Below are 288,358 nucleotides of genomic sequence, written 5' to 3' on the forward strand. Positions count from 1 at the left end.
TCAGAAATCTATGGGATGGTAGAGGTCTGGAAACTCCATCAGGTTTGGAAGAAATTTGGGGGGCACCCTGAACACCTTCAGGTCAAAGTCTCCTAGCAAATGTTTTTTGGAACAACAGATTTCATTTCCTGGAGCTTTCTCGGTTGTAGGTTAACAGAAAGGCTAGGAAAGGGAAAACTTAAGTTCTACTGTAACAGTGCCTGGCCTTCATATAAGTTGGGGAATGGAGAAAAACTACCTGAAGACGGGTCTCTATATTACCATCCTGCAATTGCATATTTATTGCCACTGGATGGGAGAGTGGATTGAGGGTCCCTCTAGTCAGGCTTTCATGGTCCATTACCAAAATTCCACCCTATGTGGCTCTTGTAATTCAAAACCTGGGGAACCAGGAAAAAAAACAACCATCATTTATTTTAGATGATCCCCTTTGAAGCTCACCCATCTCTCAGGGGGATACCTAGCTCCCCCTGCTCCTGACAGCATCCCTACTTTTCAAAATCCATCTGACCGATGGATCTCCACCTCCCCATGTCCCTCCATCCCCTCAGTAACCCAAGAGAGATTAGTCCCTCTGTCCTCTCTTCGTTGGAGCTTCCTATCACCCAGGATCAGGGAAATTACACTCTCTAACAGAAGTGGCAAAGGTGAAGGGTCAGTCAGAGTCCCCTTTTTTAACCAACTTAGCCCAAAGCAAACAGAAACAATTTTCTGAAGATCCAAGTAGAGTTTCATGAAGAGTTTCATGCTCTAATTCTGGTTATGACTTTACTTGGAAGGATGTCCAAGGAGTTCTATCGGGTTGGCCAAAATGTCCATTGGGGTTTTTCCATAAGATAGTATGGAAAAACCTGAAAGAACATTTTGGCCAAGCTAATACTTATTGTACTTTTGAGGAGAAACAGAATCTGGACAGCAGCCCAGAGGCTTGCTGACTAACTTGCCGGAGACCAACCTGAATATGCTCTGGGTGGAGATGCAGTCCCAGGTATAATTCCTTGGAATTATACTTCCTAGACAGGAACAGAAGCCAGGAAACTCATGATCTAATGTGTATTAGAAGGGATGAGAAAGGATATCAAGATGTTATTTAACTGTGAGAAGGTTAAAGGAGTGACCCAGAAAAAGAAAGAAAATCCAGCCCCCTCTTTCACAGACAGCTTGTGAAGGCTTTTAGGAAGTATACCAACATAGATCCCTCCAATTTCAAAGGTCAGTCCCTGCTGGGATAACACTTTTTATCAGCCAGCCCGCCCCTGATGCTGTTAATATGTGGAAACTTCAAAAGTTAGAATTTGGCCCACAGACTTCCATGCCTTAACTCCTTGTATTCAATAATCAAGACCAAGCTCCAGAGGGAAGGCTGGAGAAAAGACAGGCCAGGGCTCATGCACAACTGATAGCCATTGCTGTTGGCCGTGTCTTATGACCTCAGGACAACCCAAGGGGGCCAAGAAAGTCCAACTATCCATCTGGAGGTAAGACCAACAAGGAGGAATGCTACAAATGCAAGTCAACTGGCCGCTGGGCCCGAGAGTGCCAGAAAGAACCCCACTCCCCTCCCCCAAGCCATGCCTAGCCTGCAAACAAGCAGGTCATTGGAAGAGGGACTGCCCTCAGTCCCAAAGGGGAAAGAGGGCCTCCCCCTCCTGAAATGGCCATGCTGGACGACTGAGGTGGCCCAGAGATTCTAGCTTCTTAAAGTTCCCCCTAACAAGAGGTCTATCTCCATCGAGGAGCCCCGGGTAGTCCTGACATGGCAGGTAAGAAAATCCATTTCTTAGTTGACATGGGAGCCACTTACTCTGTCTTAATTTCTCACACTGGATCTCCCTCTTTCAAAAGCTGTACTGTAACTGGTGTCAATGGAAAGCCTCACAGTCATTATTTCCCTGGGCCTCTCACTTGTCAATGTGAGCCACAGTTGATTTCACGTGCCTTTTTAGTTGTGCCTCAGTGTCCCACCCCACTACTGGAAAGAGATCTTCTGAGCTCTATCAGGGCCATACTCCAGTTAGGAGGCTGCAACACTTTCCTTTGACTCTGACTAAGACAGACCAGCCAGAAGAGCAAGGTCCTATTCCCAGCCATATTGTACAAGAAGTGGATCCTTCAGTGTGGAACAAAGAAATCCCTAGAATGGCCATACATGCCCAACCTGTAAGAATTCATCTTAGGCCTGAAGCTGCCTGTCCTAACAAGAAACAAGTTGGAAGGAAAAAGGATCCACATTAAAGGAACAGATACCAGGACAAACATGGATGGAAGGCATTGGGTATATGGTTGGAGTACATTTCTGAAACAATAGAATTGGATGGCTAGATCATAAAACCTTAAGCTTGTTAGTCTATTGTACCCCACCAAGATACACTTTCATATGCCAGGTAGATAAGAAACGATGGACCACTAATTGCCTGCACAGTAACTCCATGTCCACACAGTATATGCTGGCAACCTTGGTTACTCCTTCCTCAATCCACTCCTTAAATGAATTTAAGTTTATTAAACCTGTTTACTCGATTAACTCTAGATTTACCTGGTGGCATCCTAGATGGAGACGCCTATTTCTTTGGGTATACCTTGTTACCATGGTGGGGGGTAGCCGCCCATCAACATGTCCTTCAAAACTTATCTGTAACTCTTACCACCATAGCTAACAATACCACTTACTCTCTTACTAATTTACAGAAGTCTCTAGATTCACTGGCCAAGGTGGTATTTGACAACCATCTGGCCCTGGTTTATCAGTTGGCAGAACAAGGAGAGCTTATGGCAGTTGCCAACATTTCTTATTGCACGTACATTAACACCTCTTCCCAGATACAGACGGATATTGAGAAAACTCAACAGCAGACCACCTGACTTCAACAGACGATTAACCACCAATCCTCACTATTCAGTATGGGTGGGGAAATTGAAAGCTGGTTCTCTAACTTGTTCTCCTGGATCCCGCAAGGTATTAGAAACTTTCTGATGGGATGTTTCCATTTTCTTATAACCTCCTTCGTGGTTTCAGCCATACTGATTTATGTTAAAGGTTTAGTATTTCTCTCTTCTTAAGATGGAAGGCCTCAACCTGTTGGTCCCAGGCCTGCTTCTTGGACTGAAATGTCCTAGTTGCAGATTTGCAACAGTAGAGAAGACAGCAGGGCACTAGGAAAAAGATAAATCAGTATGGCCAACATGCTGATCGTATTCCTAAACATGCTTGAGCCTCTGATTTTAACAGTGTTTTACTAATTGTTAGCCCCTGCTTCTCTAATTATTTAGTTTGTTTTCTCTAGGGCATCACAGGACAATGGTGATACAGGGACTTCAGCCACTTCCCACGGCTGATCCTGCCAAAATAACAACAGAAGCCACCTTGGGGCCCCTTTAATGAGATAGGGTGAGAGCTCTGTGACCCCAGCTAGGTGGGGTCCACAAGCCCCTTGCCAGCCTGAAGAAGCTACAGAAGACAGACCTTCGCCCTTCATCTTCCCAATAAAGTTTTCTTGGGGTGTACATCTCTCAGGGAGGATTTGAGGCAGGAGGTAGATGGGTCCCCCACCAGGGTGAGCAGTTGGAGTTCATTCCCTGTGGACAGAAACTCCAGAATATCAATAGCAGTTCAATCGAGAGAGGAGGCTGGGCCCTGCCCAGATAAAAGATAAGAGGCTATACATTTCTCATTCTTGAAGTCAAGGAGATTTTCCTGATTGGAAAGCTTGGAGGCCAAAACGGGAGTGATGTCAAACTACCCATAGTCCTCTTTGCTGGAAGAGACTGAGAGATCGATTTTGGCTGAGAGATACGCATGCACACATGGGAGGATTCTGAGATAAACTGAATACGGACTCAGAACCAGGTAAAGCAAGATGATCGGCTGAAGGAAACCTAGAAGAAACGCCCCATATAAGTGATTTAAACTGCCACAAGGGAGCAACTTTCTGAGTCCACCTGTGTGCCTATCCATATGTACTGTTCTCTTTTCCTCCTAATAAACACTTTATTTCCCTACTTTCTGTCTTTGTGGGAATTCATTTCTGCAGAGCTGAAGGGCCAGGGCCTTGTCACTGACCACTGGTCTAGTGGCTAGGATTCAGCGGCTCTCACTGCATGACCCAACCTCAGTCTCTGTCTGGGAACTGGAAACTCTGCTTCAGGCCGCTGCAGCTGAGGCCACCTGAGATCATACTGTCTGGGGCACTGTATATAAACACCCACAAAAATGTCCTGGAAGCATGTACAGCAACAGCCATGGTTACACCAGAGATAGGGGAGGGTTTTTATAATGTTTCCTGTGTTTTCAAAAGAAGAATGTATTTTCAAGGGTTACTTTTGAACTTGAAAAATGAAAGATTTATTTATAAAAAGACATTGCTTACAGGCATTGCCCCAGTTTGTCTTGGCTCTATTTGCCTGGGCTGTGCAAGCGTGCCTTTCAGAGGTCGTCTGTCCTCTTAAACCTCGTGACGTGTGTGCGGCGAGTGCCATGCAAGCATACTCCAGGGGCTGGTATTATAGCTCAAGGGGCCAAGAACTGATTGCAAAAATACATCTCAGCCTCCTAAAGACATCTCTGTTTTCGCTAAGGAGTGCTGCTTAAATTAAATATGAGCCTTGAGTGCGTAGTGCAGCTATAGAGGCGTTATCTGTGCCTGTCTCAACCCATCACCAGATGGCTACATCTTACTTGTGGCCAGCCTCCAAAAGCTAGGACGCCTGCATCAGAACAGGACTGTTCCCCTCACCCTACCTTCCTATTAGACTCTGTGAGGATGGGATCCCTAATCTCATTTTATCAAGTTCTCCAGGTGATTATATTGGACACCACACTGTGCCTTTCTGCCTGTCTCTGTTGAAATTGATTTCTCTTCTGCACACTTCTAGCTCTCTATATTCTGTTTGCTAAAACCTTATCTTAGGCATTCTTGGATTCCCCACAGTGCCTGGCAGTTAATGGGGGTCCCTCCTGCTCTGTCATAATTGGTATGGGAAAGAAGATGCAAAGTCATTGATTGCCCAGGGAGTGGGAGTGATACAAAATTTACTTGGAAAAATACAATGGGAAAGAGGATGCAAAGTCATTGCCCAGGGACGGGAGTGATACAAAATTTACTTAGAAAAATACAATTACGAATTGGGAAACAAATAAATTTGCTTCTATTGTCTTAACAAAATTTAGGTATTCTTGCAACTATGTGTTAATTCTTCTTAGAACAAAGAATATATTACATTTTGAATGTCTCTTTTTATTGTTTGGCTTTTGCTGAGCAAAGAGGATGAGGGAAGAGCTGTGGGCCTGGAGCTAAAGAGCTGTCCTTGTAGAAAGCACTGCCTAGAAAGGACTTAAGAACAAAACCTCATATGTTTGCCTATTAGTAATTCTCTAACAAACTAGAATTGGTTTCATTTATTCCATTTGGGGGCAAGTGCAGAAATGTGGGCTTGTTTCACGACCGACTAGTTTGAGTGCTATCAGGAAACCAGATCTATGAGACTTGCAAAATGGAAAACAAAGTCACCTGGGATCTCAACCAAGTTTAAAGCATACTTATTTATTTATATTGCCTCATCTTATTCTGAGGAGTAAATCCTTCAATTCCTCATTGAGAAACATGATAAAGACATTATTTTAATTGAGGAAAACAGAGAATAAGAATGTAAAAGGTGATACCAAGAGAGAAGCTGGTGTTTTCAGTTCCTAAGTCCTGTCTGACTACAGCCCAATGGACTGTAGCCCACCAGGCTCCTCAGTCCATGGAATTTTCCAGGAATGAATACCAGAGTGGGTTGCCTTGCTCTCCTCAGGGGACCTTCCTGGCCTAGGCATCGAACCTGAGCCTCTTATGTGTCCTGTATTGGCAGGCAGGTTCTTTAGCACTGGTGCCACCTGGGATGAGCTAAAAAATTAGACTCAAACCCAAGAGGAAAAATATTTACTGTATGGTGAAGAAAACATAGCTGTGCTAATAGACCAGAATTAAATACAGAGACATTCTCAAACTGTCTTATAGAGAGGGCACCATAAAATGTTTTAGCACATACTACAGTAACTTTGCATATAGGTTTCTCAAGAGGCAGGTCAGGTGGTCTGGTATTCCCATCTCTTTCAGAATTTTCCACAGTTTATTGTGATCTACACAGTCAAAGGCTTTGGCATAGTCAATAAAGCAGAAATAGATGTTTTTCTGGAACTCTCTTGCTTTTTCGATGATCTAGTGAATGTTGGCAGTTTGATCTCTGGTTCCTCTGCATTTTCTAAAACCAGCTTGACTATCTGGAAGTTCACGGTTCACATATTGCTAAAGCCTGGCTTGAAGAATTTTGAGCATTACTTTACTAGCGTGTGAGATGTGCCTCTTGAGAAACCTATATGCAGGTCAGGAAGCAACAGTTAGAACTGGACATGGAACAACAGACTGGTTCCAAATAGGAAAAGGAGTATGTCAAGGCTGTATACTGTCACCCTGCTTATTTAACTTATATGCAGAGTACATCATTAGAAATCCTGGGCAGGAGGAAGCACAAACTGGAATCAAGATTGCCGGGAGAAATACCAATAACCTTAGATATGCAGATGACACCACCCTTATGGCAGAAAGTGAAGAGGAACTAAAAAGCCTCTTGATGAAAGTGAAAGAGGAGAGTGAAAAAACTGGCTTAAAGCTCAACATTCAGAAAACTAAGATCATGGCATCTGGTCCCATCACTTCATGGGAAATAGGTGGGGAAACAGTGGAAACAGTGTCAGACTTTATTTTTTTGGGCTCCCAAATCACTGCAGATTGTGATTGCAGCCATGAAATTAAAAGACGCTTACTCCTTGGAAGGAAAGTTATGACCAACCTAGATAACATATTATAAAGCAGACATTACTTTGCCAACAAAGGTCCGCCTAGTCAAGGCTATGGTTTTTCTAGTGGTCATGTATGGATGTGAGAGTTGGACTGTGAAGAAAGCTGAGGACCAAAGAATTGATGCTTTTGAGCTGTGGTGTTGGAGAAGACTCTTGAGAGTCCCTTGGACTGCAAGGAGATTCAACCAGTCCATCCTAAAGGAGATCAGTCCTGGGTGTTCATTGGAAGGACTGATGCTGAAGCTGAAACTCCAATACTTTGGCCACCTCAGGCGAAGAGTTGACTCATTGGGAAAGCCCCTGATGCTGGGAGGGATTGGGGGCAGGAGGAGAAGGGCATGACAGAGGATGAGATGGCTGGACGGCATCACCGACTCAGTGGACATGAGTTTGAGTAAACTCCGGGAGCTGGTGATGGACAGGGAGGCCTGGCGTGCTGCGATTCATGGGGTCGCAAAGAATCAAACACGGCTGAGCGACTGAACTGAACAGTAACTTTGATATATTGTTTATTCAACTTTTTTTTAAGTTTGAAATGAATGAATGAGTGGATAAATGTGTGTAAAGCAATCTATAATACCCCATGCTTGCTCAAGAACCCACCTAATAACACACATGAAGACTTACAAACTAAAAACAGGAGTTAAATGTAAAGTGCATATATGGTTTTGTAAGAACTGGAAGAGGAATAATTTAAACTAGTTCTTTACCTAACAGGATTCTTGATGCTTTATTTAGAACCTGGTTCTTTATAATTAAATTTATGTAACTTATTGGTCTCCTTATTTTAATATGTGATTTATTTATTTTCAATAGAAAAAAATAGAAATTGAAAGTATGTTTTTCTGTTTATCTCTTGCTATTAACAAACCACCATAATATTTAGTGGCTTAAAGCAATGCCACCATTTTATTATATTGCCTATTGATTTGGGTTAGGAATTTAAGTCGGAGTAGGCAATGGCAACCCACTCCAGTAGTCTTGCCTGGAGAATTCCATGGACCGAGGAGCCTGGTAGGCTACAGTCCATGGGGTCGCTAAGAGTCGGACATAACTGAGCGACTTCACTTTCACTTTTCACTCTCATTCATTGGAGAAGGAAATGGCAACCCACTCCAGTATTCTTGCCTGGAGAATCCCAGGGACAGAGGAGCCTGTTGGGCTGCCATCTGTGGGGTCACACAGAGTTGGACACAACTGACGTGACTTAGCAGCAGCAGCTGCAGGAATTTGGGTGGGGTCATTTGGTGCTATTTAATTGGAGATTGTTTGCAGTTGTGCTAAGTTGCTTCAGTCGTGTCTGACTCGGTGACCCTGTGGACTGGGGCCTGCCAGGCCCCTATGTACGTGGGATTCTCCAGGCAAGAATACTGGAGTGGGTTGCCATGCCCCTCCTCCGGGGGATCTTTCTGACCCAGGGATGGAACCCGTGTCTCTTAGGTCTCCTGCATTGGTAGATGGTTCTTTATCCCTGGCGCCATCTGTGAAATTGCAGTAGGCTTCTCACTTGGTGCTTGGAATGGGAAGTCTGGAAGCCTAAGCTCTGCTTACTCTCCACATTTCCTCAGATCCTTCCCATGCAACACCTCAAGCAGGACAGTTACGACTTTATAAGTAGTGGCTAGCTGCCCCAAGAGTGGAAGTTCAAAAAGACCAAGATGGGAGGGTTTTGTTGGCTCAATGGAAAAGAATCCGTCTGCCAGTGCAGGGGACACGGGTTTGATCCCTGATCCGGGAAGATTCCACACGCCGTGGGACGACGAAGCCTGGGTGCCACCGCTGTTCAGCCTGTGCTCTGGAGCCTGGGAGCCACAGCTACTGAAGCCTGTGTGCCCTGGAGCTCATGCTCCCCAATAAGAGAAGTCACCCCATCGAGAAGCCCACGCTTGCCCAACTAGAGAAAAGACTGCCAGCAGTGAAGACCCAGCACAGCCAAAAATAAGAATAAATAATTTTTTTAAAAAATGACCAAGGTGAAAAATGCAAGTCTTCTGATCTATCTTTGGGAGTCACACAGCATCACTTCTGTGGCACTAGTTTTGGCGACCAATGAGTCACAGGGCCCTCACAGATTCAAAGGAGGGGGCTGACTATGTAGAAAGTATGAATGCCAGGAGGTGTGGTTCACAGGGGACTGTAGTGGGTGGACTTGTGTTCCCTGGAAAGGATATGTCCAAGTTTCCAGTACCTGGAAATGTGACTATGTGAAAATAGAGCCTTTTCATTTGCAATAAAGTTAAGAATCTCGTGATGACATCCTCCTAGAAAGGAGAGGGAGATGACTCATGGGGGAAAGACAGATGCAGACATCAGAGTGATGCAGCTACAAGCTAAGAGATGCTAAGGATTACCAGAAATGTCCAGCAGTGAAAAGAGAGGTGTGGAATGGTCTCCTTCAGGACTTTGAAAAGGAACCAACTCTGTCAACACCATGATTTTTGACTTCTGACCTCCAGAACTGTGAGAGAATAAATTTCAGTTGCTTTAAGCCACCTGGTGTGTGGTCATGTCTGACAGCAGCTCTAGGAAATTAATAAATGGGCAATCTTTGGAGACTAGCTGTTCCAAACTGTAAACTGCAAATTGGTACCTGCCATGGGCACTTGCCATCTACCTCTACAAGGATTAAATTCTGTGCAGCTGCTGACCTTCAACACCCCCTGATAGGAGTTCAGGGTGGAGAGCAGAAACGAGGCACTTTGTTCTCTGGGAAAAGCGGGCAGGACAGGTCTTCAGATAGTTAGATATTTTCAGGAGCTGATTCTATGAACCCAATTCTTATATCTCCTCATATATAGAAAAGCATTAATATTCGTCCTGGTGATGACTGTTACTTATAACTAGCAGTAACCTTCTACAAAAATTGAGTCCTCGACTACATGTACTCTTCCTTCACTAAAAGCACATATATACTAACCTTCCCTCCTGCCTCTTTGGAGCAGTTTCCCAGAGCTATCTGAGGCACTGTCTTCTGGGCTGCAGTCTTCATTTTGCCCCAGATAAAACTTCACTCACAACTCTCACGTTGTGCATTTTTTTAAAGTCAACAAAAGTTTTCAAATTCTTCACCGTCTTACTCTATACAGATTTTTAAAATCAAGCACATGATTGTGTTGCTAAGAGTATTGCAGCAAAAACAGAGGTGAAACTTTTTTTAAATGAAAATGAGACTGATTTTCTGATACACAAAGAAAGTAAGGAAACAATGAACAGGCTGAGGAAACAACATAAACAGGCCTGAAAGAGTTAAGTAATCTTGGCTATTCTTTAGCTGTTGCTACTGACAAACACTTGTGTGTGGCTGGATTTGTCCTTCACAAGGCTAACCAAAGCTGATGACTTTCTGACTCCATATGAACTGTACTCTGCACCTGGCTTTCTTCTCCCCCTATACTCTCTGGGAGCATTCTGCAACTTCAGAAAGAAGTCAGGTCTGATAACTTTGGGGACACCAGACCCGGTTACTGACTTGCCTGATGCCCACTGTGGCTATTTGGAAATTTTGCCAAAGAAAAAATAAAATGCAAGACTTTCATTGGGATATAAAAGCTCCCCTACTCCCCAGAGAAGGGGGCACAGTTCTTGAGGCCCTTGCCTGCTGTGTATTTCCCCTTGCCAGGCAAAGATAGAACCCATTTTTCTCATCCCTCCAAAATTCTGTCTCCATATTTCTTTTCAGCATTGGTGCACAGAGAGTTAAGATTTTTGGCATCGGTAGCAGTTCTCTCCTCTTGGCTGTGCCTCTTACAGAAGGCAGTGCAGAGAAAACTGTAATTATAAAAGTTGTCTGCAAAAGTTGTCATTTATATGTGCCATATTTAGCAGATACTAAAAAAGAAAATGGTGATTATGGATAACTCATTTTTCTTCACAACTGCTATGAAAGTGCTACTAGAAAGCTTATGTGGACTGTGAAAATATCCTCAGTGAATATGTATTGTTTTCAAGTTTAAAAGGAATATTTTATTTTAAAATACTTATAGGTAAAAATACTGCAGTTCAGTAATTCATGGAAAAGGAAAGCTTGATGTGAAGAAAATATAGATAAAATTATAAGCATAATAAGTCTTCAATTTGAAAATGCTAGCACATGACTCAGTGAAGCAAATGCCCAATTTGCATTTGATCTGTTTCATAAGTTCAAAAAGTCAAAAGAGGACAATGTTTTCTTTTCCCCATCAGTATCTCATCAGCCTAAGGCCAGCTCATCAGCTTGAGGCCAGCTCTGTGTAGAGGCTTCAGAAAACACTGCATTCAAAATGAAGTACTTTAACGAACAGAAGACTCAGAGCTACAATAGATCATGCCAAAAAGTCAGAAAATGTACATCTCCGATTTCAAAAGCCTCTGACTGAATTAAAGAAACCCGCAAATTAAAGAAACCCAGTTCATATTTAACTGAACACCACCAACAGACTCTATGGAGAAATGATGTATCAGTTTCTTCAGGAGTACTTGGATACTGTTAAGAAATTTTACCTAGTCAGCATGGAATCTGCTATTGTAAATACTGTAGAAGAAAGTAATAAGATTAATTCCTGGGTGGAAAACAAACAAATGAAAAAATATCAGGGACCCATTTTCTAAGGCTTCACTCTGCCATCCTGGCTCTGGTGGGACACAGTCTATTTCAAAGGGCAGTGCAACCAGGACCTTGATAAAGAAAACACGGAAGAGGGAGAATCTTAGCTGAACAAGGATGTGAGCAAATCCACGCAGAGGCTAAAACAAAGCAAGTCCTTTAATTTCACCTTCCTAAAGGATGTGCAAGCCAAGATCCCGGAAATACCATACAAAGCAAGCATCATTTTGCTGATCCGAGCTTCATTGATCATGCTGAGCCAAGCATGACTTTGCTGCTGCCAAATGGAGTAAACTGTCTGCAGAAGCTTGAGGATAAACTCACCACTGAGAAAGTAATAGCCTGGGCAAGCTCACAGAATATGGACAAGAGTGATATGGACTTGTACTTAACCTCAGTTGAAACTGGAAAAGAACTGGGGCCTCAAGGCCTTTCTGGAAGACTTGGGGATGGTGGGCCCTTTCAGTCAGTAGGACACCAACTCCTCAGGCACCATGGTATCTAAAATCCTGCACGAATTCTATCTGGAGGTGATTGAGAAGGGCATAAAGGCTGCAGCTACCATTGGCGTGGAAATTGTCCCAGCATCATTACCAATTGACGAAAATTACTATTGTGATCACCCTTTCTCTTTATCGAGCATTAATAAAACCAGCAGTGTCATGTTCTTTGGCAGATGCTTCTTCCCTTTAGATGCTGTTAGGCTGTTGTACTTTTGGGAAAAGTTCACAAAGTGGTTCCAGTAAATTGATTGCTAGAAAGGATGGGTTTTCTTTGCTTCATTTCCCATTCCAATATAGTCATCACTAAGAATTTAATAGTTGAAGTAGAATGTCCATCAATCTCTCTCCACACACATGAGAAATACACTTTTTTCCCATTAAAATTCCCTTTGGACAAAATCTTTAAGATAAGGTAAAGGAGTATTTCAATACTATTATCTTCTAAACTTGAAATATCTATACCTTCTAGTAGTCACTCTCATTTCACTTCAACCCTTAAAATAAAAACAAAACAAAACAAAAAAACGAGAGAGAGCGAGCTTTTATTTGTTTTTTGGCTGTGCCATTTGGCTTCCAGAATTTAATTTCCTGACCAGGGATTGAATTCAGGCCCTCCACAGTATTCTAACTAACTGGAGTCCTAACCAACTGGACCACCACGGAATTCCCACACCCCTGCCCCCGCCCAAAAAAGCTTTTTTTTTTTTTTTTTTTTGGCTTTTAATGACGTGGCCCCTGCCTACCTCACCAACCTCACTTTTAACACTTTTCCTTTTGTTCACCTTACTTCAGCTTACTCTGACTTTCTTTACGTTTTTGCTTTTTTCTTTCTCTTCTCAGAGACAATTATTCGCACTAGTAAACGCAGCTCTCGATATTGTTAACCTCTTTGCATCCAGTTTTCAGCTCAGACATCACTCCTTGGAGAAGACATCCCCACTTTTATCTACAGGGTATCTTGTTCCTGGCCCCCCTCCCGGCCCCAGCTGCTTCCCAGCTCTTCTTCCTCCTTGGTTTCCTGTTTAGCCATTTTCCACAGTCTAAAATAATTTCATTTCCTTATTATCTGTATCATATTATATGTAATATTATCTCTGTCATTGCTTTACGAGACCATGAGCTCAACAAAGAAACAGACTTACACCCACTATTGAAATGTTCAATGCCAAGAGCCATGTCTGACATACAGCAGGTGCTCAAATCTGCTGCCTGCATTTGGAAGAGCAGAGTCTTAACCACTGGATCACCAGGGAAGTCTCTCAAAAAATATTTGCTGACTAAGTGAATAAATAGAGGCCAAGGTGAGAGAAAACATGCAGGAACTTTGAATGGTTGAGCATGGCTGCAGTGTTAACTTGGTAATCAGAGGTGATCCCAGAGAAGGAAAAAGCTGTAACATCGAGAGGCTCATATGTCAGGATTTCTCTGGTGGACCCGTGGTTAAGACTCCATGCTTCCAATGCAGCAGGTGCCTGGTTTGATCCCTGGTCAGGAAACTAAGATCCCACATGCTGTACGCCAAAAAAGGGAGGTTCATGTCATTATAATTAACTTGTATTTTATCCTAAAGGCAATAGCAAGCCATAAAAGATTTCTGAGGAAGTGAGTGGCATTAATGGATTTGATTTTTTGAAAAAGTCAACCTGGGGCCAGGGACAGATGGGTTGGAGAGGAATAACAGTGCAGGAAGGAAGACTAGTCAGGAAGACACTGCAGTGATTCAAGGAAGAAATAAAGGGGTAGGAGTGTGTAAATTAATATAGAAGCAATGGGAGTGAAGAGAGGATGCAAACTTCCAAATATGCCACCTGGATGACTCAAGTTTTTACACAGGAGCCTATGGAAAATCCCTTCAGAGTTATTCTCACATTGAATTTAGATTTTTAATAAAAAAATTAGGCTTAGTTCACTGTTTTTAGATAGAGAACTCTGTTCTTAGAAAGAGGTAATTGCCAAACATGGCCAGTTATAGGAATCAACTTGGGCATTTGTAAAATAAAGAGGAGTAGGCAAGAATCTGCCTGTAGTGTGGGAGACCTGAGTTTGTTCCCTGGGTTGAGAAGACCCCCTGGAGGAAGGCCTGGCAACCCACTCCAGTACTCTCGCCTGGAGAATCCCATAGACAGAGGAGCCTGGCGGGCTTCAGTCCACAGGGTCGCAAAGAGTCAGTCATGGCTGAGTGACTAAGCCCAGCACAGTACACACAGGCGAGAATTAAGAGCTTTTACACCTGAAATTCAGAGACACCAGCGAAACATCAGAGTAGGATCTTGGGTATAGAAATCTAGAGTTTGATTATTCAAAATTAGATACAGATATTGGAATTCTAGGTAAAAGACCCATCAATGAAGTCATTGCTTGTGGATTAGACCATCTAGCGAGAACCTAGGACAGAATCATGGTGAATGCTGACAATCATGGAAAGGGAGAGAAAGAGAAACCAAGCAAGGAGACAGAGTAGGAGTGGCCAGGAGGGAGAAGAGGAAAAGCAGGACAGTGAGGAGAGCTCGTTGTAAGGGGCAGGGGCCAATGGTGTCCAAGCCACTAAGACCTCTTCCTGCTGGACTGTGGCCGTCCTGGGAAACAGCACTCCATCATCTTCTCTAGTGAGTGCTATCTGCCAGTGACTACTGAGTCCCCATCTTAAAATACACAGAATCACATACTTATTCCAGAAAAATGTCTACTTCTGCTTCATTGACTACACTAAAGCCTTTGACTGTGTGGATCACAACAAACTGTGGAAAATTCTTAGAGATGGGAATACCAGACCACCTTAACTGACTCCTGCAAAACCTGTATGCAGGACAAGAAGTAACAGTTAGAACTGGACATGGAAAGACAGACTGGTTCCAAATTGGGAAAAGAGTATGTATGTCAAGGCTGTATATTGTCACTCTGCTTAAACTTAATATGCAGAGTACCTCATGCAAAATGCTGGGCTGGATGAAGCACAGGCTGGAATCTAGATTGACGGGAGAAATATTAATCACCCTCAGATCTGAAGATGACACCACCCTTATGGCAGAAAGTGAAGAGGAACTAAAGAGACTCTTGATGAAAGTCAAAGAGGAGAGGGAAAAAGCTGGTTTAAAACTCAACATTAAAAAAACTTAAGATCATGGCATCTGGTCCCAACACTTCATGGCAAATAGATGGGGAAACAATGGAAACAGTGAGAGACTTTATTTTCTTGGTCTCCAAAATCACGGCAAATGGTGACTGCAGCCATGAAATTAAAAGACACTTGCTTCTTGGAAGAAAAGCTATGACCAACCTAGGCGGCATATTAAAAAGCAGAGACATTACTTTGCCAACAAAGGTTGGACTAGTCAAACCTATAGTTTTTCCAGTAGTCGGGTATGCATGTGAGAGCTGGACTGTAAAGAAAGCTGAGCACTGAAGAATTGATGCTTTTGAACTGTGGTGTTGGAGAAGACTCTTGAGAGTCCCTTGGACTGCAAGGAGATCAAACCAGTTAATCCTAAAGGAATCAGTCCTGAATATTCATTGGAAAGACTAATGCTGAAGTGTAAGCTCCAATACTTTGGCCACTTGATGCAAAGAACTGACTCACTGGAAAAGATCCTGATGCTGGGAAAGATTGAAGGCAGGAGGAGAAGGGGGGAACAGAGGATGAGATGGTTGGATGGCATCATCAACTTGATAGATATTCAGTTCAGTTTGATTGAACTGAACTGAACATGATTACCAAAGGGGAAACATGGGGTGGGAGGGATATTACAAATTAGGATCTTGGAATTAACAGACACACAGTACTATATATAAGATAGATAACCCACAAGGACCTACTCCATGGCGCAGGGAACTCTGCTCCATGCCCTGTAATAACCTATATGGGAAAAGAATCTATGTATATATGTGTGTGTGTGCATGTCAGTCTCTCAGCCTTGTCTGACTCTGGGACCCCAAGGACTGTAGCTTACCAAGCTCCTCTGTCCATGGAATTCTCTAGGCAAGAATACTGGAATGGGTTGCCATTCCCTCCTCCAGGGGATCTTCCCAACCAACAGATCAAGGTCTCCTGCATAGCAGGCAGATTTTTTACCATCTGAGACACCAGAGAAGCCTAATGCATGTATATGTATAGTTGAATGGGTTTGTGGTACACCTGAAATTAATACAATGTTGTAAATCAACTATATTCCAGTGAAATATAAAATGAAAATACAGTGAATAAAAATTTAGTTTCTGTAAGAAATTCTGGAAATATGCAGTTAAAACTGTTAGGGTAATCCAAATATCATTATCATCATATGGACATACCCTGTTCAAATGTGTTAATGATCTTATTTTGAAAATACAGAGTTAAGTGTAAAATTTTCACTCGTATTAAAGTATTATGCAGGATGACAACAAAGAATCAAAATCACTTGGCTGTGAATTCATATTTTCTGAAAAGCTTCCCAGGTAATTTTGACATGTAGGGATTAGGGGATGATTAATTTAAACCAACTGCTTAATCCAATAACAGAAAAATTTATTTAAAAGCATGGGACAGAGACTTAAAAAATAAAAACGTAGGCAGAATGTCCAAATAATTTTGATAGCATATATTATATCTCCCTTTGGAAGGAATAGGGTCAATTACTTAACTTTCCACAGTTAGGCTGCATTATGATGTCATAAGATTAAAGTAATGCCCACAGTAGAAAATATATCATTTTCAAATACTCAAAAAAAGCTGATGAATAACAGAGAGAGCTAAAAGTAAATAATTTATTATAAAGAAACATTTCTCTAAAAATCTGTTTCTTCAACACATACAATGACATTTTAATGTAGTCAGGATGGGAGTAGGGAAACTTTTTACATTACACTGAAAGACAAGAATGAGATTCAGGTAACGACTGGTTCTGAGCCCTAGAGAAATCTGGTTTATAAAATAGGAATGTTGCTTCAACAATGGATCAGGACAGCCAATTGGAAATGAACTTTTCTTTCAATGCTCCAAATAAAAGGAGGAAAAGAAATGTGACACAGAGTGACCTTGCAAATTTTCCAGATGTCAAAATTGGTCTGGGTGATTGATTTACCAAGACATTTAAAAATTCTATTTGATACTTCTAAGTAATCAAATGTAAACTGGTGATCAACAATGAAGTAAAAGTGGAGCTCAAATTCCATTCAATTAGTTTTAAAATGTATTATTTTTGAGAACCAAGTCCTTCTCCTGGCTGAGTTGACGAGATTTCCCTTCAAGGAACAAGTGCATTTTTAACAGACTGGGGAACTCGACTTGCATAATAGTCGTAATTCCTCAGTGTGGCCAGAACTCCGGCTGAATTCATGTGCTTCACCTCCTTGTTATACTGAAGGGCATTTCCATGGATATCGGTTAACTTGCCTGTGGAAAAAACATCAATACAACGTCAGTGACTGATCAGATCATCTAAGTGTTTCTTACTTCCCTATGTAATAATATACAATGAATGCTGGATAAAATAAGGAAGATGAGGAGGGACTGCAAAGGTTAAGTGTTAATTTCACTTGCAATTTAAGACTAACTAAAGGCTGTCATTATTTTTTCCTCCTTGATTAAAATAATTTAGTTTTTTTTTTTTCTTTTTTGCCTTACTGTGCAGCATGTGGGATCTTATTTCCCCAACCAGGGATTGAACCCATGACCCCTGCATTGGAAGCATAGAGTTTTAACCACAGGACCATCCAGGATGTCCAGTGGGAGTAGGGAAACTTTTTACATTCCTCTGAAAGACAAGAATGAGATTCAGGTAACAACCGGTTCTGTGCCCTAGAGAAATCTGGTTTACAAAACAGGAAGTTTTCAATTTATATTTCTTTTTTTTTTTTATTCCGGTCTCAGTCCGTTCTCAGAACACGCTCCATCACCTAGTTCCCAGAACTCAGATTGCGCAGTGGTCACGTCATCATCGACCAGGGCTCGCAGAGTGGCAGGGGCCACCCTAACCACACCCAAACCTCAGCCTAACTGCCTCCCCCTAAGCTCCCAGACCCCGGGTCCCTGGCCCCATCTCGCCTGACACGTTTTCATAATCCTCTCAGGCTCCGGGCCGGTGGTGCCGCCAGCCACGGGGCCCAATCATATAAGGAAAATACTGCGGCCTCATCCAGGGGCTGCATCGTGGACCCGGGGGCGCCCTGTCCCCTACGCCACTCCTACACCCACACCTTCAATTTATATTTCTTGGTATCAATTAATTTCTCTTTTTCTGGAGTGATTATTTTCCTATTGATTATATTCCATCACCCACAATTCCTGCTTTCTAAAGTATTTTCTTCATTTTACCATTTATCAGTAACACTTTATTTGGTAAGCATTTAGGTGAAGTATGCTCATAAAATATAACTGTGTCATATTACAGTTTCATATAAGTTTTTTTTGTTTTTTGAATTTTCTCCTGCCAGCCCCTCCCCGCTTTTAAGATGTGTTTTTAGCTGCCCTGGGTCTTTGCTGCAGCTCACAGGCTTCTCTAGTAGTCAGGCATGGGCTCGGTAATTGCAGTGGGCAGGCTCGGTTGCAGGACGTGTGAGCAGTTTTCCAACCAGGGACAGAACTTGCATTCCCCGTATTGGCAGTGCAGAGTCTTAACCACTGGACCACCAGGGAAGTCTGAATGAGAATGAAAATGGATCGTGATTGTTTAACTTCCCTGTCACATAATGTGCTAATGAGGCATTGATGCAATAAAGTACCAGGAGAAATGACAGACCGAAAATCAAGCGTTTAAGAGTCTATGTGATCACAGGAGTTCCCTGGCAATCCAGTGGTTAGAACTCTGTGCTTCCACTGCTGTGAAAGTGAAAGGTGCTCATTTGTGTCCAACTCTTTGTGACCCCATGGACTATACAGTCCATGGAATTCTCCAGGCCAGAATCCTGGAGTCAGTAGCCTTTCCTTTCTCCAGGAGATCTTCCCGACCCAGGGATCGAACCCAGGTCTCCCTCACTGCAGGTGGATTCTTTACCAGCTAAGCCACGAGGGAAGCCTGTGGCTGGATTCAATTCCTGGTTGGGGAACTAATATCCGACAAGCCATGTATTGTGGCACCCCCTGTCCCAATACAGATGTGATCTGATGTCTATCTGAATGTGAAAAATCATCTTGTTATGTATGTATCTGTCGTATTTTTGGAGTCAGAAAAAAAATTCCAAGTCTATGATCTTCAGCATTAGCCCTGAGACATTTACCAATATTGGCTTAGAAGACACTAACTGAGGTGAGGATAATCACAATAAATAATTCTATTTGTCAAGGGAAAAAACCCTAAAAGCATTAAAGCCATAAATTAATAAGGATTTCATTACGTTAACTATGTGCAGATCAAGGTCCAAAGGAGAAACTAACTAAAGAATGAATTTGCTGGAAATCTACTTTCTTACCTATAAAATGCAGGGGTTGGACTGTATAATCTCTAACTTTCCTTCTATCATTTACATTTTAAGACTCTAGGTCAAGTAATACTACTGAAATATTATGTCCAAGCATAACATGAAAACTGTATAAAACCTGTAATTCCCCCAAATAAAATGGACTAACCTCCGACAGCATGTAAAATGACTTCTGGAGCACAGGTGTCCCACTTCTTGCATCCAGGACTTGCAAATACATAAGCAGAGGCTTTGCCTTCAATCAGCTGAATTATCTGTAAGGTTAAGAGCATAATAATCCCTTGACCATGAAATGACTGAGGTACCATTAAAGAGAAACTGCTAGTTTTTTTTTTTTTCCTCAAGCATTTCGATCCCTCAGTCAGACTCAACTTAGGTTAAAGCCTTCAGCAGGTACAAATGACACAAGTATTATGAAGAAACATACAGAGTACATGTGTAATTATACAGTGATCTGGGGGCGGGAGGAAAGTAGTCAAATAAGTATAAGGAGGATATGTGAAGCGTCTTCATATTCCAAATTGGGAAAATAAAGTTTTCCTTTTGTTATGTTGTTTGTTTTTCTTTTTATTGTGAAAGCAATATATATATTTTGTTGTAGAAAAAGTAAAGTTTTTAATCTTGTAAAAATTTGACCATTATTGTGTAAAGATTAAGACAGAAATATCAACCAGCACAGTAATGTATAAGTTTGATAAGTTCTAACAGATGTGTGATGCTGACTAATCCAACAAGCAGTTTCCTAAGTCTTTGTTTAGGATTCACGTGTGTGTGTATGCTCAGTCATGTCTGACTCTTTTTGACTCCATGGGCTGCAGCCCACCGGGCTCCTCTGAACATGAAATTCTCCAGGCAAGAATACTGGAGTGGGTTGCCATTTCTTTCTCCAGGGGATCTTCCCAACCCAAGAATCGGACCTGCACCTCCTGCGTCTCCTGCATTGCAGGTGGATTCTTTACCACTGAGCCTCCTGGGAAGCCATGGTTTATTTAGAATCATATCTGTTACTATTTCTGCTACCAAAGTGTGAATTTTAAAAGACTCGTATTACTAATACCTGTAATATTCATAGAAAAATGAGGTTGCCAATAGAAACTGTGTGACTCTAAACAGAAGCTTCCTATCAGCCCCTCATTAGCCACTTGGCTTATTTTTCGGTTACAATGTGAAATAACTAGTACTGTAAAATTCAGACTGCAAATATTGAGATGCAAAGACCAGTCCAGGAGAATGAGGAGAACCTCAGTGAACACAAGGTAACCAGCTATTCTTTTTAGGATTACCGTATTCAAGAACACCTTCAAACCATTAAAACTTGCTCCAGACTTCTGAGTAAAAGCTTTCTCTTTCTTTGAAGATATCTGTGTCAAGTCTTTATTATGTGCTAAGAACTACACCAGGAATATTTTCTGAGAGAAGAGGGGCTAGCTGTAACTTTCGTTAGATTTTCAAAGAAGTCCTTGACGCAAAAAAGTTAAGAAAGGCCCAACAAGGTCTTTTCACAGAAGAAAAAGAGGTGGGGGGTTGAGCAGGATGGGGACTTTGCTCCAACGGGGAATGGTACCCTTTGGGAACAAAAGAGGTAATGGGTTTCGTAGTTACGAAAGTAGGAGTAAAGAGAAAACATATTTCAGGGAATACCAGGAATATATTTTTACTTTGAGATGTTTAAAATTTTTTTCAAAATACTGTTACTTCCAATTTTCACTCTCTTAGAAGCAAATGCTTTTGGAAAATCTAGAAATAGCTGATTGTTGCTTCCAAAGGGTGTGTGTGCTCAGTCACTCACAAAGTCGCTCACGTCGTGTCCGACTCTTTGCGACCCCATGGACTACAGCCCACCAGGCTCCTCTGTCCCTGGGGATTCTCCAGGCAAGAATACTGGAAGGGGTTGCCATGCCCTCCTCCAGGGGATCTTCCCAACCCAGGGACTGAACCCAGGTCTCCCGCATTGCAGGCAGATTCTTTACCATCTGAGCCACCAGGGAAGCCCCCTTCCAAAGGGTAGGAGAGGAGAAATGAATTCCATTCAGTTCAATAAATATTTATCATTTGTTGCCCCAGACACACAAGTGGGAAATACACATCCTTGGGGGCATTTGGGTGTCAGGATACAGAGGAATTTACATCCCATTCTCAACTGCTGTGAAGTGGAATCACCCAGGGATGTGGTGCAGGGGAGTGCCATGATAAGCTGCGTGTTTTCATCGCTCTAGTGGCACTGTGAGGACATGACCTTGAACAGGGAACCACTTTGGAAGCTGCTGGAAAGTCTGGATGCGGGATGATGATAGGTTTCAACTAGGGCACTGACAGTTGAGATGGATGAGACTTTAGAGGAGAATTAAAAAGATCTGTAAGTAGGATCAGATTGATAGGATGTGAGGAAGGAAGGAGGACATGATGACTTTCAGGTGTCTGGCTAGAACATTTAGGAAAATGGCGATGCCATTAAGCAGACAGGAAGTAGAGAGTGGAACACATCTGGGTGCAGGCAGAGAGAGGATGTGCTCCAACTGGGGATGCTGAATTTGAGGTGCCTGAAGGATGTCATCATGATGATAACCAAGGGGCAATCAGATGAGAGGAGATCAGGGATGGAGATCAAACTGTGTTTCACTTCACTATGTTCTCAGGATGTGGGCCTAGATGAATGAATGGGGGAGGCATCCAGGGAGGGGCAGGCAGGCCCATCCTTAGAGTCTACAGAAGACCTAGGAAGTAATCCAAGAGGGTCCTTGAGAAAATAAGGACCAGCAACAGGCATGGGGTCTTATGCAAATGACTTATATTATCACTGAACTCTCTTAGATTAAAAAAGACTTGAACCACAACATTAAAAAAAAAAAAAAAATCAAATGTTGCTGAAATGGCAAATAACGATCTTTCTTCTCTTCTCCCAAACTCTGATTTCACATTTTGTAAAAGCTCAGTTATTTCTTTCAGTGGTTCAGTTGCATTTCAGAGGAGATGATGGACAGATTTTCATACCTTATTTCCTGCTCCTCCCACTCTCAGCACATCATCAGGGTTCATAGCAGTGACACAGTCTGTAACCAACTGGCTGTTATGGGACCGGGTAGTTGTGATGATATGTTTGCCAGCGGGCACTTCTTTCAGCTGAAATCCGAAGGCACCTAAACCTAAAATTCCCCAGATAGTTCTCCCCAGCACAGCATCTGGTCCTGCCTGTGTAAATGGATGAAATAACAGCAAAGCTTGTTTATTATCACTTAGAGAAAAAGGTTCATTATAAATAGAACATTTAGTTATATTAGCAGCATGATTTAAAAAAAATGGTAATGTTATAAAGTACAAAACAGTATCATTGACAAAGAAATTTTCCTGAGAGGATCAACTGATTATTCTAATTGTTTTGGTTAATAATTGGGAGTTCCCTCGTGGCTTAGTAGCTAGGATCTGGGTTTCATTGCTGTGGTCCAGTTTCTGTACCTGATTGTGGAACTGAGATCCTGCAAGACATGCAGCACAGCCAATAATAATAATAATAATAATAATAACTGGACTTCAAAAGTATGGAAAGAAACTTCTGGTTATTGCCTGGAGTTTCAGGAAAGGCAATATCACATACAGATTCCTGGTCCTCTTAGAGTTATCCAACAGCCTCATTATAGTATTTGCAAAGAGCTGTTTTGCAAAAGGTACATAAAATCCCAGGAAATGAAATACCATGTATTGATTACTTTTCATTGTCCAAGGAACAACAGGGATCACATTACTATGGGAACAGGAAATGGTGATAATATATTTGGCTGCTATAGAGACAAAGTGACTAAAGAGGCTAATACTGAAAAGTAGCCATGGATAATGGGGTCAGGGTTAAAAAACTTTACTGACAATTATGGTGGTAAAATGACAATGACAATGCAACCCCAGAATCTGTATTTCCTTTGCAGAGCTCAAAGAATTTTCAACCATATTATTATAACGATAGACTTTGCATAGAAAAACATAACCTGTATTTCGAGGAAACTAAACCTGATGCCCAAAATGGTTAACACAGAGTCATCGAAATATCATTATAGCAATACAGTGGATATACAGACATGTATTTTTACTGAATACCTAAACATGTACCAGGCACCATACTAAGAGCTTTACACGTATTATCTCATGTAATCCTCAGAACAGTCCCATGTAGCAGGTATTATCATCCTTATTTTACTGATGAGGAAAAGAAGTTTCATTCAGTAACCTGACCAAGGACTCTATAGTATATAGTATAGTGAAGTCACTCATTCGTGTCCGACTCTTTGCGACCCCGTGGACTGTAGCCTACCAGGATACTCTGTCCATGGGATTTTCCAGGCAAGAGTACTGGAGTGGGTTGCCGTTTCCTTCTCCAAGGACTCTAGGGAGATGATAATCAAACTGAGGCTCGTCTGTGTTCAAAGCCAATTATCTGTCATCACTGAACTAGACGATCTACCTCAGTGCGCTTGTCAAAATGCTTTCACACACACCATCTCATTTACCCTACGGTAGCACTCTGGGTGCTGTTATAGTGAAAGACGCTTGGGTTGCAGGGTTGGATTCCCAGGGAAGCGGGCTCTGAGTTAAGAACGGTGTTTATGAAGGAGTGCCCTTGGCATCCACGCTGTGAAAAGGCGGGGAGGTGGTGTGAGTGGGCAGAGGGAGAAACAGCTGTGATGCAGATCCGACCGCAGCTGCAGCCGACCCCAGGGGGCGCTCTGGAGCCCGAACGGCTCCTCAGGGTTGTACCACACCGGGGAGAACATACCCCAGACTGGGATGAAATGCCAGGCCTTTACACCGGTCCAATCAACAGTCACTGGAAATGGACTGCCTGCCTGCGGGAGGGCCGTGTCACTGGCGAGGCGGTTCTTTACAGGCGAGGAGGCTGGCCTCCAAAGTGCTGAGAGCACTCTGCAAATGGGCAACAGAGGAACAACCAAAGAACAGGCGCTGGGGCTCAGCGCATGCTCGCCTGCTTCTCCTGTCTGCTCTTGCGTCTACACCGTAGGAGAGGCTGGGCTTTTCAGAGTACTCATGGGCTCCGGGTGCTCATTACACTTCAGCTCAACTGCCGCGACCAACTTCATACTCTCAAGAAACCTACTAGTGGGGCCCTCCCTGGCGGTCCAGTGGTCAAGGTCCATGCTTCCAATGCAGGGGGCGTGGGTGAGATCCCTGGTTGGGGAACTAAGATCCCACATGTTGTGTGGCTAAAACATTAAAAATATTAAAAAAGTAAGTAAATAAAAACATTTAAAAAATCCTACTTATTAATTCAGCTCTCCAGTCATTCTGACAAAGAAAGGAAAGCACACTTAAAAGGGGACATCAGTATTCTGGGCCCTAGAAAACTCACATGCCCTGTGTAAATAAACATGAAGGCAAAAAGGATGGGACCCTGGACTCGGCGCCCTGGCAAGGTAAGTGCAAAGCCCACAAGGCAGCCGGCTAGCCTCCCTCTGAGCTCCTGACCTCTCAGGCTCTCTCACTGTCTCTCCCATTCAAGGTCCCCACACCAACTGTCTGGGAGTCATAAAGGCTAGCACGTTCATCTTACTGATGAGATAACTAAGATTCATCATGGTTAACGAGCTAGCTCTGATGTTCAGACAGACTGGGTTTCTTCGCACGGTGTCATGCTCTTTTTTTTTTTTTAATTTTATTTCCTGTTCAGAATTCTCTTTTTAAAAGTTTTTACCAGAGGATAGCTGCTTTACAACGCTGTGATAGTTTCTGCGATACAGCAAGGGAATCAGCTCTACATACACATGTGTCCCCGGTCTTTTGGATTTCCTTCCCATTTAGGTCACTGCAGAGCACTGAGAAGAGTTCCCTGTCCTACACAGCAGGTTCTGCCACGCTCTTTTAATTTGAATGCTTCCCAGCTTCAGTATCTGTTAGCAGCAATAATACAGTCTGAACTGTGAAGTCCTTTATGTGACTAAGAGAGCAGTATAGAGTGTGGACTGTGGTTTAGATCCCAGATCTGCCAGTGACCAACCAGGGCAAGTGATTTGTCTCAGTGTCCTCATCTTTTGAATGGGGATGAAGGTGTCCTTAAAGAATGATGGAGCATGTTAGAATGAGATAATGCATGTAGGTCCTTGAGTCTGGCAGTATACCGGAAGCTCCTGATAAATGATGAAGGTTTTAACTTGAATATTCAGCCTTGTAAACTACCAACAAAGATGAGTGACTTTTCTCCTTGTTGCAACAAATTTTAAGGCATAAGCAAGAGAGAAGGAAGAGGCAGAGAGAAAGAGAGTGTACAGAAGGAGAGGTGGTAAAGGACTGGTAACAAAGGAGAGAAGCAGAACTAGGGAAAATGAGCTGGGAAATGGCATAGACACTGGCTGCCTGGGGTACCACTTTCTACCTACCAGTGGAGCCAAAAGCCTACCTATTTTTCTCACCTTTGTGTCATTCCTGGGTTCCCTTAACTTCTGATTTTCATTGTTCTGTGGAAAGTGAATACAAGTATTCTAATCTCAGAAAGAAATGATGGAAATTTTTAGTAACTCCAAAGCACTTAAACCTTTTTTTTGAAAAATGGTGCCATGCATTGCAATATTATCTATGAATTAAATGCCACTCTTTTCATTAACAGTATTAGCTCACTTTAAAGTTTACATGACACCCTTAAGAAGCACATTATTATAACCAAAAAAGTTATATACACGGTAGGAAAAAGCCAAAGTTATCTGAGACGTAGAAATCCTGCTCTTAACTCAATTTGAAGACTCAGAAGTAATAGTCCCCATTCTGGCTACTTTTTTCTCTAAAGATCAATCAAGGTTACACTAATGTAAATACCTTAAGTATTTTATTTCAACAATTTCCTTTAACATTTCGTGTGATCTAATGGTAATATTCCTGATTTGGAAGTACATTAGCCTCTTGTTCTAGAACAACAACAATTCTAGAAAAAGACAATTTCTTGAGAGTATAGTAGAAAGTCAAAGCAGATTAAAGAGACAAAATAAGAGGAAACAGCGCAAGAGCGTATTTATTTAATGCTGACCATAATTTAGGCATTAGGTGGAATTACCTGCAAAACAACATGGCTAGCCTCTTTTCCTGGTTGAAATGGTTCATTTCTTCAATGTGCTTCAAGCACCACCTGTAAATCAGGTGTCTCAATGACCAAGCTAATCAAGAACCATATCAGTAATTCCCAAACTTTTGCTTATGATTTGAATCATAAGGCATATGTAAAAAAATATATGCAACACATACAGTGTGTCTGTATATATAAGTACATATGCATTCCTGGTATCATCACCCCCAGAGGTTCTGACCCAGTACATCTGGGGTGTGATCTGGGAATCCTTACTTTGAAAAGCTCCCCCAGACTGCAGGTGCAACCAAGCTAGAAACCACTAGATTAGATAGCATTAAGAATCGTAGAACACCGTAATTATTTATCTGAAAAAGATATTTGGGATCATTTAAGAGTAATACCTGGTAGTTATAATACGGCTGGTTAATAACTCCTGCTATGGCTTTTCCTTCATAAGCAATTCCAATAAGAACTGTTACATTGTCAAGAAGACCTAAAAAGAAGAAAACTCATATCAGTTACATAATTCATATTATGACTCAGCAGCAGCACATCAATGGCTCCCAAGTTATTTTTGCAATACAGGTATCGAATTTACAGTGATTCATCCTTGATTAAACCTACTTCTGGCAAAATACACAAATTGTAAGAGAGTGCTGACCAGGGACAGGAGTAGGAACTATGGCCACTTAATTGAATTGATTGATACACACGGTCTCATTAGTAATAATCTGTAAACCAATTAAGTAAATCAGCCATAACTCCACAGCCATCATTAGATTTCTCTGCATCGCCCTCTATCACCATCTGACTCACTTCTGCCTGCTAGATCACTCTCGATTCCAGGATCATCATCTAGATTTGCATTTCAAGCCTCTAAATTAAGATTTCTCACAGTGGGAACAATGAACTAACAAGCAGCATCAGAATGAAAGTGAAACAAAGTGCTAGTCACTCAATCGTGTCCAATTCTGAGACCCCATGGACTATTGCCCTCCAGGCTCCTCTGTCCATGGAATTCTCCAGGCAAGAATACTGGAGTGGGTTGCCATTCCCTTCTCCAGGGGATCTTCCTGACTCAGAGGTCAAACCCAGGTCTCTCGAATTGCAGCCAGATTCTTTACCATCTGAACCACCAGGAAAGATGGCATTAGAATAATGAACTGGCTCAATGTTTTCAATACAGATTCTTAGGCTCCTTTGCAGAGCTAGTCAATCAAAATTTCTGGACGTGGGGGCTGAGATCTGAACCACTTGTTTAGGTGCTCTTATACTCACTTAAACTGTCTGCTGCTGCTGCTGCTAAGTCACTTCAGTCATGTCTGACTCTGTGTGACCCCATAGACGGCAGCCCACCAGGCTCCACCGTCCCTGGGATTCTGTCTAGAGCTCTCCTATTTCTCAATGGATTATAGAGACCTTTCCTGGACATACACACTACAGAATTCACTTGTAGATGTGTCTCATCTAAGGACAGAGAAAGTCTTTTCTAGGGATTATGAGACATTTTCTTTTTTTAAGCCATGAAGCTGAGAACCAACACAAGAAAACCTACGCTAATCTTTCTTTCAAAAATAAGAATCTAAGCTTATGCTGTGCTCCTAAAATCTACCACTCTGGCTCTGAGCCTGGTCCGTTTCACTTCAATGTTGCCAACTTTAATTTGCTGCTTTCTAAGCGTGCTCATTTTAGATAATTTCAGGAGGGAGAAATATTGCACTGTTTCAAAACCCATCTTTAGAGGCCATGCTGTGAACTGAGACAGCAGTTCTCAGAGGAGGGGAGTGAGGCATGCGCACCATGGGATGATGGCAGAGCAAGGCGGTATAGTAATGCTCTTGTTTCTCTACCTAATAAAGTTGGGGGTTCAGTACAGTCTCTTTGGTTACACTGGTTTAATGTCAGTTATTCTTGTGTATGGGACCTTTGGGTTGTGGGACTGGTAGAGTATTGGGGGGATTGGCATCATATACTAGTCCTATTGCTGCCAAATACAGATAAAAAAGACAAATGTAAAAGAGATACTAACCTTCGGTATATTCCTTGGTACCATCCAGAGGATCAACCCAGACCACAAGCTAAAAAAGAGGATGTGTCCAAATTAAGCATATAAAATTTAAAAAAGTGGAAATTCCCTGATGGTCCAGTGGTTAGGACTCCTCACTTCCAATGCTATAGGTCCAGGTTTGATTGCTGGTTGGGGAACTAAGATCCTGCTAGCCTCACAGAGCAGCCAAAAAAAAAAACCAGAAATTAAAAAAAAAAATTTGATTTAAATAGATGAACTAAAAATAATCTTTTTCATTTCCGAAATTATGGGAGGCTTAAGCCAATGTCATCAGTTTTGTTATAATCAAAGAAAAATAGTAAAAAAGTATTTTGTAATAAAAGATACACAACACTATAAATCAACTGTACTTCAATAAAATTTTTTAAAATATAAAATGCTGAACTGGTAAAAGTTTATTGTCACCTAAACAACTACAACACGTTGCCATGAACATCCTGAGCTCCAGATCGTGATACGAGGAAAACTTTAAAGTAGCACCAAAAATGTGCTGTGTGGATGCTACCTACTCATTTTTATATATAAATGCTGATTTAGGAAAAATAATGACAGTTTGACTATCTTAAGGACACAGTGTATATATGGCCAAGAAAAATGAATCGTTTATAAGACTGAAATAGAATAGACAAGAAATCCTCTCTTCTTAGGACTTTTAATATGATTCAGGATACGCAGTCATGAGCCACCAGAATTACAACACTTGATGTGAATTTATTAGGGCATATTTCTGATGGAAGACACCATGAATTTTCTTTCTATACTCCATATCACAGAACAAAGCACCTTACTCATAGTATGTGCTCAATGAATGTGTGTTAAATAAACTAAAACGCGAAAATTAAAGAAGTATAATAGCTATTTGAAGCCACAGATTTAACTTAAGCAACTATAAAAAGCAAAGGGGATAATTTTTACGGCCTTCCAAAAATATAAGGCAGTGATCCATTTCAGTTCCAGTGATCACTTTCCAGTTCCAATTACCCACAAAAAGTTTTACTATCAAATCTACTAAATAATAAGTTAGATTTTCTCCCTAAAAGTATTATCATCATCATCATTATTATTATTGGCCATACCATGCAGCCTGTGGTATCTTAGTTCCCCGACCAGGGATTGAACCTGGGCCCTGGCAGTGAAAGCACAGAGCCCCTAACCACTGGACCACCAGGGAATTCCCCCAAACATATTTTTAGTAACAGTTTTAGAGTGAAGAGGAAATCAACAGAATGAGACAATGAACTCAAAATTAACAGGTGAGGCATCCCATATGGTTGCCAGACATTTCTATGTTGGCTCTAAAAGATTTCAGGTTCCTGGTTGCCCTGTTTTTTATAACTATCAACTTTTTATTGTGATGGCAGATTTTATTGCCTTTACTACAACAAAAACAGAAGATTAATAGAGAGGTAAGTAATAGTATGGGTCATACATCTTCCTCCTTGATAGCACTGTACTGTGACGGGCACGGCTGCTTCAGTATCTCCTCCCACTGACCATCTTCAATCAGCTCTTGATCCACGTCTTCAGGAGGCAGATCCTAAAGCAGGGAATACTGGTGATGACCGAAACTATTTCCAGTTTACAGAATACCCTCTGTCTCAGTACAAGTAATGCAGCATCATAGGTTTCACTAGTTCTTTCTGTTTACCATTTCTATTTGGAGCTTTTAAAGCTAACTGAATAAAATTGCAAAAACAAATCACATATGGCTTATCAAAGTTCATTACAAAGGGTCCTAATTTCATTATCCTGAACAAGGATTAAAAGCAAAAGAATGTTTAAGTATTATACACTTATCTATACAAGTGGCTCTGATATCAGCTATGTCTTACTCTCAAATATATGAGATGTCAATTCCTTCACCTTCACAGTGTTAATCTTTGAATAAATAGGCAAGTAAGTGTTAAATGAAAAAAAAACAGGAACAACAAAACTCATTTTATTTCAAAGTTGGAGAATTCTGCTCTTCTTATACTTTGTATGCTGAATGTCACAAGCGTAACCATATTGTCTGTGGTCAAGAACTGAGACATCTGGTCTAGAAATAGACCAAAATGTTAAAAGCAGACACCTCCTGAAAGTCCAAGGAACATCACAGTTATTTTTATGTTAAAACACAAAAATATAATGCTTGCAATCATAAAAGTAGTGTACAAAAAGTGACAATTACAAATCTATATGGTGAACAGGGATTAAAAAAAAAACAAAACCACGGTATCCCTGACAAGTCCTACCTCTTCCCCTATAATTGTTAGTTTGGGGAACTTCCGTGCCAATGAAGAACATATGCTTGCTTGAACTAATCGGTCAGCCTTGGTCTGCAGGTCTGTTGCACAGGTCTGCAACAAAGAAAGTACATTTTAGCAGAACTAATAAAAAATAAGTTGTTCTTTGATGTCTCATGTGATTATCTATATTCATTTAAATTATAGTCTGTTTTAAGACTGACGGAGCTTAACATCATATGAGTCAGCCAGTTTCTTGGCTTGGTTTTCCTCATGGGACTTCTAGTGGTTAAAGTTGGGAAACGAGCTTTTAAATTATTTAGAACATTTTCTGCCCCAGCTCACAAATTCCTTTTATCAGATCTCTACATTAATCTTTTGCTCAAGTAGGTTGACAGACAGGAAATTTGTACATTTTTCAAGGCAGTTAACAGTATTTCTGATATGGATTCTTCTATAAATTTCACTCACTAATCCTAATTCTAATAATTCAAGAGGTCCTCAGAATGATTATTTCTTAATTCAAAATTCTTACTTTTAAACTATAAAAAATATGAAAGTGAACAGCAGTAATATTTACTATCTAATTCACCTATGGCATGCAACTCAATCCACATGTTATAAAATCACACTTATGAAACACAGTGACCACTTTGTTATCTTGTTTTCACCCAGTTAGGATATGTCACAATTTATAGATGTCTGTTTAGGTGGATTTACAGGTTATCTTCAACAGGAGGAACGTTTGTAATACTTTGTAATGAGATAAGGAATGACTGTGAAAATCAAATTTTTTTCTGCCACAGTGAAATTTGCTGCTTATCTCAATGCAAAGAACAATTCTGCTAGAATGCATTGCTGCAAAGGCAGAGAACTCTGTTCTATTTCCTAAAGAACTGTGCCCGGCACATAGTAGGTGCTCTGTAAACAACTGTGGAATGAAGCTACTAGAAAGGTTTGTTGAAATTGAAGATTACTCACTTAGCAGTTAAGTTTAGAGACCATTGCTTCAAAGGAAAAGACACAATGACAGTCATTCAACCCTATGAAGAAAGCTATTCCAAATACTTGCTAGGTAAGATATTTCCTGCTCTTTCTACTGACACAGTGCCAGACCTCACCATTCTGGATATTTTGTGTGACAAATCTGATTTTGTCCTGTCTCTTTTAAAATGAGGTGTCAACAAGTGGATATAAAGTACTAAGAGTATCTGACCAGTAGAGAGGACAGTGAAGTGATTATCTTTTTTCTTTTTTAAAAAATACGTTTTTACTTATTTGGCTGTGCCAGGTCTTAGCTGCAGCACACAGGATCTTTGATCTTTGTTGCAGCATGTAAATTCTTTTAGCTATGGCAAGCTAACCCTTAGCTGCAGCATATGGTAACTAGTTCCTCGACCAAGGATTAAACCTGTGCCCCCTGCATTGGAAATGCAGAGTCCTGGCCTCTGTATCACCAAGGAAATCCCTATTATCTCTTTTTCTAACTTGAACTCTGTATTTCTACTACTCTTTAGTTATACACCACAAAGTGGCCCATCTAATATAATCACAACGGAAAATCAATTTAAACAAAGTAAGTGATACTAAGGGAAAAATATGCAAAGATATGATCTAAAATATTGGCAGTAGTGGACTGATAGATGATTTTGTACTTTTTGCCAATTTTTTCCACTTCCTATGTTTCATAATAGAGAAAACGATAACAAAGAAAAGATAGCAAGATCAGTAGCCTTCTTTTTTTTTTTTGATCAGTAGCCTTCTAAAGTAGCTATTTTACACTGTTAATCTGTCATTGAGCATGTATGTGATCAACTAAAACTTCTTTTTCAAACAAATTTGAATCAGACTCACTCCTAAGTACTTGAACACAAAATATGGGACTCTATAATTATTCCTATTGTAATATCTTGTTGAATTTGGCCCATCTTTCTCATAGCTGACAACTATTTTGAACACTTATTCTGTGATCCAATATATTAACTAGCCCTCCCAGCTTCATTTTTATTGACAAATTTGATCAGCATCCTTTTTTTTAGCCTCCTCTTCAACACCACTTCGGGAAAGATGCATTCAATAAATTTTTTATACTGTATTTAAGTTAATGGCTAAAGAGAGAAAGACAGTTAAGAGCAGAATCCTCTGATCTGTCACCAGTGACCCTTATCCAGGTTGAAAGTGAATAATGAAAAAAATTGGGGGGTAACATTGTCATTGTTCAGAGTTATGAGTACATCGACCAAGGTTCAGGATAAGGGATGGAAGATGTCATTTATATATTATAAAAAACTTGAGTACTTTCTGAAAATGGAAAATGAGGGACTATAACATTTTTTTAAAAGATTGATTCAAAATCAGTTTTGACTTCAAGATCAAAATACCCTATATATCTCTTTCCTATACTATTAAGTCCATAAATCTATCAAAAAAAGAAATGAGATTTACTTCATTTGTTCTTGTGATTTTTAGTCTTAATTTTTAAAAGCAATTATGCTAAAAATCTTATAATTAGTTCACAGGAACTTATTTCTAAGTTTTTTTTTTACTTGTATATAGGTCCTTATTTTTTTATACAAGTAGCCTTAAGTAGATGCTTGACTTATCATAAAGGAGTGTTTAAACTACATCTCTATTTCAAACCATCAAAATGTTTATAATATCCTAAAATTTTTCCACTTTGGTAAAACTACAATATTTATTAAAGATTATGATGAAAAGTCAAATTTGTAATGTGAAATAACAAGTCCTGTGGAAGAAATTATGTTTTAAACTAGAACACATGCAGGGTGAGACTTCTTTTAAGAATCAACTACCACTCTAAACTATCTTTCTGATAATTTGCCCAAGTTTTTAGTTATCATACTAGAAAGAAAAACTTTGCTTTAGGCTTCTTTTCCATGAAGAAAAAAAAAAAAAATCTAAAGCTTTGAATATAAGGGATATTTGTTTAAATGCCAGATTTGACCAAACATGTCAAATTCACTAAGGACAGCACGACTCTGCCTGAAGTAGATTATTTCAGGATATGAAGCTTGGTTCCAGTGCTCTGGAGCTGGACAGTGGTCAGAAGACCCAGTCATACAAATAAAAGCTTTGGATGTAGGAAGTCTGGAGTCTTTTTCAGAGCAGAATGGAACCCATTTGAATTAAGGGTCTTGCAATCTCCATAAGGAAGCCACTGACTACTTCAACTATTAGTGTGTCTAGATTAGTACATCCTTTTACCTAAACCTCAATGAACAATAATGAAGTTCATATGAAACTAGATGAGACTTTCAGTACCTTCTCAATGATGCCCAGGTCTCCTTCGGCGATAACACGCCTGACTATCGTTCCTGCCTTTTGAGCAATAGAATATGCTGAAGCCACCAACCGCATCAACACAGTGGGACTGGATGCCATGATGGGCCCTGAAGGAAAATCAAGAGAAATGTTCTGTTACTTTCAAAACCAGCTGCTGGTTTCATTTACGTGAATTCAATTCAACACATAGATATTGAGCTCTTCCTTGGGACTGCTTCAGTTAACTGTGTAGATTCTCTAATAAACATCTATTGAAAGAGACTTGGGAAAAGGCTCCATTTCATCATCAGCTCTCCCAATAAATCCAGCAGGATTCTTTTTCTCAGCAGGTGGGACATTTTTGAGGCATAGAGGTAACTGGTTCAGGCCTATGAGCATGTGAAATGTTTGATGTATGATGTGTGTTATGTGCAAATGCTGTATATTAAAAGGTGGTTTAGGGGCTAAAAATGTACTATATGCCCTAATGAGAGCTAATATTTTGTTGGGCTGCGGGTGAGATACTGTAACCTAATGTCTATAAAACAGGTAATGCCAAGAGAGGGATGAATAGCATAAGGGATGTGTGTGTACGTGGGAAGTGTGTGTGTGTGTGTGTACGTGGGAAGTGTGTGTTTGTGTGTGTGTGTGTGTGTGTGTGTGTGTGTGTTTAGTCGTATCTAACTCTTTGCAACCCCCTGGACTGTAGCCCGTCAGGCTTCTCTGTTCATGAAATTTTCCATGCAAGAATACTGGAGTGGGTTGCCATTTCCTACCAGGAATCTTCTCGATGCAGGAACAGAACTCAAGTCTCCTGCATCTCCTGCATTTACAGGTGGATTCTTTACTTCTGTGCCACCCGGGAAGCCCTTATGTGGGAAGTATTAATAGTTAAAGAGGGGAGGGATTGTATGTGATTACATTTAGTTTCTGAAACCCAATGACTATTCCTTCAGACATTAAATAAAATTTCACCCACTGGTTATTTACTATCATTCTCACCAGGGGCTTCCCTGGTGACTAGGATGGTAAAGAATCTGCCCGCAATGCAGGAGACCCGGGTTCAATCCCTGGGTAGGGAAAATCCCCTGGAGAAGGGAGTGGCAATCCACTCCAGTATCCTTGCCTGGAAAATTCCATGGACAGAGGAACTTCATGGGCTACAGTCCATGGGATCGAAAAGAGTCAGACATGACTGAGCAACTAACACTTCACCAGCAGCCAAACAGAACAAACAGCACGGTCATAGGAGTGAAGACCAGTCATTTGGGAAAGTGAGGAGTGTCATGTAGCCCCTGGCCCAACAAAAAATATGGAAAAACAGTCTTTATGATCAAGTATGGGACTTCCCTTGTAGCTCAGTTGGTAAAGAGTCTGCCTGCCTGCAATGCAGGAGATCAGGGTTCTACCCCTGGGTCGAGAAGATCCTCTGGAGAAGGAAATGGCAACCCATTCCAGTATTCTTGCCTGGAGATTCCCATGGACAGAGGAGCCTGACAGGCTATAGTCCATGGGGTCACAAGAGTCGGACACAACTTATCGACTAAACCACCACCACCAGGATCAAATATATTCCTCTTTGAAAATACAGATTCAAATTCTGTAATCTTACTGACTTTTAAAAATTATAGTTGATTGACAACGTTGTATTAATTTCTGCTGTAGAGCAAAGTGATTCAGTTATACATACACATTCTTCTGCACATTCTTATTGACAGTTTTGATGCTGAAATACACCACTCACGCCCCCTTTGAGGTTAAATCACTTACTTCCCCATTTGCTGAAAGGGCTGTCAACAGATGGCCTTTAGCTGCCACCTTTCTTTGGGAATTTATCTGAGAAGGGTCATTTCACCTGAAACTGGTCAACAGGCAGACGTAAAGGCCACTGATCACTCCAACTGGGCTGCTGCCCCAATTCCAATGGGCCATCCTAGCTTCTAAATGCCCACTGGGTGGGCTGAGCCTGAGCTGGGGCTGCATCACGGCCCAACTTCCCACCCCACTGCCCACCGGCTCATTCCTAGCTCCTTCACACTTCCCATGACGAATCCTGAGAACACTCCCTAATAAACCTCTTGTGCTCAATCCTTGTATTTTGTCTTGTATTTTGGGCCTGGGGGAACTAATCTGTGACAAAAAACTCTCCCACTTCTGACCAAATCAAGTGACCATATTTCAATGCAACAAGGGAACACAACACAGAATAGAAAGGACATTAATAACCTCAATTCAGCAATAGCCATCATTTTTTCCACCAATTTCTGACTGCATATTTAATTTGATACACTTTTTAACCTCTTGACAGCTTTTTTTCTATCATTCACATTCTGTTCACGGGGATTATGAACATAATGGAGACAATAAACACGTGAAACAGTTGAAATCCCTCAGGAGGAAGACAACTGAAATTGATGTAATGAATAGCATACTGGGATCAGTATGGAACTAAGATAAAAGTAAAATGGGTTTCTACATATCTGAACACATAGAAATTGTCTGGAACTAAGATAAAAACAAAATGGGTTTCTACGTATCTAAATCTTGTTTATCTTATTATATTATAATCAGGTTAGATTCATTTTCTTGGCATACTGAGCACTAATGTAGCAAAACTCTTTACAATGATTACTATTGATACTTCAGCAATAATTCAGAAAGAAAACAGGAGAAATGATTTAGCAAACACTTTGTTGATCTATCTCTGCTCCCTTATATCCATGCCCAGCCATGGAACTGATTTTTTCTGTGCTGGAAAAAGTAGCCTTCAGGTAGCTGATCTCTTCTCCCCAGGTGTCTTAACCACTGAGGATATTTTAATGTGCTGGTGAGCTCTTTCAGACCCCATGTTTTATACAATGCCATCTGTGAAAGGCAGATCATTTTCCCACACTGTATAGTGTTCTAACTTTTCACAGATATCATTTACCTTTGAACCAGTTCAGTAACCATCCCAGCCTTGGCAAACTTCATATATGACTAAAACCACTTCCTTTTCTGCTTGCCAAGGCCACAGTATTTTCTTTCTAAAGAACAGCTTTAGGCTTTGTCTTCTTACTACATTCCTCAGAAAATGTGCACCATACTTATGAATCACCCTTTAAAACAAATACCAGAAAAAAAAATACCAGTTTTATAAGAATGTAAAAAATCAGGATGTAAAGCACCATGATTTATAAAGAGATCTTGCAAATCACTTTCAGTTAGCAAAGGAGAGAATATTTCTACTATTTTCTCTGAAGTACTTCTTTGATCCAAACTGAACTACTGATAAAATATTAGGCTATCCCCAAGTCCTAGTAATTTTCTTAAGTATTTTTAAAATAAATGAACAGAGTTTTGGCTCTTTGTGGAATGAAAATATAGCTAATCATATTATTGCAAACCGTGTAAAAGACCTTCCTATTATAGATAGGATAAGTCCCCTCTCACACCCCAAGTGAGAATTACCTGTTGATGGCAAAGGTGAAGGCAAAACAAGGCAAAAAGCTCCTTCTGCAAGTTCTTCACTTCCTTACCGCAGTTCAGATTACATCCACTGTACTTCCTTCTCTACCCGTTTTGCACCTTCTGGGTCCTAAAACACTGTCTTTTGTGAGCTTGTCTCTCTGAAAGCTCATTCAAAAACAGTACAGGGATTAGAGGCCCTAATACTGGGAAAGACTGAGAGTAGGAGAAGGGGGTGACAGAGGATGAGATGGCTGGATGGCATCACTGACTCAACAGATATGAGTTTAAACAAGCTCCGGGAGTTGGTGATGGACAGGGAAGCCTGGCGTGTTGTGGTCCATGGAGTCACAAAGAGTCAAAGAAGACTTAGTGACTAAACAACACAATAACAAGGGTTAAAGACAGGCGCTGGAGCCTGCCTCCTGTGTTCAAGTCCCAGCTCTGGCACACATTAGCTTTGTGACCTTGGGAAAGCCACTTCAAATTCTCTGTGCCTCAAGCGGTAATATGGAACTAACAGTAAGATTGTAACATAGAGTCGTTATAATTATTAAATCAGTCCAGGCACAAGATAAACACTAAATGGTGCTGGCTAACCATTATTACGATGACTGTTCTCATCACTGACTGTCCTGCAGGGACATCAGGACAGCATTAAGGGCAAAAAATTCCTATAGCTTCTTCGACATTATTTTGCCTGAGGATAGGGTGATAAACAGTATGACCATGAATCACACACAGTTCAGGCTGTTTTTCACAACATTCTGGGCTTGAGGCTTAGAGCAGGAAAAAGAATTGTATGACATTTAAGGCAATCAACCTAACCTCCTATCATTTATAGTGCCAAGAGGGCTCGTTCAGAAGGACAAAGATAACAGAAATCAAATGATCCATTTCTTCCCATAACCTGGGAGAGGCATCTTGAATTCAATATAAATGTGCTGAACATATGAGGATTAGGAACTTAAAACACATGATGAATTCTCAATCAAATCAAAATACTAAGATTATTTCTCTTTTGGAACCTGACTGTAACAGAGCAAATTCTAAAAAAAAGAGAAAAAAGCAAAAAGAAAAAGCAATGGGCAGAGATACTCTTCTCACAAGTTATCAATATAGGATATGATATAAAATTACAGTAATTAAAAGTTTAGTCCTGGGCAGAATTTGAGAGTCAAATTAATGACATCAAATTCCAGAGTTAGATCCAAATACACTAAAGGTTGTAATTTAAATCATGGAGGAAAGTTAACTGTACAAAACATCGTTAATTACTAATCTTCTAAAAAAAAAAGTTGGAATCTTTTTGTACTCTTTATAACACTGTATATTCCAGACCAAAGCATGATTTTGAGTAAACAACGAAAACATTAAAGTATAAAAATAAAACATGAGTGAAATGTTTTATAAATTTGGAAAAGAACTTTTAAACATGACTAAAACCAAGAATCCACTATAGAATAAATTGATAAATCTGACAGCATAAAAATTAAAACGTTTATATAACCAAAATACCATAAACAAATAGATGAGTGACAGGATGAGAAAAAATTTTGTATTACATACTAGACAAATGAACTAATTTTTGTTAAAGGGCTTACATATATCAATGCACAAAAGATGAATAATCCAATAAAATTGGGTAAATGACACCAATAATAGGCAATTCTTAGAAAAATTAAAGTAAAAGCCATTAAATCGTGACATGTTCAAGTGTTAGTCACTCAGTCATGTTCAACTCTCTGTGACCCCATGGGCTGTAACCCACCAGTCTCCTCTATCCACGGGATTTCCAGGCAAGAATACTGGAGTGGGTTGCCATTTCCTCCTCTAGGGGATCTTTCCCACTCAGGGACAAACCCATCTCTTGCACTGCAGGCAGATTCTTCACATCTGAGCCACCAGGGAACCCACAACTTCACTAATTATGAAAGAAATGCAATCTAAACCAATGAGAAATGATTGTTCATTTGTAAGACAGGCATAGGTAAGAAAATTTGACCAGTGTTGGCTACAGTGTGAGGGAAAATCCTCCTGATCATTATTACCAACGATATAAAGTGGTGAAACCTCTTTTTTGAAAATCTTATGAGCAGTAAAATATACACACCTTTTAAACTAACAACTACATTTTCAGGGAATCCAAATATATTAAGGAAGTCTACAACCAGAAAAGACAGTAGGAAGAATGTCTGCTAATTTAATGAAATTTAATTTTAGGCGTAAGACAGTCTCTACATTTAAGTGTACTAAACACCGTCCAGGTTTGCCTTGTTATTTCAACAATATAGAGCCATAAAAAGACCCAGGGGCATGAAAATAATAGCATGGATAAAAAACCAAAATACTGACACTCAAGAATCTAGGTCCGAAGTTGAAGTATCTGGAGAGGCACCCTGGCTGACGTAATTTTTATTATTATTATTTTTTTACAAAAATCCCTTGAATCTCTTCGTATTTGTGCAGAGGGGTGGAGTTAAAAGGACGAATAAACTACTCAGATCTGCCTAAGGTCCTTGTGCTGACCCGAAGGGGAGAAAATTACTTACGGTGACAAGACTGGGACCAAGTCAGTCGAAACACCCTTCAGGGGTAACCAAAAAAGCTTTATCAGGCACCGGGGCCCGGGCAGCGCCCCGTACAGCGCTCACCGTCCTGGGATAGGTCACCAGGAGATGCAGAGCAAGCCTACCTCAGCTACTGAGCATGCGGGTAATTCGGCGCAGGCGCAGAACAGCTACTTGGCCGTCGCCGGCTCTGACTCCCACCTGCGGGAAAACTCCACTTGCCGGGTTTTCTTCGAGCTCTACGTAGGGGCCAGTCTCCTGAAGTCAAAACGAAAGGTGTATTAACTATTCAGGGATCATTCTGGCTTCCTCCAGTCCACTTTGTGCGCACAGTTCATCCTTAAGATATTCGTCGGGTTATTGATACCGCCCTGCGGCGGCGGGCCAGCTGCTTAACCCTCCAACCCTTGGGGTTCCTGGACACCCCCCACCTTTGCTCCCCTAAACAAGATTTTATGCAGAAGTATGTTATTAGCGCTTACTTTTTTTTTTTTTTTTAACCACTTACCAGATTCTTAAAAGTGCCTGTGACTCTTTCATTTGCCTGATGATAAGTCCTGGAAGATTTTCTCTCTTTCTGGTAGGATGTACCATATTAGTTTGTTTCTTTTTTTTCTTTTTGAGGCATTGGGGGAAAAAAAAAAACCTAATTACGATTTTTATTCCACTGCCAAAAGTTAAAAGAAGCTAAAACAAAAATTGTCTGTGTGTTTCTTTAGGCTGTATTTCTGGTGCACGGGAGAGCTGACCCGTGGTGAAAACAGCAGTTTTTTTTTTTTTTCCCCCAGTATTCAAAACCATGGCACTGTGATTAGAATATGACAGGATAAAATAATATGGCAGAGTTAATTGCAAACGTACCAGTTGTAACAATAAAGGTAAATTGTTTCAACTCATTCATTTAAAGACAAATTTTCTGATTCCTTAGAAAGCCAAACTCACTGTTTTATCAGAGTAGAATTCAGGGTAAGAAAAATTATCAAAGGGAACAGGGAGTTTGTATTGTTAAAGGTATCCTTTATATTAACAAAGCTACTTTATTTTTAAACATTTTAAAATTAAATAGATAACCCCTGACCACAGTCCCATGCTCAAAAAGAAAAAAACTGAAAAACCCCACAACCATCTGCTCAGGCCTTTGCTTTTTCCCCACTAGTTTCATATGCTTTCTTTTCACTGTTTTTTAAATTGAAGGAAGATTCATTAAATTCTATAGTGCTTTACAATTTTCAAAAATTTCATGCATAGTTTCTTATAATCCCATAATAACATTTTTCTCTCTACTGCTATATTGCCCCATCACTAGTTTTTCTATATTTATGTCTGCTTCTTCTCTGTTTTATTGACTAGTTTGTTGTATATTTTAGATTCTATATATAAATGATATCACATAATATTTGTCTTTCTCTGACATTTCACTTAGTATAATGCCCCACCAAGTTCATCCATGTTGCTGCAAATGGCAAAATCTCACTCTTTTTTAAGTCTGAGTAATATTCCATCATGTGGTGGGAGAAATATATCAATAACCTCAGATATGTAGATGTCACCATCCTTATGGCAGAAACTGAAAAGCCTCTTTTTTCTTTCCTTTTCTTTTTTTTTAAAGAGCCTCTTGATGAAAGTGAAAGAGGAGAGTGAAAAAGGTGGCTTAAAACTCAACATTCAAAAAACTAAGATCATGGTATCCAGTCCCATCACTTCATGGCAAATAGATGGGGAAACAATAGAAGCAGTGACAGAGTATTTTCTTGGTCTCCAAAATCACTGTAGATGGTGACTGCAGCCATGAAATTAAAAGATGCTTGCTTGGAAGAAAAGCTATGACCAACACAGACAGTATATTATAAAGCAGAGACATTACTTTGCCAACAAAGGTCCGTCTAGTCAAAGCTATGGTTTTTTCAGTGGTCATGTATGGATGTGAGAGTTGGACTATAAAGAAAGCTGAGCGCTGAAGAATTGATGCTTTTGAACTGTGGTGTTGGAGAAGACTCTTGAAAGTCCCTTGAACTGCAAGGAGATCAAATCAGTCAATCCTAAAGGGGAGCAGTCCTGAATATTCATTGGAAGGACTGATGCTGAAGCTGATCTCCAATCCTCTGGCCACGTGATGCAAAGAACTGACTAATTGGAAAAGACCCTGATGTTAACACTGATTGAAGGCGGGAACATTGAAGGCGGGAGGAGAAGGGATGACCAGAGGCTGAGACGGTTGGAAGGCATCACCGACTGGATGAACATGAGTTTGAGCAATTTCTGGGAGTTGGTGATGGACAGGAAAACCTGGCGTGCTGCAGTTTCCATGGAGTCGCAAAGAGTCTATCACGACTGAGCGACTGAACTGAACTGAGTTGGCAAATTGTAGTCCAAATGGATGCAGAAGGCAATGGCACCCCACTCCAGTACTCTTGCCTGGAAAATCCCTTGGACGGAGGAGTCTGGCGGGCTGCAGTCCATGGGTCGCTAAGAGTCGGACACGACTGAGTGACTTCACTTTTACTTTTCACTTTCATGCATTGGAGAAGGAAATGGCAACCCATTCCAGTGTTCTTGCCTGGAGAATCCCAGGGATGGTGGAGCCTGGTGGACTGCCGTCTATGGGGTCGCAAAGAGTTGGACACGACCGAAGCGACTTAGCAGCAGCAGCAGCAGCAGCAGTCCAAATGGACGGAGATACGCTATATGTGTAAATTACATAGCAATTTTCGAAGACCTGGAATGAAGAGAAAGAATGTGAAATATTATATTTATAATTTTATATGAATTACATGTTGAAGTGGTAACGTTAGTTATACTGGATTAAATAAAATAAACTTTAAAAGGAACGCGCGGTGACTGAATCGTGAGCTTGGGGCGCGGGCCACACCTCTTCCCGCTCTCATCAGCGCCGCTCCAGGGGCGGCTGCCGCCAAGATCCGGGTGTGTTTGGGTCCCCTGTCTCCCCGCCCCGCGCCGCGTCCCCGCCCCTTCCCCACCCCGCGCGCGTGCGCACTCCCGTAGGGCTCGCGCCCGTGCTCTGGGCTCCCTGTTCCCACAAAGCCCGGCCGGAGCCGAGGCCCCGGCGTCCACCTGGACCCTGGGGTTGGTCTGGCCCGCCATGCGTTGGGGGCTGCGCCCTCGCGGTCCGGGGGCGGCGGCCCTGGCCGCGGCCTGGAATTTGTGGGTGCCCCCACGCCTTCCTCGTCGGCCGCGCTGGCGAGGGACAACCGGGAGCCTTTTGGTGCGGTCAGTCACAGGGGCCAGTAACCAGCCGCAGAACTCGAGTAATGGCAGCTATCGGGACACGGTGTTGCTGCCGCAGACCAGCTTCCCCATGAAGCTGCTGGGCCGCCAGCAGCCCGACACGGAGCTGGAGATCCAGCAGGTACGGGCGGGCCTGCGGGCCGGGAGCGGGGCCTCCCTGGAGTCACGCCTGGGGCACCCACATCCCGGGCAGGGCAGGGCAGGGCAGGGCCCGGCCGCAGGCTCCAGACCCTCTTGGGCCAGAGGTGTTGCGATCAGACCAGTGGGAATCATGCACTTCCCACAGGTTGTACTGAGTGAAAACACAGGTGCGGAAACCTCTAGACAAGTCCCCTAGAGGTGGCGGGTTCCAGACCGGAATGCTAACCCGGGTCGCCGGCATTGTAGGCAGAGCCACCTACCGTCTGAGCCACCAGCAAAGTCCAGCGGTCAAACAGCTGTGCTCAGATAGCATGGATGGAATAGAAATTCCAGTTTTAGCTTACACAAAACTAGTCGAATTTGGACTCTTTTCCAGTGATTTGTTTAAAGTAAATTAACATGTACACATATAAAGATGCGATCATGAGAAGTTGAAGCTCACTTTTGTGGTATCAGTAGGTTGCTAGTTGGAAGGTGGCTTGTTTGAAGGGTTAAGTAGCCATGGTTACTTCATCTGAGTCCTCTTCCTCACCTGTGCCTCTGTCTCCTGTATTAAACTGAGCTTTCTAAGGCCAGAAATTCACTTGTTAGTTTGTGTAATTCTAGGGTCTTTACAAATCCCTGATATTTTGGATATCTTAGTTAAGTAAATATGCTTAGCTTAAATATTCTTATGACAGCTCTCAGAGTTCTAGACTCACAAACCTGTTTTGGCCATCTAGTTTTTTAAGTGTTCCGTCCAGTACTTTCAGTATTTCTGGAATTGTGACAGTTTCAGATATTTTCTTGTATAATCTTTACACCAGCTTGGTGGGTTGAGTATTATTAACTTTTTTTTTCAAATGAGGGGATAGTCCTACAAAGGCAAAGTGACTTGGCCAACATCACACAGAAGGTGAGGGAAGGGGAGTGGGGCTGCAGTCAGCGTTTTTCCAGACTGAGAGAGTAGCAAGTGTTGAGGCCATAGCATAGCAGGAGTAAGATATGAGAGAGAGAAAGTGTGTGTGTGTGTGTGTGTGTGTGTGTGTGTGTGTGTGTGTCTGAGAATTTTGTGTTGAGGCCATAGCATAGCAGGAATAAGATATGAGAGAGAGAGAGAGTGTGTGTGTGTGTGTGTGTGTCTGAGAAATTTGTGTTGAGGCCATAGCATAGCAGGAATAAGATATGAGAGAGAGAGAGTGTGTGTGTGTGTGTGTGTGTGTCTGAGAATTTTGTGGTATTAAACCTTTGTAGGCCTTCCCAGGTGGTGCAGAGGTGAAGAATTGCTTGCTGGTGCAGGAGACACACGTTCGATCCTGGGTTGGGAAGATTCCCCTGGAGGAGGGCATGGCAACCCACTGCAGTATTCTTGCCTAGACAGTCCCACAGACAGAGGAGCCTGGCAGGCTACAGGCCAAGGGGTTGCAAAGAGTCGGACACGACTCTCAGCGAATAAGCGCAAACCTTGTAGGGTCCTGTATACCTTCATAGAGAACTTAGACTTTCAACTGAAGTCTGCAGGGTATCTATTGAAAAGTTTTAAGAGATAAGTACTCAGATGTGTATCTTATTTATTTTTTGTGTTATTAGAAGGAGTAAAGTTTTTTTTTGATAAAACATTCTTAAATTTATTTTTTAATTGGAAGATGTGCATTTTAGAAAACTCACCTTGTGTTTTAGAGTTGAATATTTTGGAATGCGATAGGAAATAAGCAGGTGCTGAGTGTTACTTATGGCAAGATTCACGAGTATGTGTTTATGTGATGTGCAGAGATTATTGTTCTTTTTAAACAGAAATGTGGATTTTCAGAACTTTATTCATGGCAAAGAGAAAGAAAAGTGAAGACTGAGTTTTGTCTTCATGATGGACCTCCTTATGCAAATGGTGACCCTCATGTTGGACATGCTTTAAATAAGGTAATTATAATTTTGGTTATAAGATGTGAAGGAAAATCTTTATGTAAATACACTTTGGAAAAAAGTATATTCTGACTTTATGACAATATGTAAACTTGCATTGATATAAACTGAAATGTCTTAATAGAAAGTGTCAATGAACAGTTTTAGTACTGTGTGAAAACTAACATCACTGGTATTTGCTTTGAATTTATTTTACATTAATAAGTATCATTTTATTCAATAAATAATTAATGAGCATCTGTTATGTGCCAGATATTGTCTAGACTCTGGGAATAACAGTGAACAAAATAAGAATAAGTCCTGTCTTCATGGAGCTTGTGATCTAAACAGGAAGGCACAGAAAGATAAATAAGTAAAATGTTTAATATGGTAGATAGTTGCCATAGACTGAATGTTTGTCTCCCTCCCCCTGCAAATCGTATGTTGAAACCTAATCCCTCCATCAGTGGGCTTAAAAGCCCTAATTAAAAAGACCTCAGAGAGCTCCCTTGTCCCCTTATGCCATGTGAGGTTACAGTGGGAAAAATGGGGTCTATGAACCCGAAAGGGGTCCTTACCAGATACTGAATTTGCCAGCCCCTTGATCTTGGACTCCACAGCCTGTGGAATAGTGAGAAAGATATTTCTCCTCTTTATGCCACCCCATTTATGCTAATTCTCAGACACCCTGCTAATGTCCAAGAATTGCTTGGTTGTATGTGTGGAATCCCCAACCCCCCCCAACACACAATCACACGCATACATACAGACATATACACACATAGGAATACACGCATTATTTGTAGTAATGAGTACTTTAGAAGAAAATAAAAACAGGGAAGATTAATAGGTGGGTCAGTTGGGCAAAGTGTAGTTTTATTAAATTGATCTGGGATACCCCCCCCTCACTGAAAAGATGACATTCCTGTAAGGTCCTCAACGAAGCAAGAGGGTAAGCTGTGGGGTATTTGGGGTAAGTATAACTAACTGAAAGAGGAGAGTGAAAAAGTTGCCTTAAAGCTCAGCGTTAAAAAAACTAAGATCATGGCATCAGGTCCCATCACTTCATGGCAAATAGAAGGGGGAGAAATGAAATAGCGGCAGACTTTATTATTTTGTGCTCCAAAATCACTGTGGATGGTGACTGCAGCCATGAAATCAAAGAGGCTTGCTCCTTGGAAGAAAAACTATGATAACCTAGACAGCATATTAAAAAGCAGAGACATCAATTTATCGACAAAGGTCCATATAGTCAAAGCTATGGTTTTTCCAGTGGTCATGTACAGATGTGAATACCGAAGAATTGATGCTTTTGAACTGTGTTGCTGGAGAAAACTCTTGAGAGTCCCTTGGACAGCAAGGAGATCAAACCAGTTAATCCTAAAGGAAATCAGTGCTGAATGTTAATTGAAGGACAGGTGCTGAAGCTGAAACTCCAATACTTTGGCCACCTGATGTGAAGAGCTGACTCAATGGAAAAGACTCTGATGCTGGGAAAGATTGAGGGTAGGAAGAGAAGGGGCGACAGAGGATGAAATGGTTGGATGGCATCACTGACCCAGTTGCACAAACTCCAGGAGATAGTGAGAGACAAGAAAGCCTGGCGTGCTGCAGTCCATAGGGTTGCAAAGAGGCAGACACGACTTCATGACTGAACAACAGCAGCAATAGCTAAGTGCTTCCCATGTGGTTCAAGTGGTGAAAAGTATGCCTGCCAATTCAGGAGACACAGCAGACACAGGTTAGATCCCTGGGTGGGGAAGATCCCTTGGAGTAAGAAATGACAACTCACTCCATTTGTGTGTGTACTGAGTATACACACACACAGTGCCAAGTACAAAGACTTGAGGTGAGTTTTCTTGGTGTGTTTGAGGAGGATAAAGTGAGGATTTGGTATCAGGGTGATGCTGGCCTTCTAGAATGAAGGCTTACTGCCCTCATCACTCTTTTAGTTTCTGTTGCTATAATTTTTTTGCCAATTGCAAAATTTCAGATAGGTTGAATTATAACAGATTCTTCTATGTCTGGCTTCTGTTACTTGTACAGTGTTTGATATTCGTACATGCTGTTATGATGTCAATGGTTGATTCCTTCTTAATTGTCAATAATTGTAGAGAAGCATTCCATTGAGAGAGTGTGTACCACAATTTATTTACTATACTTTTCAGTCCCTTATCTTTATTTATTTATTTTTTCAGTCCTTTATTTCTATGTATACTTTAATGGAAAGTTTGAAGAAGGCATGACCTTGGACATCTGTCTGTATTTTCACCACCAGAAATCTGGTCACTGAACAAGTCAGTATTGCTATTAGAGTAGAATTATATTATAATATGTATTACATATTGTATTAGACCAGGCTTCCATGGTGGCTCAGATAGTAAAACGCCTGCCTACAATGCGGGAGACCTGGGTTCCATCCCTGGGTTGGGAGGATCCCTCTGGAGGAGGGCATGGCAGCATACTCCAGTATTCTTGCCTGGAGAATCCCATGGACAGAGGAGCCTGATGGGCTACAGTCCATGGGGTCCCTAAGAGTCAGACATGACTGAGTGACCAACACTTTCGTTTTCACTTACTTTCTTTCATTGTGTTAGACCATTTAATTGTACTGAAAACTTCTAACACTTTTGAGATATGTAACATATCTCAAAAGTGTTACACATATTGTACATTCCTCAGTATGAGTTTTGTTTGCCTCCGCAGAGGCCAAATCATGCTGCTTGATAACTCATTTTCAAATTATTAGAAATATTACATCAGATGGTAAAAAAAGCATTAATTTCTTTTGATGGACAGAACTGAAGTGCTTTTTTTTTTTAAGTACACACTATTTGAAAACAATTTCATTCAAATTTTGTTTTAGTTAGAGTTTATATTTGGCGTAATTATAAATTCAGGTGCATTTGTTAAGAACAAAAGAGAGAGGATTCGGTATATGTTTTACCGTTTCCCTAGTGGTAACATCCTGCAAAACTGTAGTACCATATCATAACCAGAATGTTACATTGATACACTCAAGATACCAAACATTTCCATCAAGAATCCTTCAAGATGCTCTTTTTTTTTTCTCATTTATTTTTATTATGATGCTCTTTTATAGCTATATTTATTTCCCTCTTTTCCCACCATCTCCTTATCTGTTGTCTACTTCTATATTTTTGTCATTTCAAGAATTCTGTATAAATGTAATCATACAGTTTTGGGGGATTAACTTTTTTCACTCAGTGGTATATATTGTATATTTACATCTCAATTTGGACTGGCCGGTTTTGATGCTTATTACCGCTGATGGCTAGTGACGAGTATGTGAGACGTCACACTCTAGAGCCTGTGTGCATGACTTCGTTTATTCAGTTAAGTGCTTGTAGAATAGTCTGTGTGTCCTTAGTTGCTCAGTCATGTTCCATTCTTGCGACCCTATAGACTGCAGCGCGCCACGCTCCTCTGTCCATGGGATTCTCCAGGCAAGAACGCTGGAGTGGGTTGCCACTTCCTTCTCCAGGGGATCTTCCCGACCCAGGAATTGAACCCAGGTCTCCTGCATTGCAGGCAATTCTTTACCAACTGAGCTATGAATAGTGGCAGTCACCATTCTACATGCTGGGAGTTTACAGATGAAGACAGATGGGATCTCTGATTTCAAAGAGTTTATGTTTTCCCAGGAAGGGACAGATAATTAGATAAATAAAACAATTTCAAATAGGGATAAATGGGAAGGATGTTATTTATATTGATCAATGTAACATAAGAGTGTACAAATATTAAGTATGTATCAGTAGATGAATGTTATATAACTACCCCTAGATCACAAGGCCCCCTGCCCTTTGGTAAGAAGTCTGAAGGAGTTTTACATAGAAGGTGTGAGAGGAATGTGTGTTATCATTTCTACTTTTGAGAGACATGGAAGGGAAGATATATTTTTCTGCACTATTGCATTATTTACTTTTGGGAAGAAGGAATTGAACCTGGAGCCAAATCTGTCCTTTGCCTTTGAGTTTTCATTTTTCAGTGGGAATATATTTTTTAAAAAATCTGCTGCCCACTAGTTTCTTAAGATGAGCTAAGAAACAGTTACAGAACTTTACTAAGAGATCTACTGTTTTATTTAGGGTTTTAGTAATAACAGAGTTAAGCATAATACTTCATACTCTAAGGGCATTATAAATTCTGCCTTGATTCTGTAATATTTATGAGCTAAATTTACATAAATAATTTTATTCCATGAAAGTAAAGCAAATTGTAATTTTTTACTTTGATTTTTAGGAAGTTCAAATTATTTCTTAAAAGAGTAATATAGATTGCTTATTTGCATACTACAACTTAAAAAAAATTAATAATGTTGGATATAATGTCTCACTTTGAAATCTTTTGTAATTTGATTTCTTCCTGGGGGAGTTAATGACATTTTAAAAATCAGATATTTGTTATGCTTGTGTTTATGTAGAACATAAGTTGGTAGATTTAATAGGTAATTCTATATAAATCCTTTTGGACTTTATTAGTGTTTTAAAATGATATTAAGAGAACATAAGTTGTAGGCCACATGCTTTTTGTATGAATGATGATTATCATTTCATCTTTGCAGATTTTGAAAGACATAGCCAATCGATACCATATGATGAGAGGTTCCAAAATACATTTTGTGCCAGGCTGGGATTGTCATGGGTTACCCATTGAAATGAAAGTATTATCAGAACTTGGTGGAAAAGCTCAGAATCTTTCAGCTATGGAAATTAGAGAGAAAGGTAATTAATCTCTATTTCTGTTTTAAAATGTTATTTGTATACCCTGGTTCCTTGGAAAAGTCAGGGCTTTGTCAAAGACACCTGTTGATTTTTATTTTTTGCTGTTATTTTTTCGCTTATAATAAGATCAGTTGAAAACCACTGTGTCACAGAATATTCAGATTTTGTGTAATTGACTTTTATGAGAACTTATGTTCAGAAATGAAGGAAAGGTTTGTGAGCACGTCCAAGTACATTTTTCAATTCTTTGGCCCTCACCTTTTGTTGAAATTATTATTTTGGTCAGTGTTTTTCTTTACTTTCTTGGCTAGAACCTGTTGACCTATTTTAGGTCCTAAACCAAAAGTAAATTTTAAATTAAAATTTTTTTAGACATCTCTTTTTTGGTCCTTTCCTTCAGTAGCATGAGTCAAGGAGGACTTGTCTGTTCTTATCTGTTAAACTACTGTATAACTGGATATGATTTTGAAGATCCCATACTTCCTTATGAGACAGTATGATTGGTTGCACTAATTAATTTTGTGTGTGTGTATATAATGAAAATCATTCTCTGACCTTTTCTTAAATTATGAAGTAAGAAGAGTAACTTTTCCAGTTTGTTATTTTTAAACATAAGATCATTTTATGATCTCTGACTAATGGAAGAGTTGGTGACAAAATTTTAACTTTTGAAATTTTAGTTAATTTTAGAATTTGTTGTAGGTATCTGTTGAACACTTTTAACTTTCAGGATAAATTTACTTTTAAGCATTTTTATAGTCTAAATTGTGTGTAATACCTGCATTTAGAGAGATATATGCTAAACCGTGTTCAAGAATTTTAACTCATTTTCAAAAGGCTTTTTGTTTGTTGATTTTAGCTAGATCATTCGCCAAAGCAGCAATTGAGAAACAGAAATTGGCATTTATTCGCTGGGGAATAATGGCAGATTGGAATAATTGCTACTATACTTTTGATGGAAGATACGAGGCCAGGCAGTTGAAAATTTTCTACCAAATGTATGATAAGGTAATAAAGCTTTTCTTTTCCTTTGAATATGTTGAATTACATGTTACAGAATTCCAGCTTTCATATATCTTTGTCTTTTATAGGGCTTGATTTATCGATCTTACAAACCTGTGTTTTGGTCTCCTTCATCAAGGTATTTATGTGTTTTGGGTAGCTAAAGTGGAGAATTTTGTGGGACTTTCAAATATTTATGTTTAATGTTTTTAATCCTTAGGACTGCGTTGGCTGAAGCAGAACTTGAATATAACCCGGAGCACGTCAGTCGCTCAGTATATGTAAAATTCCCTCTCCTGAAACCTTCTCCTAAGTTGGCATCCCTTCTAGGTAAGATTTATCCGTTGCTTGAGTTTATTAAACTTAAGGAATTAAAGCATTAGGTTTGCTAGCATATATGAACTTTCATTTTCACAGATGGTTCATCTCTGGTTAGTGTTTTAGTCTGGACCACACAGCCTTGGACAATTCCAGCCAATCAAGCTGTTTGTTACATGCCAGAATCAAAGTAGGTATATTATAGCAATTTTTGTTTTATCCACAAATAGGATCAGTTCCAATTTTTGGCATTATTTTGATCTTATTGCATCCTCATTATTCTCTTAAAATTAGTGAATTATCACTTAGTTTTTATGTTCATATAGATTTATTAAGCTTTAGAGAATTCTACTTAAGACCTTATTTTCCAGCTTCTTTGGGAAAGAAAACAGAAATGTAAGGAATGAAGTCCTTTGAAAATAGTACTGTTTTGATCTTAAAGTTAGTTTTTCTAAAGTGACATAGAACGTTTAAAATGTTATCTGTGGTTTTTCCTTTTCACTGTTAGTAGCTTACGCCTCAATTTTATTTTAGGTATGCTGTTGTGAAGTGTTCCTCATCTGGAGACTTATACATTCTAGGTGCAGATAAAGTAACATCTGTTGCTTCTACTTTGGGAACAACATTTGAGGTTATTTCAACATTTTCAGGTGAGGATTTACAGATATTCTGACTGTCAAAGTCATCAAAATACTGGGTTGATCTGAGTTCAGTACCTTGCTGGACATCGCTCATTGTGAATGAAACAAATACGGCTTCTACTTTTCTAGAATATATTTTACATTGATCAAACTGAAGGAGAATATACATTAAACATGATAGGAGCATAGAAAATATGAACATTGACAAAGTCACAATAGTTGAAAAAAATTTTTGATAAATTTCCAGTGGAAAATTAAAAAAATGTCCTCTAATACAACATAAAATGTTGAAATTTTCCTTTAAATTTTTATTCAAAAGTAAACTACTGAAAATTATTTTTATCTGATTTGATCAAAAGAGCGAGGAAGGAAATAAATACATTTATTTTGGGGTATAGGACTTTTGTAAGGAAATTGAATAAATTCTAAAAGTTATTTCCAAGATAGCATTTCTATCAAAAGAATCCTTCAGTTCAGTTCTGTCGCTCAGTCGTGTCTGACTCTTTTCAACCCCATGAATCGCAGCACGCCAGGCCTCCCTGTCCATCACAAACTCCCGGAGTTTACTCAAACTCATGTCCATCGAGTCGGGGATGCCATCCAGCCATCTCATCCTCTGTCTCCCCCTTCTCCTCCTGCCCCTAATCCCTCCCACCATCAGGCTCTTTTCCAGTGAGTCAGCTCTTCGCGTGAGGTGGCCAAAGTACTGGAGTTTCAGCTTCAGCATCAGTCCTTCCAATGAACACCCAGGACTGATCTTTAGGATGGACTGGTTGGATCTCCTTGCAGTCCAAGGGACTCTCAAGAGTCTTCTCCAACACCATAGTTCAAAAGCATCAATTTTTCGGCGCTCAGCTTTCTTCACAGTCCAACTCTCACATCCATACATGACCACTAGAAAAACCATAGCCTTGACTAGACGGACCTTTGTTGGCAAAGTAATGTCTCTGCTTTTTAATATGCTATCTAGGTTGGTCATAACTCTCCTTTCAAGGAGTAAGTGTCTTTTAATTTCATGGCTGCACTCACCATCTGCAGTGATTTTGGAGCCCAAAAAAATAAAGTCTGACACTGTTTCCACTGTCTCCCCATCTATTTCCCATGAAGTGATGGGACCAGATGCCATGATCTTGGTTTTCTGAATGTTGAGCTTTAAGCCAACTTTTTCACTCTCCTCTTTCACTTTCATCAAGAGGCTTTTTAGTTCCTCTTCACTTTCTGCCATAAGGTTGGTGTCATCTGCATATTGAGGTTATTGATACTTCTCCCAGAAGTCTTGATTCCAGCTTGTGCTTCTTCCAGCCCAGCATTTCTCATGATGTACTCTGCATATAAGTTAAATAAATAAGCAGGGTGACAGTATACAGCCTTGATGTACTCCTTTTCCTATTTGGAACCAGTCTGTTGTTCCATGTCCAGTTCTAACTGTTGCTTCCTGACCTGCATACAGGTTTCTCAAGAGGCAGGTCAGGTGGTCTGGTATTCCCATCTCTTTCAGAATTTTCCGCAGTTTATTGTGATCCACACAGTACTAAGCTATAATTTGGGACTCCTAAAGTAGTGGCTGATTTTGAAATATAACTATGGAAATCTAGGGAAGTTTAAAATTACCTTTGTCTTTAGGGACGGTATATCTTTGAGTTTCTTACAAAAGAAAAAAATCACAAGTTAGAGATACTCAAAAATGGAAAGATTGTCCAGCTAAATAGAGAAGACCTCAAAATGTATCGGTTCAGATATAAGCCAGTTAGAGGTTTAAACAATCTTAATAAAAATCAAAAAGTTTTTAATGTCAAAGGCATAAAAAAAGCTTTAGAATGTTTAGTATTTAATACCATTTGTATCTTATTGGTGCATTCAGCAAGTTAGAGGATCTGGTATATTCTTTAGTCCATACCCTTCGCTCACCCCTTTTTTAAAAAGAATTGATATATAGCATTGTATTAGTTTTAGGCATTCGGTATAATGATTTGATACTTGTATGCATTGTGAGACCATCATAAATCTAGTTAACCTCATCGTCATGCGTAGTTACAAAGTTTTTTCCTTGTGATGTGTACTTTTAAGGTCTGTTCTCTTCAGTTTAGTCACTCAGTCGTGTCCGACTCTTTGTGACCCCATGGACTGTAGCACACCAGGCTTCCCTGTCCATCACTCACTCCCAGAGCTTACTCAAACTCATGTTCATTGAGTCAGTGATGCCATCCAACATCTCATGCTCTGTCGTCCCCTTCTCCTGCCTTTAATCTTTCCCAGCATCAAGGTCTTTTCAGATGAGTCAGTTCTTTGCATCAAGTGGCCGAAGTATTGGAGTTTCAGCTTCAGCATCAACCCTTCCAATGAATATTCAGGACTGATCTCCTTTAGGATGGACTAGTTGGATCTCCTTGCAGTCCAAGGGACTCTCAAGAATCTTCTCCAATATTGTAGATCAAAAGCATCAATTCTTTGGTGTTCAGTTTTCTTTATAGTCCAACTCTCACATCCATACATGACCACTGGAAAAACCATAGCTTCGAGTAGATTGGCTTTGTTGGCAAAGTAATTTCTTGCTCTTTAATATGGTGTCTAGGTTGGTCATAACTTTTCTTCCAAGGAGCAAGCACCTTTTAATTTCACGGCTGTTGTCACCACCTGCAGTGATTTTGGAGCCCCCCAAAATAAAGTCTGTCACTGTTTCCATTGTTTCTCCATCTGTTTGCCATGAAGTGATGGGCCCAGATGCCATGATCTTAAGTTTTCTGAATGTCAAGTTTTAAACCACCTTTTTCACTCTGCTCTCTCACTTTCATCAAGCGGTTTTTTAAGAGACTCTGCTTTCTTAGCAGCTTTCAAATATACAATATAGTATTATTAATCACAGTCCACCTCTTTTTTAAGTGTGGAAGATAGTAGTAGACTTCATTGACATTTTAGATGTTGTTACAGAAGTTGAATGGCATGCTCAAAAGGTTTGTGAAAGTATAAGGTATTAAATGTAAAGATCCTGTTTCTGAACTGCTTCACTATTTTAAATGATCGCTGTGTGGAGAGTTGATGGATTTTTGCCACTTTGAGCCACCACGTTTTAGGGCAATCTGCATACTTTTAATTTCTGGCTGAATAATCTCGGAACAGCTGGCTCTCTATTTACTAAGGTAGTAGGAATGTTGAACAGATAAAATGGAACATTTTCTTTGGGGTAGATTTCCGTTCCAGAAAGAAATGTAAATTGTTTCTTATTAATCACCTGGGGATCTTTGTTGGGAGATGAGGAAGAGTATGAAGTAGCATAAGCACTAAGTATTGGGGATAAAGGAAAGTTCACAGATGAAATTTAGTTTGCTCCAAAGCTGTGGTTTCCATGCTGAAAATGCGTAAAGAGTACAGCGCAAGGTTGTAGAGACTGGTGTTACTCGTCAATCTGATTTCGAGAAAAGGAGTCAAAACACACACTAACGAGTTGATTTCTCTAAAAATCAGTGTTGACCGTTGTCTCTTTTAACAGCATTAAAATTTGCATGGAAAAGAATGCATCCTAAAGTAATTTTCCTAGTAATTCAGGTATTTCCTGGTTATAAAATGCCAAGTTAGCCAAGTGAGACAGCAGGGAAGGCTTGTGATTTTCTTCAGAACAGGGAATTTTGTCAGGATTTTATAAGGAAATGTCAGTTTTTCTCATGCCTCTTACCCATAGTGCTGTTTTAAGCAAAATGAAGTCAGCAAAAGGGCTGTCTTTTCTATGAAAATGTCAAAAGTTAAAAGATTTGTGTTGTTCTTCTGGTGATATGAATAGGCTGTGTAGTTTTTATTGCTCTATGGCTAGAAAAAAGGATCATAGAAGTGGAGAAATTTATAAAGGCAGGTTTTTTTTTTTAGTTAAATATCATTTAGCTTGGAAAGATGAAGAATGATTTGTGGGGAATATCTGAGGCATAAGGGGGCATTGACCATTCTTCAGTTATTAATGCTAAAGACTAGATAGAATAAACAGACCTATTTAGTATGTTGGTTAATGGATGGGTTGAACCAGCAAATCATTTTAAAGCTTGAAACTGTTTATTTTTAGAATGTATGAAAGAAAGATTAGTTTGTGGAGCTCAACTCAAGAGGGAGTAAAGTTGGGAAACAGTAATGGTGTAGAGGGCTTCCCCGGTGGATCGGTGGTAAAGAATCCACCTGCAGATGGCTGCTATCCAAAAGTCTACAAGCAGTAAATGCTGGAGAGGGTATGGAGAAAAGGGAACCCTCTTACACTGTTGGTGGGAATGCAAACTAGTACAGCCACTATGGAGAACAGTGTGGAGATTTCTTAAAAAACTGGAATTAGAACTGCCATATGACCCAGCAATACCACTTCTGGGCATACACATCGAGGAAACCAGATCTGAAAGAGACACGTGCACCCCAGTGTTCATTGCAGCACTGTTTATAATAGCCAGGACATGGAAGCAACCTAGATGCCCATCAGCAGACAAATGGATAAGGAAGCTGTGGTACATATACACCATGGAATATTACTCAGCCATTAAAAAGAATTCATTTGAATCAGTTCTAATGAGATGGATGAAACTGGAGCCCATTATACAGAGTGAAGTAAACCAGAAAGATAAAGACCAATACAGTATACTAACACATATATATGGAATTTAGAAAGATGGTAACAGTAACCCTATATGCAAAGCAGAAAAAGAGACACAGATGTACAGAACAGACTTTTGGACTCTGTGGGAGAAGGCCAGGGTGGGATGTTTTGAGAGAACAGCATCGAAACATGTATATTATCTAGGGTGAAACAGGTCACCAGCCCAGGTTGGATGCATGAGACACGTGCTCGGGGCTGGTGCACTGGGAAGACCCAGAGGGATCGGGTGGAGAGGGAGGTGGGAGGGGGGATTGAGATGGGGAACACATGTAAATCCATGGTTGATTTATGTCAGTGTATGGCAGAAACCACTACAATATTGTAAAGTAATTAGCCTCCAACTAGTAAAAATAAATGGGGAAGAAAAAAAAAGAATCCACCTGCAGTACAGGTGATGCAGGTTCGATCCCTGGATCAGGAAGATCCCCTGGAGAAGAAAATGGCAACCCACTCCAGTATTCTTGCCTGGGAAATCCCATGGACAAATGAGCCTGGAAGGCTATAGTCCGTGGGTTTATAAAGAGTCAGACATGACTTAGTGATTACACAATAACGACAACAACAGAAAACTTCGTAGATGATGGGTATGGTATATTATTAAAGGCAGCTAGAGTTATGTAGAATATTAGAGTCAGACTTGCCTTTGAACTTGAATTCAGTCATTTGTTAGTTATGTTACCTCAGACAAATTGCCTATTTTTTCTTGTTTTCTGATTTGTAAATTGGAGATAATGTTAGCTGTTTTGTACTATTATGAAGGTGAGGTAAGAGTTTATGTTGAGTCCAGTACTGGGTACCCAGTAACTGTCAGGTCTTATTTATCAGATCTTACCTTTTCAGGGTAATGTTATGAAAAGCAACAGCAATGAGTTCCCACAGAGATAGTATTAGAACCTGCTGGTCATTGACCCATTGATCTAGAATTTTTTTGTCCTCTGTTCTAAAAGGCACATAACTGTACATAAATTAGGGAAATGTTCTTGGGTTCATTTGATTATTTATTTTAATAATTACCGATACTTTAAAGCACTTATAGTACAGCAAGTATTGTGATACGTTACCCAAAATGCTTAACATGTACCAACCAGTTTATCCTCACAGCAGACCTCTGAGATACGCACTGTAATTACTTACATTTTGTAGATTCCTGAAAGTCACAGCACAAGTAAAAGGGAAAGAGAATTTGAGCCCAGCCTTATCTCAGATTTTGCTCTTTTCAGCCTGATGTCTGTTGCTTTCCTTAAAGAGGTAAATGAATCGCCATATAAAATAACTCTCAGTTGTGGTTTTCTTTGCCCACAGGTGTGGATTTGGAAAATGGTACTTGTGCTCATCCTTTAGTTCCCGAGAGGGAGTCTCCTCTTCTGCCTGCCAATCATGTGACCATGACGAAAGGAACAGGGCTGGTTCACACAGCGCCAGCTCATGGTATGGAAGATTACAGTGTAGCTTCTCAACACAGCTTGTCCACGGTATTGCTTCTCTTTTTTCCTTTTTAATAATTGCTTTTGTAGAGTTGAAGTGATAAACCCTAACATCTTTACTTTTTGATAATCAATGATCATTTTTGTCTTCATAGTTGTGAATTGCTTTTGTGCAATACCTCATTAACTCATACTAATTAAGGATCATTTCCTAGCATCAGCACAGAAATGGCACAGAGTTGAAATTGAATACATAGTAAATGGGGGCATTTTTTTTTCCACGTATTAAGTCACATAGACAAATTACTGTCAAGCCCTGAAAAATGGCAAGTGGGTTTTGCTTATGTACATGCCTGCTTAAGGTGCTTAGTCATGTTCAACTCTTTGCAACCCTGGGGACTGTAGCTCACCACGCTCCTCTGTCCATGGGATTTCCGAGGCAATTATACTGGAGTGGGTTGCCATTTCCTGCTCCAGGGGATCTTCCCTGACCCAGGGATCTAACCCACATCTCCTGCGTCTCTTGCACTGGCAGGTGGATGCTTTACCACTGAGCCACCTGGGATACTAGATAGCTCAAAAGAGCCATTTTTTTTCCAGACTAAACCATCCTCAAAATTTATTTTACACATTAGTTACTTAGCAAGTTTTTCCATTTAGTTAAAGACAAGTCTCAAAGTCATCACAGTGTATATACACTGCCATGGATCTGTAAGTTAACAGAAGTTTTTAGTATATCTTGTTACTTTTATTATTAAATTTTAGGTATGTGCTTTAGTAAACAGTTTGCCTTTGGTGATTTAAGTGTTTAAATTCACAAAGTCTGATTGACTACAAAGTAGTACCTAAATTTTTAGTACAATGAAACACTTGACTATAATGAGGTGTTTTATACATTATATATTGTTTTGCCAGATATTGTCATAAGATAGAAAGTCTTGATGCTTTATTTTAATTGTTCAGACGACTCTTTGTAGGATTGTTTAGTGAATGAAGATGGAGTTTTCACAGATGCTGCAGGTCCTGAACTTCAAAACAAAGCTGTTCTTAAAGCGGGAACAGATGCAGGTGAGTCCTGTATATGTTGATATTTTGTGTTTTTTTAACGTTGATATTGTAAATATGCATTTCCTGAGAAACAGCCAGCAGTAATCTTTGCTGACAATTCTCTCATCTTGCACTTTTAACAGAAGCAAAAAGCTGAAATTATATTTTATTTTGCCACATAGTTTAAAATGGAGTTTTGTACTTTTTCATCTTTCACTTTGAATTGCCCTACTTGTTTAATCAAATCAGGTCAGTCAGCAGGGAGTGGTGTTATTTTAGGACAACAGAGATAGTCATCAGCAGTGTTAGTTTTGTGGAAGGATGAAGTCAACCTTGGGGCTAGATGTTGACTGAATCAAACACTCTCACTCCTCTCATAACTCTTATGTCACTGACCTACACTATGAACACCTTTCTTTGCCCACACCATGACTAAGGCCAATTAGATCTGGTGTATTAATTCTTCTAGGCTCTTGTCACAAAGTGCCATAAATTTGGTGACTTAGAACAAGAGAAACTTATTCTCTCGCACTTCTGGAGGCTAGAAGTCTGAAATCAAGGTGTCAGTGAGGCTCAGCTCCCTCTGAAAGCTCTGTGAAAAGGTCCTCCTTTGCCTCTGCCTAGCTTCTGTTGAGAGAAGGCAATGGCACCCCACTCCAGTGCTCTTGCCTGGAAAATCCCATGGATGGAGGAGCCTGGTAGGCTGCAGTCCATGGGGTCGTGAAGAGTCGGTCACGACTGAGTGACTTCACTTTCACTTTTCACTTTCATGCATTAGAGAAGGAAATGGCAACCCACTCCAGTGTTCTTGCCTGGAGAATCCCAGGGACGGGGGAGCCTGGTGGGCTGCCGTCTATGGGGTCGCACAGAGTCGGACACGACTGAAGTGACTTAGCAGCAGCAGCAGCTTCTGTTGGCTTCTAGTAATCCTGACTTTCCTTGGTTTATAGCTGTATCACTGCAGTCTGCCTCCATTGTCCCCTGTCATTGGCTCTGTGTGTCTCTTCGGTGTGTACGCTTTCTTCGTACAAAGACACCAGGCATTGGAATTAGGGCCCACTCTAAGCCAGTGTGGGTGGTTTAGTCACATAGTCGTGTCGGACTGTTTGTGACCCCATGGACTGTAGCCCTCCAGGCTCTTCTGTCCATGGGTTTTCCAGGCAAGAACACTGGAGTGGGTTGCCATTTCCTTCTCCAGGGCATCTTCCTGACCCGTGGATTGAACTCACATCTCCTGTGTCTCTTGCGTCACAGGCAGATTCTTTACCCACTGAGCTGTCAGGGATGTCCAGTGTGACCCCATCTTAGTTGCAGACTGCATCTACAAAGGCCCTGTTTCCAAATAAGGTCACAGTCACAGGTCCTAGGGGCAAGGACTTAGGGGGACAAAATTCAGCCCAGTCTACCTAGTTCCTTTGGATTACCTGGAGACCATTTTAAGATTCATAGTATGAGAGATTGTGACTCTGAATTTGACAGGTAGAGTTCTAGGTATGTTCTGTCGTCTCTGAGAAGAGCCCATGGGAATGGCATACTTTGGAGCCTGATTAAGGTTTTACAGTTTCTGCTTTTTTTGTTGGGAGGTTCCCAGGTTATGCCTTTGCTCCTTGGTAGATGGCTCCTCTCACTGTCCCCTGTTGGCCCAGATTCCGTACTCCCTGGGAGTTTAGAGAGTCATTAGGGTTTTCATAGTACCTTTTCATTGTGTCTAATGTAAGTTGTTTTTTGTTTTTTAAGTTATAATGATGCTTCAGGCTGCAAAGAATTTGTTGAAAGAAGAAAAATTGGTACACAGCTATCCCTATGATTGGAGAACTAAGAAACCAGTAGTTATTCGTGCCAGCAAGCAGTGGTTTGTAAATATCACGGATATTAAGACTCCAGCCAAGGTATAAAGGGCATCCTACTGGAAGGGTTGGGTTTCTCATTCCCTCAGGATGAAAGGTTTATCTGTGAGGTAGGGGTAGGGTTTTGAGGGTAGAAGGAATTAATTGGTTTCATAAAATTGTAGAATTTTAGGTCTGGAAGGACCTTGGGTTTTCCATTCCTTCCTAGCACACATGTGGAAACTCATGTTTAAAGAGGTTAATTAGTTAGCTCTAATTTCCTCCCCAGTGTCTTGAAAGTAGCATAGAATTAGGACTTGAGTTCAGCAAATTGTTTAAACTCTCAGAACCTCTGTTTCCTCTGTCTATATAAAGGTGATAATAACACCTACCTCATGAGATAAGTGAATAATAGTTCCCAGAACAGTGCCTGGCACATAATAGGCATTCACCAAAACTCTTTTAAAACCCTTGGCTTCCTTAAAATTGAAATCACAGTTCATTTGAAAAGTTATTTCTTTGAGCTAACAAATACTTTATAGCTGGCATTTTAAATATTAATGTACATTTGAGCTCTTTCGTTCAATATATAGATGTATCTGTGTGTGTGTGTGTGAGTACCTCATGAATAACTTGATTCTATTAAATGAAAGAGCTCAACATATTTTGCTTTTGGTTTTCAAATATATATTTGTTGATCATGCTGAGTATACAGATATTTTGCTTTACAGCTTGCGTATAGCATTGCTGTTATTAGTTGGTTCATTTGTTGGCCTGGCAGTCTGGGGCCCTTGCCAGAGCTATGGAGGCAGTGTATACTTTCTACATTCATGTAGATTGGAGAGCTGTGCTATGGACTGTTCCTTTGTTTTGTTCGGCGTTTTTTTTTTTACATTTCTCTATAAAGCCTGTCTTTCTTACTGTGAACGTAGTTTGTGACTTTCAGCTCTGCACAGATTTTTGTTGCAGAACATGTGAGTCTGATGCTGATTCAATACGCTGAAGACAAGTTTGTTTTCTTCTTTATGGAAATTTTTAGTGACTCTTTGCAGAAATAGAGAAAGTAATATACTGTCATGTTTCCGTCACCCAGCTTCAACAATAATCAACTTTTTGCCAGTTTTATTTTTATCTACATCCCTACTCATTATCTACACTTCCTATCCATTGGATTATTTTAAAGCAACTTTTGGGTATTATGTTTTCCATAAATATTTCATCATATATATCTGACATTTAAAATTAAAATATAATTTTCATGCCATTATTACCACCTTAAAAAATATTAGTTATTCCTTAACTAAGTCAAATATCCAGTCAGTATCCACATTTCTTCAAATTTTAATGAAAATAAATTGCGAATATTGCCGTTCTGCCTGTAGGTGGTGCTTACAGAGGCTTTGGGGAGGGGATTTCTGGTCAGATAAGCAAGGAAGCTGTTTAACCATGCTCTGAAAATATAAAAGTTCTTTTTTTTTTAAATGAATAGAGAGACTTCTTTGTTGAGACTTTGAAATGGAGTTTATCATGTTTTCACTTATGGATGTTTTTAAACATTTTGCTATATAATTCTTTTCTTGGTAACTGATAAAGGAAATCAAATGCCAGCAGTTGACGGCTTTTGCGGGGGGCGGGGACGGGGGTTGGAGGGAAGGAGCGCTCTTGAGACAGTAAGTAAATGGGTAACTTATTTTGAGAAAGTGTTTTCTATGTTGGAAACCATACTATGTAAAATTAGGTTATATTTCAGTATCCTTATTTGTCAACCTAAGATAGGAGCTTATTTCTTAAACATTTAAAAAAGAATCCTGGAAATCAGTTTGAATTGAGTTTAACTGAAGTTTAATAATGTGTAGTACTTCTACTAAACCTGTTATTACCAGTTTTGATCTAGGAGTGCTTGGAAATTAGTATAAAATCGCTTGTCACTTCCTTCAAAGGTGAAATCTGCTCTAGATGTTATTTATTAGATCCTTTGTGGCCCTGTTTTAATATCCCCTTGTTTGCTCTGAAATCTATGGTTTTTTTAGATTAGTTTCTCTTTGGCAGGGAGAAGGGACATGTAAATGCCTATAAAATTCCAATATAAGGAACTGTATCAGGATAAAGAATGGGAGTTCTAGAAAATTTGTTCTGCTTTCTCTCACTGAACTTGATTTGTGAATCAATTGCAGGAATTGTTGAAAAAAGTGAAATTTATTCCTGGATCAGCATTGAATGCCATGGTTGAAATGATGGATAGGCGGCCATACTGGTGCATATCAAGGCAAAGAGCTTGGGGTGTTCCAATTCCTGTGTTTCATCATAAGACAAAAGATGAAGTCTTGATCAACAGGTAGAACTCTTTCAAAATTTTTCAGCATTTTAAAATGAGTTGTATTTTCTTCAAAAATTGGAAAATAGTGGACTATGGAAAACTCTTTGATATATGTTAAATAAAATAGTCTAAAATGACTATCTTTTTTGGGGGAGTAAAATACAAATTCCAAAAAGATCCTTTCAGATGGGTGAAGTTTTAACAAATACTGGATTATTTTCAGTATTGATACTCAGAAGTAAAGGCATTGACTTTTTTCCTTTGAGAATTCATTATTCCTGACTGTGTGCCTAACACTGTGTTGGAGTAAGGTGTAGCAGATTGAGTGACCCGGTGTGTGATTTTGATACAGGAATCAGTGTCAATCTTTCACTGAGTCTACTTTCACTCTCAGAAATGGTGTTAGGTAATTGTATAGATAATTTAAAATTTAAGAAACTATAATATAGTTGAATGCACTAGTTATTTCTTCTTTTTTTGCTTAATTTTTTTTTTTTAATTTGGAAAGGTAATACATAAACCTAGTAAACAATTCAGAGTTGAAGAGCTTATACGATAAAGAGAAGTTTGTTTTTTTTTTTTTTGCTAGTCATACACTAGACCCTTTTTTGAGGCAATAAACAAGACTGACATGGTCCCTGCTCTTATTGTGGTAATAATCTAGCTAGTTTATCTTCTGGTAAATTAGGGTAGCTTTCAGGATTGTTACTGTTATTAAGAGATGTGGAAAGGGGAATATTAATCATTTCTTTTGGGAATATATCCTGAATTTTTCATTTTTTTGGAGGTAATTTTGTTTCAAATTTTTTTTACTAAGTTATTCTGTAATATGAACAAAGAGTTTGACTATATTTTGGGAAGTATTTTCATATTTCATCAGTTGAGGATCCAGTGAGGATTTTGAGGGCATGGAGGCAGCAAGTAATGGAGAATTCAGGAGATGACAGAGGGGGATGTGCCCTGCCTTGGGCTTCAACATCATTTTTGTAAAAAGGTTGTGCTTTTCGTTGTCTACATTATTAGTACGCTATGCATGGTATTTTTATGAATATATGTATTTTAGTTTTTTTTTTTAATTGTTGATCCCAGTGTTTTGTTTTTAATTACCTTTAGCTGCATATCAGGTAGTTCTGAGTATCCTTGGTGTGAAGGTTCCTTTTCACTTAGAAATATTCTTGTATCACTACTTCATGGATAATCTGATACCTTCTGGCAACATGGCTCAGAGAGAACTAAAGGATTTGCTTTGAACCCAAAATACCTTGTTTGCTTCCTTCTTAGAGGATATGGCATTTGAGAAGGGCCTTGAGAATTGGGCAGGAAATGGGGGAAAGTACTTTGCAAGTAGTGGTATTAGAAGTTGAGGACCCAGAGTGGCGAAAACCCAGCATGTGTAGGAACCGTAATGGGGGTGCAGGGTGTGTGTGAGGGGAACAGGAAGATAAACACCTAAGAAAGCTTGACAGGGGCAAATTGAAGTGAGTCTTGAATACCAGGCTAAGGAGTTTAAACTTTTAAGTAGGAGTGAGGACTAAGAGTATATTTTAGGAAAAGAAGCTAGAAGTTAGAGATCAGGAAGTGATTGTAAGGTTATTGCAATATTATTACAATTTGGAGCTAAGACTCTTTGACCTAAATATTGTTGCTTATATTTTTAAAATTTAGAGCTTGATCACATAAAAACTAGTATCTTATTTCCCCTACTGAGAATTAACATTGAGATAAATTTACACAAGTATTGCTTAAATTCCTTACCAGGGAGTTTTCCTTCAAGGAAATGTTTATAAAAACACTGTGAGTGTTCCTCATTATTTTCCGCATTTAGAGAGCAAGATTTTTAGGGAGTTTCCTTGAAGTGATTGAAGTGTACCATTTGTACATATTAGTAAGTAGAGCAAGCTGGTTTATTTGACCATTTAATCACTACAATACAGTGGTACATAGGTCAGTTGGTCAATGACGTAGGTGAAATAAATGTGAGCTTTGTCAGAAAAAACAGGCAGATTTTCTTTAGGTATAATTTGTGTTTTATTTACAGTCAGTATGTTTACATGGTGAGTAACAGATTCTTTTCTCTGCATTGACCTTTGTGTTGCTTGCGTGGTATGCTTGATTTCTGATTTTGAAGTTGCAGAGATGTACAGAACATTGGCCTACAGAAATGACAGACAGACTTAGTCACATTGTCTGTCAATTCATAGGTCATTTTCCTGTACACCATTTCTGAATAATAGCTCTAATCCTCTTCCATTTTTGGTCCTTTAAGTGACGTAACAGTTGATTTTTTTTTAATGGATGTTAATTCTTAATTATTTGTCAATTTTTAAAGACTGCATGAAAGGATGTCTGTGTTTTTTTCATGAATCAAGTGAGAAACAGGTGACCATGATTTTTTTGGTCTTCCTTGAATATGCCTCTACATTGCAGTGAGTTGGCAGCCATCAAAAGTAACAGCATCTCCACTGGAAATTGATGCACAGTCCACATGGAGTTGCTGTTACAATCGAAGACGCCATTAAGAGCATCAGAAGGTTCCCTCCGCTTTGCAGGATGAAAGTATAAATTATCTCTTAGGTAGTTTCACAGAAGAAAATCTTGATTTATTCTTTTCTACAGAAGTTGAGAGACTGATAGATATGAAACTTTGATGTTAAATTTTTATTTTGAATTAATGTTCTCATTTGTACTCTATATTCATATTTGTATTTTCTCAAGAAATAATTCCACTTTTGACTTTAGTATCATTGATCATTTTTCTTAATCTGTGATATAACATCTTTATAATTAGGTGGAAATCTATTACTAATTAGTAAAGACAATTACTCTTAGCATAATAAAGATAAAATACAGAAACTAGGAAGGAAAAGAAGTTATTAAATTTCTTTCATTTCAGAACATTTAAGTGCTAATGCAATAGTTAAACATGCATTTAGGAAACTTAACCCCTGATTTACAGAAATTATGAGAAATTTCATTAGAAATATGCAAGGAATTTCAAATTTGAGTGTTAGATTTAGCTACCTCAAGTTTTTGCTCATGTTAATAATAATGACTTATTCGTGAAAAAGTTCGATAGTATTCATCAAATAAAAATTTCTCCAAAATTGTTTCCTATCAGCTTCAAAATATAGGATTAAATTAAAAACAGACACCACCCCAAATTTCTGGAATTAAATGTGGTAAATAAATATGAAACATTTAGCCTCTTACCTCATTCTTAATTCCAGTGACTTCCAGAAGAAAAAAATATTATAGTCCTTAGCATTTTTGCTTTTATAAAGACAAACGCAGGGAACTGAAATGACAGCAACAGTTTCTTCATTACCTTGTAATCTTAATGCTGTTTGATTTCTAGTAACACGCTAAATAAACTTCAGCCCAGTTGATATCAAAGTTCAGAATGATTGGTTGATGTTACAGTGGATGGTTCTACCTAGTTCATTTTCACAGATTGAAACCCAGGAAGGACACATAATATGTGTATTTAGATAAGGCCATTGCGTAAAGTACAAAGTTTTATGATGGATTTATTGCTTTATGAAGTGCAGCATTAAGATGGAAGCATAGAGATTATGTAGTGATAAGTGGTTTCACCCACTTTTATTAACAGTAATTTATACTGATCTTTGGGTTATAAGTTAACTGTGTGTTTGTGTTAAGTATAGCATTTTATTAACAAAGGAGGGATTTCTTATATTTCAATAAAAGACAAATTTTGACTACTTCTTATGTTCTGTTTTTCGGAAGAATATCTAATATCACTAAAAATTGTTTTGAAATTTTAAAGCACAATCTCAATTTTGTGATAAAAAGTTACACTTCTAGGTATTTATCCTAAGGAAACAAAAGGACTAACATCTCTTGCATATTAACATCTCTTGTATATATATAGATAGATATATAGATAGATAAATGTAGGGATGTCTAATACAATTGTTTATGAAGAAACATGAAAAAGAAGAAATAAAGTCAATTTTGGAAGAATTAATGTGTAGCCATTAAAAATTAATAGGTAGTCATTAAAAATGGTAGCTTATTAGCTCTTTTTTTTTTTAACGGTTTTGATGGATTGTTTAATGTAATAAAATAGCTACAGGAAAAAAAGTCTAGAACATCATATTATAGTCTCATCTTTGTAGAGCTATCCCAAATTCTTCATGAAATTATCCCCATTTAATTTCAGTTTTGAAATTAGAATTTTATCTTCCTTGCATTCCTTAGGGAGCTGCTAAATAATTATTAAAATCTGAGCTTATCAGCAGGGGGAGTTAGAAATGAGAATCATCTGTCGCAGACTTTAATTTAAGCACCCTAAGTAGCTTAGCTCTTAATGGTTGCCTGACTCCTTCTGTATGAAAATCAAATAAATGTAGCCCATCCCGACCTTTGGCTGTTTCTAGGTTTTTGTCACAGTGTATAAGGAGCACTTTCTGAGCACTTAAACAGCATTTACTTGTATTTCTTACCCAAATTGTCTTTTCAGATTTTGTTTGAATATTAAATTTATCTTTATTTTGCAATCCACTGTAGTCATCTCAAGTGTGAAGGTTGTATGTGCTTGTTTATTTTTATTGCAAATTTTTTTAAAACTGCCACAACTTTTTTGGGACATTCAGACCACCAGAGTATATAGGTCAGGAGAAAGTTCTCACTTTGCTATACCAATTCCATGCACTTAAATTTTGATTTGTTTGGATTATGAGAATGTTTTTATCTTTGAAATCTACTTTCTCATTTGTTATAAATTTTGTTCAGTTTATATACTCTAATTCAGAGTTGTCTTTATTTTCCCTTAAAAACATATGTAATATAGTTGTCTAAGATCTCAATATAGAGCTAAGTTGCAGAAGAAAATGCCTGTTAAGGTACATTTAGTACATCATATTTTTATATTTCATGATAAAAAGGAAGGAAGCAAGTCTTGCTCTAAATATTAGTAAGACTTGGTCTATTAACATGGAAGAGCTTCTCTCCCGTCTTTAAAACGCTTTGTATTTGTTTTCAATACACTGGAAAAAATTTTTTTTTGTTCATCTGTGTATGTTGGGAAGAACACAGAATAGTCATTTTCTTAGTAGTATGTATTTTATTTATGACAGCCTTTTTGAAATTAGATTTTTTAAAGCTACTACAGGATTATTTTCATTGGTATAGATAACATTGTGTGGTTATGTCGTTTTTAGTAAGTATTATTAGGTAAACTAAAAGAAAAACAAAACTTTCCTTGTCACTGGAATGGACTTTTATGAGTTAAAAAGTATATTTGCAAATAAGGTTTACATAATATAATACTAAACTTCTTATATTGGACCATTATTTTGCATATGTAAGTGAACTACCTATATCTTTATAAGAAAATGTAGCAATTAAAACTTCAACTTTAGTTAGGCTAGAAGTGGTTGACCAAACTTGATGGGATTCTATAATAATGATTACCTTAATAACATGTCAGTTGCCAAATTGCAATCTTTCTTTGCTGTTGGGTATTTTTCATTACAGACTCTCTAAGATACTTGAATATAGTTAAGTAATAATTAAAATATAATTCTGAAACTTCATTGAATTTATCTGTGATTTAGCAATATAAAAAGTAATTTCATTATAGTTGGATAGGCATTTTGAAATGGATATGTAAATATCATCTACAGTTGTAAGGAGACTAAAATATTAGGACTTTTTTCTGTTTTAAGAATAAAAATTTTCTAGCTAAGATGTGGAAGTAACCTGTGTCCATTGCTAGAGGAATGGATAAAGAAGATGTGGCATATAGAGAGAGTGGAATATTAATCAGCCATTAGAAAGAATGAAATAGTGCCATTTATAGCAACACGGATGGACCTAGAAATTATCATACTGAGTGAAGTAAGTCAGACGAGAAGGAGAAATATCACATGGCATCCCTTATATGTGGAAACTAAAAAGGAATGATACAGATGAACTTACAGAACAGAAAGAGACTCACAGAAGCTGAGCTTATGGTTGCCAGCGGGAGGGGGCAGTCAGGGAGTTTGAGATGGACGTGTACACCCTGCTGCATTTAAAACGGGTAACCATCATGGGCCTGCTGTGCAGCGCATGGAACTCTGCTCGAGGTGATGTGGCAGCCGGGCTGGGAGGGAAGTGTGGGGGAGAATGGGTACACGTGTGTGTGTGGCTGAGTCCCTTCATTGTTCACCTGAAACTCTCACAGCATTGTTAATGGGCTGCACCCCAGTACAAAATAAAAAGTTCAAAAGAAAACATAAAAATAAAAATGTTCAGATAGTCTTCTTTCTCCCAGCGTTTCCCAACACTCATAGAAGCTGAAGCTCAGAAGAGTAATGTGATGTATTCCTGTCAGTATCTAGGAAGTGGCAGGTAGACTCTGGTCTTTGGACTCGGTGCTTGCTCTTGTCAACGCACTTGTCTCTGGAGACTTCCTGCTGCCCTTACTTGTCTCTGGTTCACGCCTTCATCCCGCATGGGTAGTGAGGGTCTTTTTGCCTTTGCTCAGCAAACCCCAGAGAAGGGGAGTATGAGTTCACAGATACAGTGTTTGTCTTCATAAAAGAGTTAGAAAGGCTGAAAGTGAAAGTCACTCCGTCATGTCCGACTCTCTGCGACCCCATGGACTGCAGCCCACCAGGCTCCTCTATCCATGGAATTCTCCAGGCCAGAATACGGGAGTGGGTAAGCTGTTCCCTTCTCTAGGGGATCTTCTCAACCCAGGGATCAAACCCAGGTTGCCTTCATTGCAGGCAGATTCCTTACCCTTTGAGCCACTAGGGAAGCTCAGAAAGGCTGAAAGGAGAAGTAAAGCAGATTTGAGCCATGATTTGGGAGGCAGTTTCAAGGCCTGGCTTTTAATTGTGTTACTTCCTTATTAGGCCCAGGATTTAAGGAACCCCAAGGCACAGAACAGTTTATCTGTCACTTTACCCATTTTTTAATGAATCCAGTTAGAGAGGCCTTATAAAGTCCTTTTGTTAATAAAGGTATACACATAAGTGTATATATATATATAAAACTTGTTGTATACACACAAAAACTATTTTGAGTAATCAAATCCTAACATCATGGCAACCCACTCCAGTATTCTTGCCTGGAGAATCCTTTGACAGTATCTCTTTTTTGTTCTAAGAGTAATAGCATTAGGTTTATTCAGATTTTCTATTATAGTATATTCAATTTTCTTAACTGATACAGTGTTCTGTGTAAACTATATAAAATAGTAATATGTAACTAAATATTGTCATATAACTAGGTAGTTATTGCACAAAGTTTTTATGGCCTCATGTCACAAAAAGTTTATCTTTACTGTTAAAGTCCATATGAAATGTGTGACTGTATTAGAAATATGGACTTGTGCCCATTTACACATTCTTATGATTTATAATTTCTTCAAAATAAATGTGGTAGCATCATACAGTCTCTTCTTTGAAGTGTAACCTACTTAAGTATTTTGGTTTTCAATATGTAGAGCATATTTAATTTATAACACCCATTTGGTTTTTGCTTCCCACAGCAATTTTTCATAAACATTTCATTTTATCTGAATTAACAGACCTAGAGAGATTTAGTGACTCATAGTATGTGGTCATGATTAATAACAAGTAGATCCAGGTCAAGAACATAGAAGTTTTTTCTATCCACTCCTCCTTCCATTTCTACCAACTCTTGTGGACCTGCATTCTTAGTTACTTGTGTTAGTGGAGTGTGGTAGAAAGGAGGATAATTCAAAAGTTGGCTTTAGTATATGTACTTTAATCTTTAAATATTAATACAGATATGTGTCATATGTGTTTTGGTAATTGGTTAATAAAATTCACTGTCTAAACTTTCCTGACTTCAAAGAATCAGTTTAAATAATAGATAATGGGCTTACATAATAATGCCCATTAATATGTGCCAGACACTGTTCTAGGCATTTTACATATAAGCTCAATTAATATCCATAATAGCTGTCTTAATGATACTGTTATTATTTGCATGCTAAGGTACAGAATATTGAGTGCTTTGCCCAGGGTCACATAGCTAGTAAGTGATAGGGTCAGGAATTAAATGAAAGTTCTCTGGCTCTGGGGTCCATGTTCTTTTCTTCAAATTTATTTTATTGAAGTATAGTTGATTTACAATGTTGTGTTAATTTCTACTATATACCAAAGTGATTCAGTTCACACATTCTTTTTCATATTCTTTTCCATTATAGTTTTTCACAGGACATTGAATCTGGTTTCCTGTGCTATACAGTAGGACCTTGTTGTTTACCCTTTCTATCTATAATAGTTTACATCTTACTAATCCCAAGCATCTATCCACACTCCCCTCTTTGGCAACCACAGATCTATTCTCTGTGTCTGTGAGTCTCTTTCTGTTTCATGGATAACTTCATTTGTGTCATATTTTAGACTCCATGTATTAGTAGCATCATGTAGTATTGTCTTTGTCTGACTTACTTCACTTAGTATGATAACTCCTAGGTTCATCCATGTTGAAGCAAAACGGCATTATTTTGTTCTTTTTTATGGCTGAGTAATATTGTGCGTGTGTGTGTATATGTGTACCACATTTTCTCTATGTATTCATCTTTTGATGGATATTTAGGTTGCTTTCATGTCTTGGCTTCTGTAAATATTGCTCTGTGAACATAAGGATATGTGTATCTTTTCAAATTATAGTTTTCTCTGGGTATATACCCAGGAGTGGGATTGTAGGATTATATAGCAGCTCTATTTTTAGTTTTTTGAGGACTCTTCACACTGTTTCCATAGTGGCTTCACCAGTTTACATTCCTACCAACAGTGTAGGTGGGTTCCATTTTCTCCACACATGCTCCGTTTTCTTGACCATTATATTCTGTGACTTGGTGGAAAGCAGCTAGGGGAAGTTGTAATGTCCATAAAACTGTGATAATAAATTAAAAGTATATTATTCCAGTGAGAAAATTTAGTGTAAAATTTTCCTGAGTTGAATTTTCAAATGATTTATAACTGTGTATCTTTATCTTCTGAAAGATATAATCAGTTTCAGTATTCATTTGATAGGCATTTATTGGCTTGCTTTTGTGTGTTAGGCATGCACTAAGTTTTACTGGATCATCTCATTTAGTTTGCAGTCATCCTGACAAAAGTAGCCAGGATCACTAAAATGCGGGTTCCACGATGGTGGGAATCTTATCCGCCTTGTTAACTGCTATAACTCTAGTGCCTCAAACAATGACCAAGATGTTGGAGTACTCAGTAAATGTTTTTGAATAAAAATTGCACTATTCATCTTAACAGAAGGGACAGTCAAAACTTAGAGAGGTATTTGTGTGTGTCGTGTATATAAAAAGGGGCAGTTGGGAGATAAGCCTGGATATCTGTTACCAAAACCCATGCTCTGGTGCAGCATGGCCTCTTATGCAGATGAGTTTGGATTCAGCCCTGTAAGCAGTGAGGGGACACTGGAAGTTTCTGAGACAGGGTTGGTGTGATAAAAGCAGTTTTAGGGATGCAGAGATGTATCCTGTAAATTAAATTACATGTGTCATGTACAGGAATGAGAGTAGGGGAAAAGTCAGACCACTGCACCAGTCTGGGAGCAGGCAGAGAGGGTGGACTGGTATAGTGTCTGAACAAAGAACAGATAGTACCATTTCAAGGTGGAACTGACAGAATGTGTTGGCTTAATTTGAGTAGAAACTGGAGGAGGTAGATAATTAGGAGGTTTTGAATATAGGTACTTGGATAGAAAATAGAAGCAGAGCAATTAGTAACCAAAAAGGTATCAGGAGATATACCTATTTAAAAAAACATTTTTTTCCTTTTTCTTTTAAAGGCTACTTATGATCAATGTGATTTCATTTATATTGAATTTAAGATGACAGTAGGAACTGAGTAATCAAATAATTGAAGATAATACCACTAAAGTTTGGAGGAAAGATAGGAAAAAATGTCCTGCATATCGACCTACCCTGCAGATAGGAAAAAAATATCACTGCTTTTTAATTTTTTAAATGTTTGGTATTAACCACAGTAATTAATTGAACAGTTTTGCTTTGTCTCCCTGAAAATAGCCAAACCATCGAGCATATTATTAAACTAGTGGAAGAACATGGCAGTGATATCTGGTGGACTCTTCCCCCGGAGCAACTTCTTCCAAAAGAAGTCTTATCTCAGGTACATTTCTATTTGTACTTAAACAGCCTTTGTGTGTACTGCATGATTTAATGACAACATGAGAGGTTCTTGGGAGTTAAAAAGTAGTGATATTATCATGTCAAGTTCATGAGTTTGGTCACCATAAACTAGGAGCCAGAGCAGTTTGAGAGTAGACATTTTGATTTCACGAGAGAAGCTGGGTGTTTAGTGGAGCAGTAGAGGCTGAGGGGGATTTGCTGTCTCCCTGAGGTCCAGGATTGATTATAACCTCTCTGTTGGCTGAGTAGAGACGCATGTGGCTGTGGGAGAACAGTGCCTAACTCTGGTGCATCAGGGACTTCATAGGACTTGAGTTCAAGTTACCTGATGGCATTGCACACCAAGAAATCCAAACTGGAAGATAATTGCAAGAAAATGAACACAATTTACATTTACATTAATACATGTATTAGTGGCCACAATCACTTGTACATGTAGATGAAGTAGTGAAGTAGTTGTCCCTAAGGCAAAATACTAAGGATAATAAATGTCAATGTAAAATGTGAATTTAATGGTTGTATTTCATTTTCTTAAGACTTTTTTTTGGATATTAATTGTATCATGATCTTTATGTAATTAAAATGTTTTTACGTTATCTTATTAGGTTGGTGGTCCCGATGCTTTGGAGTACGTGCCAGGTCAGGATATTTTGGACATCTGGTTTGATAGTGGAACTTCATGGTCTAACGTTCTTCCAGGTAATCTAAAACAAGAGGTCTATTGCCTGTCAGGCAGTTTTGAGAATAAATAAATGCTATCAGAAGAAATCTATAATCAAGAACTTTTTTTTTTTTTGCTTTATTTAAAAGTATATCTCCTCCTACAATATAATTTTAAACCTGAAAGAGCTGCTGGAAATCATTTAATGCAGTGCGTTCTAAACTTTTTTCCAAAATGAAATTTTATGTAGAACCACGATATATATAGAAAAAAAAAAAAAAAAAAAGATAAATAAAGGTGGGGATTTTTTTCTTCCTCCCAGTCAGCTCATTCTCCTTGACCTCCTTGCCAACCCCAAGATATTGAGTTCTGTAGAACCAAGTGTGGAAATCACTGAAATAGCCTGACCCCATCATTTTTCAGAAGAGGACATGAGATTGAATTAGAGTCAAATTAGATGGTGGTCACACCGCTTAGTGTCAGACTAGAACTTGGACACCCTGCTTTTCCGTTCTCATTCTTTGATTCTCCGTTACCTTCTCACAGCATTCTCCCCTCTTTCCACAGACAACTGATTTCTACTTGCTCATGGCTAGGGTAAGCTTTTGGCTCCATGCATAAAGAGGAAGGAGAGGTTGGGCAGGAATTAGAAGGGAGTAGTATCAGGCACATGAAGGGTGTGTTTAGATGTGAGAAGATGCCTTCAAGGATACTAAGTGAAAGGTGAGAGGTAAAATGAAATAAAGCTTGTCCTCACTGAGAGGTTACAGACAGGTAACCGGGAGGTTACAGGGATGAGGTGGTTTCCTTTCTGGAGCAAAGGAGTGTGGGAAAAGGGCTTGCATGCTCCGCTGACTATTGTTGAAGGGATTGAGCGGGATCATGGTCGGGTTTTACTTGGGCTGTCCTTCTGATAGTAGGCCTCATTATTGAGAGGACATTAGTGTGATTCCAGCAGGTAAATGTGTTCCACCATTTGGGCCTTTCCGCCTAGGAAATTTGAGAAGTAAAATATGCTTAAATTCATGTTCACTCTGTTTTACAGCTAAAATGTACATAAAAATTTGTAATGATCAAATATAAGTTAATGTATAATATGATTCTTATGTAGTAATGTTCAGTTACTATTTCATATGTTTCTCATGTCATACTCAAGAGAAAATATTGCCAATTTAGGCACTTGGTTTTCCTAAGTTATATTGAAAATGTTAAGCAGATAACACTCCATAAGGTTGGTAGGTAGGTTAAGTGGTGTTCCTACTGTGTTTGGGATAACATTCTCCATTTCAAAATCGCATGTGCCATATGTGAAATAGTGCTTTTGAAGTATTTTTCAAAGTTCATTAGCTGCTCAGCCTTGGTGGGATAATTAAACTCCCTTCTAGAGTTACTCTGAGAATTAAATGACAACAATAAAGTTATTAGATACTCAGCAAATAACTGTTGAGTTAATAAAAATAGTGGTTCATTTTCATAAAAGATTTAACTGGAAATACTGATCATTGACAGTCATTATGAATTAGTCCCTAATTTAGATAATATTTTAGCTGTCTGTTGTTTGGAAGATCACACTGCCAAGTTTATTTTATCTTGATTAATAAATTGACAGTGAAGGTAACAGCTGACATGAATGTAGTGTGGCCATTAGGTGTAGCATGACACAAGAAATAGGTAACGTGATTACTTTTAATATTTTGATAAGTATTCATTTCCACTTTATAACTTTAATTGACTTAAATTTCTGTTTTTTTGTTTGTTTGTTTTGTTTTTCATGTTTATATTTGAGGTACTGACCAAAGAGCAGATTTGTACTTGGAAGGAAAGGACCAGCTTGGGGGTTGGTTTCAGTCTTCTTTATTAACAAGTGTGGGAGCAAGGAATAAGTCACCTTTTAAGTAAGTATTACACCTGAGCTAAACAAGTGAGCACACCTTGAGTATTTCTGCTGAGTACTTGCCAGTGTGAAATAATATGTGCTGAGTAATATGTATATGATAAAACATTGCCCTTAATTAGCTTACAGTCTTCAGTCTCATGAGAGAAATAAGTTTGAAGTAAAAAAAAAAAACACAAAGGAGACAGTAATACAGAAAAGTCCTTTCACTCTGATGCAGATCATAACTCCTAGGAGAAGTAAAACTGGCATTGACTGGAGTAGTAGAGAAACCCACGAAGAGCTTGACCTTTAAATATGGTAGACTTGACACAGCTGGATGTAGAGAGGATATTCTAGTTTGATTAAGGACAGTCTTGATTAGATACCCTTAATGTTTGTAATTTCTGCAAGTGGCTAATGAACTGAAACATTTCTTCAGTAAATTTTGTTAAATTAGGGGGTTCTTATTTAGTTACAGATAATAGCTTTTCCTTATTCAAATATGTGGATAAAGGTTCTATCCAGAAGGATTCTTAAATGGCTTAAAATTTTTGCTATCTGACAATGAAAACTCTTCTCAGAGTAACTGGCATGTTTATGTTTCTAGTATAACATGCTTTTAAAAGTCGATGGAACAGTAGATACATTTCTTTCAGATTGCCTTTTTGAACAAAGATAATTTTGTGGTGATAATTTTTTTTAAGACATACTTTTTCTTGGTTAGTTTTAATGATCAAAATCAGTACATTATAGATGATCAGGAATCAACTGTTTAGTGAATATAAGCATAAAAATTTTTTCTGTGTATAGAGAGCTTAGTGTTTAATAATCAGGATAAGGGAGGCTGTTGGCTGCTTCAGAATGAAGCTGAACATCTCTTTCCCGGCCACCGGCTGCCAGAAGCTCATTGAAGTGGATGATGAATGAAAACTTCGTACCTTCTACGAGAAGCGTATGGCCACAGAAGTTGCTGCTGACGCTCTGGGTGAAGGATGGAAGAGTTACGCAGTCTGAATCAGTGGTGGGAACGATAAGCAGCGTTGCCCCATGAAGCAGGGGTGTCTTGACCCATGGCCGAGTTCGCCTGCTCCTGAGTAAGGGGCATTCCTTACAGACCAAGGAGGACTGCAGAGGGAAAGCGCAAATCTGTCCGGGGTTGCATTGCGGATGCCAATCTGAGTGTTCTCAACTTGGTTATCGTGAAAAAAGGGGAGAAGGCTATTCCTGGACTCACTAATACTACAGTGCCTCGTCGCTTGGGTCCCAAAAGAGCTAGCAGAATCCGCAAACTTTTCAGTCTCTCTAAAGAAGATGATGTCCGCCAGTATGTTGTGCGAAAGCCCCTAAACAAAGACGGTAAGAAACCTAGGACTAAAGCACCCAAGATTCAGCGTCTCGTGACTCCACGAGTTCTGTAACACAAACGCCGGTGTATTGCTCTGAAGAAACAGCGTACTAAGAAAAATAAAGAAGAGGCTGCAGAATATGCTAAACTTTTGGCCAAGAGAATGAAGGAGGCCAAAGAAAACCGGCAGGGACAGATTGCCAAGAGACGGAGGCTGTCCTCTCTGAGAGCTTCTACTTCTGAGTCCAGTCAAAATGAGATGTTGTAAGAGTAACAAATAAATAAGATCAGATATCAAAAAAATAATAATCAGGATAAATAAGCAGCTTAGAATTAGACTTTGAAGAAAAATTTTCATATGTAATCGGTCAGGAAAAATTTTTAATTTTTGTATCAAACTAGGATACTCTTTTTAAGCTCTAAGTCATCTTCAAAATGTCCATCATAATTGTGTTTATTATTATAGTAGTTATCTGTCTTCTTAGGACAGTGGTTGTTCATGGATTTACCCTTGGAGAAAAGGGAGAAAAGATGTCCAAGTCTCTTGGGAATGTCATTGATCCTGATGTTGTCATCAATGGAGGACAAGTAAGTGGTTCCCTAAAAACTCATTTTATTTTTGTTTTAAGGCTCTTAATTTGGCAACAAGACCCTTAATATAGTTATTTCAATGTAAAGAAAAAACACTTCACAAAACTGATTTTTATACTAGTAGCAAATGCCTTACCATGTTTTAAATCTAGACTCTTAAATTTTGTGACTTTTTTGAAAATGTGAAGGATTGGGATTGTTGTGGTTTTTTTGACTTATTTCAGGTCTGAATCTACAGTTAGGTTCATGCTATCCATTTTTTAATTGTCTGAACTTTAAAACTTTATAAAGTATGGTTTTACAGTTAGCTAGGAACAGTATAAGAAAAAAAATGAGACAGCTACTTTCATGCTTGGAAATTATACACATTAAAGCAAGTCATTAAAGAATATCAAATCTGGGGCTGCTGGTAATTTGGTTTATTTTGGAGTCGCTTTCAGAAAAGATGCTGCTTATCTGTTCTTTAACCCTGTTGGCTTTTAACTGACCTCCTAGAGTCCAGTGGTCACGTCTCTTGGTCAGAGTAGCTTGGGCACTTGAGAGGGAAAGCACCCCCCACCCCCGTTCACTCCCCCATGACGGGCATCCAGGGCGGCACTCTGACTGCCCACCTGCCGTGCTAGCTCTTTACAGATAGCTTAGGGAAGACATTGAACCAGGCTGCAGGCCATACTCCCCCTTTTCCCAGTTTCCTTGTTTTTTTAAATACAGCCTGATCTCTGAAGTTGTTAGCGTATTTCATTACAGTACAGGTACATTTTATGCTCATGTCGTATTCAAGCATTTCAGAATAGGAGTCTTACCTAAAACATCTGTTCACCAAATTGTCATCGAAAGCTATTTATTTATTGGTATTTTTTTTCCCCTCGATGAAAAGGATCACAGCAAAGAGCCCCCCTATGGTGCTGACGTGCTTCGCTGGTGGGTTGCCGAGTCCAACGTCTTCACTGAAGTCACAATTAGTCCATCTCTGCTGAATGCTGCCAGAGACGACATTAGCAAGGTCAGGGTCACTCCTCTTTCTGTTCCTTACTATTCCTGAATGAAAGGTTTACTGAGTCCTTGTTCAAATAATGAGGCCCGTTTTGTTGGCACTTGCACAACTGAATGAAAATGAGTTCTCCACATGTTGTGAGCTTTAAAAAATATCATATGTTAATTTGTTTAGAACTATAAGTAGTCATGTTAAAATTTTTATATACTATCTTCTTTATATTTTATATTTTACTATGATATGATAAAACAACTTCAGTAATAATTGAAGGACTCATATTTTTTGACTGTATATTTCTTTTTTTTTCAATGCTTATAGCTCAGGAATACACTCCGCTTTCTTTTGGGAAATGTGGCTGGTTTCAACCCAGAAACAGATTCCATCCCTGTCAACAGCATGTATGTCATAGACCAGTACATGCTACACTTACTGCAGGATTTGGCAAACAAGGTGAGTGAGCATTAATACGCTTTTGGAGGTAGCACAGTTGTGTGTTGAAATCTGGGTTGTATGTTGAGTAGAACCGACTTCGTTAGAAGCAGTAACTAAAGCACTGAGGAAACTTATACTTGATCAATTCCACATGTTCCTAGGTTGACTAGGTATGAAGTCTTAGAATCCTTCTGGTTTCTCAAAAGAGATGAGAATAGTGCCTGGTGGCAAAAGTAGGCCAGGCTTCTCCTCAGGCCTCATTTTCTTCTGAAAATCAGCTCCATGTATAAGAAGGAATAAAGTTGAGATGTACTTTTATTTGTCTGCAGATGTATAGAAATACACATCTCAGAAGTATAGCAGTAACTGAAATGACAATTCTTATGTATCTTGTAAAATACTCTCATATATAAGCACAAATAATTTGTTTTTTCTCAAACATTGGAATTGCTTCCACTTAAGTCAGAGTTGTACATATTTTGCCCAGTTTTACTTTTCTCGCATAAATGAGGGAACATTGGTAACTTTTAACTTTTGCTGTTTTAGAATAGTACCATTTCATCACTTAAAACTTGACCTTTTCATTTGATGCCTGTTCTTTTGTAGAGTCCAGGGAAAATTATTCTGTTTTTTCTGAGGATAGTAGCCTTTCATATCCAGAAATGATGTTTTGAAGATCCTTAAATGCTCTCAGATTTTTCCTGTTTTGTGTTTGTCTGTCTTTGAAACGTATTTTGAAAAGGAACATATTCTGCTCATGATGACTTGCATTTTTATTTGCTTATCCCAGCTTCCAAATTTATTTTGGTTTTGTTCCCTAGATTAATGATTCATATAAGCAGTATGACTTTGGAAAGGTTATTCGGCTGTTACAAGCATTTTATACCAGAGAACTCTCCAACTTTTATTTCAGCATAATCAAAGATAGGTATGTATGACTGAACATTGAAATGCTTAACAAACAGCACTTGACTATCTACTCTGCTTGGCAAATGTTGGAAAGCAGAGGCCAGCAGTGGGGGGCCTGGGCCGTTACTAAGAAGTTGGATTCTTGAGTCAAGTCTGATTGGGCAGTTTCACCCTGCTACTTGCTAGTTTGATGAGCTGAGGCAACTTATCGTATTATCTCAGTTTCTTTATTCATGAAATGGTAATGTAATACCTATCTCAGGAAGTGGAAATGAAAAGATACAATATAAGTAGCATACTGAATGTTGTGTTTGACAAAGCAAGTTCTCAATAAGTAGTAGCTGTGACTGTGAGGTCATGAACACAGTGCTTGTTCTCAGGAGTTTGCTGGCCTTTGGGGGGGAGAAATATTCAGGTAATTGTTAATATAATAGCATCATATAACATCAGTGATGCCCTTTGAGAGGCAGGCTGCATGCTGTCTTCACGTTTTGCTCCTGTAGAAACTTAGCCATTGTGAAGTGCCAGCCCCACCCGTCAGCACCTCAGGGACCTTGCACTGGGATTACAAATCCCAGTCCTCCCCTTGGTGCACTGATGGGGTCATCAGGGTGGGGTGCCCGCATGCTTGCTAAGTCGCTCAGTCCTGTCCTACTCTTTGTGACCCCATGGTCTGTAGCCCACCAGGTTCCCCTGTCCATGGGGACCCTCCAGGCAAGAATACTGGAGTGGGTTGCCATTCCCTCCTCCAGAGGATCGTCTCAACCCAGGGATCAAACCTGGGTCTTCTGCATTGCAGGCAGATTCTTCTACCACCTGAGCCACCAGGGAAGCCTGTAGGACTGGGGACTCGAATCTTAAATACCCTCAACTGACTTACTAATTTTCCTTTCATTAAGTTGTCTAGATTCTAGTTATTGATCTGTAAAACAGAATTGGACATAGCATAGCTATGAGTTTTTGAGGATGTGTGCACACCTGGAAGGAGTCAGGTGGAATAGGGGATGTAGTCAGAAGAGTTGTGTGATGGAATATTTTATCCTTTCATTCGAAGACGGTTATAGCCATAGACTTAGGCACCGTCAGAATAAGCTCAGCCTGAGGCCGGTCCTGTGTTGGCAGTGACTGTGTACACCATGTTGTCGACCGCTCAATGAGTTGTTCTTGTCCAGGCTTTATTGTGAAAATGCAGATGATCCCAAGCGACGCTCTTGTCAGACTGCATTAGCTGAAATTTTGGATGTAATGGTTCGCTCTTTTGCTCCCATTCTTCCTCACTTGGCTGAAGAGGTATTCCAGCACATACCTTATATTAAAGGTAAGAAATATTGATTTGTTCTCTGAGTGAGAAAGACCCTGGCTGAGGGTGCAGCTTCTACTTTTACCTGCTTCAAGTAAGAGGCACATACTCATCTGTTAATACAGTGACTGCTTTGTGGCATGGTGCGTCTCAATTTAGTAACTGTAGTTTCTGCATCTGTGTGTAGAGGAGGAGGATGAATTTCAGCATGTCTTTCAAGCCACTTTAAAATGCTTTCTGAAATACATTAGCAGCTTGACTATACTGAGAAAACACTTTTCCTTATACACCTTTATATTTAGGTTTTACTGAAAGTATAGTGCCTGCTAGTGAATATTTTTCTAATCTTTTTCCTGTCTGATTACATTAAACTTACAGAAAATTAGAAATTTTACAGTCAGGATGTCACTCACAACCTTATTTATAACCCAGAGACATCTACTGTAATATTGGGATATTTCTATTTTAGTTTCTTCTAGGCATCCTTTGAGATTTTACTGTATATCTTGCCCTTTGTTTACATTTCCAAATGTTGATGTAAATATTTGGTAAGCATTTAGGATGCCAGCAAAGGTCCATATAGTCAAAGCTATGGTTTTTCCAGTAGTCATGTATGGATCTGAGACCTGGACCATAAAGAAGGCTGTGCACTGAAGAATTGATGCTTTTGAACTGTGGTGTTGGAGAAGACTCTTGAGTCCCTTGGGCTGCAAGATCAAACCAGTCAATCCTAAATGCAATCAGTCAGTCCTGACTATTCATTGGAAGGACTGATGCTGAAGCTGAAACTCCAACACTTTGGTCACCTGATGCGAAGAGCAGACTCATTAGAAAAGACCCTGATGCTGGGAAGGATTGAGGGCAGGAGGAGAGGATGGCGACAGAGGATGAGATGGTTGGATGACATCACCGACTCAATGGACATGAGTTTGAGCAAGTTTCAGGAGTTGGAAGGACAGGAAAGCCTGGCACACTGCAGTCTGTGGAGTTGCAAAGAGTCAGACATGGCCTAGCAACTGAACAACCACCATCCTAATTATTAATACCACAAATAACAATCCATATTTCCCATGGATAGTAAACATGTGATGGTTTGAGTTTTATATACAGTTTAAAAATATATATAAATTGGTTTAACTTTTGTTTTTTAAGAACCCAGGAGTGTTTTTCGTACTGGCTGGATTAAAACCAGTTCTATCTGGAAGAAACCTGGACTGGAGGAAGCCATAGAAAGCGCATGTGCAATGAGAGATTCATTTCTTGGAAGCATTCCTGGCAAAAATGCAGCCGAGTATGAGGTGATCATTGTGATCGAGCCTGGGCTGCTTTTTGAGATCATGGAGGTGAGCTGCAGTTTGTTCCTTTTGAAATTGTGTTTGTATCAAAGTGCTCCATGTAAAATCTGGTTTCAGAAGATGTCTATGTAAATAGTACATTAAAAAAAATTTATAAGCTAGGATTTCTGTCTTCTAATCCTAATATTAGTCACTGATTCTTTGTTTCCAACCTCTGCATGTTTCCTTTTTCTTCTCTTATAGGACGTGTACTCTGTTGCTACTTGTATTTTACAGGTTTGGACAGGAAGGTGTAATGAAGTTCTGTTTGCAACATGAGCCCTCAGGGCTAGTTAGACAACAGGCAGCACCTGGCAGTAATATCTGAATACACAAAAATTGGGAGTTTTGTGTTAAGGGTCTAGTTTTCTGAGAATTTTATCCATCTGGACAAGATTCAAAACAAAAAATTTTTTTTTCATCTTTTACTCATGAGTTCTGAAGAAAATTCATTCACACCAAAATTTACCATGTGATCTGAAAGCATTCATCCAATTTTTTTTTCAGAAGGGCCATCAAAAGTATTCCTTTGAGATCTTAAAGGTTGATTGACTAGATTGACTTAGAGCCTATCATACTCACTCAAGATTTTTTTTCTAGTTTTAATGTTTGAGAAGAAAATAGTTTTGTGACTTAAGTTTTAACATTTGACTGGTATCATAGTCTACTGAAAAATGACCATCTCGACTGGTTGGAAGTTCAATCTAAATTTTTAATAATATAATTAAGTTGATTAAGATTCAAGGCTTGAGATAGCTAGTAGGTATAAGATGGTTGCTCAGTTAACAGAAGTTTGATAAGATGTTGACGTTTTAAAATTTACAAGTTGGGAAGCTCATGATTGCCATTTTTTGAGCCAGGAAACTGAGCCCTGTTGAAGCTGTGACTTGGCTGAGGCTACTCAGCCTGGTACTGAGCTTTCCTACTGCATATCATGTTTCCTTTGACTTCATTAGTTCTGAGTAGTAAGCTGAAAACAGTACAGCTTGCTTGGATCATTGATGCTTGGAAAAAAAAAAAAAAACTTCAGGATTTTAAAAAATGTGAATGTATTTTTCTTAGGAATTATACTAACTAGCTATCTGATGGAGTCCTGGATCTATCAGTTACTGATGGTGTAAATGCAATCTCTTTGAATCTCCTATTTTCTGATGAGCTGGTTTTTTTTTTTTTTTTTCCTTTAAGGGATTTTGTATTCCTTAGCTCACACACTTACTTTGAAGATCAGAATTACAATGAAAAATGTACAAAAGTGCTTATCAGATATCCCAATTCAGTGTGCTTCAGAAGAGTTGTGAGCATTATTCAGGCTGCCAGCATTGGTCTACACCGCTAAAAGCATATCCTTGTTCAGATAGTATCTTAACCCCTCTCCTTCTGTAGGAAGCATTGGATACAGGGGTGAAGTGCGGGCTTTGAGGCTGACAGACCTGGGCTGGAATTGCAGCACATTATTTACTGACTGGGAACCTCCCTGAGCAAGCTTCCTCATTTGTAAAATGGGGATTAAAAAATGCTGTTGCTGTTTTGTGACATTTACAAATAATGGGTGGATATTTAGCATCTAGTGAAGTGAAGTGCCTGGCATAGAGTTGTATTCTCAATCAGTACTATTGATTAGGAGTTTTTAGTTAAAAGCTTTCATACTAATAAGATTTGATTTATATAATAGTATTAGCTCAGGAGGGGATGGTCCCAAAGTATTTCCTCACCAAACGGAAGAACTTGCAGTGTCTTTTTATAACCTTTGTGGTAACAGTTAATTTAGATAGTAACTTTCAAATGCTTATGCCCAGATGCTACAAGCGGAGGAGACTTCCAGTACCTCTCAGTTGAATGAATTAATGATGGCGTCCCAGACAACTTTGCTTTCTCAGGAACCACGAGGAATAACTGAGGATGTAACTGAGCTTAAAGGGACATTTCTAATCAATTTAGAAGGTAAGAAGATGAGACTGATAACAAATACCAGATAACAATGGTATGTGGGCAACCGAATGATAATTACAGTTCTCCTCCAGCTTTCCAGTGGATGACTTGGATTCTAAAGGCAGATACACATTGGGGTGCATCTTTCTATAGAAAGTGAAAACAGTGGCCAGGTTTCTGAACCAGCTCTCTAAGGGCCCTACCTGGTGATTTTGGGAACACAGGGGGAGAGAAGAGGGAAAACGCCATTGTCACCGAATGTGAAGTCAGTCTGCCTTACTTCAGTTGGCCTGCGTGTCCTGGCCTTTGCCCAACCCTACCATCCCTCTCTTGTGTTGAATCTACAATTTATTATGCTCACCCCAAATTACATATTGTAGCCACTCTTAATGAGTCAAGGAAGTTTTATTGAACTCATTCCCCACAGTGGTTATCTTATAAGCAAACCTTTTGTAGGTATTTGTTTGATAGGGGATTTTTGTCAACTTACTTCATTCTTATTGATGGAAATGAAAGCTGAGTAACGTTAACAGAATAACATGAGTGTATCCAGGAACAGTGATGCTGTGTATTTCATAGTAGCTTTTAGGCACCAGCAAGAGGTGGGAGACTAATATATGGCCATCAGTTTAAATTTGAGGCTTGGCAGCACTGATGATGTAGTAGACTCTGTATTAATCTGCTTTCCAGAATGTTATATTCTCTGTGCAGTGACTAGAAAATGATTTATTTTCTGTACTGTACTAGTCTGAGGTCTATTCATTATGGACAAATTTTTGTATCCTTTTGTCCAGACCACGAAGTTTAATGTGGGGGCACTGCTCGTTGTCCCTCTAATTGGGCTTTTTTCCAATTCTTAATCAAGAATGTAGCTGGAGAGGAGAGGCAATGTAATTATTAGAACTGGACACAGATGAAGAGCAAGCAGGCATGCTCTGCCTGAGTGGATACAGAACTCCATGACCTGTGGAAAAATCAGCCTCTCAGGGTCTCAGATTCCTCCTCTCCCCCCCAGTCATCAGATTGTGTGAGCCCACCATCTTGGCTGTTTATGTAAGGGAAGCAGTATTTCCCAAGGCAGGGAGGAAGCTCTGCAAAGGGGGCACCTGGAGAAATACAGAGATGCACAAGTTCAGTGGCCTGTCAGGAAGACTCTTCGCATGTTTTTCTTCCACAGGTGGCGATATTCGTGAAGAGTCTTCATACAAAGTAATTGTCATGCCAACCACCAAGGAAAAATGCCCTCGCTGTTGGAAGTACACGGCTGAGTCATCAGACACGCTGTGTCCCCGATGCGCAGAGGTCGTGAAAGGGAAGTAGGACCGCGGTGTAGTGTCAACAGCTTTCTGAGCAAGAGCCTCCTGACAGGACTAGGGGTCTAGATGGATTGTTTACAGTACTGGAGAGAAATCCAGGATTTAGGTAATGAGTGGAAGAGTAAATGCTTGAGGATGAGAGTCAAAGTCAGAGCTACAAGTGTTTTCCTGTAACTAGATAAACAATAATGTGTATATATACATATGGAAACATATACATATGCAGGCCGATCCATAATGGACTTACTCAGAACATAACACTGAAAGTGCTTGCCTACAAATGTGCTAAGCGGAAAATGTTTTATATTTTATAAATCTTCTTCACTCAGTATTTAAGTTCTATAACGTCTAAAAATAAAGGCACCTGGAAAATTACTGACTGGTGGTGGTACAAAAGTTGTGAGTATCAAGTAAAACAATGTGTTTTGAACAGGAACGGTGCAGGGGTGTGTCACTTAAGAGATGAAATGAGTAATTTCATTCTGCCTTAACAGCAAACATCAACCTTTTCGGAATAGCTAGTTCTTTGGACTGCATACCAGAAAAAGTCACCAAATATGTCTCATATAAGAGGGACAAATATATTAATACTATATAAATGTTAAGGAAACAATATGAAAGTTGAAAATTTATTTCACTAATATACATAAGTTCACAACAATGAACAGACACAGAAAATAGCAGTATATACAGAATTTGACTACTTACAATACATTACAATAGATAATAGGGCATTTTATAAACAACTCCATATAGGATTAAAATCTTTCCAGGGATGGTTAATTCTATTTAGCAGAAATATAACAAATCATTCCTATCAGGGTGAGGGAGGGCTTTCAGTGTTGCTATAGAGTACTTTTTAAAAATATCTGCCTAAGTGACATGAACCACAGTAACTATTAAGAGAACTTATTCCATGTATGCTTAGTGTTATTAAATGAGTTTTCTGTTATTTTAAATTGTAATAATTTTTTTTAAGAAAGCTATTTAAATTTAACTGTGTTCACTTTGACCCTAGTTGAATTTTTTATAACAAAGGTGAAACTCTTTGCTCCATACCTCATTTTTCTCTTTACAAAAGTAGGATGCATTTAGAAGCCTGGTACTATTATTTCTCTCCATCTGCATTTATCCTGTATATTCTAGTTCTACATCTAAACACAACTTGTAATGTAGAAGTTATGATTATTTGAACCCTTTTGATTTCATTTGCATTTACAACAGAATTGAACAAGGTACAGAATGCTTACTTAATGATAACAAGGAAACGTACATGGGGATGGGAGTATATATAAGAAAAAGCTACTCACAGGTAAACTGGCTTTGCACCAATAACTGCAGTATGTGCAACGTACCTGTTTCAGAAACTGCCTGTTCTGTGTGAAACCTAATTCCTTTCTTTGTGGCTCTTTGTGGTTACAGACTGCATATACAGGTATTTATTTTCCTTTCCTCTACCAGATTTATTTCAAAAGCCCTTAATAAAACAGTAAAATATTTAACTGCTTTTCTTAACCATGCAACTGAGAATTCAATTTTAAAATTCTCTCAATGGCAAATTTTAGGATTATAAATCTAACTAGAGACTCAGTGATTTGTTATGGTCCTAGGAGCCATATTTCAGCTTATTAATATATTCTCAACAATCCCCCAATTTTTGATTATGTGTCCTAACAGAGTTAAGTTCAACCAGTTTTATTATCTAAAATGCTTGTAAGATACCCCCCAAAATGATAATGGAATCAGAGTGAGTAATTTACTCTTTAAAAATGCCTGTAATTCCAAGTTTCTTTGACCAGCCTCCAAGGTTCATAACTACTTTCAGAGTATCTAGACAAATCACGGAAAGAACTCATCTTTTAGAGTGCATGTAACAAGTGGCTACAGAACGCCTGATACTCAGAAATCACGTGAATGTGTCTGGATGGGGTACCGGCGATCCCAGCAGAGGCTGAGGGGCTGGACTGGCTCAAGGCCCTTTTCAGTGTTACTATTGCAGATGTATGCCTCGGTCAGACGCATAACACTCAAGGCACCTGAAAAATTAATCTCTCACGATTTAAAATGAAACAGTAATTACCAGGTTTTAGACAGTTCTTATTTGAATGTGATCTCTCTGTTAAAAATAATTTACACTGGGATATTCTCAGACATGACTTTTTCCTTTATATTCCTGAAAACAACGCCTCAAATTTGCACAATTGCAAGAGCTGGCTTCTTCCTGAGGAAGTGAAGAAACAAACTTTTGTATCACAAGGAGTTGCTACGTGTAACAACCGTGACCCAGGACATGTCAACAATTGTGCTGTATGGCTACATTCCAAAGATTTACCTTGTTAAATACTTGGTATTTGTACAGCTCAAAAGTACTTTTTTTTTTTGAGTTTTGGTTAATTTGGTTTTAATCAACAAATGATTATCCAGCACTTGGACTGCTCTAGGCACTGTAGGGTACAAAATTAGTTGTATTCATCCTCTCAAGCCAGCAGTGAGGTAGGTTTGCTAAGCTGTAGTATCATCCCTAAGCATTTTCTATACTGTTCCTAAGAACAGGTAACATGACCAGATCCCAGAAACAGACACTTCTAAACACTTGTAGGAAAAATAAAGTTGGATTTAAATTTTTAGCATCTTTGCCCTTTTTTTAAACATAAGTTTTACAAGATAATACATTTTTACAGTTACCTGATGTGGATACAGTTTTGAATGTTGGCAAAAAGCAAATCTTAACTTGCATTATAATTAATTTTGCTGGGTTAGATTGCATCTCAGATTCTGTTTTGGCAAGTGCAACAGGTTAAGGGTTCTACTCAGTGTCCATTCTGATGAATGTGATGGTCTTGAACCCATTATTCCTCCTCCAATGGCACCAGCATAACCTCCTCTGGGAAAGAAGCCTGTCAACATCCAGAACTCCCGGGGGCCGTTCCCCAGGACGGGATTAAGCATGATAACAGAAGCATTTTACCAACATTTATTAAAACAAGAGTGAGAGAGTTCTCTCATTTTACTGATGGGGACTATACAGGAACACATTTAAATTTAATTACAGTAACATTTTGAGTACGAAATATAGAATCTTATAAGAACATAATCTGTAAATTATAACCAGTTTTAAATAGCAAATTTGGACAATAAAGCTACTTAAGTGCTTGAATCAAAAATAAACAGGAAAACGGCTTCAAGAGAAATTAATAGTATAACTGATATCTGTTTATATTTTATTGTCAGTATTAACCAAAGGTGGAATTTAGCCAAGACTGCACTTTTTAAAAGTAATGTGTATTTTTATTTACTTTACAAAAGAAAAAAAACATACTCCCTCCATAAAATTCCAGATCTTATTGTGTAAAATAACCATGCACTAGTTCATATTAGAGTCACACAATTTGAGACTGTTTGCAGGAGATAAGTGTCATAAAGGAGGAAGAGATATGGCTTCTACAGCTTCAGTGAGGTGTAAGGCTAAACTATATTGCCCGTGGTTTTCTGGTAAAAGCTCAATGACTTTATTTACTAGTTTAGCTGTTGTTGCAATGGGCACTTCTGTGTTTTGAAGATCCTGGGGGTTCTGCAAATGGAACACAAAAATAACCCATCAGTTACATACAACTAAATAACTGCTACTTAAGAGTTAGCAGGAGAGTAATTTCCCAATAAAAATGCTTTTGGTTCAGAATTAAGAAAATTCAATTTTTCTCCACTATTAAAAATGCATATGAGAAAACCTCCAGTGGCCGTCTCCTTCCCTCACACCCGGCACTCACCATGGCCTTCAACCAGGTGCAGAGCGTTGGGGGCAGCCTGGCCAGCAGCTCCAGCCCCTCCTTTGTCTGCGTGCAGAGCACAGCGTGCGCCAGCCGCTGCCCGATCAACACCAGCAACTGTGAGGCCAGGACTTCTTTGTCCTGAACCTGGAGGATGGCCTGCAGGGGGGAACGTGGACAAACGTCCGGACTCCATGTCCCTTCTGCCTCTGGCAAGGTTCCCAGTTTTCTGAGTGGCTGGCTTCTTCCTGTCCTTGGGGCTCAGCTCACCCCTGATCACCCTATTCTATTTCTGCTTATTTACAGGATCTTAGTGATTTTCTTCACAGCATTTACAACTCAATCCAGAATTGAGCATGCTTCTCAGCTCCCACAAGTAGACTGGATTTGGAGGAAGGCACCATGTCTGTTTACTGCTCTGTCCCTCTGCATAAAACAGGTCTGGCACACTGCATGAGTTATACTAAACACTGGCCAGAAACAGGAATTTGATTAGTTTTTATTAAAAAAAAATTTTTTTTGGCCAAGCTCTGCAGCATCCAGGATCTTAGTTCCTTGACCAGGGATCAAATCCAGGCCCTCAGCAATTAAAAGCACAGAGTCCTAACCACACTGGACCACCAGGGAATTCCCTAGTTACTTATTTTAATCCTGTTCTACTGTTGTGCCTACGAGTTCTAACAAAAGAAGGCAAAATAAGCTTTACCAGCAACTTTACTGATTCTTTACCCCAACTATCAGTTTTACAACTTGAGCCCAGACGACACTCATAGGCTGTTACCTCCTCTCCTAAGTGGTCAGCTCCGTAGTTGTAGAGTTCTCCCACATAATGCCTCCTAACAACATCTTCATTGACTTGAAGGTGATGGGCCAAGGCCACGGCCAGTACTGGCCAGTCCTGGTCTTGACCAAAAGGGGCGGTTGCTGCCTCTTCTGTGGAGTCTCTGTCTTTTGCGACTGTGTGTCGGGCCTGAACAGCTGCACTGACGACTTTCAGTAAGAACTTGAAGGTGGAAAAACAGATACAGCAACATCTTGTTAGTATTTTCATTAAAAAAAATATGTAATTCCAAGTAACTTGGCTTTTCTGTCACTTAGAATAGTTTTTCCATTATAACTAGTTATCAAAAAATGACACATACTTTAAAGAGAAACTAGTTCTCAAAAATACCTTAGAGCTGGTCATCCCAATAGCTGTAATTTACCTGTTGTCGTACAGAAATAAAATTTGGATCCATTTCCCCACTAGGTAATAACTGAATTGAAGTTAAGTCCTTGAAAAATGCATTTTTCCCCTAAAGAAAAAGAAGAGACCAAGAATACTGATGAGTATGGACTGTTACTGGAGGGTGGGGGGGTAGATTTTAAAATGAAGTCATTTAATAAAGAATAACTCATATACCCATGACCAATTCAGGTTGATGTATAACAAAAACCATCACAATAAAGTAATTATCCTCCAATTAAAAAAATTAACACTTCAGAATTCTGTTCTTTTGATTTTCACGAGCATTATGGTGAAAGCAGCCTTAAGGGTGAACCCCAGGGGTGCCCTCCTGGTACCCATGCCCCGTGTAGTTCCACTCCCCTGAGCTGGAGCTGGTGAGCAGGGTTAGGCAGAGAGGACAGCCTGACACTTTCAAGATCAGGTGACACAGGGCTGTGGCTTCTGCCCTAGAAGCTGCCCTGTGCAGTCACCCATGAGAGGAGAACTGAGTCCTGCCAATCCTCATGTAAGCCTGTGAGTGGATTTCGATCCCCACCCTGGTGGAGTCCAACTGCAGACACCCGAGAGACCGTGAGCCAAAGCCGCCTACACTAGGGGAACACAGGTCGGGATTCAGGAAAATGACACAACATTTGCTGTTTTCAGCCACTGAGTTTGGGGATCATTTGTATGTAATGGGGCTTCCCTGTTGGCTCAGATGGTAAAGAATCTGCCTGTTATCTAATACTCAGTAACTAATACATAGTAGGTACTTTGAATCCTCTTAAAAACACTTGCTGAACTGTTTAAAAGCAACTGTTCAAGAGAATACAGTCAAAAAGGAGTATCAGAAAATATGGTTTCAGAAGTTCTCAGGAAGGAAATGCAATACAGAGCAAAGAGCACCAGCCTTTGAGTTGCAAGATCAGGGCTCCAAGCCCACTCCTTCCACCCAGGTCATCTTGAACAAAGGAACTCACCATCCTAGGCTGCTGTTTTTTCAGGTCATGCCAGATATCATCTTAAGATACTTTCTAGATCTAACCTGTGATTACAGATCATCTGGAGGGACTGCTGAGAAGAGTGAAGCCATTCATCCTTTGGTGATGGAACATGCAAGATTTCTGACAGCAACCTGCTGCATCTGAACATCACCTTTTGAGAGTTTTCCCACGCACTCACTCGCAGTCATTACTCTGTAGTTTCTATGTGGAGGTCTTGGGTATTGGGGTCTGTTCTACAGAAGGGCCTCCGGGATAGGGAGTATGCGTGCATTTATTGTTTACTATGTTCCAGACACTGCTGAACACTTGGTGTTGAGTATGTCATTTAACACTCAGGACAAACAGCAGTCATGACTCTCAGGCTAGGAGAACTGACTCTACCAATAAACGCGGAGGTGGGATTCTGTGTCACATGCCCCAGCACACACTGCTTCAGGATTTGCATGTGAGTCACACAGCCGTCCCAGACCACTCAAGCATGATCTGGGCTCAGACTAGCATCACCACTGTGCCTGTCCAATGCTGGATGTAGTCTCATTTTGAAAAGTCCCTTTTTGAGGGGAATACTGATTTAAAAAAAAAAAAAAATCGAATTTTAAAGTACTTACTAGAAGTAAATACACTATTTCTACTTATATTTACTCTTCAAACTCAACATGTTCAGAACTCTTCTAAAGGGGCTTCCTTTAAAGGCCATGTCCAGTTGCCCAAACTTGAAACTGGGCTGAATTTTCATCCCCTCTCCTTCACCCTGCATTATTCTGTCATGAGGTGGCTGATTTCTCAAAATTCCTCCATGATCTTTATTATTTCTCCCTAGGCCACATCATCACTAACTCCTGATTCCCACTGGCTTCTCCAAGAGGCTTGATTTCCACTGGCTTCTCTGCCCACCACTGCCCGGAGTCCTTCTGCAGAGCTCTGCCATGTAACTTCTCTTGATCACCTCCTTAATTATGAATGTATCAAACATTTATCAGGTTCCTATCATGTACCTGGCATGGCACACAGACACGGGGACATGTAGACAAAGACTTTGAAGGGGAAGTGACACTTAAGTGAGTAACAAACAGGAACCGACCATGTGGAAGAGCTGGCTGTGAAAATGGAACAATACAACAAGACAAGAAGTGAGAAAAATGCCTGCCTTCTCCCAGGGGTGGAGGTGGTGAGCAGTGGCTATAGCATGGGGTGTGAGGAATGGACAAGGGGGAGGAGAGCTAAGTCAAGGGGCAGGGAAGCTGCCTTCTCGGGCTCCACGTTTCCATGTGGGAGGAAATATTAACAACATGGTTAGTAATAGTAGTTGCAACAGTAATAGCACTCACTGCTCCCCACACTGGCGGTGCCTTTGAGAGGAGGAACTGAGCTCTGGGCAGTACCCTGCTTTCCCCCTTCTTCCAGGGGGCAGTCCTCCTGCAGGGGGTCCCGTCCTCTGCTCCCAGCCCCAGGAGCCCGAGGGGTCTCCAGCGGTGGTCTGGCTGCACAGAGAGACCACCAATCTGGACACAGGCCCGGGTGGAGAAGCCAGTCAAGGCTGTCTTATGTCCCGGCATGAACCTAACACGACTGAATCCGAGTTTGGGAACGAAGGTCTGGCAGCAGGGACTGCATGGAGGGAAGCTGGAGGCTGCTGGACCAGCCCAGGGGAGACGATGAGGTCTGAGCCTGGGCCACAGTGACAGAGAAGGATGGACAAGAGGGGATGTAAGGAAGAACCGACAGGGACGGGCTCACAGTGGCTCTGGGACCTGAGGAAGGGGACTGAGCTAGATGTTTCCCAGGCTACTAGTTTCTGCCATATCACAGATGGTGACCTCACTCACCAACTGACCAAGCCAGTGAACTTGGGGGAAGAGCAAGTGTAGGTCAAGGGTGGGGAGGGGCGGGATAGAGAGAGATTTCAGGAAGGAGGTATGTGCAGCCCACTGCACAGGCCAAGAGAGGCATTCAGGAAAAACACATGCCCCAAACCCTGGGGACAGGTCAGGCCTGAAGACACACAAGAGGAAGAAAAGGAGCTTATTGAAGACAAATGCTGGGGCAGACGGCTGAGAGGGCCGAACCCCGGGCCACCAGTATTTCAGGTAAATCAGAAGAACAGGGAGCCTGACAAGGAATATAGGACCAAGACCCCCACAACAAATAACCCTATACAAGACACACAAGGCCCACTGACTTCTCTCTGATAAGACAGTCCTGCTAGACCCTCAGCTCCGAGAGGATCCCAAGCGCTCTGAGAATTACCTTACTGTCAAAAAGAGCCAGCGGCTTCACGGTCTTGAGAGAGAACCTCATGACGGCGTAGAGGACGGCGCAGAGGACGGAATGGTGCTCCACCAGTGGGTAGTGGATGTGCTTCTGGTCCAGCGCCAGCTCCACGATGGAGACCGGGCCCTCCACGGTCAGCCAGGCGTCCTCCGTGTCCAACACAGGCACCTGCATTTCATCCCGGCTGACGTCTGCCTGCGTGTTTTGATAAGGGAGAACTATCAGAATCGGAGAAATAACAGTTTGCCAATATCTTCAATGAGCTTCTTACCAGTACCAAAATAGAAACCCATATTTTCCCCCATCCCTCAAGTTATAATTTAAAAAAAAACAAACTAAAAATTAAGAAACGTCACTTTTTTTAGGCTTAAGTCAAAACTTTGAAGAGAATAAATGAAAAACAAGCTCTTTTTATATAGTTCTTTCTGAACTCCAACGACTTTAAAAATATTTGATATCTTAGAGACAGGTCAGCATGAAAATACCACCCTTCTACCTCCATTAAAGTCTGAAGAAGATCCCAGCAGCAGCCGAGGAAAGAAGTCACTGCTGTGTCGCTCATCCCCACATCCTGTTTGTATGAAGGGACATCATTAGCTCCAGAAGGAAAACTGGAAGGTTTTAATCAGAAAAATAAACAGAACATACGCATCTAGTCAACTGACTTTCCCCACTGAACTGACAGGTAAGAACTGAAAGTCAAGGTACTTGCACATTTAATCTCTTTCTGTAGATTCAGCAGATTTTAAAATCGGGCTTTTAAAAACAACGGTTCTACCCTCAATTTTTAAAAACAGTATCTTTCTTTATTGGAAAGAGGTGGTGTTGTCAGTCAGCCACAGATAGCTTGTGTCTGGCTTGCTTAGCCATCTGCTGGCCAAACAATCATGGTGTGTGTGCAGTAACAGTCACACAAGACAGGCCAACCTGGAAAGCTCCAAGACAATATAGCCTGGTCTGGTTTCAGAGCATCTCTCAGGGACTGAACTAAACCCTCCGAACTAAACTAAGATCCCCAAGCTGGTGAACTAAACACCAGAGTGATGCTGTGGGCAATGGATCTTTTCTGAAGGGGCCTGTCCCAGGGGCCACTGTGCTCACATGAGGTCTTCTTAAAACCAACAGCCACAAATCCCTGACAGCCCTAAGTAATTCATCCTTAAGGAACACAGCGTGTGTGCATGTGTTTCCACACATATTAACAGTAGTCACAGAGCCACACTCAAGAGCATACAAATTCTTCAACGATGGAGACTTTTCAGGACTAAGGGCCTATAAAGGCTGAATTCCTGTATCATAGTATTTCTTAAGATATCTGTAATAAAATTTCAAAGTTTTGAGCAACGCTAGCATTACTAATCACTGACCTCAAATATAAACCCCCTCAAATATAAACATGGATTGAAACATCATTTAAGACTGTTTGTACAATAGCTATTATATAAAGGTAGATCAAGTTCACTACTCATATGAATCCAATTCAATTATAAATTTCTAATTTGAAAGACAACAAAAATATGCAATTTTTTTTGTGGCCCTCCTGTCCACAGTCCAAAGTTGAAGACATCTTGGCAAACTTAGTTTAAACATACTATCTGATGATGTGGAAAGGTAAATTAAAATTGACCATAGGTCATAACCAGTTTCCTTATTAATACAGTGTTCTCTTTCCATTTTTCTTATCTCTCACTACATCATCAAAATGGTAAAAGGCAAAGTTCACTCCCATAGTTAATAAGGTACTATATAAAGTACAGAATTAACAACTATTCATCTAGGTAAGGGAGATACACTTACCCTTCGGCATAACCTATCCTTTGGTGCTTTTCCAACCTAAGACAAGAGGACACAAAATGCTGCATTTAATCAGTAATTTAAATCAAAATTTAAATCAAAATTTAAACTAGAAAGTAAAAAGTAACCAAATTTTAAAAATACACACGCAGCTATAAATAAATACAGTACTAGGGTCATCAATTAAATGCTGGTTCTACTAATTTGTAGCAAAAAACAATTAATTTTGTGGGGGAGCTTAAATATATATTAAGAAAATACATTACACTGGGCTCACAAATCATCCTTTTCAAAAATACTTATTTCTGAACTATTAAATAAGAAAACCCCCAAAGATCAGGTTCCCAATTTCCATAATCAAACTGCGCTGCCTTAAAACCTATTTGGAACCAAACTGAAGGCTATGAATAAGGAGCAGCTAAAAATTCTGCTTGTTGGTAATGATACACAGTACTTTTTAAAGGTCAGAAAGAAGGAATAACCATCTACAGCAGACAGAAGCTATATTCCTAACTCAGAAAAATCAGCTGATGTTCTTATTCCATAAGTAATTCCTAAGATCCTACTGTATACTTTATATGTGGTAATAAGTAGAAGATAAAAGTTCTGCTCTTCGAGAATATTACGTGATAAGAAAATTCACAGGAAACAGTGAAAATGAAAGGACAAAGGCCTCTTCACCTCATTACCTCTCACTGTGATTACTTCAACTGCCTTCCAAACAACCACGTTCAGCCCACCCCAACTGCAACGTACAATTGTTGCCAGAATCATCTTTTAAGATGCAATTCTGATCATATCATTCTTCTGCTTAAAACTGCCCCAAGTCTCCAAGATAAAAGTAACAGCTACCGTTCACTGTGCCCTCACCAACTGGGCCAGGCCCTCTGCTAAACAGCTGACATACACTAGAAAACCCCAGATCACAGCCCACAGAGAAGGTTCTCCATGGTCCACTTCCTGCTCCTGTCTCTAGCTTGACCTTCAAACAATCAAAGCTACTTGCAGCTCTCTGAATCCAACATGCTGTCTGCCATCTCCAGGGCTTTTTGTGGAAACATTTTCTTCTCACTCTCTTTTTTACAGATTCATACATAGTCATCCTCCAAAATCACCCCAGAAACCTTCCCTTGTCATTTACATTCCTCTTCTGAGTTCTAAAAGCACCCTATGGTCTGTTTACCATCTTTTCGATGGTGGTTGAGGGTGGGGCTGTGACTTTATTCTCTGCAACCACAGAACATGGCACTGACCTTGGTACATAAGAGATACTATAATAAAATCTATTGAATGAATGATTCTAAACTCTCTGCCTCCTGGTTCAGGACTGCTAAACCCAACTCAAGCTGTGAGGGTCAGATGGGACAGTGGCGGGGCCGGGGGTAGAATGCTGAGCATCTGTAGAGCGTAACACATGGAAAAGGCTTTGCATTCTCAGTTTCTCAGGACGGTGGTTAGAGGTGGCCCAGAGCAACAGAACACAGGCCAAAGGGAGAGTTTCAAGAAATAAGCGGTAAGAAGACAAGGAGGGTGAGCGCACAGGGAAGAAGAGTCAGATTTAACTAAAAAAAAGTCACCAGTTTTGTCAAAGCATTTTCTACCGGAGCCACGGCATATAGTGGGTCTGAGCTGTGGCGCTCTTTATGGTTTAGGAATGTCTGTCACTGTACGTTTGAAAGCACATGCTGTCGCTTTTGTGGTAGCTCTCCCAACACCCACTTAGCGGCCGCCGGAGTAACCTGCGTTCCCCCGGCTGTGCGGCACGCCGACTGGGCACCACCGCTCAGCGCGAGGCCCCGAGGCTCCACTCTAGTAGGCCAGCAGCCTCTGCTCCCACTGGCCAAGCTACAAGTTTGCCTTTTATGTCTGTTCCCAAATCTACCTGTGATGGTTGTACATACTGTGAGTCTGTAATTTAATTAAATAACTAATAATGTGAATGAGGAAAACAAGGGAGTTCTTTACATGAGTTCTATGTAGACTGCTTTAAAAACATTTATGGAGGAGAGTAGCTCACTCCAAGGTCTAGTGGATTAGATACAGAGAAACAACTATAAAAACTAGGGGATAAATTACAAAAATCTTAAGATTTTATACTCAGAGGGCATCACTGTTTTAAAGAGACAGGATCCAGAAATCACAGGCAATATACCATGGGTGAGGTTTATGTAGAAAAACCTCAGTAAAACTGTAATTGACCCTATTTAGAGAAAATATCTTGGCCCTTCATCCCATGATCAATGAGAAATTGTGCACTTATATGTTTTAATTTAAAATAAAATGCAAATCCTTGCTTGAATCCACCACTGGTCCTAATCACCTGGGTTAAGAGGTTTTTACAGGATATTACTCTCTTTCAAGGATTTGGGCTCTTCAAGTCACCAAAATGCCAGGACAACTGAGAATAAATAAAATGTAATTATCAAATAAATAAATAGTCTAACAAGGCCCAATGCAAATAGTGTTTCTTATATCAATCAATTATTAACGGAGCCAAATAAACAAGAAGTCAATATAGGAAATTTCAAATTTAAAATGACCTTACCTTATCCATCAAGTATGTAGCGGCAGAAAACCTTTTGACTAAGAATGTGTTCCACATCATCAGCGCAATGCCTGGATAGCAAGTGAAGTAAAGCAGTAAGCAGAATGCTTATATATCTTCTCTTTCACCATATATAGCAAACTGTTTTCTTCATTAAGTTTATAAAACTACCTGTGTTATTTAGATATTACTTCTTATATATTATGTAATATTTATAAAATTAATAAAAACCTTTATCATCTATAAAAATCAGAACTGGGCTGTGTGAGAGGATATCCAAATGGCCAATAAGCATAAGAAAAGACAGCGTCACTAGTTATGAGAGACACAGAGATTAGAACTACACAGAAATATCATTACACGATCAATAGAAAGGCTAAAATTATTTAATATGACAACACCAAGTGTGGGTGAGGATATGGAAACAATGGGGATGCTCACACACTGCTGGTGGGATAATCACCTGGGAAAACCCCTTGGAAAACTGCTTGGCCCGTATCTACCTAAGCTACGTATGCCTACCGTGTGACCCAGCAAGTCCTATGCAGAAACAATCACAAAAATATGTACAAGAGAATTGACAGCCAAACACTGGAAACAACCCTAAAGGATTTTTCTTGTATGTGATCACTAAATAAAGCAATATACAAAAAAAGTATTAAAAAGCAAAACAAAATACAAAAAAAATATTTAAAAAGAACTCGACCAAACAAAAAATCCGGGCTTTACATGTCCATAAGCAATAAACTGTGGCACTGATACTAGAATTCCTGCAATAGCTGTCAGTTAGGCAACATAAACATGACATTTCACATATTGTCTTACCACCCACAAAGCTGCTTCTGTAACTAGGAGTGAGGTTATGCAGAAGCCAGGAAACTTACTCAATGTACAAATTAGGTAAAGAGTTTTTTTTTAATTTGAAGTAAAGTTCATTTATAATACTGTGTTAGTTTCAAGTGTACAACAGTGATTCAGATACACACAGACACACATCTATGTGTATACATACAAACACACACCCCACTCATATTTACATACATATATTCTTTTCCAGATTCTTTTCCCTTACAGGATGTTACAAAATATTGAGTATAGTTCCTTGTGCTATACAGTAGGTCCTTGTTGGTTATCTATTTTACATGTGGTAGTATGTTAATCCCAAACTCCTAATTTATTCCTCCCATGACAAACTGGGTAAAATTCTAACTTGAATACTAGCCTGTGATCAATAGGTAACTTTATTTTATCTGTAAGGATAAATCCTTTAGAGACTGTATTTTCCAAATGAGCCACTTCAAATCTTTTTTCCCCTCTTGGAAGAAGGTTAAGAGTAAAGAGATGAATATATAAAATAAATTATAAGTTCTTGTCTGGTAAAACAAGAATTTTAGAATTTCTGCAATTTGACCCATATCACCTGCAAGAAGGTGTTACAGAAGAAGAATTAAGCAGCTTCTCTACAATGTATCACAGAGACAAAAAGGTGATTATCTCCCCTTGTCTGGACCCAAACCCAGTCTCACCACTTAGTATCTTACTAACTTCCTATCTTAGTATCTCACTAGTCCATTACTGAGCTCCTTGATTAATTCTTACAGGGAAACTCTTCTATTAAATGGAGCCAGCAATCCGGTGACCATTTTTCTACAATAATTTGTAACATTTTTTTCAAGAAGACAACAGCAATCCCCATGGTAAAGAAACCAATGGAGAATACTCATGTTCATTAAAAGCAGCACAAGATGGGAGGGATAAATTTGGAGTCTGGGATTTGGCAGACACAAACTACTACACATAAAACAGGTGAACAACAAGGTCCCACTGCATAGCAGAGGGAACTATATTTAATATCCTATAACAAACCATAACGGAAAAGAATATGAAAAAGAGCATATATACACATGTGTATGTGTGTGCATAACTGGATCACTTTGCTGCAGACCAGAAACTAACAGTATGGTAAATCAACTCTACTTCAATAAAACATTTTTTAAAAAGACAATATTGATGCATTTATTTTGTAAACAAATGAAATAAACTTAGATTATCAGTAACTTAAAAAAAAAAAAGCAGCAGCACAAAGTAATTTCTAGCATGTAGTATTATTAGGCTTTGGCTACCCTAACTTTTTCATCAGGACTTATAGTTCTGAACAGCCCATTCCTCTTTCCTTATCTACCTGTGAACTAGAGGGGGAATTATTAATTCATGCATAATATTCTCCTCACTACACCTAGGAACAGTCATTAGCATGGGAAACTGATGGGTGGGAAAAGACGGTGATAATTACCGCCAGCCCCCATCTCCTTTCTGGACAGCATTTTTCAAGCAATTAAAACAGCTGGTACTGCGTATGCAGCAACACACAGTAATGTGTTAGGTGGCAGGACCTATTTTATTTTTATCAAATAAAAATTTACCAGGTTGTGAATTTAAAGAGACTTGGCTCTGTGGGGAAGGGGACGGGATAGTTAGGAAGCTTGGGATGGACAAGTACACACTGCTATATTTAAAATGGATAACCAACAAGGACCTACTGTATAGCACAGGGAATTCTGCTCAACGTTATGTGGCAGTCTGGATTGGAGGGGGATTTGGGGGAGAAGGGATACATGTATATGTATGGCTGAGTGCCTTCCTGGTTCACCTAAAACTATCCTGACACTGTTAACTGGCTATACCCCAATACAAAATAAAAAAATATTATAAAAAAAAAAAAGATCTGGCTCTTTTGAAAGAAACAGTTACATTTTTAACACCTGTTTACTTACCATTCTGAACATGGGCATTAAGAATATGCTTCAAGTGTTCTATTGACCTAACAAAAAAACGTGCTTCCTTGCATAGAGGAAGCAAGAAGAGAGAAAGAAGAGGTATTATTCAATAGGTATTTCAAATATAAATGGAGACTTCTGACATACATTTCTACATGAAGTAACCCAAGAATGTTACAAGAACATGGAATTATTACATAAGAAGAAACTCTGCATAAGGTAATGTTAATGGTCTCTCTTAAATTTACAGTATCTATATAATGACTGATTCCTGGACATCTGGATTCAAAATTTACTGTGGTTTGTACATCACAGCAATGCTCTCTCCAATAAATAGCTGAATTTCACACAAATATAAAAATATTAGGTTTATTTTCTTTGTAAATATCATTAATTAATTCTTCAACAACTATTTATTGAGCAACTATTATGCACCAGGCTGCTAAAGGCACCAGACATACTGTAATGAACAAAACAGACCCAAATCCTTGCCCTCACTGAGGTTATGTTCTAGTGACAGAACCAGATGATAAATACAGTAAGTAAATTATAGAGGATGTTTATAAAGAATGCTAGTGCTAAGTGCCAAGGAGAAAACATTAAAGCAGTGAAGGGAAATAGGAAATAAATTCAACTCTTTTTAATCAAGGCAGTCAGTTCTAATGAGATGGATGAAACTGGAGCCCATTATACAGAGTGAGGTGAGCCAGAAAGATAAAGAACATTACAGTATACTAACGCATATATGCGGAATTTAGAAAGATGGTAGCGATGGCCCTATATGCAGGGCAGAAGAAGAGACGCAGAAGTACGGAACAGACTTTTGAACTCTGTGGGAGAAGGTGAGGGTGGGATGTTTCGAAAGAACAGTATGTATATTATCTGTGGTGAAACAGACCACCAGCCCAGGTGGGAGGCATGAGTCAAGTGCTCGGGCCTGTTGGGCTGGGGGGATCCAGAGGAATCGGGTGGAGAGGGAGGTGGGATGGGAGACCGGGATGGGGAATTCGTGTAGCTCTATGGCTGATTCATATCAATGTATGACAAAACCCACTGAAAAATAAAAAAATAAATTAAAAAAAAAAAAAAAATCAAGGCAGTTTAAAATTGTGGCCTATACATTATTAAACATAACACCTTTGCTAATGTATGTCAAAAGTTCCCCAAAGGCAATTTCAATTGTTTTGAGCCTAGTAAAGCTGTGTGTGTAAAATGACTGAATTGGGATAGGGGTTGTTGGGTGGGGCAAGGAGTTAAATATTTAACAGGAAAGAAACAAACAAGAAAAATGACTGCTGATTTTAAATGTAAATAATTATAATAAATGACAACGGCAACACAAATCAAAATGTCAGGCACCGTGTGTGTATTTTCTTTGTAAGTTGCTACAACTCTTAGACAGATTGGTGTTAAGGTCCTTATCTATTTAAGGAGAAAATTGAGAACAAAAGGCTCAGAAACATTCCCGAAGGTCACACAGCCAGGAGCCATGGGGCTGAACAGACTCTGTTATGCAAACTGCCTTTGGTTTAGAAATGACCGCTGTAGGACAAAGCTTTTTAACTTAAATACCACTTTCTTAAACCTGAATCTGGAACTAATTCACTCAGATTTTAGAAATTATCATGCCTTTGTTCTAGTCCTAAGGTTCTTACGTGACAAAAGTGTCCCATTTAAGGAGGAGACTAAACTTGCTCCCCCTTTAGGCTGTGGGGAGGTCAACTGAAGAGTGATGGGAGGGGCATTTTTGGGTCAAAGTTTAAATGATCAAAGAACGTTACTTTGTTTAAAGCACTTATTTTTAAAACGTCTTCCTTTAACATGAAAGTGATTACATGTTCAAGACAATACTGCTTTATCCAGAGCAAGGAAAAATATCATTATCATTAGTATGCATGCTTATGTGTTGAGCTGCTTCAGTCATGTCTCTGTGACCTCATGGACTGTCGCCCGCCAGGTTCCTCTGCCCATGGGATTATCCAGGCAAGAATACTAGAGTAGGTTGCCATGATCTCCTCCAGGGGATCTTCCCCACCGAGAGGTCGAACCTGCGTCTCTTATGTCTCCTGCCTTGGCAGGCGCGTTCTTTACCACTAGTACCACCTGGGAAGCTATCATTAGTACTTTAGTGTGAATAGTCATCAGTGAGATTTTCCTTCAGTAGTGCAACCTGATACAAGGATGATAAAGAAAAGAATTTTGATTGCGGTTAATTTACCCAATAGCTAAGGAGGCCTACGCTCTGAGAACTGTACAGCCAAAAGAAATACACAGCAGTCATTTCACGTCTTATTTCATCCAGGTGTCAATCCTGAAGATTGGTACCATCACTAAAAAGGGGTGGGAGGAGAAAAACCAGATTCACGAGGTTGTGACTGGCCCAAACCCAGACACCTGTGCAGAGCCCTCAAGTCCAGACCTCCTGTCTCCAGGCCTGGGGGGCCTCTCCTCATGCTGCTTCCAGATTGAGAATGTCTGGGAGGGAAGAAGGCTGCTGGAAGGGGCAGAAAGGGATGCCCAAGCAGATAGTCAGAGTGGCATCAGGATATTTACTCTGGATTTGATCATGATGACTACAGTTTGAAGAACTGTGTACAGGTTGATGCCATCTCACACAGAAATTCGAAAGGAAATAAAAGATATGCTCATCGCAACTTATTAAGAATAGGACAGAACAGACCTGTGTTGGACACAGAGAAATCTGCTAGGCTTGAATCCTGGCCTGACCACTGATTAGCAGTGTACTTACAACCTGGGCAGGGAACCTGACTTCTCTGAGCCCATTTTCTCTTCTCTAGAGTGGGAATAATGATGACCCACACTTCATAGGTTTACCGTTAGGATTATGTATGAAAAAGGTCTTGTATAGCTCCTAGCGTGGAGACATTCCAAAGGGGAAAAACTCAGTGTCTGTAACAGTCCCACGGAAGAGGTGACGAGAGTTGTACCTCCGGGTCTTTATTCCACTGCACGACATACTCCCAGCAGCAGTGTGCGTGCAGCACGTCCAGCTCGAGGCTACAAGGGAACTGCTTGTAGGCCAAGTGCAGCAGGTCTGAAAGTTAGGAGACAACGATGTATTACTCCTGCCTGAGGGAGAGCTCCAGCCGCCTTCTTCACGCTGGATTTCCTGTTTACCTGTGTTTTTGTCTTACCTGGAATGGCTCCCAAGTCCATCTCCACCTCTGACACCTCAAATAAACCTCGGTTAATACCTTCTCTGGGTTCATCTGGGTTTTCTGCATCTCTTCCTTTATTAGCCAGTTTTAACACTTCGGGGCTGAAGTCCTGTTTAAATATCCACTTGGCTACACTGTCTGCAATGCCACCTACAGTTTGGAGACAGGAAAGAAAGTGAACACTGGCAGCATTTGCCAAAAGGAGCCCAGAGTCAGATCTCAAGGTCCCCACGAAGACCCAAGTGCCACATCGCGTTAAGCCTGAAAGTGACCCCAGAGCCATGAGATTTACAGCAGTGTTGCCACATACCACTCACCATGCCAAGGCAAGTGGGATACTGGATCTCTAAGGGCGCCTTTACACTCTTGTAAAATATTAGCTAAATATTAATGTCTATACACACATACCTTCAATGTGTGTATAGACAAGTCCATAAATTCAAACTGCATTTTACCAGGCACAGATGAACGCATGAATGCATCTTTAAAATGCTTTAATTTAAATACAAGTAAAAACAGACTCATTAGCATGATACTGCGTCAAGGCTTCTTAGGGCAAAATACTATTTTTAATAGTCAAGAACTTGCTTCTATGGAGTATTTGGGGTCACAATTTAGCCACAGTTAATTAATGGCATGACGCCATACCATATTTCAGTCACCAACATAGTCCAGAAAGTCAGAAATCATAAAAAGCATTCAAGATGAAGAGTCCTGCCTACTACCTAAAACAAATACAAGCTTCTCTATTGTATTAAAACTTTTCCTCTCAGTCTTTCTTCCTATTTTGCTTCAAATGAAAACCTTTTTGACAACAAGAATACAAAATCGTGATTATCAGTGGAAATAAATGAGAGCAGTGTGCCAGGTGATCTAATTTCTTATGCTTGGCTTCTAAATCATTTGATAATTCCCATTCCAGGATCAAGTCCTGATCTTATCGCTCAAGTTAATATTAAAATGGTGTTCCTACATTTTCACCAGGTGGCAGAACAGAGGACAGTGAGTTTACAATTTGAAAATGTTCACAAATCTTATACAGAATGAGAAGATGAGTTAACTAAATTAAAACCATAAATGCCAGTATTTAATCCCAGAAATAGTCATTCCAGCATCAAATGTCTGACAGAGATGCTTGTAATAAGGAGAGGAAGTATGTCATTACAAATCCAATATTTTAAGATACTTGTGGTCCTACAAAATGTTTAAGCACAAGAATCCAATGACTCTGGAATAGGAGAAAGTGATGCATTGAAAATGAGGTATAAAGTTCCATGGATATTAGGAGGAAGAAGAGAAAATTCACAGTTAGTGGGTCATGAGAGGCTTCCTGGAGGAGGCAGCATTTGAGATGGGCCTTGGAAGTTGAGAAGAGGTAGGTGGTGGGTTACTTATTTACTTTTAAAATCTGAGTGTATTTTTCTTTCCTTTCCTTATTCTTTCAGTCATTTCTATTAAAAAAAAAAAAAAAGCAAAGCCCCAGAAAGCTCATACCATAAAAATATAGATCTATGGCTACAAATGCTCAAATAACTTCAGGTTACCTTTTCCTCCTTCTAACAGCTTTTTCACAGAAAGCTTCGGGAGCGGCTCAGCCTGCAGCGAAGACACTTTGGAGGTCCGGGTGTTCGTTTTGCTGTGAAGCAGAGTCTGAAGCAGGAGACAGTCCTCCAGTTGCTTCAGGAGGAGTTTCCAGTATTCCATGTCAAGAGAAAGGGCCTCCCAGGAATCAGTGAGGGCTTCCGAGTCAGTTCCTGAAACTGTTTGGGAAAACTAACAGAAAACGCCCAGTTGATACTCTGGCTAAGAGTCTGGATCAACATTAACTTGAATGAGCTTTTAACATGAGAGCCGATGGATCATCAGGATACATCACAAAGTGATATACAGATGCTGGTGCACAAACATTACTACTTGGCTGGATGGAACATGAGGGTCAGGAGTAGACTGGAGACTTAAGTGCAATGCTAACAGAGTCCAGACATTTATGAAGAGACGTGTGTGAGGCCCATGATTCAACTGACATGCACTCCAAAGGTTTCAGGCCCATCACTGCAAGAGTTCCTGGATACTGACAGTTCTTCAGAATGTACTAGCCAACATAAAAAATGTATCTTAAATTTCTCTCTCCATTATTAGAAATATCATAAATCAGTCATAATGAATTTAGCCCCAAACTACTGAGACTGACAATGTTGAGTGAATCTCTACAGACCTATTTAAGTGCCCTATCCAATTTAATGCAACATCCCCCTAGAAAAAAAATTATTTGATTCACCATAAGATACAAGGGGCGTTAGTCTTGTCTTAAATAAATTTTAGTCTTCAAAAGATGGGGAAAAGCCACAAAGTAAAAGGTCAGCTGGAAGCTTTCATCTGAGTCATTCAACACTACGTGCCAAAACCACCCTTATTTCTAAAACAGGGATATAAACACAATTGTAGAATTAAGAGCTGAAAGAAATCTGAGAAATAACGCTGTCTAACCCTGAGCCTTTTGAATGAAGACCTGCCTTCTAAAGGTACTCACCAGAGACCACCAGCTGTGAACACTAGGTCTCTGCCCTGAATTCAATGCTTCTCCCCCTGTGCTGTGTGGAGACTAAGCTCAAGGACGCGTGTCATCTGAATAAACAACTAAAGAAGAACCCCTCATCTCCAAGAGACAGACAGGATCCTGCTGGACACGCATCTCAAATTTTGGATGCTCCACACACTGAAGACAATGCAGGCAGAAGGGGAAAGCGGTTGGGGAGCCCGCTGGAGGGGAGCCCCCCAGAGCTGCCCCCCGCCCACTCACTTTCTTCTCGGTCAAGCTGTTGGATATCTGGGCAGCGACAGCATGCCCGACGTGCGCGGACAGCAGCGCAGCCCCGTTGTTCTCAGACTGAATACAGACCGCGCGCATCTGCTGCCACCAGGGGGACACGGACTGGGAATCCCAGGTCTCTTCGATGGCCACTACGGGCAAACGGGAAAAAAAGAAACTCTTAGCTTAGTGCATTTTTTTTTAACCTTTGATGTTAAAATAATGTTAAAACCAAGTTTCCTATTGATGCATGTGTGTATTTTTGAATGAACTGGAAAAATAAATCTTTATTTTATTCAGAACACTTAACATTCCATTTATTTATGCTCTTAGGCATCTTGCTCTGAATCAATTGTGAATCTCTATTTGGAATATTTTCATCATTGCTGAAAACTACTACTGAATGTTTTAATATAACAGATTATTGTTCTCATCATGCCAAAAAGAGTAAGAAAAATATTACCTCCACCATAGACCATTCAATTCACCTCACTGAACTCAGAAAACACACTGTTTGTATCATTTTTTATGTTGATGCAAAATGTAAATTTAATTTTCATAAAGCACACTCTGAATGTATTAAGAGTTTTCTATGACTATGCGGGGAGCCGGCCTGCTCAAGGCCCAAATAGGCTCTGGGAAAGACCTTGAAAGAGGCTATTCCCTGTCCCGCCACCCCATGATAAAGTAGTAAAACATTTGCTGGGTCTCCTTTGTTCTTCCTTGAGAAAAACGTAGTAGTGACCTTCACTTAGTAGTTTATTTTGGGAATGCCAAAAACAAGATGTAAGCTTCTGCAATCACTTAAAACAAAGAATTGTATTGATGCGACAAACACCAGATGGCATTTTTTATGAATTATGTTTTCTGCTTGTACTAGTATAAAGGTAGCTGTTTTACTCAATAAAATCGCTGACTTGCCTAAAGAGCATTCAGCCCTCACGACCCCATCCTTTACTTTCAGCTTTTTTTCTTAGGCTTCCGTGTGGTTGCGGTCGGGACTTGTTCTCTTTGCCGGCTGGACCCGGCATGACTACATAAAGGATTATCTCTAGTGAAACATTTTGTACCTTCTAGTCTCCTTTTGTTAAAAAGGAAGTATTCTCCCTCCCCGTTTTTGTGGAATTTCAACACTAAACGTTGTTTCTGGGAGTGGAGACCAAATTCCCGAGGAGCCAAACCTCAGCATCCACGGTGCTCACCTTTCATCTTGCTCAGGAGGTACAGCATTGTATGGAGACAGCAGACAGACTGAGGTTTGTCCAAAATATCTTTTTCCTTAGAAAGCCAAACACTCAGGAGCAGAGACTGAAATCAGATTTAAATCTTACTGTAGAAAAAATATTTACCATAAACAAAATCTTGTACATTTCTAGACCATATGTGTATTCATGAGTGGTTCAGTCTTTCTGGTTGGGAGGTAAGTGCTTGCTTGTTACATGACATAGCGTGAGGGGTGGAACAAGGAACAAGGTAGCCTGTCTACCTTAAAGAGATTCCTTATCTGTTGGGGATCAAAATCTCCCCAATTCCACCGCTTCTTTAGGTTCAGTACTACCCTTCAGTGCAAGCTTCTGTTAAAGAGCAAATCGGCAGAGGGTACTGCCAGTGAGCATGGATCACAGAAGGCTGGCCGCAGGTTACGACTACAGGGCCTAGAGCTGTGGCTCTAGCCCTGGCCTTGGCCATGCAAAGAAAACCAGGGACTTGGAAGTGGCTGTGAGTACATAATACTACCAAACTCCAATCTTCAAGTACTGAGTCAAGAGAAACAGATCTTAAAAGCACTTAAATCAACAGAGTGATTTTTAAGAATGAGCCTATCTACATAAAAATTTTTTTAATTGGGGTTCATAAAATTTGTATACAGATAATTCTGGGCTAAAGAAAACTTCAAAGGAATCATATCACATCTGTTAACCGCTGGTGAGTGTGAAAGGTTTTGATTGCCTATAATTCTGCAATGTCTTTATATATATATAAAAAAAAGTTCTAATGAAATGAAAGGCTGACTATCAGTTTAAAAGCATTCAGTTCAGTTCAGTCGCTCAGTCGTGTCTGATTCTTTGCGACCCCATGAATTGCAGCACGCCAGGCCTCCCTGTCCATCACCAACTCCCGGAGTTTACTCAAACTCATGCCCATCAAGTTGGTGATGCCACTCAGCCATCTCATCCTCTGTCGACCCCTTCTCCTCCTGCCGCCAATCCCTCCCACCATCAGGCTCTTTTTCAATGAGTCAACTCTTTGCATCAGGTGGCCAATGTGTTGGAGTTTCAGCTTTAGCATCAGTCCTTCCAATGAATACTCAGGACTGGTCTCCTTTAGGATGGACTGGTTGGATCTCCTTGCAGTCCAAGGGACTCTCAAGAGTCTTCTCCAATACCACAGTTCAAAAGCATCAATTTTTCGGCGCTCAGCTTTCTTCACAGTCCAACTCTCACATCCATACATGACCACTGGAAAAACCATAGCCTTGACTAGATGGACCTTTGTTGGCAAAGTAATGTCTCTGCTTTCTAATATGCTATCTAGATCGGTCATAACTTTCCTTCCAAGGAGTAAGCGTCTTTTAATTTCATGGCTGCAATCACCATCTGCAGTGATTTTGGAGCCCCCAAAATAAAGTCTGCCACTGTTTCCACTGTCTCCCCATCTATTTCCCATGAGGTGATGGGACTAGATGCCATGATCTTCGTTTTCTGAATGTTGAGCTTTAAGCCAACTTTTTCACTCTCCTCCTTCACTTTCATCAAGAGGCTTTTTAGTTCCTCTTCACTTTCTGCTGTAAGGGTGGTGTCATCTGCATATCTCAGGTTATTGATATTTCTCCCAGCAATCTTGATTCCAGTTTGTGCTTCCTCTAGCCCAGTGTTTCTCATGATGTACTCTGCATATAAGTTAAATAAGCAGGGTGACAATATACAGCCTTGATTTACTCCTTTTCCTATTTGGAACCAGTCTGTTTTTCCATATCCAGTTCTAACTGTTGCTTCCTGACCTGCATATAGGTTTCTTAAGAGGCATGTCAAGTGGTCTGGTATTCCCATCTCTTTCAGAATTTTCCACAGTTTATTGTGATCCACACAATCAAAGGCTTTGGCATAGTCAATAACGCAGAAATTAATGTTTTTCTGGAACTCTCTTGCTTTTGATGATCCAGCAGATGTTGGCAATTTGATCTCTGGTTCCTCTGCCTTTTCTAAAACCAGTTTGAACACCTGGAAGTTCATGGTTCACATATTGCTAAAGCCTGGCTTGGAGAATTTTGAGTATTACTTTACTAGTGTGTGAGAAGAGTGCAATTGTGCAGTAGTTTGAGCATTCTTTGGGACTGGAATGAAAACTGACCTTTTCCAGTCCTGTGGCCACTGTTGAGTTTTCCAAATTTGCTGGCATATTGAGTGCAGCACCTTCACTGCATCATCTTTCAGGATTTGAAATAGCTCAACTAAAATTCCATCACCTCCACTAGCTTTGTTCATAGTGATGCTTTCTAAGGCCCATTTGACTTCACATTCCAGGATGTCTGGCTCTAGGTGAGTGACCATACCATTGTGATTATCTGGGTTGTGAAGATCTTTTTTGTATAGTTCTTCTGTGTATTCTTGCCACCTCTCCTTAATATCTTCTGCTTCTGTTAGGTCCATACCATTTCTGTCCTTTATCGAGCCCATCTTTGCATGGAATGTTCCCTTGGTATCTCTAATTTTCTTGAAGAGATCTCTAGTCTTTCCCATTCTGTTTTCCTCTATTTCTTTGCATTCATCGCCGAGGAAAGCTCTTATCTCTCCTTGCTATTCCTTGGAACTCTGCATTCAAATGAGAATATCTTTCCTTTTCTCCTTTGCTTTTTGCTTCTCTTCTTTTCACAGCTATTTTCACAGACAACCATTTTGCCTTTTTGTGTTTCTTTTCCATGGGGATGGTCTTGATCCCTGTCTCCTGTACAATGTCATGAACCTCTGTCCATAGTTCATCAGGTACTCTGTCTATCAGATCTAGTCCCTTAAATCTATTTCTCACTTCCACTGTATAGTCATAAGGGATTTTATTTAGGTCATACCTGAATGGTCTACTGGTTTTCCCTACTTTCTTCAATTGAAGTCTGAATTTGGCAATAAGGAGTTCATGATCTGAGCCACAGTCAGCTCCCAGTCTTGTTTTTGCTGACTGTATAGCGCTTCTCCATTAGTACATACAATTTTCAAAATTAACAAGAGTAGGAAGCTGAAGGAGAAGTGTGTGAAGGGAATTAACTCAGGAGAATGACCCAAGGCAGATAAGTAAAAGTACCTGACAGGCGCATCTTCCCATTCGATAACAACAACCTCTTGGGGCAGGGCTGGCTACTGGGGTTTTACAAACGATAAGAAGGAAAAATAACTTACTTACTGATTTAGAACTAAAGTTTGTACCTAGATCTGCCTGGCTGTATAAATATAAAAATATACACACACACACTTTCTCCCATTTCTCCCCTTTTTGGTTTAACTTGTCTCTTTTTTAACCCTTTCACATCTCACCCTTTATTAGCCTCCTTTACACCTCATCCTATCCACATACCTTTTCATTTGTAAAAAACTGGGTATGTCCTTTCATATTTGCCCTCATATTCAGAAGACAATGACAGTGTTAACAACAATCAATGCTAATGGTTATTTAGAGTTTATTATGAGCCAAGTCACTAACTGCCTTCATAAGTTAAGATACACATAAAGTATTATGTAGGGAGGACAAGATGGGGGTTCACTTTCACAAAAATGCGATCGTATTATACCACGTTCATTCCACTTGCTACATAATATCTTCTGTCATCCACAAAATTTTGACTGACATTAGCCATTTATCAATGTCATTCCCTCTATTTTAAACTTCTTCTTAATCTCATATAGCACCGCTGTTTATAACCACAAGGCAGGCCAAAAAAAGTGAATTGCCTACATGGACAATAAAGACATTCCAGAATCGTGAAAATTACTTCATCTTGGTGTCTTGTGCACACAGGTTGTGAGGCAAATCAAAAGGAAATGAAGGGAGGTGGCAGAATTTACCTACTAGGTTCATGGCCAGGTTGCCATTTGACTCACCCTGATTAGTTGTGGAGACAAAATGTATGTCCAGGGGTTACGTTAAGCACACACCAGGTTTCTAATACACTATGTTTCTCAAAGTTTGATTTCATGTCCCCAACAATAAGGGTTTCAAAGTGCTCACAAGATTTCCAATCCAAAGGGTTGTTTTAAACTGTATTATGTTTACGTAAATTAAATGTCAAGCCTTTGCTCTCTCTTCCCACTGCACTCTTCTAATTTTTTCTTCAATTAACTGCTTCCTCATGCATCACTACATTTACCAAGTCCTGAAACAAACAAAAAACCTTGTTCTTCTGCTTAACTCTCCTTTTCATGTCACTCTGAGATCTGCTCTATCTCTTGATCAACTATATAATCTCTGCTTATAAGCTAAACAGTGTTCTTGTTTTTTTAAACTTAAAAAAATTCCAAACCAGTCACGCTTTTATTTATGTGCAGAAAGTCAGTGTAAACAGAGGACACTGTGGGCATCTTTAGAACAGGATGAGACAATTTTAGAATCACTTATGTGACAGAAAGATTTATTAAACTTCAGGAAAAATTAAGGGGAAAGGAGAAAAATAAGCAAAGTATAGAGAATAGAGAGAGGAACATAGATACCTCATAGAATACACACAGAGACATACACAACAGGAAAAGACAGTACCTGGAAGGTAACCATCTCCACAACTAGTGAATACAAAATAAGATATATTTTCAAAACATCGCGGCAAAGAATGTTAGATTATGTATTATTCATAATGTAAACATTTGTATTAGAGATTCGCACACTGTGTGAATCATCTTGTTTCATAATTGTTAATTCACATATAAATGTCACCAACTGACATCTTACTAGAAGATATTTGAACAAAAGACTTTGAATAATAGAATCCTTGAATAGAAATTTACTAAATTGCTCTAATCAAGGAGTATCTAAGACTTGTTAGAATTACCACCTAAGAAAGAAACAGAAACATCCAGAGGTCTTTGGTGGGTGCTTCTAAAGCCCAATGAGCTTTACCTTTTGCAAAATATCCTTCTATATAATTCACATCCTTAATGTTTTAGTCCTTCACTCAACAGAAATGCCGGCATACATAGTGTGAGGAAGCCATCTGTCAGCCTTGCCTGCCTGTACTTAATCTACCTTGTCAGTCTTTCAGATGAGCCTTATTTCCTAGCCCTTCCTGAAAACTAGGGTTTGTTTTAGGTTACAGAATCTGAAACTTGATACAATTCCATTGAGGATAGTTTTGAATGTTGTGAAAAACTATCAGCTGTCGTCTGTGAAGGACACCATCTGTGATTAAACTAGATTGGGAAATCTTTTCAAATTAAAAAATGTATACAACCTAGATTATAAGTAACAAGTTTTTTCATGCACATAATTCCAATAAAACTCATTCTTTCAAATATTTCAGAAGAAAAAAGAATTCAGAAAATAACTGATCAGGAAAGAATAGAAAGAGCTAGCATTTCAAATAATGTGCCTTTAAAACGCTAGTAGTAAATTTTGCTGAAAGACCTATCACTTTTTATTCATGACTGTTATGTCTATATTCCTGAAAGTCTGTTACTCTTTTAACATTAAATAATAGACGTTAATCTATATTCTCTTTAAAAAAACTACTTGAATTTTAATAATTCCAGAAAAATGTCACTGGTTTATATTGTGGCACTGGTAATAACTGCTTTGGGAAAGAGCAAGATGTAAGCAGAACACACACCTACTGCCTGGTGTACAAACGCCTGCTCTTTATCTTCCCACGGCCCGATGGCTGAGTAACAGTGTGAGTGCATGGGCTGCCATGTTGTCTAATCAATGTCACCACAATGACCGAGCAGGCCTTTTAAAAGCTAGTCTTACTGTGCACTCAGTTTCTTACTTTAATTCTTGGGCTTTTTTTTCCCCCAAGAGAAGCTTCCTCTTCCCTTCCCATTCATTATAGCCTTTAAGTGAAAATGTCTTCTTTTCTAATTCTCCTTTTTACTCTGTACTCACAGGATTTTTAAAAATCACTTAATTATAAATTAAGTAAGGGCTTCCCTGGAGGCTCAGACAGTAAAGAATCTGACTGCAATGTAGGAGACCAGGGTTCGATCCCCGGGTCAGGAAGATCCACTGGAGGAGGAAATCACAACTCACTCCAATATTCTTACCTGAAGAATGCCGTGGACAGAAGACCCTGGCAGGCTACAGTCGATGGGGTCAAAAAGAGTTGGACATGACTGAGTGACTAACATACAAATTAAGTAAACTAAACTGAGTAAACTGATTGATTTTAAAAAACTTAAAAAATACAATATCTTTTACTATATTTGAAACAAAAATACTTCAAAAATGAAACCCAGCCATAAAACATTTGTCTAGGAAAAAGAATTCAGCTATTTGGAATGTGTGAAATAGTCTCATAAGAAATGATTTCTTAAAAATTGCTTAAAATTTTAGCCAATTTTAGAAATTTAGTAGCATGATAATATAGGTCACAGCCTGATGGGTTTAAAGTAGAGAAATTTTCCATATAATACATATCACTGTATCACATTATAAAACACACACACATACACACATTATATATTTACAGTAAAGTCTACTAATTTTAAGTCAGGTAAATAATACCATAAATGTGATAAAGTACATCTCCACCCAAAGTTCCTTTGTGTCTCTTTGAGTCAATCTCCAACTCCCACTCTCAACCTCTAGCAAACATTCATCTCCTTTGTTACTCTATTTTTGCTTATTCTAGTGTTTCATATAACTAAAATCATCAGTAGATACTCTTGTTTCTGGATCATTTCACCTGGCCTAATGCTTTTGAGATTCATTTCTGTTATTCTGTGTATCAGTAGTTCATTTCATTGTATGGTTACACCATACTTCATCCATTTATCAATTATTGGATATTTGGATTGTTTCCAGTCTGGGTTATTAGGAAAAAAGCTACTGTAAATAGTTTATTCCAAGTCTACGCAAACATACATTCTCATTGCTCTTGACTAAGTACCTAGGAGTAAGACTGCTGGATTTTACGGCAAAGCTATGTTCAACTTGATAAGAAACTTTCAAACTGTTTTCTACAGTGGTTATATTAAGTTGCATTTCCATCATCTGCGTTGAGCATTCTGATTGCTCTACATCCTCAGCAATACTATATCAGTCTTTTTAGTTTTAGTCATTCTCCGGGACAGAGGCCATCGTGGTTTTATTTTTGCATTTCCCTAACAGCTAATTCCTGAACATCATTCAGGTAATTATTTACAATCTGTATGTATGTTTTGGTGATGTATCTGTTCAAATCCTTTGCACATTTTTAAACTGTATTGTCTCATTACTGAGTTGCATAAATTCTTTGTATAACCTGGACACAATGCATTTATCAGATCTATGTTTTGTAAAAGAGACCTGACTTTTCAATTTCTTAACAGTCTTTTAAAAAACAAAAGTTTTGAAATTTTATGAAGCATAATTTATCAGTATTTTTCTTTCACAGTTCATGCCTTTTCTATCTCAAGAAACCTTTGTCTAAACCAAGCTTGCTCTGATGTTTTCTTCTATAGATTTTGTAGTTTTACCTCATATTGATATTTATGTTCCATTGGACTTATTTTTTTTAATATACGGCTTGAGGTATAAGTGTGAGGCTTGTTTCTTCCAGTCTTTGATCAAATTGCCAGAGATCAAATTGCCAACATCCACTGGATCATAGAAAAAGCAAGAGAGTTCCAGAAAAACATCTACTTCTGCTTTATTGACTTCGCCAAAGCCTTTGACTGTGTGGATCACAATAAACTGTGGAAAATTCTTAAAGAGACGGGAATACCAGACCACCTTATCTGCCTCCTGAGAAACTTGTATGCAGGATAAGAAGCAACAGTTAGAACTGGACATGAACAACGGATTGGTTCAACATTGGGAAAGGAGTACATCAAGGGTGTATACTGCCATCCTGCTTACTTAACTTATATATGAAGTACATCATATGAAATGTTGGGCTGGATGACTCACAAGCTGGAATCAAGATTGCTGGGAGAAATATCAACAACCTCGGATATGCAGATGGTACCACTTTAACGGCAGAAAGTAAAGAGGAACTAAAGAGCTTGATGAAGGTAAAAGAGGAGAGTGAAAAAGCTGGCTTAAAGCTCAACATTCAAAAAACAAAGATAACGGCATCCAGTCCCAACACTTCATCACAAATAGAGGGGGAAAGGTGGAAACAGTGTCAGATATCATTTTCTTGGGCTCCAAAATCACTGCAGACGGTCACTGTAGCTATGAAAGCAAAGCTATGACAAACCTAGACAATGTATTAAAAAGCAGAGACATCACTTTGACGACAAAGGTCCATATAGTCAAAACTATGGTTTTTCCAATAGTCAGGTATGGATGTGACAGCTGGATCACAAAGAAGGCTGAGTGCTGAAGAATTGATGCTTTTGAACTGTGGTGCTAGAGAAGACTCTTGAGAGTCCCTTGGACAACAGAGATCAAACCAGTTAACCCTAAAGGAAGTCAACCCTGAATATCCATTGGAAGGACTGGTGCTGAAGCTGAAGCTCCAATATTTTGGCCACCTGATGTGAACAGCTGGCTCACTGGAAAAGACCCTGATTTTGGGAAAGACTGAGGGCAAGAGGGGAAAGGGGTGACAGAGGGTGAGATGGTTGGATGGCATCACTGATTCAGTGAACATGAGTTTGAGCAAACTCCAGGAGATAGTGAAGGACAGGGAAGCCTGGTGTACTGCAATTCATGGAGTCACAAAGAGTTGGACACGACTTGGCAACTGAACAATGACGACCTCAGTTTTAATGTAAAGAAAATTCAAATTAAACTGATTAAGCACAATAGAAAATAAGTAGTAGACTGTGTTTATCTATTTAAGCATCTCAATTTTGAATGATAGGTAATAGTTATCTTTTTTGAAACTTTTTAATTTGCAGTAATTATAGATTCACTGGTGGTACGAAGGAGCATAGGGAGATCTGTGGGCCCTTCCTGCAGTCTTTCCTCATGTTAACATCTTACACAAAACCAAGAAACTGCCATTGGTAAAAGCCATAAAGCTTATTCAAATTTCAGCAGCAATACAGGCACTCATTTTGCAGCATGCAATTTTATCTTGTGTAGAACTGCATAACCATCACCATCCAGATACTCAACTCTACCACTGGCACAAAATCTCTCTCCTGTTAACCCTTTATAGCCACACCCTCCTCCCTGACATTCATCCCTAACCCTTGACAACCCCTAATCTGTTCTCTGTCTTTATGACTGTTATTTTATGAATGTTATGAAAATAGGTTCATGCAGTACGTACCTTTTTTGAAATTGTTTTTTTCTATTTGCATATTTTCCTTATTCCTCCAAGCTACTGCTTCTACTAATAGTTTATTCCTTTTAATTGCTGAGGGGTGTTCCATGGTAAGAATGTGCCACAGTCTGTTTCTCTGTTTATCCACTGAAGGGCACTGAGCAGGTTTCAGTGTCTGGCTATTATGAATGAAGCCACTTATAAACAACCATGTGTAAGCAATGTGTACCTTTAACTGTACTTCCTGACATCTACACTGCAAAGGAAGGTAGAGCAAAATCCACTTTTAAAGGACTTACATGTTCAACTAAAACAATATTGTGGTCCAGTTACATAAAGAATCCACGTGCCAACGCAAGCGACACGGGTTAGATCCCTGGTCCGGGTGGAGCCCACATACCTCGGGGCAACTAAGCCTGCGCCCGAGAGCACGTGCTCCGCAACAAGAGAAGCCGCCAGTATGAGAAGCCTGTGCGCCGCAGCTGGAGAGCAGGCCCTGCTCAGCAGAACTAGAGAGCGCCTGTGAGCAGCAGCGAAGACCCAGCACAGTTAAAAACAAACCGATCAACAAATAAAAACTAATGTTAGCACAGTCAACAAATTCATAGAGGGGGAAGGCCCAAATCCTGGCCAAAACTTGAGATGTGAGTGCATGTGTGTATCTCCGTGCATGTGGGGGGCAGTCAAGAGCAGAACAAGTGATGTGGGGCAACTCCCTTGCCCTTTTCAGAAAGGTTGAAAATTTAGTGTTATAGTTTTCCCACTGGATGATTCTTTTATTTATATTTGCTATGGCACAGAGATTAAACCCTAACATGTATTCAAAGTCTGGGCATGTCTGATAATTCAATAATGCTTTAAGGAAACAATTTTGTCCTCTAGATAAGATCTTTTTAGGCTAATATTAAAATTTTCTTCTGATGATCCCTGTCCACTGTAAATGCATGCATACACAACAGACTCTAAATTTATTTTAGGCCAACCTTGAAATATGCTGGTTATAATTTACAGAGAATGAGAAAAATCAGATATTATTATTCAAGTAAATACATGACTATACATTTTCTTGATCATTTTTTGAAAGTTTTCATGTATGCTCTATAATACAATTTAGACAAGAGTTAAATAAAAAAAGGAGACAGCCACTTCCAGATGACATTAACAAGGAAGAACAGCATCCAGCAACAAGAAACCTTACCAACAACAGCTGGGGGCTAAGTCCAGCCGACTCCAAAGTGTGACACATTTCCTCAGTGGAGCTTTCTCCACATAAACACTTCCAAAAAAAGAAGCTGCCTGGTAAAACAAAAACAAAACACGTCAACCAATGCCAGCTTACCTAACTCAAAATCTTCCTGAATTGCAATCTAGATTCCTAGAGGAGCAAAACAACAGCAGAGAAGGGAAATCAGTGGCTCAGTTTGCTTAAGTGATTAAAGCAGAAGGCAAATCATTACATGTCTCACACTGTCTCCTAAGTATACTTTTTAATTCAGTACAACTTTTATGAGATAGTGCCTTACCTATCCAGAGGGCCTTCTGTTGACTGTAAAACTACATCCAATTCTTTGGTTAATTAATTTAAAAAGAGGGGGGATTCAGAAAGTAGTTAGTTTATCATTCTACCTACCTAAAGCCACATATTCCTCTTCACTTGTCTTCTTTATGTTGACCACATCTTTCTCATATTCTAAATATTCCAGGAATGTTTTCACAGGTAACACACCATCCTTATCATCAGAAAATCGGACAGCAGTCCTGCTGTTCTCTTGCTTATACTTCTCTAACAAGGCCTGGAGCTTAAGGAGTTCTTTTTCATCCAGCCTTAGTAACACAGCCAAGTCCTTAAATTTAGTGAGGAAAGAAAAGTTATCAATAGACCATGTCTCTTTCTATGACTTCATTATGTGTCAATTATCTGTCATTATCTGCCATATCTGTCATTATCACCTGAAACAAAATCCAAGACTATAAGCAAAAAATGACTTCTTAATTAATGTGATACCTATGGTGTGCTCTGCTGAAAATTTTACTCTCAGTTGATGAGTAGGATATTACTTAAATATAAAATAATCTTGAAACACTACATATTACTGAAAGTATCATTCTCAGAAAGTTTCTTGAGATTATTCAATACCCTTCTAAAATGTCTGAATTTTAATAAACATATATTATTGCTTAATCAGAAAAAAATGTAAGTGGCTGTTAACTGCCAACTCTTGTAATTCTGAGGAACCTAAAGAACTACCAGATATTTAATACTTGTTTTAATAAGCAGCACAAACACTATAAAATAAGAGCAGTGGGCAACAGTATCTACATATAGTATCTACATATAAATTCTCTATATGGCTCTCAGGATTATAGAGATTAAAATGTAACAGACACAACCTGCCAGCCTCTCAAACTGTCTTTACATCAGATGTGCAGAAACATCTTCTGATACCACTACTGATGGTGGTGGCAGTTTAGTTGCTCAGTCGTGTCCGCCTCTTTGAGACCTCATGGACTGCTGCCCACCAGGTTCCTCTGTCCATGGAATTCTCCAGGCAAGAATACTGGAGTGGGTAGCCATTCCCTTCTCCAGGGGATCTTTCCAACCCAGGCACCCTATAGATACAACTTAATCAACCTGAACTTTTCTGTTGCTTGAAAGTATTTTTCACTATTGGAGAAGTAATGGCAGAACAAAATCTCCTGAAAAATGGCCTTGTCATTTATCATGGCATTCACAGAATAGTATTACGAAGAGATCGTTAAAATACTTTATAAAACTCATCTATATTACCAAAGATTAAAAAAAAATGTTAGAATGTGTAGGCTATTTTCAATACTGAGAGGAAATATTTTCAGTATTTGCCACTTCTCATTTTTGTTTAAAATTTCTGTTTACTTCTATACATGTATTTACAATAATAGGTATCTGTTTTAAAACTCAATGAGCTTTCAGATGTACCAAATATGTTTTTTAAAAGCGTTACCAGTGACTTGACAAATCACTGAAGTCACTTTAATGATTTTCCTTTAGATAAGTAAAAGACATGAGACCCTGAAGCCACCAATCTGCCCACGGTCACATAGTGGTTGAAGGAAGAGAGAACAATACTTCTCTCTGTTCTCTATCAAGAGAAATTCTATTTCTCTGCAGAGAAAGTAGGAATTTTGTATACTCTCCTAGAAATGAGCAATATTGCACTTGCACTATAATAAAGATTACAAGGTCCTATCACTTTTTTACATTTTGAAGAATAAAACCAAAGAAATTTTCTACAATTACTTTAAACACTCTGATGTAAGATGGACTATCTTAAAAACGTATTCTATTATGTAGTAAATAACAGAGCAGTATCAGTTTACTAAGAACAACACAGAAAAGCTGGTCTCTTCTGCTTGTTAGAATCATTTTCTTTAAAATAAATAGAAAATTTGCTACTTCTGTTCATTGCATATTTTTGATTAGCAAACCCTGTGGAAAAGAAGTTGTAAGAAGCAATTTTTTAAAATAAGTTAGGGAAAACCAAGTGCTTCTAGGTACTGATAATGGATTAATAACAAGTTCAATATTCAAGCCTAAATAACATAAATTTAGGAGCAAGACACAGAAAGCCAGCAGGGGGTCTTGTAAAGAAAATAAACCTTTACACATTAAAAAAAAAAAAACTCTTAATATTTGTACTTCTTTACTATCAATTAAAAAATAAAAAACAACCAGAGATAATTTTGTATAATGAGTAATGGGATTACTCACATTATCAGAGAACGGTGTATCTGAATGAAAATCAGTGGAATTTAATTGACTAACAGACTCATAAAGATGGAGCAATTTCAATTTATTGGCACAAAACTGTAGCAGTCCTTCATCAACAGACTCAAGCTCTACAGGGCAGAAGAAAAAATACATTAATGAGATATACTTAACAGACTGATAAAAAAAACCTCTTAATTTTACATAATTTCTTGATGTCCATTTTAGAATATTGCTATGCTTTCAATATAACAGATTAAGAAGTCAAAAATAATTTTTCTATCATGCAAAGTGTCTGAATTTTTAAATGAAGGTGCTCTAATAGTGGGAGGGAACGAGAAAAAGAAAGAAAGAAAACAGAAGAGATATTTTAGTCTAGTACTTAAATTTAAATAAATATTTTGGAAACAGGCTTGAAAATATCCTCCCCTGACCCCATAACTCAAATGTTGTCTATTATTCTCATGCCCTGAGAAAAGACAATTGGAAAGCTGCCTGGCTCTTCTTATCACTGTGGTCAAAGATACTATAATTCAACCAGAAACTGGATTGTAATACATGTATCCTCAAGAGAGGCTGAGAAAGAGACCAAAAGTAGAATTCCACCTGCATCAGTCAGGTTTCCTGTCAAGATTAACGCTGGAAAAGTACCCACTCTCTGTGTAATACATTCCTGTATGATAAAGGCAGACACTGAAAACAGCAAGACTCTGTTAAAAGAGATATGGTAACATGGAAGATTGTCTATGTTCTTATAGCCACAATAAAATTTAGCATACTCAGTACTTGTCATTTTTAGGCCTCTCATTTGTGGGTAGAACTTGAAGCTAGTGATGGTATAGAACTCCGACAATGGTGTTTGGCTTACTCCCAGCCCAGTGCAAGACAAAGTTTAATAAACTTTTTGACATTTTAAAAAAATCCTTAGGGGGATAGGGAGATTTTAGAAGTATACTATACTTTTAAAAAGAGGCATTTCTAACATGTTGTATGCACTAAGGAAGCTTTCTATTTGCTAAAAGTCAACTTTAGATGTGTTTAAGAAAAAATTCAAAATTAGGATGCTTACTGTCCTGTAACAGTGTATTATTTATTTATTTTTCGGTCATACCATGCAGCATGTGGCATCTTAGTTCCTCTACCAGGGAATTGAACCAGTGCCCCCTGCAGTGGAAGTAGCGTCTGGACCACCACTGAACCACCAAGGAAGTCCCCTGAAACAGCATATTATGCTTGATCTATCAAACCACGCTAGGTTGGCTTAAATATGAAACCTCCTGGGAGTTCAGGGGTTGGGATTCTGCCTTCCAACGCAGGGGGTAGGGGTTTGATTTTTGGTCAAGGAGCTAAGATCCTACGGGCCTTGTGGCCAAAAAAAAAACCAAACCCCAAAACATAACACAGAAATAGTATTGTAACAAATTCAATAAAGACTTTAAAAACGGTCCACAAAAAATAAATGTATGCTTCATATAATTCACACAACAAGCAAAAAGTCACAACTAGATGAAGTCAGTATACCAAACACTACATTTTTAATTGATGTTAGGAATTCAGAATAAATTTTTCCAGCTCAGCCAGATAGAATATGGAGTTACAACCCCACAGTTAGAGATGTAACTCTTTTCCAGACAAATGTATTCTGAGTAGCAAAAAAAACATCTGAATTGGTCATGTAATCATAGTCTGCGATTCTGGAAGCCCTAGTTCTATTCATGAGGGAAATGGATGAAAAAAATACAGATTCCATACACTGACAAAACATTAATCAAAGCATAGAATTTAGAAAAAAAATCATTATCATAGTCAAAACAACATTGCTGAGAGTTAAAATACAATGGCAGCAAGACAGCCTGGTTGTTTTTTTTGCTTACCACCAGCTATCTTGTCCCCACATGCCAATGGCTTTCAAAACGCTTTACAACTATTATCACAATAGTCACTTTCCATCATTCTATCTTTCCTCATAACAGATGGATTCAAATGAAAAATATTTAGAGTAAGAAACAGAGTCAACATACTCAGAGAAAGATCAGCAGCATGCACTGAACAGGGAATTTAAAAAGCCTCCAATGATCAAGGCATGAACTAAGCTTTCTTCCTTCTTGTACACTGTTTCTTGTACATATTACCACAACAAGGTAACATGATGGAATCATAAACAGCTAATACTTTCTATGATCGGAGTTATAAAATTTGAGGTGAGACCATAAACAAACCCTATTACCTTGATTTTTTAAAGTGTCCATTAATGTCTGAGTGATGTTTTTAAGGCAGGAAAATGGTAAACGTTCGCTTGCCAAAATGCTTTCCAAAGCCTAGAAGAAAAAGAAAAAAAAGAAAGTGTGCTCAGTCGTGTCTGACTCTTTGAGATCCCATGGACTGTAGCCTACCAGGCTCCTTCATCCATGGGATTTTCCAGGCAAGAGTACTGGAGTGGGTTGCCATTGCCTTCTCCAGGGGATCTTCCTAACCCAGGGATCGAACCCGGGTCTCCCACATTGCAAGCAGATGCTTTTACTGTCTAAGCGACCAGGGAAATTGCCTAGAAGAAAGATAAGGAACAATTTTTGTAATGACAAGGCAAAGATCTTGGTTTTTAAATTTCACTGCCCCAAGTTTCAAAGGGAAACTCCATTTTTAACATGTTGTACTACTTATCTCATAGCTAAAGTGGAATCATAAGTAATATGTAATCAATTTCATGTCATGCCAAATATGGTACCATGACAGAAAGTCCAGACTGACAATGAAACAACTTGGAAGGCAACTGATGTTCAACAGGATGGCTGAGACAGAGATGAAGTTATTAACCAGTAAGAGTTTCAGTAAGTTTGTAGTATATATGCATAAATGAAAAGCAGACATTGCCATTGTCACGCCACTAATAAAAGCTGACAACAACTTAATCACTGCTATGATACTGTGCTTGAGCATGGCTGGCTGCATCCACAGGCCAGTCTAGAAGAATATATTTCCCACCTCTCCACGCCTACTCTCTTCCTGCCCACTAGTAGTTCTTTAAGAATCTTCATCATTACTTCACGCCTAAAAAAGCAAACATCAGAATCACTAGTGGGTTACACACAGCACTTAAAAGTTCACACTTGTCCTTTCCTATCAGCATGTTAGACTGAATTTTGAATTATGAGATTAAACAGTGTAAAAGGTAGGCTATGGATATGGCATGAGACAAATATCAGACTTCATGCAACAACAACTCGGTGTGTCAGTGGAGAAGAAACAGGTGCAGAGGGCAGCTCTGGAGGCTGATCCGGCCTAGCATGAGGCAGATGCATGGAGAATATAAAGAAAGTGACCCAGGGACTTCCCAGGTGGTCCACTGGTTAGGAATCCGCCTTTCAATGCAGGAAACACAGGTTTGATCCCCAGTCAAAGAACAGCTGCAGGGCAACTAAGTCTGAGCACAAGAACTGCTGAGCCTGCGTGCCACAACCAGAGCCTGTGCACCACAACGAAAGACCCCGAACGCTGAAACGGACATCCTACGTGCTGCAGCTAAGACCCAGAGCAGCCAAATAAATGAAGAAAACTTTTTAAAAAAGAAAGTGACCGAAAAGGCCACCTAGGAAAATGTCATCTGCCTCTGTTGTGTCTACTATCACACAAGTTAGCAGCTCACTGCCTCACTAATATTATTCCATCTTCAAAGTCTAAACTGGTTTCTTTCCTCCCTTAACTGCTGTAAAACAATACACAAATTTCACTATCAGGTTGTTTAGTAGTTTTTATAAAATTCATAGCTTCATACGAAATTCAGTAGTATTAAAAAAATTAAGGAAACATTTTGCACTGTTCTAAAATTTCCTGATTTTATTGTTCTATGATGTAAAAAAGATGATATTAAAATGAGAAGAATTATGTGGGTTCTAACCCTCCCTTTCCAGGACTGAAGCCTTAAACTGCTCTCTACATGCCCACTCTGTCAAAAGAATCTTTAATAATGGAGACTTCGCCCTAAGGAAAATGAGAACCAATTAGTACTGTCAGTGGAGTGGAAAACACAATTAAAAGTCAGGGACCTGTCAGTTCTACAATAAAACGATAGTGCTTTTAGAAAATGAGTGCCATAATAGAATAAGAGGGATAGAAAGAAACCAGTATTCACTAAATCATCCTACTATTTCAGATGCTGTGTATTATGAAAATGACATATTTGGTAAGGTCCTATTTGAAGGAGCTTAAAAGAGATAAAGAGGAAAAAGTTGGGGAGCTAGGACTAATACATATGAAATAACCTGAAAACAAGTATAATCAGCCCTCTGTATCCATGGGTTCCTCAATCACGGATTCAACCAACCATGGACTGAAAATACTCGGAAAGAAAAAAATTCCATAAAGTTCCTAAAAGCAACTGTGAATTTGTCCCATACTTGCAACTATTTACACAGCACTTACGCTGTATTTACAACTGTTTACATAGGACTTACACTGTGTTAGGCATTACAAGTAATCTAGAGAGGATATAAAGTATACAAGAGGATGTGTGTAGGTTATATGCAAATACTACACAATTTTATGGGGCTTCCCTGATAGCTCAGTTGGTAAAGAATCCGCCTGCAATGCAAGAGACCCCAGTTCAATTCCTGGGTTGTGAAGATCCCCTGAAGAAGGGATAGGCTACCCACTCCAGTATTCTTGGGCTTCCCTTGTGGCTCAGCTGGTAAAGAATCTGCCTGCAACGTGGGAGACCTGGGTTCGATCCCTGGGATGGAAAGATCCCCTGGAGAAGGGAAAGGTGACCCACTCCAGTATTCTGGCCTGGAGAATTCCACAGACTGTATAGTCCATGGCGGGGGTCACAGAGTCGGACACAACTGAGCAACTGTCACCTCACACAGTTTTATAAAGGGACTTGAGCACTTTCAGATTTAGGTATTCACAGGGGGTCCTGGAATCAATGCCCCCGAGGAAACTGAGTGAGACTGCAGTCATTAGCTCTCTGTTCTGATTAAAGCGGAGTTCAGAGGCATCCCTGAGGACTGACGTGCCATGGCAGAACCCAAGCAGCAACAGCAGGGATTTGGCTAAGAAGAGTGGCAGTAACATAATGAGTTACCATATTACAACCAGGAGTCTGGAAAAGGTAACAAGTCTGGATTATTCCATGAGAGGCTAAGACGCAACAGGGCCTCTTCTATACTAGCAATGAGAACGTAAATTAGTACAAGTATTTTGAGAAGTAATTCATCATCAACCAGCCAAAACTGCAAACCCTAGAGATTCCACTCTAAGGTGTAAACTCAAGAGAAACTCTTATATTTGTGTGCCAGGAAATACTGTACAAGGATAATCACACTATCATTGTTGGTAAGAGCAAAAAGCTGAGAACAATGTAAATGTCCACGGACAGAGTGAATAAATACAGTCACAGAGTGGAATTCAAATATACGCAAGTCAGCTATAGGCAGCAATGCAGAGAACTTCCAGAAACACAGTGGTAAGAGAATGAAGCAGGTCACAAAGATGAGACAGAGTAGGACTCGACTCACTTCAAGTTCAAAAAAGTGGAAAATGTATCACTATGTTTTAAAGGAGTCATACAAAAATGCTGTAACTACAAAGAAAAGCAATAGAGGAACACAAAATTCTCAACACTGGTTACCTTAGGAATGGGAGAAGGGATGGGAGGAGGAGGGACACGCAGGGAGGGCTCTTCAGAGTTCCCGGTAACATCCTGTTTCCTGAGGTGGGTGGTCATACACAGCTTTGTCTTATTATTATTACTTAATTTGAATATATGTTATGTATGGGTTTTCGTGTGTATATAAAACACACGTACTTCCATGTATGGCAGTATTACTTAATCAAAAAAGAAGAAAGACAAAAGAGACAACAGAAACTTTTGCATGGGAATGTAAAAAAAGGATGAACATGCATGAAAACACAGAAAGAAGATTTTGGCCTGTCATGTTTTTGGAAGGAAATAGGAAAATACAGATTTTATTAAGAAGGGAATGTAACAGTTACTTGGCAGGAAAGATCTTTTACTATATACACTTACTTGTTTTTTGGTTGCAGGGTATTTAATATCAAGAATTAATTCCTTTATTTCTGTTTCAATCAAATCTAGAAAGAAAATTAATCAAAATAAAACTATGGTTCACTTTTACGATAGGTAAACTTTATTCTGAAAGAAAAACACATGCATTTGCACTATCAGTCAGTCTGAAGGATTTCTGAGTCCTCTTGGAAATTACTGTTTTATTGTTACAAATTTTAATACTCCCTAGATGGCATGTTTCATCCTTCAGAGTAATTCCAATAAAAACCATACATGATTACTTGTACTTCATCTCATTCCACAATGGAGTTACAACAGCTCATAAATGCACTGAAGTGTTTTGCTTGCTCCATTTAGAATATTCTATTAACTTTAAAAATGCCATGACAGTATCCTTCATTTTTATTAAAGGGCACCTACCAAGATTGGGACATTTTGCTTTCAGTAAGGTTCCCAGTTTCTTCACTAAGTGCATGTCCTTGGCTCGTTCACTCTTCTTATCGCTAAAACAACAACAAAAAAATACAACAAATTCTTAAAGAAAGTGAAGCTGTTTTCCTTCTAATTCTGATACACCCAAATTTCTTTTTCTTTTCTCCGCTTTCTATTTAACTTTATAGGGCTCAGTCTAGAGAGAAATAAAACAACAGCTATAAAACAAAGCTATATTTAAAATGAATAACCAACAGGACCTGCTGTATAGCATAGAGAACTCTGTTCAGTGTTGTGTGAAAGTCTGGATGGGAGAGGAATTTGGGGAAGAATGGATACATGTATATGTGTGGCTGAGCCCCTTTGCTGTCCACCTGAAACTATCACAACAGTGTTAGTCGGCCATAACTACAGTACAAAATAAAAGGTTTAATATAGGAAAAAAAGAGGGACTGGGAAAAGTCGGTAGAGGGACATTAATAAGTTGGCACATGATACAACTTACCTCAATGCTAAGTGGAAAGGAACATTGACTGTTTTCACACTTCCAGACACTGGATCAACCAGGCAGATCTGGTAAGTCTGGGGCTGCCAACTCTGACTGGTAATGTTATTTAAGCCCATTATTTTATAGCCAGGATACAGAAGCCTGAAGAAATCACAAACCAATATGGAAAGCCACAGAGTTTATATGTCGCAACAAAAGATCCACGTGATGCAATGAAGATCCAGGGTGCCACAACAAAGACCCAAGGCTGCCAAATAAATATTAAAACAAAAAAGTAAAATAGAACCTAACTGCCAGGGTTCTACCCTGTTAAAATGTGCTAGAAAATCACATAAACACAACCAGGCTGATGTCACAGTGGCAAACAAAGCACTCACATGACCCGGTATCATCACCAGGGGAATCGGAAGGAATCTTTCCGTTCCAGCCTCCACAGTGTAAGCAGGGATGGGGACAAGTGGGGCACCAAAGCTGACTTTAATTCAGTAGTGTATCACAGCCTCTTCAGTCAGATTCCTTTGTTATTAAACACTTAATCCATAATTACATAGCAGGCACTCATGGGGAAAAACCACAATAAAGGACATTTTACTTCTGAACCAACTTGCAATCTAATTAAGTAGCTTTAAACAGAAGCTTTACTTGAACAAAAGCATTTCTTTTTGAGGCCAGGAAAAGGCTAGGGTTTGCAGCTTACCTGCAGTGCTTTCCCACATTGAAAGCGCCAACCCGAGGGCCCTGCTGTGTGCTCCACACTTCTAAAATGCCCCTCCGTGGTGCATAGATCACAAGGAACTGAGCCACTCGACTTGGACCCTGAGGACTTCCAAATGGGGAGAAGTCTCCCTTTTCTGGCACTCTTTCGTGGAGGTCCTCTACAATCTGGATCCAACCAGTCTGTGCATCTCGATACCCTTAGAGACAGAGGAAAGGAAAGCTGCTTAGATATGGAACCTAGGTTTAGCAGAGCCTTCTGAAGCACGCAGGAATGTTTTAGTCAGGGGGGCTCAAGAAAAGCAATAAACGTATATTCTCTTTTATTATGAAATATATTAAACAGAAAAAATTTTAATTATGACAAATCCTAAATCACCAAGTCTCATTAAAATGTCAGTTTGCTACAGTTGGTTCTGATCACACTTTCTTTTTTAAGAAGAAATCAGTTATCATGGAAGGTTCCTTGATTTCATTTCCATCCCTTCTTCCCTCTTTTTAAAAAATTCTGGAGAGATTTTAAGGTTTAGATTTAAAATAAAAATCCAATTAAAACAGAAGGTCAAATTGGTTTCCTACAATTCAGGTCCCTTGGTGGCACACAGGGGGAGGACATGGGCTCCAGCCCGTGGGAATGGGAATCCCATGAGCAATGGGAAACAGCACCAGCCTGTGAGAAGAAACATGCTGCTGTCATGCCTTCCTAACCCAATCCCTCTCTTTCCAGTAATGGGGAGGAAAAGGACAGAATGTACCAGCTGCAGAAGGACAGGCCACAATGGCAGCCATAGCATCACCATAATGGATCTGGACCAATTGGTATATATTCTGCAAAAGTCTTGCTGAGAACATACCCTTGAAGTTATTTCAGAAGACAAGCACCATTTTAGGGAGAAATGATATATCTGCTATCTTGAAACCTATTTCTAAAGACACTTAAACATGTGACATGTGGCAAGTAAACACGGCAGTATTTCTTTTTTTTTTTTTTTTTCACTGCAGGATTTCTTTGGCAAGAAGGTAACAGTGGCCTCAGTCAGGTCCAGAGTTAAAATTTAATGCCCTCAAATCCATTATTCCTCACAATGCTAAAAACAGACCAGATTGCATCAAAATTGTGGTTTCTAACCAATAGTCTCTGCTAACATGTTAATATTAAAGATGATTACAAACAATGCATTCTCCTTTCCACCTTAGTCAAGGGGATTTATTTTATTCAGGTTGAAATATATTTTCAAGTCTACCTTATAGTTAGGTTTGCCATGCGACTAAGTCCTAAATAATGTATTGCAGAAAAAGCTTGGCAAGACTTCTGAAAATATCTTCAAAGCAGACTAAGGTGGTAGTCTTTCTGTCCCCTGCTTCCTTCCTGGGATGCATGTAAGCATCCTGGAGCTTCAGCAGCCATTTGGACCATGATATAACCTTCATGGGGAAGCTACACGGAATAAGACTGAGTTCCTGAGGATGTCATGTGATATCATACTGATCCTGTACACAGCTCTGTGTTTGTCACTAAATGTAACTTCTAACAGACAATGTTACCAAGACACTTAAATGAACTGACCCAGGCACATGGATATGGAACTCAAATTTTTAAAAAATGAATCTTGCTAGGTTTTGCCATCTTAAATCTGAAAAACCTGGCATTCTAGTTTTGGAAAGATTTGATTCAAGCATGGCCGTGCAAACTGGAATGAATCTCGCAGGAGCAAGAAACTAAATTCAGGAACTGACAATGTCAGTGAAAACTGAAAAGAAGTACATAAGGAAGAGTTTTTAAGTACCTATGAGTTAGTCAAACTTAAAAGATGTGTCAGTTGGACTACCAGTCAAATGTTGATATGATCTGAGTTTGTGATTAAAAAAAGAAAGAAAGCATAAAGAAACACTGTTATCGAGAAGCTGAAGAAGGACAGCACTGTTCAGCTACTGGGGTAAAAAGCCAATTAACTTTTCCCCTGGATTTTTGTAAGAAAGTACCTTTCCACATGCGTATTGCAATTCCTCTAGCTACATCCAACAAAACAACTCTGCCAAAATCATCTGTTACTGCTGCCAGTGTGTTACATGGAGACAGACATATACTTTCACCATGGCGTCTAGAATCTGGAAGCCCAAATCTGATATTTAAAAGAAAAAAGAAAGCAGAACTCAAAGTCAAATCTAGAAATAAATAAAAGAATAATGAAATACAGCAACAAAACAGACTGAATCTGATTTTATATTAATATAAATAAATATGAACTTTGTATGGATTAATAGTTAATTTATTAACTAATCACACCAGACATTTTGTAATACAAAATATGAAAGGAACTTTCTTCTATTATATAATAATACCTAAGTCTTATTTCAGAGATATTTTATACAGAATACTCACAACCTTGTTTTTTCAAAGAGTATCAAGTACAAGTATATCTTTCCTTGATTAAGCAATATGTCATACAAAACCACCCTGACAACCAACTAAATTTTAGAATACTTTGCTCCTACACTGGCATCTTTGTCTATTTTTTCTTATTTCTAATCTTTTCTCTTTTTTCTCTAGATAGCATATCCTGCTGATATCAATGTAACTGCCTGAGAAACTTTCCTTCTTTTAAAGAGTTATCTGTACACTGTTCTTGGTCTATAATCAATCCTATTAGAAATGTGGGTAAAATAAAAGTAAGGAAGTACTGAGAAAGAACTAGAATAGCTCATTTTGAAAAAACTTCCTGAGACAAAGTACTCAGAGACTTTGTATATCCATGTGATGCATAGGGCCACTTGGCTTATTTCTTCATTCTTGGGTGACTGGGGATGTGATATGTTAGATGGAAAACACTCTAGAAGATAAACTTCAATACATTTTAATAATAGATAATTAGTTATATCTCTTCAGTTGAAGAACATCTAAAAAAGGGGAGAGGTTTTTATTTCCCTTCATGGTGGTACTTTATATTGAGTAATAAAAAAGGATTTAAAAACAGAATCAACAAAACTCATGCCCTCTCTCCCCAAAATCTGACAAATCCACTAAACATCCCCCAGTACTGCTGGAACAAGCAAGGAAGCATAAGCCAGCATTATTCAAGCATAATGCCTGAATATATGTGATCCTGTTTCTACTTTTTTTTTTTTTTTTAAAAGAAATCACTCCTTTTTAAGGTTCTACAGCTTATCAATAAGCTAAACTTTTCATAGAAGTTCGAAAAAAAAAAAAAAAACAACACTTTTTATAGAAAGAAGTTCAATAGCTATCAAAAACCCAGTATTTCTACTGTACATCTAAGTGTACAGTGTTTGTAAGTGCACACCCAACACACACACACACTGAGTCTCTACTACACGATGGGGAGACAAGTGTTGTTAAAACAGATGGGAACCACTCTCCTCATGAAGTTTACATTCTGGGAGAAAACATTAGTCCCACATTAATGACTTATAGGAGCTCCAAAGACTCAAGAAATCAATAAATTAGCTAGGCACATGGAAAGAGCATACATTTAACAGTCCATTCTAAAAATACTAAAATGCAAGAGGAGCATGATGGACTTGCCTTACAGCTAATGGGGTAGCTGGTTCCACCTTGGGTTTTTGCTTCTGGACAGCTTCTTCTTCATGCTTGCTCTTCCAACCAAGCCAACCACTGAAAGGAAACAACGGTTAGACTAACATCATGGATCCCAGTGTTTTAATGCGCAGACCACCCAAATGAGATGGAAGTTTTTTAAACTGATGTCATTACCTGGCAGCATTAAATAAAGCAGAAGTGAGTTTACTTGCCACTGCGAGTGCAACATGAGATAATAATGGTTGTGTACTTCCCTGAAAAACAGAACATTTGAAAGATGACAAATAGACAAAATACACTTTCTAAATGAGATGCACTTTAAAAAGGTAGGAGGCAGAAATATAATCAGAAGTTTTAACTCTATAGTTTAAAAGTAAAATCACTAATAGTTTAGATAATCTCCATGATTTCCCTCTTTAAATTGTTGTCAACTAAAAAATCTAAACTAGGACATTAATATGGCCTTATTCTAGCAGGGCTATTGATTTCTCATCCATACAGAACTAGTTCTTTTCCCTCTTTTTAAAACATTTTTTCAATCAGTTTTTATTTAGAAATACTTCATATTGTACAAAATTTATTTTATTTTATTTTTAGTTCTATCACTTTATTGCTACCAACCCATCTCCCTCCACCCTCGTGCACATATGCCCAGTCATGTAACCCCATGGACTGCAGCCTGCCAGGCTCCTCTGTCCATGGACTTTTCCAGGCAAGAATACTGGAGTGGGTTGACAAAATTTATTTTAAATTTAAGTATAGCTGGTTTACAATGTTGTGTTAGTTTCAGGTATACAGTAAAGTGATTTGGTTTTATATACACACACACATTTCAGATTCTTTTCCATTACTGATTATTACAAGATACTGAATATAGCTCCCTGTGCTATACAGTAAATCCTTGTTGTTTAACCTATTTTATATACTGGAGTGTGTATCTATTCATCCCAAACTCCTAATTTATTCCCCCCCACCTCTTTTTTAAAATATATTTTTGTTAAAGTAAAAAGATGGTTTGGACATTTCTGAGAAGGGCGCTTTTTATGTGAGAAATCAGAGCTGCCAAGTCTAATACCTGAATCTCCCCAATTTTAGGGAGCAGTTTTTACCACTCCATCAGCCATAGTTGGCAGCTCATTCTATCTTTACAATTCCTCATTTACTCAACTTCCTTGTGGGCCGACATCACTAACAACTCTAAGCTTCTGACTACTGCACCAATATTTCAAGACAACTAAGAATTCGGGGCATCAGAAACAAAGAAGGCTGCTTATTTTACATTGACTTGAGTACCTTTCCAGTTAATCTAAAGAATTTAGAAGAAAGTGAGTTGAAACTAATTTCAGCTTATATTGAAATTTACAAATGTAAACCACTTAATCTTTTTAAGGCTATTGTGAAAGTGAGTGAAGTCGCTCAGTCGTGTCCGACTCTGCGACACCATGGACTGTAGCCTACCAGGCTTCTCCGTCCATGGAATTTTCCAGGCAAGAGTAGTGGAGTGGGTTACCATTTCCTTCTTCAGGGGATCTTCCCAACCCAGGGATCGATCCCGGTCTCCCACATTGCAGGCAGACGCTTTACCATCTGAGCCACCAGGGAAAAGGACACTCTGAAGGCTATTACCATATCCAATTTGTATACATGTTGAAAATCAAGATTAATGATGAAACACTTACCTCTAAAGCATAGAAGAAGCCTGTAAATGGACTGGACCCTACAGTGATATACTGAGACATGGCTGGTGGGCTGTTTTTAATTGCTGCATTATATCCACCTATGTTTGAGGCAGTCTTCATTTGATCAAAAGGGGACAGAGTCATAATACCTAATGACAAAACAACAACAATATGTGATTTTAATGCAGTGAAATGACAGTGTCATTTTAGATTACTAGATTTTTATTTCAACTCCATTCTAAAACACTAACTGCTGAGTTTCATTTAATAGATGAAAGTCATTTTTAAAAGCTACAAGATCAATGCTATAAAACATCCATAAGATATTAAAACTGCCATCTACAATTCCTCTAAGCAATAAAATATACAAAACAATTTAAATATTAATTTTTTAAACAGATAAAAACTTCAAATGGTACAAGAAATATAGAGTCTACCAATATCTCCAGGTATAAGTTTACTTTTTTGAGGTAACAACTGAAATATTTTATGTTGCTTTCCAGAAATGTTATAGGTACATAAATGACAGCACACCAAATCAACTGATGTGTGCCTTGTTCTTTAAATTTAATAAAATATCAAGGAGACATGCTCATTCTTGGCAGTCACTCAGAGTATTCCACTGTGTGGTCATGCCATAATTGATCTGACCTTCTGATGGACATCTGAGTTGGTTCTCACCTTTTACCACTACAAATAATGCTGCGATATGCGTCCTTGACAGATCTTCGCATACATACATACAAGTTCATCTGTATGGCAAATCCTCATAAACAGAAGTGCAGGCTCAAAAGGGGATCTACATTTTTAAACAATTTTGTTAAGTACTGTGACATGGCATTCCATAGAGGCAGTGCTGCCTTACATCCTCACCAGAAAGGTAGTAGAGCATCTCTGCTCCCATATCCTTTCCTACACAGTGAAAACAAACCCTTTCAAACATCTACTTTGTAGTCCAGAAACCCCCAGCCTTCTATAATGAAGAGTTACTGCTGATTTCCCCAAGGTGCTAAGAGTAAAAGCAGACAGTGGCGAGGAGGAAAAGCCAGCATCATTTAAATTCACCTGGGTGGCAGAGAGAGAAGGATGGGGCAAGAGAGCTTAGAGGTTTAGAAAGTAAAGATCTGCTGCTAGATTTCGTCTCAGGCGAAGTCTTCCAACTCAGGTACTCCTGGTACATAAAGACAGTCAGTTCTGAACACAAACATACTACAGAATGGAACAGGAGTTATTTTCATTTTCATATGTATATACTGCCTCTATTACGGATGCATTGCTCCTGAAAGAGAGTCCTGGGAAAGGAAATGCTTTTCAGGTGTTCATAAGCAAACCTCTTACTGGACTGAGGATTTAAAGTCATCAAATTTTAATCCTTACAAAAGCTGACCTATTCTGAAAGATTAGAATGCCTGTCCTGTTTATAAATGAATTCATGATTCAATATACAAAGTGTTTTTATGACATGATTAAATATGCTGACTGTACCAGCACAAAATCAAAGGCTGAATGGTATCACATATAAATTGAAATTTTAAGTTTTAAAATGCTTTCTCTTCATACTCTACACACTATAGGTGTGTGACTTTGTTTTTTGAGTCACCAATTTTAGCATTATTTTTCACTAATTTAAGGTAAATGAAAATATAACTTACAGTCCTTTTTCTCTCCATATTCTTCCAGTATAACCATATCTCAATTTTTAAATTAAATTCACATTCACCTTTCTCACGATAAAGAACTCTAAGTATTACTGCTGACACAAGCTGCCTACTGTAATTACATTGCCTTAGATATAAATTTTTTTTCCCTTCTGAATTTGTTACTACCTTGTCTTTTAGGGTTTTCCCTGACATCTGAGGCCTTTCCACACTGTGAAACACCATTCAGTTCTTTTTTTTTTTTCCCCATTTATTTTTATTAGTTGGAGGCTAATTACTTTACAATATTGTAGTGGGTTTTGTCATACATTGACATGAATCAGCCGTGGGTTTACATGTATTCCCCATCCCGATCCCCCCTCCCACCTCCCTCTCCACCCGATCCCTCTGGGTCTTCCCAGTGCACCAGGCCCGAGCACTTGTCTCATGCATCCAGCCTGGGCTGGTGATATGTTTCACCCTAGATAATATACATGTTCTGATGCTGTTCTCTCTAAACATCCCACCCTTGCCTTCTCCTGCAGAGTCCAAAAGTCTGTTCTGTACATCTGTGTCTGTTTTTCTGTTCTGCATATAGGGTTATTGTTACCATCTTTCTAAATTCCATATATATGTGTTAGTATACTGTATTGGTCTTTATCTTTCTGGCTTACTTCACTCTGTATAATAGGCTCCAGTTTCATCCATCTCATTAGAACTGATTCAAATGAATTCTTTTTACACCTTACAGTTCTTAACATAAACTTCTGGAAGGTTAAAGTCACTGGATAATTTTCAAGGCCTGTATACTGGCTAAAGAAGGTCCCTTTGATACAAGGGCATTTGAACAGATACCTGTTCGAAGTGAGGGAGAGAGCCATGCGACTGGCTGGGTAAAACTCCAGGCAGAAGGGGCAACTACCCAGGCTCCGAAGTGGGAGGACGCTTGGTGTGGCGGAGGGGCAGTGAGTAGATCAGCGTGGGGGCACACAGGGGTGAGGAAGGGCAGTTCTGCAGGAGATATAAGGCCTTCGGGTTTTATGAGGAATAAGATGGGAAGCCACTGCAAGGTTGTGAGCAGAGAAGTGGCAAAAATATGACTTATATTTCACAAGGATCATGTTAGCTGCTACTGGGTAAAGACATTTTAGGAAAAGAAGAAAGGCAGCAGAAAGACCAGTTAGGATTTGCACTTCCTCAGTAGTTCAGGCAAGAGACAACGGTAGAGTGGCCTACTATGCTGACAATGATGGAGAGGAGATGTGGTCAGACTCCGGATTTACTGTGAGGGTGGCTGAGACAAAGGTGCACTGGATGAGGAGTGTGAGAAAAAGAGGAGAATCAGGATGACTCAAAGCTTTTGGTGCAAGCAAGAGAAGACGACAGAGGACAGAGGAGGACTAAGTTTGATGGGAGAAGTCAAGAATTCAGTTTGGGATATGTTAAGTTCGGATACCCAGGGGTAAGTGTTCACCAGGAGCTGGAAAATGAGTAAGAAGTTTAGTGAAGTCAGGACTGGAGTCAAAATGGAGATGCTGTGAGCTGATTTCTTGTTCTTGTGTTTCTGAGTTTTGAAAGTAGGGAGTGGAAATATTTACTCTTAAATGTACTCTGATGCGGCTTTCCTTCTCACCATTCCACTTATACTTCTAAGAATCAATGAATGTTGTTAAATCTCCTTTCGTGAATTCTGTGACGCATTCCACAGTTAACCATTCCCTCCCAAATTTCTACTGATAATCTGGACTTCTTTCCTGACCTTTAGACTCATGTATCTGTCTACCTGGCATCTCCATTTGGAAGTCTGTGTCAGAAGTTAACCTGTAAAAACCACAACTCTCCGCTCGTTCACTCCTACCGCTTCCTTCTCCTATCCTCTTTTCAGCCACAGCCTGAACATTCACCCAGTTGTTCACACTTAAAAACTAAGAAATCTCTGACCCTTTCTCTCTTTTCTAATATCCATCCCTTGGAAAGTGCCAACTACATCTCCAATCTGTCTACTTTCTAGCACCACTGCCTCTTCCTGAGACAAAATCCTCATCCTCTCTTGTTCCAACAAACTCTTTGCTGGTTTCCTTGCTTTCATTTTTCATTCCACAAGCTTCTCCCTGAAGAGCAGTCAGAGGGATATTTTTAAATATCCCATACTTAGAATCCATCAATGGCATTCGCTGTGCTCAGAATAAAACCCGAACTCCTCACAGCTACGTGATCTGACCTCGGTCCATATCTCCAACCTTACCTGGTCCCTCTTCCTCACGTTACAATCAAGGCACGAGTACTTCCTTTCCGTTTCTTTAACCCTTCAGGTTTCGACTGCACGCCATCCCCTCGCCCCTCTAGACCAGGCCTCTGTCTCTGCTGCTTTCTCTCCCAGAACGCTTATCCTTCGTTCACATAGTGGCCGCTTCCCATCCTTCGTGTCTCAGGAGAGGCCTGTGCTCACCCGTGTACCTAGTCCCCTCGTTCTTTTACTTCTGTCATAACCCTCTGCTTATTTTCATGACGCTCACTAACATTTTGTTATTACCCCATTTATTCTTTTGGTTTAATAGTTTCTTTTTTGTCTCCCCATCACCAGAACCTAAGCTTCGTCAGGGCAGGGGTCCTGTCTGCCTTGTATTTCTAGCACCAAAACTAGTGCCTGGGACACAACAGGTATTCATTCATTTCTTTGTTGAATGAGTTAATCAGACCTTTACATAAACATGTACATGGAATAAAGCTCATGGCATGCCCCCTCTTTTTTATTTTTCCATTTTGTAGGCTGGGAGATAAATGAATAGAATAAAATTTTCTATCCAATCATTTCTCCTAGCCTGTTTTAATGTTCCAAAGTTTAATTAACAGAACAAGGAAGTCACCCTGAACTGAACTCAACACTTTGGAGTTTTGCAACATTTCTGTGTTCACAAAAAGTAAAGATAAATGGAATGTCTACCAACAAGGTGCTTATTACAGATCATAGGCAGACCTCGGAAATATTGCAGGTTCAATTCCAGACCATCAAAAGAAAGTAAGTATCACAGCAAAGTGAGTCAACAAATATTTTGGTTTCCCAACGCAAATAAAAATATGTTTATACTATACTGTAGCCTGTTAAGAGTACAATAGTATGGTGTCTTAAAAAAACAATGAACGTACCTTAATTTAAAAATACTTCATTGCTAAAAATTGCTAACCATCATCTCAGCCTTCAGTGACTCCTAATCTTGTCGCTGGTAGAGGAGTTGAAACATTTCAAGAGTTACCAAAATATGACACAGAGACATGAAATGAGCAAATGCTTTTGGAAAAATAGCACCCAGAGATTTGCTTGACAAAGGTTGCCACAAACCTACAATCTGTGAAAAATGTAGTATCTTCCAAGTGCAATAAAATAAGGTCTGTCTGTATTCCATACAAGAAATGCAACAATAAACAAAGATGCTCTGTGTCAGTTATCTTCAGTTTGCCCCTCTGGCTTCACACTCCTTCCTTCTCTCCCTCCCAGTGTGTGTATGTTATGGACCCAGATTTTGAGCTGGATTCAGACAATGGGAAGCCCCACCAGGAGGTCAAAGACAGAAAAGAAAATGAAGTCAGGATACATACTTCCTTGGGACCATTGGCCAAAAACCACCCTGCTCTTAAGGTGCTGATTCTACTCATTATTTCGAAGGAGCAGAATTTAGGCCTAGGAACAGCTAACAGTCGACTGCTAATGAGCCCTAAGACACTGGACTATCCCATGTGGTTCTCCTATATATGACTCTATAAGTAGTTTCTCAGCAAAAACCTCATTTTATCTTATTTTTTCTTCCTTTATATTTTATGTGCTATTTGAAAAATCTAATAAGCACATATTATTAAACAGAAAAAATAGGAATATATTTTAAAATAACACTTCCTTCTTTTCTACCCCCATTTCTACTCTTAGTTCAGAAGCCCATCACTTCTTACTGAGATTATCACAGCTTCCTTACTACACTTAGTTTCTCGTCTTGACAGTTTCAACTGATTTTTCCAACAGGCTATGTGATAGTACCATTTTCTTGTTCAGAATCTTTTAAGGACTCTCAACATGGTGATGAGAAAAATAAACGTTCCTGTGCACAGTATCCTAGGCCTTCACAATCTGGCTCCTACTCACAGGCTGGCCTCACTTGGGCCAGTTCTCACTGTTTTTCCTGCACACAACGCACTTCCAGCCCCATGTGATACCTGTTCACTGAAGTGCCTCCCTGACGCTTGTCCTTCTGGTCAAGTCCCACTCATTCTTTCAATCTCAGATTGAGGTCAACCTCCAGTTCCCTGATTTCCTTGGGCTTCTCCTCTACTCCCCCCTGGAGGAGTAGGTCCACTTGCTGATTCTGACAACTGTCATGCTGTGATACGGTAATTGTTTTCACATGTTTCTCCCAACCAGCAGTACGCATCCTGACAGCAGAAACAAGTCTTTCCATCTCTGCATTCCTCACACCTAACACAGTAAGCCTTCAAATACAGGTCACAAGAAGACATACGCTTTACTCTATACTCTGTTGATCTAAAGGTTACATTTTTAGAAGACTGATCTGGCAATTATATGAATCAAACTCATCTGTATAAAACTTAAGTCAAATAGTGGGTGATCCAAGGCTGTACAGTAGGGACTTCCCTGATGGTCCAGTGGTTAAGACTTTGCCTTCCAATGCAGGGGGTGCAATTGGATCCGTGGTCAAGGGAGCTAAGATCTAACATGTCTCATGGTCAATAAATCAAAACCAAAACAGAAGCAATACTGTAACAAATTCAATAAAGATTTTTAAAATAGCTCATATTAAAAAACAATCTTATAAAAACAAAACAACGAAAAACCTGTACAATACTGCTTATGCTAAGGGCATAATTACTAAAATCACTACCATTCCTTAAAGACATTAACTTATGATCATCTCTAAGTCTGAACTACCCTCCAAATGTCTCACTGAAGACAATGATTTTCTTTTCACATAAGAATAAATGTTATTGTTGTTGTTCAGTTGCTAAATCATGTCCAACTCTTTGCAACCCCACAGACTGCAGCCCGCCAGACTCCTCTGTCCATGGGATTTCCCAGGCAAGAACACTAGAGTGGGTTGCCATTTCCTTTTCCAGGGGATATTCCAGTATCCAGGGATCAAACCCAAGTCTCCTGCACTGGCAGACAGATTTTTTTTAACCACTGAGCCATCAGGGAAGCCCTGAGAATAAATCTACATTTCTAATAAATGAGATACTTCTATCAAAGAGTATAAGAAGTAAGTTCCAAAAGAACTGGAACTAGTAATGGCTTACCAATACTAGCATGATCAATAATTGTGTCAATATCTTGTAGACCCCATTTCTTATAAGCTAATGGCGGTGGCTGGATGTTCTCATTGCCTGATGCTGCAGCTGTCAAAGATAAAAATTAGACAAACCAAACTTAAATATAATGGCGAAAATTAAGTTTTACCAAAAATCGTCAAAAATATAATAACTTGATTATTCTAAAGTAATTAAAAATAAAGTAATATAAACCATGCATACAGTGAGATTTACTCACACCAAGACAATATACATAAAATGCATATATTAAAAGACTAACTTGGCTGACATAAGAGATTCTGGAACACTTAAGGAATTAGAAAACACTACTAAAAACTCTAGACTACCATCAAAAATCAAGGTGAATTCAAATTGCAATTGAAGCCAAGTATGCAATTTCTCCCTCTTGAGAAAGACAGTGAATAAAATCCTTGAAGCAGCAACCAGTGTCTTAGTGAAACCTGGTGGTATACCCAGCAGAAGCACACAGAAGAAAACAGAAAGATCTCAAATGCAAACAGCTAAGACCAGGCTTGACAGAAAGATATGCTAACAGCGACAGCACTCCCAGGAAAATGAAGGAAATGCTGACCACTGACCATGGTATTTCCACCTAGGGAATGAGGAATGAAAAGAAAAGCAGTAGTTACACCTTGGGCCACAGGTTCATGCACAAGACCCCACTTGTCAGTACATTCTCAGGCTATGTGTTAGAATACAGCTGGATTCTCGTCACTTATTCAGGAAGGTGAAGAAAAGTACTCTGACAAAGGAAAACAGTAATCCTCTAAGCACTTCAGATTTGAGAGTAAGGCCAAGCAGAGAGAGTTTTCCTATTGTGAAATAAGATTCACAACAATCTGTAGCTAAGTAATCAGATATTTAGAGCAACTTACAGTAAGAGGGCAGTAAGTGGCTTGCTTACTTGCTAGGTGATAAAATGGCTTTATGATCTCATACATAATAAAATAAATGGCAATTCAAAAATAGTAAAAATGAAATGGCTAATGATACCAATTAAAGCATAACTGTCTATTTCTAGTTTATTTTACTGCAGAATTCTTATGCAGAGAAAATTACAAAATTCTTAAACCTACAGAAAATTCTTATAGAAATTTCTATAAAAATGACATATATATTAATGGTGACTATTTGAAATTTCTCCAAAATAACAGACATTGAAACTTTACGTGGACTAAATTTAAATAATTTAAAAGATTATGAAAATAGGCATAAAAATTCAAACAAATTCTGACTTTACAGAAAAGCATGTACTACTAAAGAACCACATAACCAACAACATACTGATCTTATATATCAACCTGTTAAAAAACAGTGAAAACTGTTCTATTGCAATGTGAGATGCTGCATTCTCTTCCTAGAAGAAATTGCTTCTTCTGTGTCTTACCGTTTAGTTTTGGATTTATGAACAATCTTTATGAATTGGATAGCACATCTTAATTAAACTCTACTTTCAGGGAGCTAAATGATTTACAAGCAAAACTTTGCTCTTTTTAGGGCCATGAAGGCTCCTTTATTCCAAACCAGAAGAAAATGGGGTAAGTCAGCACCAACACTGGTATCTGCAGTAACTTGGGGCTTTTTGTACTTTTATTTTAGTATCTCTAAAACTGGAACCTTAAAACTGATGGTGTGACTCTTACTGGCAGCATTTTTGCTTCTTAGTGGAACAGAAAATAATAGTGCATCTTGATCTTTGATGAAACACAATATCCTCTTCTAAAGACAAAATAGCCTCAGAGTTTAAACTATGGGTAGGGAAGGTTAAAGTGCACATTTCATGCCAAAGTCTGGAACTCACATAGTTGCCTACATAGATTATATTTAGGTCTCTTAAGTTTTCTCTGTTCAGAAGTGTTTCAAGTTAGCTAAAAGCAGCCGATGCTGCCTGCCTGTGGAGTCCTGCCTAGTGTGAGGAAAACGCCCCCTGCACATTCTCTGCTTTCTTCACCCCCAGAGAGCAGAAGCAAAGCAGAATCACAAGATTTTGGTATGCTGGCCCAAGTAGTGCTCATCTATTGAGAAATCTAGTTCCTCAGTGAGATGCAACTGAATTCTCTATCCCAGTGCTTAACTTCTCTCTTAACTGGCCAAAACATATTGCTAAATTAGTGAAAAAAGCCAACGGTTCAATTGGCAACATGAGAGCTAGAGGTCTAGTCCTCACCTGTATCTTATCAATTAAGCAATCTACTGTGTGTAGTTGCTCAGTCATGTTCAACCCTTCGCAACCTCATGGACCGTAGCCCGCCAGGCTCCTCTGTCCATGGCGATACCCCAGGCAAGAATACTGGAGTGGGTTGCCTTGCTCTCCTCCAGGGGATCTTCCCAACCCAGGGATCGAACCCAGGTCTCCCACACTGCAGGCGGATTCTCTACCATCTAAGTCACCAGGGAAGCAATCTACTACATTCCCATTTCTATAGTAGTGGGTTGTTGTTGTTTTTTTCTCTATAGAATCAGTTCAGAAGGCCTTTTTAATTTAGAAGATGTAGTTTTCTAAGAAGATTAAATTAAATAAGGCAAATATCACCACAAGTTAGCTATTTCTTGCCCCAAATTACCTTTTGCTACCTGATTTCGACAAGCACGAAGAGACTGAAAAAGGCTAAATCCATCAATAGTCACAATGGCAGCTGGATATAATATACTCATCTCTTCATTCTGTTAAAGGAAGAAGAAAGAAGAAATATTTCCATTACTGCCAAATAAGCATATGTTTCTGTTATAGCTGAATATCATGATTAATGTAAAATAAAGGAATACTATAACTAAACAACCATCAAACACCAAACACATAAGACAATAGCAGGTAGAGGAATAGTAAAAAACAAACAGACTTTGTTTTTTTTGAATGCCTTTTGGTCAAGGACTTAAAATTCTTCTCAAATATGAGCCTTTGTACATGGTGAATATTTTCAAGACAGACAAAGGGAGTAACCCAAAAAAGTACAAGTTTCATAAAAGTGAAATTTAGTCACTATATGGATGCAAACAACACATAAAAGTAAAAAGAAGAAAAAAGAAACTCACCTGAAATCCCAGACATATTTCAGTATATAGGGTCATACATAATCACACACTTTTGTACAAGACTATACCATATACAGTATTCTGTAACAGGTTTTCCCTTACTCAGTAATGTATCAATGATAGTCTTCCATTTCAGTAAGTGAGCAAATCAACTTTTGTTGTGGCAATGCTGTATTGCATCGTATGTACCAAAATTTCAGTTATTACTGATGGACATTTAGTTTGGCCTGCTGGTTCCACTCTCCTTCTCTACCATCCACACTCCACAGCTGGAGTGATCTTCCTGAGACACAGCAGAACAAACTACTGCCCTTAATAAATCTCTCCACTGGCTCCCTTCTGCACTTAAGAGTAAAACCTGAACTCTACTCAAGCTTCAAGATGGGGCCTCTCCCTCTAATATCATCTTGTCCCTCTCCCCTTACACCCTTAACACAAAGGTCATTGCACCTTCACCTCTCGAGTCGTTGCCTGCCTTTCTTTTGATCACTCAGATCTTGGCTCAAATGCAGGTGCTCTGAAAGGCTACTCCTGAGTCTCTGTCTCAAACATCAATTCCATTTCCTTGTCTCATTTCAATCTCATCAACATGATTACTTCCTTCACGGCACCTATCAGAGGCTGGAAACATCCTGGAAAATCTCCAGCTGTTCATCATTGGTTACCCTCCATCACCTCCAAACTGTAGGCTCCACAAAAGCAGAAACTTTGCATGTCTGGTTCAAATATGGATTCTCAGTGATTACAACTGCGCTGGGCACATAACAGGCAGTAAATAAAAGTTTATGAATGAAAGAAATACTTTATTATAAACCACTGCAGTAAACATTCTTTTGTATGTATTTTTTCACATCACTTTGATCTAAATTCCTTCAAGGAGGTCTGTTGGGTCACAAAGCATTCACAATTTTCATTTTCATCCATATTATTAAACTATCTCAAGAAAGTACCTATCAGTTTATAACTCCACCAACAATACATGACAGTGCCTGGATTCTCCCTCTGTCACCAAGCTTTGTTAATCTTCATCTCTGCCAATCTGAAAGGTGAAAAATTATCCAAATGCAGCTGCTTATAGTTCTGAGATTATCAGTAACGTTCAAAAGTTTATCATATGCTGTCGACCAGTTATATTTCTTCTTTTGAGAACTGCCTTGTCCTTTTTTTCTACTGGACTATTGGGTGTTTCCATTTTTATAAGTACCGCGCGCTAACCGATTGCGCCACTGGAGCTTCTGGGTGTTTCCATTTTTAAACATTTTTGTGGGCCACAAGGGGTGGGAGCTGATGTCGGGGTTCACACGATAATTTGACAATGCTAAGCTTACGCAGTCCACTGAGCAGGGCGGGGGGAGAGAGGTCCCTGACAGGGAGGAGCCAATCACCAGCTAGCCCAGTATCTCCAAAACAAGACTGCTTTCCTGAAAAAGAAACTCTTACAAACACCAGTGTCCAAAAGCTGCAGAAATTATGCTAAATGATAGGGATTTTTGTGCAGAAACCACAGAAGAGGCTTCTTTGGCATTCCAGAAAAATACCTCCTGTTGAAATCTTCTCCTGCAAAGATCAGTTATCCCACCTACTACACTCACTGCCCCAGAACTGAATTACAAGGAAATCTGCTCTTGTGATCTTTAATAGATGTGGGAGTGCACTAAAGATGCAGCAAATAGGTCTTTCTGATATACACACTGATGTATATTGGACCAAAAGATCCTTCTGTAGAATACAGAGTAACAACAAAGACTTCCCTCCGTGTGTTTAATAAACAGTTTTCAGTGAAAAGATTTTGACTCACAAATGCAAACAGCAAGCAAGTATTTAAATGTAAGTTATATTTTTCCACCAGCTCTAAAAACAGATTATTACAAACACAGTCAAGTTTAAAGTGTTTAAAGAACCTTCATCTTCCAGGGAATTTGTTTTGTTTTGTTTTGTTTTAAAAAAGGGAAATGGCTCTTGAGAGGCAGCTTCAATAAACAGATCACCGTCTTGGATTTCCAACAGTTCCTTGTTTGTTTCCTGCAATAGTCCCATTTCCTCCCAACTCCTTACGATCAGCACTATAACTTAAGTCTCCAGCCTTCGGTTTCATTTTCCTGTAACGGGTCCTTGGACAAGTTCGTTCAGTATCTGCGACTTCAATCATCATCTTCAATCTAGCCTTTGTGCCGCTGGGGTAGTTCTGTATCACTACAGGAATAATGCTATTTTCATTTTATTTCCTATCATCACCTCAACCATGTACAAAATAAAATTTATAATCTCTGTATACTACCAAGGCAGTCCCTTCTTCCAACTTCGTCAATGGCATGCCTCATGCAGTAGATCTTAGAGCCAACTCATTTTTCTCTTTAAATTTGACACCTTGGGACTTTCTTGGTGGTCCAGTGGTTAAGAATCTGCCTTGCAATGCAGGGGATGCAAGTTCAACCCCTGGTAGGGGAACTAAGATCCTACATGCAGTGGAGCAACTAAGCCCAGATGCTGCAACCCCTGAGACTGAGCACTAGAGAGTCTGTGTGCCACAGCAAAAGATCGCCCATGCCACTACTAACACGAGATACAGCCAAAAAAAAAAAAAAAAAAAAAAATTTAGCATCTTGATACAGTAACCCAGTCCTGTCAAATGTTCCTCCCTCTTCCCACAGCCATTCCAGTCCTAGCTCGCAGCACTGCACTCTGTTACTGATAACTGAAAAAATAGGATAACTAGCCTCCCTGATTCCAGATTCTCACAAATCCAATTCATCTGGAACAAAGTCTTTCAAGATTCCTTTGATGATACTACTTCCTTCTCATAAATCTCTAGTAGCTTCTGAATATTCTGAAGCAATTCTGATTTTCACTTGGCTTTCAAATTTATGAACAATCTTGTCACTCAGACTATTTGACAGTTTCTAACATAGTTCCTTTGCTGTCTCACAGTTCCATGTTTGAATCTTCCCTGATTTTTTTTTCCTAACTACCTAACATATTTTCCTAATTTTCTAAGTTCTATACCCATTTTCAAGGCTTAATTCAAACTCTACCTCCTCAATGAAATTTTCCTTTATTACCCTAGTCCTAATTGAGCTCCCTCTTCTCTAAATTTGCACAGAAGTTATTCTGTTCATGTAAACTAGCAACTCATAAGGTAATGCTTAATATTACTGATTAACTCATTCACCAATATTAAGATATTAGTCTAGTCTTTCTTACTGGTTAAATTTCACTCCAGTCCATTTATCACACAATTTAAGTCCACAAAGGAACACAATATATATACATCTGCTTACTTCAAACCTCTTGGAAGCCGGACAGCACAAAGAGAGAAGGCATGTTATAGTTTTGACAATGTACCACACAAGATGTGCTGAACAAGAGCGTATTGATTTATGTGGCTCTACAATTACTGTAGACACAATCAAAATTTTTGACTGTGAGACAACCAAAATCTCACACAGCACCTAGGAAGAAGTGAAAACTGTGGTATGCCTTAGACACTCAATAGTATTATTTTCTCTATCAAAATTTTCTATGAATATAAAATATTTTCCACAGTAAATAAAAATTGAATAACCCCATTTCTGAGAAATAGGTTAGTGCAATATAGTAGCACTATTAACAATACAGCTAAATCTTTTATCTTTTACTCTACATACTTTTAATACCTACATCCAAATAAAAAAGATATAAGGTTATATAAAACCATTTTTTACCTTAACTCACTATTACGTTTTAAAAATGAGAAAACCTTTTGGTTTCTAACTTAAGTGTTTTATTTCACTGTAGAGCAAAGCATACAATATTTCATTAAGTAAGTAAAAGCAAGACTGGTGTTCCTTACTCAGCTATGAATAGCTTTTATTTCTAAAATCTGACAGCAGAGCTAACTGTGCCACGAGAAGATACCTTAAAGTTTCCACTCAACAAGAAGGAAGAAGAAACTACTCCAGAGTAAAGCCACTGTCCCTCTGGACACAATCTCTTAGGCTACCTGCTCAGTGACGCCAGGATGTCGTGGGATTTCGTAGGTCCTGCATTTGAGCTGAAGCACTGAGTCCTCGTTCAGGAGCTGGGCAAGCAGGAGCACGCCGTTCTAGGAGGAAGCACAGAGACAAGCCCTGCTTGTTTTCTCACCAATATACCTGAACAGGCGTGGCTGGGCAGAGAGCAGCGTTTCCCCCAGAAGTCTTCCAGGGATGCCAAGTGGTCTGTCTGCAGAAGAACAAGGCTTCTCTTCTCTATAGTTTACAGCAGAACTTTCTACCACCATGGCTCCCCCGTTCCAGCCTTCACCCCCATGAGGAATAACTACACATTCAAGTGGCAGGGAGTGAATCACAAAGGAGTGTAATGGGAACGCGGAACCAGGTTTTCCAGTCAAATGGTGCCTTTTAACTGCGTAACACTCAACTCACCTCTGTGTAGAAGCGTACGTAACCCGAAGTAAAGCCCACCACGATGCAGGTCCAGTCTGGACGTCCAGTGGAACTCCTGTTACAAACAAAATCAATGATCTTAAGAGTTCATACATCAAACAAACCAAAAAAAAAGACTTACTTACTAACTTATCCTTACCTCTTCTGGCTTGCTAGTGGAATGCACAGAGCACTGGTTACACATTCCCTAAAAACAAAGACAAAATCACATGTTTACCCAATCAATTTATCAATGACTTTGTATCTCTCTGATTGGATGTTAAAGGACAATTAATTGGAAGACGAGCTCTGTGGACCAGTTGTATCCAATATATAAATTTAAAAAATGAGCAAAACTCCACCATAAGGAGGGTAAAAAAACCCATTCACATAAAGCTAATATCACATTCACTTGAGGTTAATAAAAAACAGTATTTTTCATTCTGTATTGTCATGAAAAGTATAAAAGTAAAAAAGTAAACCTTTACCGTATACAACTGATTATACACAAAAGTAAGAAAACATCAAGGGATCACCAAGCAGTCATTTCCCACTGTTCCCCTCTCCTCCACATCAGTGAAGAACTTGGGCAAAAGGTGGGAGGAACTGGCAATCACACAACAGGCAAACGACATTTCTGTTGAGAACGTGATTCTAGAGACTTGCCATATTTCAACTGGCTGGCTTCTTTTTTTGTCCCATGCCCAGAGACAGGCCTCAAAATTAAAATAACTCCTAATGACCTCTTCCTTAAACTGTCAAAACTCAGGACCATCACCAGCTTATTCAACAAACTATAAATCCTCTTCCTCATACATCAAACTAGACACCAAACAAAATGAATCTTTCTGGTTGTTTGTTGTCTCTAAGGTAACTGAAAACATATTAAAGTAACACACTAGCATAAGCGGGTGAGGCTCTTGACGGCCTCGGCCCTCCTGTCGTGCCTGTGTGCTTAGTCGTGTCCGACTCTCTGCCATCTTCTAGGCTGTAACCTGCCAGGCTCCTCTGTTCATGGGGCTTTCCAGCCAAGAACACTGGAGTGGGCTGTCATTTCCTTCTCCAGGGGATCTTCCTGACCCAGGGATCGAACCCACATCTGTGTCTCCTGCAGTGCAGGTGGATTCTTTACCTGCTGAGCCATCTGGGAAGCCCTAAAGTAACTGAACCTTGCATGTGCATTTCTGACAGAAATTAAATGTCTTCAAAATGCTTAGACTAATGACTCAAGGAGAAACAGCATTTATTTTGACGAGAGTAGAAAACAATTCACTGAGTCTCTACAGAGTATCAGCATGTGCTATAGATTTCTACTTGATTGTCTTTTATCTGAATTTAAAGTCTAAAGAACCTTATTCATTCCAACTAGGTAACTTTCAGTCATAAAAATTTAACTGAAAACAATTGTTGGCTGTAGGTTCCAGGCTAGCAGCTCCATCACAGAACCATACTAGAGATCTGGTTTTAAAACTCTAACCGGTCGGTAGGAAACTTGAATTTACTAACTTGCATTTCTTAAGTATTTATGAGTTTTAAGAATTAATGTAGCACTGTCCCCTTTAAGTACCAGCCCAGTGCTAACAAAGCAGAGAGGACCACAGCAGCCCTTGACTTCTTGGCGGAATAAAATGAACAATGAGGGGCTTCCCTGGTGGCCCAGAAGTTAAAAGTGGACACTTCCACTGCAGGAGACACAGTTCTGATCCTTGGTTGGGCAACTAAGATCTCATATGCCACATGGTATGCTAAAAAAAAAAAATAATAATAATAATAAACAGCTAAGGAAAAGACTGTTCGTGGGGTTCTCAAGGCAAGAATACTTGAGTGGTTTGCCATTCCCTCCTCCAGGGGACCACATGTTGTCATGGGGTCACAAAGAATCTGACACAACTGAGTGACTGAACTGAAGGAAAAGACACAATGTAGACAGGATATTATGGAATTCTCTTTGCACTCTCCTGTAAATCCTCTCCAAACACAAGAGTTTTTTTTTGATTCTTTGATTAATAATTACATGGTTAATAAAATTAAAATTTACTGCCCAAATCACGCTCTACAATCTCTAAAGCTGCAATGAACATACATTTAATCAACATTCCAAATGACGAAACATCTTAGCAGATTGATATATAAGTCAAACAATTTCACATATATATTTAACATATGGAGAGACAAAAAGAACTAACTGGTACCTACCCTTCTTCAACACTTAAAGAACCACTCCAACCAACAGCAAACTGCATTTCTTCCTTCCCTTTATCACTATGCTTCCATTTTGCTGAAAAAAAAAAAAACCAAAAAACAAAAAACCAAACATCATCACACAAAATAACTTCAATTACAGCATACTAAAGCAGAGAATTTATTACTTTCATTCTTTTCCTTTAGAATGATAAGTGCAGGAATTAATAGTTCTATATTAATTGATGTGGGTCTTTCTATAAGTAAACATGTTTTAAAATTTTTATAAGGTTGTTATAAAAAAATCTATCTTTAGTCTTTCTTCCAATTCAATCCATATAATAAAGTTATTAATTCTTATGTATTACCCCACCATTTTTCTTTATAAAACTTTTATCTTCAATTGGTAGAGAAAAATTTTCTAATAGATTTATGCTATTGAAGGGCAAATCTGCTTAATGGCACCACTCGGTACCCATTTAATACAAGACCTTATTTTGATCAGTGAGGTTTTTCACATTCTATATATAGCCAAACTTTAAATTTAATCTTCAACAAAAATTGTAAGCTAAGTTTATACCCCAAATAGGAAACAACAGTACTGTGAGCTTTCAAATTAGAGTTGAAAGTCACCCAATGCACATTATTGCTAAGAAGGGATCAGTGGCCTTTTTAGCTCTAACTGCCCCTTGTGAAAACTGGGCAATGCCCAAAACTGCTTCTGAAGTGCCAGAGAGAGACAGCTAGGGTATCTGCAGCCAAGAATGAAAAACAGAAAGGAAAGAAACAGAAAAGAAAGCAAAAGAAAGGGGAAGAGAAAGAAATAAAAGAGAATCAAAAGGGCTGTGCAACATATCAAACGATCAAATGCTACCATATGATAGAGAAGTAACATGTTTTCTTTCTCCCTAATCCATTTTCTATTCTATGCATTAAAATAAATGAAAATTACAGAGTACTTACGCACTAGAAATACAGCTTTTTGTTCCCGAGCTATAACCATAAGATCATTGGTTGGAGATAATGATAAAATACAATCTTGAAGCCAGGAAGTTTTTTGTGGTTTGCAAGTATTTCCTTCTTCTTCCTGTTGAGTAAAACTACAATTACTTCCATGGAAAAATATTAAGAACAGTTCAATTCACTGCGTCCACCTTGAGAAACAAGGGAAAAGAAACCTTCCCAATTCTTTTATAGTCTCAATAATATCTGTTATCAAAACATGTCAAAGATAGCCAATTAAAAAAATACTCACCACAAGCAGATCTCAGTTTTGAAAATTCATGTAAAATTTTTAAATAAAACAGATAGGAAGACATTAAAAGAATCTCACACAGGGATCATTCCAGAAATGATTTAGTTAGGAAATTTGGTAACTAATCCTACTTGAGACAGATAGCTAGGGCATCTGCAGCTAGACAGCAAAGAAAATATTACCTGACACTTATGGCCTGTAAAGTATGATAATTATGACATTTCTTTTTTAGGTGGTCTGAAAGGTGTTTTCTTTTTTTCAACTGAATATGTACTTACTATATAGGTAAATTCCTATGGTTAAAAAGTCACAGACCCAAAAAGGTCATTGCAAAGTCTGACAATTCCTGTATTCCAGCTGCCCTGCTGTTCACTCTGGACACAGCAGTGTGACTGTATCTCATGTGTACTTCCAGAGACACCATGCACATAGGCAAATAGGATTAACTACCCCTTCTCCTTTTCTGACACAAATGGTAGCATGCTACACACATACTTCTATATTTTATTTTTTTCTCTTAACATATACCTTAGATTTCACTCTACCTAAAGTTGCTTAATTTTTTAATGGCTGTAGAGCCACTGTAGAAACACCCCAGCCCCCACTGATTGACATTTGTGTTGTTCACATTCTTTTGCTGCTACAAATGATGTTACAATGAATAATTTTATACATTTATCAGTTTATGTGGGAGGATGCCAGCAGGACAAGTTCCCAGTCAAAGGGAACCTGTGTTAGTAAATTTGCTAGCTGTGCCCAAATTGTGCTCTGCAGAAGTTGTGCTAATTTATAATCGTACCCAGCAAGTTTTGAAAGTGCTTGCTTCCTCAGGGACTCTTCAAAAGTGCTTTAACTCTGATCTTTGTCCAACTAGCACATAAAAAGTAGTATCTTAGTCTACAGCATTGCTCTTATGAGTGAGAATGGGTATTTTTTCATATGCTTAGGAGACTTTTCTATGAACAGTATGCTCCTTTCCTTTGCAGACCCTCTGTTGGGTTGCTGTTCTTTCTTTTTTATATATATAAAGCATTTATTTTTCCTGATAACATTGTATTGCTTATTGGAGATTTATTTTGTTTTACTCAAAACACAGAAAATAGAAGCAGAAAATCACCCACAATTGGGACACCACTGAATTTTCACACTATCATCTTAATGGCTATTGAAGGTTCTTTTCCTTAGAAACTGCTTAATAATTCTGCTCTTTTGGGGCATGTTCTGACATTATTTTACAAAATGGTACAACAAAATCTCTACATACCTTTTCCTTCTTTGGCTTTTTACTTAGCATTTTTACACACAAAGAAAATTGGTTCTTTGAACAAAAGTTTTCCCCAGTTCACGTCATAGCTTAGTTTTCTTCATGCAGAATTTTAAAATTTTATGTACTAAAATTACTGATCTATTAATATTTACTCTCTTATAGCTTCTAGGTTTTATGTCATTTGATCTTCCACCTTACTCAACCCAAGCTGACAGCTTTTGGATTGAATTAGTCAAGATGGGAGGGAAGAGAGGTGGCAGAAATGCAGGTTGCTGTCATTAAAAAAAATCAAAAAAATTATGGTTTTTAAAGCTTTTAGGGCTTCCCTGGTAACTCAGATGGTAAAGAATCCCCCTGCAATGTGGGAGACCTCTGTTCGATCCCTGGGTTGGGAAGATCTCCTGGAGAAGGGAATGGCAACCCACTCCAGTATTCTTGCCTGGAGAATTCTGTGGACAGAGGAGTCTGGTGGGCTATAGTCCATTGGGTCGCAAAAAGTCAGACATGATTGCATGACTAACACAAACAATAAGAATATATTACTAATACAATGAAATTTAAAGGACTTTAAAAACAGAAAATCATCCTAATCAGAAATATTATGGCAGTATTTCTAGGAAAGATAAATATTTCTTGCTGTGATACTATTAAAGAAATGTTTAAAACAGAAATAAAATATGGATTATAAGACATTGTTAGGAAAATCTCCATGTAAGTCTGAAACCTCTGGAAGAGTCATGCGATTATTTTTGCTTCTCAATGGAACACTGAGGAATCAACCAGATTCCTCTTTCCTCTGCAAGGTACGCTAAAGAGGCTACACTCACTCCCAAAAGACAGGGAGAAGAGTCATACTGGCAAGATCCCTTATTTTAGTAAAACTACAATTTTTAGGACTTTTGTTATCCAGTCTGCTGTTTTTAATGTGCATTTTTCTACATATAAGCCAGGGAGAAAATTATTCCCTAAAAAGTGAAAGTTCTAAAGTTAAAGTTAGTTGTAATGAACTTCTGCCTTGACCCACACTTTCCGCCCGAGTGCACAATCTGTTTAGCCAGCACTCACCCTGGACTCCTCACAGAGCCTTGGCCGCTGAGGGCATCACCACCTTATGGTTCCCTCCACTTTAATGAGATCCAATTACACAAACTCTGAGGTTCAAGAGTTTTCAAGTGAAAACCTCCTTCCTTCAGGACAAGAATCAAAGCAGGGAGAGCCATGCAGGGTTATTATCTAAGTGCTGTGTTTGGTAAGAAACTAAGAGTATCTGAACTCCTTGACTGCTCTATAAAATTTCCATCTCATTGCAACAGGAAAGAAATCCAAACAGCGCTCCAGAAAAGGGATAATACAGCTCTATTTTTGGCAAGCTCTATAAAAAAATTTTTTTAAATAATAGAACATCTATACAAATGGGTTCCTTCCTTTTATCATACTTCCAAAATTTTGTTCAAACAGTAAACTCCAAAAAGTTTGTAAAAATTACTTTTCAACAAAGAGTATTATTCCTGTTTTTATCCTGTTTTCAAAATAATGTCACTAGTAAGGATGACAGCTGTGTTTTCATTTGCCCAAAAGACAGAGAGTTTAAAAAATGCAAAGATGGAAGGCATTTAAAGACTAACTGGCCCAAACCTCATTCTACAATACAGATAGTAGAGTCTTGGGACCATTAAGAATGTGCACTCCGTGCCACACAATCAGTGTCTGAGGCCAGAGGAGGACCACGCTCACCTTGGCGGGCGACTGCAACAGATCTTTAAGAAGCCTTAGGATCTGACTCCAGTCTGGGTCAGTGAAAAGTGTTTTCTCTGAAAGAACTTCCCTATTACTTATCACTATACAGCAGACTGGACTTCCCTGGTGGCTAAGAGGTAAAGAATTCACCTGCCAATGCAGGAGATGCAGGTTTGACTCCTGGGTCGGGAAGATCCCTCGAAGAACGACAACCTGCTCCAGAATTCTAGCCTGGGAAATCCCATGAATGGAGGAGCCTGGCTGGCTACAGTCCATGGGGTCATAAACAGCCTGAACACAGCTTAGCAACGACACAACAACAATATACCAGGCTACTCTTTCTGTTGTTCTGCAAACTGATTTAGAGCTGTGAGGAACCATATTTGAACATGGGAGTCAGCACATTCTTGAGGCATTGCTCTGAGTTCTCCTTTAGAAAGACTCTTTCCTCTCTTTTCTCTCTGTCCATCTCATGTGCCAGTTCCTAGTGCAATCCGCTTCTCCTCTGACTTTACCATCTTTCAAATTTATTGCCATGAAAAGTCATACTATCCTCTGATGTTTCTTCTGTGATTGCATTTCTCCAACCCTAGACTAGGATGTCTTCAATACTTTCTATGACTCCTCTACTCCATTCACTGCACAACTGCAAACATGATTGAATAACAGCTTTCCAATTCCTCCTTATTTATATTCACAAAGATACTTGAATAACCTAGTATGTATTCTTACACATGAAACTATATGACAATAAGCAACTGATTCAAGGCTAGTATGCTAAGTAATGTATCTATAAGGAATAATAGTATCTTTAGTAATATTTTTCCTTAAGTCATTTTATGATTTAACATTTTAAGATTATGGCTGACATATCCATGTAGGTACAATATCCATGTAGGTACAAGTAAACATCCAAAGTACTACTCTCTCTATTGGGTCTAGAACTGAGTATCAAATTATAATCAAGCTTTGTCTGCCACCATGTCCAGCAAGTGGACTATAAGCCATTTCAGCACCAACAAGAATTTTGCCCTGTTAAGAATAAGAAGTAGGTATCACTGAGAAGCAAATTCAGAGAAACTACTCCACAGTGACTGGTTACATCCCTACCCTTGCTGAGCCATCTCATTAATGTATGTTTTTAGTAACATGAAACCACATGATCAGCATTCCAGTTTCATCTACTGATGATGAGGGCTGGCGGGAGAGGGGTGAGAAGATGGCGAAAACCAATACCTTCTAGCACTCTTCACTCTCCCAACTCTCCATCTTCCCTGTGACTGTGGGACTAAAAGCAGAGCCTCCTAGTCTATCATGGCAAAGCTGAATGAGTACAAGTGGGAGTTCCATATACCAAAATTAAGTTATAGAACACTCACATGACTATATTATAGAGGCAGAGGTCAGAGATACTGTGGGTTCAGCTACAGACCTCCACAAGAAAGCAAACAGCACAACAACGTGAGTCACATGAATTTTTTGATTTCCCAGTGCATATAAAAGTTATGTTTATACTATCCTGTGGTCTATTAAGTGCATAACAGCATTATGTCTAAAAAATGTACATTCTGTAATTTAAAAATATTTACTGATAAAAAATGCTAACCATCATCTTAGCTTTCAGTGAATCATAATTGTTTTACCAGCAGAGGATTTGAACTATTTCAAGAATTAGAAAAATGTGACAAAGAAATAGGAAGTGAACAAATGTTGGAAAGTTGCGTTGATCACTTATTTAATGCAAGGTTGCCACAAACCTTCAATTTGTAAAAAAAACAAAAAACCACTATAATCTGCAAAGCATAAGGAAATAAGGTATGCGATTCCTGTTGTTGTAGTTAAGTCACCTCCAACTGTTTTGCAACTGCACAGACTATAGCCTTCCAGACTCCTCTGTCATGGGACTTCCCAGGCAAGAATACTGGAATACATTACCATTTCCTTCCCTAGGGCTTGTAGTATATTAGCTTACATTATATTATGATATCATATCATCGTTAGGATTTGACGTGTTATAAAATTCTAGATTTAAAGCTTTAGTCTTGCTGCTTGGGAATGATTCTGGCTTGTCACGAAATGCAATTGTGTGTGCTCTTAACACAAGCTCGATAGCTCTTTTGATCCACAGCCACACTGGGGCGGGGTAGAAGCAACCACAAGTTCCTGGTCACTTGTAATTCTGAAGGTACAATATTCAATGTATCAGATTTGATAAAATAAAAAGCTTTTTAAGGAGACAACTAAAAATAAGTATTATCTTTAAAACTATAAACAGAGCTAAAATGTGCTATTTCTCCACAGGCTTAGCTATTTTGCCCCATGCAGTGTGAATTTTATCAGAAAATGATAATGCAAATGGAAGAATTGAAAATAATTGGGAGTGGAGGTGGGTGAAGAACTCCTATAAATCAAACGTCTTTCAATAAGTCCTCAAAAAGAAAAAGAAATCCCTTGGTATATCTGAATCAACAACTAATATGCTGTACACAAAGGCAAGCAAAGAACAAAAGGATGGGAAAGCAGATGCCCTACACTGTTCACTGTCCTAGAATGCCTGCTACTTACACCCGAGCAACGTGGCAGGAATGAGGCCAGTCATGTGAAATCTCCTCTCATGATAAAGGAATCCTTTGGCGCCACCCTAAGCAGAGGACAGTGATTCCATTGAAAAGTGTTTGCTCCAGATGTGTATGTGGGTTTGGCCACCTAACTCAACAGGAATGACAGAGGGCTGACATCAGTGACCTGGATGATGTACACAGGAACATCTGTCAAACACTTACTAAGTGCCAGACACTTAGTAAATGTGCTAAATGCTTTACACATAAATTGTGCTTAATTCTCACTGTTGCTCTACAAGAAGGTTCCATTACTACTCTCCTTCCCTACATCACAGAGGGAGCGGGGATTTGGACACAGGCATTTGAACGCAGGCCCTGGGGTGCTGTTCCCTCTGTGCTGTTTCCATGCTGCACTGCCCTGAGAAGCTGGGCCCTGGAAGCACAGCTGTCACAGTACTTTCAACTCCGCTCTTCTCTGCATTCAGAATGAAGGGGGTGACAAGGAGCTCTAGTCTACTTCTAGACTGAAAGACAAGCGCCCCTCGATGATTAAAAAACTAAAGGGTGGAAAGTGGGCTGTCAAGGTCTTGTAAGAATGTGCCAACACACATTTGCTGGCTGGTAAGATGCAAGCTCATCACTGTTTTGTACCATAAGGGCATCTGCTACCAATAAAGATTTTTCTGAAAACCTCCCACACGAATATGGGGCCCATGGCCATGAACAATGCTCCCTTGAAGATAATCATTCTAAAATAATGTGATCATGTGATAAAGTACTTAATTTCCCTAGTGAGGCACGATATTTAAAAATCAAAAACAGCACTTTGGCTTTCCACAAACATCAGCAAGCACTCAGATACTAAAGTTAACATTATTATCTATAAAGCACAGCTCCTGCTTAGGGGTGGGAAAAGAGAATGTATGCATATCCTAAACTTCAAAGTTTTTTCTTTGCCTTGAGATAAGTAAAATTTTTTCTTAATCTGCACAAATATGGAAGCCATCAATGCAGATTATGAAAAGGAATCCATTCTAAACACTAGGACTGTAACAAATACATATTTTAAAATTTTATTTCTTTTGATGTTAATCCCACAAATTCATCAAATGATTAGTCTTTCACAAGACAGGAGATGGAAAATGCAGTAATTTAACCAACCTTTCAATTATAGCTGGCCACCACAGGGGCTGGTAAATATCACTCTGTGAAGAGTGGCAAATGTCTTCTGGTGTATCAACCATTGTGATGACTAGAGAGTCACTGCAGTAGCCCAGAGTAATTTTTCAAAGCTTTCAACTTTAGCTAACAAGTCCATCATTTGCAGTTTTCACTGTCACCGTCGTGTGCTGTCGCAGACACATACATGTAACAGGGGTGCCAACAGAATCCAGTACAAATAAGGGACTGTCAGCACATCCAGCGTACATTCTCAGTATTTCACTTCCTAATTCATGGGAATAAACTAGTCATCTACACTTTCTAAACCAAGAGATGTAAGTCCTCAGCACTTCTGAAACACAAAGAAATAAATAACAATGCTACGTAAGCTGTCTTTTTGTTTTTTTTTAGTTTCCTATTAGCATATGTACTACCCAATGCTTCTCAAACTTTTTTTTAGGTTGCAGGACTTTCTTATTCCCAAACAAAATTTTACACAGTATTTTAATATATGAAATAGATAAAAAGCAGAAATGAGGAAGTGTCTCTGTAGGACCTGAGAGCTTTCTCTAACACAGCATGAAAAGTATTGGTCTTGGCCATTTTCCAGATTGCAGACTAAAATTCTCAAATCAAACATCCAAAATTAAGGTCTTGTCAAAATTTAAATGAGGCAAAGCAAGAGCTATAAAGTTGGTTACAAATTTCATTATGGATAACTCAAAGGAAAAAAAATTACAGACAATTAGTAACAAAAATCTCTGACTTCAATCTCTCAGTTTTTAAAATAATTTTTCTTTCTAACCTTAGAGTAACTTAACGATAATTCAGTAACTCTTTCAGTTTTATTTCAACTGTCAATTCCAGTAGGATTAATTCTGCTATTATTTTAAATTGTATATATAATATGATCCCATTTTTAGAGAATTATGTGTGTGTCCATTCATCCAACCACTCAGTCAAATATACCTACAATTATAACTTCTTAAAATTAGTAATGATGACTATTCTTAGATGTCAGAAAGTTGATTATCTTATTCGCTATATTTTTTCCTACCTGAATTTTCTGTAAACTTCATTTTTATTTTATTTTATTTTTTTTGTAAACTTCATTTTTACAAAAATTCATTATTCACAAAAAATTACAACAAAACACCAAACATAAAAGTCAAACTTCTTTATTTTTGAGACTATACTTAATACTAAAATCTATGTGCTTCCTAGGCACCATGGGATATAAGAAAGTACTAAACAATTATTGCTCAAAAATTTCACAATCTAGTTGGACAAATAAGATTCAATAAATAAGAAACAATCAGCATCCAACGTTAAGTAAGAACAGATCTGACAACTAAACTATGCTATGGACCTTAAATTGCTATTAGCGTTCACACACACACACACACACACACACACACACACACACACACAACAGTACACATTCCCCCAAAAATATCTGAGTGAAAAGCATGCAAAGATGACCAACTTCACTCATAAATTTAAAAATACAAATTAAAGCACTGAAATGGCATTTCATATCATTCTTATTTTGCAAAGTATATAGTTTGATAATCTACTAGGGGCCAATGATTTCAAAAAGTACCACCATAAGAAAACATATCCATCTCTCATAGTCTTGAGTTTCCCAGGATTGCTAAAAATAAGTACAGAGAAATATTTCATTTTTCACAAAATAAATAGCAATTAGCTCAGAGATGTTTTCATTTCTGTGACACAGAGAGTGAAGGAAGACAGTCTCACTATGTTTGGAATATACACTGAGGCAGGTTTTTGGAAGCACCATTTGGCAATTTCTATTAAAATCTGAAATATACATGTATACCTTTTCGGGCTTCCCTGGTGGCTCAGTGGTAAAGAATCCGCCTGCCAATGCAGGAGACATGGGTTCCATTTCTGGGTCAGGAAGGTCAACTAGAGAAGGAAATGGCAACCCACTCCAGTATTCTTACCTGGGAAATCCCATGGATGGAAACTGGCGAGCTACAGACCATGGGATCGCAAGAGTCAGACATGACCTAGTAATAACTAAAACAACAACAACATGTATACCTTTTAGGAATTTATTCTAAAGGAAAAATAAGAATGGTCAACATTTACTGAGCACATACTATGTATGTTCCAGGTACTATTCTAACCACATCTCATTTCATCCTCCTAATAATCCTGTAATTTTAATCCTATGACTGATAATCCTATTAGTCCCACTTTAGGAATGAGGTAACTGGACTGAGAGAAGTTATAGAACTTGTCCAAGGTTGTCCAGTCACTGAGTGGCAGAGATAGGCCAGAAATTCCGGCAGTCTGACTTTCATTCATTATACTGCACACATGTGTAACCAAAGATGCACAGATGTAAAAATGATTACAGCACTGCCTGTGACAGAAAAGAGAACAAAAACAAAATGTCCCTCAACAGGGGTGTGCCTAAATCAATCATAATACATCTATACAATGAAATAGTACTACTTTAAAAGAACTACATGATTTATATATGGAGATACAGAAAAACCTCCATATTACACTAAATGGAAAAGGCAAGACTTAGAACAGCATGTAAAAATGAAGTCTACACGGACCTTGACATAAAGAGAATTAAACATATCAATTTTACTCTCACTTTCCCCAGCACTCTCAACCCCTCTAAAACCAGTAGGAAAAGATTTTGCTTCAAGTATGGGCAAAAAGAAAAGAGGAGAAAAACCACTAAAATTTGAGAACTAGAAAGCAGATGGACAGGGGGTAACTGATTTTATAGTCCTTAGAAAACTAACTCCCACTAAAGTGATGCTGGGGAAAGCTGAGAAGCAACTCCAGTTGCACTGCAAAATTGCCAACAGGCTTAGGAATTGGTGCCAGCTCTCTGTGGAAGTGACAGCAAAGAGTGGCTAAAGTCAGAAGGCTTGGTTGAGAGTGCTTAGACAGATCCCCGCCCCTACGCCTCACACTCAGTCGCTGTCCCTCTCTCCCTGCCAGAAGACCAGAGACCCATCACTATGCAAAACCAACTCCCAGAATCTACCCTGCAGGAATGCCTGAGAAGTCCAGACTTGAACTAAAATGAACAACTGTCGAGAGCAAGAAAAAGTGGTGACTAAAATATGGAGACTAAATACAGAGACTAAAAACAGGTTGCTCTTAAATATTTAGGCATTAATATTGCCACTTGGTCTGTGGCCAAAGACCCAAAAACAAGCTTACACTGTTTGCTGGTGAACAGTTCTTTAGCTGCACTTTTCACACTAGCAGACCACTCCACCGGAATCTACTAAAACCAAACTCATGGCCATAAAGATAAAAAGGGGTTTTTCCCCCCTCCTTAAAAAAAAAATTGAATAACTGTATTTTTTAAATTGAGGTATAGCTGATTTACAAGACCAAAAGCTTGGAGGCCCCCAAACGAGGCCAAGAAAGTTTAGAGAACAAAAGGTGGTAAAGGCAGGAAGAAAGGCTGAGAGATTGACACAAAAAACCATGGGCTTTCCACGATTTTGATTTCTGAACTCCAACATGACTAACATTTTGGGTGGACAATCCTGTTTTGGAGGATGCCCTGTGCACTGTAAGATACCTCACAGCATCCCTCCAGTTAGCACCCGCAAGCTATGACAAGCAAAAGTGCCTCAAGACGTTGCCAAATGTTCCCTCAGTGGTGAAATCATCCCTGGTTGAGAAGCACTGGGCTAAACCCAGCTTTGTGTTAATGTGGAGAGGAAGGTCATTGGGAAACAAAAGTGTTTCTAATAGTCCAAAGTCCTGATGAGGCCCACCTTAAGAAACAGACCCTCTGCGACCACACCCCTCACAAGAGAGTCTGGGGCGTACCCACAGCATCCATGGGTACTCTCCTGCCTCTGGCCAAGCCCGTGCTTACATCTCTTCTGTGGCAGATGGTACCAGTCCACTGACACCAAAATAAGGTGAGATATTTTCCAGCACTACCCCAGATTATTGCCTGAGACGGTAAAGAATCTGCCTCCAATGTGGGAGGTCTGTGTTGGGACAATTCCCTGGAGAAGGGAATGACAACCCACTCCAGTATTCTTGCCTGGAGAATCCCATGGACAGAGGAGCCTGTCGGGCTGTTGTCCATGGGGTCACACAGAGTTGGACAGGACTGAGCAACTAACACTTTCACTAATGCTCTAAGGATCTCTAATCAGGTTGTGCTGTCTCCTATCTCTCAGCCTGTATGTAAATGAACATTTCTCTGGGGCCTCTACCTGGCCAGCATGCTTATATTCCCATTAATCTGCAAAATTAGGAGTGCCTCTGTAAATGGCATTCTATCACCTTCTGTAAAACAGATGGAACAAATTCCTAGTGTCTTTTTCAATGGAAATTTCCCATGCTGCCTACCTTAACTGAGGACCTTAACCCAAGAGCTTTTGTGTTCCTGTTCCAGAAACTGCTGTCAAGCTAATCCTTGATTCTGTACTTCCAACCTTTTGGTTTTAATGAAAGAAAGCTCATTCAATCTGCCTTGCTAGTTAAAATTAAATTAACCTGGCAAGTTTCTCCCCACTGCCTCGACTCCCATTGTAGCATGCGGCTGAGCAAAATAGCACCTTCCTCCCAAAGCAAAAAAGTATACCCCAGCTAAAAGCCCTTGCATGCATGCTGTGTAGCTTCAGTCCTATCTGACTCTGTGTGACCCCATGGACTGTAGCTCGCCAGGCTTCTCTATCCATAGGATTTTCCAGGCAAGAATACTGAAGTGGGTTGCCATTTCCTTCTCCAGGGATCTTCCTGACCCAGGGGTCGAACTCCTGTCTCTTGTGTCTCCTGCACTGGGAGGCGGGTTCTTTACCACTAGCCCCACCTGGGAATCTCAATTCCCATTACAGTGTGAGGCTGAGCAAAGTATCATCTCCTTCCCAAAGTGAAAAATTATACCCCAACTAAAAGCCCTTGTGCTGTGCTGTGCATAGTTGCTCAGTCGTGTTCAACTGTGCAACCCCACGGACTGTAACCCACCAGGCTCCTCTGTCCATGGGGATTCTCCAGGCAAGAATACTGGAGTGGGTGGCCATCCTCCAGGGGATCTTCCCAACCCAGGGATCGAACCCAAGTCTCCCACATTGCAGGTGGATTCTTTACCATCTGAGCCATCAGGGAAGCCCATTATAACACTGTAAAAAATACAATTTACTATCTGTCATAGATCACTAAGCGACAGGTGTTACAGTACAACTATCTTCTTTCCCCGTTTCCCCCAGTCAGGTACTATCTGTCACAATGCCAGCTTAGAATTCAATACGGGGAAAGACCTTTGTTTTGCCTTTTCTTCCATCCTGAAAACCTATTCTGTTTGTCTTTCAATTCTTTAGTGCATTTACTCATGGGCGAGGAGGAATTTCTTAACTTTATTCATTGCACTTCTAGATATAAACGTTACACCTGATATGGATCTGTTATTTGGGGCATTGTTAGGACTGATTTGTATTCCACCCCCAAATTCACAAGCTCTAACCCCCCAACGTGACTATATCTGAAGATGGGCCTTTAAGGAGGCAATTAGGGTGAAACAAGGTCTTAAGGGTACAGCCCCAACCTGTTAAGATTGGTATCGTTATGAGAGGAAGAGACACCAGAACCCACTCTCTGTCTTCACACACAGAGGAAAGGCCAGGTAAGGATGCAGCCGCCTGAAAGCCAGGAAGAAGAGTCTCATCAGCAACCAACCAGGATGGCACCCTGCCCTTGGGATTCTAGCCTCTAGGGCTGTGAGAAAATTAATTTCTGTTGTTTAAGCCACCTTGTCTGTGGTGTTCTGTTATGGCAGCTGACAGACTAACACAGGCATGAAATAGCTACAGGAGAAGGACATTTGTCCTTTTCTATAATGGAAGGAATGCTTAAAGTTCCGAAGCCTGCCATACAGATGAATGCCTTCTTGGACCCGGCTGGCTATTGCTGATAATAGATACTAGAGTATGCTTTCTTCACTGAGTCCTCATTCTACTTGACACCCCAGAAGCGAAATTAAAGAGGCTTTCTCCTTTCTTAGCAAAGCCTTATCCAGACGCCTGGTACTAAACCTCTCTGATTATAAAAGCTTTTTATTCCCTTCTGCCATAAAAATAAGAAACTACTATCAAAGAGCTGACAGTCTCCTAGAGATAAAAAAACACTCTGAACCTTTCATAACTCTTTTGCTGGACTCAGTAGCAGTGAGCTGGCCTTCAGGTCGGCATTCGGTGGCAGAGGCTGCCACACTCTACTCTTAGGTACCTTTCTCTGTGGTTCACTGACACACCAACTGCAGCCTCCTAAAGACCAGAACATGACTCATCTCTTAATGTCAGATTAAACAAGAATGAAAACCTACTTTCCTCTGCTGGTCACAGTAACCGCCAAGGACAATTGGTGGAGAAGCCTCATTGTTTTGATAGCGATAGCATCCTGACTTAAAGATGTTCCACTTCTTCCAATCCTGGTCTCTCATCTTTAAGGATTGGAAGAAGTGGTCTCTCTAATCTTTATAAGGCTTCCCTGATAGCTCAGTTGGTAAAATAGCCACCTGCAATGCAGGAGACCCTGGATCGATTCCTGGGTTGAGAAGTTCTCCTGGAGAAGGGATAGGCTACCCACTCCAGCATTCTTGGGCTTCCCTTGTGGCTCATCTGGTAAAGAATCTGCCTGTACCATGGGAGACCTGGGTTCGATCCCTGGGTTGGGAAGATCTCCTGGAGAAGGGAAAGGCTACCCACTCCAGTATTCTGGCCTGGAGAATTTCATAGACTGTATATAGTCCATGGGGTCACAAAGAGTCAGACCATGACTGAGTAACTTTCACTTCACTCATCTTTAATGTGGACAAGAACTGTCAGGGGACTCATGGAAGGCAGCTTTTGGTTTGCTGTTTGTAAATGACAAGAGAGGGTAGGAAGTTCCCTCTCCACTCCAACTAGGTGGCTACACCTACTACCTTGACTACAGCGTGCACGTCTGCATCTCACACTTTTGCCAAAATTCATTCTGATTCTCGCTAGGCCCCTGGAGCTGGCTGTGCCTTTGGAGTTGTTCATCACCGTAGATGGTAGCAGAAGTAACAGAAGTCTCTTGCCTCAGCTGAGTAAAATTACTAACAGTCCTGGCTATAAAACTTTTCTCAGCAGAACTTCATAATGATGCTTCACAGAGAAAGTTCTGGATGATGCTGCTATGTCAGGCGAGGTCACATCCTTTTCCCTGGCCACAGTGCCATGTTGTCGTGTTTTGAAGACTGGATCCAAATTCAAAGAAGCTCTCTTAAACATTACAGGATGACCTGAACATCTGAGCAACTGCCTCAGTGTTCTAGCCCACTTTTGTTGTCATCCAAATACCTTCTCCCTCACCATATATATGAGACAATGACACTCACCATATATATGAGACAATGTTCAAACAGTTAGGAATGACTGGTACCCCCAAACTGTTGTCAACAAGACCTAACGATACTGCCTTACTTGCCGCATTTCAAGTCCACAATGTGAGCAAATTCATCAAGACAAAAAGAACAACAAGCTACACTCATTCCCAAGGGTCACCTGTGAATACTCAACTTTTATCTGAATCAAGTCATGCTCCACATGTGAGTAATTTCATGCGTTTTCAGAAGCAATAGAAGCATATTTTGGCTTTTAACTGAAACAGTTAAGATATGTCATCCCTAGATTTAGGATTGCCTTCCCAATAAAGAGAAGACAATACACTTTACAAGTCAGATTGAAAGGAGGTTGGTAACACTTACACAATCTAACTAGACTGTCATTGTTCATGTCACCAGGATCAGCTGGAACAGTGCAACATCAAAATGAAGTACTGAACAATAAACAACCCATGACCTTTATGAGCATGGGAGGCAACCTATCCCTCAGAGCAGCCAAGGGGAGCTTCAAAAACCAGAAATCAGTGTTGGCCACCCCATGTGGCATATGTGATCTTAGTTTCTGGATCAGGGATAGAACCCATACCCTCTGCAGCGGAAGCAGGAAGTCCTAACCACTGGACCACCAGGGTAGTCCCCGACCTCGTATAAATCTAAGCATCCTACCCCGCAACTCCTCCCAAATATCCTACACTGGATGCTGATGAACAGACTCAGTAAAATCCTCATATGAGCTCTGAGGGTGAAATGCAAAGGAGAAAGAATTGAAGACAATCTAGAGTCTAAGTTATGAGTAAGCAGAAGGCAGTCAGTCTTATTAGCCAATGTAGAGACAGTATAACCGAGTCTCCCTGTTGACACAGGACTAGAGCAGAGAGGGACAAGGCAGTGTTTGCTGAGGTGATGGGATAACGAAGTTTCTTGAGCTGCACTGCATCCTATGCAGCACATCCCAACCCTCCTTGAGGTCCTCTGAAATGGTCCGCTGTTCTGCATCTCCCCTTGGAGCTTTGCTACAACCCTGTATGACATTAACATGCTCTGCTGCTCACAACACGACGCGCGCTCACTTCTCCGCCACAGCTACTCTTTTTGTCCTCCCCGAGGCAGCAAGTGATACACCGTGCATCCAGTAGCTCAGGCCAGACATCTGGAAGGTTTTTCAGACTTTTTATTATGGATAGCTTCAAAGATGGACAAAAATAAAGAGAGTGGCACCTATTACTCAGCTTTAGGGAGCAGCAGCATCTTGTTACATTTTGTCTACTACACAGCATGCCCAGATCACAGAAGTTAATTCTAGGCTCTTCCGTCCCCCCTCATACCTCACAGCCAATTCATAGGAACATCTTAGCATTATCTCTCAAACTCATCCTCAATCTACCAATTTCTCATTTTCACTATCTTAATGCAAGTCACCAGCACTTCTCAACTAAACTCCTCTAACAGCCTCCAAATTGGTCTCTCTTGCTTCCACTATTGCTCCCTACTTTGATCTATTCTAAACAGTAGGCAAGATGAACAATAAGGAATCAGATCAGTGTGGTTTCCTACTGCATTTAGAATAAACTTCAAATTCATGAAGTCTTTAATCAGGCTGGTATGCTTCTCTAATGCCCTCTTGTTGCAACCTCAGTCCTGCCAAGCCCCATTGGCCTTCTCTACCTTCCTTCTAACACCAAGCCCATCCTGCCGCAGGGCCTTTGCATGAGTTGTTGCCCTGGCCTGCGATGCTCTTCGCCAGACCTATACCTCGCTGATTCCCTGTTATCTTTCAAAGCTTAGCTTAAATGTCACATCCTCCTGAACACCTTTCCAGGCCAACCAATCTACAGTTGTTACATCACCATTTGCATTATCTACTACCACCATTTGATATTTTTCATGTATCTTTAAAAAAAATTTTTTCCCCTCTCTCCCTAGCTGGGCACAGGGATGATAAGATCAATCCAGTATATAGGTTCATTTCTCTTTCTTAAAAAAAAAAAACCCTGATTTTGTTCAGGTATCAACTCCTCCCCTGTGCAGCAGCCATGGGCCTCAGGAAAAGCTGACCCTCTACCCTCTAACTTCAGGAAGTGATATGACTTGACTGATAAAAATCTCACATACCTTGCTAGTGGCTAGTTCAGAAATAAGTATTTGGCCCAATTCAAGCCAAGGAGATAAAAGGCAAGGAAGAAAGCTATGAAAAGCCCCAGCCTTTTTCTCCCTCCGGTCAGGAATGAAAAAACAAGCTGCCGCACCACACCTGTGAGAAGAACAAGCTTTAGGAGGAAGTCAACGTGGTGTATGCGGAACAGAACTTGAGTCTTTGATGACATAGTTCTCGTCAACCCATCTGGGAATAAACAATATCTCTGACTTCCTTTTATGTGAGCTAATGAGTATCTCTATTATTTAAGCCCATGTAGGTTAGATTTTCTATTATCTATAGGTGAAAATATACTACACATATAGGAACTCTGTTTACTTGCTCAATGCTATACTCCCAGCACCCAGAATATGGTGGGCATTTAACAAATCTACACTGAATGAATAACTGCAAGAGTCTGAAAGAATAACCTATGAAGGAGAAAGAATCCTAAAACAATTATTCTCCACTGAGCTCACTGACTGAGCTATAAAAAGTCATTAAATCCTTAAGAACAGGCATCTATTCAAGTACTACTGAGTAAGCAAAACATGCTCTTGATAACGATTTTTAAATGATGACCTAACACTGAAATATGTCACCATCATTACAAAAGGAAACTGCCACTATCAAAAAGCATGCATATTTTTGCAGACTTACAGGTTCTTGGGGTTCTGATTCTTCCCATGCGCCCCAACCATCATCTTCCCAGTTTGATTTACCTGTTTTGAATAAGATGAAAAGCGCTTATTACATAAAATATAGAGCTTAAATTATTTTAAAAACATTTCCTCTAAACATAATAGAACCAACCTCATATTAAGGAAGAAAACAACAGTAAACTATACTAGGTCAGGATTTTGCTATACATAATAATATTCAGGAAACATTTGACCCGAATTTCCACATCTATGTAAAAGTGTACAAGTTAGTTGGATTTTAAGATACTGGACATCAACTCTACGCACATGTAAATCAAACTGCAAAGGTGACTTTTTTTAAAAAAAATCTTAAAATGGCAAATATTTGTTACCTAATATATTAGAGAAGTTAAAGGTACACAGTGGCCAAACACACCTAAAATTTCACACAGATATCTTTAAAAGTGTTTTAATAAGATAAGGTATCAAAGATTAAGAAAACAATTTTGAAACCAGATTGGTCTACTATTTTCCACCTTTTCCTGACACTCTGGGATTTCTTATACATGAGAACATTGTCTTGGATTAAAATAAGATGTCCAACCACCACTGCAACGGGGAATTAAAAATCCCAAATTGGGGGCTTCCCTGATAGTCACTGGTTAAGAATCTGTCTTCCAGTGTGGGAGACGAGGGTTTGATCCCTGGCTGAGGAACTAGGATCCCACATGCTGCAGGGTGACTAAGCCCACGCATAGCAAGTAGAGAAAGCCCACGTGCCGCAACAAAGACCCAACACAATCAAACTTTTTTAAAAAATTAAATAAAAAATAAAAATCCCAAATTAGTAAGTTCATTTTTACATAATTATCTTTGAATTCATCCTATATCATATCAGAAGAGAATGAATAAAACTATCATTTTTAAAGGAACTATTAATATTCTGAACCAAACATCAGATACTCTATATGTATTACTTCAAATCAAATTAAAAAGCAAATAAAAGTTTCCTTAAGTGTGAAAAGAGCAGATAATTGTCTAATTATAAGTCTAGCCCCAGAATCAGATTACCTAGGTTCATCCTGGATCCAGCCCTTATCAGCTCTGTGACCCAGAACAGTTACCCCGTATTCATAAGCTCTAGCTCTCTTACCATAATATCATGGAAAATGACAATACCTACAGTTAGTGGGATTGCTGTCAGCATGCTAAGTCCCCAGTGCCTGATACATAATAAGTTCTCAATGCCAGTCATCAGGATTTAGCTATTAAAATACTACAAAATATAAATAAAATATTGTATTTAAACCAATCAGCCTCAAAATTCTGGGGGAAGAAGCAACCTAAAAGATGGGACTGAACATGTTATCTACTGACAGGAGGAAGGAAGCAAAAAGAACTTCAACTTATCTACAACATTTCAAAAGCTGCTAAAATCAACTGTATATTAGATGATAAAAAAAATGTTATAGTCTGGTACTTGGAATCATTGCTCAATTAGCTCTGTGGCAATATCCCCATCTTTGGTACTTAAACACCAAATAGCTACTTTACGATGTGCCAAGCACACTGCTAGGCATATATTAAGTCCTAAAATAGTACTAATCATTTGATTAACACTGTACAACTAATAGAAGATTTCCGTACACACATCAATTGAACAATTTAACAAATGTTCTGTTAAATACCCTGTGCCAAATCCTGTAGCTGAAACAGACAAAAATACAAACATATGAACTTCTTTTCTTTTTAAAGAATCTGTGATCTAGTGTAGGAGAGAGACAAACAAGTAACCGGCGTGGCGATGGCTGTTAACTGACCACTAGGGGAACTCACATGAGGCCGTAAAAGAGACGAAAAGCTACAGGGAGGCGTCATCTTAAACGAAATCATACAAAAAGTGGCTAGAGGGACTGGTGGTTCCTCCACTGGATTGGTGGTTTGGACTTTGCTTTCTAATGCAGGACTTCGGGTTTGAGTCCTGTACAGGGAGCTAAGATGACAACATGACTTGGGGCCAAATATTGCAACCAATTCAATAAAGACTTAAAAAATGGTCCACAGTTTTTTGTTTTTTAAGTGGCTAGAAACTTTTCAAAGGCAAAAAAAAAGCCATTCAGATAGAGGTTATCACGTAACAACAACTAACATGTATTTAGCATTTCTATATGCTTAAATGCTTTATAGACATTAATTCATATAAGCATGACAAGGATCCCCTATCTTCCTCTTTTTACAGAGAAAAGCAGATTGCCTAGTTTACATCACTTGCCTAAGATCACAGAGGGTTAAATGGAGGGGCGGGGTTTGAATTCAGTTCTGCCTGAGTTCCAGAGCCCATGCTGCCTAGTATTCTCCCATACTTACTCCTTCGGCCTATGAATAAGGGTAAGATTAGGAAACAGTGGGGCTTACAAGTAAGACCAAAAGCAAGATTTCATTACATTAACATGGAAATATTCCTCTGGGCTGATTGTAACTAGGCTATCTGATTGATAAATGTCTTTTGTACGAGAAAGCAAAATGTGTAGTAAAGCTTATTGCTCTAAGGTTCACAATTCAATGCTAAAACTGCTATAAAAATGTTTATCAAATTACCACACTCTCTGGGAAACTGTGCAGAATTTAAAGTTGATGAAGAATTTAAAGTTCATAACCTTCATGAGTTCATGAAGGTCAGCTAATCATGTATTCATTCATGCATTCAACAAACACAACACAGCATCTCTTCTGTTTTGGGCCCTGTGCTAAGTGCTGGACATAGAAAAGCAAAATAAGCCTTCAAAGAGCTTAGTCTGTGCACAGAACCTCTGCTGAATGCTGTTCAAAGGAAAACTATGTAAAATGTGCTATTTCTCCTCCATACTGGTAAAAAGTACCCAGCTCCATTCACAAATGACTCATTCGATCAGCAGAAGACAGCAGAAATTTTGATTATCAGCCACTGCATAAAGCACAATTCAAAACATTCCAGGAAGAAAAAAACTCTGAGAAATATCTTCTTTTTACAAAACAGTAGTGCTCATGACGGTTTACCCATGTCTCAATGTCTCTGACTGAGGAATTTGTATTAACTGGAGGGAAAGAAAAATTAATCAGGCACCTCCCACTATCACATGAATACATTTCCCAAAGGGGTCATGGTACAAAGAGGTTAAAGGAAGGTGAAAGTGAAAAACAGAACTGTTACTTAAGAGAGGTTACAGATATTTTTGAAGGTTGGTTTAGAATTCTCAGTGTTGTTTACAACACTGTAAGAAAATGCACTCCAAATTTTAGTCAACTTAAAAATGAGAAACAGAAAAGGAAAAAAAAAAATCAAAGACGGAAACATCTGTAAATAAGGTACTAGCTTCTGGCTATTGTTACTCAGTGTCAGTGATGTAAACTTTGTAGCCTCCTGACTTACCTTAGAATTCAACTGATACTGTTTTGCAGGCTGCTATTTGACAGCTACTGAAGTGTCAGAATCTTAGCACCTTACCAAGGTTATTTCTTATGTCCTCAAATATAAAAGCAGGTCAAGCACAATCTTCAAAAAAAGCTTATATTGAAAAAACAGCTGCTGACTGTCTAATAAAGATGCCATTCATATTCAAAATTTTATTCAGGTGATCTTTCCTTCTGGTAACTTTTCTATGAGGGACGCTCTTCTCCAATCCATGTCATTATCAGTGTATTTTAACTGATTATTGATCAAGGTTGCAATAACAAGAGCAATGGTGTTTTAACATTTGAGAATTAGGTCATTTAATGTCAATAAGGAACATTTACTATAAAACTTTAAGGTCTATAAATTTCTACATAACAGGAAGAAATAAGACACCAAATGATGATGGTCTGGCAGAATAGATCAAAACCTTCTATAAGCCAGGGTGATTTGAAAGTCCTAAACTCTTGTATATGTTAAGACTTAAGTCAGTTGAAACTCGTTTGAAAAGATGTAAGTTCGATGTAACTCATTTGAAAAGATCCCGATGCTGGGAAAGATCAAAGGCGGGAGGAGAAGGGGACGACAGAGGATGAGATGGTTGGATGGCATCACCGACTCTATGGATATGAGTTTGAGTAAGCTCTGGGAGTTGGTGCCAGACAGGGAAGCCTGGCATGCTGCAATCCATGGGGATGCAGAGTAGGACATGACTGAGTGACTGTGAAAAAGCTGGCTTAAAGCTCAACATTCAGAAAACGAAGATCACGGCATCTGGTCCCATCACCTCATGGGAAATAGATAGGGAAACAGTGGAAACAGTGTCAGATTTTATTTTTTTGAGCTACAAAACCACTGCAGATGATGATTGCAGCCATGAAATTAAAAGATGCTTACTCTTTGGAAGGAAAGTTATGACCAACCTAGACAGCATATTAGAAAGCAGAGACATTACTTTGCCAACAAAGGTCTGTCTAGTCAAGGCTATGGTTTTTCCAGTGGTCATGTATGGATGTGAGAGTTGGACTATAAAGAAAGCTGAGTGCCGAAAAGTTGATGCTTTTGAACTATGGTGTTGGAGAAGACTCTTGAAGAGTCCCTTGCACTGCAAGGAGATCCAACCAGTCCATCCTAAAGGAGATCAGTCCCGGGTGTTCATTGGAAGGACTGAGGCTAAAGCTGAAACTCCAATATTTTGGCCACCTCATGCGAAGAGTTGACTCATTGGGAAAGACCCTGATGCTGGGAGGGACTGGGGGCAGGAGGAGAAGGGGACGACAGAGGATGAGATGGCTGGATGGCATCACCGACTCGATGGACATGAGTTTGAGTGAACTCCGGGAGTTGGTGATGGACAGGGAGGCCTGGCGAGCTGCGATTCATGGGGTTGCAAAGAGTCAGACACGACTGAGTGACTGAACTATCAAGGATGGACACTCAAGACATAAACTTCTTTAGGGTGATCAGGATCCAAAAACCGCACAAATCACCAAATCACCCAGTTCATCTAATGAGCCAAGTGGCATGCTTTTCAGTCAAAGGCTAGGCTATAAATTATGGGGTAATTGTATGTATTTCTCTTCCCATTTATTAAATAAGTAAGTAGTAACCACCTAATCTCCAGAAAGCAATCCTTTAAATGACACTGTCATCAACCTCCTGTATCCTTTATCTGGCTTAGGTTCAATTCAACAACACTGATCAGAATATTAAGAAAATGACATCCACATCCATTGCCTTTACAAAACTGGAGTTACAGTCTCTTCTGCAGCATGGCCTCTCTAGAGAACCTTAAAATTTCTGCAAAAAGATTAAAACAATGAATTAGGGATGACTAAAGTTTCAGGGTTGACCCCATCCTGAAAATGTGAGGGAGGCTGTCCATGGATGACGCTCTGAGGAATACTAGCTTTAAGGGTAAACTTCAATGCCAATAATCTGATCTAAAATCTCCTGTTTTCCTTTGCCTGCCCTCATCCTTGTTTCTATTCTTTCACTTCATTAGCCTTTTCACTTACTGGAGGGCAGTCTTTTGCAGCACTGTCCAATAAAAATGTAACACAAGCCACACATGCCATGTTAAACTGACTAGCAGCCATATTCAAAAAAGCAGAAACAAGTTAACTTTAATATGCTTTATTTAATATGATACAGCCCCAAAACATCATTTCAATATGTAATCACTATTAAGTTGTTCATGAGATATTTCACATTGGTTCTCTGAGTCTAAGTCTTCAAGATCCAACACATATTTTACATTCAGAGCACATCTCAGCTGGGACCAGGCACGTTCTGAGTGCTCCACCGCATAGTACAAGACAGGACAGGTCTAGAACAACTGTTAGGTGTCTGGTGTCAGTCTGCCTGGGTTTGATACCCAGCTTCACCCCTGAAGGGTCATATATCCTTAGGCAATTTAATCTCTTCCCTCTCAGCTTCCTCTTTAGCAAAACAGAGTTAATAACTGCATCCATTATTGTTAGAGTTAAAAGAACAGTGCTTGGCACATACACACCCTTGATGGCTGTTAAAATGATTACTCTCCAAACACAGCACCCTCTTTCTTCATTCTTACTCTCTGCCTTTGCCTATCCCGTATCTGTCAACTAATTTAAGCATTCCCATTTGTCTCCAGCTCTCCAAATTCACCTTCTCCTTCAGGACTTAGATTAATTATTTATGAAGTTTTATTGCATCTATCAATGATCTTTCCCTCTTGTGAAACCACAGCATTTGATTATATTTTCCTTTCAGAATTACAAATCGTGTTGGGTCATTTGTTGTGTTGTTAACTTGTCGGATTGATCATAAATGTATACCGTGTCAATACAGCTAACCATTTAAGCTTTGGGGGACAGGGAATATACATATGTGTGTGCTCAAACTCTCACACACACATATGCATCTCCAAGAACACTGTCAGTACTTAAATATTTATATCCATTTAGGATATCAAGTCTGAAAATAACCTTCTTACCCAAAGGTTTCCCCATATATCCCTATAAAAGGAGCAGGATTTAAATTAATATATTTAAATATAGTAAGCAAATCAGATGTTGATTCTAAACATTTTACATTTCCACAGAAATACAAAAACATTTTATTTTTATAAACTTTATATACAAAGACTTTATATTCCAAATCAAAACCATCTTTTGTAAATAAGCTTTCTATCTAAAATTATAAATATATATTGATAAATATTGTAATTCTCTATTCCATTTTAATCACAAAAAATAATTAACAATCTTTAGCTTTAGTTTTGATTAAGAATAGGAGAAACAGAGTATCTTTGTTCTAATTCAAGTCTAAACGGCAGAATTTGACTATGTAAAAAAAGATGCTCTAGAAATATTGTTCAATATAGTTGGCCTAATATGGATTAATGGATCTTTGTATTTGATAGACACACACAATGTATATTTCAACATTTCAAAACAACACCTGTATCATTACTTTAAAAACATCTTGCATCAGTAAAGAAAAACCAATACATTCATTCAATTAGGCATTTACTTTCAACCTGACTTTTTGGTAGGCTAGAAAAAATAATTACAAAGAACACTGAGTTCCCAAATAAACACCGTATCATTTTGAAGGCAAAAAAGAACACCCACATCACTCTCAAAATGTGTCTGTATTGTATTATGCAAATATTCTTTTTGCCAACAGTGAATAAAACAGGTTATACTCAAAACAGCTAAGAAACAGCAAATATTGCCTATTGGAGACATCTAAAATTAGATCATGAGACTGCTTGCCTAGGTTTGTTACTTCAGCGCTGACTCACGTGTCAGATGCTGCTCCTAAAGCAGTAATTTTACAACTATAGCACGGCAGGACAGCATCAGCTCTAAGCAACTTATTTCAAACATCCATGTTTCAACTGGGCTTTCCCACCTCATTTCCAGTACAGCCTACTGAAAAAAAATGGCAGTTTCAAGTATATGAGACACAACTACTGAGCCTGTGTTTGAGAGCATGGGAGCCCCAACTACTGAAGCTCTCGTGCTCTAGAGAAGCCGCTGCAATGAGACGCCTGCGCACTGCACCTGGAGAGTAGCCCCTGCTCACCACAGCTAGAGAAAAGCCTGAACAGCAAGGAAGAGCCAGTACAGCCAAAAACAACCGTAAAAAACAAAAATAAACAGTAGCAATAAAGTCTGCCAGTTTGGATTACTATGTTAGTTCTAATTACTTTGCTATTACTACCTCATTTGCTAAAATTACCCCTCACTCTTATTTTATACCACACCTCGAATCATACTTGCTCTCTATTTGAACAAAATTCCTAAGCTTATCTCCAATCAACTTATATGATGTAGAGAGAAATAAACATGAGCAAAATGAAGTTATAAGTATTAGTAATAAAAAGCAACAACCTCCTCATTGACAAGTAATTTGACTTTTCAATCATTTTTTAATACATATCACTGAAGAGGACTATTTTGAACTGTCTAGAATAATTGGCAGCATAAACTCTTATTCTTACCCTTATCAGGTAAATGAACAAAACCAATGACTTTAAAACATAAAATGTAACCACAACTTCCTCTAGGGAGAATTTTTCCCCTAAAGAGATTAGATTATACTAGTATTAAAAAAACTGTTCAGCTTCTCACTTGATATCATCAGCCATTTATAGTTACTGAAACCTTCAAACTATGGAGAAAACATTATAATTCAAGCATCAAGAAGTAATAGATGTCTTTTTAGGTATATTTCCAAGGAATGAATTATTTTACCAACAAAAGCTTAAATGAGAAATTCAACTTTTGCTTTTCACAATTTTACTTAATTTAAAATATACATTATTCCAATGTGCTTCTGAACAGTCTATCATCATAAACTGAGTAATAGTTTCACATTTAAAAAGAACCTGAAGCTAAAAAGGAAAATGAATTCTAGAAGTGGGCAATTAATTTGACAGTATTTGCCTTCCTCAATATGAGTACGTCAAGATCAAAAACTAAATGGGAAACTGAAATCATTAAATGTTAGGAAAAAGAAAATTTAATCTCCATGGTCTAAGAAAAGATCTTACTAGCACTGAAGCAAATTCATTTCCGTTCTTCTAAAACAGGAAAAAGAGAATGTACTTGTTTCTATAAAGAGCACCAACCTCCAGAACCTACAACTTGCAAATAATTCGTAGGTTCAACAATTTTAGTTGGCTCTTCTTGGCCAAGCCACAGAAAGCATCACATAGCAATACAAAGGGGGAAAAAAAAGACTAAAGAATAGAGAAGCTGCTTAATTTCCTATGTCTCAGAATTATTCATCTTTTTCTATTTCTAGAGAAATGGAAAATGGGAATATAAATTTTATATTAGCATATTCCTCTCAGCACATAAAAATATGCAGCAATCTAAAATGAGGAGGCTATCCCATTTTCAACAAACAGGAGTTTCTTTCAAAACATCATGATTAAATCAGACTAGGTCTGTAAGGTTCCTTCCAGTTCCAGATTTCCAAGGACTCCTGTTATCAAATAAGTGGCCTCCTACATCACACAAGGAGAATGTTTTGACAGTTCAAAAAAGGACAGAACTGAAAATATCTTTAGGCAGAAACAGAGTGTATCCTCTTGCTCTAAAGGGCTTTTCTGGTGGCTCAGATGGTAAAAAAAAATCTGCCTACAATGCAGGAGACCCAGGTTTGATCCTGCGGTGGAGAAGATCCCTTGGAGAAGTGAATGGCTATGCACTCCAGTATTCTTGCCTGGAGAATTCCACGGAGAGAAGAGTAGTGCACAGACTTGCAAAGAGTTGAAGGCAACTGAGCAACTAACACTTTCACTTTTCTTGCTCTAAATAAAGTTAAAAAAAAAAAAAAAGTATGCTTCTTTTGCTCCAAATCTAAGAAATCTTTAGACCCATCCTAAGAAAAATGATAAAAACAAACTGTAGACTTGAAGAAATTTAATATGCCCCATTCTTCTTTCTACTAATTTTATTTTTTAAAGGAAGTCACTGACTAAGGGCAACAATATATTTTGTATATTAGATAGAACTTATATATCTTTTATTGTTGTTTCCTACAACTTCATGTGTTACGAATTTATTATATCCAAAGCAGCAGAAAATAACAAAAAATCAGGGAAGGTAGGAGAAGGGGATGAAAGAGGATGAGATGGTTGGATGGCATCACCAACTCAATGGACATGGGTTTGGGTAGACTTCGGGAGTTGGTAATGGACAGGGAGGCCTGGTGTGCTGCGGTTCATGAGGTCGCAAAGAGTCGGACACGACTGAGCGACTGAACAGGGAACGTAAATGAGGGTGAAGGTATATAAACATTGCTCACCAAAGCTAATTTCTGCAAATTCTAAAGCCAATTCAGTCTCTTCCTTACTTAATCAATTCTAATATGATTGTCCTTGTGAGAAAACTTTCCTTATAGTACGGTAAATTCTTCCAATACCAGCTTAATCTTGCTACTACTTGTTGCTTAAAAAAAAAACACAGGTAAAGTCTGATAATAATGTTACCATTGCCTAAGAACCATTTTTCATTTATTCGAAGAGCAAAAATCAAAGAAACTGATAACACAGGAAGATGACAAGTGTGGGTATAAATAAGCATTTCTGTTTACCATGGACAGGAATAAACCTGACCAACTTTTAGACTGTGACTCTGCTCAACAACTAAAATGTGAATTTCTATTATCCAGCAATTCCAATCCCAGAAATTTACATACAGAAATATTAACATCATAGGTAAAGCATGTATAAGGATGGTTACTGGAACATTTTCTTGTAGCAAAGATATTGGAAATAATCTAAATGTTCATTGACAGGGGAATGTTTAACTAAAACCTGGTAGTCTTCACTGAAATACTGTACAGACATTAGGGGAAAAAAATGCTACAATTATATACACAGCTTGAAAAAAAAAATTGACATTTTTTGACACTGTCAAAACAGTTGACATTAAAAATTAACCAAAAGAGTTCCAGAATGTACATTTTACAAAAATGAGGCCATAATTTAAATGTAAAATAGATAAATAAAACACCCAACAGCATGTATGGTTACTGTCTAAAGCAGAAAGTCTGGAAGATTCTCACTAAGGCAGCACTTTATAATGATAGAATTTTCCGTAATGATGGTGGTGTTATATATCTGTGCTGTCCATTACGCAGCCACTAGGTAGGTACATGTGGCCACTGAAACGTAATTAGTATGATTGAAAAACTGAACTGTTATTTTTACTTAACTTCTATTAATTTATACTTAAACAGCCACACATAGTTAGTGGCCACTACGCTAAAAAGCTTAAGACTAACGTTTTAACATCTGGAAGGGGGATATAAGTAGCTAGAAGACAGATTTTATGTCTGATTTTATACACTTAAAAAAAATAGAGGCGATGTAATAATAGGTGATTATCTCTCTTGACCTGAGAGTCTCTCTTCTGAAGAATTTATATGTGAGGCTTAGGCTCACATGATACAAAGAAAAATGATCTGTGTTCAAAGAACTGTTTTTTGGTCACCTTTCCAAAGGAGCAATATGGAATGGCAGACACCTAAGAATTTCAAGAAATCCTTCTCATGAGGAAAGTTCATTTAGGGTCTCGATAGTCCCAAATGATATTAACACAGTAGTCGTACAGAAACACTTGCTGTCATACAGATCCCGAACTGTCACTGTGTAGACCATTAAATACCATCTGAAGAATACCAATCTAAGATACCTCCCTTTTTGACAGACCACTACAAAGGCCACCCAACTGGTCATTCTATTTCCACTTTCCCCCACCATTCCCATTCATTCTCTTCTTCGCTAACAAAGAAATGCCTTTCAAACATTAACCTAGTTGTCCTATTTCTCAGTTCAAATTCCTTGCATAGGTTCACACTGCTATGTTTCTCAAGTTGCAAACTCCATCACTACTGCCACTGCTTTAAAGGTCAAAGTGAAGTCGCCCAGTTGTGTCTGACTTTCTGCGACCCCATGGACTGTAGCCTACCAGGCTCCTCCATCCATGGGATTTTCCAGGCAAGAGTACTGGAGTGGGTTACCATTTCCTTCTCCAGGAGATCTTCCCGACCCAGGGTTTGAACCTGGGTCTCCCGCATTGTAGGCAGATGCATTACCATCTGAGTCACCAGTCCTGTCTTTACTTCTGAAGACCCTGATGTAGAGTTCTATGAACATCTCCCAAATGATCACCTACCTCTAACTCTGAACTACAAAACCTACCCTTTTCAGAGCCAACAAATCCACCTCTCTGCAAATCAAATCTTGAAATGCTATACTTTTGCCTTATATCAGTGGTTACCCTCTGCCTATAGCAGAGATGCCCAGGGAACTGCAAATGTATTACAGATGAGCCAAGACATTGATCCTCTCAGCTCTCAGGATAGCTTGGTAGGGCCTGGGGCTACTGGAACTTCTAGCAGGTCACTTCTCATGATGAACAGCTTTGTTTTACATTTTATGACCTATTTCTTTATTATCATACTAATTTATATATTTCATTGTCAACACACAACATAAAAGCTAACATAACCATTTTTAAGTGCACAGTAGTGTTTACCGACATTGTTGAGAAACAGAGCTTCAGAACTTTTCCATCTTGCAAATCTGAGACTGTAATACTCATTAAACAAGACTCCTTTCCTCCCTCTCCCTAGCTCCTAGTAACTACCATTCTACTTCCTGTTTCCATGAATTTAACTACTTTAGGTAACTCATATAAATGGAATCGTACATTGATTTTTTCTGACTGGCTAATTTTTCACACAGCATAATGTTCTCAAGGTCACTTATATTGTCACATGTGATATGATTTCCTTCTTTTTAATGACTGAATAATATTCCATCTTATAGACCCTATTCCATTCATCCACCAATGGACATTTCAGTTGGTTCCACTCCTTGGCTTTTATGAACTATCCCTCTATGAACATGGGTGTGCAAGTATCTCTTCTAGATACTATTTTCAGTTCTTTTGGATATACACCCATAAGTGAGATTGCTCAAGCATATAGTAATTCTATTTTTTTATTTTTAGAGGAAACTCCATACTGTTTTCCATAGCAGTTGCACCATTTTACAATCCTATCAACAGTGTACAGAGTTCCAGTTTCTCCATATCCTCACCAACACTTGTTATTCTATTTTTATTTTTTTAACATAAGTCAAGCTATTGAGTGTGAGGTGATACCTTATTGTGGTTTTCATTTGCACTGCTCATGATTAGCGATACTGAGTATCTATCATATGTTGACTCGTCATTTCTATAACATCTTGGAGGAGGCAATGGCAACCCACTCCAGTACTCTTGTCTGGAAAATTCCATGGATGGAGGAGCCTGGTAGGCTGCAGTCCATGAAGTCGCTAAGAGTTGGACATGACTGAGCGACTTCACTTTCACTTTTCACTTTCATGCATTGGAGAAGGAAATGGCAACCCACTCCAGTGTTCTTGCCTGGAGAATCCCAGGGACAGGGGAACCTGATGGGCTGCTGTCTATGGGGTCACACAGAGTCAGACACGACTAAAGTGACTCAGCAGCAGCAGCAGCAGCATAACATCTTTGGAGAAAAATCTATTCAAGTCTTTGCTCAGTTTTTACTTGTTATATTTTGCTGTTACTTGGCTATAGGAATTCTTTATATATTGTGGATACAGATCCTTTATCATATATATGATTTGCAAATATTTTCTTCCATTCTGTAGGGTGCACTTTCACTTTGTTGACTGTATCTTTCAATTCACTAAAGTCTTCAGGCTTGATGTAGCCCCATTTACCTATTTTTGCTTTTTTGCCTGTGTTTTTGGTGTTCTAACCAAAAACCCACTGCCAAATCCAATGTCATGAGTTTTCCCCCCGATGCTTTCCTCTATGAGTTTTATAGTATTAAGTCTTATATTTAGGTCTTTAATCCATTTTTTTTTGTTAATTTTTGAATGTGGTATAAGATAAGGGTCCAACTCTATTCTTTTGTATTTGGATACGCAGTTTTCCCAATACCACTTGTTGAATAGACTGTCCTTTCCCCCTTGAGTGGTCTTGACACCCTTGTCAAAAAACCTGATCATATATGCAAGGGTTTATTTCTGAGCTCTCTAATCCATTATTCCATTACTCTGTCTTTATGCCAGTACCACATTTTTGATTACTATAGTTTTGTATACATTTTGAAAATAAAAAAAATAAAGTCCTCCAACTTCGTCTTTCTTCAAAATTGTTTTCACTATTCAGGGCCTAGGTTTCATTTTTTATGCACGTTACAATAAAAAAGAAAAAAAACTGGGAATGACAGCTCCACAGAATGTCTTCAAGCTTTTTGATTATATACACACCAAAACAATTTTTCTATAATACGTAGCTCTTGCATAAAAGTGTAATTTCTGATATACCAAACATGGATATTTTAATATAGTAGTTATATCATCCTTTTAAATTTATTCAGTGGATTCTAAATACTTCTGGGAAATAATACCCACAAATACCCACTTTAAAACTATGATTAGTATCTCTAACAATAATTTTCTAAGTTCTTTTTTCTCACTGAATTCTTATCTCCATTTTATTTCCTCCACAGAATGCTATTTTAATGTAATACAGATATGTATCATCAGTCCGAAAATTTCTCTGCAAAAAGAGTTGAGAATTGACAAAAAAGTTTTCTTGGGATCTAAGGCTCTAAGTATTAAGTTATCCTACTTGTTTCATTACATTTATTATTAGAAGTAGGTAACTGAAAAAAACATTATCACAAACTTCAAGAAATAATTATTAAACATAAATGGCAAATATTATTTGGAAATCTCTTGTTGAGATGGATGGGGGTGGAGTTTATAGAGACTTAAACACAAATTTCTGCTTAAATGCTTTGGAAGCAACTTACTATAATAATATTTAAAATGTGTGAGAAGTAAGCCTTCGTGTAGTAAAGCAGAAGGTAGGGTGAGAAAGTAGGCATTTACACAGGTGCATCTGGAAACTAATCTATTTAAAACTGTCTGTTCCCAAGTAACCCTGAGCAAATTTCCTTGTAATTCCCAAGTATTCTTATTTCCTTTCTACTGCATAAAATCTAAATTCCTCTGCCAATCTCTCTCCTTATCCTACAATATCCCACTCTTCCAGCAAAATTTACTATCTGCATCTTTCTGAACCCCATATTGTTTCACATCCCTTGCCTGGCCATTTTCTCTCCACCTGAACTTCTGTGAAACTATTAAGACATGGTGAAAATAACAGTTCCTTCATGAAGACTTTTCTGAGTCCACTACATAGCATGCGCCAACACTCCTTCATTCTCCAACTCTCATATGCCAAATTATAGCACAGAACCTCTAACACTTCTTTTACATACTTATCTCCTTTATTGGCTCAAAGGTCCTTGAGGAGAGGGACCTATTTTGTTTACCTTTAGGACTACTTTGTATGTAGTAGATGCTCAATAAGTACCAGCTGAATAAAGGAATTAACTAGTCACGTGTCAGTTTTGTCACTGACAGAAATTTATCTCCTAAGACCCTCTTCCAACCTTAAACAGCTACTGAAGTGCAGTAACTAAAAATTTTCTGAAATTCTTATAAGTATTCTACTTTCAGATTACTTTTCTCTCCCTACTATGATCACAAATGAAAGCATTTCACTGAGTATTAAAAAAAATGGATACGTTATATGATTTATAATATTCCAAATTGAGTCCATGACTTTAGGTTATCCTAAAAAGCATACTTTTCTTAGTGACTGGACAAAAACAAACTTTAATTGATGACTCCAAGGTATTTCCTGTATGCTTTATCTTCTTCTATCTTTCTGATAAAAGAGCAAGAAGGAAGGTAGAGGCTGCTCTCTACCTCATTAGAATGTTAACAGAAAGTTAACTTACTATTACGTAAATTAATGTGCTGTGCTGTGCGGGATTGCTCAGATGTGCCCGACTCTTTGCGACCCCACGGACTGCAGCTTGCCAGGCTCCTCTGTCCATGAGGATGCTCCAGGCCAGAACACTGCAGTGGGTTGCCATGCACTGCAGGCAGATTCTTCAACAACTGAGCCACCAGGGAAGCCCAGGTAAATTAACAGATCCACAATATTATAGTACATAAATTACTTCCAAATAGTCTGATTCTCCCTATCTGTACATGTATTTCTTTTTTTTTTTTTTTTTGGCTAAAAAAAATGAAAATCAAAGTCACTCAGTTGTGTCCGATTCTTTGCAACCCCATGGACTGCAGACCACCAGGTTCCTCTATCAGTGGAATTCACCCAGAATACTGGAGTAGGTAGCTGTTCCCTTCTCCAGGGGATCCTCCCAACCCAGGGATAGAAACCAGCAATTATAAATATCAGAAAACTCTGGTATAGAAATCCAGTCTCCTGGAAATCATGTCACTGTAGGCCAGGTTATAGGCCAGGTTATACTACTGCCCATCTCCAAAATTTCAAAATATGAGAGCAAATTTTATGTCGAAAACAGCATCTGATTGAGTAGAACCAGTTATTAATTGCTTGCAATGTGGAAGACCTGGGTTCGATCCCTGGGTTGGGAAGATCCTCTGAAGGAGGGCACGGCAACCCACTCCAGTATTCTTGCCTGGAGAATCCCATGGACAGGGGAGTCTGGCAGGCTACAGTCCATGGGGTCGCAAAGAGTCAGACACGACTGAGTAACTAAGCAGAGCAAATAAACAATTATTAACATTTATTAGTATGTATTAATGTAAACACTGGGAAGTAGGGTTCAAGATCTCTTTTAAAGCAATAGAGGACAGTCTCATTTTATAGTTGATGATACAAAGTAACATAAGTCATACTGTTATTTATTCTCTGACATCAAACACAGAGGTACAGTTTTGAGTTCAGGGTGCCCAGTACTAGGCCTCACTTTGTCAACAGCAGCCATCTACATTAAAAAAAGAAACAAACAAAACAAACAAAAACATTAAACCAACAGACAAGTCTTCAAGATTATCAGCTGCCCAGGACAAATCATGACAAGTAATTCAGTTTTCTTTTTTATTTTTTGCGGGAGGGGGCTGTTTACACATCCTCCAGAGATGAGCTGCTATAAGAAATTAAACTATATAAGCTTGAGGCTTTCCTGGTGGTCCAGTGGTTAAGAATCCGCCTTGTAATGCAAGAAACTTAAGTTCTATCTCTGATTGGGGAACTAAGATCCCACACGCAGCAGAGCCCACGCACCCCAACTGCTAAGCCTGCGTGTCACAACTAGAGAATTCGTGCTTTGCAACGAAAGATCCTTCATGATGCAAAGAAGATCCATCATGCAGCAACCAACAAGAGCAAACAAATATTTTTTAAAAAGATATATACTAAAAGCAAAACTATATAAGCTAAATAAAATGATCTCATGATTTCTATTTCTCAATAAAGTCATCACTCACAACACTAACAAAGTGAAGAAAAGCAAAACCAAATACCACCATCGCTTCATTTTTACAATGTAAATTTTCACCCTCACAAAAATATAGGTTCAGATTTTCTTAACGATGAACTCTTCACAAAGTCTGATGTTTTGTAAAAGATGGCCAGAGTGATTACTGAGATCTGTAAACCAGTCATTCCAAGAATTGCAAGTAAACTATTTACAACAGGACAAGCTATTTTTCAGACTTTCATTTCTAAATTAAAGCACCATTTTAACTGTAAAATACAGATCTGGCAAAGGGGTTCACTGATTAGGAGGTTCTTTCTCCACTTATTTTCCACTTGAATTGCTAGCAGCCGCAATAATACCAACATACGTATTCCAAAGAATTTTATTTAAAAGGGTAATAAATTAAATCGTATTTGGAAACCTACAGGCATGTTATAAATTAATCTGATGTCTAGGGTATGATTATATTCCCAAACGCCTGGATCAAATTCATAGCCTATGGCTACTCTTCACTGTGTGACCCTGCACAAGTATTCAATCTGTAGCTGCTCACATTTTAGCATTCATAACTGTGCCATACAACATGGCAGCCACCAGCCATATCTGACTACTTAAATTTAATTAAAATTAAGTAAAAGTAAAAATTCTGTTCCTCAGTAGCAACTGCCCTACTTCTACGGTTAGTTCTGGCAAGAAACGACCATACTGGACAATACAGACTTGGTGATGAACATAAACAAGATGAAATGACTGCAAGTAACAAATGAGAAAAGGGGAACAGTGATGTCTGTTTTAGATGACATACTCAAAAAAGGTCTCTCTGAGATGCACTGAGCATGCAAGGATCTGCAGAGAACATCCAAGGTGGGGACAAGAGCAAGGGCAACGGTCTCAGGTACAAACGACCTTGGTGGGTTTTCCTGGAGGCTCGGACGGCAGAGAATCTGCCTGCAATGAGGGAGACCCGGGTTCGATCCCTGGGTTGGGAAGATCCCATGCAGGAGGGCGTGGCAACCCACTGTAGTAGTCTTGCCTGGAGAATCCCATGGATAGAGCAGCCTGGCAGGCTCCAGTCCATGGGGTCGAAAAGAGCTGGACATGACTGAGCGACTAAGCACATCACAGCTTTAACAACAAAAGTGTCTGAAGCATAAGAAACAAGGGGAGAAGAGTATGAGGTACAAGAAGCAGCAGGAAGTGGCGCCTCTAAGCCACTCACATGGCGCCTTTAAGCCATGTGAGAACTTTGGATTTTATATTAACTGCAAGTGAAACCACAGACAGTTATAGAGAGAAGACTGTTATGATTAAATTGTTTAAAAGTTCACTTTGACAGCTTTTGGAACTAACTACAAGAAACCATTAACAAGTCTACAAATTAACAAGTCTAGAGAGGGTATGGAGAAAAGGGAACCTTCTTACCCTGTCAGTAGGAATAAAAGTTGGTTCAGTCACTATGAAAAACAGTATGGAGGTTCCTCAAAAAAAAAAAAAAAAAACCTAAAAATAGAACCGACTTATGACCCACCAGCAATCCCACTCCTGAGGATATACCCAGACAAAACTGTAATTCAAAAAGATACATGCACCCCTATGTTCACAGCAGCACTATGCGCAATAGCCAAGACATGGAAACAATCTAAATGTCCACTAACAGATGAATGGATAAAGAAAATGTGGTGTGTATATATAATACACACACATATATATACACACACAACAGAATAGTACTCAGCCATTAAGAATGAAATAATGCCATTTGCAAAATACCATATACCACTTACACGTGAAATCTAAAATACAACACAAATGAACATATCTACAAAACAAAAACAGACTTACGGACACAGAATAGACTTATGGTTGCCACAGGGGCGGGGGTTAGGGGCAGGAAGGATTGGGAGACTGGGATTAGCAGATGCAAACTGTCACACATAAGGAAAAAACCAAAACCAACAGTAGAAGCAGGAAGATCTATTAAAAGAAGAGTAGTCTCACTGAGTAGGTGAGAGAAGATGGTGGCCTGGACAAGGGGAGTGGCAATGGGATAGAGGAAATGTGTTCCTTCCTCTGCATCCTTTATCTACAGTCCTATGTCCAACATAGTTCACAACCTGGGTCCTTGGAATAGGCAAATTTATTTTTTAACTCCTCTCCTGCCGTTCCCCTGAAACTGTCCTAAGGTCCTAGTCACCTCCATCCTCCCAAAGCCAATGAACACTTTTCCATCCTCATCTTAGCTGATCTCTGCTGCATTCACAACTACTGACCACTCGTCCCTTGCATCAGATTCTCTCTCACTTCTGCGGCATTACTTTCACCTAGTTTTCCTCTCTTTCTGTTGTCTTCTTCCCATTCACCTCTATTTGACTTAAACTTGGCCTGCATTCATTTCACTATATTTATAACCGTTGAGACGGATTGACACTTTTTACTGGTAACTCCTGAGTTCACACCTCAAGGCCAGGGATCTTTATTAAGTTTTAGACCTGTTCGACTGGACACTGCATACATTTAAAACTGGACAAACTAGAAGCATTTAAGATGTAAAAGATCCAAAACCGATCTCCTTCATTCCCTTTCATTAGAAACTCTTGCCCAAGTCAAAAGCCAAAGGCATCCTCACCTCCCTCTCACTCACCAGCTACAACCCCCAGCACCAGATCTTCATTAGGTCCTGCAGATTCTATCTTAAAATCTTCCTGATCTAGCCGCTGATCTCAAGTCCTACTGAAGCTACTTTAGTCCATGCTTGCATCACTTTTGCATGGGTTACTGAAATATCCTCAGAAAGAAGTTCCCTGCTTCCTATCTCTCCTCCATACTGCTGCCAACACACTTAACAGGTATGTAAGAACTTTGCCGATTCCGTTAAGTACAAATTTCATCACATCATTCCTTTGTTTAATGTCTTCAGATGCATCTGACTCCCTTCCCAAGGCTTCTCATGATCATGCTCCTCATTACCTTCAAGGCTCTTTTCCTCACACCCTGCTCTTCAGTCATTCAGCCTTTCTTAGCTAAATACCATGCCATTTCAGGCCTCCCTTCCGCTACACGTGCTATTCCCTCTCCCCTATTCATCTAAGCACCACTTCAAAGGTAGACTTAAGTACCCCCACTTCAAGGACTGTATCTCCTAGTGCCATATGTATAAATATGGTTCACACTGTACGGTAGGGGTTAACTTATTTGTCCCAGTAAACTGTACTGCTCCTGAAGAGGACAGAGACCATCAGTCTCACTTGATTGGCAGCACCATCGACGGGCACAGAGCTAATATTCATAAACAGGTGTGATTTGATACCTTCTAAACTTTAAAAACGGAGAGAAACTTATTTAGTGGGCTTTTCATCACCATTCGAATATAGCACGAAGTAACTGGACACACGGCTTTGCAGTAAAATGGAAACACAAAACAACTGACACACAAAACAGCCCCTTTAAAAGGTAAAACGTAGGAAATTCTGAGGAATTCTGCAGCAGCTAATAAACAGACTTGGAGTTTTACACTACGTGGGCAAGTCACGCTGTTTGATGATAATAACAGGTAGAAGGCTTCTCGTCTCATTAACTTTTCATGACCAAGCTGCTGTGATTTTAACTCCTGATGGGGCTTCTCACTCCCCGACAGGTTATTTTCCTTTATTTGGGAGCCTCCAACTCACCACCTAAGGAGTCTCTCACTTGTCAATCACTTATTTTCTAAACCTGAATGGGAAGAAAGGGGATGGAAGAAGGCAGAGTGTGGGCGATGACAGACACTTTCGGAAAGGGAAACAGCAGAAGGCCACACAGTCCCAAACACGGAGGAGCATGGGATGGGGGTTCAGGCGAAACCAGGCTAGCGTGCTGACAGCTGGCGAGGAGTGGGGGGGAGGATGCGATCCCGGGGCAGGAGGTGTGGAACCGGGGACCCCGGACGGAGGGAGGGGAGACGGAGAAGAGACTCAGAGAGAAAACTAGGAGTTGGGGGGTGGGGAAGTGGGCTAGGCAGAGAGCAGAGCAAGCTAGACGCAGTGTTTGGCCAGAGGGCGGAGTGGCTTAGGCGAGAGGAAGACAACACCGACGCAGTCGGGGCAGGCGGACGCGGCTTCAGGACCCACGTCAGGGGATCCGCGCGGAGAGGAAAGGGGAGGCGAGGGAGGAACTAGGAGCGCCGGGGCGGGCAGGAGACCCGAGCCCGCCGCGCTAGTCCCGCGGGCGGAGGCGGGGAAGGGAGCAGCGAGGCGGGGGCACTTACTGGGGTCCCTCCTCACGGCGCCGCTGGGGGTCTCCTCCCGCAGATGAGGGAAGAGGAAGTCCCGGGCGGCCTGGAGGTCCTGGAAGGAGCAGAACTGGACAATGGAGCAGGCCATGGCTCCGGGAACCCCACTGGGGCATTCACCTTACCTCACCACGCCCTGCCCCCGCCACCCCGCCGCGGTTCCAGCCGCCACCGCGGAGCCCAGAGAGCTTCAGCCGCGCAGGGGGCGGGGAAACCAAACCGGAAGCTGTCAGCGCCCTCGGTTCCGCCGCCCGGAGCACTGCGCGTGCGCGGGACAGCCTAGGCGCCCTGGCGGGCGCGGCCCGGATCACGTGACCGGCGGCGCCCGAAGGGTGTAACGTCGCGGTGGAGGCCGGGATCCGGCTTCAGTCCCGGTTCTGTATCCGTAGCGGGGTTGAACCCTTTTATTCATTCTGGCTTTTAGCCAGAGGTGACCTCATTGGACGTTGTCCGCGCCGGGCTTTGAGTCATTTAACCAGTCTTCTAGATGGCTTGCTAGAGAATAATACCTGTTAAGCTACTGCCAGGCCAGTGGGGGACGGTATCATGCAAGTATCTGAGTTTCAAAAGATTAATTTCTCTTCTGGAAGTCAGCCCCGTCAAGCCTAGTTTTAAACGGCTCATATAAATTCTCGTCACACTATGCACGCCTAATACTGTGCGTATTATACTGTATTGCAGTCTTGTTTTTCGACATCCATTTGCTCTTTGATTCGTTTCTCCGTCCATTCAACAAATAACATTGCTCCTCTTCTGTGTCAGGCACGCAAGGCTTTGAGTATAAAGCAGAGACCAAAAGAGGTGAAATACTTGTTCCATGGAGCTTAAAATTATGGTGGTTGATATGGATAGTAAGCTATTAATTAACTATATAGGTGGCTCAGAGGTTAAAGTGTCTGCCTGCAATGCGGAGACCCGGATTCGATCCCTGGGTCGGGAAGATCCCGTGGATAAAGAAATGGCATCCCACTCCAGTATCCTTGCCTGGAGAATCCCATGGAAGGAGGAACCAGGTAGGCTACAGTCCATGGGGTCGCACAGAGTCGGGCACGACTGAGCTACTTCACTCACTTCACTCATGATGATGCTAGGAAAAAAAGAAGTAAGTTCGTACATAGCATAACAAGGAATCTCACTTACTTGTTTTTTTGTTTGTTTTGTTGGGATGGAGGTGTTGCCAATTTCAGGAACAGGCTTCATTGTAAACTCCTGAAGGTTGGGATGTCATTTTGTGTCCTTTATATTCAGTGTCTGTCCCAGGACTTGGCACATAATGTGCAATAAGTATTTCCTGGAGGAATAAATGGAATGTGTACATAGGGTAAGTAGAAAAACCCACTTCTTTTACAAAGCACTTCATATTTTTTAAAGTATTTTCCCACACATTGTCAAGGTAGGTTGTCACAGTGCCATCCTGAGTGTGTCTTATCTGTTTTTTTTAATGAAGAAATATATCTGTGTGTCTCCGAGAAGAACCTTTTGTTATTCAGTTGCTAAATTGTGTCAGACTATGCAACCCCATGGACGACAGCTCGCCAGGCTTCCCTGTCTTTCACTATCTTTCTGAGTTTGTTCAAGCTCAGGTCCATTGAGTTGGTGATACTGTCTAACCACCTCATCTTCTGTCGGCACCTTCTCCTCCTGCCCTTTCCCAGCATCAGGGTCTTTTCTGATGAGTCAGATCTTCGCATCAGGTGGCCAAAGTATTGGAGCTTCAGCTTCAGTCCTTCCAATGAATATTCAGGGATGATTTCTTTAGGATTGACTGGTTTGATCTCCTTGCTGTCCAAGGGACTCTCAAGAGTCTTCTCCAACATCACAGTTGGAGAGCATCTATTCTTTGGCACTCAGCCTTTATGGTCCAACTCTCATCTGTACATGACTGCTCAAAGAGAAGACCCTTTAAGCACATTTAAATGATTTTTCTAAAAAGTAAAAGCTGAAAAAGATAACATTCCTTCTTGATCTCATAAGGGATCACATGGCACTTACATCTGGATTATGTAAGCTATCAATAATATGTCATTTTGTTGCAGGAAAAGGGACCCCTTCCAGGGCCCAAGAATGGGCTCTCTCTGACACATGGAAGTGAATTGTCTGAGGAAACACAGGTGTTGACAAAGTAAGAGACTTTATTGGGAAGGAGTGCCCTGGTGGAGAGCCGCAGGGTGAGGAAACCCAGGAGAACTCTTCGGCCATGTGGTTCACAGTCTTGGGTTTTACGGTAATCTTGTTGGTTTCAGGTTGTCTCTGGCCAATCACTCTGACTCAGGGTCCTTCCTGGTGGTGTGCCCATCACTCAGCCAAAATGGATTCCAGCAAGCAAGTTTCTGGGAGGGTGGCAAGACACATGCACTGGAGTCTCGTCTCTCTTCCTGACCTCTCATGAATTCTTCTGGTTAATGGTAGCTTGTTAGTTCCTTGTTCCTAACCAAGACCTCCTTTTGTAAGGATAACTCATGCAAGTGATTACTATGGTGCCGGGCCAGGGCAAGCAATTTTAGTTGGTAGTACCCCTAACAATTTGATGTTACCAGCCTTCTGTCTCAAAAAACATATAATGTTGCCTTGACTTCTAATTAGTGGAACAGTTCTCAGAGTTTTCTCAGATGCTGTTCCCAGGTAATAATCCTCATATACAGCTCAAATAAAATTTTTCATTTGTTTCCTAGATAGATGGACTAATTTTTCATTGCCTGTTTATTAAAATAATAAAGGAATTATTTTAATATTACCATAAAGCAGTGTGGACACTCACATACTTCCCAAAGTAAACCTAAAGTGGTCATCTACTTTGTACAATGGGAAATGGAATGGAAAGAAATTGAAGGCAAACAGATAAAGTCCAGAGTGGTCATTTCAGTCAGGCCTGTGCACCCACTCAGTCCTAACGATATAACAACTATAAGTTATAACTTATAACTATATAAGTTATAACTACAAGTTAGTGCCCAAATTCCTCCTCCATTAATTCCTGTCTCTAATGTAAAATAAATTTCACAAGATAGAGTAGATAATTGTATTAGGTGAGGGGCCAGTTCTTTATGTCTAAAATATATGGTTGGTTTAGATGTACTGGGGGTTCCCTCATAGCTCAGTTGGTAAAGAATCTGCCTGCAATGCAGGAGGCCCTGACTCAATTCCTGGGGCGGGAAGATCTTCTGGAGGAGGGCTATCCTCTCCAGTAACCTTGGGCTTTCTTTGTGGCTCAGCTGGTAAGGAATCTGCTTGCAATGTGGGAGACCTCGGCTCGATCCCTGGGTAGGGAAGATCCCCTGGAGAAGGGAAAGGCTACCCTCTCCAGTATTCTGGCCTGAAGAATTCCATGGAGTGTATAGTCCGTGGGGTCGCAAAGAGTTGGACACGACTGAGTGACGTTCACTTTTACTTTAGATGTACTACAAAGTTCCTTCAACATCAAACACCCATAATTCTAAAATCAAATCTTGCAGAAAAGACAAACTTTCAGTGCTTCGTTTTTCCATCTGGAAAAAAAAAAAAAAATGCAACGCTTCCTCGGATCAGCCCTGATGATTAAATCCTAAAATATGGCACCAAGACCAAACTAGAATAAAATTTAAATTTCGATTCCTAGTTTTACAAGATGAGCAAAGAACACATGACACTTTTGGAAAGGATACAGTGTCATTCCTTGAAAACCCTTCAAGTTCCTATTCAGGTAAATGCGCTTTGTAGAAGTAACTGCCCTTGGCTGATTCAGCTGGTCTTTGTTCTGCCCGGAGGCGTTCATATATCTCTTGCGTGGCTGCTGTTGAATGGCATTACTGCCCAGTGTCAATTGTGAAGTCCCTGACTTCCTTCCAAGTAGTACTGAAAAGACTCATTCATGACTGCTTTTAAGGATGCTAGATCCCCTTCACAGAAATTACCTCGTATTGGTGAATGGAGCTCTTCCGCCCCAGGAAGTTGTGAAACTGCAGGGTGATGCCTCTGGAGTTCTGCTGCCATGGTTTCTGTGACGCGTGGGAGGTTTGTGTTATGCTGTGAGGATCAGTAACCACACAGCCATGAGAAAGCGCTTTGCAGAAAATGTGCAGGCTTTCCGGATCCCAGCCTAGACAGCGTCTCTGTGTTCAGAAGCTAGGAAGAGACCGACCAAACAATCGCCAGGAGGGGAAGGAAGGAGAGCTCTCCCCAGGATCTGTTCCTGAGAGCTAGAGCACTGATAACTGTTGCAAAAAGAGAGATGCCTTAGAGGCCAGTCCTTGCCAATCTTTCACAGCAGCCAGAACTGGAGGGGCTGAGAGACAGGGTGGGCAGCTAAGTGTGAAAGAGCGAGCAGTGGACTTAGAGTCAAGAGACTAGTTTCCATCTCAGCTAGGCCTGCTAGTAGGTCACATGGACTTGGGCAGTTCATGTCACCTTGCTGGGCCTTAGTCTCTTGATCTACAGAATGAGAAAGATTGGAGTCTGAAGTGCATCTCAGGGAAGTGTAAGTTTTGGTAAGAAACTGGGAAGGAAAAAAGTCTGGGCATTTGACTTGCTCAAAAGGAGGGGTCTGTGTGGGCACCCCAGTAAGGGGTCTAAGGAAGGCAGAAGTGAATAAGAGGGTGCTGAGCATCTGTAAGTAAAAGAAAGAGGCTATATATATGTATTTAAATTTGTGGCTGCGCCTCACAGCCTTAGAGCCCCAACCAGGGATCAAAACCATGCCCCCTGCAGTGGAAGCATGGAGTCTTAACCACTGGACCACCAGGGAAATTCCTTTTAAAAATTAAAAAACATTTTGGCGACACAGCTTGTGGGATCATAGTTCCTTAATGAAGGATTGAACCCACATCCTCAGCGGTGAAATTGCAGAGTCCTAACCACTGGACCAACAAGGAATTCCCAGGTATATTTGATTTTATTTTGCTATGCCATGTGGCATGCAGGATCCCCAACCAGGAATCTTACCCATGCTTCCTGCACTGGAAGCTCAGAGTCTTAACCACTGGACTGCCAGGAAAGTCCCTGAAAGGGAATATCTTGCAGCGGTGAAGGCTTACCTCATAGCTGTGCTGAGGGTCAACCTTGAATTGAACTTCAAATTCTGTGAGCAGAAGCGGAGGCTATATACAGCTCATATTTATTCAATAAACATCCACAAAAGATAACATCTATCTTATTCCACTAAAGATGCTCCTTTGAGCACAGGGAGGTGATAAAAACAAGCCCTCCAGAGATTTACCACCTAAGCAGGGAAACAGACAAGCACAAATAGCTCTAAAAAAACAGTGTGATGGGTACCATGGGTGACTTTGGGTACTCATAAAGGGCCATGGGAGAAATAAGGAGAAGATTCATTTTGATTGCTAGGTTGTCTTATGGAAAGGGAGTAGTGGGGAAGAAATATGAAAGGCGATAATAGATTGGATCCAGATGATAGAGAACTGCAAAGTCCAAATAGTAGAATCTGAGCTTTATTCTGTGTACAAGGTATAGCCAATTGAAGATACTATTTTGAAGAGGTATGGCATGATGGATAACAGTATGTATGATGCATGACTGACAGCAGAGAGACACCTCAAGATAACAGAACATTATTCTGTCTTTTAAAGGTTTCAATTTTATTTAAGTAGTTTATTGTGCCAAGTCTTAGTTGTGGCACGTGGAATCTTCGATCTCTGTCGTGGCTTGAGGGATCAGTAGTTGCAGCATGTGGGATCTAGTTCCCTGACCAGGGATTGAACCTGGGCCACCTGCATTGGGAGCACAGAGTGTTAGCCACTGGACCAACAGGGAAGTGTCAGCATAACATTATTCTATAGTGAGTGAGAAGTAATGGCAATTGAAAGGTGGTGCTGCCTTGGAGCTGGATTTTTGGTACGTGGTTAGGTATGGATGGGGAGGAGGGAAGATTAGACCCAAGAAGGCAATGGCAATGTCATGTTAGCAGCCAAAAGAAGGAAAGAAGAGGAATGCATTTGAGTTCTAACACAAATAGAATGAATTTAGTCTTGGATTCCTTAAATTCAAAGTGTCTGTGCAAGATCTAGGTTAAAAAAGAAAGCATGTTTTTTATAAACAGAAGTTAGAAATGTGGGATTGGAGAGGTCATTCACACAACATTATATTGAAGGGTGGGAGTGAAAGTGTCATTGGACTTCACATGGGATATGAGAAGGATTGGGTCCTGGAAAGAAAATGAGAGCATTATTTTTTTTAGGAGTGCCTGGAGGAAGAAGCTCTCGAAAAGGCAATTGAAAAGAAGCAGTCAAAGAAATAAACCAGGCATAATAGAACCATGTCAAAGAGGCCAAGGGAGGGAAAAGAAAATTTCATGAACAGTTGAATCTACTGTGTTGATTTCAATGAAGAATTTAAGGGCAGTGAACGCTGAGACAAAGTGATAGCATTTAGTAGATATGAAGTCACAAATAATCAGTTTATGGATCAACCAAACTCTATCCTTGGAAGAAAATTTATAACCTCTCTTCAAAAGTAGGTTATTTTTCCAGCAGCTGCAGAGGCAGTTAAAGACTATGGCAGTCTTTAACTCTGGGTAAAGGGACACTTGGAGGAGGAAATGGAAACCCACTCCATTCTGCTTGCCTGGAGAATCCCATGGACAGGGGAGGCTGGCAGGCTACAGTCCATGGGGTTGCAAAGAGTCAGACACGACTTAGCAACAACACAAAGGGAAAATGTTTTATTGATGAAAGAGAAGAGTTTTTGTTTGTTTTGCTGGCATTTATCAATTATGAAAAAAAAGAACTTTTGTTTTTTTGAATATAAAGTATATGTGTTTTCAATATTTTCCAATTTTTATATGAGACCAAAGTCTACTTAAATAGCTTAAGAAAGGAAGATTAAAAATAGCTAAAAAATTTAAGTGCTATAGTGCTTTTAAGTCTCCATAGCTTGAGTGTGGGTGTTATTGATAACTTTTTTGAGATATAACTGATATATAATGTTATATTAGTTTCAGGTGTAAAACATAATGATTCTATATTTATGTATTGTGAAATGATCACCTCAATAAGTAGTTAACCTCTATCACCCTACACAATTACAAGTTTTTTTCTTGCACTGGGAACTTTTTTTTTTCTTTATCTTTTGTTTTTTGGTTTTTGTTTTTTTTTCTTTTTTCTGCACTGGGAACTTTTAAGCTCTACTTTCAGCAACTTTAATTTCAGTAACTTTAATTGTTACACTGTTATTACAGTGTTATTAAATCACCATACTGCACATTACATCCCCTTGATGTACATTGCAGCAATACTGTACAATACATCCCCTGGATTTTTTAATGATTTTTCTTTTTATGATTTATTTAATGAATGGAAGTTTTATCTTTTGACTCCCTTCATGCTTTTTGCTCTGCCTCTGGCAACTACCACTCTGTTGTCTAAAAGCTCATTTTTGGTTTTATTTATTTTTTAATTCTACATGTAAGTTTCCTTCTTCTTAAGCTTACTGCATTTAAGACATGTTAGGTAAGGAGTTCACCATATTTAAAACAGAAGACACGTGGAAGAGATTACTAGCTGCCCATTATCCATACTCCCTTTTTCTTAACAAGAGAACCCCTATATTATGGGGCAAGCTCTGTGTTCAGATTTGAAAACAAATCACATTCCTCAGCCTCTCTGGGGCGCAGATGGTAAAGAATCTGTCTGCAGTGCAGGAGGCCTGGGTTCAACCCCTGAGTTGAGAAGATCCCCTGGAGAAGGGAATGGCAACCGACTCCACTATTCTTGCCTAGGAAATCCCATGGACAGAAGAGCCTGATGGGTTACAGTCTATGGGATCCCACAGAGTTGGACATGACTGAGCGACTGACACTTTTACTTTCACTGACTGGGTGGATCCAAATGGCTAAGTGCTGGCCAATGAGATGGAACATAAATTGTTGGACTTGTTGGGAGGAATTTCCAGAAAGTTTACTTAAAGAGGAACAGGCAGCTGAGGACAACTCTCTGGCTTTTTTTCCCCTTTTCTGTTTCTTCCGTGGAATTTGACGTTATGGCTGTAGCTCCAGCATCCATTTTAGACCATGAGGTGACTTAAACTATGGCAGAGCATGGAGGCAAGGCTCCAGGCTCCTTTGCTGCCTGGAGCTGCCATCTAAGCTTGGACTACCACATGGGGACTTCTTTTACAGAAGAAAGTAAATCTTTCCATGTTTTAGTTACTGTTATTTTAGGTTTTCTGTTACTGTAGCTACACCTAATCCCAACACAGTGTGACCTAAGTAACAAAAAGGAACTTTTTCAAGGAGGAAGCCTAGTCTCTTCCATCTGTGTTGTTGAAATAAAAGTATTTTTATTTCTCTGACTTTTAACCAGTTAACAGGACATGTTTAATTATTTAAATATTTTGGTTTCATTTGGACGTAAAAATATGCTCCAAATGACTGAATATTTCTTGTTATTTTTGGCACAACTGATCCTTAAAAGGTTCTGTGAAATAAAGGAATAGTCCAGTGTTGCTGAGTACCTGAGAGGTAAGTTTCAACCAACAATTTTCATAATGGAAGATCAAGGACAGGTTAGGAGGAGGGGGAACTGTTGGAAGGAGCTGTATTTGAATCTGAGACCCTAAATCCCAAAAGCCATTGCCTTGGGGTTTGTGAGCTAAGATAACTAAAGCTGACGTCTTTCTTTCTTTTCTTTTTTTCCTGGCCGCACCATGCAGCTTGTAGGATCTTAGTTCCCCATAGAGGGATTGAACCCGTGCCCCTTGCAGTGGAATTATGAAGTCCTAACCACTGAACTGCCAGGAAATTCCCTGACATCTTTCTTGACTTCACTGCAGCGTTCTTACTCTGGACCACACTTTCCTTAAAGCTTTCCCAAACCTTAGCTTCAGTGAAGCTGCATCCTCCTGGCCCCTTTCTGCCCCTTTAATAATTTTATGTCTGGATAGTTTATTAGCTTCTTGCCATCTTTCTCCCCTCCTCTAGTCCTTTCTCCAAAGTTACCCTTATTCTAGACTCCTTTCTTTTTGTTAATGGTATTATTCTTCTGTTGATCGGTTACTTAATAACAGAAAGACTAAAAATATGATTTATCTTCCTTATTAAAGACTCCATTGGTTTAACTTCTGGTTAACCTCCCAGATTGATCCCCTCCTTACAGTCCTCATTGGCATCTCCTTAACCTAGATGTACATAACCACTTTCCTGAGTTCTTTTTATAGCCCCCAATTCTTCTTGCTTCTGGTTCTGATGTCTTCACACTTTAATCATCCTGCGCATTGCTGTCAGACTTGTCCTCCTGAGGCATAGGTCTAATCATGAAAAAGTGGAAGTTAAGTGAAAGTGTTAGTCACTCAGTTGTGTCCAACTCTTTGCAATCCCATGGACTGTAGCCAGCCAGGCTCCTCTGTCCATGGAAATTTCCAGGCAAGCATGATGGAGTAGGTAGCCATTCTCTTCTTCAGGGGATCTTCCCAACCCAGGAATCAAACATGGTCTCCTGCATGGCAGGCAGATTCTTTGCCATCTGAGCCATCAGAGAAGCCCCATGTCTAATCATGTTAGAAAATCTTCCAACAACACTTTAATACATTCTTTTAATTTGTTCATTCATTTTCTGGGTGCCCATTAGGTCCTAGGAATGGCTAGAGACCCTGTGAACATAAATATAAGTAAGACCCTCTACTGGTAGAGTTGGTAAGTTACTAAGACAAAAACAGGCAAAAATATTACAAGGGCACAGAGCAGGGGCAAACACCACAGCCTTGGGGTTCAGAAAAGGCTTTTTGGAGGTAATGTTTAAGCTTTGTCTTGAAAGTAGAATAGATTTTAGCTGGTTAATGATGGTAGAAGGGAGATAGGAGAAAGTAGCCCAGGCAAATGAAATAACATCACGAAAGGCTTTGGCGTAGTGATGATTCGTGTATGCAGACAACCAAGCAGCTGTTTCTGGTAGGTGAACTGTGACATCATGCTCAGGGGTGAGTCCAGAGTGGTAGCCTGAGTAATTTTAAACTTACTCAAATTTTAATTTCTCAAGAAATTAAGGACTAATCAATATTTCTTCATTTACCTAAAAGTGAGAAAAGTCTCCTTTTGGTCTTTATTGATACCACTTTTCACATCTTGCTTGCACTGTAAGGGCTGTGGAGGGAAGGTTTTATAGGTCGGGAGTCATACATGTTCATCTGGCCCAGCTCCACGTAACATGCTTGATGATTTCCACTAGAGTCTAGATTCGTGTTGAATGTTGGCTTTATATTCATCTTTGGTAAAACTTTCACAGGTTATAAGATTCCAGAACTGCTGAACTTTCCCTTATGTGTTCAGTGAAGAATTCCCTTCTCTCAAGCCTTTTAATTTGCGCTCCTTACATTGAATGGCATAGGCAAGCAGCTGTTTCACTCTTCTTGATGCAGTTTCTTTCTAGTAGATATAGTAAGTGTTAATAGTCTTGCCAGAAGTCACTGATTTGATTTATATTTGATACTATTGAATCTTTTATTTTTTCCTAGCTTCCCTGGTGGTTCAGATGTTTAAGAATCTGCCTGCAATGCAGGAGACCTGGGTTTGAGCCCTGGATCGGAAAGATCCCCTGGAGAAGGAAACAGCAATCCACTCCAATGTTCTTGCCTGGAGAATTCCATGGACAGAGGAGCCTGGCTGGCTACAGTCCATGGGGTCACAGGGAGTCAAACATGACTGAGTGACTAACATACACACACACATATGCACACAGTCTTTTTCCAAATACAGTCCTTCCCTCTGTCCTGATTAGTCGAGTCCTTCATTTATGGCCAAACTCTGGTCTTTTCTTTCTTGCACTGAAAGTCACCTGGAAGGTCTAAAACATTTAAGACCATATAGACATGTACAGAGCTATGCTGAAACATTCAAGAAGAGTTAAATCACTGAGCATCTGCTACGAGCCTCTTCTCTCTTAGTACATCTTGAAAGCCTTCCAAACTCAGCTCAAATTTTACCTCCTTAGTGAAGAATTTGTCTTCACAGGCAAAATTAATCCCTTTGGAACCCCATAGCTTATTTGTCTATGTATTTACAGTAAATCCCCTACATAGGAACAAGCTCCATTCCAAGAGTGCATTCATAAGTCCAATTTGTTCATAAGTCCAATAAAGTTAATCTAAGTATCCAACTAACACAATTGACTCTATAGTACTGAATAGGTTTATAATACTTTTCACACAAGTAATACATAAAAAGCAAAACATTTTAAATCTTGCAGAATAGTACCTTGAAAATATGTTACAGTACCACAGTTAACATACAGAGGCTGGCACTGAGTGAAGAGGCAAGAAGAGTTACTGCCTGGAGGAGGGAGAAGAGGTGGGAGACGGTAGAGCTGCAGGATCATCAGCCATAGGAGATGGAGGGCAAGCTGCAATTTCACTCACAACTGATGCTAATGGAATGCATGTTCGCATCTTTGAAAGTTTGAAACTTGAAGGTTAGTATGTAGAGGACTTGTGTGTGTGTGCGCTCAGTCATGCCTGACTATCTGTGATCCCATGGACTGGAGCCCGCCAGGCTCCGCTATTCATGGGATTTTGCAGACAAGAATACTAGAGTGGGCTGCCATTTCCTCTAGCAGAGGATCTTCCCAACCCGGGATTGAACTGGAGTCTCCTGTGTCTCCTGCATTGAGAGGTGGATTCTTTACCACTGAGCCATCTGGAAAGCCCCTATGTGGTAAAATGTAGCACCTTGTACTATAGTTTATCTATTTGAATGTCTTTCTCCTCCACTGGCGGCTTCCTTTGTGGCTCAGAAGGTAAAGAATCTGCCTGCAGTGCAGGAGACCTGGGTTCAATCCCTGAGTCAGGAAGATCTTTGGAGAAGGGAATAACAATCCACTCCAGTATTTTTGCCAGAGAATTCCATGGACAAAGGAGCCTGGCAGGCTATATAGTCCATGGTGTCGCAAGGTGTCTGAGCAACTGATAGACACTCCTCCACTAGATGGTGATGTTCTCAAGGGCAGGAATTTCGACCTGCTTACCTTTGAACATTCATTCATTCAGTACCATGTGAAAAATACCTGCTAGGTACCAAAAATACCATGAACATGCACATGACTTGTACCTAATTCACAACAGCAACACATATCTGTCCTAATAGATAACGGATTTCAGTGACACACACAGATGAACAGGCAACTCCATTTTGAAAGTGCAATGTTGGGAACAGTACAGGGGAGCCCATAAAAAGGGTACTCCACTTTGGGGATCAGGGAGGGCTCCTGGGGAAATACCATTTAGTCTGAGACCAGAAGGATTGAGTCAGTGGTGTTCAGATACAAACTGGAGGAAGGACAGAATAAGAGTAGGGTGGGCAAGGCATTCTTAGACACAGGAAACAACTCAGTACCCTGGAGATGGGAGGACATAGTGTATTTAGAGAATTGAATATCTGTTTTTCTGTCTAGAGCTAAAGGAAAAGTGTTGAGGTTAGGTTGGAGAGGTAAGGAGGGCCAAAATCTTTAAAAGGACTCATGGTTCATTCAAATTTGTTTCTCACTCAGACTCAGAAGCAATAGTTTATTCAAATATGTTTTTTTCTCCAGTATCTAGCAGATAGGTACTTGACAAACAGGAAGCTTGCTAATAGATACTTGTGGAAGGGAGGAAAAAAGAAAGAATGGTCCAGTAGCCAGGGGGTGAAGATAAATGACATGAAATGCAGATCCTGCCTGCCCACAGGGCCGTTGGACAGATAGACATTGCTCTCTAAACAGGTAAATCAAAGGAGGTCCCATATGATTATATCGTGAGAGAAAGTGGTTCAGGCAAGCATGGTTCTGTCTGGAGAGATGGCTGTGCCAGGAGGCTGTTGGGGGACCTAGATCAAGAAAGTGAGACCTGAGCTGCATCTGCTGGATGAGTGTAGTTTTTAACTAGGAAGAAAAGAAAAAAAGGACATTTTGAGCTTTACTGCATGGGACTGAGGGCATGGAGGACAGGATGAAGAAGGAAGTGTAACCCCTCTAAGCCTGTTTTGGTTCCTTTTCCTATCAACTTTGGTTTAATCAGGAGCTGTTTTCAGTGCACCGAGGTGTTTGCTGAAAGGCCCCAGAGCATGGGCCAGGGCACTCTGTCGAGGAAAGCCCATTTGTAGGGTCAGAGCTCAGAAGACTCAAGTTCCCATAGTTGGCTTGAATATACTTTTTAGTGGGGATGTGTGCTCTGAGGTGGGGTAAAAAAAGATGTCCAGAGATACAAAATGTGCTCAATGTTAAGTGTTCATTAAAGTAAAAATTATTTTTCAAACAGGAACATTTTCTGCTTTACAAAAGCAACCAATACCCTACAAATTTCAAGCAATTTTTAACCAAGAAAACTCTAGAACAGCATAAGTCTGTGGGTACTTCCATAGAGGCTGTGTAAATAGCATTTGAGTTCTACCATCCTGGCTAAGTCTTCTATCGGAGGCTCTGGCATTTTTGCCCATCATCTTGTCAACATATTTTCCGGTTGCTGCTCACATTATCACAGTTGGGTATCTTTGAATTTTTATTTTTCCAATTTTATTGTGTGAAATTATTTTCTCAAAACTTACTGGTTCACGTTTTATGAAGTTAAAATGTATTTTCTCCTCATGTTTTTTTTTTTCTTTTAAACTTAAAAAAAAATTGGCTTTCTTTTTCAGTCTTTGCTGTTGTTTGTGTCACTCCCAAATTTAGAATAATCTCTAACTTTCCTTTTGAAGCTTTATTTTTCCCTCTCTCTTAGAAAAACCTTTGAAAGTTGACTGCCACATTTCGCATTATTGATAGACTATGACTTAAAACTGCTGGGTTCCCTGTAGAAGTTCAGTGTTTAAGACAATATCCTGACTTATTATTACAGATTTATTATCCTCTGTACATCCTTCTTTTAAATAGACTGGCCATACTCTTATATTTGCTTTATGATAGTTTTATCAGTTTTTAATCTTCCTTTCCAAGACTATTTGAATTAATATTGCAAATAAGACTTTAAAGATAATCATGAGATATAATAATTTCTTTCTTTATGATTGGTTAACATTTACTAGCAGTGGTGTACTCAAGCTGTCTCCTACTAGTTTGCCAGACCTGCTTAACTTTTTTTAAGAAATTGTTAAACCAATTGCTTCCACATTGGTGTCTGGAAATCTGCCATAGTAGTGAGAATATTTGTACCATAGAAATCAACAAACACTACCACGATTTACTTTCCTACCATTCCCAAGTGAAAGTGATAGGCACTCAGTTGTGTCCAACTCTTTGCGAGCCCATGATCTGTAGCCCACCAGCCTCCTCTGTCCATGGGATTTTCCAGGCAAGATTACTGGAGTGGGTTGCCATTTCCTTCTCCAGGGGATCTTCCAGACCCAGGGATCGAACTCTGGTCTCTTACATCGCAGGCAGATTCTTCCCTGATCTGAGCCAGCAGGGAAGCCCCTCCCACCCCCCAAACCATTTGTTAAATAGTTACCAGGACATCATTGACAGTGATCAAACTAATTTGAAAAAAATAAATTTTTAACTTAGTTTATTGATGGTAGCTTTACACTGATCTATTAACGGAAGTTAACCTAATAAAGCTAGTCAGTTTATTAAAAGTAAAGCTAGTAAACCTAGTCAAGCTAGTCAGTTTATTAAAAGGCACAAGTGGTGCTTATTACTAATGATTTATTTCTATTTCTTAATAATCAAGTTCTCCCTCTTCTGCCAAATCTTTTCTGAACTTAAAAGGTTAAGAAAAAAAATTTCTAAGTTTTCTGTGATAGCCCTGGAGAATTCTTTGTTCCTAACAGAAAATCAGGAACACAGAACTAAATATTTGATTGTCTTTCCAGTCAGTTAGGTGATTTATATCTTATTGGGAAAAGAGTCACTTTTGTGATGTATCTACCAGCTATTTAAAGGGTGGAATTTAGCTGTGATCCTTAGGGAGACAAGAATCAAGGATTATACTGCACACTCACTAAATTAGAAATACAAATGGTCAGCAGAAAATTTATGATGGCTATGTCTTTAGTCAATACTAACAGAGATTCAAGCAATTGCACCATCATGCACATGGCAGAAAAGTGAGGAGGCAATAAACACTGCTTTTTAAAAGGTCAGAAGTCAGAGCAAACTGAAGCATTGAATCCATCTCAAAAACTATACTGAATAAACGTTGAGTTGAAAAGACAAAAGGTTGGATAATCATTTGTAAGCAGGAAAATAAAATATCATTTGTTGCAGAATTCGAAAAAAATCAATGCTGTGACTTTTAGATTGTCCAGTCATTTCCTTTGCAGCTTGTACTTTAAAATGTAGCTGTGAAATAATTTTGCCATTATCACTAAATGTTTACTGAATGGTGATTTACATAGAAATGGAATAAAAACAAGAAATACTTACTTAATTTATGCTCTGTGTAACCCTTGGAGTCTCACACAAATGCCCTTTTACTGGTGAGATAAGAAAATGATTTACCAGGCTCCATTTAATCAGAAAATTGACTCTGATAAGTATAACTGTCAATTATTAGAATTACTACCTGTGATGATGATACAAATCAATATAGATTTTATTTGTGGCACTAAGCCATCTACATTTTATTTTTTTAATTATTTCATAAAGTGTAATCTCATCTTACATTTTATGGACTAATTTAGCCACATACTATTAATGTTAATCCTTTGACATCCATTCCCATTCTGTTTCCATTTGTCTATTTTGTCCCTCCTCTCCTTTTCCCCCATCATCATCTCATCCTCAGACACTAACTGTATGTTCTCTGGCACCACAACACCATACTGTATGCAGCCCTTCTAGCTAAGTCACATTTGCTGAAAATCTCATCCTTTGGAGAATAGTATTTTTTGTAAACTATGATATTAAGCTCTGTAAACGTGGCAAGATCCATTCTGAGATTTTTTTCCTAACGAAATGAAATTTCAAAATCAAAAGGGCTGAGATGTTAAGCAATGAATAAAACAAGGGAATAAATAATTCACTCGTATTAATAAATATTTCAGTACTGAATGGAGTCCTGGTTAATGCACATTAATATCTTGGTAAGTGAAATTCTTTGAATGTTTTATATGTTACAGCTTAACTATTTAGCATTATTGACCATGCATGGGTCTCTAGATAAAGTATTTAACAAAAGTTAGTAATGAATATGAAAAGAACACTTTTAAGGATGTTTTAATAAATGAGCTCATTAATAGTGTAAGACATTTGAAGGCAAAGATATGTATTTCTCACACCCTAAGTCTGATTTCATTGTACTTATTAGAACTCTTCCCACTTAAAATAGATTGTCAAGGTGATTCTAAACACAAATATTAAGGGAATCATTGCTCTTTCATTAAACTTACAGCTTCTCTTTATGTTACACCTGTGTCCCTGAAATGTCTTCAGATGGACTTCTTAAAAAAGTCAAATATTATTTTTATTACCTCATCCTTTAGCAGTCCATACTTCAAAGTTTGACATTATCATGTAGGATAAATAATTTTTAGCACCATCAACTGCGAAACTGTCCCCTTGGTCACCGTACTGCACAATGGTGATATTGTATAAATGCTCACATTCAACAAGTAAATCTAATTAAAGTTCACTAATGTTTGTGTGCACATCAGAATATAATTTCGGGACGTGTTTTACAGCAGAGTGCTTTTGACATGTGGGGCCTGATCATTCTCTGCATAGAGGCAGTCTTACCCTATACATTGCAGGATGTTTAGCAGTATCCTGGCCTTTCTACACCAGACATCAGCAGCTGCCTTCTTCACCCCCTGCCCCACTTGTGACAAGCAAATATACCTCCAAACATTGCCAGACGTCTGGTAGGGGATACAGTCACCCTATGCCCAGAACCACTGGTTTTATTTATTATTATTTTATAGTAGATCCTTGCTGATTATCTATTTTAAATGTAGCAATGTGTACATGTCAATCCCAAGCTCCCAATCTATCCCTCCACACTGACCTTCCCCCGGTAACCATAAATTCATTCTGTTTATGTCTGTTTCTGTTCTGTAAATATTTGTATTTTTTAAAGATTCTACATACAAGGGATATCATATGATACTTGTCTTTCTCTTTGTCTGATTTCACTTAGTATGATAAGCTCCAGATCCTTCTATGTTGCTGCAAATGACCTTATTTAATTCTTCTTTTTGTCTTTTTGACTGCACTGCATGGGATGTGGGATCTTAGTTCCCTGACCAGGGAGCAAACCTGTGCGCTCCTGCATTGGAAGTGTGGATTCCTAACCCCTGGACCACCAGGGAATTCCTCATTCTTTTTAATGACCGAGTAATACTCGGTATACATGTACCACATCTCTATCTGTTCAAGAACCACTGGTTTTACAGTAACATGTTTTCTACAAGAAACTGATACTTAGGAGTCATGACGTAAGAAAGTGTCAAAAATCTTTTAACAGAAAATTGTTGGTAATCTATAACATTGTTCTTGTAAAATCATTTCTTATTCTTGTAAAGTCATCTTTATTGAAATATAACTTACATACAGTTAGAATTGTGTAGAGTTTACGTGTGCAGTTTGATGAGTTTTAGTATTTACACCCATGTTGCCTGACCCCAGGCAATACGTAGGACTTTTCCATCACCTTAAACAGTTCCTTCCTGCTGCTTTGCTGTCAGTCCTGATTACCCTAATCCAGCCCCTGCCCCATCACTCATAAAATGGTCATTTTCCCTGTTCATATAAATTGAGATATACTCTTATGTCTGACTTCTTTCACTCACCCAAATCTCTATGAGATTTGTCCCTATTGTGTGGATATCAGAAATTTGCTCATTTTCATTTTGCAGTACTTATTTGTTTGATTATACCAGAATTTTTTTATTCATTCACCTTGCGTGAATTTTGGGTTGTTTCTAGTTGTTTCAAGTTTGGTGCTATTATAAACAACTATTTTGAACTTTCACGCACCAGTCTTTTTATAGATATTTATTTTTAGGTCTCTTAGGTGAATACATAGAACTAGAATTGCTGTATCAGAAGATAACTGTTTTGTCACCTTTATGAATAAACGTGCCATTTACACTCTTATGAACAATGCATGAGAGCTCTGGTTTTTCCACGTTCTCACTAACACCTGGTATTGTCACTTATGTTGATTTTGGCTATTTTCGTGGTTCTCTGGTGGTATCTCCTTGTGGTTTTGACTTACTTTTTTCCTGGTAACTGGTGATTTGGGGCATATTTTCATGTGCGATCTAGCTAGTCACGAATTTTCTTCTGTGAAGTGTCTGCATAAGGCTCTTGTCTATTTTCAACTTGTTATTTTCTTGTTGAGTTTTAAGGGTTCCTTACATATTCTGGATACAAGCCCTTTGTCATATGTGTGTGTAAATATGTATCCACATGCACAAGCATATCTATAGTGAATATTTCATCCCGGTCTTTAATTAATAAATAGACTTTTTGTGACAGGACCACTACAAATATTGTATTTAGCGGACTTCATTATTTGAAATAAATCCTATGAGATTATTTTTGTAAAGCAACCCCCTAACCACAAATTTATTCTATTTTCATATAAGTGGTTTGCTTAAAGGAAGGTTGCATAACCCTAAATTATAGTAGTTAATGCTAATATTCCCCAGTATAACTGCTCATATCTCTGTAATTGTAAATAATCAAAAATTTTAAGAGCAACAACTACTTTATCAAATATCCTGAGATGTTTCTTCTGAAGAGGTATGTATGTATATGGCTCAGTGTAAAGTAACTCAATAACTGATATTAAGCCAGTGAAGACAAGTGATGTTGATAAATACAGTGTAATCCTTTGTAACTTTCTCACACAAAATACAGAACTGGAATATAATTCCTTTTTCTAGAGAAAACACCTTTAGAATCATAGAAATTTAGAGTGGGTAGGAAATCTGGAGACCGTTTGGTCCAGTATTCTCTCTCTCTCTCTAGTATTTATTTATTTGGCTGCATCTGGTCTTAGTTGCAGCATGCGGGATCTTTTCCTGGTGGTGAGCTGGCTTCTCTCTAGTTGTGGTGCAGGGGGCTTCTCAGTACAAGGACATCTCTTGTTGTGGAGCATGGGCCCTAGAGTGTGTGCGCTTCAGTAGTTGTGACACATAGGCTTACTTGCTCCGTGGCATGAGAGATCTTAGTTCTCAGACCAGAGATCAAACCCTTGTCCACTGTATTGGAAAGCGGATTCTTCACCACTGGACCACCAAGGAAGTCCCCAGTACTCTCCTTTTACAGTTGAGTAAATGGAGACAGAATAATGGACCCATTTTAGAACTAGAGCTCAGTGTAGAGATTGTTAAACAAGACATGAATAGCTAGTATACAATACACATCTATACACTATATGCTATACTTTGTACATAAATAGATTATACTACATTTAATGTAATGATATAATGATGATGATGATGCCTAATCTGATTATTCTTTAGTATTGCTTCCCTCAGTGGGGCCCATATTCTCAGGTAGTGTATCCTTTGTCAAACGAGGTGCTATAGTGTTTAATGGGTAAGGTTTTCTGGGTTGGGTTCCAGATTAAGCCACCTCCAATTACAGCATTTCCAAATTAGTCTGTAAATTTTCAGGAACTTCTACTGTATTCATCCAAATAAAGAAGGGAATAAATGATAGTTAGCTCCCTTGGGGAGCTCTCAAAGAATGTGAAGCTTGGGGTAAATTTGGACAGTCCTCAACTTTGGTTATTTCTACATTCACTGTTTTGCATTTCCAGCATTCAGTCAGTTTTTCCCAGCTAGTACCACTTTGACCATTGAAAGGGAGCATAAAGATACAAAGGAATTTATATCGTTTTTCCTTCCTCATTTAATGATGTCACTGCCTTCCTTCTGAATATTCTCTGGTACTCAGTGAGTGAAGTGTGAACTCCTTAGATGAGAGAATATAAGAAAAGCTCCTGTGTGTGCCTGGCACACAGTAGGGTACAAAAAATATCAGTTGCCAACTCTTTTTTTTTTTTTTTTTTTTTAATTTGGCTGTGCCGGGTCTTAGTTGTGGCATGCAAGGTGTGTAGTTGTGGCATGTGGGATCTAGTTTCCTGCCCAGGGATCACACCCAGGCTCCCTGCATTGGGACGGCAGAGTCTTAGCCCCTGGACCACCAGCAAAATCCCAGGTCCCAGATTTTGATCATGGAATCAAGAGCCTTCCCACACTCTCTCAGGTCTCTCCCACCTCCCTTCTTTTCCCCTGCTTCTCAGTGCTTCCCCAAAGCACATCAGTACTGGGGTCTTCTCTGGCCTGTGTGCTATCAGACTGTTCTCTTTATCCATGTTGTGACTTTGGTCTACAGTTCACCCACATTCCCCTGTCGGTCTCCTGAATTCCCACTGCTTCTTTAGAACCCAAATCAGTGTCAGTTCTCAAGCTTCCCCTGATTCTCCCCCTTTCCATGTCAGCTCCCATGCCCAGTGAACTGTTGCCTATCCTTGGTTTTGCACACAGTTCTGTTATAGTGTTGACCACATTGTGGTGGTTATTTGTTTGTAGACTTGCTTCCACTGATAAATGATGAGCTCTCGGAAAGTAGAGACTGTTTCTTGTATAACTAGCTTATTGTTGTTCAGTTGCTAACTTGTGTCCGACTTTGTGACCTCATGAACTGCAGCACACCAGGCTTCCCTGTCCTTCACTATTTCCCTGAGTTTGCTCTAACTCGTGTCCATTGACTCAGTGAGGTCATCCAACCATCTCATCCTCTATCATCCTCTTCTCTTGCCCTCAATCTTTCCCAGCATCAGGATCTTTTCAAATGTGTTGACTCTTCACATCAGGTGGCCAAAGTATTGGAGTTTCAGCTTTAGCACCAGTCCTTCCAATGAATATTCTGGGTTGATTTCCTTTAGGATTGACTGGTTTGATCTCCTTGCTGTCCAAGGGACCCTTAATAGTCTTCAACACCACAGTTGGAAAGCATCAGTTCTTCAGTGCTCAGCCTTCTTTATGGTCCAACTCTCACATCCCTACATGACTACTGGAAAAACCATAGCTTTGACTAGATGGACCTTTGTTGGCAAAATGATGTCTCTGCTTTTTAAATACACTGTCTAGGTTTATCATAGCTTTACTTCCAAGGAACAAGCATCTTTTAATTTTGTGGGTACAGTCACTGTTTGGTGATTTGGAGCCCAATAAAATGAAATCTGATGCTGTTTCCACTTTTCCCCCTTCTATTTGCCATGAAGTGATGAGACCATATTCCATTATCTTTGTTTTTTGAATGTTGAGTTTTAAGACAGCTTTTTCACTCTCCTCTTTCACCTTCCTCAAGAGTCTCTTTAGTTCCTCTTTGCTTTCTAGCTTATAGCTCAGGGTCTAAAACATGGTGTGGGTTTCGTAAATGTTTGCTAGTTTGAACTAAATTGAATTAATATGTGGGCCACATTTATTTAAGGCTACAGCCCCAGGATCACCGGTCAGTTGTTTCAAGTAAGATACAAAGAGAGATGGTGTTAAGTGAACTGAGACAAGCAGGAAAAAGTAAGAAAAGTTTTTTTAAAAATTTTAAAAATTAAAAAATAAGGCAGCATACCCAGAGATAATTTTTCTCTAGATTTTTAATTTCTTTAAAGGATGTTTAAAAAGAGGAACTGTACAAACATACAGAGCAATACCTACACCTTGGGAAAAAAAAGCATTACCTCCAAGGGATCTATCCTGAAGATAATGCTCATGTTTGTAAAAAAGTTATTTTATTTTTCAGATAAATAATATTTCACGATCTCATCCTTTTGAAGTGTTTTACTGTCCTTAATGCTGGCTGATAGAGAAAGCACACATGGTGATGTTGGTGAGCGTGTTCACAGGGCAGCTGCGGAGGCAGACTTGTGCACACAGGGGGGAAGGAGGGGAAGGGGTGAGCTGAGAGTAACATTGAAACATACACATGACCATGTGTGAAATAGACAGCCGGTGGGGATTTGCTGCAGGGAGCTCAAACCTAGCGCTGTGTGACAACCTTGAAGGGTGGGATGGGTTCGGAGGGAGGCTCCAGAGGGAGGGGACATGCATATACTTAACGGCTGATTCATGTTGATGTATGGCAGAAACTAATCCAATGTTGTAAAGCAATTACCTCCAATTAAATAAATTTATTTTTAAAAAAGAAAAAGCACACATGATTCTGGTAATGGGTATAATTCACTATGAAAAGCAAAATATGGGACTTGTGACTGAGGTAGAAACATATGTGATTTGTGAATTTAGGATCTACTTCATTATTTTAAAATTAAAAATACCTTTTCTCTGTGGTTGCTTGTAAATTTCCTTTTGTTTTTTGGTGTTCTGAAGATACTTTCATAATGTTTCATAATGTTTCTGTGTGTAGAATTATTTACATTCAATGTTTATTTACATTTACATTCAATATTTATTTACATTTACAATGTTTACATTTATTTACAGCAATTTATTTACATTCGACATTCACTGTACTTCTTGAACCTAGTGATTCACGACTTTTTTTATCAATTAAAAAAAGTTAGCCACTAATTCATTGTGTATTGCTTTTCTAAATCACCTCTATCTCCTCTTGAAACTTCATTTTTCGCCCCCCACTTCTTTCAGCTTGAGCTGCATTTGGGACAATTTCCTAACACTTGCTTTTCAGTTCACTAAAGCTCTCTTTAAATATGTCTAGCTTATTATTTAGCCTGTTTCTTGTAATTTTAAACTTTGATTACTATGTTTTTAAGTTTTATAGATTCACTTCACTTCTTTTAAAAGTTTTCCTTTCTTCAATAGTGTAATTGCATTTTATTATGTTTTCATTTCTTATTTTATATCTTTAATAAATTCAGACATACATTTATGTTTTTCTTAGATTATCCTAATATCACATGTTTGGGGGGTCTGGCTTTGACTCTCATATAGAGTGGATTGTTTCTTTGTGTGTCTTGTAATTTGGGGCTGATATCTCGTCTTTAGCAGAGCCTTATATGAGCAACTTGGGTTGAAGGCATGCTCATCTGGAGCAGGGTTCGGTTTGCTCTGATCACATATCATGGGGTATCGGGAAGTTGGAGTTATTTTTTGGTGCTAATTCCTCTGCTTGAGGTGGTGTTTAATTCTCAGAAAGAATTTTTCACAGACAGCCAGGACTACTTGAACAAGCACCCTTCCTATCTTTGGTAGACGGTGGAAGCTTTTCTAAATTACTGCTTCATTGAGGGGGCAGCTTTTTTTGAATTTTAGTTTTTATGAAGCACGTTCTCAGTTCCAAATCTTGTTTTGAACCAGCCCAAGGCATAATCATCATTTCCCAGATGTGCACGAAAGTTTCCCTGGCTACCAACACTGGTAATGCCCACTGCTCCAGCATAGTCTGTGTGTTAATTTACAAGCTCACTTCTGTGTTTTTCAGTTTTTGGTTTGTTTGTTTGTTTTTACAATTTCCAGGTCCTGAAGCTTTCCCTTTGTTTTTGTGCTCTCAGCTATGCCTGAAAAGAGTATTTGTTATATTTTACCCAGCATTTTGCAATGCTTAAGAGTCTCAGATATGTTAGTCCTCCTTATATCCGGAAACAGAAACTCTCAAATTATTTCTTTTTAAGAGCTTTAAATTTGGCTTTTATTCAAAACCAAGCTGTAAGGCATTTTTTTCCATTGCGATGAAAAAAATATCATGAAAGAGCAAAGCTTGAAAACTGGAATGAAAATAAAGCCAGTATATATATTTAAAGGGCATAGAATCTTTGGCCTGCTTTCTGTATTAACCAGTTTGTTTTCTAAGTGTTAAGGGAAGCATCATAATGTGTTTGAAGAAAATGGATTGTTGCCTTCTGGGTTTGAGTTATTGCCCTTAATAGAACAGTTTATTTAACCCTAGATATATCCTCCAAAAGCCTTGGCTTTCACATTTAAAATAGGAGCAGTGATACTTATTTAATTCTTTTGTGGGATTATTTTGAGGTTCAAATGAGATAATGTATATAGTAGGTGACAGGTTTCTGTAGACATGATTCAAATTACACTTACTACTGTATACTTTCAAGTAGTAATGGGACTACTGAATTATACTTGCACATATTTCCTACATTGAATGCTTCTGAGGATTGTGGTTCTTAACCCACTTATCTGCCTTTTTTGAATGCTAGAACTTTTTCTAAATAAAAGAGAATAGCTAGATTAAACTCTTCACGGAATACTAATTATAATTTAATTTTGTTGAAAATTTTATTCCCTGTATCTCAGACCTAGGGAATAAATAAGATTAAATTCTTAAAGTTATAGGAAATAGAAACAGACACACACAGGAATAGATATATTCCTAAAGCTAAAGGAAAAAAGCTCCTTCCTTTTCTCATCCAAGAGCAAAGACTTCTATGTTTTGGGTTGTGTGCCATAGTTTTTATTACGTGTCTCTTCTTACTAACTATTCTCACATTCTGGGCAAGATGAATGCCGGGCTGGTTGAGAACCTTGGCCACTGCTGGGTACATCAAGAAAACAGTAGTAGTATTTCTAAAAGATTTTTAAATGGTGATAAAATAGACATAAAATACCATTTTAACCATTTTAAAATATACTGTTCCGTAGTGTTAAGTACCTCCACATCATTGTGCAACCAATCTCCCCAGTGCTTCATCTTGCAAAACTTGAAACTTTATGCCCATTAAATGCAAACTCCCCTTTCCCACCCTCGGGCAACCACCATCTACTTTCCGTCCCTGTGAAATTTACTACTAGGCGTTAATACCTCACATAAGTGGAAGCATACAGCATTTGTCTTTTGTGATGGGTTTATTTCACTTAGTATAATGTCCTCAAGTTCTACCCATGTTGTAGCATGTCAGAATTTCCTTCCTTTAGAAAGTTGAATACTATTTAGTTGTATGTCTACACCACGCCATCTTTATTCATTACCCTGTCAGTGGACACTAGTTTATTTCCACCTTTTGGCTATGTTGAATAATGTCATGAACCTGGTTGTATAAATATTTCTTCAAGACATGGCTTTCAATTATTTGTATATATACTCAGACATAGAATTGCTAGATCATATGGCATTTCTGTTTTTAATTTTGTAAGGCACCTCAATATTGTTTTCTTTAGCAGTTGCATTATTTTACTTTTCTGCCAACAGTGCCTAGGGTTTCAATTTCTCTACATCCTCACCAACACTTGCAGTTTTCTTTCTTCTTCTTTTAAAAATAGTAACTAACCTAATGGGTTTAAGTCTTGATTTGCATTTCCCTAATGATTAGTAACGTTGAGTATCGTCTTCATGTGCTTGTTGGAGATCTGTATATCTTTGGACAAATGTCTTTTCAAATTCTTTTCCCACTTTTAAGTTGGTTTATTTGGTTTCAGTTTGTTGAGTTGTAAGAGTTATATATTCTGAGTATTAACCCCTTATCAGATATAAAATTGACAAATATTTTCTTCCATTTTGTGGTTGCCTCTTCTCTCAGTTGACTATGTCATCTGATGCACAGATGTTTTTAATTTTGATGTAGCCAATTTTTCCATTTTTAAAATTTTGTCGCCTATACTTTTGGTATTATGTCCAAGAAATCATTGCCAAAAGCAGTAATAATTTTATGTAGCTTCACAGTGAGACTCTGGATAAGAAGGAGCTAGGTCAGTATTGTCTGGGATTATAATTGTTTAAGGACTTATCTAGGATTCAAATCAACATTTTCCTTTGGGAATGTTCATACTCTATGAATGTTGTGGAATGTGGAGTCTTTTCCTGACTCTGGAGGCCAATTAGGTCAGATATGCAGTTCCCCGACCTGCTTTTCATTGTGGAGAGTGGGCACACGACCTTGGCCCCGCCCATCAGACAAGGCTATTCCTTGCAGTGACAGTGGCTGCAGAAAACCTGAGTTCCTGGGAATTAACAGACAGGGACAGTGGAGGAAAAGATGGTGTTTCATGTTTACTGTCTGTTACGTGTGCCAGACGCCTCTAGGTTTCTTCTCTTCCTTTCATCCTTAGTAACAAAACCTCTTAATTTTTTTAATGTATGCATATGTATTTTTTCATTTTTTAATCTCTTACTTTTTACATTTATTTATTTATTTGTCTGCATTGGGTCTTATTTGCAGCACATGGGCTCAGTAGCTGTGGCCCAGGGACTTAGTTGCCCCGAGGCATGTGGGATCTTAGTTTCTGGACTAGGAATTGAACCCACATCCCCTGCATTGGAAGATGAATTCTTAAGCACTGGACCACTGGGGAAGTCCCCTAGATTTTTTCATTTTTATACAGGTTTTAAAGGTTGCTTTCCGTTAATAGTTATTACAACATATTGGCTATATTCCCCGTGTTGTACAATACATCTTTGAGCTTATCTTATACACAATATTTTGTGTCTCCCCCAAACCTCTTATTTTTCTTAAAGCTTATTTATTATTTTAATTGAAGGCTAATTACTCTACAATACTGTGGTGGTTTTTGCCATGCATCGACATGAATCAGCCATGGGTATACATGTGTCCCACCATCCTGAAATTCCCTCCCACCTCCCTCCCCACCCCATCCCTCTGGGTTATCCCAGAGCACCAGCTTTGAGTGCCTGGCTCATCGAACTTGCACTAGTCATCTATTTTACATATGGTAATATACATTTTCAGTACCATTCTCTCAAATTATCCCACCATCGCCTTCTCCCACGGAGTCCAAAAGTCTGTTCTTTACCTGTGTTTCTTTTGCTGTCTTGCATATAGGGTTGTAGTTACCATGTTTCTAAATTCCATATGTATGTGCTAATATACTGTACTTGTGTTTCTCTTTCTGGCTTACTTCTCTCTGTATAATAGGCTCCAGTTTCATCCACCTCATCAGAATTGACTCAAATGTATTCTTTTTAATGACTGAGTAATATTCCATTGTGTGTATATACCACAGCTTTCTTATCCATTCTTCTGCCAACGGACATCTAGGCTGCTTCCATGTCCTGACTATTGTAAACAGTGCTGCAATGAACACTGGGGTACACGTGTCTCTTTCAATTCTGGTTTCCTCAGTTGTATGCCCAGCAGTGGGATTGCTGGGTCACATGGCAGTTCTACTTCCAGTTTTTTGAGGAATCTCCACATTGTTCTCCATGGTGGCTCTACTAGTTTGCATCCCCACCAACAGTGTAAGTGTCTCCCCCAAACCTCTTTTTTTAAGTGGGCATATGCCGCTCGGGATGAAGACCATATCGCCCTGCTCCACTGAGGCAGCGGTCGACTGGTTCTGGCCAGTGCGCAGTACAGGGGAGCTCTTTGTGGCTTCTTCCAGGATGCCTCTTTCTAAAGGACGGCTGGAGCCTCTGTTGTTTCCTTCTGATCTTTCATTGTTGGTGTATAGGAATGCAAGAGATTTCAAATAAAAAGTAAAGGACAGCTGGGACTTCATCCCTTCCCTCTATATGTTGGCTAGAGTGGGGCTCAGGATGGCTGAACCGGAACAGCGATCACACATCATGAGGTAACCATAGTAACAGGGGCTGCACGGGGAACAGGAACATAGAGGGGGCTCCAAGGAAGGGAGTTTACCTGTCAGCCTTGAGCCTCCAGGCTTGAAAACAAGAAAGAGGGGTCTTCTTGTCTTTCTCTTATTTACATTTTTGTAACTGGGGGTCTCTGGTAATTAGTGTTGAAGGTAATCTCACCAATGCACTCTCTCGGTGATGCAAGTTGTAATGTGGGGCAGGGTGGGAGGGGCGTCAGGCTGCAGGGGCACATTCTGTAACGTGATTTCAGGCTTCCTTCTGGATTCATTACCCCGAACTGGTTCTTCAGCCTTATTGTGATTCTGTGTGACGTACTTCTCATTTTCACCAATTCCCATTTTCCTTAGAACAACTGGAGTTGTTTTGGACTGTTTGCAAGAAAGAATCCTTATGGGTATAGGATGATGACTCTTAAAAGTTTTTATTTTCAGGAACTGAGGCTTGTTTTCCAACACGAACTTCTGCCTTCAAGGTCAACCACATTTTAAGAAAACCTGGTGAGGAAAGTCCACACACACAAACCATTAGGAAATCTTAATTTTGAAAAAGGAACCCTCATTAGTCTTCCTTCAAATAAGAGTTTTAGTGTGTTGAAAATGATTTAATTCCCAATATGTTCTCCTTGATAAATGTGCCGACTCTATGAAACAAAGTCTCAGTTGTGGGAGAGAGTGATTTCAATTCCTGTCCTATCTTGGCACCTGGCTCAGTGGCCCTCAGACCAGCTATCACTGAACTGGGGTTGGTTTTTCTTCATCTTTAGAATCATGGAAAATCATACTTTATCGAAGAGTCTCAGCAGTGGGACACGGGAAGCCTGCGATGCTGAGGAGTGAGGATGGCCAACAACACAAAATGGAGGTGACTGTGCTTGCAATTAAAGATCTCTTTTGAATCTTAAAACACTGTAAGCATCTCAATTTTCTGATGGACATGACACCCTTGTCATCACCTAGCTGTTGGACACACCAGCCGATTAAGCTCTTTGTTCACACATCCATTCAACCATGCCTTCATTAAACACTCATTAAGAACCTACTCTGGGGACTTCCTTGGTAGTCCAGTGGCTAAGACATTGCACTCCCTAAGCAGGGGCCCTGGGTTCAATCCCTGGTTGGGAAATTATACCCCACGTGCCAACACTAAGGGCTTGCATGGGAGCTGCAACTAAGACCTGGTGCAGCCAAATAAATTAATTAATTTTTTAAAAAGCAGGACTTTCTTAAAAAAACAAAAAAAGAACCTACTCTATGCAGGGCATTGACTTAGAACCAACCTTCTTTCTGCCCCTTGTCTCCATATCAAAGTCATTCTGAATGAATTCAACAGATGAGGCTGAAGAGTCTGAGGGAGGCAGCTTGCACTTTCTGGCGTTTACTATCCTTATTGCCAACATAGGCTGGATCACAGAAAAAGCAAGGGAATTTCGAAAAACATCTGCTTTTTTGACTACGATAAAGCCTTTGACTGTGTGGATCACAACAAACTGTGGAATATTCTTAAAGAGATGGGAATAGCAGAGCACCTTACCTGCTTCCTGAGAAACCTGTATGCAGGACAAGAAGCAAAAGTTAGAACTGGACAGGGAACAATGGACTGGTTCAAAATTGGGAAAGGAGTATGTCAAGGCTGTATATTGTCACCCTGCTTATTTAACTTATATGCAGAGTACATCATATGACATGCTGGGCTGGATGAAGCTCAATCTGGAATCAGGATTGCTGGGAGAAATATCAACAATCTCAGATATGCAGATGACAACACTTTAATGGTAGAACATGAAGAGGAACTAAAGAGCCTCTTGATGAAGGTCAACGAGGAGAGTAAAGAGCTGACTTAAAACTCAACATTCAAAAAACTAAGATCATGGCATCCAGTCCCATCACTTCATGGCAAGTAGAAGGGGGAAAAGTGGAAACAGTGTCAGCTTTCATTTTTGGGGGCTCCAAAATCAATGAAAACAGTGACTACAGCCATGAAATTGAAAGACGTTTGCTCCTTGAAAGAAAGATGATAACAAACCTAGACATTGTATTAAAATGCAGAAACATCACTTTGCCGACAGAAGTCCATATAGTCAAAACTATGTTTTTTCCAGTCATGTATGGATGTGAGAGTTGGACCATAAAGAAGGCTGAGCACTGAAGAATTGATGCTTTTGAACTGTGGTGCTGGTGAAGACTCTTGAGAGTCCCTTGAATAGCAAGGAGATGAAACCAGTAAATCCTAAAGGAAATCAACCTTGAATATTCATAGGAAGGACTGATGCTGAAGGACATTCAGCTGAAGCTGAAGCTCCAATACTTTGGCCACCTGATGTGAGGCGTAGAGTCATTTGAAAAGACCCTGATGCTGGGAAAGACTGAGGGCAAGACGAGAAGGGGATGACTGAGGATGAGATGGTTGGATGGCATCATCGACTAAATGGACATGAGTTTGAGCAAACTTGGGGAGATGATGAAGGACAGGGAAGCCTGGCGTACTGTATTTCATGGAGTCGCAAAGAATCAGACACGACTTAGTGACTGAACAACAATAACTATATTTATGTATAAATATATATTTATAATAAGAAGATGTATGTACACTTGTAAATCAAAATACCACACTGTTGAAAGTGAAAGTTGCTCAGTCATGTCCGACTCTTAGCAACCCCATGGACTGTAGCCCGCCAGTCTCCTCTGTCCATGGAATTCTCCAGGCCAGAAAACTGGAGTGGGTAGCCATTCCCTTCTCCAGGGGATCTTCCCATCCCAGGGATTGAACCCAGGTCTCCCACATTGTGGGCGAATTCTTAACCAGCTGAGCCACCAGGGAAGCCCTGTTAGGACTCCTAAAACTGAGCTTAAAGATAACTTCCTTAGAGCGATCGTCTGATACCAAAGTCAAGGGCTGGGCCCCCTGTTGTGAGCTCAGAGAACACCTTAGATTTTCACTTTCCGGCACTTACTATCCTTACTATCCTTATGGATACTGTTTATGTGTCCATCCATATGTACTGTGTATGTCCTATATTAGAATATAAGCTTTGGAAGGACTGAAACGATGAATTCCCTTATCCTCTGTGCTGTCAATCACAGTGCCTAGGATAACAGTGGATGCGAAATAAGCACTTCGGAACAAATGAATTTCGATCAATAGCATTCGCGAGACTAACCTCTCTCTCCCTCTCGTCCTCTACTGTCTGCAGGGGCGTTTACAGTCTTCCACAATTTTTTTTTTTTCCTCTGTGGTCAGTTTCTTATTTCTGCCACCTCGGTTGGACACACACAGTGAGGTGGAGAATCACAGCGTCAGGGTGACTGCTGCATTTCTGGGCAGGAGCGAGGCCGTCCTTGGCACTTCTCCAGGGCTTCTCCTGAGAAAGCTGTGGTGTCCTTCTGCCCCCAGAACTTAGGCCTTTAAAACTTGTTCCCAGGGAATGTGCTTGTCAGGCTCAGCGAAGAAAGTTGTTCTCTTTGTTTGAAGTTGGAATACTCTTGCACGCTTTTCCTACTTTAGCCACTAGAGGGGGCAGTGACACACATGCTCTGTAGCAGCACCTGCATTGCACCTGAAGGATAGGGCTGGATGGAACTTAGTGATCTCGTGGGCCAGCTTCTCCCATTTTATAAACAGACGGAGAGAGGAAAGGACTTGCCTAAGGTCGCAGAGTTGGTTAGTGACAAAACTCAGACCACTTGCTTTCTCTCCTAGCATTCTTAATCACTGGACAGTAAGTCCCCTGCATATGAACTTCAAGTTGTGAACGTTCGAAGATGTGAACATGCATTCCACCATCAGGCGTAAGTGAAGTTGCAGCTTGCCCTCCATCTCCTATTGCTGACGATCTTTCAGCTCTACCATCTCAACCTCTTCTCCCTCCTCCAGGCAGTAACTCTTCCTGCCTGTTCACTCGATGCCAGCCCTTGTATGTCAGCTGTTGTACTGTATTACTGGACTTTTCAAAGTACTGTACTGTAAGATTAAAAATGTCTTCTTTATTTTTTGTGTCTATTTTATGTATTATTTGTGTGGAAAATATTATAAACCTATTACAGTACAGTACCATATAGCCAATTGTGTTATTTGGGTACGTAGGCTAACTTCGTTGGACTTATGAACAAATTGGACTTCTGAACTTGCTGTCAGAATGGAACTCATTCATATGTAGGGAACTTACTGTACACTGTGTCTTGCCCTCCTGTCCTTGGAAGGTTCTTGCTGGGTTCATTGATACAGATTGACTTTGACAAGGCTGTTTAACTTGCCAAGATATCCTTGGACCACCAATGTCCCCATCCAAGTTTGTTAACAGTTCATATCTGTGCATGTGGGCTAGAGGGAGGGCGGCATGAGGTAATGGCAGTTTTGCTGAAGGGCAGCACTTACAGAGATCAAGATGCAATCGAAGGAGCTGGTGTGGCTATGGTCTTTCTGCTCTACAAGCAAGCTTTCCTATTACCCCTTATTCTTATAGATTTCGTCCTCTTCCTCCCCACTCTGAGTCATGAACCTGTAGCACAGTTCTGGCTAGTCATAATTCCCTGCTTCTCCCAACTCAGTGATGATTCAGGGGAAGATGGGACATCCAGCTGGGCCTGTGCTGTGCTGTGCACAGTCGCTCAGTCGTGTCTGACTCTGTGACCCCATGGTCTGTAGCCCACCAGGCTTCTCTATCCATGGGGATTCTCCAGGCAACAGTACTGGAATGGGTTGCCATGCCCTCCTCCAGGGGATCTTCCCAACCCAGGGATCGAACCTAGGTCTCCTGCATTGCCAGCGAATTCTTTATCATCTGAACCACCAGGGAAGCCCAAGAATACTGGAGTGGGTAGCCTATCCCTTCTCCAGGGGAACTTCCCAACCAGCTGAGCTACCAGGGAAGCCCCCAGCTGAGCCTATCAGAGTCCTTTCCTGGGATTCCCAAGTTTGAAATTGGAGGAACAACTGTCTTGTCTCAGGGGTTATGGTTCCAGAAAGATACAAAGTTAGATGACTGTGGACTATGGTCCACTTTCTAACTAAATGGAGAAGACTTGCTTTAGGAGGAGATACAAAAGTTAACCACAGACCTAACCCAGAGATAAATGCCAAGTGGAGGATTGACTCCCAATTCCTGATTCTGATTCTTCAGGTTCTCTCGTTCTTTGACCCTAATTATTGTACTTAGCTCCATGAGCTACTTGTGTGACTGAACTGAACTGGCAAGAGCTGAGATCAGTTCCTTTTGTTGTCATTTAAAAATAGCTTGAGGGACTTCTTGGGGTGGTCCAGTGATTAAGACTTTGTCTTCCAATTCAGGGGATGTGGCTTTGATCCCTGGTCCAGGAGGTAAGATCGCACATGCCTCAAAGCCAAAAAAACCATAACATAAACAACAGAAGCAGTATTGTAACAAATTCAACAAAGACTTTAAAAAATGGTCCAATCAAAGTAAACATTTTTAAAAATTAAAAAAAAAGTTTGAGGTAGATTTTTGTCATAAAAAAAATTTTGTTGAGTACAGAGACAGTTTCATAGCATGGTATCGCCTTCCCTCTGACCATAAACAAAAGGATAAGCCCAGAGTCCATCTTTCAATGTAAGACTCGTGGGTGAGCAGTGATTAGTTGCTTTCACTGGTTTTTGCCATTTCCTCACTGTTGTCTGTCCTGGTTAGCTCAACCAAGAAGAACGTGTTGCTAGTGTGGCCAAGAGCACAGGTCGTGTGTTTCAGTAAGTTCTGCTCCGTCTACATCACGGGCCGCATCCCTGAAAATAGCCGGCTGTTTTGTGACCCATGACCTTGACCATGATGTGAACCGTCATGGCCTGATGCACTTCTGCACCGACTCTGGAAGGAGCATAAGACTGAGCTGTGAGTGGTTGTGTTCTAGTCCCAACTCCCCCCTTCCTTACTGGGAGAGCCCAGATGAGTCATCTAAGTTCCTGGGGCCTCAATTTACCAGGTTACAAAAGAATACTTGAGCCGCATGAGCCTAAAGTATTATCAGGCTCTAAAATGACATTATTCCCAAAGAACAACTGAAGCACATCTTAACAGTCTAACTGTTCATGTACCAGAAAGACAATACATTTAACTTATCTCTTCATCAGTCCTTAGGGCAAGTAGAGAAAGAATTACTAGGCATCTCTCAAACAGAACTCTCTGCTTCTGGCACCAAAATGCAGTCCCGCCCTCCTTGGCACATGATTTACTACCCTTGGGCTGAGTCCTCAATATGCCAAGGAAAGCAAATCCCTTCTTCTGTAATATTAATGATTATGAAGCAGCAATTCTTTACTCCAGGACCTGGGAGAAATGAGCCTTCCTCACGGTCTCCTCCCTGCACCTCCCCACCCCAGGCTTCCCTTTGACACCCCCACTTCCCAAGCTGTGGGGAGCTGAGTGTTGCTAGGAGGCCAGGGCTGCAGCAGCAGGCAGTGATCAAGGGGGCCTCAGCCCCCTGGGGGAGTGAGGAGGGCGGACACAGCTGTTAAGTAAGAAGGGAAGCAAATACTTTCTGGACTCCAGATTTAGTTTTAAGAAGCAGTTAACTGAAGGGAAGAGATAAAACTCACTATTTGAACTGACATGATACTCTGTGGTAGAGGGCTTCCCTGGTGGCTCCGATGGTAAAGAAGCTGCCTGCGATGTAGGAGATGTGGGTTTGATCCCTGGGTTGGGAAGGTCCCCTGGAGAATGGAGTGTCTACCCACTTCAGTATTCTTGCCTGGAGGATCGCATGAACAGAGGAGCCCGGTGGGCTACAGTCCATGGGGTCACAAAGAATCAGACACGACTGAGCAACTAACACACTTCTCTCTGTCTATGGTAGAGGCCCCTAAGGTCTCTACACAAAAGGTATTGTTATTATTTCTGTTGTTCTATTTATAACTATCTCTCAGATGGATATTGGCTATTCATCTTTTCCCTCCACCCTCAAGTTCTGCATCTATAGTTATTTTGAGGTAATTATGAATTACAAGTGTCTTTAATGTATGCCTTGCCTTCTTTTAATGCCCATCTAAAGGCTTCCTGTCCTGTTACTGTTTACTCATGTGTTTTATATTCAGTCAGTCTCTTTCTACCAGTGGACAGTGACGATTCACCCCAACATCTGCCTGTATAACCCCAGCCTGACCGACTGAAGTGCCTGACTCAACAAAATGTGAACCACAGGATACCACATCTTGGCAGGGAAAACCCACCTTGCTTTCATTTCACATCTGCAATTGCAGGATGTTTCATGAATGTTTAATATGTTATGTGACCTGCCACCAAGGTCCTTGCATTAGGGTGGGGACAATGTGACCTTCAGATGAGCCTATTGTCTACTCAGCCTTGGCCACTGACCTGTGCAAAGTTGAATCTGCCTAAGGTGATGGCTTGTTGTTCATAGCGGCAGCAGCAGCAGCAAGCTCTGTGTTAGAAGGACTCACGTCGTGAAATGACGTCATGCATCCCATTGCGTGGTGGTTGGATCACGTGATGTCTGACACCACCTGGGGGTGGGAGCTTCCAGGAATGCCACCTCTAGCAACTTTGCCTGGCAGACACTGGATCTTAGCTCTTTTGGGAGACAGAAAAGAAAGCAAAGCAAAAGTGTGTGCCAGCTTCAAAAATCTGAGTAGTCAGATCACAAGGGAAAAGAAACAATATTGTAAAACTTACTTACTCGGGAGACTCTAAACCCTTACCGGTTCACATTCAAGCACATTTACAATGGAAAGGACCTTGGGAGGCTTACCTGGTTCAAACATCTAGTGTTAAGAAGTGAAAGTGAAAGTGGCTCAGTTGTGTCCGACTCTCTGCGACCCCGTGGACTTTACAGTCCATGGAATTCTCCAGGCCAGAATACTGGAGTGGGTAGCCTTTCGCTTCTCCAGGGGATCTTCCCAACACAGGGATCAAATCCAGGTCTCCCACATTGCGGGCAGATTCTTTACCAGCTGAGCCACAAGGGAAGCCCAAGAATAATGGAGTGGGTAGCCTATCCCTTCTTCAGGGATCTTCCCAACCCAGGAATCGAACCAGGGTCTCCTACACTGCGGGTGGATTCTTTACCAACTGAGCTGTTAAGGAATTATATCTAAAACTTCAAAGTGTGTTGGTAGTCTCACTCTTGAGAATGGTGGTACGTAAGCTGCTTTAGTCTGTGGCTCCAGGGTCCCTGCCCCTAGAACAGTAGCTCTTAGTTGGACTGTCTGGATGTCTGGGAGCAGTGGTGAGGGGAGAGTTTGGCCGGGTCCCAACAGCAAAGATTCTTATGTATTCTAAATGGATAGCAAGAGAGAATCTTAGGGAGGGGGGTGCAGGGGGTTGGGAAATGAAGCTTCTACAAACTCCCTGGATGAACCAAGTATAATATTTTGAAAATACAAAGCTTTATTAATCATGGTGATATTTTTAATTGAAAAATTTCAAATACGCAAAAAAATGAGATTGCTGAAATACACATATATATCATTCACATAGGTTTGCCAGCTATTATTTTTCTATATATGTTTTATTTTTCTCTCTTTTTCACACACACACACACACACACACACACACACACACACACCCTAAAGAGAGAAATAAAGCAAAATTTATATCTATCTTTCTATCTATCATGTACATCTAACTTTTTTTTTCTGGCCATGCCACATGGCCTGTGGGACCTTACTTCTGCCACCGGGGATCAAATCTGCACCCCATGAATTGGAAACATGGAGTCTTAACCACTGGAGAGCTAAGAAAGTCCCTACATCTAATTTTCTGAACAATGATGGTAAATTATTTAATGTTTTCAAATCAAATGTTACTGATCTTCCCCTTCTTGATCCTGTCGAGACTCGCTTCTTTAGAATTAAGGAGTTTGTTCTTGTGTTTGGTTTCTTCACTCTTAAAATATATACTTCCACCCCCCTCAGTATAAGAAGAGGACAATATGGTCATGAACACCCTGTCTGTTTCTTGTGTTTCACCAGAGAAGAAAGGAAAATACTGAGCATGTAAAATGACTTCTCTGATCCTGGCAAAACTGGACAATGGCCAGAATTAAAATATTTTCTGTTTTTCCCTTTTTGTACCAACCAGGTGAGCTTATGTTGCTCAGTGACACTGATTTCTGTTCTGTTCTCTATCCAGCAAAGTCTCCATAAAGAACTTCATAGACAGAGTGCTTGCCTATCCACTCAGCTCTGAATTCCTGTCCCTGTTACCTAACTCCCTCTATGTGTGGAATTTTTAATAGAAAAGAGATGTGTTTTCAAAATATCTTGCTGCTGGACACCATCTTAGGCTTCTAACCAGTCTTCCCACTTTTCCAGCACGAACATACTTCAAATATATGTTTGTGCATCTCCGCTAATGCTAACTCAAGTCAACAATAGTTCATGGAGCCTCTGGCTGTGGATCGGGGTTAGGTCCTCAAGATTCCTGACATAATCCTTGCCCTGATGGAGTTTACCATCTCTCTGAGAAACAGATATTAAATAAATAATTGTATTTGTGGCACCTGTTACTATATTTATGACATACTGGGCAGCAGTCTCCAACGTTTTTGGTACCAGGGATCAATTTCATAGGGCTTTCCAGGTGTGCTAGTGCTAAAGAACTCCCCTGCAGTGCAGGAGATGCAAAAAATGCAGGTTTCATTCCTGGGTTGGGAAGATCCCCTGGAGGAGGAAATAGCAACCCACTCCAGTAGGCTTGCCTGGAAAATTCCACAGACAGAGGAGCCTGGCAGACTACAGTCCATAGGGTCACAAAGGGTTGGACACGACGTGGCACATGTCAATTTCGTGAAAGACAATTTTTCCACAGACCTGGGATGGTACAGGGGTGGGTTCAGGATGATTCAAGGGCATTACATTTATCGTGCACTTTATTTGTAATCTAATGCCACCACTGATCTGACTGGGGAATCCCTATGTAAGGAGAAGTATGAATTTTCAGAGAACCCAGTGCAGGGGGAGGTGAACATCATCTAGGGAAGGGAAGGTTCCCCTGAGGAAGAGATGTTTAGGTTGAGATTTGTAAGAAGAGTAAGAGTTAATCAGGAAACATGAGTTTGGATGGGACTCACAGTGAGGATTTGATAAGGAAGAACACGGCTGTTGGAGGAAAGATCTGTGCATAGATCTGGGGGCAAGAAAAGGCGAGGCACACTTGAGGAACAAAAATGGTGATTGAGGACCTGTCTGTGGCCAACACTCAGGGTATGTAGCGGTTTGCTACTTCCACAGGTGGGATGGGTAGCACATGCATGTTCCTGTCTCTTCTTTCTAAGAGGAAGGTGTCTTTAAAAAAAAATTATTTGTTTATTTTATTTAATTTTGGGGTGTGCTGGGTCTTCATTGCTGCACAGGTTTTTCTCTAGTTTTGATGAGTAGGAACTACTCCCTAGTTGCAGTGAGCAGGCTTCTCATTGCAGTGGCTTCTCTTGGTGCAGAGCACGAGCTCTGGGGCACACAGGCTTCAGTAGATGTGGTTCGAGGGCTCAGTAGTTGCAGTTCCCGGGGCTCTGGAACACAGGCTCAATAGCTGTTGCTCACGGGCTTAGTTGCTCTACAGCATATGGGATCTTTCGGGCCCAGGGATCAAAGCCATGTCTTCTGCGTTGGCATGCAGCTTCTTTATCCCCTGAGCCACCAGGAAAGCCTGGAAGGAGTCTTTAACATACCCCTTTGCTTGGTCCAGGTACTTGCCCTAGAAAGTTGGCTTTAGTGCCAACAGCTTGGCAGGGCGGAGGCAGATCATGTCTCAGGAAGCAGTGCTTTCTGCTGGGTTCCAGAAACTGAGCCTCAAAGAGGGTAACATCCTGGAGATCACACAACTGGTAAGAGGCAGCTTGAATCTGAACTAGTGAGTCTGACCCCAAAGTCCACATTCCCGTGTTGAGAGACCATGGATGCTCAAGTCTCAGTATCTGAGAAAGACAAAAGCAGAACCTGCTCTGCTGGATATAAGGAGTATGCTGACAGCCTTCCAGATCAGAGATGTAAGACTCATGAAGCCTTGTTTAAAAAGGAGCCCAGTTTCTATCTTTATCCACAGTACGTACTAGAGTTTGAATACATGCATGCATGCTACGTTGCTTCAGCTGTGTCTGACTCTTTGTGACCCTATGGACCATAGCCCGCCAGACTCCTCTGTCCATGGGATGCTCCAGGCAAGAACACTGGAGTGAGTTGCTGTGCTGTCCTCCAGGGGATCTTCCTGACCCAGGGACTTTACCCAGGTCTCTTACATCTCCTGCATTGGCAGATGGATTCTTTACCACTAGTGCCATCTGGTGAGCCCAGAGTTTGGATAAATCGCTTTTATTTTCCTTTTTTTAAAATTTATTTGCCTGCTCTAATTCTTCATTGCAGCATGGGGGTCTATCTTTTTTTTGTTGTTGTTGTTGCAAATGCAGGTTCTTCAGCTGCGGCATACAGGCTCATAATTACGACATGTCGGATCTTAGTTCCCTGACCAGGGATTGAACCTGGCCCCCCTGCATTGGGAGTGAGGAGTCTTACTTCCTCTGAACCACCAGGGAAGTCCCTAAATTGCTTTTATCTTAAACACTGTTTTTCATTATCTGTTGAATTTTTCTGGTCCAACGAATTGTTTAACTTAGCTATGTGTTGGAATTATAATATAAAATTCCTCTATGTGAATCTATCCTGGCAGAATCTTCTCTCCATTCCTAAGAATGGAGAGCTCATTTTTTAGAGCTAATATTTGAAGACTCTGAGCAGCCTGTCAAAATAAAAACCCAAATCTTCCCCGGATCAATCCAGAGCCAAAACATCTTCTTTCACTCATACCTTATCTCATAATGAGAAATCAATCTTACTAGTACTTAGGCTGTTAAGTTTTTACAGATGTCACACAGTTTCCCATTGAAACACCCCACTTTTTTCTATGCTGATCACTAAATAATTGGTGGAGGGGGCAGAACCAGTATCACCATAAAAAACTGTCCCTTTTAAGATGCTGAATTAAATTCTGTTGTATGTGCACTGAGAACATAAAAAAGTTAAAAGTAAAAAAATTTAGGGCATTCCATGGCCATCCAGTGGTTAGGACTCTGAGCTTTCATTGACAAGGACCTGGGTTTGATTTTCTGGGTGGGGAAGTAAGATCCCACAAGTTTTAGACCATGGCCAAAAATTTAAAAAATAAAAAATTCAGTCAATCAGGTTTTAGTTCCAGCTTTAATGAAGTGGCTGATACAGATTTACCCTCCTACAACGAACAACCATAAAACTGGGCAAAATATATGAAACAACTTTGCAGTTATTCAGCATTGAACGCTGCATCTTAAGAAAAGGGAAACACATGATGGAACCACCACATTCACCTGGGTTTTCTCCATGGGGCCCTCTGTAAAGAAGGCATATAGAAATGAAGTCAGAGAGGAGATAAGACAGAAACTGGGACTCACAGACAGTAAGACAGTTGACATTTGTGGGTCAGGAGACTACTCGGGAGAAGGCAACTGCACAGAGAAGGAGACCCAGATATCAGCAGAGAGTCCTCCTGGTTTCTTGGCCAAGCACGGAGCTGCACACATGGGTGGAGAGACTCCAGGAAGCTGATTGAAGATTCTGGGATTTCACAGTCTGTGCAGACGTCTGAGAACTCCGCAGAGGACGGCAGTCCCAAAATGTGATTGATAATCTAGGATTCTACTCAGCCAAGCTATCATTCAAGTGTGATGTGAGATAAAAGATATTTTCAGATACCTTGCTGCTGCTGCAGCTAAATCACTTCAGTCGTGTCCGACTCCGTGTGACCTCATAGACGGCAGCCCACCAGGCTCCCCCGTCCCTGGGATTCTCCAGGCAAGAACACTGGAGTGGGTTGTCATTTCCTTCTCCAATGCATGAAAGTGAAAAGTGAAAGTGAAGTCGCTCAGTCATGTCTGACTCTTAGCGACCCCATGGACTACAGCCTACCAGGCTCCTCCATCCATGGGATTTTCCAGGCAAGACTCCTTGAGTGGGTTGCCATTGCCTTCTCCGTCAGATACCTTAGGTCTCAAATATTTTTTATCCTTTTCAAAAAGCTACTGAAGGGTGTGTACCACTAAAACAAAGTGGTAAGCAAGAACTAAACCTCTAAGAAACAGAGGATCTAACACAGGAGCAGGAGGAAGAAAATTCCTAGGATGATGAAAACGGAGGTGTCCTGGGTTCCTGGCTGAGTATTAAGTTTAGAGCAGATCCAGGTCAGATGGGAGGAGGGCAAGAGGCACCTGGAAGATGTGTCTGGGGGTGAGAATGAATCTGATGGGATATCTGATACATTTGCAGAGGAAAAACATTTCATGAGGATGACTTCTTAGGCTTTCTTTGCAGTTAATAATGAACATGTCACATAATTCTGACCAATGATATGCAAGCTGCATTCTACTGGGTGGAAATTCTAAGAAATATATTGTTTCCCAGCTGGCAGACTTACAGTGTTGTCCTTATCTCTTCTTTTTGCCTGGAATGATCGTGTAGTGTCTAGAGGACATAGAGGCACCATCTTGAGTCCATGAGAATAAAACCACACTATAAGAATTTTGTAGTATAAGGCAAGGATTCTGGAATGCAAGTTATATGATAATGACCAAAAAAATTTCCCAAAGTGTGGTGGGGAATGGGATCCCACCACATTTAACTGTTCCCTTCATGGATCATAGCCTTATCATGGCGAAGGGGCTTGTATAACTCCAACGAAGCTATGAGAATTGCCATGCAGGGCCACCCAAGATGGACGGGTCATAGTGTAGAGTTCTGTTAAAATGTGGTCCACTGGAGGAAGGAATGGCAAACCACTCCAGTTTTCTTGCCTTGGAGAAGCCCATTTGTTGTTGTTCAGTTGCTAAGTCATGTCTCACTCTTTGCAGCCCCATGGACTACAGCACACCAGTCATCTTTGTTCTTCACCATCTTCCAGAGTTTGCTCAACTCAAGTCCATTGAGTTGGTGATACCATCCAACCATCCCATCCTCTGTTGCCCTCTTCTCCTCCTGCGCTCAATCTTTCCCAGGATCAGAGAACTCCATTCTTGGTATGAAAAGAAAAAAAATATGACACCAGAACATGAGTGCCCCAGGTCAGAAAGTGTCTAATATGCTACGGGGAAGAATGGAGGACAATTCCTAGTAGCTCCACAGCAGGGCCAAAGCGGAAACAACACTCAGCTGTACACAGCCTTAGCTTAAATAACATTGAATCAAGCACATCACATCATTATTACTATCCGGTTTTCTTTGTTGAAATGACTAGTTTGCTTAATACACATATAGCCCCAGCTATTAATATTTATTGCCACCACCTTCAAAGTAAGGGCAATGTAAAAGTCCTGTGGTTCATAGATCAAAATAGAAGAATATAGAATTGCTTTGCTAAGTCTTTTGAAAGAATATCTTTTAAAGTAGATGACTAAGAAAAAATATTTTGAAATTTACTGCTTAACCAACTAGTCAAAGTACAAGGAGAAGTAGTATTGCATGAAAAATAAAATTTCACATGGCCCCATTACATTCACTGTAATTAATGTCCCCATACTGTAAGAGGAAAACACAAAGGAAATAGCAGATACTCCAGTTCCAAAATAACTATTTCATCAAAGATAATTCTGCTTCCTAGTATTAAATTATGAAAATGACATCCTTTCGTCTCATAAAGCTGGCTACTCTTTCAAAGTTCCTCCCATCCACTTTTTCTACTGCCTCAAAAAGCATTTGAAAATGAATGACCTGAGACAAAGTATTCATTTCTCCTGATCTTGGTGTGACTTTCATATATAATGCTCAACCCCAGACCCTGGGGAAACAAGTGTCCCATCCCACTCAGATTTGATGAAACAACAAAAGGATTTCAGGGAAATACTGAAAATTTAATTGCTGGCAGCAAGAACAAAAGATTCAACCTCTAGTTTTCAAAATGTGGGTAGATTCAGTCCACACAGATACCATTTAAAGTTTAATGTTAAATCCTTTGAGTTCTTCAAAAGAAGATATTTAATGAATTGAGGATGCTGATGATAATTTTAATTATTCATGACTTTCATTTCTTGGTGAAATGAAGCATGCTTCAAGAGGAGGAAAACAAAATACCAACAATTTGCCAGGTACTGAACCTCCTTTAATTCTTTAACTACCTTGAGGAATTGTATTATTATTGGTGACCAAGTTGGGGCTCACAGAAGTACGTAACTGAGCCAAATTTTCTTAGCTATTAAGTGCTGAAATTTGGGTTGGAATCAGATATGCTTGACGCTAATTTTTTTTGGTATTTCTCTACACTGGAAATTCTGACATCTTCCCTGACGCTGAATTTCACCTTGTGACTTAGTGGTCTTTTTATTGACATATTGACCATGGGCCCTTTTTAGAAGTGATCATTGAACTGATCATATTAGCTATTTCTCCTTAAACTTACTGGTTGACTGCCTTCCTGTGCATAAAACCCTGTACTATTAAATATAAGGGAGAAAAAAAAATTGTAGACAAGTCTTGACTCTGAAGGTATGCAAATCTAACCAAGTTATTTTCTTTTCTTTTTTTTTTTGCTGTGCTATGTGGCGTATGGGGTCTTAGTTCCCTGACCAGGGATCAAACCTGTGCCCTCTGCTTTGGGAGTGTGGAGCTTTAACCACTGGACTGCCAGGGAAGTCCCTTCAAGGTACTCATATGTCTTTCTTTTATCTGTCACCAGGTATTAAATAATACTGTGAAGACAGCCTGATTGCTTTTCTAATATTTTTCTTATTCTAAAGATAACAGCTATACATGGTAGGAAAATCTCTAATTGGTAGGAAATAGTGGCAGGAAAATCACTAAAAATCTAAGTGGCTCTAATAGTCACTTACTATGTTTTCTTTAAGTCTTGTTTTACAGTGCACATATGTATATATATTTAGACATTTTAAATTGAGCTATACTCATACATACATGTGCTTTTAAAAATTCATATTGTATCATGAGCATTTTACTATGATACTAAAACTATTTCAAAATATAATTTTAGTGGTGGCATAGTATTCATACTACTGTAATTTATTTATTACCTACCTATAATAAATAGGGCTTCCATGGTTGCTCAGATGGTAAATAATCTGTCTGCAATGCAGAAGACCCAGGTTTGATCCCTGGGTTGGGAAGATCTCCTGGAGAAGGGAATGGCAACCCACTCCAGTATTCTTGCCTGGAGAATTCCATGGACAGAGGAGAATGGCGGGCTATAGTCCATGGGGTCACAAAGAGGGTCAGACATGACTAAGCAACTAACATATAACAAATAAATTATAGTGCATTTATAGTTTCCACTATTTTTATTTTTTATTTTTTTAGATTCTTAGTAGTTTATTACTGCTCTTTTTTTTTCCATTTATTTTTATTAGTTGGAGGCTAATTACTTAACAATATTGTAGTGGTTTTTGTCATACATTGATATGAATCAGCCATGGAGTTACATGTATTCCTCATCCCGATCCCCCCTCCCACCTCCCTCTTCGCCCGATTCCTCTGGGTCCTCCCAGTGCACCAGGCCCGAGCACTTGTCTCATGCATCCCACCTGGGCTAGTGATCTGTTTCACTATAGATAATATACATGCTGTTCTTTCGAAACATCCCACCCTCACCTTCTCCCACAGAGTTCAAAAGTCTGTTCTGTACTTCTTGTCTCTTTTTCTGTTTTGCATATAGGGTTATCGTTACCATCTTTCTAAATTCCATATATATGTGTTAGTATGCTGTAATGGTCTTTTTCTTTCTGGCTTACTTCACTCTGTATAATGGGCTCCAGTTTCATCCATCTCATTAGAACTGATTCAAATGAATTCTTTTTTAACGGCCGAGTAATATTCCATGGTGTATATGTACCACAGCTTCCTTATCCATTCATCTGCTGATGGGCATCTAGGTTGCTTCCATGTCCTGGCTATTATAAACAGTGCTGCTAGGAACATTGGGGTGCATGTGTCTCTTTCAGATCTGGTTTCCTCAGTGTGTATGCCCAGAAGTGGGATTGCTGGGTCATATGGCAGTTCTATTTCCAGTTTTTTAAGAAATCTCCACACTGTTTTCCATAGCGGCTGTACTAGTTTGCATTCCCACCAACAGTGTAAGAGGGTTCCCTTTTCTCCACACCCTCTCCAGCATTTATTGCTTGTAGACTTTTGGATAGCAGCCATCCTGACTGGCGTGTAATGGTACCTCATTGTGGTTTTGATTTGCATTTCTCCAATAATGAGTGATGTTGAGCATCTTTTCATGTGTTTGTTAGCCATCTGTATGTCTTCTTTGGAGAAATGTCTGTTTAGTTCTTTGGCCCATTTTTTGATTGGGTCATTTATTTTTCTGGAATTGAACTTCAGGAGTTGCTTGTGTATTTTTGAGATTAATCCTTTGTCTGTTTCCTCATTTGCTATTATTTTCTCCCAATCTGAGGGCTGTCTTTTCACCTTACTTATAGTTTCCTTTGTTGTGCAAAAGCTTTTAATTTTCATTAGGTCCCATTTGTTTATTTTTGCTTTTATTTCCAATATTCTGGGAGGTGGGTCATAGAAGATCTTGCTGTGATTTATGTCGGAGAGTGTTTTGCCTATGTTCTCCTCTAGGAGTTTTATAGTTTCTGGTCTTACATTTAGATCTTTAATCCATTTTGAGTTTATTTTTGTGTATGGTGTTAGAAAGTGTTCTAGTTTCATTCTTTTCCAAGTGGTTGACCAGTTTTCCCAGCACCACTTGTTAAAGAGGTTGTCTTTTTTCCATTGTATATCCTTGCCTCCTTTGTCAAAGATAAGGTGTCCATAGGTTTGTGGATTTATCTCTGGGCTTTCTATTCTGTTCCATTGATCTATATTTCTGTCTTTGTGCCAGTACCATACTGTCTTGATGACTGTGGCTTTGTAGTAGAGTCTGAAGTCAGGCAGCTTGATTCCTCCAGTTCCATTCTTCTTTCTCAAGATTACTTTGGCTATTCGAGGTTTTATGTATTTCCATACAAATTGTGAAATTATTTGTTCTAGTTCTGTGAAAAATACCGTTGGTAGCTTGATAGGGATTGACTTTTGTGCTGGAATGTGGTATGACAGAGTTGCAATTCTTGGTTGTTTCTATGTTTTCTACCTAGGACATATATATCTCATTGCAAGGGCCTGGAAGGGTCCGTCAAGCTCTGATTGGCTGAGTTCTTGTATCTAGCCTCTGAGTACCTGTGAGGAGAAGGAACTAGAACTGGATGAGATGCTTGAGTACCAACGCCTCCAAACTGGGAGGGAATGTCTCTATTTGCGGGCTGACTTCTGTCATCAGACTTGATAATCTGATAGAATAAACTGTGAGTTATTATCAAAGACAAATGGCTCTGGAGGGAATTATGGATGATATTGTTGGAAGATGGGTTCAAGACACTTAAACTTTTATGAAAAATTATTCCGACAATCTGGTCTTAAGGCATCACCTTCTTCACTCCCGTGATGTGTAGGAATGCCTCCTGGCATCAAGAAGGCAAGTATAGACTCCAAAGATTCTTCAGGTCAGATAAGTCTCTATGTTGCTATGTTATTTCAGGAACTCAAGTGTGTTCTGAGCGGGTGTTTTGATATTAGTAACAACTCACAGCACTGAATTCCTATTCAGGAATGTATAAATGTATGCTATAAATGAATGTATAAATGTATCATAAAAGCGCGTATAGGGACTCTTACGTTATTTCCTCACTAGCAGTGAACATTATCTTAAAAACCTTTGCAGGGAATTCCCTGGCAGTTCAGTGGTTAGGACTCTATGCTTTAACTACCAGGGCCTATGCTCAATCCGTGGTCAGGGAACTAAGATTCTGAAAGCTGTGTGGTGCGGCCAAAACAGAACAAAACCAAACAAAAAAACAGCCTTTGATATCTTACAGATCGTGTTCACAGAGTTCTGTGTCTCAGGTTGTTGGAGGGAGCCTAGGGCCAACAGAACCATCATCCTGGTTAAAGCTGACCAGTAAAGATGAGTAGCACTAGAGCACTGGTAATGGCTAGCCTTGGCTGAAACTGGGTGAAAGAAGGTTTAGCAACGGGAAGAGAAATGATGAGTTCTGTGTAAGATGAAATAAGGTTGGATTGCCTGTGGACATCCGAATGGTGACATCTGGCAGGTCACCGAGTATCTGTGTGTGGAGCTCAATAGAGAGATGTGAGATGCATTTAGAACATCCAGAGTATTCATATATAGCAAGTGGGCAAAACCATAAATAGAGGTGTGATTGTGTAGGAGCATTTAGGACAGGAAAAGAATTGAATATGGACTCCTGGGATAGATCAACATTTAAGGGGTTGAAAAAGAAGACTAAATTAAAGGTATTTTTAATGAACAGTCAGAGAAATAGGAATCTCAGAACACTGTCATGGAAACAAAGGAAAGAGACTTTCAGAAAGAAGGGGATGGGCAGCATGTCCTACAGACAAGAAATGGATAAAGTGTTGTTGTTTGGGAGATGAGGTTTTAATGATAGTTAATGTTTAGCCTCCCAGAGTCACCTCGTCCCAGCCCTACCTGCTAGGCTCTTTCTTTCAGGTTTCCCAAAGAATTAGTATATACAGGAATATAAAATAAAAATCGAACTGCAGTTTTTATTAAGGACTAAACCAAAGGCAGTAACACTCAGTGCAGCTCTGGCGGCTATAGAGGGGTATCTGGCTTAGGCTTGAGGCATAATTGAGGTTTCTGATTCTGCATTTTCTCTCTCTTCCCCATAAAACTAAGCCTCACAATCTTACCTACCCCTGGCTAGTTGCATCACAGAAGGACTGTTTTTTTTTTTGGGGGGGGGGGGGAGAGACATTTTACTTTATGTATTTATTTATTTTTTGGCCACAACAGGTGGCATGTAGGATCTTAGTTCCCTGATCAGAGGTAAAACCCGGACCTCTTACATTGAAAGCATAGAGTCTTAACCACTGGATCACCAGGGAAGTCCCATCACAGAAGGATGTTGAGGTAAGCAACTTGACAGGGCCTCCTGAGTCCTCTAGTCCATCAAGCCTCCGTGAGAGGAAGAGAGAGCTCAGAGGATGAGTCTGTGCCTCCTGGGCCCTCAAAGACCTCACCTGTTGGCCACTGAAGCATCTCTGCCTCCTGGGCAAGTGAGCGGGTTCTTAAAAGACTCTGCTTTGTCTTCAAAGACAAAGGCTGTCTGCTGCATCTTGTTCCAACGGTGGGAGAAAGCAGATTACCTCTGTCCTCCAGGAACTCCATACTAGTACTGCTCAGATAATAGCCTTTAAAAAGCCATCATCTTCTAAGAATAGACCCCTTCATTCATGAGGATACATTCTAGAGTTGTATTGTTTAATGGAATCTTCTGTGATAATGGAAATTCTATATAAATCTGTAAGGTAGCCATTAGCTATGTGTGGCCATTAAACACTTGAAATGTGCTTTGTGTGACTGAGGAAATCATTACAATTAAAATTTAAATGCCACATGTGGGTCACCGTGATCAGCTTAGACAGTGAAGTTTGAGGGCTTTCAGGGAATTGTGAAATCTGCTGATACTCTCCTGACTCATGACAGACTTGTTTTCTCTTTTTAGCCTTTTGATTTTTATTTGATCTCTTATTCCCAGTTATTTTAGGTCTGACATTAAAGGGATCTATTAATATTCAATGCAGACCTAATATAACTCATGGAGCCTTTGTTTCCTGATCCCCAAAATGAGAGCGCTAATAAGCAGCAGTCTACTACTATGGAGATTAAATGACATAATTGAACCATATGTTCCAAATATGCAAATGGCTTCCTCAATTGGTTTGCAACTTGTCAGTTTTTGGCATTGACTTTTGTGATTTAGGATCTGAGCCCCTTCGAGGCAGCCATAGATCACGCTTCTCAAGTTAAAGCAAATCCGCATGAGTGATGGAGATGTACAGGTGGCGGCGGCGGTGGTGGTAAGGTCAACCAGGATTCTGTTGAGGTCCAGGGCAAGCCACCCCAAAATGTGCCTCAATGATATGCTGATTATTTTTTTAACCTGGATTCTAGTGTTTGTTGAATAAATGAAAGTGCAGTGTTTAAGGATCAAAGAGACATGTTAACATGGGATGGGAGAAGGTACCATGGTCAAGTAAAAGCAGCAAGGAAGAGCATCCCTGATTATAGCCAGGACTCATCTCCTCCCCTTGCAGATCCCATGGCAGCTCAGGGGCAGCTCCTGAACCTGAGTGATCTGAGTCATCTGGCCACTCTGATTGTATCTCAGCAATGAAAGTAAGTGCCCTTCGGTTCCTGCAGTTCCTGACTTCTTCCTCCTATTCATTTCTCAGCATTACTCTTCTGCTTCTCTCGTTAACTATCCATCATGAGGAAGTTTTGAAATAACCAATGCAAGAGAGACACTGTGACCCTTCTCCCCATCTCTCTGAAAACAGAAAATAAAACTTTCCTGTGAGAGGTGCACTGTCTACATCTGGAAGTAGGACACTGTCATCACCAGAGATGGGAGATTTGAGCCAAGAAGCCTGTATAGGCAAACTTTGTTACTTAATTTGCTATCCCAAGCCCCAACTCCATTTAGATTCTTCACTAACTTAGCACCCAAACCCAAGTTTCTTACTCCTGTCAATCCTCACAAATGTATTGTTTCTTTGTCTAAAAAGCATCAATACTGCCAGCTTTGGCTACTTCAGTCCCATTTCTATGAGACCTTTGGGCACATGAATTAAAATTTGTTTCCTAGGACTTCCTTGATGGTCTAGTGGCTAAGCCTCTGCTTTCCCAATGCAGGGGGCCCAGGTTTGCTCTCTGGTCAGGGAACTAGATCCTATATGCTGCAACTGAGAGTGCATGCCACGAAAAACTAAATATCCCACATGCCACAGCTCAGACCTGGTGCAGCTAAATGAATAAATAAGTATCCTTTAAAAATTTTTTTTTAAATTGTTTCCTTTTCTTCTGTCAATCTGTGTTGCCTTGAATTTATTATTGGCTCAGCTGCAAGAACGCAAGAAGGTTACAGGGAAAATTCTCCCAGACAACCCATAGACAGGGAGAGATGGGGAGAGAATCTCATTCCTGTTTTCATAGGTTAAAACTCCCATAGAAACTCAGGTGAAATCTGATTTTGATGCTACCAACAGGTCTCCAGCATTTGGCCCTCTGATGAATAGGGAGACATTTTTTGTCAAGGAAGCCCCCTAAATAGTATCAGTCCCTCAAAATATGGGAAGTCCTCTAGGGTGATTGATGCCATCCATTCATCAGAGTGGGCTTCCCAGGTAGCTCGGATGGTAAAAAATCTACTTGCAGTACTGGAGACCTGGGTCCAGTCCCTAGGTAGGGAAGATCCCCTGGAGGAGGACATGGCAACCCACTGTAGTATTCTTGCCTGGAGAATCCCATGGACAGAGGGGCCTGGCAGGCTACAGTCCATGGGGTCCCAAAGAGTTGAACGCAACTCAGCGACTAACACACTCACACATTCATCAGTGCGCTCCCCGGTTCCCTGATTGCTCAGTTGGTAAAGAGTCCGCCTGCAATGCAGGAGACCCCAGTTCGATTCCTGGGTCGGGAAGAGCCGCTGGAGAAGGACATGGCTACCCACTCCAGTGTTCTTGGGCTTCCCTTGTGGCTCAGCTGGTGAAGAATCTGGCTGCAAGGCGGGAGACCTGGGTTTGATCTCTGGGTTTGGGAAGATCCACTGGAGAAGAGAAAGGCTACCCACTCCACTATTCTGGCCTAGAGAATTCCATGGACTATACAGTCCATGGGGTTGCAAAGAGTCAGACGTGACTGGGCGACTTTCACAAGAAGACTTTGTAGGGGGGGAAGAATATGCATGAATTCTCAGAAGTAGAGAAAGTATTAATCAACAATAGTCTAGCTCAAGGGAACTGCTTGGTGATACCATCATCCTATTCATTTCTAAAGTTGAGGATAAACAAAAGAAATTTGAGAATTTAATTTTGACAACATTTTAGCAAATCAGTGATAATAGAAATCCTTCTTTCAAGGAACTCTCCAGTGTTTTACTTCCTCTGTGTGTGTGTGTCTGTGTTCACTGCTCCAAAGGCAAGACTGCATTGAGGTCTAAGGGCTAAGTCCTTTTAGCATGGCTAACTGTAGTCAGGGGTTGAACCCAATAACCTTGCTCAAGGCTAGTTTCTTGTTTTATTGGCCCATGATGAAGTTACTGGAGAATGCCTTTTGTCCCTGAGGATTGTTCTGCCTTTAAAAAATCAACTTATTACATGTTCCATTAGCTTAAAGCTTAAACAGAGTTTAGAAATAATTTAAGTGTTCCCTCTCAGAGAGAGCTGAAGGCTGTAGAGATTATGAGTGAAAAGTCCAGGACCAGAGCCCAAGATACTCACCCCTCCGGTCAAACTTTCTTAGTGATTTGAGGATCGAGTTTCCTTTCTGTTCTTCTCTTTTATTTTTCACTGTTTATTAAAACATGGTATATTCATTAGAGAAATATTGGAATGATATAGAGAAGTGTTAAGAAGAGGAAAGAGGAAAAAAGAAGAGGAGGAGGTGGATGAGGTGAAGAGGAGGAGACAGGTGCTAGGGGTGGTGGGAAGGGTAGGTGGAAGGCTCCTGATGTTTCTTAGCAGACAAGTGCTACGAACAAATGTTTCCCACGTGAACCTGAAAGTGGAGAAACTGATTTTGAGACAGGCTGGAACCTGGGACCTGGGGCCCTTCACACCAGTGCTTGCACTGGACAAACGTCTCCTTAAGCAGCAGAACACAAGCTACAAGGGACTAAAACTAGTGCCCCTGAAGGAGTGATGCTTTTGAGCTGTGGTGCTGAAGACTCCTGAGAGTCCCTTGGACTGCAAAGAGACCAAACCAGTCAATCCTAAAGGAAATCAACCTAGATTATTCATTGAAGGACTGATGCTGAAACTCTAATATTTGGCCACCTGATGGGAAGAGCTGACTCGTTGAAAAAGACCCTAATGCTGGGAAAGATTGAAGGCAAGAGGAAAAGGGGGAGACCAAGGATGAGATGGTTTAATGGCATCATTGACTCAATGAAAATGAGTTTGAGCAAACTCTGGGAGATAGTGACAGACAGAGAAGCCTGGCATGCTTCAGTTCATGGGGTCACAAAGAGGTAGACACAACTCTGTGACTGAAGAGCAACAAAAATAATTGCATGCATGGGCAGTTGAGGCAAATTATGAACAACAAGACACAAAAAGACCAAAACCTCAGCTGCCATTTATGAGGTGTGGGGAGCAAAAATGGGGGACTACACGTGTCCCCTGCACACAGTGCCTCCAAGGAAAGGGGTGGGTAGATCACCCAAGCCACCCCTCTGCCTGACCTATGAATCTGCCTCACCACTCACCCCACTTAAGGAACCAGCTCCTTCTCTTTCAGGGAGAGGGCAGGGGCACTTTTTACTCCTTTTTGCTCCCCAAGCTGCAGCACAAGTCCCCATAAAGCCTTGCCTGCATTTCTTGTCTGGACTCATCAATTTCTATTGGGCTTCCCTGGCAGCTCAGACAGTAAAGAATCTGCCTGCAATGCAGGAGACCTGGGTTTGATCCCTGGGTCAGGAAGATCCCCTGGAGAATGGAATGGCTACCTACTCTAGTATTCTTGCCTGGAGGATCCCATGGACAGAGGAGCCTGGAGGGCAATAGTTCATGGGATCGCAAAGGGTTGGACATGACTGAGTGACTAATACCACCAGAGTCCAAGAGTTCTGAGTTGGTAACAGTTTCTTTTGCTTCTCTTTATCTCAATGAGATGGCTTTCATTTGGCACTGTTACAGAAGTGTCTCATCTTGGAGGCACAGTGAATACGTCTGGGTATAGATGTGGCAGAAAGTACCGTCCCAGGGTGAATGGATCACAAGCCCCAGGACAGCGCAATAGGAGCACCCCACTCCATTCTCGAGCCCTCGTGTTAGAAGCAGGTTACCTGTGACCTGAATACCTTGATGCTTTCATCCCTCCAAGTTCAGTTCAGTTCAGTTGCTCAGTCGTGTCCGACTCTTTGCGACCCCATGAATCGCAGCACGCCAGGCCTCCCTGTCCATTACCAGCTCCAGGAGTTCACCCACGCCCATGTCCATTGAGTCGGTGATGCCATCCAACCATCTCATCCTCTGTCATCCCCTTCTCCTCCTGCCCTCAATCCCTCCCAGCATCAGGGTCTTTTCCAGTGAGTCAGCTCTTCCCATCATGTGGCCATAGGGTTCAGCTCCAGCATCAGTCCTTCCAATGAACACCTAGGACTGATCTCCCCTAGGATGGACTGGTTGGATCTCCTTGCAGTCCCAGGGACTCTCAAGAGTCTTCTCCAACACCACAGTTCAAAAGCAATTCTTTGGCACTCAGCTTTCTTTATAGTCCAACTCTCACATCCATACATGACCACTGGAAAAACCATAGCCTTGACTAGATGGATGTTCGTTGGAAAAGTAATGTCTCTGCTTTTTAATATGCTGTCTAGGTTGGTCATAACTTTCCTTCCAAGGAGATAGCATCTTTTAATTTCATGGCTGCAGTCACCATCTGCAGTGATTTTGGAGCCCAGAAAAATAAAGTCAGCCACTGTTTCCACTGTTTCCCCATCTATTTGCCATGAAGTGATGGGACCAGATGCCATGATCTTAGTTTTCTGAATGTTGAGCTTTAAGTCAGCTTTTTCACTCTCCTCTTTCACTTTCATCAAGAGGCTCTTTAGTTCTTCTTCACTTTCTGCCATAAGGGTGGTGTCATCTGCATATCTGAGGTTATTGATATTTCTCCTGGCAATCTTGATTCCAGCTTGTGCTTCCTCCAGCCTAGCGTTTCTCATGATGTGTTCTGCATATAAGTTAAATAAGCAGAGTGACAATATACAGCCTTGAAGTACTCCTTTTCCTATTTGGAACCAGTCTGCTGTTCCATGTCAAGTTCTAACTGTTTCTTCCTGATCTGCAGATAGGTTTCTCAAGAGGCAAGTCAGGTGGTGTGGTATTCCCATCTATTTCAGAATTTTCCACAGTTTATTGTAATCCACACAGTCAAAGGCTTTGGCATAGTCAATAAAGCAGAAATAGATGTTTTTCTGGAAATCTCTAGTTTTTTTTTGACGATCCAGGAGATGTTTACAATTTGATCTCTTGTTCCTCTACCTTTTCTAAAACCAGCTTGAACATCTGGATGTTCATGGTTCACGTATTGTTGAAGCCTGGCTTAGAGAATTTTGAGCATTACTCTACTAGCATGTGAGATGAGTGCACTTGTGAGGTAGTTTGAACATTCTTGGCATTGCCTTTCTTAGGGATTGGAATGAAAACTGACCTTTTCCAGTCCTGTGGCCACTGCTGAGTTTTCCAAATTTGCTGGCATATTGATTGCAGCACTTTCACAGCATGATCATTCAGGATTTGAAATAACTCCATTGGAATTCCATCACCTCTACCAGCTTTGTAGTGATGCTTCCTAAGACCCACTTGACTTCACATTCCAGGATATCTGACTCTAGGTGAGTGATCACACCATTGTGATTATCTGGGTCGTGAAGGTCTTTTTTGTACAGTTCTTCTGTGTATTCTTGCCACCTCTTCTTAATATCTTCTGCTTCTGTTAGGTCCCTACCACTTCTGTCCTTTATTGAGCCCATCTTTGTATGAAATGTTCCCTTGGTGTCTCTAATTTTCTCGAAGAGATCTCTAGTCTTTCCCATTCTATTGTTTTCCTCTATTTCTTTGCACTGATCACTGAGGAAGGCTTTCTTATCTCTCCTTGCTCTTCTTTGGAACTCTGCATTCAAACGGGTGTATCTTTCCTTTCCTCCTTTGCTTTTCACTTCCCTTATTTTCACAGCTATTTGTAAGGCCTCCTCAGACATTCCTCCAAAGGGTCAGGACAAATAAGCAGGTTTTGAGAAGTAGAAACACTTCCTCTAGAGAGTCTTCACATGGGCACTCCTCTGCAAGCAAAGCAGTTACCCAAGGAGCAGGCTGGGTTCTGTGCTAGGTGCGCTGGTGCACACAACACTTAGGAAATGTGTTTGGTTGGTGTCTAGACTATAATGTGTTCTCTCCTCTATGTGAGATGATCAGCAACATCATCGGTAGGGTTCACTCTGAGCCTGTTACTACTAGTGGGAATGAATTTGCACAAAACCACGCACTGCCTCAGCCTCTCTCTTGCCCACCTGTCTGCAAGCTGGCCGTGACATAGAGGAAGATCAGCCAGCTCAAACGGTTCATCAGTCCTTGACTTTGGCACAGTGCTTCAGGTAGCTGATAAACCGTCCACACCCTTAATGAAGGTGTTCATATATTTACCTCTGCTGTCCCTGTCTCTTGTATGTTACAGATGGTTATTCCCCTAGTTGTGAGAGGAAGGATTTATCTGTACCATTCACCCATGTAAACAACCTGAAAGATTCATTCTTAGTTGCCCCCTCGATCCCAGGCTACTTTCCCCATCCCCTTACTAGACTTGAGGCATCCTGACCCCCTTTTGGACCCTCAACCGCCGCACTCCTTTCTGCCTCAGAAGCTTTGCCCGTGCCCTCCCTCTTCCTGGTAGGACTGGGCTCCCTCTCTCTCTTGCAAACACTCTGATCAAGTGTGAACACTCTGATCAGTATCATCTCTTCAGAAAAGCCTTTGCCTTAACTCTCAGATGAGGTCGAGTCTCTATCTGAACACTTCTGTAGGCTTTACTTTGTATTACTTGTTACCGAAAAGGAAGTGAATGGATATTGTGGACTTTACTCTAAATGTTTTCCATAGTAGACACCTTTGCAGCAGAGAACTAGCCTGTCTTCTTCTCAATGTGCCAGCCCCATCCCCTCCCTGCCACGGGACTGGAGATACCATCCCATCTAGGACTCAGCAGGCTGGTCCTTTTGACCTAGGCCCTAGAACCACATCACATGCAAAAGGGGTACTCATTTTCAGTGGCCCTGGAGAAACTTGGTGGAACTCCAGAGAGGATTTTTAAAGGTGCTTAATGCCTAGTTGATGTATCTGAAGAAAACTGTACTTCATATAGAAAAGGAATATCCAGCCTTGTAGGTTTTAAACCCTTCTCTTCTGGTAATAATAATCCTAATGGCTTACTTTTGCATGACACACCTATTTGCTCACAAAACTCTTTCATGTACGTTAATTTATTTTACATACATACTGTAAGTAAAATAAATATGCTGCTGCTGCTGCTAAGTCGCTTCAGTTGTGTCCGACTCTGTGCGACCCCATAGACGGCAGCCCACCAGGCTCCCCCGTCCCTGGGATTCTCCAGGCAAGAACACTGGAGTGGGTTGCCATTTCCTTCTCCAATGCATGAAAGTGAAAAGTGAAAGTGGAGTCGCTCAGTCATGTCCGACTCTTAGCGACCCCATGGACTATAGCCTACCAGGCTCCTCCGTCCATGGGATTTTCCAGGCAAGAGTACTGGAGTGGGGTGCCATTGCCGTCTCCAAAATAAATATAGTAAATAAAACAATAAAGATAGCAAGTAAAAGAAACTGTTTACATTTGTCATCCCAGTCACAGAAAGCAAATGCTGCTCTTCTGAATCAAAAATGCATTAAGGGGGGCTTCCCTGGTGGCCCAGGGGTTAAGAATCTGCGTTTCAGTGCAGGGGACACCAGTTCAATCCCTGGTCCAGGAAGATCCCACATGCCATGGAACAACTAAGCCCACGTGCCACAACAACTGAGCCTGCTCTCTGGAGCCCACAACTGCAACTAAAACCCGTGCTACCCAACGAGAGCAGCCGCTGGAACCCGCACACTGTGACCAAATAGTAACCCCCACTCTCTGCAGCTAAGGAAAGCCTATGCACAGCAATGAAGACCCAGTGATGCCAAGGAATAAATGAAAATAAATAAATATAAAAATTAGTAAAAAATACATTGAGGAACCCATTTGTATACCTATAGCTGATTCATTTCGTTGTGCCACAGATACCAACACAGCATGATAAAGCAACTAGATCCCAATTTAAAAAATATGTTAAGGAGAGAGCGTGAAGGGGAAGGGATTCCTGGTCTTCAGCTGGGGCTTAGACTGTGGTACCTGCTGCTGGAACCCAGGGATGTACCCTAAACTCTCTCAACTCTCTCCTATCTGACACTGGACTTTGAAAAGTCTGGGCCAAGACTGTGTCCACCCTAAGTTGAAGAGGCAGGAGATGTGCTTTGGCCATGGGGTCGCTCACTGTAGAAACCAGACCATAAATTCTCAATGTCGTTCACACCCATAGCAATGGTAGGTACTGTGTACCAGATATTTCAAAATAATTGTCTCATTTCATGTGCACTCTAGCTTTGGGAGGGATGTATTGATCTCGGAGGGAGAGCAGTGAGCAGTCCTAAAGAGAGATCTTAGTTCTCTGCCTAGGAATTGAACGTGGGTAGCCTAGATTCAAACCAGGAACCCTAGCCACCAGGGCTAGAGGTCAGAAGCAAAGTGGCCCTGGCTCGTTTCCCTGTTTAAAAGCAAGAATGTTTCAAGGAAGCAAAAACTGTAAAAACAGGTCCAAAGTTTAATGTTAGAGACACAGCGCAATGTATGGGAGAACACACAGTGAAACAGGTTGTTTATTTCAGACAGAGGCAAGGCAGAAATGCACACCTGAGAACGAGTGTGGACCTCCTGAGCGAGGAGCACAGCAAATCAAAAGCTAGGCAGAGATACACACCTGGAGAGGAAGGGTACGGGCGTCCTCTCTAGGGAGAGGAGCGCAGTTGAGTGAGAAGTCAGAAGCTAGGCAGAGATACAGACCCGGAGAGGATGCGGGCGTCCTGCGTGAGGAGGAGAGCAGGAAAGAGGTGGTGTAAATCAAGTGTATAGAACAATCCTTCTGAGTCTTTATGCATCTTGGCCAATTATCTTGTTTCTTTCTTCATACCTGACTGGTCCTTGTAACCTTCCCAGGATGCAAGCCCAACTTTTTTTTTTAAGATGGATCCCACTGCAGAGGCCTATGGGTGCATGTCCACATTTATTATGGGCAGGGGCCCCTCCATTTTTGACCCTCAACTAACCTTCCAGCGCATGTGCAGACAGGAAAGTTTTCCTTGGCCTCAGGAGTGGGCACTTTATCTCTTTGCTTCAGCAGAGCTCAGCTTCTGCCACTAGCTTTGATCTTGGAGTGTCTGGGTGAGGACAAAAATTCAGTTTTACTCTACTTGGCAAATACCAGCTGTCCAGCCCAGAGGCTCACTCTCTTTTTCCCCGATATGCTGCTTTCAATTTCCCAGGAAACTGAGCTAAATGAAGGCAAAGAACTGGCCTAAGCTTCAAGTTAGTTAGTGACAGTGGTAGGATTTGAGCCTTCGTCTATCCAGCCTTCAAGCTCTTAAGTTTAGAACCTCCTTCTCTAGCCTCACACCAGCTCACTAGATCCTATTTTCTTTCCCTGGTTCCATCCCATTCCCCAGGGGATCCCTCCTAGCCTATTTCCAGCAAGTCCAAATCCTTGTTTCTTTACTAAGAAAGGCCAGCCGACCCATGAAGACGCCCAGAACAAAAGAATCCTGGTATTTTGAAAAGCAATTGTGACATCTGTAGTGATGCTTTTCCCTTTCTCTCTTACATATATATTATCTCTGTATTCAGAACAGCTCCCTGAGATGGGAATTATTACTCTTTTTTATGGAGGAGAAAGCTGTGTCCTAGTAAAATACTGGGCTGGCCAGAAAGTTTGTTCCGGTTTTTCCATAAGATGGTATGAGCTTTTTGGCCAACTCAATAATATGTCTAAGACCGCACAGTTTTTGAGCAGTGGAGATACAATTTTTAATCATTTCCATTTGACTCCCAAACTACTGTTCTCCCTTGCTATTCTTAAAGTGTGCCAGAGACTCCAACATCTGTATTCTAAACTGTGCTTCTCCCGACTGACTCATGCCCCTGGGAGCAGTACAAAGATCCTTTTTTCAGACCACACGTCCTGAGCTTTGGTTTGGAAAACAAGGTCAAAGACAAGCAGCCTTGCAAAGAGACTAAGCAGATATTCCTTCCTGACCCTTCTTCACCAGTGACTTTCTCCAGGCGGGAGGATGGTTGGTGGTCTGGGGTGGCCGTGGCCCAGTCTTCTCATGAGCCAGGCTAATTGCAGCCCTTTCTGAGTGGAGAGAGAGGAAAACCACAGAGAAGAGCAAGCAGCTGCTACTTTAAAAAAAAATCACTGGAGTATAGTTGCTTTACAACGTCATGTTATTTTTCTGTTTTACAGCAAAGTGAATCAGATATATATATGTATATATATATACACACACACACATATATTTATCTCCTCTTTTTTGGATTTCCTTTCCATTTAGGTCACAGCTCTGAGTAGAGTTCCCTGTGCTATGCAGTCGTTTCTCATTAATTATCTATTTTATACACAGCAGTGTGTATATGCCAATCCCAAACTCCCAATTCATCCATGGACTATTACTCAGCCATAAAAAGAAACAAAAATGTGCCATTTGCAGAGCTGTGGGTGAAACTAGAGTCTGTCATACAGAGTGGAGTAAGTCAGAAAGAGAGAAACAAATATCACATATTAAGGCTTATATGTGGAATCTAGAAAAATGGTACAGATGAACCTATCTGTGAAGGGGAAATTGAAACCCAGACATAGAGAACAAATGGGTGGACACCACGTGGGAGAATAGGAGGCAGGATTAATTGGCAGCTGCTACTTTCAATTTTACATTTTAGCCATCTGGAGGCTTTACTGGGAGTGCAGTACTCAGGAAAGAACACACATCACAGGCACTGAGGGGACCGCATCGTCTCCTCCAGCCTCGGTGTTTCCTCTCTTGTGGTTTAGCTTCTGCTGCCGGGCTCTCCCCCAAGCCCAGAAGCCATGACTCAGCAAGGGTCGCTGTGGAGCACACCCAGCGCTCTTACCCACTTGCTGAGGGTGAGTTCAGCCGTAAGGAGTTGCATCTTGGGTTTATGACTCCTGTGAATTCTGCCTGACAACCATAAATCAGTTTTTCCAACCTGCCAAGTAAAGGAGAGCTTATGCTGAGAAATGGCTTCAACACGTCCAATGTCAAGCCCAACTCTACAGAACACACCATCCCTTCCCTGGTCTTGTCAATCTGTCTTTCTTTAGATTCAGAGGAGCTGAGCCAAGGAGCTGGTCATCTCCTTTATGCAGTTCCTCTCTTTAGCAACTCTAGAGATGATATTCCCAGGAAGGCTCCCAGAGACAGCTGGCCATGTGCAAACAGCAGAAGATACACCGGTAATCATCATTTTATCATGTTTTTGGCCTCTACTTACTAGCTAAGAATAGCTCACACAAGTCATTATCTGCCCTTCTATCCTATAAAATATAGACAGCTTTAGCTCAGATCAAAAACTTAACTCAGAGTCCAGGTGCTCTGTTTATACCAGATTGCTTCCTTTACAGTGTTGGTGAAATAACTTTATAGTGGATGAAACAAATCATCCATTTGAGAGTGAACTCCAGGAAGGACAGAGTCATCCACTGGGTCTGTCTTAGAGTTGGGGACATAAAGGAAAGAGACTCTCCAAGACCCAAACTTAGACTGAAATCTAGATCAGTCTCTAGTGATCAATCTCTAGATCAGATCACTTCTCTTTCTCTCTCTCTCTCTCTTTTTTTTTTCAGCCATGCCACATAACTCCCAGACCAGGGATCCGACCCAGGCTTTTGACAGTGAGAGCTTGGAATCCTAACCACTAGACCATAAGGGAATTCCCCAGAGCAGTAACTTCTCAAAGGTGACATCTTGGAAAAGTACTGCCAACCTGGGAGGCAAATGAATGATTTCCTCTGTTCCCATCTCTGATCACAAAGTGAAAGTGTCCATGGATGTTGGCTGGAGGACCAATGGCCTTTGTGAGAGAAGATCCTGGCATGGTGGCCACCCATTCCGAATTCCTCAACAGTCACAGTTTGGTCAATTGTGATTCCTTGCAGTAAAAGCTGTTCATAAAATATGGAAGTGAGGTTTAACTTATCTTCCTAAGAACTTTCAGACTTCATAAGAAAAACAAGTCAAAAATATTTTTGTCTTAGAGCACTTGGTAGCATTGTTGGTTGGGAAGACCCAAACTAGGCAACTGAAGAGACAGCTGATGCCTGGGGTCCTGGTGGAGAAGGATCATTTGGACTGGCTGGAAGCTGGCCCAGAGCATTGAATGGAGCAGGACCGATAGGCAGGTCATCTCATTAGGATGACCTTGTGGCCAGCAGAACAGGAGGTGAGTGAGACCCAGCGGAGGGCAGGTGTGAAGCACCACTGGAACAGCTACGATCTGGCATAGATCTGACATTTATAGTCACCACCAGGAGCCAACCCTGCCGTGTGTAGATGGTGAGTCATTCCTCACCCCCTTTAAAAATACACAACTTTTCCATTTATGAAAATATCTGCATGCAGGAAGAGATGGGGGGAGAGAAGGACAGCGAAGCTGCTGTCACATCAGTTGTAGGGTCTGTTTCACACCTGAGTACAGCTCAGCGTCTTCTGACTCCCTGACCTTTCCAGAAACATACAAGGAAGGGAGCCCCTTGGGTTGCCAGTAAACAGACTTCAAAGGTCTGATAACAGTATTGAAGAGTAATTCGAGTACACACTTTGAAAAGAGGGGGAGGGATAGGAAGTAAAATCAAATAAACCTTTGAAAAGAAATTCAGAGAAATATTTTGAAAACTAGGGTGGTCTCTATAAACAAAATAAAATATACATCTGAAAAGAGATTGTGATACAGATTTGAAAACCACAATATTTGTTTGTCACAATATTTTGTCTGAAGGACAAAGAAGAAATGGCCTTGGAAGAGTAAAACATTATGAGTGTTTACTAGTTCTGAATTTGATTGGAGGCAAAGATGATTTCTCTCACCCTGCCACCACTTTGAATATATAAGTCCACACATTTATACCTGTTTATCTGTTAAGTTGGACTTCCAGGTTGGCTCAGAGGTGAAGAATCCACCTGCAATGCAGGAGATGTGGATTTGATCCCGGGTTGGAAAGATCCCCTCAAGAAGGAAATGGCAACTGACTCTAGTATTCTTGCCTGGAGAATCCCATGAACAGCGGAGCCTGGCAGACTACAGTCCATGGGGTTGGAAAAGAGTCGGACACGACTTAGTGACTAAACCACCACCACCACCTGTAGTTAAATCTTTCCAAGGATTGTAATGTCACCATCACGGTATGAGACCCTGGAAGATTGTGAGTGGCAGTGAAAGAAGATATCTGGGTACACACTTGAGAACCAGAACTACAGAGTAAAACTCTCTTCTTATTTTTTAAGTATATTTGATTTTTCAGCAAAATTGAGCAGAAAATACAGAGGATTTCCATATTCCTTCTGCTACTCCCTACACATACAGTCTCCCCACCATCAACCTTCCCCACCAGAGTGGTACCTTTGTTTCAATTGGTGAACTGATATTGACACACCATTATCACCCAGAGTTCATAGTTTGCATTAGGGTGCATTCTAACCTCTTTATTTTTTGAGGGGTCTGATGCGCAGGCTCAGTCCCATGATCCACATGAGGTTGGTCCACAGGTGAAGTGACCCCTGGAGCATTTCCATCCTCTGAGAAGCCCTGAGCTCACCCACAGGGCCTCTGGTGCCCTTGCAGACGCTGCCTGATAGCCTCGCTTCATGGCCGATACTGTCAAGGCAGGTCCAAAGTCTTGGCTTTTCCCAACTCTCTTCTCACATCTGAGTTTTTAATTTTGTCTCATATCCCTGTGAAGAAGTACAGTGCTTTTCAAGGTCATATCTAGTTATTTATACACACATGTGGGCTAAAGTGCTAATGAGTGATATTGGAGGCAAGAGAAAGCTCTAGGAGACAAGGCTTACCCAAAGGAAGGATGTTCAAATCCTGTGAGTTTCAAGACTCAGGCTCTGGCAAGCCGAAGGAGTTGATTTTTCTGGGCTCTAATCCCTGGAGTACTTCTCAAATTGTATAAGGTCAGAGGCATCCTGCTCTACATGTATAAGGAGAGAGCCCTGTGTGTGGGGTTTTTTTTTTCCATATATAGAATTTTCCTACTCTGTAGGAGAAGGCGAGGGTGGGATGTTCTGAGAGAACAGCATTGAAACAAGTATACTATCAAGGGTGAAACAGATCACCAGCCCAGGTTGGATGCATGAGACAAGTGCTCAGGGTTGGTGCACTGGGAAGACCCAGAGGGATGGGATGGGGAGGGAGGCGGGAGGGGGGATCGGGATGGGGAACACATGTAAATCCATGGCTGATTCATGTCAATGTATGGCAAAAACCACTACAATATTGTAAAGTTATTAGCCTCCAACTAATAAAAATAAATGGGAAAAAAAAAGAATTTTCTTCACTATTTTAAATTTGAAATGTGAGAGATAGGCTTACCTAGAACCATCTCTGTCTCCCAGCCTCCACTCTTTCTTCCTTTCTTTCTTTTCACAGGTGGGAAAATTGCTGTAGCCAGGGAGACCTGACTACAGGTCTCCTATGGTTACTGACCTTAAGTAGAGGTGTGCTTGGTGATATTTAATGACAGGCTGTCAAAAAAAAGTATTTTATGAGTTTATTATGAATTTTATCAATATAAAAGGAGTGTGGGGTACAATTTAAAAATAATAATAAAATATACATATATATATATAATAAATTCCACATAGCCAATTGACTCTCACTAAAGGCTTTTGCTGATTTTGTCAGAATTCATACATCCATATTCAACCTATGATTGCAATTCAGCCATGACATGACGAACAGTGTTGTAGCCCAATTCGCTAAATCCTTACCCAAGAAATTTATCATCATAACATCTGTTATGCAGTCTACTATTGATATAGTATTTATCACCTTTATACAAATTATAACCATTAAATGGACAGCTCTTTCAGCTTTAATAACATTTGTAATATGATTTAAAAGAACAGTGGTTTCATTTAAGGATTGGCTTGAAAAATTCCTGAAAATTTAACATCTAACTCTTGTAAGCCAAGCCAGCTCCAGCACACCTCTGCCTTAGGGGCTGGCAGTCACCTCGCTTGATTCTCTTCAAATCTTCTTTAAAGCAGGGCTAGTATGTAGGAGTCAATAATCAAAACACCAAATGGTGTTTGCTTTCCATCATGCTGGACCAGGGAGTGTCTGCTGACATCTTGCTAACTTTACATCCTGAGATGCCTGGAAACCATCTCAAAGAACAGACTGGAGCCTGAGATGAGGGTATGTCCTTCTTTATGAAGTAACAGCCTTGCCCTTTTTCTCCTAGAAAGACATCCCAGGTCAGGCAGAGATACCAAACCCTCTCACTGAAGAGAAAGTGTGGCTGAGGCAGAAAGGAAGGGCAGGGATTTAAAGCAAGTGACTTTCAGTCCATTGTCTTCAAGCCTCATGTCTTTCTACTTACCTGCTTGGCACAAAGTCAATGACAGTGACTGGGTGGCTTTTTAGGGATCAATGTGACAACCTCAATCCAACCCCAGCTCCTTTTCTGCCCTCCAGTCGCTATCCTTCTTCACTATCCAAGTGGCTTATCCCAGTTCTGGGAGGTAAGATTTTTTTTTTAATGGTCAAACCTGTACATAACACCAATATGCATTTAGGGGAGGTAAGTTGAAAAGATCCAGATACATTTCTTTGGTCTTTAATCTCTCATCCAGGAACTTACAGTTCTATGTCTGCTCCAAGTGGAAGCAGTCTCCCCTGAGGCTTGACTGAAGATCATACAATTTCCCCTTTCAGATTTTCCATTGATTCAGCAGACAGTCAGTTGCCCTAAAGCTGAGTTTTGTCTTTTTGCCAGTCTGGTTGCAGTGAGCTGCATTTAATTTCTACCAATATTAATGCTATAGCTTTAAGAAGGATGAGTAGGAGACAAAACAAGAATATGTGTGACAAGCAAGGCAACAGATAATATTAAGTTACCTTTGAAAGTCAGAATATTCAAAAAATTGAATAAAATTCACTTAACATCCTTTTAACCATTTTAAAGTGTATGATCAGTAGTTTTTCATGCATTCACAATGTTGTACAACCACCACCATAATCTAGTTCCAGAACTTTTTAATCATCCCAAAAGGCAACCCTGTACCCATTAAGTGGCAGTCATTCCCCTACCCCCATCCCACACCAGTCCCTAGGCAACCACTAATCTGCTTAATGTCTCTATGGATTTGCCTAGTCTGGTTATTTCATATAAATGGAATTACCCAATATGTGGTCTTCTGTGTCTTGCTTCTTTCACATAGCTTAATGTTTTTAAGGTTTATCCATGGTACAGCATATATTTTAAGTTACTTTTGAATTTTAAAAAATTGAGAGGAAAATTCACAGACCTACTTCACCTGGCTGGATATTTCCTTCCACTCAGATTTGCTTGTTGTCTAGAAGAGAAAGAACAGCCATTATGAACCTCTGATTTGATGCTTTATTCAGTCCCAAGGAAATGGGAAAAGAGGATTAAAAGAAACAAAGAAAGTCTATATGTCCCAGGTGAATAGCTATTCCTCCAGGGGTGCCAAATAAAATTTTTTGGGGGGAAGTTTTAGTCATATTTTGGTTTGAAGTTATATATACTTAAAGAACATTGTGTTAGCAAAGTTTTGGCTCAATAAGAACTGACTTAGTATAATTTGTTTTCTTTTCCAATAGCCATGGGGAAGTAAAAAATAAAACCATGGCAATGCAGAAATAAAGGTTATAAACATTGCTTCTTGGCCTTTTGGTTAAGATCAACTGTAGAAATAAAAGTTATAAACAAAAACCTGTGCGAGACTCAGAGAGAAAAATGGGTAGGGTTGCAATGACTTCGCTGCTTGTGAAACAAGGACTCAAATCTTGGCAATACTGGCAGAAGAACAATACTATAGAATCGTCGCTTAAACATTTCCTCCTGGCTCAGTGCCTCATCACGAATGTCTACAACAGGAAAATGCAGTCATTTATTAGGTTCCTGTTTATCTTTCTATTGTCACTTTTCTCTAAGCGTCTTAGTGAACTGCTAGTGCTTTGGGAGAAAGATCTATGTCTGATTTTGTATTCTTGTAACCCAGACCTCTGATGGTTCAAAGGCCCTCATCTGTTTAATAATAGAACTTCAGACATCCCTTTATGTTGTATTAGTCAGAGTAATTAATGTTAGCTGCAGTAGCAAAACAAGCTCAAAATCTCAATAGTTTACACAGTAAATGTTTATCCTTTGCTCACATCGCAACTCCCAAAGCAAGTCTGGCAGCTCTCCTCCAAGAGCTGACTCAGGCATTCAGGATCCTCTGTCTTTTGAGTTTGTTGCCCTCTATGGCCCTCTATGGGGGCTTCCCAGGTGACGCTAGTGGTAAAGAACCCGCCTGCCAATGCAGAAGACGTAAGAGACATGGGTTCGATCCCTGGGTTGGGAAGATCCCCTGAAAGAAGGCATGGCAACCCACTGCAGTATTTTTGCCTGGACAATCCCATGGACAGTTGAGCCTGGAGGGATACAGCCCATAGGGTTGCATAGAGTTGGACATGACTGAGTTGACTTAGCAGACACACACGCATGGAGTCCTCTGTATAGTATCTGAACAGAGCTGACCAGCGAGCAAGGAAAGACCAAGGAAGGGTATCATGGAGATTTTTAGGGTCCAGGCCTGAAAGTGGCCTACCTCACTTCCAGTCGTGCCCTTATTTTTTTTTTTATTGGCATATAGTTGCTTTGCAAAGTTGTGTGATTTTCTGCTGTGCCACAAAGTGCATCAGTCACAAGTACACGTGTATCCACTCCTTTTTGGATTGACTCCCCATTTAGGTCACCGCAGAGCCCTTTAGTAGAGTTCCCTGTGCTGCACAGTATATTCTCATGAGTTATCTGTTTTACACGTAATATCGATACTGTGTGTGCCAATCCCAATTTCCCAATTCATCACACCCTGTCCTTTCTCTGTTGGTGTCCCTGTGTTTGTTCCAATCATGCTGCTTTGACCACTGCAAGGGACCTAGGAGACGCCGTCTGTGTGTTCTGGAAGTGGCAAAGTATCAGTGAGCACCTAGCCCTTCTCGGCCGCGATGGTGCCTTCCCCTTTCATGTGCTCAGAAGGAGGTGGGTGGGAGAGGTTGTCTCCTGTGGTTTTCCTGCTCGGTCATGCCACACCTATGCCTCTGCTTTGCAGGATTCCAGACTGCTGAACTCCATTCTGCCTCGGACCACCATTCACTTTCCTGCTGGTCACTTTCTGCATTTCTAGAACTTTCTACATTCCTTCAATCAACGCTGCTGCTCTGATGAAACTGAACTAAGGATAAGAAAAGTCTATTCCCTCAAAACTACTTTATACAAATCCTTACCTTAGGTTTTAGACAATCCAAGGCCAGACTGTAACAACACAACTTTACTGAGGGCTTGAACATCACCAAAGGAAAATGCAATGCAGAGAAATGTGAAACTAGTATTATTGATAGATACGCCTGTTCTCAGAGGCACTGGCTGAAGCCTGTACAGTCTTTGACCTCTCTTGTCATGGTGGACGCCAACTTTCTCCTTCCCACGTTGGAGGAAAGACCTCAGGCATCTCCCCCTCTGCTGAGCCATTGCTCCGTCGTCCCCAAATCCATCAAAGGGAAACGATTCTCTGCCTTGAGTCTATTCTTTCTGGCCCTGGATCTTCCTATTTCCATATGCCGGGTTCTGGAAATTTCCATTTGTTTTAGAAAAATAGGCAACCCCCAGCTCATAGAAGGTGGCTTCTCTCCTCAGAAATATAGTCGCTTTATTCATTTATATTTTTAATTAAGATATAGTTGATGTACAGTAGTATTATATAAGTTACAGGGGTGTGATATACTGATTCATAATTTTTAAAGGTTATATTCTGAATGGCTACCCACTGCAGTATTCTTGCCTGAAGAATTCCATGGACAGAGGAGCCTGTCCGGCTACAGTCCATGGGTTTTCAAAGAGTCGGACATGACTGAGCGACTAACACTTTCACTTTCATAGTTATTATAAAACAGGACTCTGTTGGAAGGAAGCTTCTGCCAAGCACAGAGTCTGGGTGTGAGAGCTCTGCGCTGAAACCAGAGAAGTTCTATGATTCCCCTTCACATATAACTCCACATATAACTCTTGGTCCTTTTTCTGCCATGCTTGCATCTGCACAGACCCAGGGCAGTTCTTTACATATAGTAGTCCCTCAGCTAATACTCTGGATGAATGAATCATCAGTTCATTTGAATGGGGTCTTTTCCATCTGCTAGCTTCCAGAAGAGCTGCTACTTCACTGATGGTTTGTTCAATGTTTCAAACCTACCTGTCTTTTCCATACTGTGAATCCATAAACTTTAGCTGATATCCTTTGGTTCTTTGTCTTTTGAAACTTTCCTAACTTTCTTGACAGTCAGAACTCATTGTCACCACCTTGATGCTTTATAGTAATTGGTTTCTGTTAGTAAATCATTTGGATATTAAATTCCAGTTACTCACACCCAGGTCTGCCTACCTAACTAGAGTATGACTGCCTAAAGGTGGGGATTCTTTTCCTGAATGCCTGGTACATGTTAAGTGCCCAAAAGGTGTTTCTTGAAAGTACAAATCAGTAAATGAGCAAACTTTGCTTGCTGGGGTATACCAGCCTTAGGGAAAAAAATTGAGACACTGTAACAATCAAACAGTTTTTCTCTAGATGTGCCTTCTTCCCATTATGCACCCTTTCAATTCCGGTCAGATTCTGGTGAGTGTTACACATATTTTCTCATGCATTCATTCCTCATGTGAACTTTTATATGTCCATTAGGGGCAAATAATATATAAGCCCTGAGAACATAGTGTGATGATGATGTTGATGATGATGGTTCCTGTGGGTACTTAAGAAGTTCAACAAATAGTATTTCTCTTTCCAGAATTCTGAGCCAACCCAGAAATAAGACAAAAGAGCCAGCATTTACATTCAAAGTTATAACTTTAAAAAAATCCCCAATTAAGCTTATATTGGAGACTGAACCTTCTGTCTGTGGACAAGTGGGCTTCTAGATACTAAGTGTGTGTGCTAGTTGCTTAGTTGTGTCCAACTCTTTACAACACCATGGACTATAACCTTCCAGACTTCTCTGTCCATGGAATTCTCCAGGCAAGAATATTGGAGTGGGTCGCTTTCTCCAGGGGATCTTCCCGACCCAGGGATTGAACCTGGGTGTCCCGCATTGCAGGCAGATACTTTACCATCTGAGCTACTAGGGAAGCCCTCTAGATACTAAACCTGAAGATGAACTAGATTTACCCACCCAGTTACAGGGAGAGACTTCCCATGAAGACTGTCCCACGAAATTCACCACGGAGAAACAGAAAGTGTGCTCTCTGAGGGAAGACTGGCCCCCAAATGAATGAACAGGGATGGATTAATCGATGAAATATGACCCTTCTGGTTATCCCATGGCTACTGCAATTTTCTTGCCATTGGTGATCTTTCTTATAACCAGTGATGAAGCTGACAGCTCAGCTGTCAATATGCCTGGAAGGTGCGGCCACTGCTGGTGTCAGGTGAAGGCGCTTCCACTGCTATGATGCCCCAGCAACACCCACGCCAAATCTGCTGACGTCCAGTCCAGGCGATAAAGTCTGAGCCAACTCCGGTGGTTGCCAAAGAAGCCAGAGTTGCTGAAGAAGTGTTGGCATCAGCACGTTTGCAAACTCAGCGTCTCTCAGAGCTTACGGATAAAGAGCTCTGGTGGTTTCGACTTGTCCTTTTCCTGCAACCACCCCCCCGCCCCCAGGCATAAGATTCAGGCTGCGGCAGTGAGGACTGAGCAGGACAGTCTGAGGGATCGATAGAGCCACCCACAAGACAGTCATGGGGATAAAGCCACAGGTCAGTCGTGCCATCTCAGAGAGGCATCACCGGAACAGAAAAGGGAGCCCTCGCCATAAAGCCTTTCTCCTGTATGTCTGTCTGGACCAGTCCACCTGTACTGAATGATGAATTAGAAATACTTGAATTAGAAATCCTTTAATTACCTTATGGATATCTGCAGTGTGTTTTTGTTTTGGTGTTAACAACATTAATATCTGACATGTACATGTTATATGTAAATAGTAAAATGTGACTGTTCTTTATAACCCAGTATTGGTATTAATTAATGTTGTAATATTTCAGAGACTTCAAACACTGAAAGAGTTTGGAACTCCCTCAGCCTCCCCGAGACCCCCCACCTCAGCCCTTTTGTTCATTTACCGCTTCCATTCTGAACCTCTGAAAGTGAGTGTTAGTCGCTCAGTCGTGTCCGACTCTTTGCAGACTCCGTGGACCGTGGCCCACCAGGCTCCTCTATTCATGGGATTCTCCAGGCAAGAATACTGGACTGGGTTGCCATTGCCTTCTCCAGGGAATCTTCCTGACCCAGGGATCGAACCCAGCCCCCCACATTGCAGGCATATTCTTTACTGTCTGAGCCATCAGGGAAGCCTGTATCAAATTTGTTTGCCTTACAAGTCTCTTTCCTGAAAAGGAGTCATTTCCCAGAAGGTCCCTTCACACCTTATTTAGGTCGATCCCACCACTCACCCCTGCCAGTCCTCGTAACATGCCTCAACGTGCCTGAGTCCTGGAATGAACTCAGCTTAGGTTCATGCTGGATTTCCTGCCTGAGCAACGGGTGGATCAGCAAGGGCTTACCTGAATTAATCCAGGAGCTTAATTAAACTAATAAAAGCAACTTTCACAGGGCGGATATAAAAAGGACGCTGTTTCTTGGATTTGTTTCTATTCTTTTTCCAGCTTTAGCTTCTATTCAATCTTTAGCCCTGACTAAATCAGTATATTTCAGTAGTAGTCACTCCTAGAAGGCTGGCAAGTATGCTCATAGTTTTGAACACAATTTCTTTGGGGATTTGAATGAACAAAGCTTGTTTGGGAGTTCTAGATCTTACTGCATATTGTTTCTTTTCACAGAAGTCTCACTTCTGCTTATTTTATCTTATTTTTAGGACTCAAATGTATTAATGATTTGTGTTTCTCTGAATTCCGTGGTGAAGGTGCTTGTTGAAAAGACTGAGGTTCAATATTCTGTAATGACCTACATAGGAAAAGAATTTTAAGAAGAATGAGTGCATGTATATGTGTAACAGATTCACTTTACTGCACCTGAAATTAACACAACATTGTAAGTTAACTATGTTGTTTTTAGTCCCTAAATTGTGTCGAACTCTGCAACCTCCTGGTCTGTAGCCCGCCAGGCTCCTCTATCCATGCAATACTCTAGGCAAGAATACTGGAGTGGGTTGCCATTTCCTTCCTCAGGGAATCTTTCCGACCCAGGGATCAAACCCATGTCTCCTGCATTGGCTGGCAGATTCTTTACTGCTGAGCCACTGATCAAATACACTCCAATAATTTTTTTTAAAGAGATAACTGAGAGGCTGGAGGCAGGTGGAGAAAGTAGATAAAATTTCCATACTTGACTTCAAAAAATGTAAACAATCATGATATTTTTATTACAGTTCAAGTAAGTGTTACTTTTTACCAGCTCTCCTGCTGCTGACCAACTAATCTAACCAGTTTCTCTTCCACACACAGCATCATCCCTCAATTTAGAATGAAGCCCATAATTCATGACAATTTTGGGGTGGTTATGGCCACTGCTGCTTATACTGGCTATTTTAGCTGAAGCCATCACTAGCCTATACCCGCCTCAGGCACAGTCTGAAGGCTGGGTGGCCTGATGCTATCTTAGGTAACTGGAGCATTGCTTCTGAAGTGAGGAGTTGTCTTTAAATTATTCCCCTGAGCCTCTCTCCAGTTCACAAGCCTTTCCCAACAATAGGGAAAGCAGGAGAAACTGCCAAGATGGTTTTGATGCAGCAGGATTTAAGAGGAGGTGAAAAAATAAGGAAGAGTCATCTGTTGGAAGATGCCAAGCGGGCCCTGGGATGTTATACAGTCTAAGACTGGTCCCCTCTTTTCCAGGTGGGAATGTTGGCAGAGCCAAGGGGAGCCAAGTGGTTCTCAGTTAGAGTTCCTGGCACGCTTGGAGGCGTCTGGTAATGTGTGTGTTAATGTGAGTGTTAAATGTGTATAGTGTTCACAAGACTGTTTTTTACTAGATTATTTGCATCTTGGGGGCAAGGATCTTACCTCTATCATTTCAATGGTGTATACCCAGCTGGGCACTTTCTAGGCTCTTGATAAATATATGTTGAATGAAATATGCTCTGTTTGAAATTCTCCTTTTAGCTCTGTTCATATTCTAAAAAAAATAACAAAATAAGTCTATTTCTTTATTACTTAACTCACAGTTCAGATAATTTTGTTGACTGGGGGAAAATGCACAACCTAGAAGTTAAGAATTATGTCTTATTTGTGGACAAAACTGAGGACTTTAGCCTGAAAGAGAGCCTCTTAGATAGCTCTGAGGGACTGCTCCGAAGAGATAAGGGAGGAGTAAGGATATATAGGAGTTTTGCAACAATAACTAGGTAACTGGAACATCAAAAGATTACTGTTACTTACAGACAGCCAGACATCTTAAGTTAACAAATCTAACATGCTTTTCTGTGTCTGGGAAGATCGAAGAGTCTATGTGTATGTGCTCAGTCATGTCTTGACTCTTCCTGACACCATGGACTGTATCCACTCGGGCTCCTCAGTTCATGGAATTCTTCAGACCAGAATACTGGAGTGGGGTGCCATTTCCTCCTCCAAGGGATCTTTCCAACCCAGGGATCAAACCCATATCTCCTGCACTGGCAGGCGGATTCTTTACCACTAGGGCCACCTGGGAAGCCCCTGGTGTCTGGGCTCACTGAAATCGTTCCTTTGATATGCACCTTAACTCTCTTAGACAACATCCTGCTTTTCTCCACCCTGAATCCCTTCAGGGTGCACCTTTCAGGGAGGCTGCAGTGGCTGATGGTTTGTTAGCTGTAACATCCATGGTTTATTGATATGGCAGGTGACAATTTTATCCGTAATTTGAATAAGTATTTTTCTCTAGGTTGAATAGACCTTGTCAAGTGCCTAGTAGTTTCAAAAGGATTAGTTAGTTGGAGGATAGACCTTGAAATATTTTTAAGACAATAGAGAAAAAGCACTCCCAAGTGTTATCGGCCACCAGGTTAAGTGCCTCTGAGAAGTACCCATCTCCTGCTACCAATGTTGTATCATCATTTTTCCTACAGCAGGATAAGTTTTAAAATTAGACGTTCTTGAGTTTACATGATCAGTATGGATTGGAAGCAACAATGCTCACTTAAGTAGGTCTGTAGCAATCCTGGTATTGTTAGGACATTTCACTGGACAGAGTCCAAAGCCCTCAATTATATACCTGGAGTAAGTTCATTTACACTCTTTCATGACAGGCAGACAATAGACTCGACTCCATACCACATATCCCAGCACATGGGATGACACAAACTGGAAAGAGTATGGCAAGTTGAATATGGAGAGCTCAATATGGCAGGAGTATTAGCTCAGCTGGTAAAGAAACCACCTGCAATGCAGGGGACCCCAGTTCAATCCCCAGGTCGGGAAGATCCCCTGGAAAAGGGATAAGTACCCACTCCAGTATTCTTGGGTTTCCCTGGTGGCTCAGACGGTAAAGAATCCACCTGCAATGCAGGAGACCTAGGTTCGATCCCTGGGTTGGGAAGATCCCCTGGAGGAGGGCATGGCAACCCACTCCCATATTCTTGTCTGGAGACTTCCATGAACAGAGGAGCCTGGCGGGTTACAGCCCAGGGGGTTGCAAAGGGTCAGATATGACTGAAGCGACTTAGCACAGCACATTGTGCGAATATATGGAAACTAGAAAGAGCTAATGCTCTAAGCTGGATGGCTAGACATTTGTTTTTTGCCTCCGTGGTATCCAGTCCTTTTGCTGCTACCAATGGCCCCTATTTTTATTTTGAGATCTACTCCTGCTCCCTTTCATTCCTGTGGCCTAGAGTAGGCCCTTGCTCTGGGGATTGAAGTCTCAGCTAAAGGGTGTAATGTATTTTCTTGGCATAAGACCTAGCCTAATCTAGTCAGTGTGTTTCTCTGGATTTTTCTAGAGAATTCTGAGTCAAAGATTCCCCACTCTTTTCTACCAGATTTGGACCTCTCAGGAACTTGTTCCCAGAACATGTAGCAGCCACTTGGGGTTTCATACAGGGAGAGACTTCCTGAGAATGGAATCAAAGCAGAGTTAGTTGAGTCATGGCACAGAGGAAAAAAATGGGTCCTGGAGATATCACTTGAGCCCCTGCACCATGGTGTACCTGAAATTCTGAAATTTCTAGTTGCATACGTTTCTTTTTTGGCTTAGGCCAATTTGAGTTTGAATATTCTATTACTGGGAACTGCAAAAATCCCAGTGTATACATTCGGCCAGCCAAATTCTTTTGTCAAGTCCAAAGGGCAAGCACAGGGTGAAGATTTTGAGGAAAAAGACAAGCAGATTGTAAGAGGACGCTGGAACGGTCGATGACATGTGGCCATGAAGTCAGAGGATCTCTAATAATGGCCTTGAATGGGGACATTTGAATGATTGGGTTGGCTGTTAAAACCCTACTTTTCTCACAATTCTTATTTTTAGTTCAAATTCTGGATAAATCCCAAATATTCTTATTTAAAACATAGCTTTAGAAATCTAAATATGGGATATAAACCTTCCCAAGGCCTACTGACCTTCTGAGAAATATTTGAACCATAAAATCCAAAAATAAACTAAGTCCACTTTTTAAAAGATTCAACCATCTGAAAATCAAAAAGGACCATAGTTTCCTCTAATTTAATTTATTTCAAGTCTTAGTTACCAAGAGCAACAGATAATTATTTTGAATACAACTCTCTGACACTCTTCTCTTTCTCTGTACTCTTCTTGACAATTGGGTAGAAAATCTGTAGTAACATCCCGCAGTGAGAATATAAGATTATTTCAGACAGTCACAGACAAAAGATAAAACTACCCTTCAACCCCTAAACAATGTTCAGCATCTATGGCTTCAGTTCCACTGATTCTTTTCCATTCATGCTGAGCATGATTTCGGACATACAGGGAGAGTGATAGCTTGCAGTGAAGGGCAGTTTGAAGTGACATCTTAGTTCCCTGACTGGTGATCAAACACCGATCATAGCAGCAAGAGCGACAAGTCCTAACCACCGGACCACGAGGGCCAGTGGCTAGAGTCTGGGGCCCAGACCCTGTCTACCTTGGAAAAAAATATTCTGACAGGGAGATGGAAGGCAGAGAGGAAATCAAGGGGTTTATTAGAAAAGCAGAGTACATGTGGATAGACACGTGCTTGAGCTCAGAGAGAGAGTAAGGGGTAAAGTCTTCCAGGTCTTTGCTTTCCTCTGGCCAGTCGTCTTGCTTTGATCCCATGGCTGATCTGCCTCAGAGTTCTTTCTCCCTTATGTGTGTGTGCGTCCTTTAGCCAAGGTGAATTTCAGCGCAAGGGCCACTGGTGGAGTTCGCACAACTTATTAAGGCCTGGTATCCCCTCCCTTTGACCCCCGAGGAGCCTTTCTGCACATGTGCAGTTGAAGTCTTCCCAGCCCCAAGGATAGGGAAGATGTGAGCTCCTGATCCTTTTACCCAAGCAGGGCTGAGCCCGTCTCTGCCCCCACCATTACTATTGTCTTAAAGTGGCCACAGGAGACAAAGTCCAGCTACTCACCCTGTTGCTATTCTTGTTTCTATCTTGAGGTGTAAACAGGAGGCTGGACATCAATGTCTAACCTGGGGCCCATCTAACCTCTGCCTCTAGAAATATGAACAGAGATCTAGCTGCAAATGTCTAGCCTTGAACCTATCTACCTCCTGCCTCAAATCAGAGCACAGGGTTCGCTCACGACTAGAGGTTCAAAGTAACTTACACACAAGATATGATGCTGATGCTCAAATGAACACTCCATGGAGGAAAATGAGTATACAGTGGATTTCCAAGAACCACTACTGGGAGGGAGAGGATGATTTGGGGCTGATTGGGAAATTTCAATGTCATATTTTTGAACTGCTATAGAGTCTTGCCTTTCCCTTTCTCAAGAGTGGTGGTTTATTTTCACAAATCCTTTTCATTCATTTCTAGGAAACAGGTTGGTATTATTTTCTAGCCAGAGAATGCATCTATGACGCATCTTCAATGCAGCTTTTTGTACCTAAGGTGGAGGTGAATTAATATGAATAGTGTTGTATGAAGGTAATTTTCATTTTCAACACACTGGAACTTTCTGTTCTCTGAACATGTAGTCCAAGTAATCGAGCACTTAATTATCCCTCTAAGGGTTTCATGTGTGTTACTTTTGTTGACTGAAATAAAGGAAAAGAAAAAAAGAAAACCTGGAATTTGCTAGCTACGTTTTATTTGGGGACCTTTCTGAGGACGATAGCCCAAGAAGGCAGCCTCTCAGGTAGTTCTGAGGAACTGTCCCAAAGAGATAAAGGAGGAGTTAGAATACATAGGAATTTTGTTGGGAAAAAAAAATCCAAAAGCCATGTAATTGAACCACAAAAGATTACTGTTAATCACAAAAAAACAGACATTTCAAGTTGATGATTTTTTTTGTGCTTTTCTCTCTGTGGGAAGATGCAGGAGTCTGGGCTTATTGAAATGATTCCTTTGATAGGCATCTTAACTATCGAGAGCCTGTATCTTCTTTTTTTTCCATCCCAGCTTCCCCTCAGGACATGCTGTCAAGAGTGGCTGTGGTGACCAATGGCTTAATGGTGGGCAACATCCCTTGTTAACAGGAATGTCAGGCAGCATTCCTTGTTGGTAAGCGATGGCTGGCCATAGTTTTTTGTCCCCACTTGATCTCTTCAACTGGGTCATGAGATGGAAAGGAAAGGCATTCCTCTGGGATAGAGAATTACTTTCCCAATGTCTTTAGCCCTCTTAGGGTCCCAGGAGTAGATGGCTATCATGTACATGGTCTCTGCCCACCTGCCTGAAAATGTGAACTCACACAGGCTGGATTGTCCTGTCTCCTCGCCCCTTCACTTGAGTTCCCCTGGTTTTTATGCATCACATGTTGGACTCCTCAGCTGCCTCTGCAGCTGAAGTAGGTATATCCAGCCTTCATCTGCCTTCATTCTACTTTCTTGTTTTCAATTGCTTCCTCCTCATTGATCCATGCTGCTAAAGCTTAAGCATACCTGCTCACCAGAACTCACTAAATTACGACAGACCAGAATAAGAAGGTGCAATAGTCTACCTGTTGTATAGTGTTACCTAACAAATCAGCCCAAACTTAGTAGTTTAAATTAACATTTATGCTGCTTCCACACATGCATTTAGTTGCTCAGTCCTGTCTGACTCTTTGTGACCCCATGGACTGCAGCCCGCCAGGCTCCTCTGTCCAAGGGATTTCCCAGGCAAGAATACTGGAGTGGGGTGCCATTTCCTTCTCTAAGGGATCTTCCCAACCCAGGGATCACACCCACGTCTCCTGCATTACTGGCGGATTCTTTACCTGCTGAGCCATTGGGGAAAACTTTATTCTGCTTATAAATCTGCAGTTTCAGTAGAGCATGGCAGGACCAGCTCATTTCTGCTCTGCCTGGCACCAGCCTGGAGTGGCTGGAAGTCTGGGGGTTCATGTGTCTGCTGGTTGATGCCAGCAGACTCAAACAGTGGCAGCTCCTCGCTTTGTTTCTATGTGACCTCACCGTGTGTTTTCTTTACGTGGTGGCTTCCAGGTAAGCCAAACTTCTCACTTGTCAGTTCAGGGCTCCCATGATGTGTTTCGCAAGAGAGAGAGGCCCGTGGATGTTGTATTTTTTTGTCTAACCTAATCTCAGAAGTCATGCAGAGTCACTTTCACTGCATCATATTCATTAAAAGTGAGTCAGTAGGGCCAACCCATTTTCAGAGGGGAAGGCAATTAAACTCTGCCACACTCGCATCTAAGAATTTCCAGACATGCTTTCAAACCAGGTGACTCTTCTCTGCTCCATGTGGTGTGAGCATGCCCAAGACCTTTCTTTCCACATGGTTCTCAGCTTCAAGGAGGTTACTGTGGGCTTGTTCACATGGTATCTATTTGGGGAGAGGATGATTTGAAGCTGAGGTCTCTGGAGGCCTTGGCTTAAACTGGCAGAATATAATTTCTCCCACTTTCTATAGGTCAAGCTGGTCTCAAGTCCAGTCCAGATGTAGAGAGTGGGAAAATCCTCTATCTTCTGATGTGAAAATTTGAAAGCACTTGTGGCTATTTTGAATCTATCCCATGCGCCCATCCAAACTTCTTTCCTTGAACCCTAAGAGTTAAGGAACTAAGTCCTAAGATGCAAAGAGGGTTACTTATCCTCTCTTATCCATTCCTTGTTTGTAAAGTGCATAACAAGAGTTTGTTGAAAAGAGTTTCTGGAAATGTTTCCTTTCTGTCTTGCAGGGAATGCCTCTTCCTTTCTTCCCTGGAGAAAGCTTACCCACGAACCCTGCCAGACCTTTAAGCAGACTCACCAATCAACTAACTCTCCACCTGAGAGATGTTAAGGCAAGTAGGGGTTTGCAATCTTCAAGGGATGGCCAAGTAGAGGTCCTCAGTATTATCCTCTTCGTCCTCCCCAAACCAAACTCACATGCTGAATTGTGCGTGAAGCATTGAACCAGTGCCTCAATATTTTACAAGGTGTAGGATCAGAAGGTATGAGTTTCCTTGGCTAACTGCCTCCACTATAAACGTATAAGGTTGGGTGAGACAGGGTGAGCTGGGGACAGTGCTGAGGCTTACTGAACGGTCTTTCATTTCCTCTCCAACTATCCCTGTCTTCTTCCCACATGAGGAATTTTCTCTTTAAGGCCCCTTTCTTCTTGTGGGGATGCTGCACTTCCCCACAGATCCAGGGAGGCCCAGCCCCAACCACTCTTGTCTTACACCCACTCAGCCACCTGGGGCTCCAGTCAGAGTCAGTGAAATCCTCCCTGTGGGCTTCTGCTGGCTCTGAAGGGAGGGGTGGTGGTTGCTGAACTCAACCTTCATCTCAGCTTAACATGGATAGAGAAGTAGGTGGGGGCTCCGATCTGGCTCTGGGCTTCCCAGGTGGCGCTAGTGGTAAAGAACCCGTCTGCCAGTGCGGGAGACAGAAGAGACTCAGGTTCAATCCCTGGGTCAGGAAGATTCCCTGGAGGAGGCCTTGGCAACCCACTCCAGTATTTTTGCCTGGAGAATCCCATGGACAGAGGAGCCTGGTGGGCTACAGTCCACGGGGTCGCAAAGAGTGGGACAGGACTGAGCCACTTAGCATGCACACCAGGGTGGCTCGCCTCTGAGCTGACACCACCCCAGTTTCTTTCCAGCAGCAATAACCATGGCTGTGTGGAGTGCTCAGGTTGCCATTTCCTACTCCAGGGGGGTCTTCCTGACCCAGGGATCAAACCTGCATCTCTTGTATCTCCTGCATTGGCAGGCAGGTTCTTTACTACTGTGCCACTTGGGAATCCCCAGTGACCGTGGCTAATTCATCTTAAATTACCCAAAAGCAATCATACCCCAGTATGGAGAGAACTAGTGTGACTCTTTCATTGACCTTGAACACAATTTTGGCCGTACTTCTTTTGAAATAGTAGCCCTGGCAATATTACTGTAGAGGTTCATTTACCTCGTTTTCATTACAGAGATCTTCACATTCACTGCTTCCCAGGTGGCTTTGCAGGTGGCACAGTGGTAAAGAATCTGTCTGCCAATGCAGAAGACAGAGGAGAAGCGGGTTAGATCCCTGGGTGGGGAAGATCCCCTGGAGAAGGAAATGGCAACCCACTCCAGTATTCTTGCCTGGGAAAACCCATGAACAGAGGAACCTGGTGGGCTATAGCCCATGAGGTCACAAAGAATTGGTCGCATGCATATTTACTGCAAAGGTCTTTATTTGGTCTCTGAGATGAATGGCACAATGCTTGATTGGGTATCTCTTGGGTTCTTGGATTTCTTCCTTTGAAACTGAGTTCCAGATGGAGTTGGGGGTGTGTGTGGCAAGAAGCCTGGGAGGTTTCAGTTTATTCCTGAAAGAATATCCCTGAAGGGAATCAGGGATCATATTGGAATGTCCTTCCCTACTGAATGTATTTTAATTAGATCTAAGAATCCCAGGAGAATAATATTGCATAGGACAGGGGTCAACAGAAGAATGTAGGTATAAAAAAAGATACAAATGAACTTATATACAAAACAGAAACTCAGTCATAGAAGACAAACTCACAGATATAGAAAACAAACTTATGATTACCGAAGGATAAGTATGGGGAGGGTGATTTTAAAATTCTAAAAGAAGACTACATAAGCATAGTTTTCAAATATAGACAAGTTTATAATGGGTAGTGGGGTATGTAGCTAGCACCACACCACTTGTTAGATATACCACGGTGTAGATATAATAAAAGAGGTTTGTTTCAAAACAATTTCCCCAGAAAAGGTTTGTACTTTAAAGTTCTTTCTAATTATGATAAAATATTGTAGACCAAGTGTCTTCCCAAGAGGTGTTAGAATCTTACTGTTGGATATAAGCAGCTTTCTATACTTCCTCCCTCCCTTTCTTCCTGCTCTTTCTTCCATTTAATAATTTTGGAGCATATCTGTGTGCCTGATAACTTCACTAGATTCTGGAGATGTGGCAGTGAACCAGGAGCAAAATTCCCGTCCTCAGGTGCCCACAATCTAGAATCTTGAGGATTCTAATAGATCTTGACCACGTGTGTAAAAACCATAAGGTAACTACAGTGTAGACTGTTTCAAATGAGCTACTCTCCTGATAATCTGCCCCAGGACTTCACTAACCATGTCCCAGAACCCCAATCTACCCCTGGATTTTGCAGCCTGATTTTCTCATTAGTTCCAACTTTGCCATTTCAAACTAGGAGGCAGCACTCATAAAGCATCTTCCTATTTTCTTTTGGGTTTCCCTGGTGGCTTAGATGGTAAAGAATTGGCCTGCAATGTGGGAGATCTGGGTTTGATCCCTGGGTTATTCCCTGCAGAAGGGAATGGCTACCCACTCCAGTATTCTGGCCTGGAGAATTCCATGGACTGTATAGTCTATGGAGTCGCAAAGAGCCAGACACGACTTTCACTTTCACTATTTTATTTCAGATCAACAAGTTTGCTAGGCTTTTAGCAGCAAAGTAAACATGGACCACTGATTGCTTTTGTAAGTTGAATTTCATCAGCTTCATGATTAATAGAAATATCTCCAAGATGCAGTAGCATGATGGTGAGTCCTATTTTTATTTAAAAAATGTATTTCTTTTAGTTTTATTGAGATACAATAGATATCTGTGTAGGTTTAAGGTATTCAGCATACTGATCTGATTTACACACATCATTAAGTGATTATCACAATGTTTATCCTCTCATATAGATCAAATTATTAAAATTTTTTCTTGTGATGAGAATTCTAGGATTTACTCTCTTAACAACTTTCATATATGATATATGGCAGTGTTAATTATGTTTATCATGTTGTATTGATATATTACAGCCCTAGTATTTATCTTTTGATCACCTTCATCCAATACCCCTATCTCCTGCAGATAACCACAAACCTGATCTCTTTTTCTTTGAGTTTGTGTTGAAGTATAATTGACCTACTACACTATACTAGTTCCTGTTACACAAGATAGTGATTCAATATTTCTGTGCATTTCAACGGATCACCATAAGAAGTCTAGTTACAATATGTCCCCACACAAACTAGTTCTAGGTGGTGATGGTCATTATCTTTTTTTTATATTTACCAAGCATCTCAGAGGTATTTGAGAGAGAATGTCTTGGAGCTGTCATACAGGTGCCTTTGTAAACCAGGTTGATATATTTTATTTCTAGATATTTAATATTTATTCTTTACTTACAGCATTAAAACAACTTGAAATCAAGAGCACTTTCCAAATGTCATTTAACCCCACCCCCATTTCAAGGAATTTTTATGACAACTCTTAAGTATCCTTTCCATAATCAAAAAGGCCAAATTATACTCAGCAGATTTTTGTACACATTTTATTCTATGCCAATCACTTGGAAATTGATAATCCCAATGTAGGGCTTCCCAAGTGGTGCTAGTGGTAAAGAATCTGCCTGCCAACGCAGGAGATATGAGATGCAGGTTTGATCCCTGGGGTGGAAAGAACCCCTGGAGAAGGAAATGGCAACCCACTCCAGTGTTCTTGCCTAGAAAATCCCATGGACAGGGGAGCCTAACAGGCTATGGTCCATGGGGTCACAAAGAGTCAGACATGACTGACCATCTGAGCAATCCCAATGTAAAACAATTGACATCTTTTTACTGACAGGTCACAATGAATTTATAGCATTTTATTTTAATAAAAGTTGTAGGAAGAAGGGATAATTTTATCTATCAAGTTACTTCATAGCAAATTAATTACAATTAACACTGAACTTAAGTGATATCTTGATAATTTCATGAAGAATTTCACAGTTTTTTCAGGCAGGGAAGTGAGACGGCTCAATTTTTCATGTTTGCAGGATTCATTAATTTATACATGTTATAATTAAGGGCAGTAATGGTGTTTATTGTGGCAGTTCAAGACAGAGGCCAGAGATATATAGCAAAAATCTTGCCCAAGCGCTCTATACCACTCGATTTAATCTTACAAATTTTCCTTTGCTTTCCCTGAGCAAACTATTGATCCCTCATGATTTGAAAGTAAAATCTTACTTTCTCCTTTTGCAAAGACCACAGAGATCTAGGTTTAGTTCATTCAAGGAAATGTGTTCAAAGATACAGATGGCATCCCAAAAAGCAGTGGTCCAAATCTAGGAGGCTTTGGGTCAGTAGCTCTTCTAGCTTAAATCTGTCTCATAGAGTAAAATATAAATGGGAACTGAGACTCACAGCACAACATTGCAAAAGATGAGCCAAAACACGCCTCCTTGAGTCCTGCCACTCCTGAGATCACAGCAGTTAAGCTCTGGCCATCAGATGTCCATGGCAATGCGCCCTTGTCTGGAGGTGTTTGTTCAACAAGCATTTCATCTTGTCATCCTTTGTATCTGCCCAAAGCGGAAGAGGAGGTAAGGAGTGAGGTTTGCAGAGTTGAGGGATGGGAAGGGAATGAGTAGCTTAGATGTTTTTTGCCTTTGAGTTCACAGGGAGATGCTGGTTGGAACTGGGACGGGAGGACAATCTCCACATCAATAAGTCAGACTTTTTACACAGGGGATTAAATCCAACATAGGGAGAAGCTGAATTGTTTTGCTGTAAAAATAAGCCCTAACAACACACAGTTTGCAATGATATCGAGCCTTAAACAACACAGAGCTTAGGGCTACTGATCCTCACAGAATCGAATCTGTGTTTAAATTATAGTTGGCCCTCAATTGCCCTGGTTCCCCCCTTTCAGGGTTCCATATCTGAGGATTCAAAGACCACAGACCATACTGTGATATTCACTATTGAAAAAAAATCCATTAAGCGATCCCAGGCAATCCAAACCCCATGCTGTTCACAGGTCAACTCTATTTCCTATAAAAGACCAAAAGCAAGAGTAGAAAAGTATGCCTCCCTTTCCTGATGTAAAGCGATCTTCTTAAGGATGCTGAGGGGGCACCTGCGGCCTATGGGTGATGAGGTAAATCCTCTGAGCAGATCTGCTCCCCAAGTGTGAAGGGGTTCCAGTCAGCTTGTTGTCAGAGGAGCAGAGGGACTGCATCAAGCCCAAGACTCACCATGGAAATGGCTGGACATTTGCATCCACTGGACACACCTCTCTGCTGGCTCTCGGCTCTGCTCAACTCTACTCCAGCCCAGAGTTTCAACCACTGTATCTCCTCTACCTTTCCTGCATCTGACCATCACTGAAAACCTCATTCCTAGACAGGATCCTTAACCAATCTTTGTGTTGCTACCCTTGCTGCTTGCTTACTGCTCTGTATTCTCCAGCTCTTCCATTATCTGGCAATCAGGGCCTTCCACATCATTCCCGATCGGGACACCCTGGACCTTGGGACGACACACAGATTTTCTCATCCGTCATAACCTTTCCAGCAAAGCTTCTGAGTTTGTCTTTGGCGAAAAAAAACGTTCAGCTTCTTTGAGGTTGAGTGAAGAGTCTCTCTAGCAGTGGTCCTTTTTCCGTTTTTGTTGACTGAACTCTGCTGAGGGATGTGGGCAACTGCATCCGTAATAGTTTCTCCCCAGTCCAGGGATGTTCAGCAGGGGAGGATGGAAAAGTTCGGGCATGCCTCAATGAAGGGGTACCAAATTCTCCCACAGTGGGAGAAAAGTTTTAATGGTAAAAATGTTCCTCCTGCCTTGCAGATGCTTCTGATATATCTCCAGGGCAGCAAGCCTTCTTTCCACTACTGGTTTCTCCTTTAGGAATCACAGCTAAAGGAAAGGCATCTTTCAGTGGAGGGGGCCAGTAGCTCATATTTCTCCAACAGGAGCCAGAAAGGAAGGAAAACAACGGCTACAGTTCAGAGTTTATCTGGAGTCTCCTTCCCATCAGCACAGGACATGCAGAGTATGTGTGTCTTGGTTCTAGCTGTTTTTCTCTTCTGTCTACAATAAGTAAAAGCCATTGAGAGCAGGAGTGGGTAATCACTCCTCACAATGCTGCCTCAGTTGTGGTGAATATATTTTCCCTGCATTCTCTGAATTAAATGAATGATCTGGAAGGAAAATACTAAATGAGAGAGATTGGCTGTAACGGTGGCCAGAATTGGGAGAGAGGCCGGGGGCGGGGGGAGGGAGAACTTAACTTCTTGCCACCCACTCTCCTGAACTGTCATTTGCCTCTGGGCAATTGTCTCATTATTTCTGACCTTTCCTCTCTAAGATAAAATTTGTTTCCAATTGTGCAATGTGGTCAGCAGCACAAGGATGTCGGTGAAATAGCTTCTGTTCCCTGCTTGCATCCTCTAGGACTTTATGTCCATAAAACATCTTTCTGGTTGTTACTGATGTTTATTAAGGTTGCTGTCAGCTCTGAAGGGCAGATGGAAAAATTGCTATTCTGCATCCATAGTCCTTTTGCCTTCAATGCAGGAGACCCAGGTTCGATCCCTGGGTTGGGAAGATCCCCTGGAGAAGGGAATGGCAACCCACTCCAGTATTCTTGCCTGGAGATTTCCATGGACAGAGGAGCCTGGCAGGCTACAGTCTGTGGGGTCACAAAAAGTCAGACATGACTGAGTGATGAGCACTTTTCATCCAAGGTCTCACTTTTCAGAGAGAAAGTGGGCATCTCCTAGCGGTGCCATTTTTCAGTCAAAATCAGTCATGTGATATAACACGCCTTGCCGGACAATGGAGGGAGAAATGATAAGACCTTAATTCTCTTTAAATCAGAACATGAATCCAAACCCATGATGCTGCCTTTGGCATTTTATTTCAGAGTTTGGGAGTTTCTGAAGCCAGTATAGAGCCATAGGTATGTGGAGAAACCGTTTCATGAATAAATGGCAGACTAACTGTGGCATATTAGACAAGAGTAAGTCTGACTAAGGAAGGCTATTGCAAACTGTTACTTATCTTGTCTTTCATTCTAAAAATTAAATACTGTCTACAATCATCAGTGAAGTCTACTTGCAACGGATAAACATATCAATACATGGATTTAAAGGGATTATTTAACTATAGACTTTACTTTTATTTTGAAAAGTTTGTTTTTACTTTAACATATTTACTTCGCTTGTTGTGGTGCACAGGCTTCGTTGCCCTGTGACATGTGGGATCCTAGTTCCCTGACCAGGGATCAAACCTGAGTCCCCTGCACTGGAAGGTGGATTCTTAGGCAGTGGACCACCAGGGAAGTCCCTACTATAAACTTTGTTTTTTTTAAGAATCTGAAAAATTGAAAGATGTGAAAAAAGGACCAAACAAAACTACACTGTTGAGTTTGATAATCAGTCAGTCCCTTGTAGGTGTTTATTTTTATTTTAAAGTAATTTATGTATTTTAATTGGAGGCTAATTACTTTATAGTATTGTGGTGGTTTTTGCCATACACTGACATGAATCAGTCACAGGTGTACATGTGTCCCCCTTCCCGAACTACTATAAACTTTATAAACACAGTTCAGTTCAGTTCAGTTTAGTTGCTCAGTTGTGTTCGACTCTTTGCGACCCCATGGACTGCAGCACGCCAGGCCTCTCTGTCCATCACCAACTCCCGGAGTTTACTCAAACCCATGTCCATCGAGTCGGTGATACCACCCAGCCATCTCATCCTCTGTCGTCCCCTTCTCCTCCTGCCCCCAATCCCTCCCAGCATCAGGGTCTTTTCCAATGAGTCAACTCTTCGCATGAGGTGGCCAAAGTATTGGCGTTTCAGCTTCAGCATCAGTCCTTCCAATGAACACCCAGGACTGATCTCCTTTAGGATGGACTGGTTGGATCTCCTTGCAGTCCAAGGGACTCTCAAGAGTCTTCTCCAACACCACAGTTCAAAAGCATCAACTTTTCGGTGTTCAGCTTTCTTTGTAGACCAACTCTCACATCCATACATAACCACTGGAAAAACCATAGCCTTGACTAGACAGACCTTTGTTGACAAAGTAATGTCTCTGCTTTTTAATATACTGTCTAGGTTGGTCATCACTTTCCTTCCAAGGAGTAAGCATCTTTTAATTTCATGGCTGCAATCACCATCTGCAGTGATTTTGGAGCCCAGAAAAATAAAGTCAGCCACTGTTTCCACTGTTTCCCCATCTATTTGCCAGGAAGCTATGGAACCAGATGCCATGATCTTAGTTTTCTGAATGTTGAGCTTTAAGCCAATTTTTTCACTCTCCTCCTTCACTCTCATCAAGAGGCTTTTTAGTTCCTCTTCACTTTCTGCCATAAGGGTGGTGTCATCTGCATATCTGAGGTTATTGATATTTCTCTCAGCAATCTAGATTACAGCTTGTGCTTCCTCAAGTCCAGCGTTTCTCATGATGTACTCTGCATATAAGTTAAATAAGCAGGGTGACAATATACAGCCTTGATGTACTCCTTTTCCTATTTGGAACCAGTCTGTTGTTCCTTGTCCAATTCTAACTGTTGCTTCCTGACCTGCATATAAGTTTCTCAAGAGGCAGGTCATGTGGTCTGGTATTCCCATCTCTTTCAGAATTTTCCACAGTTTATTGTGATCCACACAGTCAAAGGCTTTGGCATAGTCAATAAAGCAGAAATAAATGTTTTTCTGGAACTCTCTCGCTTTTTTGATGATCCAGTGGATGTTGTCAATTGGATCTGCCTTTTCAAAAACCAGCTTGAACATCTGGAAGTTCATGGTTCATGTATTGCTGAAGCCTGGCTTGGAGAATTTTGAGCATTACTTTACTAGCATGAGATGAGTGCAATCACGCGGTAGTTTGACCATTCTTTGGCATTGCCTTTCTTAGGGATTGGAATGAAAACTGACTTTTTCCAGTCCAAGGTTAATTCAGAATGACTAAAATTATGTATGTATTAACTACATGTTGTCTGCCTTATCATGAACTCAGTCAAGCATAATTATCTACATCATACTGTATATACCATATATTTTGGCTGAAATAATTGATTTCAAAGTCCTCCATAGCAGAAATTATTGAAATCCTTGCCCAGATGTGTCTAGGAAACTTGTTTCTGTTCTGATATTGTTTGCTTGTTCTGTTCCAGGTTCCACAGATGTTCCTGGCTTATATTGTTATGTAAGATGTTGTGGCTTATACCATTTTTATATCAGGGACCTCATGTTGCTAACAGAGAACTTTCACTCTGTTAACGGCAGTGGTTCAAAGTCTGGATTTTCAGCTTAGAGTTTGTGATTCATCAATCACAGCTTAGAACAGTTGCTGTCTTTCAATACTATTTTAAAAGCGCCTGTTACTAGTAACCTATTAGTCAAAAAAGGCGTCCCTCTGTATATTTGTCATTTGCCAACTTTTTGCTTCTCTCTAAATGCTGCTTGCAAGCTGCGTCTTCTCCTTCTCCTTCTTCTTCTTCTTCTTTTTTTTTTTTTGCCTCAGAGGCTGCCAAGCAGAAAGAGGAAAAGGCAGAATAATGAAGTTGGAGAGACGTATTTTATAGCCTCTGGATTTTGGGTGGGAAGAAATGCATGTGGCTCCAATATGAACTGAAAAGGCTTCTGCTGCTGGGAAATTGGGAAGGAGGCAGAGATGCCGGAGCAGCAATATTAAACAGAACTCTGGCTGCAGAGATCCTAGATTTCAGTATTTAACCATTTCACACCCCTTTTTGGGCAGGCTGCAGAAATGTCTTTCAAAACAAGCAGCAAGCAATCTGGAGTTCTGACTCTTAAAAGAGCTAGCAAACAGAATTTGAAAAGTGTGTTTAAAAAACTTTAAAGGATTGGAGTTTAAGAAAAAAAGCATTATTCACAGTTGCCAAATTTCAGCATGATTAAATTCTTTTATCTGCTCATTAATTTTCTCCAATGCAGCTCATCTATGTGACTCTTGGTCACTCAGCCTGGTTTATACCCAACGAGCTATTCTGATAACCTTGCCCGCCTCCACCATCTTTCTCCTTGCTTCTTGCCAAATCCTTAGCCAAAATCATAATTCAGATGCCTGCCTAGGTCTTGCTTAAGATACATTTTCCAAACTGGGTTCTACAGAATTGTTTTCCACAAGCTGTTGATAACAGTGCTGAGCTGTAAACAGTAGGAAAATGCTGGATTAAATTAAGGGAAATGGTTCATTGGTTTCAGGATTTCTCAGGATCTTTAATATGTTAATTTACTGGTAACTGGCAAAGAGGAACATGATATCCATGTTTCCCAGGTTGGTGTGATCACAGTGGACCATTTTGTGGTATATTTTTGTTAACTTAAAGGGTTTTCAGTGCATCCAAAGGATGGTTTGAGAAATGCTGGCCCAAGAACATTCCCTGAACAGTATTCTCTAATAAATATATCCATACAGGATCCAACCCAGCTAGTATGAGGAACAGGTAAGGAATAGAAACTCAGTTCCTTTCTCTGCCTCCATGTTGTAGTTAAGGGCCGCCTGAGATCTCTGAGTTGTTCTGGTTCCAACTCTCCCACCTGAAGCTTCTCAGTCCAGCATTCAAGGATCTCCATGCCATGGCTGCGAATTCTCTTTCCAATTTTACCTCCTTTTGGAGGTAAAAGGTTTACAGGGCAGGGGTGGTGGCAGTACATAAACAGATGAAGCAATAGCTGTGTGTCTCAATATCATCCACCTATAAGCACTGAATTATTCATTCTTTGAACCAATCCCTGTGGTCTCACACCTCTACACTTTTCTCATCCTCCTCTTTACCCTGAATGTCTGTTCTTCCCATCTTGCTTGTCAAAATCCACCTGGTCCTTTGAGGGCGATCTCAGGTGCCACCTCTTCCAGACAGCCTTTCTCCATCACCTCTTTCCAGAATTGAAAGTTGTCCTTCTGCCTGGTGTATGTTGCAGGCAGATTCTTTACCTTCTCAGCTACCAGGGAAGCCTCTGTGTGTGTGTGTGTGTGTGTGTGTGTGTGTGTGTATGATGAAATACTACTCAGCCACATAGAAGAATGAAAGTTTACCACTTGTATAACATGGATGGACTTGGAGGGCATTATGCTAAACAAAATAAGTCGGACAAAGACACCCACTGTATGATCTCACTTACATGTGGAATCTAAAAAATACAACAAGCTAGTGAAAGTAACAGAAAAGCAGCAGAGTCACACATGTAGAGAACAAGCTAGTGGTTACCAGTGAGGAGAGGGGAGAGAGGCGGGGCAATGTAGCGGGTAGGGATATAAGGGGTACAAACTATTAGATATAAAATCAGCTGCAAGGATATATTGTACAACACAGAGGAAATAGCTAATGTTTTATAATAACTATACATGGAGTGCAGCTGTTGTATACCTGTAACTTATATACTTCAATTTAAATATCAGCTATATTTCAATTTAAAAAAGAAGTTGTTCTCTTTTCTTTCAACCATCACAGCCCCTTGACTACTTGTCATGGTATTTAACATTGTGCCTTTTGTGATAATTTGCTGTGGTTTCTCTTTTTGTGTTCTTTAATAATACTAACTTTTGAGTACCTGCTATGCATCAGGTATTTTGTTAATTGTTTTACATACTTCTTGACTAACTCTGAAAAGTTAGGGTTATTATATCCTTTTTACAGTTTAGGAAAAAGTTGAATCAGTCAAGCTCCCTGATGTAATTTAGTAAGGCCTTTTAACCTTGACCTGGATCTACCTGCCTCCAAAACTCATGGGCTAAAAGAATGACCCCAGTCTGTATCACATCAAGGAAATTTTGGGGTAAAGTTTCCTATCCATCCAATTGTGTGATCCATTAGCACTAGAACCCTGATTATAATAATGCAGTAGGATCTTAAAGGGATTTTAAAACAAAGGACGTTACAAAGACTTCAATGGGATTATGGAGAATGACTACACCATTCTCTGTAATAAAGATTACACCAAATGGTTGTACAATAGATTCTGATTTCAGTCACTAATTTTTCCCCACCATCAATCAGTGAAATCTTAGGTCATCATGACCTGTGGTAAAATACTCAGTTTTGTTGCGGATCTTCTTTCAGTGCCTGTTTTCTTCTTCTAATCCAATGCCAACTGCAGGGGAATAATAATAGCAAATCTTGTACCAAAATCAAAATGTAGATAATGATCAAAACTATTCAGGGCCCACCATTATGTTAACTAGGTCATACATCAGTTGCTTTATATGTGTTGTCGTATTTATCACTATGACATTCTGATATATGTCCATTAGTTCCTTTTTACCCACGAGAAACTGAGACTCAGAGAGACTAAGCAATCTGCATAAGGTCACACAAGTAGTAATGTCAGGACTGGGATAGGGATCTGTATTTGAAATTACTGCAGAATCAAGCTATTTTATTGAATGATTTTCAAGCTGGAGTATATACACCTCGGGAATGTGCAAAAAAAATTTAAGGTATACAATGCATAGTTTTAGAGAAATAAATATCCAAATCTTCAACCATCCTCAGTGAGATATTCTCTTCTAGAGAATAGACCTGTGTTCACAGTAATTATCTATATTCCTCACCCATTTTGTTTTCTTTTATTTATCTGGATATATATTTTATTTATCTTTTATTTTATTAAGATATTTTAAGATTAACTATTTTAAGATTAAAGTATTAAGATATTTTATTTATCTTTCTTTCTTTCTCTGGCTAAGCTGGGTTGCAGCATGGAGGTTCTTGGTTGCAGCATGTGAGATTTACCTTCCTGACCAAGAATTGAACCCAGGCTCTCTGCATTGAGAGCACAGAATCTTAACCACTAGACTGCCAGGAAAGTCCTACCCATTTAAAAATCTTACTATGGGCACATTACCCTGAAATGAAAAAACTTCCCAGTGCCAAGCCAAAGGAGGACTTCCTCTGATGGGTAATGAGGTGCCATGAACCTTTAAGATCCTGTTTTTCTCAGTTTTGCTCTTGTTTCTGTGTAAAGGTGGGGGTGGCATTCCTGGGTAGGGAAGTTCAGATTCAGAGTATCGTGGGATGGCAAAGGAGAAAGGACAATTTTGCTCAATAAATTTGCCTCTCTCAATCCCTGACTATTGAGATAGAGTCTTATAAAAGTAAAGCATTGATAAGAAATATGAAATACTTAAAATATACAACTAAAGGCATTTAACTATAAGCTTTTTTTTCCAGCTATTTTCGAAGGAGTACTATTTTCTCCTTTATAGCTGGAAAACAAGTCATCTATAAACAACAATATAGAGGAATGACATTAATTCCTTTAAATATAACAGGAAGCTTTTTCAGGATACATTAGCTAAAATGCATAGATAAAAATTTTATGTGATTTCTTTTTCAGAATTGGTCATTAAAACCTGTATTATCAAATCATATTATTAAATATTTATTCCAGTTGCGATCAACCCTTGTTTCATCTTATAAAATGTTTAAATTATTTTTAATTCATTAGCAAGAAATAAAATTATGTGCTTGTGGTGAAACCTATATAAAGGAAAAGTTTGATCATGATTCATCTGACTAAAAGATGTTGTCTCAATATAATTTTTATTATAATCAATATTTATAAAAATATTTGCTTTGTTTTCATCAAGTGTGTCTAACTATCATTTTAATGATAATGCAACTCACCTTAAATTTTAAACATTTAACATGTTAGGCCATAGAAAATAAAACATCAAAAATTTCAATTAATATACATGTTTTAATTATAGATATGAAGTGATCAAAGAATTTTAAACACAAAAGATTTTTAACCATAAATATATTAGGGTAGATTTGTGTGTGTGTGTGTGTATGTGTAGAAGCAAAAGAGAAATATGAGCTCAGATAGAATAAAGAAACATGTTAAATTTCCAAATGTTAAAAAATGATCCTTCTCATATTTTTAAAGTGAATAATGGTGGATACCAAATTGTTAAGGTATTATATTTCATTAGATAGTGAAATCAGATCAAATTGTGCTCAGTCTTGTCCAACTCTTTGTAGCCCCATGGACATGGAATTTTCCAGGCAAGAATACTGGAGCAGATTACATTTCCTACTCCAAGGATCTTCCTGACCCAGGGATTGAACTCTTGACTCTTGAGTCTCCTGCATCAGCAGGCAGATTCTTTACACTAGGGTCACCTGGGAAGTGGGGTGGCTCAGTGATAAAGAGTCCTCCCACCAGTGCAGGAGACATGGGTTTGATCATTGGGTTGGGAAGATACCCTGGAGAAGGAAGTGGCAACCCACTCCAGTAATCTTGCCTGGAAAATTCCATGGACAGAGGAGTCTGGTCAGCTAGTCCTTGGGGTAGCAAAGAGTTGGACATTACTTAGCAACTGAGGATGCAGCAGGCATGAAGTGGCACCTCACTGTGGTTTTGATTTGCATTTCCCTGATGACTAGTGACATCAGGCAAGGTTCACTTCACCTTAGGAACTCATGGCAAATGCTCCTTCCTGACCTCTCATCTAGGTCACTTTGTTACATCTACTCACAGGAGGATAATCTGTCCTCCAAAACACTCAGTAAGTTTTAAACAGCATATTCACTATTAGCTGGTTCACTTCCCCTCATTAGATTGAAAATTCCCTGAGAGCTAAGATCGTGGTTTTTGTTTAATTTTATCCCCAGCATCTAGTACAGTGTCTGGTACACACCAAATGCTCAATAAATACTTGTTAAATGAATGAATAAACGGATAGCGAATCTGCTCCCTCTGGAATAACAGTTCTTAATCTTGGTTGCACTGTGGAATCAGTTGAGGAAGTTTTAAAAGGTATTGAAGCTTGGGTCTCACTCCAGAGCTATTTAACTTAATTGTTCTTCTGTTTTGTGAACTCATCGAAAGGAATTTTTAAAGATCCTTAGAAATGGAGGACATATGGAGGGTTAGAAGAGTCAAAGTCTGTGTGGACATGTATGTGAAATATGTGAACACATGTGTGTTTGTGTATATTCACACATTAGCCCATTTACACATTTCAGGAGGGTTTGGAATAGGTTCAATGGGTCTTTTTCCCAGAATAGCACTTCTGGGAAAACATTTTAAAACAGAATAGCACTTCAACCTCTTTTACTCAAATTCAATTTCCTAGGCAGTATTAGAAGTTGATTTCTTGATTGCTTAGACTAAACCAATTCTGAGGTCCCATTCAATCTTGAGAATCTAACTTAAAACATTTTTTTTTCATGTTGCTGCCAAGTAAAGACAGTCAGAATATTAAGCTGTTTTTATTTTTTAGGTGGAAGCACTATTTTCATCTCTGGAATCAATGCTCTCATTTGCAGTTAACGAGCCTTGACATTCTACAATCCTTGTAGAAAAATCTCAATATATTAAAATTCCAGTCACAAAGATGAGAGTGCTCTGTCTCCCCATCAAGACGTGACATGACCTTAGGACTTCCTTGGTGGTCCAGTGGTTAAGACATCACCTTCCAATGCAGGGGATGTGGGTTCAATCCCTGCTTGGGGACCTAATATCGCACATGCCTCTCGGCCAAAAGACTAGAACATAAAACAGAATTGATAATTTAGCAATTTATAATGTAGCAAATTCAATAAAGACTTTTAAAATGTAGCAAGTTCAATAAAGACTTTTAAAATGGTCCACATTAAAAAAGAAATCTTAAAAAAAGATACCACATGACCAGAGCTGGTCCCCCTCTGACTACATTTCCTCAAACGTTTTCAATTTGAGCAACTGCCTGGCCTGACATCGGCGATGACTCACTAAGCTTGTGGGAAATCTGCTATTTGCTCTATAATCCTTTCAGGTGGAGATCAGACATCTGTTCATGAAATCATTTTTCTGAGGCAGTGACAAAGCTTTCCAGCACCCAGCTGGTTAATACAGGCAGATTTCCTGGGGACTTAACTGCTTGGAGGTCACATTTTTTCCCTGAAAACGCTGAGGCTTCCGTGCTGACTGGGGACCCTGAAGCATTGTCCACCTCTGATGCCCTTAGCAAGGACAGACAAGGGCAGACACAAGCAGTGATTCTCAGGGATTTCTCTAAAGCCCGGCAGTTCCCTTCAAAGCGTTCTCACCCACTCTGCTGTTTACTGATGCATACAATACAAAGATTTCTCTGAAGCTTGACTTCCCAAAATTTCTGTTAGAAAACCAGAAGCACGTTGAACTTGCTTTCTATCATCAGATGCTGTCTCCCCTCTTGAGATTTTAACCCAAATTCCTATCTTGAAAGAGTCACTGGCTTGTTGCAGTGTGTGTGTGTGTATGTCCCGGGTGACAGGTGACACCAGCCCGCTCTGGAATAGGCCAACTGACTTTGGGTCACCTTGGGGCACATCAGAACCAAGTGTCTCTGATGTCCCTCTAGGCTGAGCACACACACCTCAGGCGTGAATAGGACGGGACAGGCTACACTTGACGCCGTCAGGTGTGTGCCGGGGGACTCCCAGTGCGAAGGCAATGGGAAAGCTTGTGAAGTGCAGTTCTTTGCTCTGTGATATTTTGCATATCTTCCATCTCTATTTTTAAATTCGCTTGGAATCTCCCTTCTGTTGACCTCTTTATATAAGCCCAGCTTGACCGTTCTGGCTGCTTCATTGGCATAGGGTGATGCAGTTTTTTTCTCAGCTTAATCCGCCTACACATACCCTCTTTATGGAGTGTGGTTTTAAATGGCACCTCTTAAGAACAAGCTAACTTGTAGCAAAAACAAGCCTTTCCTGTTTCCTCTATTGATTGAAGGGTTGTCACCAACAGCTTGTGGACTTCAACTTCTTACCTCTCCCTTTGATTTTTCAATATTCATTTGGAACCTGATGATTTCCCCAAGATCAGCCTGTTCCAGCAGTCACCACCTGCTTCTGAGGTATCCTTCTTAGTTTCCACGGAAAATGCTGAGATGAGTATTTGGTTTGGTCACTTGAAGTCGAATCTGTCTCATTTCTTCTGTCAGTGTGTATACCCCGAAGAGGCACATTTCTAGGTCTCGTGAAACAACATGAGATAGGGTAAGAAATAACCCAGACAAATAACAGGGGGTAAATTTCAGGAATAAAGCTCGCCTGGGAAACAGGTTTGAACTTTACTGGAAGATAAAAATCAGAGTTTAGAGGCCAGTGGGGCAAGATCAAGGTTATAGGTTGACAGTGAGTCCTGGTGGTCAGGATTAGAGGGAACAAATCTGGAAGAAGAGGGTTGAGGTCCTTCAGACTAATAAGGGCCCGTCTTTGAATTTTGTAAATTTCTGAGGATTTTATTATCAGGGGGAATCCTGGTGGAAGTCCTGGAGGTGGTGTCCTAATGGGTCCATTCATCACATGAGGCTGGGCTCCATGCCCAGGTAAGAGGCTGTTGTTAGAGTCATAAGCTATTGTCTCAAAGGTAGGGGGATTCTCAGGAGGGAAAGGCTGACCTCTGGTTCCTTCCTGTTGATCTTATTGTTTTCTCCATTCTCACTCTTAGACGATCTCCTACTGCTGTTTTATTTAGCCATGGGAAAACACTTGCTGAATGTCTACTATGTGAATTGTTTATGCGCTGAGTACACAATGGTGAACCGGACAGAAGCTTCCATTGTGCGCAGTGGACCCACTGGGACAGTGAAGTGAAAAACTCAGTCCAGTCTTCCCTCCTGTGTGTCTTCTTTACTCACCCAGAACACCAGACACTTCTGGTCACCAAACGTGTGGAATTTTTTCCCCCCCAACACCAAGAAATTCTCCACAATGCCAGCTGGGTGTCCTCAATTTAATTCTGTCACTGTCTTCCCAGAGACATCATCAGATCCCATATGTTATAGTCTCAGTCCCATGAGACTGCCCCCAACCAGTGCAGCTGCCAATCACAGCTTACCTGCAACCTCGGTCCCACTTGGCTACAGACCATAGGTTCCCATGATCCCTCTGGATTTGATTAATTTGCTAGAGGGGCTCACAGAATTCAGGGAAACGTCTACTTCAGTTCAGTTCAGTTCAGTCGCTCAGTCGTGACCGACTCCTTGTGACCCCACGAACCGCAGCACGCCAGGCCTCCCTGTCTATCACCAACTCCCGGAGTCCACCCAAACTCATGTCCATTGAGTTGGTGATGCCATCCAGCCATCTCATCCTCTGTTGTCCCCTTCTCCTCCTGCCCTCAATCTTTCCCAGCATCAGGGTCTTTTCAAATGAGTCAGCTCTTTGCATCAGGTGGCCAAAGTATTGGAGATTCAGCTTCAACATCAGTCCTTCCAATGAACACCCAGGACTGATCTCCTTGAGGATGGACTGGTTGGATCTCCTTGCAGTCCAAGGGACTCTCAAGAGTCTTCTCCAACCACAGTTCCAAAGCATCAATTCTTCTGTGCTCAGCTTTCTTTATAGACCAACTCTCACATCCATACATAACCACTGGAAAAATGATAGCCTTGACTAGACAGACCTTTGTTGGAAAAGTAATGTCTCTGCTTTTTAATATGCTATCTAGGTTGGTCATAACTATCCTTCCAAGGAGTAGGTGTCTTTTAATTTCATGGTTGCAATCACCATCTGCAGTGATTTTGGAGCCCCCCAAAATAAAGTCAGCAACTGTTTCCACTGTTTCCCTATCTATTTCCCATGAAGTGATGGGGCCAGATGCCATGATCTTAGTTTTCTGAATGTTGAGCTTTAAGCCAACTTTTTCACTCTCCTCTTTCACACTCATCAAGAGACTCTTTAGTTCTTCTTCACTTTCTGCCATAAGGGTGGTGTCATCTGCATATGTGAGGTTATTGATATTTCTCCCGGCAATCTTGATTTCAGCTTGTGTTTTTTCCAGCCCAGCGTTTCTCATGATGTACTCTGCATATATGTGAAATAAGCAGGGTGACAATATACAGCCTTGACGTACTCCTTTTCCTATTTGGAACCAGTCTGTTTTTCCATGTCCAGTTCTAACTGTTGCTTTATGACCTGCATACAGATTTCTCAAGAGGCAGGTCAGGTGGTCTGGTATTCCCATCTCTTTCAGAATTTTCCACAGTTTATTGTGATCCACACAGTCAAAGGCTTTGGCATAGTCAATAAAGCAGAAATAGATGTTTTTCTGGAACTCTCTTGCTTTTTTTGATAATCCAGAGGATGTTGGCAATTGGATCTCTTGTTCCTCTGCCTTTTCTAAAACGAACTTGAATATCTAGAAGTACACAGTTCACATATTGCTGAAGCCTGGCTTGGAGAATTTTACTTAGTTCATCCATTTATTAAAGGATGTGATAAAGGACAAAGATGACAGCCAGATGAACAGATGCACAGGGCAAGGTCTGGGAGAGTCCTGAGCATAGGTTCTTTTGTCCCCATAGAATCAGGGTGTGTCACACTCACCATACATGGAGAGGTTTACCCACCTGGAGGCTCCCCCAATCCAGTACTTTGGGGATTTGATGGAGGCTTCCTCTTGTAGGCATGATCAGTTATTAACTCCATTCCCAGCTCCTCTCCTCTCATTAGAGAAGCCACAGGAGGCTGGGCTAAAAATGTCAAGTTTCTAATCATGGCTTGATCTTTCTGGTGACCATATCCCACCCTGGAGTCCAACCAAAGTCTCTATAGATAGATGAATAGATAGATAGGTAAATCTGCCCACAGTTCCTGGCACAGAGCTTCCCAAAACTGTTGTAATTTCCTAGGTGATAAGAACATGTGGAGCATCTTATCTTGGCTTGCCAGATGGTGCAGTTGGGAAAGAATCCACTAGTCAATGCCAGAGCCCCAGGAGAGGCAGGTTGGATCCCTGGGTTCGGAAGATCCCCTGGAGTGCATGCGAGCTAAGTCGCTTCAGTAGTATCTGACTCTGTGCGACCTCATGGACTGCAGCCCACCAGGCTCCTCCATCCATGAGATTCTCCAGGCAAGAATACTGGAGTGAGTCACCATGCCCTTCTCCAATTCCCTGGAGTATGAAATGGCAACTCACTCCAGGATTCTTGCCTGGGAAATGCCATGGACAGAGGAGCCTGGCAGGCTACAGTCCATGCTGGTTACATTTTTTTTTTTTTTTTTTTTAGATATTTGAAATACATCTTTATTCTGATTCTAAATGAAAAGGAATGGGAATGACAGTAACAAACAAGTTTCCACCTCTCAATATTGTCATGTGACTATAGCAGTCTTAAATTTGAAACTCAAGGAGGAAACAACTGTGTTCCAAAACACCTAAATATGCAGGTCCAAAAAATGAAGGTAATTTTTTTTTTAACTGCCACATCCACTCCAAAGCCCATCCATCTCCTTCAGCATCCAAAGATTAAGCACATGTTCTGCTTAGCTATATAATAAAGTGGCAAACACGCTGCACCACAGACATCACAGGACAGTTGCCTATAAAACTAGATTTCTGACGCTGGGCCCCAGCTTCACTTTCTCACAGGTCACCGTCTTCATCCGGGAGAGCAGTTGTCTGAGCAACCTCTAAATTGTGCTCGAACTGTGCTGCCAAGGCTGGGTCCATGACCACCTCTGGCGG

The 288,358-nt window shown here is 40.1% G+C and overlaps 3 protein-coding genes, 1 long non-coding RNA gene, 3 other non-coding genes and 2 pseudogenes across 10 annotated transcripts; 3 read left to right on the top strand and 6 right to left on the bottom strand.

Moving 5' to 3' along the window:
- Positions 1 to 16,652: 16,652 nt before the first annotated feature.
- On the bottom strand, positions 16,653 to 40,225 carry BPNT1 (3'(2'), 5'-bisphosphate nucleotidase 1). Of its 3 annotated transcripts, none has more exons than XM_065938351.1 (10): positions 40,093 to 40,225; positions 33,951 to 34,078; positions 30,678 to 30,782; positions 29,873 to 29,980; positions 28,405 to 28,453; positions 26,777 to 26,868; positions 25,729 to 25,773; positions 22,310 to 22,507; positions 19,467 to 19,572; positions 16,653 to 17,294 (listed from the first exon to the last, which is right to left on the bottom strand). In XM_065938351.1, the coding sequence occupies exons 2-10, from the start codon at positions 34,068 to 34,070 to the stop codon at positions 17,146 to 17,148; spliced, it is 972 nt and encodes a 323-aa protein (XP_065794423.1). In that variant the 5' UTR covers positions 34,071 to 34,078; positions 40,093 to 40,225; the 3' UTR covers positions 16,653 to 17,145. The 3 variants fall into 3 exon arrangements, with proteins under 3 accessions (XP_065794423.1, XP_065794422.1, XP_065794424.1); XM_065938350.1 differs by lacking the exon at positions 40,093 to 40,225 and adding an exon at positions 39,950 to 40,086; XM_065938352.1 differs by lacking the exons at positions 25,729 to 25,773; positions 40,093 to 40,225 and adding an exon at positions 39,950 to 40,086.
- On the bottom strand, positions 17,763 to 17,845 carry LOC136170118 (small Cajal body-specific RNA 18). The gene has a single exon (XR_010663562.1). It is a non-coding gene; the product is annotated as a small Cajal body-specific RNA 18 (non-coding RNA).
- Positions 17,921 to 18,063, bottom strand: LOC136170142 (small Cajal body-specific RNA 17). The gene has a single exon (XR_010663583.1). It is a non-coding gene; the product is annotated as a small Cajal body-specific RNA 17 (non-coding RNA).
- Positions 40,226 to 42,969: 2,744 nt separating the features above from the next.
- On the top strand, positions 42,970 to 86,400 carry IARS2 (isoleucyl-tRNA synthetase 2, mitochondrial). The gene is made up of 23 exons (XM_065938358.1): positions 42,970 to 43,334; positions 45,128 to 45,250; positions 49,821 to 49,980; positions 50,840 to 50,988; positions 51,072 to 51,121; positions 51,203 to 51,312; positions 51,400 to 51,490; positions 51,835 to 51,950; positions 57,868 to 58,037; positions 58,967 to 59,057; positions 60,774 to 60,925; positions 63,037 to 63,197; positions 73,216 to 73,318; positions 73,944 to 74,037; positions 75,786 to 75,894; positions 77,706 to 77,808; positions 78,689 to 78,814; positions 79,124 to 79,255; positions 80,059 to 80,165; positions 81,319 to 81,464; positions 82,599 to 82,789; positions 84,577 to 84,721; positions 85,887 to 86,400. Exons 1-23 carry the CDS (start codon positions 43,068 to 43,070, stop codon positions 86,027 to 86,029), a joined length of 3,039 nt encoding a protein of 1,012 aa, XP_065794430.1. The 5' UTR covers positions 42,970 to 43,067; the 3' UTR covers positions 86,030 to 86,400.
- Positions 75,905 to 77,687, top strand: LOC136169999 (small ribosomal subunit protein eS6 pseudogene; annotated as a pseudogene).
- A 240-nt stretch (positions 86,401 to 86,640) lies between the features above and the next one.
- Positions 86,641 to 190,453, bottom strand: RAB3GAP2 (RAB3 GTPase activating non-catalytic protein subunit 2). 2 transcript variants are annotated; one of them, XM_065938357.1, is made up of 35 exons: positions 190,215 to 190,453; positions 169,190 to 169,251; positions 151,985 to 152,108; positions 151,037 to 151,118; positions 149,001 to 149,048; positions 148,841 to 148,916; positions 148,417 to 148,518; positions 143,969 to 144,068; positions 141,372 to 141,470; positions 134,434 to 134,582; positions 132,929 to 133,008; positions 132,740 to 132,829; positions 131,179 to 131,318; positions 129,179 to 129,395; positions 128,479 to 128,622; positions 127,962 to 128,044; positions 127,542 to 127,606; positions 123,744 to 123,834; positions 121,520 to 121,647; positions 119,402 to 119,615; positions 118,970 to 119,067; positions 108,581 to 108,686; positions 107,370 to 107,530; positions 106,114 to 106,342; positions 104,606 to 104,719; positions 104,339 to 104,445; positions 101,388 to 101,454; positions 98,614 to 98,684; positions 96,072 to 96,107; positions 94,771 to 94,845; positions 94,251 to 94,469; positions 90,998 to 91,087; positions 90,574 to 90,795; positions 89,793 to 89,951; positions 86,641 to 89,596 (listed from the first exon to the last, which is right to left on the bottom strand). In XM_065938357.1, exons 1-35 carry the CDS (start codon positions 190,327 to 190,329, stop codon positions 89,441 to 89,443), a joined length of 4,119 nt encoding a protein of 1,372 aa, XP_065794429.1. In that variant the 5' UTR covers positions 190,330 to 190,453; the 3' UTR covers positions 86,641 to 89,440. The 2 variants fall into 2 exon arrangements, with proteins under 2 accessions (XP_065794429.1, XP_065794428.1); XM_065938356.1 differs by having other exon boundaries at positions 104,546 to 104,719; positions 190,215 to 190,452.
- On the bottom strand, positions 138,832 to 138,963 carry LOC136170125 (small nucleolar RNA SNORA36 family). Its single transcript, XR_010663568.1, has one exon. It is a non-coding gene; the product is annotated as a small nucleolar RNA SNORA36 family (small nucleolar RNA).
- Positions 190,454 to 217,188: 26,735 nt separating the features above from the next.
- On the top strand, positions 217,189 to 221,554 carry LOC136168927 (uncharacterized). The gene is made up of 3 exons (XR_010663358.1): positions 217,189 to 217,270; positions 218,391 to 218,488; positions 221,324 to 221,554. It is a non-coding gene; the product is annotated as an uncharacterized lncRNA (long non-coding RNA).
- Positions 221,555 to 287,997: 66,443 nt separating this feature from the next.
- The window catches only part of LOC136169074 (GTP-binding nuclear protein Ran-like), a 902-nt pseudogene continuing 541 nt past the window's right edge, over positions 287,998 to 288,358 (bottom strand).

This window comes from Muntiacus reevesi, chromosome 5 (assembly GCF_963930625.1).
Source record: "Muntiacus reevesi chromosome 5, mMunRee1.1, whole genome shotgun sequence".
Taxonomy (NCBI): Eukaryota; Metazoa; Chordata; class Mammalia; order Artiodactyla; family Cervidae; genus Muntiacus; species Muntiacus reevesi.

What these genes read in the sequence shown, in the direction of transcription:
- IARS2 (XM_065938358.1), top strand. Translation starts at nt 43,068, where the DNA reads ATGCGTTGGGGGCTGCGCCCTCGCGGTCCGGGGGCGGCGGCCCTGGCC. An exon ending in CGGAGCTGGAGATCCAGCAG is followed by an intron (nt 43,335 to 45,127) that starts GTACGGGCGGGC and finishes CTTTTTAAACAG; the next exon opens with AAATGTGGATTTTCAGAACT. An exon ending in TAAAGCGGGAACAGATGCAG is followed by an intron (nt 59,058 to 60,773) that starts GTGAGTCCTGTA and finishes TTGTTTTTTAAG; the next exon opens with TTATAATGATGCTTCAGGCT.
- RAB3GAP2 (XM_065938356.1), bottom strand. Translation starts at nt 190,329, where the DNA reads ATGGCCTGCTCCATTGTCCAGTTCTGCTCCTTCCAGGACCTCCAGGCC. An exon ending in AATGTGGGAAAGCACTGCAG is followed by an intron (nt 128,623 to 129,178) that starts GTAAGCTGCAAA and finishes TGATTTCTTCAG; the next exon opens with GCTTCTGTATCCTGGCTATA. An exon ending in CCTCCTGAGCAAGATGAAAG is followed by an intron (nt 107,531 to 108,580) that starts GTGAGCACCGTG and finishes GTTTGCCCGTAG; the next exon opens with TGGCCATCGAAGAGACCTGG.
- BPNT1 (XM_065938351.1), bottom strand. Translation starts at nt 34,070, where the DNA reads ATGGCATCCAGTCCCACTGTGTTGATGCGGTTGGTGGCTTCAGCATAT. An exon ending in TACCAAGGAATATACCGAAG is followed by an intron (nt 26,869 to 28,404) that starts GTTAGTATCTCT and finishes TCTTCTTTTTAG; the next exon opens with GTCTTCTTGACAATGTAACA. An exon ending in CATTTTACATGCTGTCGGAG is followed by an intron (nt 17,295 to 19,466) that starts GTTAGTCCATTT and finishes TTTTTTCCACAG; the next exon opens with GCAAGTTAACCGATATCCAT.